The sequence below is a fragment of the Heterodontus francisci genome, chromosome 11 (assembly GCF_036365525.1).
Source record: "Heterodontus francisci isolate sHetFra1 chromosome 11, sHetFra1.hap1, whole genome shotgun sequence".
Lineage (NCBI taxonomy): Eukaryota > Metazoa > Chordata > Chondrichthyes > Heterodontiformes > Heterodontidae > Heterodontus > Heterodontus francisci.
Genome location: NC_090381.1, coordinates 19,716,123 through 20,004,480, shown reverse-complemented (window position 1 = coordinate 20,004,480; position 288,358 = coordinate 19,716,123). Strand labels below are relative to the sequence as shown.

Sequence of the window (288,358 nt, the reverse complement as noted above, 5' to 3'; positions counted from 1 at the left end):
GTGGGGATCTGTTAAAGACATATCATGTTTAACTAATTCCTTAAGCTTTTTGATTAGGTCACAGAGAAGGTTGATGAGGGTAATGTGGTTGATGTGATGTACATGGAATTCCAAAAGGTATTTGATAAAGTGCCACATAACAGGCTTGTCGGCAACGTTCGAGCCCATGGAATAAAAGAGACAGAACAGCATGGATATGAAATTGGCTGAATGACATGAAACAGAGAGTATTGATGAAGGGTTGTTTTTCAGACTGGAGGAAAATATATAGTGGAGGACTGTTTTTTTTTATCTATATTAATGACCTAGACATGGATGTGCAAGGGGTAATTTCAAAATTTGAAGATGATACAAAACTTAGAAGTATTGTGACCTATGTGGAAAATAGTGATAAACTTCGAAAGGACATAGGTTGGTGGAATGGGCTGACAAGTGTTAGATGGAATTTAATGCAGAGAAGTGATACATTTTGATAGGAACAATGAGGAAAGGCAATGTAAAATAAAGGATACAATTATAAAGGGGTTCCAGGAGCAGAGGGACCAGGGGGTATATGTGCACAAATTATTGAATGCGGCAGGGCAGGTTGAGAAAGTGGTTAATAAGGCATATGTGATGCTGAGTTTTATAAATAGAGGCATAGGACTGAATCTTCTGTGCCCGCCGAAAGAAACGATGCCTGCGCATGTCACGGAGCCACCGTGCGGCGGCTCATTTAAACAGCTGGGGTGGGCCGCCCACCCCCCCGATCACGTGGTGAGGGCGGGCCGTCCGTCCCCAACAATAGTGTCAGCTGCCTGTGCGCACGTGCTGATGCCATTTTTAAAGGGCATTGAGCACTACTGGTAAATTTAAATATTTAAAGAAAAAGTGCATAAAAACAATTAAAGACATTTCTTCTGCCCCTCTCCCCCACCCCCAATAACAATTAAATTAATTATTTTACCTCTCTTCCCCCCTCCCCAACACTTACCTTGACCATCTGACGTTCTCCCCCCCTCAAATTGCATAAACTTTAACCTCAGACCCTTCCCACCATTCCCTACACCAATGATGTTACTTTGATCCCGTTCCCCCTCCCCCACCTGCATGGAGATACTTACCTCTTCCCCCTTTCCCACCAGTGTGGCACCTCATTTCCCCAGACGGGGATCCGAAGGCGCGGGAGTGCCGGCCACTGGGCCGAAGATCGCAGCGGGAACTCAGGCTATAAGTAGGATTAATTCATTCATTTTAATTTATTTAATATGCAAATGGGGGTCCTGTTGCTGAGTGACGGGGTGCCACCACGAGGCCTTGCTGCCGCCAGTAATATCGGGGTGGGCCCTCCTGGCATCGGGGTGCTTGGTGGCCTTCTCCCAGAGGCATCTTCTGGCCCCCGCCCGCCACAGACTTTGACACCTGGGGGAGAACTAAATCCAGCCCATAGAGTCCAAAAGCAAGGAGGTTATTGTGACCTTTAAAAAACACTGGTTCAGCCTTAACTGGTGTATTGTGTCCAATTCTGGGCACCATGCCTTTGGAAGGATGTGAAGGCATTCGAGAGGGTGCAGAAAAGATTTACAAGAATGGTTCCAGGGATGAGGGACTTCCATTATGAGGATAGATTGGAGAAGCTGGGGCTATACTCCTTAGAGAAGGTTGAGCAGAGATTTGATAGAGATGTTCAAAATCATGAGGGGTCTGAACAAAGTAGATTGAGGAGAAACTGCTCCCTTTGGTGAAAGGGTTGAGAACCAGAGGACACAGATTTAAAGGTGATTGACAAAAGAACCAAAGGCGACATGAGGAAAAACCTCTTTACGCAGCGAGTGGTTAGGATCTGGAATGCCTTGCCTGAGAGTGTGTTGGAGGCAGATTCATCATGGTTTTCAAAAAAGAATTGGATAATTATCGCAATGGAAAAATTGCAGAGCTAAGGAGAAAGGGTAGGGGAATGGAACTAGCTGAGGTGCTCTTTCACAGAGTCAATATTGACACAATGGGCAGAATGGCCTCCTTCTGTGCTGTAGACATTCTATGATTCTCTAAGAACATAAATAGGAACAGGAGTAGACCACAAGGCCCCTTGAGCCTGCACCGACATTCAATATGATCATGGCAAATTTTGTGCCTCAACTCCACTTCCCACCTGCTCCCCATATCACCGAATTCCCTGAGAAACCAAAAATCTATGGACCTCAGTCTTGAATATAGTCAATGATGGACCATTTACAATCCTCCAGGATTGAAAGTTCCAAAGATTCACAACACAAGAAGAAATTTCTCCTCATCTTGGTCCTAAATGATCAACTCTTATCCTGATGCACTGGAGATTTACTAGAATGATACCAGAACTGAAAGGTGGGCCAGGGTTTTGAGAGGCCCCCTGAGGCGGGATTGGAGACGGGGTGATGGGGGTGGGGGGGGGGGGGTGCCACAGAGTATCGTGGGTGGGGCAGCAAGGCAGAAGGCCTGTTGCCTCCCCGTCATCCAGTGATTTTCCCGGGGGCGGGGTGGGTCTACGATGGCCTTCCCGCCCAGAGGCCAATTGAGGCCCTTAAGTGACCTATTAATGGCCAATTAAGGGCCTCTTCCCGCCACCGCTGGAATCTTACCAGTGATGAGGGGTGCGGGGTGGGGGGTCCTCCACCGTGTAGGGAGGATGCCTTGTAAAATGAGGCACCCTCCCTGCGAGCTTGGGGTAGGGGCGGTGGGTCCTTCCTTCATTGGTAATTTGTGGCCCACAGAGGACCCCCACCAGGAACAACTTTACCCTCCCTCCCACAGGACTGCACAACCACTGCACCCCGCACCCCCCACTCGCCAGGGCCTTCCAAACTGGCCCCGGTGACCCCGCCTCACCTACTTCTGTTCTGGGGTCCCAGCACTGGGCCTGGGTCCGAGGCCTCTGCAGTACCAGCAGTGGCTAGTGTTCCTGATGACACCGCTTATACTGCTGAGCTGTGGGCCCTGTGATTAGCCGGCAGCTCTTGGAGGCAAGATCCCCGTCTTTAGAGACTTAAAAGGGACGGGGATCCTGCCTCCTGAAACTTTGATTTACAAAGACCGAGGGATCGCTCCGGGGGGGGGTGGGGGCGGCACAAAAAGGCAGATGTGGGGTTCCCTCTGCCTCTTCAGCCTGGCACCCACTGCCCAAAATCCAGCCTGGTTGTGACAACAGGAAAGATTGAAGAGGCTGGGGCTCTTTTCTCCAGAAAAGAGAAGGCTGAAGGGTGACCTGATGGAGGTTTTTAAGATGATGAAAAGGTTTGGTAGGGTATATGTAGAGAAGATATTTCCACTTGCAGGCAAGACCTGAACTAGGAGCTATAAATATAAGATAGACACTAATAAATCCAATAAATAGTTCAGGAGAAACGAGAGTGGAATCCCAGATAGTGGTTAGTATAGGTGCATTTAGGGAGAAGCACATGAGGGAGAAAGGAATAAAAGAATATGTTGAAGAGGGCTGGGAGCAGGCTCGTGTGGAGAATAAACACTGGCATAGACCACACACCACAAACACACACAGTCCCACAGCACAAACACAAACACACATCCCACAAACACACACAGTCCCACAGCACAAGCACAAACACACATCCCACAAACACACACAGGCCCACAGCACAAACACAAACACACATCCCACAAACACACACAGTCCCACAGCACAAACACAAACACACATCCCACAAACACACACAGTCCCACAGCACAAGCACAAACACACATCCCACAAACACACACAGGCCCACAGCACAAACACAAACACACATCCCACAAACACACCACAAACACATACAGTCCCACAGCACAAGCACAAACACACATCCCACAAACACACCACAAACACACACAGGCCCACAGCACAAACACAAACACACATCCCACAAACACACACAGTCCCACAGCACAAACACAAACACACATCCCACAAACACACACAGTCCCACAGCACAAGCACAAACACACATCCCACAAACACACACAGGCCCACAGCACAAACACAAACACACATCCCGCAAACACACCACAAACACACACAGTCCCACAGCACAAGCACAAACACACATCCCACAAACACACCACAAACACACACAGGCCCACAGCACAAACACAAACACACATCCCACAAACACACACGCTAATACACATCCCACAAACACAAACCCCAAACACACACACACCAACATACATCTCACACACGCATACCACAAACACACACAAACACACACCCACAGCACAAATACAAATACACACATGCCAAACGTACATCCTATTTACTCACACTACAAACAAACACACATCCCACAAAGGCACACCAAAAGCACAAACGCACACCAACACACATCCTCCAAATACACACCACAAACACACACCTACAGCACAAACACACACACCAACACATCCCACAAACACATACAACAAATACCAACACACATACCCACACACCGAAAACACAATCACACACCCACACCGCAAACACACACATGCCACAAATATACAAATAAACACACACACCCACATAGACACACCTCATATACACTACAAATACATACACAAACCTCAAACAAATGCGCACACACACCATAAACACACTCATCAAACACCACACACTCATCAGACAACACAAACACACCACACGCATGCCAGAGACATTCATGCACAGATCCACATTTACATGTGTAAAAACAAGACATGCTCTGTTAATCTCCCTGCATAATAGTAAAAGTACACAGACTTGGTGAGGTTCAAGTCCAGTCCCAGTGCCCCAGATGTTTGTATCATTGTGGGCACAGCACAGAGTGAAAGAAACAGGTTTCTTAAATTGGCACAGTGTTTTGCAAAACGTTTTTGCACATCTGCGACTCGAAAGAAGAAATGAATCAACATCTCCAACTTATTAGACGGAACTCTCAGCTTCCTCATACAGTTCTACTTTTAAATTTGTGCTAAATTTATGGGAGAGAAGGGGGAAGGGACTCACACGTTGACATGTGAGTTTGAGTAACTGCCAGCTGCTCTTGTTCACAACCTGGGGCCTGAAGAGCTAGGGATTGGGGCAGATGGGCCGTCCTACAAATTTTTTCTGTTGTTAACGTTAACTACTGAAACAGGAAATCTTAAATAAAGCTCTGCCTTGTATAAATAGAAATTAATATTTTAATATTTGTGAGGTGTTCGATAGATCTGCAAGGAAACATCGGACAGATGTGAGAGGTAGTTTCTTTACTCAGAGAGTAGTAAGGGCGTGGAACGCCCTGCCTGCAGCGGTAGTAGATTCGCCAACTTTAAGGGCATTTAAGTGGACATTGGATAGACACATGGATGAAAATGGAATAGTGTAGGTCAGATGGTTTCACAGGTCGGCGCAACATCGAGGGCCGAAGGGCCTGTACTGCGCTGTAATGTTCTAATTCTAAATCTAAATCTAGACCACCACTGTTAACAGCCCTACAGTACAAAGAAAACACCACTCACTGCTTTCTGAAAGAAAAACAGAAAATGCTGGAAACACTCAGCAGGTCTGGCAGCATCAATGGTTAATGTTTCAGGTCAATGACCTTTCATCTGAACAGTGTGGATCTTCAGGAAATAAGGAAACTAGCATAAAGTGCAGGCATGTGTAGATGGGGAGAACAGATTGCTTGCTTCCTTTTGGTGAATGCAGTCTTGTACAGTAAATGTAAAGATCAGAGTTTATTTCTGTGCATACTCGCAACTGGTGAGTGATATAACATATTCGTGAAGGAACTGAGACAGCAGGCAAACAAGGAACTGCTCTACTCATGGGGTTCAGCAATTGGATAGACAGCACACAGCTTTTGATCTCTGCCTGACAGTAAGACTCAGGCTGACAGTTCACAACGTTCAGGCTGAAAATTATAAATCAAGCTTATTCACAGGACGTTTAAACAGAAGAACAAAACCAGCTGATTTACAATACTTCTGACTTTCTACAATCACTGAGAACAGCTAGCTGAAAAACACTAACAAGATCCAGCCGGCAGCTTGATTAGAGTCTTCTCTTTCCTTCAGTCAAACTGCTCCAAAAGGAAAGATAAAAAGATATCTTCACAGTTAATCAAAACTGTCAATGAAAAGTACATTTTAAAGGTTCCTATGACCTAAATGTCAGTCACGATCAAAGTCCCATGTTTCCAATTAATCCTTTTATGAGGCGCAAATAGAATGGCTTACGGGATAGGTGACAGAGACCACACCCAGCACCCACCCCGCACCCCCAGCACCCACCCCGCAACCCCAGCACCCACCCCGCACACCCAGCACCCACCCCACACACCCAGCACCCACCCCGCACCCATCCCGCACACCCAGCACCCACCCCGCACCCCCAGCACCCACCCCGCACACCCAGCACCCACCCCGCACCCCAGCACCCACCCCGCACCCCCAGCACCCACCCCGCACACCCAGCACCCACCCCGCACCCCCAGCACCCACCCTGCACACCCAGCACCCACCCCGCACCCCCAGCACCCACCCCGCACACCCAGCACCCACCCCGCACCCCCAGCACCCACCCCGCACACCCAGCACCCACCCCACACACCCAGCACCCACCCCGCACCCATCCCGCACACCCAGCACCCACCCCGCACCCCCAGCACCCACCCCGCACACCCAGCACCCACCCCGCACCCATCCCGCACACCCAGCACCCATCCCGCACACCCAGCACCCACCCCGCACCCCCAGCACCCACCCCGCACACCCAGCACCCACCCCGCACCCCCAGCACCCACCCCGCACCCCCAGCACCCACCCCGCACACCCAGCACACACCCCGCACCCCCAGCACCCACCCTGCACACCCAGCACCCACCCTGCATGCATCCTGCACACATCCAGCACCCACCGAGCACACCCTGCACACCCTGCACATCCTGCACCCACCAAGCACACCCTGCACACACCCTGCACCCCCAGCACCCACCCCGCACACCCAGCACCCACCCTGCACGCATCCTGCACCCACCGAGCACACCCTGCACACCCTGCACATCCAGCACCCACCGAGCACACCCTGCACACACCCTGCACACCCAGCATCCACAGAGCACACCCTGCACCCACCGAGCACACCCTGCACCCACCGAGCACACACCCTGCACACGCTGCACCAACCCCACACATCCAGCACCCAACCCGACCATCCAGCACCCACCCCGCACACCCAGCACCCACCCTGCACACCCAACACCCACCCCGCACACCCAGCACCCACCCCGCACCCACCCCGCAGACCCTGCACCCACCCTGCACACCCAACACCCACCCCGCACACCCAGCACTCACCCCGCACATCCCACACCCACCCCGCACACCCAGCACCAACCCTGCACATCCAGCACCCACCCAGCACATCCAGAACCCAGCCAGTACCCACCCCGCACACCCAGCACCCACCCCACACAGAGCACCCACCCTGCACATCCAGCACCCACCCATCACTACGCCCGCACCAACATGCACACCCTACACCCACCCCACACTTCCAGCACCCACCCCGCACATCCAGCACCCACCCCGCACACCCTGTACCCACCCAGCACACTCAGAACCCACCCCTCACACAGAGCACCCACCTCGCACACACCCCGCACACCCCACACCCACTGCGCCCCCAGCACCCACCCAGCATGCACCCCGCACACAGAGCACCCACCCTGTACATCCAGCACCCACCCCACACACCCAACACCCACCCCACACACCCAACATCCACGCCGCACCCCCAGCACCCATCCCGCACCCCCAGCACCCACCCCGCACACCCAGCACCCACCCTGCACCCCTAGCACCCACCCCGCACACCCAGCATCCACCCCGCACCCCCAACACCCATCCCGCACCCCCAGCACCCACCCCGCACACTCAGCACCCACCCCGCACCCCCAGCACCCATCCCGCACCCCCAGCAGCCACCCCGCACACCCAGCACTCACCCCGCACCCCCAGCACCCATCCCGCACCCCCAGCACCCACCCCGCACCCCCAGCACCCATTCCGCACCCCCAGCACCCATCCCGCACACCCAGCACCCACCCCGCACACCCAGCACCCATCCCGCACCCCCAGCACCCACCCCGCACACCCAGCACCCAACCCACACCCCCAGCACCCATCCCGCACCCCCAGCACCCACCCCGCACACCCAGCACCCACCCTGCACGCATCCTGCACACATCCAGCACCCACCGAGCACACCCTGCACACCCTGCACTTCCAGCACCCACCCCGCACCCCCAGCACCCATCCCGCACCCCCAGCACCCATCCCGCACACCCAGCACCCACCCTGCACCCCTAGCACCCACCCCGCACACCCAGCACCCACCCCGCACTCCCAGCACCCATCCCGCACACCCAGCACCCACCCCGCACACCCAGCACCCACCCCGCACCCCCAGCACCCATCCCGAACCCCCAGCACCCACCCCGCACACCCAGCACCACCCTGCTCGCATCCTGCACACATCCAGCACCCACCGAGCACACCCTGCACACACCCTGCACCCCCAGCACCCACCCCGCACACCCAGCACCCACCCTGCACGCATCCTGCACACATCCAGCACCCACTGAGCACACCCTGCACACCCTGCACATCCAGCACCCACCGAGCACACCCTGCACACACCCTGCACATCCAGCACCCACCCCGCACCCACCCTGCACACCCAACACCCACCCCGCACACCCAGCACCCACCCCGCACATCCCGCACCCACCCCGCAGACCCAGCACCCACCCTGCACACCCAACACCCACCCCGCACACCCAGCACCCACCCCGCACATCCCGCACCCACCCCGCACACCCAGCACCAACCCTGCACATCCAGCACCCATCCAGCACATCCAGAACCCAGCCAGTATCCACCCCGCACACCCAGCACCCACCCCACACAGAGCACCCACCCTGCTCATCCAGCACCCACCCATCACTACGCCCGCACCAACATGCACACCCTACACCCACCCCACACTTCCAGCACCCACCCCGCACATCCAGCACCCACCCCGCACACCCTGTACCCACCCAGCACACCCAGAACCCACCCCTCACACAGAGCACCCACCTCGCACACACCCTGCACACCCCACACCCACTGCGCCCCCAGCACCCACCCAGCATGCACCCCGCACACAGAGCACCCACCCTGTACATCCAGCACCCACCCCACACACCCAACACCCACCCCACACACCCAACACCCACCCAGCACCAACCCCGCACACAGAGCACCCACCCTGCACATCCAGCACCCACTAGTACCAACCCCGCACACAGAGTGCGCACCCCGCACACCCAACAATCACCCTACACCCACCCTGCACACTCTGCACCCACCCAGCACCAACCCCGCACCCACCCTGCACCCACCCCCCACACAGAGCACCCACCACACACCCCGCACACCCAGCACCCACTCGTCACACAACCCACACACCCAGCACTCATCCCGCATACCCAGCACCTACCCCGCATACACCCCGCACACCCAGCATCCACCCTGCACTCCCAGCACCCACCCCGCACAAAACCCATACACTCAGCGCCCACCCAGCATGCACCCCGCAGCACACACAGCACCCACCCGGCACCCACTGCACCAGCCCTCACACACAGCACCCATCCCACACACACATCACCCCCTCATACACAGCGCCTGACCTGCATCCTGCAGAAAGCAGAATTTTAGAAGAAGATAATCGTGTGAAGAAAGTTTGATCTAAAATAGTCAGTTCAAGGACATGAGGAATTAATTTTGCCTTTTGCCTCAGAGCACAGGTACTGTCCCCTCTTTCTGAACTGACCGCTTTCCCTGCCCTGTCTGGTCAATGCCTGAGGTGGGGGGATGGGATGGGGTGAGTTAGCATCATGACCAGTATGTCAGCAAATCAAAGGACATAGAAAGATACAAAAATCCAATGACCCTGAGTAGAGTTGCCAACTCTGGTTGGATGTGATCCTAGAGGTTTCATCACATGACCTCTTGCCTCCAACCACCCCGCCCCCACAGTCCTTCCATTGGTCATCTGACATGTCCATCCTCGCAGTGTCCCACCTTCTCACATCAATGTAGATTCTTCATTACCCAATTGCCTGATTCTTGACTCTTATGCAACAGCCATTTCTTCATCTTTAATATTTTTATAATTAATAAACAAAGTGTTCAAAGAAAATGGAAAAAGGCAAAGCTTTTTTTAATGCCCCTATGATTTCTTTCTTGGGTTTGGCTCACACCAATGTCTGGGAGATTAATCACCACTTCTTGGAGACTCTAGGACAGTCCTGGAGGTTTGGCAAGCCTAAACTGTGGAACCTTGAAGTCCCTGATAGTCCCTCATAGGCCCTGCCCTGTTTGGCTTCCCGGATTCCAGTTTTTCACACATGGTTGAATTGATCCTTTTGCCCTGTGCATAGGAACAGGAATTGGCAGAGACACACACGCCAACCATACAGCATCAGGCATGAACGAATTCCCACTTTGCACTCAATTTTTGGTATAATTCTCTGCAAAAGTGGCTGAACAACATCGTTATAAAGAGCCGAGTATCCAGCTGGTTAACAAGAGGATTGCCACTGGCAATGGATGGTGGAATACTTTGTTAATATGATAGTTCAGGAGCTGCTGAGCCTGACAGCATTCAATAATATCGGCTGTTGTCATTTGAGGAGATCCTAGAGTTTGATTTTGGGGGCAGGGGAATACATTTTCACTTTTAACGTCTGTCCTGCTTTTCCCGTGACTGCTCATCTTCTCAGATTGCCCATGGTCTCTGCAGAGAAGTGCTCTAGGTGAATCTTCCATACATTTTCGGTATTTATACGAGCTGATCTTGAAGTGGCTTTCTATTGATTTTCTACAGTATAGTGCCCTCTATTGTAAAACGTTATGGGTTCAAGACCCACTCCTGAAACTTGAGTACAAAATCCAGGCTGACACTCCACTCCAGTACTGAGGGAGTGCTGCACTGTCAGAGGTATTTCTTTTCAGATGAGACATTAAACGGAGGCCCCATCTGCCCTTCCAGGTGGACATAAAAGATCTCATGGCACTATTTCAAAGAAGAGCAGAGAAGTTATCCCCAGTGTCCTAGCCAATATTTATCGTGCACCTTTATTCTCCAATGTGTTTGGGTTAGCACAGTGTGTATTGAGCGACTAAGGCCAACACAATGAATAGTTCACCGGAAATTCTGACGGGTGCTCATTACATCTCTTATCAGCTCAGACAGTGAGAGATATCACACTGCTAAACCAATAATTACAGCATAACGCAGGCTCTGCATTTATTTATAAATTGAAGTTGGAGTGAGGGGATTTCAACAGATTGGAAACAGGCAAATGTGGGTCCATATTGAAAAAGGTGACCAAACACAGGCAGCTTCAGGTGCAATAGTCTTCCATGTAATGTAATAGAATTGATTACAAGGATTAAACGTGAGGCTTATCTGTAGAACAACTGCACAGTGAACAATATTCAACATGGCTTTAGACAGGGACGGCTCTGCCTGACCAATCTCCTAAATCTCTTTAAGGAGGTTTATCTGCTTATCCAACATCCAGTACTGGACGAGCAGAAATTTCCTCCAATTACACATTGGGGAGACAGAAGTGTTACAACCAGGTGAGAAGGGGTCTAGGGGTTCCCTCTCAGCCTTTGCCTGGTTTATACGTAACAGGATTTAATTTTTAACAAAACACCGTGTTTTTAGCTCCCCCTCAGTGAATCCTTGTTCACTGCTTTCCAGTTGTAAGGCAAAGAAATCAATCAGACAGGTTTTCTTAGATTTAAACAAGAAAGGTGGACGTTTATTAATCTTAAACTCTAAATTGGTTAACGACCACGAGTACGTGACACGACCACGCAAGCATGCATATGCAATAAACATACATGTAGATAGAGACAGAAAAGGTAGATAGAATAAAGGGGAAAGGTTTGAGGCAATGGCTGTGTTTCTATTTAGGGTCCTTAGAGTTTTATATAGAGTCTTTGGTTGGTGGTAAGTCTTGCCGTTTCATTGGGGCCCAGTGCACGCTTTAAAATCTGTTTTGATGTAGGACTCTTTTCTCTCTTGAGGTTTAAGTGATGTCAGTGGATCTGGAGATTAGTGAAAGAGAGAGAACCAGACAGGAGAGAAGCTCTTGTTCCAAGTCCAGTTTCAATTTGCAGTCTGACCAAAGCTGTCCTGTGAGCAGTTCAAAACCAGACCTGGGCCAGCAGGTTAGTCATGTGACTCGCTTTTTAACAAACTCCTGCATTTGTGGATTCCAAAGCTCTCAGTGGGGGGAGGTCTAGTGTTGCCTCTTACACCAACAAGATGTGGATCACCATTGCCCAGATCAATCTCTGTTAATTGAATCAGTGAGGAGTTCCCATTGTCTTTTCAAACACTGTCTGTTAGTATGCAAATACTTTCCAGCCACTGCTGATCTCTTTAAACAAGTCATCTCTTAACTCCAGCAACAGTTTAAAATTAATGTTCATGTGACGAAATTAATATTCCTCATTCTTGGTAGCTGGGGGTCTTCATGACACCTCCACACCCAACGGAATTAAAAGCGATTTTTTAAAAGAGCATTTCATTAAAAGATACTAGAGAGAAGAGTAGGTACAAGAAGATACACATACATCTCTCTCATTCATTCAGGAATCCTAAAAATTGTTACAGCCTGTCTTTTCTGGATAGCAGTGCTGCTTTAAACTGCCCTTTTTGGCATCCCAATAAAAATGTGGTTTTTGGGGAAGTTATTCAGTTTGCACATTTCCATGACTGTCTAGGGTGTCTTTGTTCCTCTTGAGGTCTGCAAGGGGAGGGCTAGATTTAATTAGCCCTAGGTTGGAGTTCTGCACATGGGCGGCGGCAGTGGGTGAAACCACTCTGAACTCTCTTTCAGTGCTTCGATGAGTCATGCAAGGGCTTTTCACCTTAGGGGTTGGTTGGTTCCCTTTTCTCCTGAGTGTGGGGGTGGATTCTTTGCTAATCTTCCCTTGTCCTCTGGGATACTCCTGCTTGCAAGTATTTCTCCAGATTATGCTGCACTCCCCGGCGACAGTTTTACTGGGTGAGGTAACACCCTCACAGTTTCTCTGCCCTTTTGAGGACTTTCTTTGTCTCTTCAGGTCCCTGTAAATGCTCTGAGCAACTGTGGTGAAGTGCTTCTGGTGTCTGCATTTACATAGGAGGATGTGGGGTCTAACTTTTCCAACATTTTGGGATTGGCTGACCGGACAGAAGGGGATTTCATTTGGGCTTCCTCCCGGACTTCCTCTAACCTGCCCTCTTTGTCCCATTCCCCCCGTTCCTTTCTAACCTTTTGCCAGCCTTGTGCCTGCCTGTTCCCTTTTGTTCTCAGCAGGGGTCCCTTACAGTTCACCAGCCCTCTGCTGGAGTATCCTCCAAAAACCGATACAGGACCTGGGGTGCAGATTTCACTGTCAGTTGAGGTTTCCCCTCAACCTGGCACGTGAGGCAAAACCTACAGTACTCCACCACATCTTTGTGGAGTTTTGGCCAGTCAAACTGCTGTTTTATGTGGGCTTTGGTTTCTCGTATACCGACATGTACAACCACTGTAATCTCATGGGCCATTCTTAATATTTCTCCCCAGTACCTCTGTGGCACCACTAACTGGTGAACTACTGTCCTGTCCTTGTTCTTAAGTCTGCGAGGAGAACTCCATTTCCTCATCAGTACCTCATTCTTTAAATAGTAGCAATCAGGAACTCCCTCTGCTTCACTTTCAGACCCGGCAGACTGTGCTAACTCTCTCAATACTGGGTCCACTTGTTGAGCCTCGGCCAGGGAAGATTCATTGAATTCATTCCCTGGGTCTTCTAACTTTCCAAAGAAAGTCTCAGACTTTCACGGTCATCTGCCTGCAGTGCCAATTCAGTCTCTTCTGGACGAGCTGGTTTGATCATGGCCTGATCCACTATACATTTAGGGAAACTGCAGGGGACCGTCTCCAGCCAGTGCCCTGTCTCTCTGACCTCCTGCGGCCTCTCTTTCACTAGGGGGAAGCTACCACCTTCGTCCCCGCCAGATCATTATCTAGCAGCAGGTCAACCCCGACCACAGGCACACTAGGGACAATCCCTACGGTCACCGGTCCCGAAACCACGTCGCACTCCAGGTGCACCTGATGTAAAGGTACAGGCATACACTGCCCTCCAATACCATTCACTACCATTCCAGTGTTTACTGCACTCTCTGGGGGAAAGGTCAGGCCTTTTCCCAGTAAAAGGGTTCTAGTGGCCCCTGTGTCTGTGAGGATTACTATGGGCTTGCTTGCCTCACTCGAGGGGTATGGGGTTACTCTCCCTTCAGACACAAAACCTTGATAACATTCAGGATTCCTATTGAATTTTCCTGCACTTGCATCAGTAAGCTTCCTGTGTCTCACTCTTACTGCAGTTAAAGCCACAGCTTGTTCTGTTGTGCTTTCCATCAGGGTCCCTTCTCCTTCACTGAGCAGGTGTGCCCTCATTAACACTGCAGGTTTTCCTTTTAGTTTCCAGCAGTCAGCTCTTAGATGCCCTGCTTTATTACAATAGAACCATATAGGTCTCTGGGTCTCACTTCTACTTACAGCACCTTCCTTTTTGGCTGGAGGAGGGCCCCCTATGGCTCCTGCTTTTCTTTCCCTCCCAGGGCTGCTTGGGCTTTGATCATTTTCCCACCCTTTGTCTTTTTTGGATTTGTGGGGGTGATTAGGAAAGGCTTTCCCCTGGGGAACTGACTTATAGGTGAGAACGAACTTATCAGTCAGAACTGCGGCTTGCCGGGCTCGATGAAACTTCTGTTCCTTTATAGGTCTTTATGGAGAGTGGGAGAGAGTTTTCAAATTCCTCTAGCAAAAGTACATCTCTGAGATTTTCATAGCTGAACTGTACTTTAAGAGCCCTCAGCCACTGGTCAAAAGCCAGCTGCTTATTTCTCCCCAGTTGAGACTGTTAACTTTAAAAACAAGGGATATGAACTCCCAGACCAATAAAAGCATTACACAAGTTTTTTAAAAAGACTTTTACTGTAACAACTAAACTAAAAATCAACATTAACTAAACAGTACTTTAAGGTAGCTAACACACCTTTGCCATTATTGAAGTACACTTCAAAATGTTGAAGAGCCAATATGAGACCGAAAGCCACCTTCTCAATTGTAGAGTATTTCTGCTGGTACTCATGAGGGGTCTAGACAGAGTAGATAGGGAGAAACTGTTCCCACTCGTGAAAGGATCGAGAACGAGAGGGTGCAGATTTAAAGTAATTGACCAGCGAACCAAAAGCGACATGGGGAAAAATGATTTCACACAGCGAGTAGTTAAGGTCTGGAATGCGCTGCCTGAGAATGTGGTGGAGGCAGGTTCAATTGAGGCATTCAAAAGGGAATTAGACTTATCTGAAAAGAAGAATGTACAGGGCTACGGGGAGAAGGTGGGGGAATGGAAACAGGTAAACTGCCCATTCGGAGAGCTGGTGCAGATGCCTCCTTCTGTGCTGTAATAATCTGTGATTCTGTGAGTAATGCCATTCCTAATCCTTCATCACTGGTATCAATAGCCACTTTAAAGGGATTGACAAAATCTGGTGCCGCTAGAATGGGTTCCTTTATGAAAATGGCCTTTAACTTTTCAAATGCCATTTGACAGGATTCTGTCCTCTGGATCTTTACACTTTTTTAATAAATGTGTCAGTGGAGTCACTACCATACTGAAGTTAGGAACAAACTTCTGGTAGAATCCACACATCCCCAGGAATCATAATACTTCCCTTTTTGTCTTAGGGATTGGAAAGTCTATTATTGCCTGAGTTTTAGCTTCCCTAGGCAACACTTGATCTTGACCCACTACATACCCTAAATAGGTGACCTTAGCCTCAGCAAACTCCTCATTGCTAAGCTTGCTACCAGATTGGCTCTCTCTAACCTGTGGAACAAAGTCTTTAAGTGTTTAACATAGGCTTCCCAGGTGTCACTGTATACCAACAGATCATCAAGGTACACAATGCAATTGCTCAATCCAGTAATCACCTGGTTGGTCAATTTTTAACATTTGGCCGGTGCATTTTGTATACCAACCAGCATGACCTTACACTGAAATAAGCCATCTGGGGTCATGAAGGCGGAAATTTCTTTAGCTTGGTTGGTCAAGGGGACTTGCCAATATCCTTTCAGCAAATCAATCTTGCTCATAAAGATTGAGTTCCCCACTCTGTCAATACAATCCTCAAGTCATGGGACTGGATAAGAGTCTGTTTTAGTTACTGCATTGACTTTCCGATAATCAATGCAGAATCTTTTGGAACCATCTGGCTTTGGCGCCAGCACAACCAGAGAACTCCAGCTAGTTTGACTGGGTTCAATTATATCATTCCTTGGAATATATTGAACCTCTTCTCTGACCTGAGCCAATTTATTAAGATTGAGTCGATAAGGGTTCTGTTTAATGGATGTAGTTGTCCTTACATCAACCCCATGAATAGCCAGAGGAGTTTGACCTGCCTTATCTGCACATACTACTTTAAATTCTTTTAACAGCTCAGCTATGTCCTTTTTATGTTGTTCAGAAAGATAGTGTAGAACTGTACCTAAACTTTCTAACATGTCTGTGTTTGCCAGTTTCACTGCAAGGGGTTCAATTTGAGAATTCTCAATCTCTGCCCCTTCATCTAGCTTGGAGTTGTTCAACCTTTTTACCTTGGGGGGGGGCACCTTACAATTTTTGTCTTACATGGGAGGCTGGTGAGACAATTTCGGAAAGATAAAGGCATTAAAAATTTATCTTACTATTAATCCAAACAACAACAAATGTGCATTTTTGTGAGGAAGCTTTAAATGAGAAGATTAATTTATTGACTTACTTACTCAATCACTATGTTGGACACTGATTTAGTGAGATACCTGGCCTTTTTTTGTTTGGACAAGTAGTCAATGTCTGCCCGTACCCTTGATGTAGCGATGTGGAGTATTCTGGATAGATAGCCATCTGTCAGTAGTGATCTTGATCTCTCTGTCTGTCTGTCTGTCTCTCCCTGTGTTGTTCCCCCCTTCTCTGTGTCGTCCTGGCTCTCTGTGTCCCCCCTCAGCCCCCCCTCGCCCCCATTTCTCTCTCTGTTCCCCTCTCTCTCTCTTTGTTTCCCCTCTCTTGCTCTTTGTTGCCCCCTCTCTCTTTTTCCCTCTCTCTCTTTGTTTCCCCCCCTCTCTCTCAGTTCCCCCTCTCTCTTTTCTTTGTTTCCCCCTCTCTCTCTCTCAGTTCCCCCTCTCTCTCTTTTCTTTGTTTCCCCCCCCCCCCTCTCTCTGTTCCCCCTCTCTCTCACTCTGTTCCGCCTCTCTCTCACTCTCTCTCTGTTCCCCCTCCCCCTCTCTCTCCCCCTCTCTCTGACAATTGCAAGGAGCAGGAGCACTCAGCACAGCAGCTTTGTGGTTGGTCAGTTTGCTTAAAAACATCTTGCTGAGTTTCATAGCTGACAGCTGCTGAAGCAGGAACGCGCTTCCCAACACCGGACAGGTTCGGGGTTTTCCAACGGGCTTTTAAACAAAGTTGGAAAATCCCGAATCTGTCAAAGGTGGGAAGCACCTTCCTGCTTCAGAACTGTCAGCTGTGAAACTGACAGCACAATGTTTTTAAAAAGGCCGGTCTGCAAGAAGACGACAAAGGGAAATTTCCCATCTCTAGTCATGGAATCCTGGTGAGGATGAGGAACGGTTCAGGTACAGTTTACATCCGCGGGCCGGATCCTGGCACATAGGTCAAATGTTGAACAACTCTGATCTAGCTCATTGAAAGTAACACTATCTTTATCCTCGTCTTCTATCATTTGGCATACATTTACTGGCTGACAATGTTCACAGTCATAGTTTCTTTCCAACATATTCATCTGACAAACCCTTTGACTTTTCTGTCTGTTTGGGGTACTAACCAAATAGTTTACCTCACTGAGTTTTCTCTTAATGAAGTAAGGTCCACTGAACCTAGCTTTTAATGGTTCTCCATGCAAAGGCAACAAAACTAGCACTTTGTCTCCATGTCGAAAATTGCGTGCCTTAGTTGTTTTATCTGCTTGGGTTTACATCACTTGCTGAGAAACCTTGAGATGTTGTCTGGCCATCTCATAAGCTTTTGTGAATCTCTCTTGAAACTCTGACACATAAGCTAAGAGGGTAGTTTCCTCTTCCTGTGCAAAAAATCTCTCCTTAATGAGGGGACCCAACCTCATGCCCATTGACCAATTCAAATGGACTGAAATGCATTGACTGATTTGGTGTGTCCCTAGTGGCAAATGATATCCCCTTATCCCAATCATGGGGATACTCAAAACAATAGGCCCTAATCATTATTGAGTTTGGTGATATCTTTCCAAAGCACCTTGTGACTGCAGGTGATAAGTGGACGATTTGAGCTGTTTCACTCCCAAATTACACATGCCCTCCTGAAATACTCCTAACATGAAATGTGACCCCTGGTCTGACTGAATTTCTTTTGATAATCCATATCGAGTAAGAAACTGAATTACCCTTCAATCACAACGTTCACTGTGATCTTTCTCAAAGGTATTGCCTCTGGAAACCAAGTGGACAAATCCATGATGGTTAGGAGAAACTTTTGACCTGACTTAATTATGGTTAAGTGTCTAACACAATCCACAAGAACCCTACTAAACCCTACCGGTTTGTTAAAAGCAGGTGTCAGTATTAATGGGGCGGGTTTCATTGAAGCCGGTGGCTTCCCAATCATTTGACATCTGCGACATGTCTTACAGAAGTCGACCACATCCCTACACAATGTCGGCCAGTAAAGATGCATCATTATCCTAGAGACTGTGTCTTCCTAATACCCAAATGACCTGCAACTGGAATCTCATGCGCAATTCTCAAAATTTCACTGCAGTAACAAGAATGCACAACAATTTGATGGACTACAGCCCAATCGTAATCAACAGGCCTTTGGGGAGCTCTTTACTTTCTCATTAGAATGTCATTCTTAACATAATAATACTCAGGGATTTTCTCAGCTTGCATCTCAGAACACACTGTCTGAGATATTTTCTTGAAATCGGGGTCTGCCTGTTGTGCCTCAATCAAGGTTGATCTGCTGAAGAATTCAGCGTTGCTACTCAAATTCCTGTAAAAGGTTTCAGCCAGCCAGACACCCGGCTTGTCCTTTATAACCACTGAGTCCTTCTCATTTTGTGCAATCCTATGAGCCTGGGATCTAGACAATCTGGGAATATTCTGGGATATTCCTCCTGCAGAACTTCAGTTTTAGGAACCTCAGCTAGCTCGTTTGAAACTACTGGAGACACCAATACCTTATCACTTGCTAAGTCATTTCCTAGCAATAAATCCACCCCTTCAATATGCAAATTAGAGACGATTCCCACTCTTACTAGACCGGTGACTAAATCACATTGTAACTTAACCTTATAAAATGGAACGGACAAATAACCTCAATGCCCCGCACTAGGACTTCCGTAACCATTAAACTACTTGGAGGAAAATTCATATCCCTTGCTACCATTAATGGCTGGGTTTCCCCTTCATCTCTAGGCAGCACACTCAGCCACCAGAGAGATATAGGGACACTTTACCCTTGAACAGAAAACTCCTAAAACCTTCAGGGACCTGATTTAATTCATTAGCACACAGAGGAGAACACCTCTGCTTCTTATTCAAAATTGCCAAAGCCACCGGCTTGTCAGCAGTACCTCCTATTGGGGCATTTTTTCAGGACAGACTTTCGGTAAACCTACCACAGCTACCTGTTTGCCTTTTAACTTCCAGCATTCTGATTTTATACGCCTCTTTTATTATGAAAATAACACATTGATCCTTTTGACTCAACCCTAGTCTCCTGATTATCTTTCCTACTACTTTGAGGATTGCCTGTATCCTCTCCTTTACCCTTTCTCTCACTAAAACCAAATCTCTTTTCATTATCAACCTTCCTATCTCTCCAATTTCTCTGGAAGCTTCCTAACCGAGGCCTGTAACTACTGCATTTGTGGGTTAATTCATAATCATCTACTATTGCTGCAGCATCCCTTATTTTACCACCTTCATGTTCTTCCAGGTGGAACCTTATTCCTGAAGGGACACTATTTTTAAATCCTTCCATTAGGAATACTTCCCTAAGGCTCTCAAACTCTTGCTCAATCTTCATTGACCTATAATACTAATCAAATTTGATTTTCTCCTCTCGAGCAAATTCCATAAATGTTTGGCCCGGTTGCTCTGTTCGATTCATGATTTTGTTGTCTGTAAGCCTCTGGTACCAGCTCACAGGCATTGAGAACTGCAGTTTTAACCATTGTATACCCTCCCCCTAGTTAATTCAAGCCACCTTCACTCTCTTTCCTCCTTCTCCTTCTGGAAAGCTCTCTCTTTTTCCCTTTCTTCCCTTTCTTTTTCCCTTTCTTGACACTCTTTCTGCGCGTTCTCTCTCTGGAATTCTAATTCTAGTCTCCTCTGCACTAATTGTATTTTGGCTAACATTACTCTGTCTGTTTCTGATTCTAACCCTCTTTCTGAATCCTCAGGTTCAAGTAAAAATGGTTGGCCACAAGTCTTAGGATTTCGGATTTCTTAGCTTTTGAATGGAAAGTAATCCCTAACTGTCCAGCTACTTTCCTCAACTCTTTAATAGATAGGGCCTTCAAGCTGTCCCAAGCTACTTCACCCTGGCTTAGGAAGGTAGTGGCCTCAAATGTGGACATATTATTATTCTAGCAGTGAAAACAACAGGAAAACCTATATTGAAGTTTTAAAATTTTTTTGACCATTGATCAATTTGATTTCTCACTTCCAATTTCTTGTTTGTCATTGGGTTACGATCACAGACTACAGCCCCCAAATTTCTGTTACAGCCAGGTGAGGAGGGGGGTCACAGTTGCCCCTCTTGGCCTTCCTCTTATTTGACCACAACAGGATTTATTCCTTTTTAAACAGCAGTTGTGCTTGCCACCTCAGTGAGTGTTTTACTTTTTATCTTTGATATGATCATGAAAGAACCAATTGGACAGGTTTTCTTGAGTTTAAACAAGAAAGAGCTAAGTTTATTATACTCAATAATCTAAACCCAATCAAAATAATAAAAAAAATATGCTACACATTCACGTACACATTCACACGAGGATCACACAAACACAAATAGATTACAGAGTGGAAAGTAAGGTTTTGGCTGGATTAAAGTCCAGAATAAATAAAAGTTAAATACACAGTCTGAAGTTGGATGATTTGACGGTCTTCTGCTGGAGTTGTACTTTTGATGTCTTTGGCTGGTCAAAGTGCACTTTGTGGCTGGCCCACTTGACTCAGGGTTTTCTTAGAGGCAGTCTTGTAGGTGACTCTCTTCCCATGGTCTCTGTCGCAAACTGTTGGCTTGGAGGGTCCGCAGTCAGATAGTTTTCAAACTTGATGCTTTGTGGAGAGAGAGAGAGAGAGAGAAACGGAGGCATACAGTCTTTTTTGCTGCTGCACACTCAGTTACTTTTTGTCTCTTTGTGTGTAACAAAACTGCCAGTTTTTTCGGAGATGGACAGACGGTCACATGACTGTCTCAGTGTATTCTCTGGAACCTTCTCATGAGATACGAGGTTGAGAATTGGCTCCACGGGCTCCAGGATACTAATATTTACACCCGGAGGGGTTTGCTCTCTCAAAGTCAATGTGTCAGGATTGCCTTGACTACCATATTAATGAAGCAATCCTAGGTAATTCAATTACTTAGAGCAAGCCATTGTTCTGGGTCCAAGGCTTCTCAGACTTCTGTGTCCGATTGGGCCTTGGAATGTGCAATGGTGTTTCAGATGCAAATTATGGTGGCCACCTTCGCTGCCAGTTTTTTGAAAGTTAACTATAGGATTTTCTCCATTAAAAGTCTAATGTAAGTTTCCAACCGATTAATTAATATTTCTCATTAAGCATATTGTGTTTTCTTGGCAATATCTCTAATGCTTTTCCCACTAACACACTTTGCATCAACATTGTCCAACTCTTTTTGAGCCATTGCAACTTCATAGCAATTTTTCAAAGGACACAAAGTACATTTCAACCCTTTTCTCACCGAACTTAGGTATTAAGCAAATATTCCTCGCAAATCAAAACTAGGAGTTAAATAAGATTCATCCTCAGTGTAATCTGAGCCTTTCTTTGTCCACAGCAAATTTACTTGTTTCTCTTCTCTCTGTAAGTCTCTTTTTCTTTCTTCCCTTTCATGTTCAAGTTTTCTCATTTCAAGTTGTAATTGTTTTTCCCTTTTTATTTTTTTAAATACTGGCCATTTGTCACTGAATTCCAGCTAACTCAATCTGAGAGTTACCAAGATCATTCTTTTCTTCCTCAAGGTTAAAATGCTGAGCCAGCACTTCAACAATTTCTGCCTTTTTGGCTTTTGATTTTAAACTAACCCCCACTTGCTTTGCTATAATCATTAACGCATCCACTGTTAACTGTGTTAAATCATTAAGAGTTGAATTTTCTCTCCCTGCAAAGGCTTGAGCACTAGAAGTAGACATGCTGACTTTTCTTTGAGTGCAGCAAAAGTAATTAAGAAGTTTTATTTGTTTAAATTCTAGCAAATTCCACTGTCCCCGTTTTACAGCCTCGGAATTCTTATCCTGGACCCAATACAGCAATTTGTTAGGACCTCAGTAGAGACTGTTAACTTTAAAAACAAGCGGTATGAACTTTACAGACCGATTAAAGAATTACACAAGATTTCCCATTTTAAGATTTTTACTATACCAACGAAACTAAAAATCAACATTAACTAAACAATACTCAGTAGGTAGCTAATACACAAAATTACAAAGAAAGGTGTTCTCCATGAACTTATTAACACACTTGAAGACCCCACACCTCATTTATACATTACACAGTGTTCTCAGTGAAAAAAGTATCCTTGCAATTAAAAGTCCCAAACTCCTCCCTGCTGCAATAGGTTGGGTCTCCCAGTCCTTAACAACACCAATGTCCTCTTTGCTCACTTCTGAGCACACTCGACTGTTAACAAGGCAATCACTAGTGAACATGTTGCTCTTTTTTATCCCCCACAAAGCTCTAGCCTTCAAATCAGGTTCAAATCCTAGCAAAATTTTGCTGTATCAGTTTTCAGTGAACAGTTGTTTTCTCTCTCTCTCTTCTGTGCAGTGCCTGCTGGTTTCTTCATGTATTTCTTTCTTCCTTCAGCTTGTAGCTCTTTGGAAAGCTAGTTGAACATATCCAGAATCAAAAGTCAATCGTCATTTGCCTTTTTCAATAGTCATAGTCCATAAGTCTAGCCATATCAAAATCACCTGGGCCTTCTTTTGTTTTCAGGTGTTAGTAATTGCAACTCGAATTTGAATTTGAGAGTCCCTGGCTCCCTGTTTACAATCTGAGAGTCTGGGAGTGTGAAACGCATTGCCTGTCAGGTGTTACAACCTTGTACTCTGCTTTCAGAAGGGTCTTTAGTTTAGTTTAGTTTAGTTTAGAGATACAGCACTGAAACAGGTCCTTCGGCCCACCGAGTCTGTGCCGACCATCAACCACCCATTTATACTAATCCTGTATTCCTACCACATCCCCACCTGTCCCTATATTTCCCTACCACCTACCTATACTAGGGGCAATTTATAATGGCCAATTAACCTATCACCCTGCAAGTCTTTGGCATGTGGGAGGAAACCGGAGCACCCGGAGGAAACCCACGCAGACACAGGGAGAACTTGCAAACTCCACACAGGCAGTACCCAGAATTGAACCCGGGTCGCTGGAGCTGTGAGGCTGCGGTGCTAACCACTGCGCCACTGTGCTGCCCCTGGGTTCCTAGTTTGCATGGTAATCAAGACCCCTGGCTTGTTTCTAGGCAGACTTGGTGTGAGGTCACATGTCTCCTCCAACTCCATTAAACACTGCATTAAAAATCACAGGTTTTTTTCAAAAAACATAACCATACTACAAAGTTTGACTGAGTATGGCATCAAGGAGCCCTAGTAAAACTGGAGTCAATGGGAATCAGGGAGAAAACTCTCGCTGGTTGGAGTCCTACATAGCACAGGAAGATGGTTGTTGGAGGTCAATCATCTGAGCTCCAGGACATCACTGCAGGAGTTCCTCGGGGTAGTGTCCTAGGCCCAACCATCTTCAGCTGCTTCATCAATGACCTTTCTTCAATCATTCGTTCAGAAGTGGGGATGTTCGCTGATGATTGCACAATGTTCAGCACCATTCGTGACTCCTCAGATACTGAAGCAGCCCGTGTAGAAATGCAGCAAGACCTGGACAATATCCAGGCTTGGGCTGATAAGTGGCAAGTAACATTTGCACCACACAAGTGCCAGGCAATGACCATCTCCAACAAGAGAGAATCTAACCATCTCCCCTTGACACTCAACGGCATTACCATCGCTGAATCCCCCACTATCAACATCCTAGGGGTTACCATTGACCAGAAACTGAACTGGAGTAGCCATATAAATACCATGACTACAAGTGCAAGTCAGAGGCTAGGAATCCTGCGGCGAGTAACTCACCTCCTGACTCCCCAAAGCCTGTCCACTATCTACAAGGCACAAGTCAGGAGTGTGATGGAATATGGTCCATTTGTCTGGATAATTGCAGCTCCAACAACACTCCAGAAGCTCGACACCATCCAGGACAAAGCAGCCTGCTTGATTGGCACCCCATCCACAAACATTCACGCCCTCCACCACTGACGCACAGTGGCAGCAGTGTGTACCATCTACAAGATGCACTGCAGCAATGCACCAAGGCTCCTTAGACAGCATCTTCCAAACCCACGACCTCTACCAACTAGAAGGACAAGGGCAGCAAATGCATGGGAACACCACCACCTGCAAGTTTCCCTCCAAGTCACACACCATCCTGACTTGGAACTATATCGCCGTTCCTTCACTGTCACGAGTCAAAATCCTGGAACTCTCTTCCTAACAGCACTGTGGGTGCTTCAATGACTTGGATTCCGAAACTCAATGCAAGTTGGTCAAATTTGTAGATGATGGCAAGCTCAGAGGGGCAGTGAGATTGAAACAGCCAACCCAGAAGCTACAGAATAAGCTGATCTGCAAGTGGGCTGAATGATGACATTTAACACAGACAGGTGTATAGCACTGCACATGGGAAGTGAGACTGGGTGACTTACACTTCATGCATGGTGCTGAAATCCCCAACAAAGAGGCTGAAAGAGATCCAGGAGTCCCAGCTGACTCAATGCTCAACAAAGCCAACAAACATAGAGCAGCCCAACCTGATCCGAGCCCGAAATCCAGACCCAGAAGAGGGGCCTGACCCAACCCGAACCTAACATGTGTTGTCAGGTCCTGTCGGGTTCAGGTCGGATAGCAGGCCTTTAGGGATGGGCAATAAATGCTGACCTAGCCAGCGACGCCCACATCCCATGACTGAATAAAAAAAAGTAATAAACAAATCCAATGGACTGTCGAGCCGCACAGGGTAAAAATCGTCGAGTAGGTCAGAGGAAGTTACGTGCAGGGCTCTGCAACCAACCAGGGAAAACCATGATGGGGAAAATGGTAGAGGTGGAGCAATAGCCTTAATGATTAAGGATGAAGTCACTTCACTTCAATGGTAAGAGAGGATATACCAAGAAGTAAGTAGGCAGTGGCGACTTTATGAGTAGGATTAAGAAAAAGAAAAGGATTTAAGACTGTAGGGGCAGTTGGTGTATAGGCTGTGAAGAGAATGCTGAGATTAGACAAGCATGTAGCAAACGCAGAGTGGTTTTATTTGGGGTTAGCACATGTCAGAAAGGTCACAAATTTCTGAATGTGTCCAGAATAGTTTTCTGCAACAATACATCCTAAACACGGCAAGGGGACAGGTTATATTAGATTTACTAATGAGTAACAATCCAGATTTGGTTAACAGCCTAATGGTGCAACAACATTTATCGAATAATGATCTTAATATGATCAAGTTCAACGTAGTGTTTGAAAGGGAGAAACGTGAAACAGCTATTAAGATTCTAGATTTAGGTAAGGTTAACCTCTCAACGTGATGAGATAGAGACTATCCACAGTAAACTGGGCAAAACTGCAAATGGGGAAAATGACAGTGGGAGGTGTTCAAAAAAGAATTGAATGTGATACAGACCAGTTTATACCCCTAAAGGGCTCGAATTCTACTCGCCAAAAATGACAGCTATGGACAACTAAAGTGGTAAGAGACAACATAAAACTAAGAAAGGAAAGACTTACATTTATATGGTGCCTTTCATGATCACCAGATGTCTCAAAGTGCTTTACAGCCAATGAAATACTTTTGAAGTGTAATCACTGTTGTAACATAGGAAATGCAGCAGCCATGATGCACACAGAAAAGCCTCACAAACAACAATGTGATAATGACGAGATAATTTGTTCTTGTGATGTTGAATGAAGGATAAATATTGGTCAGGGCACTGCTCTTCTTCAAAATATTTCCATGGGATCTTTTATATCCACCCAAGCAAGCAGGTGGGGCCTTTGTTTAACATCTCATCCAAAAGACCCCACCACCAAAAGTGCAGCACTCCCTCAATACTGCACTGGAGCATCAGCCTTGATTTTTGTGCTCAAGCCCTAGAGTAGGACTTGAACCTACAACTTTGTGAGTCAGTAGTGAGAGTGCTACCAACTAAGCCACAGATAACAAAAGGAAAAAGCATAAAAAATGCACACAATAGCATAGATCTAGGGAAATTGCAAAGGTACAAAGAGCAGCAATGGGTGACAAAGCAGATAGTAAGAACTACAACAAGGAAATATGAAAAGAAACTTGCAAGGGATATCAAAATCAACACATAACACTTTTACAATTACATGAGGAGAAAGAGGGTGATCAGAAAAAAAGAAAGTCTTGCATTTATATAGGATCGTTCACAACTGCCAGATGTCCCAAAGTACTTTACAGATACTTGTGAAATGCAGTCACTGTTGCAATGTAGGAAATGCAGCAGGCAATATGGCACAAGCTACTACAAACAGCGATGTGATAATGACATATATATATGAAGCAATGTAGGCCGCTTGAAAACTGATAACGGTGATGTTGCCAATGAAAAAAAGGAAATGGTGAACATGCTGCATGATTACTTGACATCATTATTTACAATAGAGGAAGCGATCAGTATGCCAGACATCCCAAGGAAACTAATATTGAATCAGGAAGAGGAACTCAACAAAACTCATGTATGTATGATAACAATAATGTAGAAATTAATGACACTAAAGAGTATCAAATCTGTAGGACCAGAGGTTTCCATCCCAGTGTTTTAAAAGAAGTAGGTGAGAACATTGTAGATGCCCTAACTATAATCTTCCCAAAGTTCTCTTGATCTGGGCACCATTCCTTTAGATTGGAAAATTCCTCATATCATCCCACTATTTAAGAAAGGTGACAGAGGGATACCAGAAAATTACAGACTGCAGTATAACGTGATGTAGGTTGTTGCTAAATAGACTGTAAGCATCATTACAGGATGTGATGTCATGGATTGCACAGAGCCTCATGTAAGAAGTATTGTAGTGGCAACCATAGATGATAGACGTTTGTAAATAAACTCCAGTTACCTTAACCCACAGACTAATATCTTTATTTGGTACAAAGAGTATAGTAACCTAGATATCACATGGTGACAGCAGAAAAGTGATCGTAGAAAAGAAGAAAAGATAACATCAAAGAAACATGGAAAAAATAGAAAAAGATAGAAAATTCAACGCCCTTGCCAGAGGCCTCCGAGCAGGTGGCAGGTCCAAACCAAGTCGAGGCATGGCTGAAATGGGTCTGGAGGTTCGAGAAGTAGCATCTGTGTCAGATTTAGCACAGAGACCAGACAAGGAGCAGGGCAGTACATTGTTATACGCCATGGGGGAATGTGCTGACGACATTCTCATAACCCAAAGAATTGATGAGAAGCAAACTACTTTTGCCAAAGTCATGAAAGCTATGGAAGGATATTTCAAGATCAGGAAAAATGTTATAATTGAATGGGCAAAATTTAATAAGCGTACTCAGAGAAAAAGGGAAAGCGTTGAATCATCTATTAATAACCTATACAAGATTGCTGAATATTGCAAGTATGGAAGCTTGCGTGAGGAATTAATTCGAGATAGAATCATAGTCAGAGTTATTGACGATGCACTGCAGATTAACCACAGTCAAGGGAAGGCTTGAGTTTACAAAAAGCTATTCAGCTAAGCAGACTGTGGGAGGTTAGAGAATACAACTGACCCATAGTTCGAGGGGATGGAGAGAGTCTGACCTCGAAGACATTGACTCAGTGGAGTTTGTGAAAAAAACAGAACAGAATAGCACCAAAAAACCCGAAAGGCAGGAAAGACATCTGGAGGCGGTGTGCCGAGAGAGACATTGGTGGGAAAATTGGTGGGAAATTGCAGAATGTTTCCTATGTAAAAAAAGGGACATTTCCAAATTGGTGGGAAAATTGGTGGGAAAATTGCGGAATGTTTCCTATGTAAAAAAAGGGACATTTCTAGTCGATGTGTTGCAGCAAGAAACAAATGCTGCAGACCAGAAGAGACAAATGATTTAAACAGGAGAATAAATGAGGTAGAAAATGAGCAAATGATTGAAACTCCTTTCTTAGGAGAAACACAAGGAGCAAATGAACATTGCTGGACAGCAGATATCATGGTGGGAGAAAATAAAACTAGCTTTAAGTTAAACACAGGTGCAGCGGTTTCTGTTCTGTCAGATAAGGAACTATGGCTAAAGAAGGGAAGCTTTAGAACAACAAACAAGAAGCTATATGGGCCTGGAGGCATAGAGCTGAAAGTTATAGGGGAACTGAGAATGACTTTAAGATACAAGAATAAAGAGATTCCCGAAATGCAATATTATTAGGAATTAGAGTTGTTCATTACTCAGCAGGAAGGCATGTGTCGAGCTACAACTGATATGTAGAGTTGAAGAGTTAAGGGGCAAGAGAATCAGCCAAGAGATTTTAAGGCTGAATTCCCAAAACTATTTAGAGGATTGGGAAAATTGAAGACAGAATATTACATTAATCTGAGAAAAGAGGCAGAGCCTGTGTGTTTATTCACACAGAGAAAGGACCCACACCCAGTCCTGGAAAAGGTTAAAAACAAAATAGAAGCAATGGAGAACCAAGGAGTGATATCAGCAGTAATTAAACCAACTAGATGGTGTTCTGCTATGGTTCCATAGAATCTTTCAAAGAACGATGTCAAGAATCCTGGAAGGCTTAGAGGGAATAATCTGCCACAAGGACAACATCCTAATTCATGGAACAAACCAGTAAGAACGCAACACAAGGGTAACAGCTGTTTTACAAAGGCTAGAAGAAACAGGTCTCATGTTAAATGAGAAGTGTGTATTTTCACAGACAACAGTGAGGTTCCTTGGTCACATAATTGAGGGTCAGACTTCAAGGCAAATCTACAGAAGACGAAGGTAATAAAAGATTTCACAGAACCAAAGAACATAACAGAACTACAAAGATGCATGGGAATGATGAATCAGGCAGGGAAATTCTTACCAAATTTAGCTACTATAAACGAGCCCTTGCAACAACTGCTAAAGAGCAGTAATATGTGATACTGGGGAGAAAGATAGAAAAAATCCTTTGAGAAAATCAAAGGGATGTTAACTTCATCAGAGGTGTTAGCGCACTATGATCCAGAGCTAATGACCATAACTGCAGTGGATGAATCAGCACAGGATTAGGTGCAGTCTTGTTTCAAATCCAGAAGGATGGAAGACGCAGGCTGCCTCTCGTTTGTTAACTGAAACCAAACAGAGATATGCAGTTATTGAGAAGGAAGCGTCAGCAGCAACATGGGCATGCAAAAAAATTTTAGACGCCATATTGGGCCTTAAATTCACGATTGAAACCAACCACAAACAACTCGTGACATCATTGAATTCAAAAGAGCAAAGCTACCTCTAAGAGTACAAAGATTCTGACTAAGACTATTGAGGTTTAATTCGACAACTGAGTGTGTTCCAGGTAAACAACAAATAACATCAGATGCGTTATCAAGAGCAACAATTGGAAGACCTGAAGAAAGAGATGTCTTACTTCTGGAAGAAGTAGAAGTCTTTGCTTTAATAATAACCGAGAATTTACTGGCAACTGCTAAAAGATTGAGTGAAATCAGAAACTTGCAGAAAGAAGACAAGGTACGAGATGGAATAAGTGAATATTGTCAAAATGGTTGGCCAGCATATATGCCACATAATCTGGTTTTAAGGAAATATCATGAGCAAAGAGGTCATCTGAGTATTGTGGATGATTTGCTGGTCTATGATGAAAGATTAGTCATCCGAAGAGCTTTAAGATTGGAGAAATTGCACCAAGGTCATTTAGGGATCACTAAATGTTGAGCAAGAGCCAGAAACTCAGTATGGTGGCCTGAGATATCAAAAGGTATTGAAGAAATGGTATCCAGATGCATGACATGTGCTACTACAAGACAGGAGGTGAGAGAAGCACTTATGTCATCTTTATTTCCATTCAGACCATAGGAGTGTCTAGAAATGGGTCACTTTCAGCATAAAAGGAAGACGTTCCTTGTTGTTGTTGACTATTACTAGAGATTGGTTGAAGTTAAGCTACCACATAACCAGAGTTCAGAGGTTGTGATCAAATAATTAAGAAAAATTTTTGCTACTCATGGCATTCCAGATATTGTGATATCTGACAATGGGCCGCAATTTGCAAATGAAAATTTCAAAGAGTTTACTGAAACATACGGATCTGTTCATGTCACCAGTTCACCGAGATACCCTCCGGCCAATGGAGAAGCAGAGAGCGGTGCATGAACTGTGAAGATGTTATGGAAGAAAAATGAAGATTTTCAACTGCCACTGTTAAGCTATCGATTGACATCAATTCAGAATGGGTTAGCCCCATGTGAATAGTTGATGGGAAGAAGGTTGAAGACACAACTTCCTATTCTCTCAAGTACACGAAAGTCACTAATAAGTTCAGAAGACTTAGAAAAAGTGAAAGAGAGAGAGAGAGAGAGAGAGAGAGAGAGAGGAGAGAGAGCTGTCAATTCAAGCTGAGAATTATGATAAACGCTGCAAAGTGAAATCTGTCAGACCATCCTGGAGAATCGGTTTGGGTTAAAGACCAGAATAGATACAGAGAAGTGATAGGGAAATCACCATATCCAAGATCATACATTGTCCAGAACAACCAGAGGATGATAAGAAGGAACAGAGTATCATTGGTCCCAGTTCCACAGAAGAAACAAATGGAAGAAATGTAAGAGAATCACTTGAACAACAAGGGAGTCTCTATGTCTGAACATGTGACCTGTTCAGGAAGGTTTTTGCTTGATTTTGGACCTTTTAAAAAGCCAGTGAGTTGGACAAAGAGCAGGCATTTGAAATGTGGTTTTGACCTGCCTGGAGATCAGAGAGGAAGACCCAGAGAAAGTGTTACCGCTCTCTGTAAAGGAATCCTGCATCTCTTGAGAAGAAACCCTGTATTTCAAAGGTGGCAGATTCCTATTGCCTCACTGTCTCTGAAGAATCCCTGCATCAAGTGTGGTTCCTGTTGCCTCCTGTGTTTTAAGAAATCCTGAAATCTGAAGAAATCTTCTACTGCTATCCTGCTGCTGTAAAACTTAAGAAGACCTGTTGCTGCACCCCTGATGAAAGATCTATGTGAAGCCTGCTGCAGTGGATTTGCATTGAATGCCTACCCATCACAGACTATTCATCAAACTCGCCTAGAAAGACTTCGAGCGGCATCTGACTATTCAACTCTGGGACACCTCACCAAACCAAAGCACTTCCAACCAGAATGTGACAACCTAAGTTATTTTATTATTCCTTTCATTCCAATGAAACAGCTGTAAACCAAAAATCCTTTTCCCCCAGTTAACCTGTTTTTTTGAATGTATGTGTGTGTGCATGAGGGGTAGGGAAATAAAGAGCTTTTCATATATCGAGTTATCTCATTATTGATTAAGACTTGTTTTTGTAATAAATAGTTAATGTTGTTGTCGGTTGATGTGCTTTATTCTGGGGGACAAATAGAGTATGTAATTGGCTATTTTTTGATAGGTGAGAAAACTTATTGATAGGCTGTGACTCGTGGAGAAGTGGGACTGAATTAACAGTGCACTCCTCCCACCTCGGTCGTAACACCTGATGAATTACATCAGAGACTTGGTGGGGGGGGGGGGGGGGAGAAGTAGTATATTGTGATGTAGGTTGTTGCTAGGTAGATTATGATTATGTAAATAGACTGTAAGCATCATTACAGGATGTGATGTCACAGATTGTAGAGCCTCGTGTGAGGAGTATCGTAGTGGGAACCATTTATTTATTTTTATTTATTTAGAGATACAGCACTGAAACAGGCCCTTCGGCCCACCGAGTCTGTGCCGACCAACAACCACCCATTTATACTAACCCTACAGTAATCCCATATTCCCTACCACCTACCCACACCAGGGGCAATTTATAATGGCCAATTTACCTTTCAACCTGCAAGTCTTTGGCTGTGGGAGGAAACCGGAGCACCCAGAGGAAACCCACGCGGTCACAGGGAGAACTTGCAAACTTCCGCACAGGCTGTACCCAGAATAGAACCCGGGTCCCTGGAGCTGTGAGGCTGCGGTGCTAACCATAGATGATAGATGTTTGTAAATAAACTCCAGTTACTTTAACCAACAATCTTAATTTGGTACAAAGAGAATAGTAACCTGGGTATTGCATAGACCAGTTAGCCTAACATTTGTTTTTGGAAAAGTAGTAGTGTATAATTAAGGACAGGGTGACTGAACATTTTGAAAGCTTTCAGATGATGAGAGAGAGCCAGTATGGATTGGAAAGAGTAGGTCATGCCTGATGAATCTGATTGAGGTGACTAAAGTAGTGGACAGAGGAATGTCTATAGATGTTATAAGATCGTTACCAGGGTTAACTCACTCTGCGGACCCAGAATCGTGACTGCTCACAACTCAATACAGGTACGAGTGCTTGTCCTTAATGATTGAGTAAATTTATTAAATAATAATCATACACACACTTAAAATGATAATACTTAACATAGGCAATAGGATACAGTTGGTTCAGTCGAGCCCCGGACCCTAGAAATCCGGTTGCTGTGGCGCTGGTTCTTGAGATCTTCCATTGATCAAAGTCATTCTTGTTCGTCTTTCTGTTCTTCGGGTTGTGTGCCGAGAGTCTCAAGAGTCTACATTTTATACCCTTTTCTGGGCCTAGCCTTTCCCATGATTGAATAGCTTACCTTTCAGTAAGGACGCACAATATTTCCATATTTATGTTCTTTCAGTACCGTAATAACACAATATTCCCCCTCTTCCCTGGTAAGCGGAGCGTACTGGGAATGTGCATCCTCTAGCAACCGCCATGGTGCAATTCGGGCTCTCTAATTCCCACTTAAATCCACAAGGGGATCAAGTTCGCTCAGTGATATACGGACAGATGAATACCTCTTTTTGTTGCAGGCATCCTCTTAAATCTGGAGCTATCCATGTACTCCAGTCCATTCATACCAGGTGATGTGGATGATCCTGATATTCTACTATGTGTCCTGCCTTAACTACACCTATACTTTCAGCTAGGAATACTGGGCTTCCATCTCCTCTCCTGCTACCGGGTAGTACAGCACTAATCCCAGCATCCTTACAATACTATTATACTCATGACACTCTTGTTGGATGGGGGGAGCTTGAGCTAGCCCTCTGATTTTACAAATGCTATTATTGATGGGATGAGTGGTCATGGCTCTCAGATGGTCATCCGTTACTCAAGAAGGTAATTTCACATCTAAAATCATTCTCAAGTTCCTTTTCGCTCTTTCCACTAACCATGACCCATATATGATACATCCATCATTTATCACAGCGTGTTCAGTTGCCTTCCGATCCTCTCTTAGTAACATGTTGATATGCTGAGCATGTTCCCGACTATGTCTTTCAAATGAATAGTCATAACCTGGTCTTCCCCCAATTCTTCTCCCTTTACCTCATTCATCCTAGTCAGTACGTACTGTAACTTATCCCTAACTCTTTTAACTGACTGGTCGAGTGCAGCTATATCCCAACTATTACCCACCGCTGTTCCTGCCCCAAAAGCTATTGCTACATCATTTATCACCCTTCTGTGTTCCGTCTGTTTCCTTTCAAACCACCTATCATTTGCTTTAATTCTATTTCCTCCTCTCCTTCTCTGAATCCTGCTTGTTCCCAAAGCTCTTCCAGCAGGAAACCTATCATGTGGTCCATTAGGGTCTTGGTTGACTCTAGTCATCAATCTGGCAGTCCTAAGGTGGCCAAATCTACAATGAGAGTAACTACTTCGTAATGGATGTCATTATATACCACCTGGTGGGTGGGGAGGATCACCAACCCATTCTGTGGCCCACTTCTATGGTCAGGGCAATGTACCCCATTTGCCTGCATCCCATTCTCCTTATCTTTTGGTGTCTCTTTTCTTTATACCTGTACGTTTACCATGTGAGTAACCCAATCTTTGAGGGCACAGGCTAGTAATGCCCAGTGAAAGACCCTTACTTCAAAATCTATGCCTGCTACTGACTGAGTAATGTCAGCCCCCCCCCCCCCCCACCACTGTCTCATTATTATGGAGCAATCCACTAACAATAATTGGGATTTTTTCACCACTCCACGTCTTTCTGTTATGAAAATTCTCACAAGTCAATTGTTTCCTTTCCTCTTCTTCCAGCCTATATGGCACCTTCAGGGAGCTGGGGAACACCAATCCATTGGGTCAAATTGTCACTGTGCAAACACATATACCTTCCCGCATGTATTCGCGCCCACCAGTGTGGCCAGCATAGTTGGTAGTGATTTGTGTTTGACATTTTAACTTGGATTCCCTACTGCTTCCCATGTCCTCCTTTTTCCTGCTGGAAAAACCAAGCCTCATTCTTCGACATCTTGGGGTATTCTCTATTCACCTGCCATTTATACTTGTATATAATACAAACCTGATGCCCTTCTTTAACTTTCCGACTCTGAACATGCCCTTTCAGTTCACAATTAATTATGCCTCCCAGTGTTCGAGGGTCCTTGTTGGAGTATATGCGTCCATCTGGCCCAATCATCTTACCCTTGAATTCCCAGGGTGCAACCAATCCTGCCTTAGCAGGGGCCACCTGGGGTCTGTTAGTGAAAAATACATCATCATCCTTGGTCCAGTCAAAGTGTCTGCCTAGTCTGACATCTATTTGGGTGATTTGGAGTCTCGAGGGATGAGCTTGGTGACAGGAGAGTCTTTACAGCACTCAAGTAGAGTATCCAAGATGACAGCATGTCCACCCCTGCAATATAAAGGATCATGGTTAACATCCCTACCAGTTTCAACTGATTTCTATGGAACCATTTTAATTGTGGCTCCCCTTTTGGCCCATAAGGAATTTTCAACAAATAGACTGGATTTTATCCAGAGCAGAGAATGGTCCCAACTACTTTGGCTCAAAGGAATGTTTCTTTGGAGAATAATTCCATAACATAACTTGGTCTCCAACACTGTATTTGAAAGGATTCACCTTTTTATTGAAATACTTTTTGATTTGATTCTTAGATTTTCCCAGATTAAGTGCGACCAGTTTATTAATTTCTGACACATGTATCAGCTCCTGGAGCCGTCTTTGGCTGCAGAGTTGCATTGTTAATGGGGTTCTGTCTGCCAGTGCTAAATGTCCTGGTATTCTCATGGACCTTCCAGTCATGGCTTCATTGGACTCACCCCTGTAGTATTATGAGGGGTGGATCTGATGGCCATCAAACATAAGGGTAACACAGCAGTCCATTGGGTGGGGTGTTCTGCACATACCTTAGTCAAAAGAGTTTTCAATGTTCTTTTGCTCCGTTCCACTATCCCAGATGCTTGTGGATGGTGGGATATGTGCAACTTGTGCTTGATCTGCAAAAGGTCCTGCAATGCTGAAAAAATTTCACCTGTAAAATGAGACCCCCGATCACTGTCTACATGGATGGGCAATCCCCACCTGCAGAACACCTCACTCAAAAGGATTTTTGCCGTTGTTTTGGCTGTATTATTTTTAGTGGGAAACACCTCAATCAACTTGGTGAACTGATCCATAAACACCAGAACATACTGAAAATTGTTTTGTGACCTAGTTAAGGGACCGATGAAATCAATCTGGAGGTGGGTCCACGGCCCTTCCGGGGGTGGTTGGGAGCGCAAGAATGCTCTATTAGACCTGGTGGTAGGATTCCTCTGCAGACAAGGGAGACACCGATTAACATATTGGTGTACAAATTCTACCATGCCTGGCCAGCAACAAACTTTTGCAGGGTTGTTGGGGCTGAATAATGTCCAGCAGTAGGATGGGCATGATAAAAGGCTAACATTTTGTCCTGTACTTGGGGTGGTAAAGATACAACCAACTATTGTTCAGCATTGTATTTCATCAGGAGCATGGGACTGTTCGCTTGGAATTGTAATACTGTCTCATGAGCTCAACGGGTTGGTTGGGGCAAGGGCTGGCCAGCCTGATGCCAGGCTATAACCTGCTGATACAAGAGGAAAGCGGTTTGGAGACTCAAAAGGTTCCACCCTAGTAACGGCCGCAGCTAGCTCCGTGGAGGAGCCGTTAGCCATAACCCAAGCTGGAGCCTGGGAGCCGATGTGCTGGGACCCTCCCAACATGGCATGGCGCCTTATGATTCTGGAGCACCTCCCATAGCTTATGTAATAAATGTCAGTGCACAAAGGTCTTCCCTTCAGCTGAACAGAATTCGTTTTCAACGTATAGAGGAAGAGCCATTATCGTATTGCATATGTACGCATTGTTCGAACACACATTCTCTTCTTCCTCCCGGGTCTGAGAGGCTTATAATAACGGTGATTAATTCACAGAATCACAGAATCGTTACAGTGCCCATCGTGTCCGCACTGGCTCTCTGAAAGAGCAATTCCCTCAGTTCCATTCCCCTGTCTTTTCCCCATAACCCTGCACATTATTTCTTTTCATAGAACTGTCTAGTTCCGTTTAAGAACCATAGAAAAATTATGGCATGGAAGGAGGCCATTCAGCGCATCGTATCAGCGCTGGCCAAAGAATTGAGCCGCCCAATCTAATCCCAGGTTCCAGCACCTGGTCCGTAGCCTTGCAGGTTACAGCACTTCTGGTGCATGTCCACGTGCCTTTTAAATGAGTTGAGGGTTTCTGCCTCCACCACCATTCCTGGCAGTGAATTCCAGACACCCACCACCCTCTGGGTGAAAATTTTTTTCCTCATTTCCCCTCTAATCCTTCTACCAATCACCTTAAATCTGTGTCCCCTGGTAATTGACCTCTCCACTCGGGGAAACAGGTCCTTCCTGTCTACTCTATCTCGGCCCCTCATAATTTTGTACACCTCAATTAAGTCACCCCTCAGCCTCCTCTGTTCCAAGGAAAACAACCATAGTTGCAACTTTCAAGCCCTGGCAACATTCTTGCAAATGTCCTCTGTACTCTCTCCAGAGCAATTATGTCCTTCCTGTAATGTGGTGACCAGAACTGTACACAATACTCCAGCTGTAGCCTAACCAGCGTTTTATACAGTTCCAGCATTACATCCCTGCTTTTGTATTCTATACCTCGGCCAATAAAAGAAAGCATTCCATATGCCTTCTTCACCACTCTATCTACCTGTCCTGCCACCTTCAGGGACCTGTGGACATGCACTCCAAGGTCTCTCACTTCTTCTACCCCTCTCAATATCCTCCCATTTATTGTGTATTCCCTTTCTTTGTTTGCCCTCCCCAAATGCATTACCTCACAGTTCTCCAGATTGAATTTCATTTGCCACTTATCCACCCACTCAACCAACCAAATATCTTTCTGTAGTCTGCAGCTATCCTCTTCACTATCAGCTACTCAGCCAATTTTTGTATCATCAGCAAATTTCCCAATCATGCCTCCCACGTTTAAGTCCAAGTCATTAATATATACCACAAACAGCAAGGGACCCAACACTAAGCCCTGTGCAACTGTGATGGAATATAGGTATAATAGGCTTAATTAGATATAGTTAATATAAATTACCTTTTAGAATTAGAGATTGAATAAATGGTCAATTTTCAAGACTCACTGAAATTTCCCTTTAAGAAGGTAGAGTTAGAAATTTCAAGGTCTTGCAAGGCCCCTGTTACAATAGAATGTGAACCAGAAACACCTTTTAAGTTGGGAAATCCATTTCAGTGTTTCTGTTGCCAGGGACTTGGAGGATAAACACACATTGAAACATCCAGTTTGACATCAGTAAGAGGTAGCAATAAACTTAATTGATAGTGTTGGTGATGTAGACAGAGCAACACAAAAGATTGTTCCAAGTTACCATAAAAACACAATTATAGATAATTAAACAATAAATGGAATAGTACTTACAGGAACAAGAAGTCAAGTAAACACAATTATCAACATTTTGACCAGATAAATTCTCACAACTTCAAGAGCAGGGGAATTCCAGCAAAACATTAAGTGGAGATGTTAGTTAATGATACTACCAAATATGGATCTTAAAAGCAGGAAAAACACACACAGAAAGGTAACACCTATATGCTAGAAGATCAGATGAAACCTTAGAGACAGTATAAACATGAGGAGTTCTGAAGCAAAAATTACAAGTGTTGAAACTTCATCAATACTTCTCACCCTATGGCTTACTGGGAGAATTTAAGGTAAAAGTTTACTTTAAATTTTGATGGATATTCTAAGATATTTTGCTGTAACATTAACTAGGTTAAACTTTTGGATTCTATTTTAGAAATAATATTATGTGTTACATCTCTTAGTAATATTTGATATTGTGATATATTGATCCACTTAAAAGTGTATTGCATGTTAAATTCTTTAATAAATTTTTTAAAGTTAATAAATCGTCTCATGTAGTATTCTGTATAAAACTACAAGAACTCTCTGTGTCTCTTTAAGTGGAGAGATACATATTGATGAGAGTTTCCCAGGCCTTTATAATATCTGGGATATTTATGATTTAACCATAATTATTTTTTTTAAAAAGACTATCCGAAAGATAGTAATATTCTCTGTTAGTTTTCTTTCTTTGAGGGAAAACTAGTTCAATTATTTGGACCCAAATAAGTGTCTATAAGAATTTGTCTGGTTTGAACTTAATTAAAGGAGAATCAAAGGGATGTTCTTCTGATTTGGTTTAGTCCCTATAAGGGGTTAAAGTCATAAATCACATTAGAATGCCCCTGGAAACCGCTTTCCATTTGCAAAAACATCTGTCGACTATTACCCTTTCTTTCCTGTCACTGAGCCAATTTTGGATCCAACCTGCCGCATTCCCCTGTATTCCATGGGCTTTCATTTTTCTGATCAGTCTGCCATGTGGGGCCTTGTCAAATGCCTTACTAAAATCCATGTAGACCACATCCACTGCACTGTCCTCATGAATCATCAATCTTTTGAATGCTTCAATGGAACCTGCCTCCAAAATGTTCTCAGGCAGCGCATTCCAGACCTTAACCACTCGCTGCGTTTTGGGGATGAGCGACCAGAAGAGAAAAAGATTGGTGAAGACAAATGTAGGTCCCTTACAGTCAGAAACAGGAGAATCTATTATGGGGAGGAAAGAAATGGCTGACCAACTAAAGGCATACTTTGGTTTTGTCTTCCCAAAGGAGGACACAAATATCATACCAGAAATGTTGGGGAACACCAGGGCTTAGTGAGAGAGAGGAACTGAAGGAAATCAGTATTAGTAGAGAAATGGTGTTGGGGAAATTGATGGGATTGAAGGCCGATAAATCCCCAGGGCCTAATAATCTACATCCCAGAGTACTTAAGGAAGTGGCCCTAGAAATAATGGATTGGTGGTCATCTTGCAAGATTGTATAGACTCTGGAACAGTTCCTACAGATTGGAGGGTAGCTAATGTCACCCCACTATTTAAAAAGGGAGGTAGAGAGAAAGCAGGGAATTATAGACCAGTCAGCCTGACGTCAGTCGTGGGGAAAATTCTAGTGTCCATTATCAAAGATTTTATAGCAGAGCTCTTAGAGAACAGTGGTAGAATCGGGCAGAGTCAGCATGGAGTTATGAAAGAGAAATCATGCTTGACAAATCTACTAGAATTCTTCGAGGATGTAACTAGTAGAGTTGATGAGGGGGAGCCAGTGGATGTGGTTTATTTGGACTTTCAGAAGGCTTTCGACAAAGTCCCAAATAAGAGATTAGTGTGTAAAATTAAAGCGCATGGGTTTGGGAGTAGTGTATTGTGATGGATATAAAATTGGTTGGCAGACATGAAACAAAGAGTAGGGATAAACGGGTCTTTTTCCGAATGGCAGGCAGTGACTAGTGGGGTACCACAGGGATCGGTGCTAGGACCCCAGCTATTCACAATATATATTAATGATTTAGATGAGGAAACTAACTGTAATATCTCCAAATTTGCAGATGACACAAAACTGGGTGGGAGGATAAGTTGTGAGGAGGATGCAGAGAGGCTTCAGGGTGATTTGGACAAGTTGAGTGAGTGGGCTAATGCATGGCAGATGCAGTGTAGCAGGAAGGCAGATTTTTATCTGAACGGCTATAAACTGAGAGAGTGAAATATGCAGCAAGACCTGGGTGTTCTCGTACCCCAGTCGCTGAAGGTAAGCATGCAGGTCCAACAGGTGGTAAAAAAGGCCAATGGTATGTTGGCCTTCATAGCGAGAGGATTCGTGTACAGGAGCAAGGATGTCTTGCTGCAATTATACAGGGCCTTGGTGAGGCCACACCTGGAATATTGTGTGTAGTTTTGGTCTACTTACCTGAGAAAGGATGTTCTTGCTATAGAGGAGCAAAGGTTTACCAGACTGATTCCTGGGATAGCGGAACTGACATATGAGGAGAGGTTGAGTCGGTTAGGATTATATTCGCTGGAGTTCAGAAGAGTGAGGGGGGAATCTCATAGAAACCTATAAAATTCTAACAGGACTTGACAGAGTAGATGCAGGAAGGATGTTCCCGATGATGGGAGAGTCCAGAATCAGGGGTGATAGTCGAAGGATACGGGGTAAACCATTCAAGACTGAGATGAGGAGAAATTTCTTCACCCGAAGAGTGGTGAGCCTGTGGAATTCACTACCACAGAAAGCAGTTGAGGCCAAAACATTGTATGTTTTCAAGAAGGAGTTAGATATAGCTCTTGGGTCCAGAGGGATCAAAGGGTATGGGGTGAAAGCGGGAACAGGTTACTGAGTTGGATGATCAGCCATGATCATAATGAATGGCGGAGCAGGCTCGAAGGGCCAAATGGCCTACTCGTGCTCCAATTTTCTATGTTTCTATGTTTTTCCTCATGCCACTTTTACTTCTCCTACTAAATACTTTAAATTATTGTCCTCTCATTCTTGATACTTTCATGAGTGGGAACAGTTTCTCTCTATCTACTCTGTCTAGACCGCTCATGATTTTGAACACCTCTATCAAATTACTGCCCAACCTTCTCTTGCCAAGGAAATCTGTCCTAACTTCTCCCATCTTTCTTCATAACTAAAATTCCTCATCCCTGGAACCATTCTCGTAAATCTTTTCTGTACTCTGTCCAATGCCTTGACGTCTTCCCTAAAGTGCAGCACCCAGAACTGAATGCGATACTCCAGCTGAGGCCGAACTAGTATCTTATACAAGTTCAACATAACTTCCTTGCTCTTGTACTCTATGCCGCTATTAATAAAGCCCAGGATACTGTATGCTTTATTAGCCGCTCTCTCAACCTGTCCTGCCACCTTCAATGACTTATGCATATATACACCCAGGTCCCTCTGCTCCTGCACCCCCTTTAGAATTGTACCCTTTATTCTACATTGTCTCTCCATCTTCTTCCTCCCAAAATGAATCACTTCACATTTCTCTGCATTGAACATCATCTGCCACCTGTCTGCCCATTCCACCAACTTGTCTGTGTCGTTTTGAAGTTCTACACTATCCTCCTCACTGTTCACAATGCTTCCAAGTTACATATCATCTGCAAACTTTGAAATTGTGCCCTGTACACCAAGGTCTAGGTCATTAATATATATCAGGAAAAGCAAGGGTCCCAACACTGTTCCCTGGGGAACTCCACTACAAACCTTCCTCTAGCCTGAAAAACATCCATTAACCACTACCCATCAGATCTCTGTGGGTCTGGGAGGCATGCTTCCCTCTGTGGCTCAAATGGGAAGTGGGGTCGTATTCTGTGGGAGGCTGACGTTGCCTGCACTGCAAGTCAGGGCCATTGTTGAACCACAGAGAAGAGTTTCTCCATATTTTGTATCATCAACTCCAGCTTCCTTTCCAGAGTCAGACTGGGCCAGAATGTATGGGGGGGAGGGGGTGCAGAGTGGGCTGACTGATTGTTACTGGTACATGAGTTAAAATTGTGCTGTACTCCCCGACTGCCTCCATTATTCCCTGTTCACTGTTCTGATTGCTTGAGGGCCCTACTTTCTCAGGCAATGTGCCCTGGCCTATTACAATTATAGCATCGTAAGGGGGGCACCAAAGGGGTGGTCTTAGGACCTTCTACGACATCAATGGGCCTTTTCAATTTTAGTTCCCCTTGCGGATGACCCATAGTATATTCAAAGGTCGCAGTGGCTGTTCAGATAATATCATCCCGGGCATCCTGTTAATCGGAGGAATATCCCAAAGCCTGTCTTATAGTCGGGAGTATTCCCTTCAAAAATATGTCTTTAAACGGAGTTTGTTGCAGAGGATCTTTCTTTGACTTGTGAACTCGCCCCTGTAAAAGGTGATATATCGTAAGCAACTGATCCGCAAAAACAGCCAGTACTTCCCCAATTTCCTGTTTGCGATTATGCAAGTTCTCAGAAAAATCTCAGCAAAGTTTAAAGATCTTACCCCCAGGGCACATTGAACGGCAAAGACTGTGTTGTCAAACGACCAATTCGGGTCTTTCCCTGCATTAATCTATCTAACAATTTCAGGTGAACATGCTGAAATAAGAATTATTTTCATGTCGTCATCCGAAAGCGAAGAATGGCAGCTACGGATATAATCTAACTGGCTCACTAAGTGTAGGGGACAATCCCTACCGTGGAATCTCCCTGCTCAGCATAGTGGGGAAAGTCTTTGCTCGAGTCGCTCTGAACAGGCTCCAGAAGCTGGCCGAGCGCGTCTACCCTGAGGCACAGTGTGGCTTTCGTGCAGAGAGATCGACTATTGACATGCTGTTCTCCCTTCGTCAGATACAGGAGAAATGCCGTGAACAACAGATGCCCCTCTACATTGCTTTCATTGATCTCACCAAAGCCTTTGACCTCGTCAGCAGACGTGGTCTCTTCAGACTACTAGAAAAGATCGGATGTCCACCAAAGCTACTAAGTATCATCACCTCATTCCATGACAATATGAAAGGCACAATTCAACATGGTGGCTCCTCATCAGAGCCCTTTCCTATCCTGAGTGGTGTGAAACAGGGCTGTGTTCTCGCACCCACACTTTTTGGGATTTTCTTCTCCCTGCTGCTTTCACATGCGTTCAAATCCTCTGAAGAAGGAATTTTCCTCCACACAAGATCAGGGGGCAGGTTGTTCAACCTTGCCCGTCTAAGAGCGAAGTCCAAAGTACGGAAAGTCCTCATCAGAGAACTCCTCTTTGCTGACGATGCTGCTTTAACATCTCACACTGAAGAATGCCTGCAGAGTCTCATCGACAGGTTTGCGTCTGCCTGCAATGAATTTGGCCTAACCATCAGCCTCAAGAAAACGAACATCATGGGGCAGGATGTCAGAAATGCTCCATCCATCAATATTGGCGACCACGCTCTGGAAGTGGTTCAAGAGTTCACCTACCTAGGCTCAACTATCACCAGTAACCTGTCTCTAGATGCAGAAATCAACAAGCGCATGGGTAAGGCTTCCACTGCTATGTCCAGACTGGCCAAGAGAGTGTGGGAAAATGGCGCACTGACACGGAACACAAAAGTCCGAGTGTATCAGGCCTGTGTCCTCAGTACCTTGCTCTACGGCAGCGAGGCCTGGACAACGTATGCCAGCCAAGAGCGACGTCTCAATTCATTCCATCTTCGCTGCCTTCGGAGAATACTTGGCATCAGGTGGCAGGACTATATCTCCAACACAGAAGTCCTTGAAGCGGCCAACACCCCCAGCTTATACACACTACTGAGTCAGCGGCGCTTGAGATGGCTTGGCCATGTGAGCCGCATGGAAGATGGCAGGATCCCCAAAGACACATTGTACAGCGAGCTCGCCACTGGTATCAGACCCACCGGCCGTCCATGTCTCCGTTATAAAGACGTCTGCAAACGCGACATGAAATCGTGTGACATTGATCACAAGTCGTGGGAGTCAGTTGCCAGCATTCGCCAGAGCTGGCGGGCAGCCATAAAGACAGGGCTAAATTGTGGCGAGTCGAAGAGACTTAGTAGTTGGCAGGAAAAAAGACAGAGGCGCAAGGGGAGAGCCAACTGTGCAACAGCCCCAACAAACAAATTTCTCTGCAGCACCTGTGGAAGAGCCTGTCACTCCAGAATTGGCCTTTATAGCCACTCCAGGCGCTGCTTCACAAACCACTGACCACCTCCAGGCGCGTATCCATTGTCTCTCGAGATAAGGAGGCCCAAAAGAAAGAAAGAAAGAAAGTGTAGGGGACAATCCCTCATCATTACCTAAGATTGTACTGAGGGCACTTAGGTCAGAGAGCAATAGGGATACAAAGGTAGATGAGGTAGAAAAACCCTTCTCTTGTCCAGCCAGGTTTGCCGAGTTACTGGACTTACCAGTGGACTATATTTACTAAGGTTAGGTGGCATATTACTATCGGATAGTTTTTTAAATTATTCCTTTGTGGAATGTGAGGGTCGTTGGCTAGGCCAACATTTATTGCCCATCCCTAATTGCTCTTGAACTGAGTGACTTGCTAGGCCATTTCAGAGGGTATTTAAGAGTCAACCACATTGCTGTGAGTCTGGAGTCACATGTAGGCCAGACCAGGTAAGGGTGGCAGATTTCCTTCCCTAAAGAACATTTGTGAACCAGATGGGTTTTTACAACAATCAACAATGGTCATCATTAGACTAGCTTTTAATCCCAGATTTTTTATTAATTAAATTCAAATTTCACCATCTGCCACGGTGAGATTCGAACCCATGTCCCCAGAGCATTAGCCAGGGCCTCTGGATTACTAATCCAGTGACACTACCACTACACCACTGCCTCCCCCATCATTGTTAGTCTCCAATTTACAAGGTTCCCTCAAAAACACATTTCTCATGGAACTCAACAACCTAACCTCCTAACCTCCTACCTGCTGGGTTCTATGAGAAATGTGTCTTCGAGGAAATGGGAATGACACCTAACCTCCTACCTCTTGCATATTTCTGATATGTAGATGATACATTTGCTATATTTGAATCCGCAGCTGCATGTAATAATTTCCTTACATGTCTTCGTGGGCTCCATCCTGAACTCAAATTCACCTTTGAAATGGAGCAGTCTAATTAGCTCCCTTTCCTTGACGTACTCGGTGAAAAATCTGCTAAGAGGTTCTCTACCATAGTCTACCGCAAATCTACCTTCACTGGTCAATGCACGTTTTGTGACATGATCCTTTTTGTCCCCCAGGAAATATGTGGTGTATCTTTAAGACAGCAAAGGATCAGTACTGCTTTAAGAACAAACAAGCCTCAGGAGTTGCCAAGAAGGTACATTCTGGTGCCATTGGATGCAATCATACAGAGAGGGAACCAACCAGCTTCAGAGGGTACATCCTGGTTGCCTTGGATACAGCCACTCAGAGACTGAGGATCGATATACAATGTTGCGATTAACTTTTAAACTGGCTTTTTATCTGAGACAGACTGTTCTAACAGAGAGACAGCTGGGCCAGCATGAACTGAACTGAGATCTCTGTTAATTTAATTGAAACTGTGACATTTTTTTATCATCCCTTAAATTTCTAAAGCCAGGTTGATTCTATTGAAAGTGGTTGTGAGTTGTTGATCTGCTATAGTCATCACTGGAAAAAAGAGAAGTTTGAAGCTTCCATTGTCGGACTGTTTTCCTTTCCTCATTGGAGCCTGGAAGATTGCAAATGGACTTTAATCAAAGTTTATCGGGAAGTGTAAATCTGCAAGGACACTCATTTTCTATTTTAAATGTTGTTTTTATCTTAGTAGTGTTTAAGAATTTAGTGTTTTCTAATAAACAGTTAATTTGTTGATCTAAAGATACCTGGTTTGGTTTGCCTCATTCAGGGGTTAACAGATTGTTCAACTCGGTTGTGACTTTCTTTAATTTGGAAAGTTTAAAGTGATATGTTATGCGATCTGTGGAGGGACTGGACTGAATTGACAGTGCATTGCTCCCACCGCAATCAGAATTATATATTTTGATTGGGGGCTTTGACTTGAGCGGTTGTGCCGTTCACAGTTGGAATTCTTACAGTTCCATGCGCTATAAGATTGGCCTCATTGTTAACCTCATAAATAGGGCCTGAGCCATTTTCTCACCATGCAAGCTTGATGCTGAAATAGGGCGAATTAAAGGCATTCTGTGTGACAATGACTACCCTGATCAGATCATTTCTCGCTGTATATCGCGCAAGCTTATGAATGGGCCTAAGGCCATCATTTTTGTCCCTGAAAAGTGCCCAGTCTACCTCAGATTACCCTAGAAGGGTACTTTATCCCAAAAATTTGAGCAACAGGTGAAGCTAACTGTTTCACGCTGCTACTATGCAGTAGCAACACGTGTGGTGCTCGCCACTAACCGGATGCTGCCATCAAGCCAAAAAGACATTCTGCCTATCACACAAATGAGTAATGTGATATATGAATTTCAATGCCAGTGTGATGCTAGATATACACGTCGTATGTCCCAAAGACTGGCGAATCATATCAAACAACATGTCCCTTCCGCTGTTCGCAACAGGCAAGGTACAGGCCGTACCCAACCAGCCCATGCTTGCAAAACTCAAAACACTGTGTCCAACATTAGATGTGATTCCGCGATTGGACAACATTTGCTAAATAATCCACAGTGAGCTAAGAATTACGCTGACAACCAATTTAAGATTGTCAGTCGGGCTCGCAGTGTTACGCATTTGCGCATACTGGAAGCTAAATATATTAATACACAAGGCCCTGTTCTTTGCAGAAAGAATATGTACAAACATTGCACCTGTTTCAGCTGAACAAAATAAGTGACAGCCATTCGCTGGTTCATTCCTCAGGGAAATGCCTTGACAAATCAGAGTCAAGCTGCCTGGTTTAAATTTCAAACCAAGCTTTGCAGTTAACTATCAGTCACCATAAACTGGTGCATTCTCCATGGTAACGCCTCTACCAATCAGAGTCCACTTGCCAACCAATCAGTACTGTCTTCTCATACAGTCTAAATTTGTTGCTTTCCCTTACATTGGTATTCTTGTGATTAGTTTACCTTTGCATAGGGTGAAAACCTCATCTTTATCCTGATTTGGTTACCATGAGCTCTTTTGTCCACTTGATCAGTTTGTTGTGGCCTTGATTAGTTTATCATTGTCATGATGTCAGGAGACGTAATCAGCATTTAACTGTTATTTACAAAAGTTATTACATTACAGAACTTCCACTCAGTCAGCAATTTGGACACAGTCTCGCTTCTCAACCTTTAGTAAAGCATGGCTTACACCTTAAAGGGTCAGTAAAAGAATTTGTGACAAGAAAGTAATTCACAAAATACTAATTCTTACAATATTATTTATTTGGGCTGTTCGCTAAAGTTGAAGCTCATGGTATTGAAGGTAAATTATTATTAACCTGGTTAGGAAATAGGCTGAGTGAATGGAGACAGAGAATAGGGATGATGGACAGGTACTCTAATTGACAGGATGTGACAAGTGTATCCTGCAAGGATCTCTGTTGATGTCTGAACTATTCACTGTATTCATTAATGACTTAGTCATAGAGCGATACAGCACTGAAGCCCTTCGGCCCATCAAGTCTGTGATGACCATCAACCACCTATTTATAATAATCCTGCATTAATCCCATATTCCCTACCACATCCCCACAATTCCCCTACCTACACTAGGGGCAATTTATAATGGCTAATTTACCTATCAACCTGCAAGTCTTTGGCTGTGGGAGGAAACCAGAGCACCCAATGAAAACCCACACCATCACAGAGTGAACTTGCAAACTCCGCACGGGCAGCACCCAGAATTGAACCCGGGTTGCTGGAGCTGTGAGGCTGCGGTGCTAATCACTGCGCCACTCATTTTTTTTAGACAATGGGATAGAAAACCACATTTCCAAATTTGCCAATGACACAAAGATAGAAGGTATTGTAGCAGAGTTGATGGAAGTGTAAAATTACAAAGATATTGATAGGTTCAGTGAATGGGCAAAACTGTAGCAAATGGATTTCAACCTAGGCAAGTGTGAGGTCATCCACTTTGGACCTAAAAAGGATAGAACAGGGTACATTCCAAATGGTGAAAAGCTAGAAACAGTGGAAATCTAAAGAGACTTGGGGTTCCAGGTACATAGATCATTAATATGCAATGAACAGGTACAGAAAATAATCAAAAGGGAATGGAATGCTGACCTTTATATCCAGAGGCCAAGAATACAAGGGGTAAAAGTAATGCTTCAGCTATACAAAACCCTGGTTAGACCACACCTGGAGTACTGTGAGCAGTTCTGGGCACCACACCTTAAGCAGACTATATTGACCTTGGAGGGAGTGGCACTAGGACTCCGAGGGTGAAATTACGAGGAGAGATTGCACAAACTGGGGTTGTATTCCCTGGAATATAGAAAGTTAAGGGGTGATTTGATCAAAGTTTTCAAGATATAAAGGGGAACATATAGGGTAGATAAAGAGAAACTATTTCCATTGTTTGGGGAGTGTCAGACTAAGGGGCATATTCAAAACATTAGAGCCAAACCTTCCAGGAGTGAAATTAGGAAACAATTCTACACACAAAAGTATAGTAGAAGTTTGGAATTCTCTTCCACAAATGGAAATTGATGCTCGGGCAATTTTTAATTTGAAAACTGAAATTGATAGATTTTAGTTAACCAAAGGCATTAAAGGAAATGGGGCAAAGGATATGGATGTAGGTCACAACTCAGGCATGATTTCAGTGGATGGTGGAAAGGACCCGAGGGGTTAAATGAGCTCCTCCTGTTCCTATAGTCCATTTACATTATCAATTTCAAAGTTGTCGGTTACAGTGTCTTAAGCACTCACTGGATTGCAAATTGTTTACTGCACTGAAAGCAACAACAATCATTAGTAGTTGTAAATTTCTTTTGGGCCTCCTTATCTCGAGAGACAATGGATACGCGCCTGGAGGTGGTCAGTGGTTTGTGAAGCAGCGCCTGGAGTGGCTATAAAGGCCAATTCTGGAGTGACAGGATCTTCCACAGGTGCTGCAGAGAAATTTGTTTGTTGGGGCTGTTGCACAGTTGGCTCTCCCCTTGCGCCTCTGTCTTTTTTCCTGCCAACTACTAAGTCTCTTCGACTCGCCACATTTTAGCCCCGTCTTTATGGCTGCCCGCCAGCTCTGGCGAATGCTGGCAACTGACTCCCACGATTTGTGATCAATGTCACACGATTTCATGTCACGTTTGCAGACGTCTTTATAACGGAGACATGGACGGCCGGTGGGTCTGATACCAGTGGCGAGCTCGCTGTACAATGTGTCTTTGGGGATCCTGCCATCTTCCATGCGGCTCACATGGCCAAGCCATCTCAAGCGCCGCTGACTCAGTAGTGTGTATAAGCTGGGGGTGTTGGCCGCTTCAAGGACTTCTGTGTTGGAGATATAGTCCTGCCACCTGATGCCAAGTATTCTCCGAAGGCAGCGAAGATGGAATGAATTGAGACGTCGCTCTTGGCTGGCATACGTTGTCCAGGCCTCGCTGCCGTAGAGCAAGGTACTGAGGACACAGGCCTGATACACTCGGACTTTTGTGTTCCGTGTCAGTGCGCCATTTTCCCACACTCTCTTGGCCAGTCTGGACATAGCAGTGGAAGCCTTACCCATGCGCTTGTTGATTTCTGCATCTAGAGACAGGTTACTGGTGATAGTTGAGCCTAGGTAGGTGAACTCTTGAACCACTTCCAGAGCGTGGTCGCCAATATTGATGGATGGAGCATTTCTGACATCCTGCCCCATGATGTTCGTTTTCTTGAGGCTGATGGTTAGGCCAAATTCATTGCAGGCAGACGCAAACCTGTCGATGAGACTCTGCAGGCATTCTTCAGTGTGAGATGTTAAAGCAGCATCGTCAGCAAAGAGGAGTTCTCTGATGAGGACTTTCCGTACTTTGGACTTCGCTCTTAGACGGGCAAGGTTGAACAACCTGCCCCCTGGTCTTGTGTGGAGGAAAATTCCTTCTTCAGAGGATTTGAACGCATGTGAAAGCAGCAGGGAGAAGAAAATCCCAAAAAGTGTGGGTGCGAGAACACAGCCCTGTTTCACACCACTCAGGATAGGAAAGGGCTCTGATGAGGAGCCACCATGTTGAATTGTGCCTTTCATATTGTCATGGAATGAGGTGATGATACTTAGTAGCTTTGGTGGACATCCGATCTTTTCTAGTAGTCTGAAGAGACCACGTCTGCTGACGAGGTCAAAGGCTTTGGTGAGATCAATGAAAGCAATGTAGAGGGGCATCTGTTGTTCACGGCATTTCTCCTGTATCTGACGAAGGGAGAACAGCATGTCAATAGTCGATCTCTCTGCACGAAAGCCACACTGTGCCTCAGGGTAGACGCGCTCGGCCAGCTTCTGGAGCCTGTTCAGAGCGACTCGAGCAAAGACTTTCCCCACTATGCTGAGCAGGGAGATTCCACGGTAGTTGTTGCAGTCACCGCGGTCACCTTTGTTTTTATAGAGGGTGATGATGTTGGCATCGCGCATGTCCTGGGGTACTGCTCCCTCGTCCCAGCACAGGCATAGCAGTTCATGTAGTGCTGAGAGTATAGCAGGCTTGGCACTCTTGATTATTTCAGGGGTAATGCTGTCCTTCCCAGGGGCTTTTCCGCTGGCTAGGGAATCAATGGCATCACTGAGTTCCGATTTGGTTGGCTGTATGTCCAGCTCATCCATGACTGGTAGAGGCTGGGCTGCATTGAGGGCAGTCTCAGTGACAGCATTCTCCCTGGAGTACAGTTCTAGGTAGTGCTCAACCCAGCGGTCCATCTGTTTGCATTGGTCAGTGATTATGTCCCCCGATTTAGATTTGAGGGGGGTGATCTTCTTGATGGTTGGCCCAAGAGCTCTCTTCATGCCATCATACATTCCTCTGATGTTTCCGGTGTCTGAGGCCAGCTGAATATGACTGCATAGGTGTTGCCAGTAGTCGTTTGCGCAACGCCTAGCTGTTCTTTGTGCAGTACTTCTGGCTGCTTTAAGTGCTGCGGATGTTAAATCGCTGGGGGCTTTCTTGTAGTTCAAAAGTGCAATGCGCTTAGCGGCTATGACAGGTTCCAGCTCTTCATTATGAGATTGAAACCAGTCTGCATTTCTCTTCGCACTTTTGCCGTAGGTGGTCAAAGCTGACTCATAGATGGCGTCTCTGATGTGGGCCCACTTGGTCTCAGCATCCCCTGTGGGAGTGTTTTGAAGGGCTGTTACAAGTGAATTTAGAAATTTTTGTAACAGCTGTGGGTGAGAAATTCTGCTCGTGTTGATGCGCGGGTGGTCCTTCTGCTTGTAAAGCAGTTGTAAATAGCATCTCTTTAAAGTGCCTCTTATATTGAAAGCTACACTAGACCCCTAGAAGAGTACTGTCAAAATGCTGACTGTGATACTGGCCATCATGTATAGCTGGCAAGTCACGTTTACACAAACACACCTCCGGTAAAAGGCAGGAGCAGTAAATGTTCTTTTCCCTGGATAGAAGTCCTGACTTTCAAACATGACCATCCTCTTGGTATCAGGGCTCAGTTGCTGCAAGTCCTCAGCCCAACAGTAGATGGCAACATACAACAACACCTGGTCACTGATGCAAAATATCAGACCATGTATTTCCTGTCCACGAGAAAAATCATTTACATCAACAACAGAAATTATGTATCCATTTCTTATTTATTGTTTTCCATTGTATTGTTTGATTGCAGTATAAAGCTTTCCACTGTATCTCACAGCTCTTCCACTGTGCAGCAAAAGAACACCTCTAAAATCGAGGCCGAGGCTTGTTTTCATACCCTGGTTGGGCCTGCAATCAGGTCAGTTGGGAATCAGCTCCCTCCCCTCCCACAGTATAAGGACCCCCTCCCTGATATTATGGAATTGGCATTATTTATGGAAGTGATTTCCTGGGCTCAGCTGGGCAGAAACGGGACAGTGGACATACATCGGGCTCTGAGGTTACCGTCAGGCTCCCCTGGCCAGCGATATATTTTAGGACACGACATATCAGTAATTTGAGACATGACGTGTGATAAGTGTAACATGCTTGGGAGGAACAGGTGACTTTGGGCCAATGGTTCCCACAATTTTTCATCACTGGGGTTTTCCTTCTGTCATGTCTGTTGTACACCAATTGATAGAGTTTAATTGCTATGATTAGTCAACAACTCCATTATTGTTGTATCATGTGGCTATGAACGGTAGAAAGCAAACTAGGTGGCCCTTGTCTAGCAATTCCTATGTTGCCGTCTCATGCCTGGAAAGAGAATTGTAGCCACTGTTGTAATGTAAGAAATGTGGCAGTTAATTTGTATTCAGCAATCTCCCACAAACAGCAATCTGATAATGGCCGAATAATCTGTTTTTTGCAATGTTGATTGAGGGATAAATATTGGATAATCCCCCTGCTCGTCTTTAAATAGCACCATGGGATCTTTTACATCCAACTGAGCAGGCAGACAGGACCTGGGTTTAATGTCTTACCCGAAAGAGAGCACCTCCAACAGTGCAGCAGTCCCTCGGTACTGCACTGGGGTGTCAGCCTTGATTTTAGCGCTCATTTCCTGGAGTGGGACCTAAACCCAGAACCTTCTGACTTAGAGGAAAGTGTGCTACCAACTAAGCCACAACTGACACATAACCCTGATTGTTAGTTGAAGAATGCTTCTCAACATCACCCTGAACAGCCTAACTCACTTTTTAGTGGGATATCTGTCCTCTGAGCCCCTAACTATTGGGCATGTGCACTCTGTACTTTTGAGGCAGTAACTAAAGTAGTCGACAGTCGACTGTCAATGGATGAATGTATATGGACTTCAATACGGTTCCATATAAAGACTGTTAGCTAGTTCTGATGAAAGGTCACAGACCTGAAACGTTAACTCTGTTTCCCTCTCCACAGATGCTGCCAGACCTGAAGAGCAGTTCCATCTTTCACAGTATTTTGCTTTTGTAGGCAATTGATTAACGTGGTTTGGAGATTGGTTAGGAGGTAGAAGACAGAGAGTAGGGATAATGGTGATGTCCTCGAATTGAAAGTAAGTGACTTGCGGTGTCCCACAAAGATCTGTGCTGGGGCCTCAATATTCACTATATTTATTAATGACTTAGATAACATAATAGAGAGCCATATGTTGAAGTTTGCTGATGACACAAAGATTAGTGGCATGGCAAGTAGTATAGACGGAAGATTAAAATTACAAAGAGATATTGGTAGATTAAGTGAGTGGGTGAAACTGTGGTAGATGGATTTCAGTGCGGGGAAGGGTGAGGTCATCCATTTTGGACCAGAAATCATAAAAGATAGATCTTGTCATTATTTAAATGGTGAAAAGCTAAGAACAGTGAAGGTCCAAAGAGACTTAGGCATCCCTGTACACAGATCTCTAAAATGTAGTGGTCAAATACAAATAAAAAATCAAAAAGGCTCATGGTGTTCTAGCCTTTATAACTAGAAGGCTAGTTATCACACCTTAGGAAGGATATATTGCCCTCGGAGTAGCGCAGAATCATCAGAATTGTAAATGAAAACAAAGGTTTTCGTGGTGTCAGTCTCAACGGGGTTTGCTGAAAGCAAACGGGGTTTTCATTTTGTGTTCATTGAAATGAAAATGGAAATAATCAGCAGGTCCGGCAGCATCTGCGGAGAGAGAAACAGAGTTAACAGTTCAGGTCATTGACCCTTCATCAGAAATGAAAAAAAGTCAGAGATATAACAGGTTTTAATCAAGTAAAGAGGCAAGAAAAGTGGGGGGGGGGGGGGAGGAAGAACAAAAGGCAAGATCTGTGATTGGGTGGAAGGCAAGAGAGATTAGATGACAAAAGGGATACTGGTGCAAGGCAAAAGGAGATGGTAATGGGACAAGTAAAGAAACAAAAGATGGGTCTAGAAGAGCTTCTCTATGATGGGATTCTCATTTGTCTCTGTTACCTTGTTCACCTTCATTGCTTTCTTGTGTTTGATTGGGTATCTACCAAAACTTGCTTTCACAGCCACATCTCTTTCCCCAGCAACTCTCTCCAGCTCTGACTTATTCCAACTGGAATTCCACCCTTCATGTTTAGGATGCACTTATTGGCAGGATATCCTTGCTCTGAGCCCCTATTGGTGGGGTGTCTGTACTCTCAGTCCCTATCGGTGGGCCAACTGTACTCTAAGCCACTATCAGTGGGCTATTACATGGAATTGCATTGAGTCTACAGCACAGAAACTGGCCTTTCAGCTGCTGGTTGTGCTGCACGAGTCCCCTCTTGATCTCACCAGATCACCATATCCTATCTATTTCTCCTTCATGTGTTTATCTAGCGTCCCCTTAAATGTATCTATGCAATTCACCTCAACCACTCCTTGTAGTAGCAAGTTCCACATGTTCACCATTCCCTGGATAAAGAAGCTTCTCCTGAATACCCAATTAGATTTATTAGTGACTATCTTATATTTATGGTCCCTAGATTTGCTTTCCCTATAAGTGAAACCATCTCTATGTTCACCGTAACAAATCCTTTCATAATGTTAAAGACCTCTATCATGCCTTCTCTTTTCTAGAGAAAGGAGCCCCAGTCTGTTCAATCTTTCCTAATCGCTATAACCTCTCATTTCTGGTACCATTCCAGTAAATCTTGTTTCACACCTTTGCCAGTGCCTTGATATCCTTTTTATAATATGGAGATCAGAACTGTGTGCAGTACTCCAAGTGTGGTCTAAGATCCTGTACAAGATTAATTTAACTTCCATGCTTTTCAATTCTAGCCCTTTAGAAATGAACCCCAGTGCTTGGTTTGCTTTTTTAATGACAACTACTTACATTTATATAGCGCTTTTAACATAATAGAACGCCCCAAGGCGCTTCACAGAGGCATTATAAAGCAAAAGATAACAGCGAGACACATGAGGAGATATTAGGTTAGATGACCAAAAGCTTGGTGAAAGAGGTAGGTTTTAAGGCGAGTCCTAAAGGAGGAAAGTAAGGTAGAGACCGGGAGCTGTAGGGAGGGAATTCTAGAGTTTAGGGCTGAGGCAACTGAAGGCACGGCCACCAATGGTGGATTGATTAAAATTGAGGATGCGCAAGAGGCCAGAATTAGAGGAGTGCAGAGATCTCGGAGGGTTGTGGGGATGGAGGAGATTACAGAGATGGGGAGGGGCGAGGCCATGGAGGCATTTGAAAACAAGGATGAGAATTTTAAAATCAAGATGTTGCTTGACTGGGAGCCAATGTATTTCAGTGAGCACAGGGGTGATAGGGAACGGGATTGGGTGCGAGTTAAAACATGGCCAGAATAGTTTTAGTTGGCCCCAAGTTTATGGAGGGTAGAATGTGGGAGACCAGCCAGGAGTGTGTTGGAATAGTCAAGTCTAGAGGTAACAAAGGCATCAATGAGGGTTTCAGCAGCAGATGAGCTGAGGCAGGTGCAAAGTCATGCAAGGTTACAGAGGTGGAAGTAGGTTGTCTTTGAGATTGCTCGAATGTGTTGTCGGAAGCTCATCTCAGGATCAAATATGACACTAGGGTTGCAAACAGACTGGTTTAGACTATTGCCTGGGAGAGGGGCGAAGTCGGTAGCTAGGGATCGGAGTTTGGAATGGGGACTGATGACAATGGCTTCAGTCTTCCCAGTTTAATTTCTGCTCATCTGGATGTCAGATGAGCAGTCTGATAATTTAGCAACAGTGGAGGAGTCGACAGAGGTGGTGGTGAGGTTAGAGCTGCATGTTGTCAGCGTACATATGAAAACGAATGCTGTACTTTCCAAGGGTATTGCCGTATTAACCAGCATCACTACTTTAGTGACCTGTGTATATGTATTCCCAGATCCCTCTGTTTTGTACCCCATTTAGATTCTTATTATCCAAGCAGTATGTGGACTCCTCATTATTCCTACCAAAATATCACACCTCACACTTATCTATATTGAAATTAGTTCGCCATTTACATGCACATTCTGCAATTTATTAATGGCTTCTTGTATTTTGTCACATTCTTCCTCACTATTAACTATAGCCACCAATTTGGTGTCATCCACAAATTTTGAAATTGTATTTCCGATTCGTGAGTCCAAATAGTTTATGTAAATGGAGCACATTGGTCCCAGCTTCAGTACCTGTGGAACACCACTTCCTAACTTTTGCCTGTCTGACTAGCTACCCTTAATCCCTACTCTGTTTTCTGTTAGATAGCCAGCTATCCATTCTGCTACTTTTCCCATGAATTTACATGCTCTGACCTTAGTCATGAGCCTGCTATGTGGCACCTTATCGAAGGCGTCTTGAAAATCCAAATATATTGCATCTACTACATTACCCTTGTTAACTCTTTCTGTTACTTCTTCAAAAGAAGCTGGGGTTGTTTTCCTTGGAGCGGAGAAGGCTGAGGGGGGACCTGATTTAGGTATACAAAATTATGAGGGGCATTGATAGGATAGATAGGAAGAAACTTTTTCCTTTAGTGGAGAGGCTTAGATTTAAGGTAATGGGCAGGAGGTTTAGAGGGGAGATGAGGAAGAATATTTCCACCCAGAGGGTGGTTGGAATCTGGAACACACTGCCTGAAGGGGTGGTAGAGGCAGGAACACTCACGACATTCAAGAAGTATTTAGATGAGCACTTGAAACGCCATAACATACAAGGCTACGGGCCAAGTGCGGGGAAATAGGATTAGTTCGGACGGGTGCTTGATGGTTGGCGCAGGCGCGCTGGGCCGAAGGGCCTGTTTCTGTGCTGTGAAACTCTATGACTCTATGACTCTAAGGTTGGTGAAGCATGATCTTCTCTTTTGAAATTCATGCTGACTACTCTATTATATTTTTGGATTCTAGATGTTTTTTCTAAAGATTCCATTATCTTTCCTACCACTGATGTTAAGCTGACTGGTCTATGGTTCTCTGGAATGTTCTGTCTCCCTTTTTAAATATAGGAATAATATTTGGGCGGCACAGTGGCGCAGTGGTTAGCACCGCAGCCTCACAGCTCCAGCGACCTGGGTTCAATTCTGGGTACTGCCTGTGCAGAGTTTGCAAGTTCTCCCTGTGACCGTGTGGGTTTCTGCCAGGTGCTCCGGTTTTCTCCCACAGCCAAAGACTTGCAGGTGATAGGTAAATTGGCTGTTGTAAATTGCCCCTAGTGTAGGTAGGTAGTAGTGAGTATGGGATTACTGTAGGGTTAGTATAAATGGATGGTTGTTGGTCGGCACAGACTTGGTGGGCCGAAGGGCCTGTTTCAGTGCTGTATCTCTAAATAAATTAGCTGTCCACCAATCCTCTGGCACAATAAAAACAAGAAACGCTGGAAATACTCAGCAGGCCTGGCAGCATCTGTGGAGAGAGAAGCAGAGTTAACATTTCGGGTCAGTGACCTTTCTTCAGAACTGGCAGATATAAGAAATATAAAAGATTTTAAGCAAGTAAAGTGGGGGTGGGGCAAGAGATAACAAAAGGGAAGGTGTTGATGGGACCAAGGTCACAGAATAGCTGACCAGAAGGTCATGGAGCAAAGGCAAACAATATGTTAATGGTGTGTTGAAAGACAAAGTGTTAATGGACTGAAAACTGAACAGCCACAAGCACTAACATGAAAAAAACACAGTGGGCAGGCACAGTTGAAACAAACTAAAATAAAATAAAAAGAAAAAAATAACTAAAAATAAAAGTAAAATGGGGGGCCCGTCATGCTTTGAAATTATTGAACTCAAATGTTCAGTCCGGCAGGCTGTAGTGTGCCTAATCGGTAAATGAGATGCTGTTCCTCGAGCTTGCTTTGATGTTCATTGGAACTCTGCAGCAATCCCAGGACAGAGATGAGAGCAGGGGGGAGTGTTGAAATGGCAAGCAACTGGAAGCTTGGGGTCATGCTTTCGGACTGAGCGGAGGTATTCCGCGAAGCGGTCACCCAGTCTGCGCTTGGTCTTCCCAATGTAGAGGAGACCACATTGTGAGCAGCAAATACTACATTGAGAGAAGTACAAGTAAATTGCTGCTTCACCTGAAATGCATGTTTGGGGCCTGGGATAGTGAGGAGAGAGGGACAATTAACTTTAAAAAAGAGAAAGTCGAATTCCCAGTTATTACTGAAAGAATTACGCCACAAAATTTCACGTTTTAAACAAAACTTTACTGTACAAGAGTTAAACAAAACAAATTAACTACCAAATTAACACTACAATTTGGAAACAATTATATTTTAAACTTAAAATCTCAACAGAACATGAAGACGAATACTTTAAACTCTAAATCTCAACAGAACACCCTCGTTTGACTGTTACTCCACCCCAAGAATTTCCCTATACGGTATAGGATCTTGGCGGTTTGTTCACTTCTCCAGAGACCAATCCAAAGTGTACCACGGCTCTTAGGAATTCACTTCGATTTCCTTAACTTCTTAGCTGTCTTCCAAGGTATGAGATCACCTCCCAAATCAGGACTTCCCAGCTTGAGCACAGGGGTTATGTCTAGTGAAAAAGGGGTCTGGGGTTCCCTTTCAGCGTTCACCTGGTCTTACCATAACAGGATTTACATTATCCCACAATGAACAATAATCTACATACCATTCAATGGGTATACTATCTTCAGTATGCCCCTTGTACAGAATTTCACTTAAAATATTTGACAAATAGAATCTAATATCTACTTCCTCCACAAGAGCCAATGTTTTGGCAGCCAGGGTACTTTTTACAACCCTTTTTATTTTCTTAGCTTCCCAAGTTAAAGAACAACATTTCCTATTCCCACCCATAAGAAATATTATGAAATAAAAGGAAAAAGCGGATGCTGGAAATCTGAAATAAAAAGAAAACTTACTCAGCAGGTCTGGCAGCATCTGTGGAGAGAGAAGCAGAGTTAAACGTGGTTGTGGGGGCGGGGGGGGGGGGGACGGTGGCGGGAAGAGAATAAAAGGGAAGGTGTGTGATAGGCAAAGGGCCAGAGAGATTAACTGACAAGGAGGTCATGGGGCGAAGGCAAAGAGAGTGTACTAATGGTGTGGTGAAAGACAAAGCATTAGAGCAGAAAGAGTGTTAATGAAGAATAATGAACAGTTCTCTTTCCCCGCCCACCCCCGCTTTACTTGCTTAAAACCTATTACATTTCATGCCAAGTTCATGGCACCACGGAGGCCCCTGCTGTACAGCGGGGGGGGGGGGGAAAGGGGTGGAAGAGCTATAGTGATAGGGGATTCTATTGCAACGGGTGCATATAGGTGTTTCTGTGGCCACAAACAAGACTCCAGGATGGTATGTTGCCTCCCTGGTGCTAGGGTCAAGGATGTCTCGGAGCGGCTGCAGGATATTCTGAAAGGAGAGGGTGAGCAGCCAGAGGTCGTGGTCCATATTGGTACTAACGACAGAGGCAGGAAGAGAGATGAGGTCCTGCAAACTGAATATAGGGAGTCAGGTAGAAGGTTAAAAAGCAGGACCTCTAGGGTTGTAATCTCAGGATTACTCCCTGTGCCACGTGCTAGTGAGGGTAGGAATAGGAGGATAAGGCAAATAAATGCGTGGCTGAAGAGCTGGTGTAGGCGGGAGGGCTTCAGCTACTTGGATCATGGGATCTCTTCTGGTGCAGAGGTGACCTGTACAAGAAGGATGGGTTGCATCTGAGCTGGAAGGGGACCAATATCCTTGCGGGGAGGTTTGCTAGTACTACTCGGGAGGGTTTAAACTAGTCTGGCAGGGGGGTGGGACCCAAAGTTGTAGTCTCTCAGATGAGATTGTTGAGGCAAATGTAGAGGTTAAAGCAAGCAAGTCCAGTAGGCAGGCCGGGCAGGGGCAGGACAGGGAGCGTGGAAGGTCTGGTAGGCTAAACTGCATTTACTTTAATGCAAGAAGCCTTACAGGTAAGGCAGATGAACTCAGAGCATGGATCGGTACATGGGATTGTGATATTATAGCTATTACGGAAACGTGGTTGAGGGATGGGCAGGACTGGCAGCTCAATGTTCCGGCGTACCGATGCTTCCGGCGTGACAGAGGTAAGAGAGGAGGGGGAATTTCACTATTGATTAGGGAGGACATCACGGCAGTACTTAGAGAGAGTTTCCCGGGGGGAAAGTCTAGAGAGGCCATATGGGTAGAACTTAGAAATAAGAAAGGGGTGATCACTTTGATGGGATTATACTATAGGCCCCCCAATAGTCAGAGGGAATTGGAGGAGCATATATGTAGGGAAATCACAGATAGGTGTAGGAATTATAGGGTTGTAATAGTAGGTGATTTTAACTTCCCTAATATCGACTGGGACTGCCTTAATGCTAACGGATCAGATGGGGAAGAATTTGTTAAGTGTGTCCAGGATAGTTTTCTGAAGCAGTATGTGGATGGCCCTATTAGAGACAGAGCTACACTCAACCTCCTCTTAGGAAATGAGGATGGGCAGGTGGTTGATGTGTCAGTGGGGGAGCACTGTGGGACCAGTGACCATAACTCTATTAGCTTCAAGATAGTTATGGAAAAGGATAGGACTGGTCCTCAGGTTGAAGACCTAAATTGGGGGAAGGCTAATTTCGATGACATCAGACAGGAACTCTCAAACGTAGAATGGGAGAGGCTGTTTACAGGTAAAGGGACATCTGGCAAGTGGGAGGCTTTTAAAAGTGCAATAGGAAGAGTTCAGGGCTGGCGTGTTCCTGTTAGATTGAAGGGCAAGGCTGGCAAGTTTAGGGAACCTTGGTTGATGAGGGATATTGAGGGTCTGGTCAGGACAAAGAAGGAGGCATATGTCAGGTATAGGCAGCTGGGATCAAGCGAGTCCCTCGAGGAGTATAGGGGATGTAGGAGTACACTTAAGAAGGAAATTAGGAGGGCGAAAAGGGGCCATGAGATTTCCCTGGCAGATAAGATAAAGGAGAATCCTAAAAGATTCTATAAGTATATTAAGAGTAAAAGGGTAGCTAGGGAGAGTGTAGGTTCTCTTAAGGATCAGTGTGGTAAACTATGTGTGGAGCCACGGGAAATGAGCGAGGTCTTAAAAAAATACTTCTCGTCTGTATTTACCATGGAAAAGGTCATGGAAGCTAGTGAGTTCAAGGGAGGGAACACCGATATCCTGGAGCATATCAACATCACAAAGGAGGAGGTGTTGGAGGCTTTGAAGCACATTAAGGTGGATAAATCCCCAGGGCCTGACCAGGTGTATCCTAGGATGCTATGGGAAGCAAGGGAGGAGATTGCTGGGGCTCTGGCAGAGATTTTTGTATCATCGTTAGCCACGGGTGAGGTACCGGAAGACTGGAGGGTAGCTAATATTGTGCTTTTATTTAAGAAGGGCAGCAGGGATAAGCCAGGGAACTGCAGGCCGGCGAGCCTTACATCAGTGGTGGGAAAGTTATTGGAGGGGATTCTGAGAGACAGGATTTATATGCATTTGGAAAGGCAAGGTCTGATTAGGGATAGTCAGAATGGCTTTGTGCATGGGAAATCATGTCTCACGAATTTGATTGAGTTTTTCGAGGAGGTGACCAAGAGGATTGACGAGGGCAGGGCGATGGACGTTGTCTACATGGACTTTAGCAAGGCCTTTGACAAGGTCCCGCATGTTAGGCTGGTCCAGAAGGTTCGAACACATGGGATCCAGGGTGAGGTAGCCAATTGGATACAAAATTGTCTTGGTGATAGGAGGCAGAGGGTGGTCGTGGAGAGTTGTTTTTCAGATTGGAGGCCGGTGACCAGTGGTGTGCCGCAGGGATTGGTGCTGGGCCCTCTGTTGTTTGTCATATATATTAATGACTTGGATGTGAATGTAAGGGGCATTAGTAAGTTTGCAGATGACACCAAAATTGGTGGTATAGTGGACAGTGAAGAAGGTTGTCTAAGGTTACAACAGGATATAGATAAACTGGGAAAGTGGGCAAGGGATTGGCAAATGGAATTTAACGCAGACAAGTGCAAAGTGACGCATTTTGGGAAGTTAAACCAGGGCAGGACATATACAGTGAATGGCAGGGCCCTGGGGAGTGTTGTTGAGCAGAGAGACCTTGGGGTGCAAGTACACATTTCCCTGAAAGTGGCAACACAGGTAGACAGGGTGGTGAAGAAGGCAGATGGCATGCTTGCCTTCATCGTCCGAGGCATTGAGTACAAGAGTTGGGACGTCATGTTACAGTTGTACATAATGTTGGTTAGGCCGCATTTGGAGTACTGTGTGCAGTTCTGGTCGCTGCACTACAGGAAAGATGTGATTAAGCTAGAGACGGTGTAGAAAAGATTCACAAGGATGTTGCCTGGTTTGGAGGGCTTGAGTTATAAAGAGAGATTGGATAGGCTGGGTCTGTTTTCCCTGGAGTGAAGGAGGCTGAGAGGGGACTTGATAGTGGTATATAAAATTATGAGAGGCATAGATAGGGTAGATAGCCAGAGTCTGTTTCCCATGGTAGGGGTGACTAAAACTAGAGGGCATAGATTTAAGGTGCGAGGGAGGAGGTTTAAAGGGGATCAAAGGGTAAATTTTTCACACAAAGAATAGTGGGTATCTGGAATGAGCTGCCTGAGGAGGTGGTGGAGGCAGGAACAGTAGCAACATTTAAGAGGCATCTGGACAGGTACTTGAATGAGCAAGGCATAGAGGGATATGGAATTAATGCCGGCAGTTGGGATTAGGCATTATGGTCGGCATGGACGTGGTGGGCCAAAGGGCCTGTTTCTATGCTGTACGACTCTACAACTCTATGAATCTAGGACCGTATCACACTATTAAAGGAGGTCAAGGAAGTCTGCAGGGACAAACCGGGTTGTACACCTTTAACAGTGCACCATGTGGAGGTAGGAGAGACCCCATCAATGAAACAGAACCCCTATAGATTGAACCCCAATAAGCTAGCTCAGATCGGCCAGGAAATCCAGTATCTGCTGGGAAATGATTTAATCGAACCCAGTCAGAGTAACTAACTATGACTCTCTTAAAGTGATCTTTCGTGTCTGGTCAGGCTCCCTGAAGGCTGATTTGGTGGTGGTCCTGAGCTGATTAGTGTTGATGCGAGCTGGTTCCACCTTTTGTTAGCAATACCATTCCCACAGTCGAGAGTTTTCTAGTTATTGTAGCTGCGATGATCTTACCTGTTCTAAATCGCAGTGAGTCGTGCCGGGGCAACAACATTTCATTTTGGCTAAAGCGACTGGCCAGAAAACAGGGTGGCTTGAATACTATTGGCCGTAATGATCTAACTGTTGAATGTTTGATTGATACACATTCTTGCCCAGAGTAGCATACTCTAGATCATTAGAGTAATTTGGGTTTCTAAAGGGGCTGCCTGTCTAGATTTGATCAAAATCAGTGGCTGGTAGCCTGTTCTGTGCCTCTATAGACTGTCAGTTCAGATCCAGTGATAACTGCTGTAAAACCCCAGGAGCTGGCACTGGGGTCCAGTTATCGTAGCTGTGGCCATTTTGCATCTTCTTCGTCACAGTGAGTCGCACCCCAGATGGTTTCTTTCGCCGGGTATAAGCATCTCCCATCACATTAAGATGCTGAAGGGTGACTGTGCAAAGAAGATGCAGACGAGTGATCTGTGGCAATCAACAAGCCCCCATGGCTCTTGTTAATACAAAAACTGTTGAACATATGAACATAAGAAATAAGAGCAGGAGTAGGCCATTCAGCCCCTCAAGCCTGCCCTGCCATTCAATAAGATCATGGCTGATCTTTCCCAGGCCTCAACTCCTCTTTCGGGCCTGCTCCACATAACCCTCAAGTCCCCGAGATTTCAAAATTCTATCTACCTCCTCCTTAAATACATTTAGTGACCTAGCCTCCACGACTCTCTGAGGTAGAGAATTCCAGAGATTCACCACCCTCTGAGAGAAGAAATTCCTTTGCATCTCAGTTTTAAATGTGTGACCCCTTATTCTGTAACTATGTCCCCCAGTTCGAGATTCCCTCACCAGTGGAAACATATTCTCAACATCTACCCTGTCAAACCCCCTTAGAATCTTATATATTTCAATAAGATCACCCCTCATTCTTCTAAACTACAATGAGTAAAGGCTTAATCTGTTTAACCGTTCTTGAGAAGACAACCCCTTCATTGAAGAGGGCTTTGGCCTTATTTTACCGAAAGGGACATGCGACCTTGGCCTACAACGTTGGTTGCAAGGTGTTAATGAATTAACATCTATCAAGAGTCCGGCATTCGACTGCAGTAAGCAATCTGGACACGGAAGACGGCATCACGAAAACGGATCTTTTAGACTTACTAAATTTGTTTGTTCGGTGGCGACTTATGGACTTGGAAGTAATCGGTACATGGTGTGGGACCATCTGGATTATCCTTCCGTTTTTCGGAGCCCCAGTGGGTGGGTATAGACTAATTTGATAAACCAGAGCCCCAGTTTCTGGGTATGGTTCCAGGCATTAACATTGAGAATTCAATTGTTTGTTCTTGTTTGTTGTTCGTCTTTGTACTGTTGTTTGTTTTGTTTTAAAGCCGTGAATCAGATGATGTATATAAGGGTAGGTGTCCGGACCACTAATCAATGAACCTGACCTCAGTTGCGGCTCTGTTAGTGCGGTGTTCCATACTTGGTAGACATTGAAGACACAGTGTATCACAAAACCAGATCACACTTGTCTTGGCCCTCCTCCTGTATAGGGTTGAGTTCCCTCAGTTGTGGTCACTCCTGGACATAGACATTGAACATAGACAAACCATGTGAAAATTCGGATTGGGCACTCCGGGCAGTGTAAGTAAAACAGTATTAGTTCCCAAGCCTGATGGTTCAACCAGGCTCTGTATTGATTACCGCAAGGTCAATGCAGTTACAAAAACAGATTCATATCCAATCCACTGTATCGAGGACTGCATAGGACAGGTAGGAAATTCCACCTACATCAGAAAAATAGACTTATTAAAAAGGATACTGGCAAGTACCAAATGACCCAGCAGGCAAAGGAAATCTCCATCTTTGTTACCCCTGATGGCTTATTTCAGTGCAAAGTAATGCCCTTCGGTCTGAAAAATGCCCCAGCCACATTCCAAAGATTAATGAATTAGGTGGTAGCTGGTCTAAGTAACTAAGTAACACTGAAGAGTGCCTGCAGAGTCTCATCGACAGGTTTGCGGCTGCCTGCAATGAATTTGGCCTAACCATCAGCCTCAAGAAAACGAACATCATGGGGCAGGACGTCAGAAATGCTCCAACCATCAATATTGGTGACCACGCTCTGGAAGTGGTTCAAGAGTTCACCTACCTAGGCTCAACTATCACCAGTAACCTGTCTCTAGATACAGAAATCAACAAGCGCATGGGAAAGGCTTCCACTGCTATGTCCAGACTGGCCAAGAGAGTGTGGGAAAATGGCGCACTGACACGGAACACAAAAGTCCGAGTGTATCAAGCCTGTGTCCTCAGTACCTTGCTCTACGGCAGCGAGGCCTGGACAACGTATGTCAGCCAAGAGCGACGTCTCTATTCATTCCATCTTCGCTGCCTCCGGAGAATACTTGGCATCAGGTGGCAGGACCGTATCTCCAACACAGAAGTCCTCGAGTCGGCCATCATCCCCAGCTTATACATACTACTGAGTCAGCGGCGCTTGAGATGGCTTGGCCATGTGAGCCGCATGGAAGATGGCAGGATCCCCAAAGATATATTGTACAGCGAGCTCGCCACTGGTATCAAACCCACCAGCCGTCCATGTCTCCGCTTCAAAGACGTCTGCAAACGCGACATGAAATCCTGTGACATTGATCACAAGTCGTGGGAGTCAGTTGCCAGCGTTCGCCAGAGCTGGCGGACAGCCGTGAAGGTGGGGCTAAAGTGTGGCGAGTCGAAGAGACTTAGCAGTTGGCAGGAAAAAAGACAGAAGCGCGAGGGGAAAGCCAACTGTGTAACAGCCCCGACAATCAAATTTTTCTGCAGCACCTGTGGAAGAGCCTGTTACTCTAGAATTGGCCTTTATAGCCACTCCAGGCGCTGCTCCAAACACCACTGACCACCTCCAGGCACTTACCCATTGTCTCCCGAGACAAGGAGGCCAAAGAAAGGTCTAAATAACTGTGTTGTTTATCTCAACAACCTGCTAGTTTTCAGCAACATCTGGGAAGACTATTTAATTCATTTACAGGCCCTCTTCAAAAGCCTCCAGAATGCTCACCTAGTGGCCAACTTGGCAAAAAGCAAATTTGACAAAGCCATCTATTTAGGCCACATCGTGGGCCAAGGTTGAGTGTTGCCTAGGACAGAAAAAGTGCAGGCCCTAGTAGGATTTCCCCATTCCAAAAACCAAGGAAGAAATCATGCGCTTCCCAGGAATGTCAGGTTCTACCGCAAATTTGTTCCCAATTTCAGCACTCAGCTGCTCACCTGACAGACCTGCTAAAGAAAAGTGCAAAAGTGGTGCGAACAGAGCCATGCCAACTAGCATTCGAAAGGTTGAAGGCAATTCTAACAAACAACCCGGTATTGGCAGCCCCAAATTTCAACAAACCTTTTAAAATGGTCATTGATGCCAGTGATGTTGGAGTAGGCACCGTTCTACTCCAGGATGATGATTCAGGTTTGGAAGGACCAATTGGCTATTTCTCAAAAAAACTGGACACCAAAAGAAATACTCCACTATAGAAAAGGAAGCATTAGGGCTCCTCTTAGCTCTACATTTCGAAGTCTATGCCAATAACAGGCACATAGAGATTCAACGTCACACGGACCACAATCCACTCACCTTCCTGGAAAAATTCAAAGGAAAAAATGCCAGGCTTTATTGATGGATTTTACTCCTCCAACCATTCAACCAAAAAGTTTCACACATAGCAGGAAAAGACAATGTCCTAGCCAGCGCACTGTCCAGAATGTAAAGAACACTGTGCAAATCAATCTGGTATCAGACTTGGGGCTGGAAGCCTGAGGAGTGAATGAAATGAATGTGTACAATGGTATGACCCTAAACCTTCTTACTTTTTTCCTATCTTTCTTTCTAAACCTAAAAACCATACAACATAAAAAATTTAAATCTGAGGAATTTCTCTTTTCTTCCCTTTTGTGGGAGTTGTCATGTGTACAAGAAGTGCAATAATGAAAAAATACAGACTAAAACTGAAGAGTTATAGAAAATGACTTTACCTTTTGAAAAAATGGACAATGCTGCTAAAAATGGCCACCGAAGGTAAATGACCTGGCCTTTGCATATTCAAACTGTCTGACAGGGACAAAAGAATACCTTTTCAGCTGGGAGTGGGGGGGGGGGGGGGGTGGAGTTGGTCAATTACATCTCTCTTGAAACATTCCTGAATTGAATGGATTCTTCTGAAACAAAGAGGGAAAAAGTGGAAACTTCATAACTGGATTATTATCATCCTGAACCCAACAAGAAACACTTTTGAATTGAATGGGTTCTTCTGAAACAAAGAAGGTATGAGGTAGCCACATCCTAGGCCATTGTTGGTTACCACAGTGGGGGAGGTCCACATCTCCCAACAGAGACAAAGGTGTAAAACCACTTTTGACCTTAAAGGTAGTTCCCTGAAGAGAGAGAGAGAGAGACCCAGAATAAAGCATCACCGAGAATCTTGTTTCCCGCTAAGTGACTGGGAGAAATTCAGCAAGCCAGAAGGGAAGTGCCCTGTTATAGAATTCTACATCTTTATTTATGCAGCAGTGAATTAGAAGTGAACCATTGTCTTCAAATAAACTTTCAACCAAGAGAGAAACCTACAAACACCTCAGGTCTGCAATCAACGAGAACTTGACTTCCGAGAGAATTCAACAGGTTTCCTGTGACCCCCGAAACCTACCCCACTAAAAACCACTTAGTCCTTTTCCTCTCTATCTGTCTCTTGTGCATGTGTGTGAGTGAATGCGTGAGTGGATGCTGTTGTGACAATGTCAGGATAAGGCATTTTTCTCAATAAATAACTAAATCACCTGTCGCTGTCTATTTATTTGACGAATAAAACACAAAGGATTTAAACCCTAAACACAAAAAACACTTGCTGCGGTCAGTTTGGAGTTGAACAGTGGAAATCACCTACACCCCTCACCATGGAGCTGTAACAATAGGAACACCACCACTGCAAGTTTCCCTCCAGGTCACACACCATCCTGACTTGGAACTATATCGCCCTCTTTCATTGTCGCTGGATTAAAATTCTGGAACTCCCTACCTAACAGCACTGTGGTTGTACCTACATCACATGGACTGCAGCGGTTCAAGAAGACGGCTCAACATGAACAAGTAAAACAATCTTGGACAGCAACCACTGACCCTGACTTTCTAAGCTCCTCTCCAGTTGTTCTGAAATATCCTTGAACTTTGTACTAGGTTGGCAACACACCCTTCTGGACTCTCGGTCATGACTGCAGAGGACACTATCTATCCCCCTAATTATCAAATCTCCTACGACTACAACCTGCAGGGGAGGTGGGGGGAGGTGGGGGGGGAGGTGTTGGTGGGGAGGCAGAATACAGGTAACTATAGGCCAGTTAGCTAGACATCTGGGGAAGGTGTTCGAATCAATCATTAAGGAGGTGATAGCTGGACACTTAGAAAAACGCAAGTTAATTGGGAATAGTCAGCATGGTTTTGTGAAAGGGAAATTGTGTTTAACCAATTTATTGGATTTCTTTGAAGGAGTAACGTACACTGTGGATAAAGGGGAGCCCATGGACTTCCAGAAGGCATTTGACAAGGTGCCACATAAAAGGTTATTGTGCAAAGTAGGAGCTCATGGTGTAGGGGGTAACATATTAGCATGGATTGAAGATTGGCTGGCTGACAGAAAACAGAGAGTATGCATAAATGGATCCTTTTCTGATTGGATTGATGTGACGAGTGGAGTCCCACAGGGGTCTGTGCTGGGGCCTCAACCTTTTATAATTTATGTCAATGACTTAGATGAGGGGAGCAATGGCAGGGTAGCTAAATTTGCAGATGACACAAAAATAGTATGGAAAATATATTGTGAAGAGGATATAAGGAGGTTGCAGGCTGATATAGATAGGTTGAGTGAGTGGACAAATTCTGGCAGATGGAGTATAATGTGGGAAAATGTGAAGTTGTTCACTTTGGCAGGAAGAATAAAAAAGCAGAGTATTACTTAAATGGAGAATGACTGCAGAGCTCCGAGGTGTTCTAGTGCATGAGTCACAAAAAGTTAGTAAGCAGGTACAGCAAGTCATAAAGAACAATTTCTGAGGAGTCTCATTATTTTTATATGTATTGTCATGCAGGCACCCAGCTGCCAAGAATGAGGCATATTAATTTTGCCACATGGACATTAAATTTCAAATTGTTGCTGGGAAAAAGAGACGGTCTATTACAAGGGCTGTAAGACTAGCCGGAAAGACATTTTTGCATATTGACAGACGATACTTGAAAGGACAAAGGAGCTATTCCCTGCTCCAATTTAACCCACAATGAACCTTTGATCACCAGGTATTGTGTGTAGGGGAGATATTCCAAAGTCTGCTAGGACAAGGCAATCCACAAGGGCCAGGATTGGTTAGGTGAGCTGGTCACATGACTAACTGGTTGTTGCAGTTTTTTTTAACTCGCCACAGAAAATTTGAACTCAGAAAGCTGTTTGCTGCTGGACTGAGAAGACCTCTCTTCTGCCTGCTCCCATCTCTTTCTCATGGAACTGAAACCCATTGAAGACTCATGAATCCCAAGAGAGAAAAGTCTCCTACAGTGAACAAGGTTTAAGAAGAAATAAAAACAAGAAATGCTGGAGATACTCAGCAGGTCTGGCAGCATCTGTGGAAAGAGAAGCAGCGTTAACGTTTCGGGTCAGTGACCCTTCTTCGGAACTGACAAATATTAGAAATGGCAAAGGTTATAAGCAAGTGAGGTGGGGGTGGGGCAAGAGATAACACAGGAGAAGGTGTAGATTCGACAAGGCCACATAGCTGACCAATATACCTTTCGGTATATTGCCAGACCCGCTGAGTATCTCCAGCATTTCTTGTTTTTATTTCAGATTTCCAGCATCTGCAGTATTTTGCTTTTATTTAAGGTTTAAGAAGAATACTGGGTCCCAACGAAAAGCAAGATCAACCTACAATCAAGGACTACAGCGAGCTCGAAGAACTGTAACAAACTCTTCCGCTATTGCCTCAAATCTTTCCACTTTATCTTTTCTTCTGCTCTCTTCTGTCGCTATCTGCATGTGTGTATCACGTCTGCATACTAGCGTGGGCGCGTCGTGTATCTGTAGGCATCAACCGAATTAGAGTTTAAGTTTAATAAAATTTCACTTTTCTTCTTTAAACCTAAGAAAGTCTGTTTGTGCTCATTCCTTTGCCTTATAATTGGAAAGCGGTGAACAAGGATTCACCAAGGGGGAGCTCAAAACACGGTGTGTTTAAAATTAAACCCTGTTGCACTAAGACCAGGTGAAGGCTAAGAGGGACCCCTAGACACCTTTCTCTGGTTGTAACAGAAATTTGGGGCTCGTCCGGGATTGACCCACCGCCAAATGAGAGAAATTGGAAGTGGGAAGCCAAATTGTTCCCAGTCAAAAAAGAGCAAGATCAATACAGGTTTTCTTGTGGTTGTCTGCGACTGAAGCTGGTAGCTCTCCAAGCCAGGGTGAAGTAACTTGGGATCAGTTAAAAGCACTGTCTATGGAGGAGTTGAGAAAAATGGCTGAGCAGTGTGGGATCACTGTACATGGCAAGGCTAGGAAGTCTGAACTCCCTTGAATCTGAAGAAGCAAAAGCAGTGTTAGAAGTAGACCCAGACAGGGTATTGTTAGCAAAGATACAATTGGAACAGAAGAAACTTGAATTTGAGGAAAGAGAGAGGGAGAAAGAGAGAGCCTTCCAGAAGGAATGTGAAGAAAAAGAGAGAGAGGAGAGAGAGAAAGAAAGACAGGAGAAGGAACAAGAGAGAGAAAGAATATTCCAGAAAGAATGCGAAGAAAGAGAGCTGAAGTGGCTTGAGTTAACTAGGGGGTGACAGAGTAACCCCAGTGAAAGCATGGCCAATATGGAGGAGCATAATTCAGGGCTGGGTACAAAATTGCTAAAACTCGCTCAACTAATTCTAAAATTCAATGTGGAAGATGCAAAGGAATTTTTTGTGTCTTTTGAGAAACTGGCAAGGCAGCTAAAATGGCCAGCTGAGATCTGGTCTCTTTTACTACAAAGCAAGCTAATTGGAAAAGCCCATGAGGTCTATTCGCTATTGCCAGATGAGAGTTCAAGATATGAACTGACCAAAAATACTATCCTCGGGGCATATGAATTAGTACCCGAAGCCTATCACCAAGAGTTTAGAACCCTCAAAAAGAAAGCTAATTAAACTTCTCAGGAGTTTGAAAGAAGTAAACAGCTGGCTTTTGACCAGCGGCTGAGGGCTCTTAAATTACAGCTCAGCTATGAGAATCTCAGGGAAGTAGTTCTGTTGGAGGAATTTAAAAACTCTCTCGCACTCACCATACAGACCCAAGTAGAGGAGCAGCGGGTTCAGAGAGCCCGGCAAGCAGCCATTCTGGCTGATGAGTTTGCTTTTTAAGTCGGTTTCCCGGGGACAACCTTTCCTAATCACGCCCACAAATCCGAAAAGGACAAAGGGTGGGAAGGTGATCTCCGCCCAGGCAGTCCTGGGAGAGAAAGGAAAGCAGGAGACACAAGGGGCCCTCCTCCAGCCAAAAAGGAAGATGCTGTGAGCAAGAGTGAGACCCAGAGACCTGTGTGCTTCCATTGTAATAAAGTAGGGCATTTAAAAGCTGACTGCTGGAAACTAAAGAGAAATCCAGTAGGGTTAATCAGGGCACACCCATTCATTGAAGAAGTGAACCTGATGAAAAGCACAGCAGAACAAGCTGTGGCTTTAACTGCAGCAAGAGTGAGACTAGGAATATTACGGCTGCAAGTGCAGGAAAATTTAATCGGATTCCTGAAAGTTATCAGGGTTTAGTGTCTGAAGGGAAAGTAACCCATACCCCTCAAGTGGGGCAAATAATTTTCAGGGACACAGGGGCCACTAGATCCCTTTTACTGGAAAAAGGCCGGACCTTTTCCCCAGAGAGTGAGTGCAGTGAACACCAAAATGATGGTTAATGGTATTGGAGGGCAGTGTATGCATGTACCTGTACACTGGGTGCACCTCGAGTGCGACCTAGTTTTGGGACTGGTGATCATAGGGATTGTCCCTAGTTTGCCTGTGGATGGGGTTGACCTGCTCCTAGGTAATGATCTGGCGGGGGTGAAGGTAGTAGCCCCCCCCCCCTCAGTTGTGAAAGAAAGACCGCAGGAGGTCAAAGAGACAGGGCAGTGGCAGGAGACTGACCCCTGCAGTTTCCCTGAATGTGTCGTGGATCAGGCCATGATCAAACCAGTTCCCCCAGAGGAGACTGCATTGGCACTGCAGGCAGATGACCATGAGGTCTGTCTGTCCAAGACTTTCTTCGGAAACTTAGGAGACCCAGGGAATCAATTAAATGAATTTTCCCCAGGTGAGGCTCAGTAAGGCGACCCAGTATTGTGAGAGTTAGCACAGTCTGCCCAGTCTGAAAGTGAAGCAGAGGGAGTCCCTGATTGCTACTATTTCAAGAATGAGGTACTGATGAGGAAATGGAGTTCTCCTCACAGACCAGAGAGCAAGGAGTGGACAATAGTTCACTAGTTAGTGGTGCCACAGAGGTACTGGGGAGAAGTCATAAGAAGGGTCCATGAGACTATCATGGCTGTACATGCCGGTCTATGAAAGACCAAAGCCCGCATAAGACAGCAGTTTGACTGACCAAAACTCCACAAAGATGTGGTAGAGTACTGCAGGACTTGCCACATGTGCCAGGTTGAGGGGAAACCCCAACCTACAGTGAAATCTGCACCCCTGAGTCCTGTACCAGTGTTAGGTGGATCCTCCAGCAGAGGGCTGGTGAACTGTAAGGGACTCCCGCCGAGAACAAAAGGGAACAGGCAGGCACAAGGTTGTCAAAAGATTAGACAGGGAAGGGAAAAAAGTGACCAAGAGGGCAGGTTAAAGGAAGTCTGGGAAGAACCCCGTATGAAAACCCCTACTATCTGGTCAGCCAACCCCGAACAATTTGAAAAGTTAGATCCCACATCCTCCTACATAAATACAGAATCTAGAAGCACCCCACCAGAGTTGCTAACAGCATTTACAGGAATGCAGAGACAAAGAAAGACCTCTAGGGGGCAGAGAAACTGTGAGGGTGATGCCCCACATAGTCGAAGTGCCACAGGAGTGTGCAGTAGGGTCTGCACACATTCCTGCAGGCAGGAATGCCCCAGAGAACTAAGGGGAAATTAACAAAGAATCCTCCCCCACAGTCAAGGAAAAGGGATCCACCCATCCTGTGAAGTCAAAAGCCTTTGCATGACTCAGCAAAGCACTGAGAGTTTAGGATAGAACTGCCCACTACTAACTCTCCTGAAAAAAAAAATGACCTCAACAGGAAAAAAGACCCTAGGCAGTCATGGCAATGGATAAACTGGAGAAAAACTTCCCCAAAGCACCACATTGTTACTGGGATGCCAAAAAGGGGAAATTAAAGCAGCACTGGCACCCAGAAAAGACAATTTTAATAAGCTTTAAGATTTATGAATGAATGGAAATGAATGAGAGAAATGTATGATTTTTCTTTCTGTATCTTATAATTTTCTCTCGACCTTTTAATGAAATGCGCTTCTCAAATCACATTTCATTCCCCTGGGTGTGGAGGTGTCATGCAGACCCCCACCTGCCAAGAATGAGGCATACTAATTTTTCCACATGGACATTAAATTTCAACTTGTTGCTGGGAAAAAGAGGTCTATTACAAGGGCTACCAGACTGGCTGGAAAGATATTTTTGCTTACCTACAGACGGTACCTGAAAGGACAAAAGGGGCTATTGCCTGCTTCAATTCAACCCACAATGGGCCTTTGATCACCAGGTATTGTGTGTAGAGGAGACATCAAAGGTCTTCTCGGACAAGACAATCCACAAGGGCCAGGATTGATTAATTGGCTGTTGCTGGATTTTTTGAACTCGCCACTGAGAATTTGAACTCATAGTGTCATAGAGTTATAGAGCACAGAAACAGGCCATTCAGCCCATCGTGTCCATGCCAGCCATCAATCACCTATCTATTCTAATCCCATTTTGCAGCACTTGGTGCATAGCCTTGCATGCTATGGCATTTCAAGTGCTCATCTAAATACTTCTTAAATGTTGTGAGGGTTCCTGCCTCTACCACCCCTTCAGGCACTGCGTTCCAGATTCCAACCACCCACTGGGTGAAAAGTTTTTCCTCAAATCCCCTATAAACCTCCTGTCCCTTACCTTAAATCTATGCCCCCTGGTTATTGACACCTCCGCTAAGGGAAAAAGTTTCTTCCTATCTACCCTATCAATGCCCCTCATAATTTTGTATACCTCAATCAGGTCCCCCCTTGGCCTTCTCTGTTCGAAGGAAAACAACCTTATCCAGTCTCTCTTCATAGCTGAAATGCTCCAGCCCAGGCAACATCCTGGTGAATTTCCTCTGCACCCTCTCCAGTCTAATCACATCCCTCCTATAATGTGGTGACCAGAACTGGACACAGTACTGTAGCTGTGGCCTAACTAGCGTTTTATACAGCTCCATTATAACCTCCCTGCTCTTATATTCTATGCCTCGGCTAATAAAGACAAGTATCCCATATGCCTTCCTAACCACCTTATATACCTGTGCTGCTGCCTTCAGTGATCTATGGACAAGTACACCAAGGTCCCTCCATTCCTCTGTACTTTCTAGGGACCTACCATCCATTGTATATTCCCTTGCCTTGTTAGTCCTCCTAAAATGCATCACCTCACACTTCTCAGAATTAAATTCCATTTGCCACTGCTCTGCCCATCTTACCAGCCCATCTACATCGTCCTGTTATCTAAGGTTTTCCTCTTCACTATTTACAACACCACCAATTTTTGTGCCATCTGCGAACTTACTGACCATACCACCTATATTCACGTCTAAATCATTAATCTACACTACAAACAGCAAAGGTTCCAGCACCGATCCCTGCGGTACACCACTGGTCACAGGCTTCCAAATGCAAAAACAACCCTCGATCATCACCCTCTGCCTCCAGCCACTAAGCCAATTTTGGATCCACTTTGCCAAATTGCCCTGGAACCCATGGGCACTTACCTTCTTAACTAATCTCCTCTGCGGGACTTTATCAAAAGCATTACTGAAGCCCACATAGAGTACATCAACTGCTTTACCCTCATCTACACATCTAGTCACCTCCTCGAAAAATTCAATCAAGTTTGTTAGACATGATCTCCCCCTGACAAAGCTATGCTGACTATCCTTGATTCATCCCTGCCTCTCCAAGTGGAGATTAATCCTGTCCCTCAGAATGTTTTCCAATAGTTTTCCAACCACTGATTTTAGACGCAGCGGCCTGTAATTAACTGGTTTATACTCCTCAGAAAGCTGTTTGCTCCTGGGCTGAGAAGACCTCTCTTCTGTCTGCTCCTATCTCTTTCTCACAGAACTGAAACCCATTGAAGACACATGAACCCCAAGAGAGAAAGGTCTCCTACAGCGAACAAGGTTTAAGAAGAATACTGGGCCCCAACCAAAAGCAAGATCAACCTACAATCAAGGACTACAGCGAGCTCGAAGAACCGTAACAAACTCTTCAGATATTGCCTCAATCCTTTCCACTTTATCTTTTCTTCTGCTCTCTTCTGTCGCTATCTGCATGTGTGTGTCGCGCATGCATACTAGCGTGGGCGGGTCGTGTATCTGTAGGCATCAATCGAATTAAAGTTTATGTTTAATAAAATTTCACTTTTCTTCTTTAAACCTAAGAAAGCCCTTTTGTGCTCATTTCTTTGCCTTATAATTGGAAAGAGACGAACAGGGACTCATCAAGGGGAGCTCAAAACACGGTGTGTTTAAAATTAACAGAAACAAGAAATGCTGGAAATACTCAGCAGGTCTGGCAGCATCTATGGAGAGAGAAGCAGAGTTAATGTTTCAGGTCAGTGACCCTTCATGAGAACTGGCCTGAAACGTTAACTCTGCTTCTCTCTCCCCAGATGCTGCCAGACCTGCTGAGTATTTCCAGCATTTCTTGTTTGTATTTCAGATTTCCAGCATCTGTGGTATTTTGCTTTTATTTTAGTGTTTAAAATTAACCCTGTTACAGTAAGACCAGGTGAAAGCTGAGAGGGAACCCTAGGCACCTTTCTTACCTGGTCATAACAGTATTCTCAGCCTCTATCGGTGGGGCACCTGGTCTCTTGAGTTGAGCCAGTGGGCTTCTTGCACCCAGACCGTCTATGCCCGGTTCTCGAGCCCCTCTCCAACCGTCCCTGCACCATGAACTCAGTCCCTGTACCCAGAGCCCCTCAGTCTCCATCCCTCCACCCTGAGCCCCTCTCTTTCAGTCCCTCCACCCTGAGCCCCTCTCTTTGGCTCTTTTAACCCTGACTTGTTCTTCTCTCGGGTTCTGGCTCAGCCTCAAATACCCGCAACCAGTGTCTCGCTTTCAACCAATAAGGAGCAGCGATCTGCCAGAGAGACCAATCATCCGCTTCCCTGTATCTACAACCAATAAACCATAAGAACGGCGTTCACGTCCGCCAATGGGACGCGGGTATGCTGTTGTGGGATTCCCATTGGGCGCTGTGGCGGTCGGCTTCAGCCAATGAACGAGTGGTGTGGTTGCTGAGGAAGATGGCGGTGTTGGAGAGCGGGCGTTCGGACCGGCGCTGAGGTCTGAGGTGAGTGAGAGGCAGCGGCAGCGCGGAGTGGGCAAGGGAGGGGATTGGGGAAGGTCCTTGATTTGATTGCACTGTTGCCTCCCGGTTACTGGGCTCTCTCTGCCCCCCCCCTCCCCGGTTACTGGGGTCTCTCTGCCCCCCCCCCCCCCGTTACTGGGGTCCCTCTGCCCCCCCCCTCTCTCTCTTCCCCCCACCCCCCTCCCTGTTACTGGGGTCCCTCTGCCCCCTCCCTCTCTCTCTCTCCCCCCCCCCCCCCCCTCTCCCTGTTACTGGGGTCCCTCTGCCCCCTCCCTCTCTCTCTCTTCCCCCCCCCCCCCCCCTCTCCCTGTTACTGGGGTCCCTCTGCCCCCTCCTCTCTCTCTCTCTCCCCCCCTCCCTGTTACTGTGGTCCCTCTGGCCCTAGGACTTTCCCTACCTCTGAACCGTTGAGCTGATACACTTTGGGCTGGAGATGGTCTTGGGCTTTCCACTGAAGGTGGGTTCTTAGGATAGTGTTACTGGAAAGGCAAATAGCTTCAGCACTGGATTGCTTGTGTTCTTGCGACATGGAACTTTGTGTGTGAAACAGGAAGAAGGTACTGGATGAATGAGTTTTTTGTTCCTGCCTGAATTAGATTGTCTCTCTTTCTCCCCCCCCCCCCCCCCCTCCCCCTCCCCATGCCCATGTTATTTTAGGTGGGTTAGGTTTACCTCTCTCCTGTCCCGCCACTCCAAATCTTACAAGTGTCCCTACCCCAACTCTTCACAAAGATTGTATCCCATATTGTAACCTTGTTTAAGGATTGTGGCCAAACTATGAGAGTGATACTTCAGACTTTTGAGCGACTGTGCATGGAGTATAAACTCCGCAACATCAAATGGTTGCATGTAGCACAAAGCAAACATGCACATGTTCTGCTGGAAATTGGTTCTTTTCCACTGGAAATGAATTAAAACAGATGTAAATGACCCAGTGCTATCTGTTATCAAAACTGCATTGTCATGTTATTTCATGATGTGCCAGTTGGGGCTGGATGGATGATGCACAATATGTTAAAGTGTGCAAGTACACAATTTGGAAATTTTTGTGTGTCAGACCCTACAGAAACCTTTTGCAGCTTGAAGAGAGGTGTTTTCACCTACATGCTGCCCTTTGGCAATGCCATCTGATGACATTGGGCCAGGTCCTCTTGCATATTGATGCCACCAAGCTCTACCTCAACAACGCCATCTCTACATCCCTCCACTGCCTCTCTGTTGTCAGACTGCTTGTTAAACAATGGGAAAACTGAAGCCATGGTCTTCTGCTCCTGCCTCAGTCCATCTCCTGTTGAAATTATCCATGTATTTGTTGGTTCCAAACTTGACTGTTCCAATAGTCTCCTGACTGGCATCCCATTCTCCACCTTGCATAAACCTCTGCTGTTCAGCATCAAGTCCTGCATACCCGACACTGCTGTTATTGCTGACCTACATTGACTCCTGGTCCCCCCAAAGTATCCAACTTAAAAAAGTTCTCATCCCTGTGTTTAAATCCCTTCATGGCATCAGCTCTCCATAACCCCAAGCCTCCAGCCCTACAACCCTCCCAGCACTTTGTGTTTCTCTAACTATGGCCTCTTGAGCATCTCCCACTCTTTCCCACCATTGATGGCTGTGCCTTCAGCTATCTAGGCACCACACTCTGGAATCCCTTTTGTGAACCTCTCCATCTCTCTCTCCTTTAAGACCTTCCTTAAGTATTCCAATTAAATACTGGTAATTCTAAACTACCTACTTCCATCTTTTGTATTACAGCCTGTCTCCACCCCTTCTTCAGCCCATCTGCTGCTGAAACCCTCATCCATAATTTTGTTACCTCGAGACCTACTTGTTCCAGTGCTGTCTTGGCTGGCCTCCCACCTTCCACCCTCCCAAATAAGTTTCATCTCATCCAAAACTCTGCTGCCTGTATCCTAACTTGCACCAACATCTGTTGAACCATCATCCCTGTGCTCGCAGGCCTGTACGAGCTCCTGGTCTGGTAGCACTTCAAATTTAAAATTCTTATCCTTGTGTTCAGATCTCTGTATGGCCTCACCCTATCTCTGTCGCCATCTCCAGCCCTACAACCCACTGAGATCTCTGCACTCCTCCAATTTTGCCCTGTTTTGCACCCCTGATTTTAATCGTCCTGCCATTTGGTGGCCTTGTCTTCAGCTGTCTAGGCCTTAAGGTCTGGAATTTCAACCCTAAAGGTCTGTGCCTTAAAACCTACTTCATGACAAAGCTTTCGGTCACTTGATGTCACTTTGTGGCTTGGTTTCAAATGTTGTTTGGTGATGCTCCTGAGAAGCGCCTTGTGATATTTTACAATATTAAAAGTGCCTTATAAATGCAAGTTGTTAAAACTCACTGCTTTGGCCATCCTTTTGGCCACCTATATATAACCACCTTTGCCTTGGAGTCCATTATTTTCTCTTAATATGCACTGTTTTTATAAGTTACATGTGCTATATAAATGGAAGATCTATTTGTGCACTCGTCTATAGGTTAGGATTGCCAAGCTGCAAATTAGACTTTGGATCCCTGGCTGCAGTCTCCCTTTTTTAGTGGCATCTCTAATGTTTGACTTAATTGTGTTGTTCCATGTTCCCTACCCAATATGATAGTGACGCTGAGAGAAATGCTCACTGTATATTTATCTTTGTATAGTTGGCATTTTTGAAGTTGGATGGTTTAATAACCCATCTGGGTCAGCAACCTGTTTTGTTGGTTGCAAGGGTGTGTGCAACTAGTGGCTTAATTGTGCTGTGATGAGTTTTAGAATTGTACAACTGGGTGAACATAACTAAAATCAGAGGGGAAAAAAGTGATGTTAAGTGTTGCTTGTCTTCCCTCGAGTGCTCACAGCCCTACAGCTTGCTGCAAAGACATGCTGCTGGATCCAGGCTGGAGGGTGGGTGTGCCCAAGGCTTGGGTGCTAAACATGATTTAAAGGATTAGGTAGGGTAAACAGAGAGAAATTGTATGGAAAGGATCAGTACTGGCTTAGTGGGCTGCACCCTCTCCCTCTGAGTCCCACTACAGAATTTGAGCACAAAAATCAAGGCCAGCACTCCAGTCCAGCATTGAGGAAGAGCTGCTCTGTTGGAGGTGTCGTTTTTTTGGATGAGATGTTGAACCGAGGCTGTACTGAAATGAGAGACTTGTGTGCCTTTGCTGTCATGACAGTCTACCTCTGTTTAAGCCTCAAATCTTCAATGTAACCTCAGTATGAAGCAGAGGCACAGTGGCAAGCATTTTCAAAAGGTCTGAAGTTCTTTACAAATTAATACCATGAAAAATCAAATTGAAAAATTAAAGTTTCAGTGAATTTACCAGTGAAGGTGAGACCTTAACCCTTGTTTTATATTAAGATACATGAACATTGCCCATGTTCATACAAATAAGAGATAATGTTTTGTTGGCAGATGCTCTCTGAAGCAGATTTAGTGCTTAAAAAACTAATTTAAGGCTAAGAAAGTTTAGGGATGTATGGGGTCGTTTCAGAGGTGGGATTGTGGATTAGAAGTGAGCCCCACTTAGCAGGAACATTTTGAGGGTTGAGCCTTTTGATGTGAGCCAGGTGTAGAAGGGCTTGGCGGCTGCACGCAGCCGCCAAGCAGGTGAGTCCAGGCTTGCTTTTAAAATAATGGGCAACTGATGGTGTTGCTTGGCCATAAGGTCGTTACAACAGCAGCACTGACATTGAAGCAAAATTTGAGCCTCATGATCCCAGAGTGAAATTAGGCCTCATGGCAAAACAGTACACGAGATAGGTGATAACGTTGTAATAATTTTTATGTTTTAATTTACTCAGTGACCTGTTATAATGCAAATATTTTTGTACTGTCGCTGCTGTGCTCAGTCTGTTCTGTACATGAGTTTGTGCATTGTTATCACCGTGTAATGTTATATAATTCATCTAACATTATGCAAAATTGCCATCCCAGTTAACAAAACAGTGAAATATGTTTTTTTTTTAGAGATACAGCACTGAAACAGGCCCTTCGGCCCACCGATTCTGTGCCGACCGTCATCCACCCATTTATACTAATCCTACACTAATCCCATATTTCTACCACATCCCCACCTGTCCCTATATTTCCCTACCACCTACCTATACTAGGGGCAATTTATAATGGCCAATTTACCTACCAACCTGCAAGTCTTTTGGCTTGTAATTTAACACTCCTTATGCAAATTCTAGCAACCATAGATTGACCTGACTGGCTTTTCACTCAGTGGCTCCATGGTCTTACATGGGGAGGGTTTCCTACACGGGTGGTTATTTAGGACAGAGTATTACAGTATTTAATGCCAATGGTGACTGCTATTTTTGTGAAAATCAAATAAAAAGAGTTCACACATCTGAATTTGAACCACAAGTATGTAATTCTCACCGCTCTGGACAAAGGCAGTCACAAACTGAATTAGCAAATGAATATGGAGTCACTTGGGCGGTAATACAAAAGGAAAATAGTGCTGATGCTGGAAATCTGAAATAAAAACAGATAATGCTGGAAATACTCAGTCGGTCAGGCAGCATCTGGTTCTGATAAAAGGTCATAGACCTGAAATGTTAACTCTCTCTCTCTCTCTCTTTTCCCCCCCCACACACACATGCTGCCAGGCCTGCTGATTAATACCAGTATTTTCTGTTTTATGTAACTTGAGCAGTAATCAGCAAAGTCTGCAAATGGGTCAGCAGTCCCATGCAATGTTTGCACATTTCCAAACTGAATGATGTTGGGAGCTTCTTGACTTGTTCAAGCTAGAGCACGATTAAAAATCTCTCTGGAACTTTCGAATCGCTTTTATTAGAAAAAACTGGAAAAATCATAGAAGCAGTTGGGTTTGTGATTTTTGTCTTAAGTCAATGAGGGATGGATCAAGAAGATCTGGATAAATTTTGATGCTGTTATTCCTAAGAGAATGGTTGGAAAGGCAGTGCAGTGACTCCTGAAATCATGCGATTGTTTTTCACCAACTCCGCCTGCATTACTGGCCTCATTGTGAAGTAGGCGTTTTGTGGAAACCTCTACTGGGGGCCTCGTACTTTTGAACAGCAAGCGTGTTGGTAGGAAACGAAGTAAAGAGTGTGCAACCCTTCTGGGCACCAATGTGGACAGATCTGACAAGCTTCCTCTTCTGTTATCGATAAAAGTGAACGGCCAAGATGTTTCAAAAAATGTTCACTTCCTGGGTCAGTCGTTTACCATTTCAGTCAATGATCTTGAAGATTTCTACCATTTCTGAGCAGTACATTGGATCTCTGGACAAAAACTTTTCAGCTGAGGGTAGTAGCATGTTAATCATTATGGATAAATACCCTGTGTTTTCTGAAATTTCCTGAATGTCCAAAGAATATCACATCTCGCCTTCAGCTGATGGATGCTGGCATAATCAAGGGTCGGAAGATTCTGGCGGTTAGTTAGGACAGTGTATTACAGTATTTAATGCCTATGAAAAAGACTTGGAAAGACAAGACTGTTCTCACTCAGTTTTGTGGATGCTGTCAGTTTTATTGTTGGATATTGGAATTTTGTGATTTAGGACCACATTGTGAACTGCTTTCACTAGTTTTAAAATGAAACTCAATTTCTGCAAAAACTATATCAGTGGCCTGTTCCTTTATGTAACTGGTCAATTTTATCTCGCCTTTTTAAAAACAAAACAAGATACATAGACAGTAGACAAAGTGGTAGGTTAGGCACAGATAACTGGTTAATGGTAGTTGGGAAGAAGAGGGTCATTTGATTTAGGAGCACTAGTATTCTGGGATTCGATAAACATGGGATTGAGTCCTTTGGTTGAACAGCACTGTGGGTGAGGGTGAATGAAGGGAGGAAATGTGGGTTTTGGTAGAGGTGGTGAGTGGACTGTGGGATTTGGCTAACCAGAGGATTCCTTGGGCCTAGCAGCCAGACTTGCATTTATAGCTACACTGGGGCAGGAGAAAGGAATGGAGTCTGACAGCAATGGAGGTTGGGGAGCTGGGAGTAGTTTCTGTGAAGGAGATAAAATGAGGCATTCTCTTAAAGTAGTTGCCTTTTCTCTCACTTGACCTTTGGTTGCAGCACCTCCACTGCTATTCTAGCTGTGATTAGGTAACCTTGCACAGATCCTGGAACCTTAGACTGTACAGCTACTGCTACTATCCCTGCTCCAGAGCCCATCAGGAGAGCTTTTCACCAGAAGGCGCTCTTGCATTCCATTGCACCTTCAGAAGAAGAGCAGGTAATTTCCAATATTGTTTAGGGGCATCTGGAGGTGAATGTTGCTACGTAATTGCAAGCTTCTTTATTTTCTTTCTATCTTTCTATCTCTAACTGTCTCTTTCTACCCTTCTATCTACTGCAAGATCCCATTGTACCATTCACTGATGCCTACTCCAATATTGTTAAGGTGGCTTCCCCCACCTCCAAACAAAGGAGTGCAATCTGTGTGCCTGGATAGATAGAGATAGTAGTAAACAGACTGATGTGAGCAGACTTTACAAACCGATCCTTCAGCTTAATAAACAGTTCCTTTGTCAAAGTGTAAACAGAGAAAAGAATTTATTAGAACAGTTTTTATTGCTAGTTCAGTCATGAATGTACTGATGCTTTGCCTAAATAGTTTACACAGAGATATTTTAGTGCATCTCCCTGACATCGGCTACAGTGTGATATTAGCAAAGATCAAGAAAAACCAAGAATATTTTGCACTTTTGTGCCTACGTAACAAACTACTACATGATTTAAAATGAAATCATAATCTGACGACAAATGTTAAGCTTGGTGGTTTCTCTTTCCTAGACAACATCCGTTGCCCGCTGGCGAGCAATGGAGGAGATGGAAGGAACGTATCGTGTGTTGCAGACTCCTGGAGCTAGACTTGGAACACAGACAAATGCAGCGATTAGTACATTGGAGGCAGGGCAAGGCCTCTCCATGGCAACCTCTACCAAAGCCCGGGGCAGAGGGATCCAGCTTGTGGTCCGGTTGCTGGATGACATAGAAGAGCACGTTGAAGTAGAGGTGAGAAATTTTTGTTTCCAAAAGGGAAGTTGAGTGGTTTTGCTTATTTTTCTAGAAAATACTGCTTTTTAAAAAAAAAATTGTTCGACTTGTAGGGTATCCTATGAATTCCAAACACAGATGCTTGTTGCTCTTTTTCCATCATTTCAACAGTAGCTCCCCACTTTCATCATGTCTGACATGATGAGGTTCAGATTGACTCTTGCCAGTGCATGTCCCCTCTTTTCACGTTGAAAGCACGTTATAGCTTTCAGCAGCTGCCTTTTTTCCCAGTCACTCCTTGTGGCCTCGAGGAAAACTGAGGTGCACCTTCATCATCCTGAAATCTGCACATGACTATCCCTCTCAGTTGTCTGCAACATTCTTGCATTTGAAATGATGAGAGGCTAAGATATATTGCCATTAGAGACTTTCCGATCACTTGTTGGGTTGGATACACTGCTCAATACGGTGCTTAGCCATCAGACCAGGAAGATCTCAAGTTTGACCCCGATTAGTGCTCTCAGGACATCTAGCTGGTGCAGTGACCGATCTGATAGTGAATAGGTTGTGGATTGACCAGGAATAATCAATAATAGGTGGTCCTTCCATCAGAAACCATGAGGGTGGGAAATGGGAATGGTAGTTGGATGCAACTGGCTGTATTCTTCTATGGTTGGGTTGAAAAAATATTGAGAAGAATGTTTTGATGAAGTAACAGAAGGTTGATGAAGGGAATGCAGCGGATGTTGTCTATTTGGATTTTAAGAAAGGGTTTGACAAAGTACCGCATAAAAGGCTAGTTAACAAAATTGAGGCTCGTGGAATAGGAGGGTCAGTTGGATAAAAAAATTGGTTCAAGGAAAGGAAACAGTGAGTTGTGCTAAGTGGTTGATTTTCAGACTGGAGAATGGTAGACAGTCGTGTTCCCCCAAGGGTCGGTGCTAGGACCGCTGCTTTTTTGGCTATATATAAATGACTTGGAGATTGGAATACAGAGTAGAATTTCAAAATTTTCCAATGATACCAAATTAGGAGGAGTTACAAACAGTGACGATGATCTAAATCGCCTGCAACAGGACATTGATGGGCTAGTAGAATGGGTGGACAAGTGGCAGATGGAATGTAATACAGACACGTGGCAGAAGGCAATATAGACTTAGCGCAGTTCGAAAGTGTGTACAGGAACAGAGGGACCTGGGGATGCGTGTGAATCTATTTTTGAAGGATGCAGGGCATATTGAGAGAGTGATTAGCAAAGCGTATGGGATCTTGGGCTTCATAAATAGAGGCATAGAGTACAAAAATAGACAAGTTATGCTGAAGCTTTGTGAAGCTCTGGTTAGACTCCTACTAGAGTATTGCATCCAGTTCTGGTCACCACACTTTAGGAAAGATATGAGGGTCCTTGAGAGGGTGCAGAGGAGATTTACCAGAATGGTTCCAGGGATGGGGGATTTTAGTTACAAGGTCAGGTTGGAAAAACTGAAGTAGTTCTCCTTGGGGCAAAGGAGATTGAGGGGAGATTTGACAGAGGTATACAAGATTATGATGGGTTTAGATAAGTTAGACAAGGAAAAACTGTTCCCATTAACTGATGATACAATGACTAAGGAACACAGATTGAAGGTTTTGGGCAAGAGATGTAGGGGGAATAAGAATTACACAGTGAGTGGTAATGACCTGGAACTCGCTGTCCACAATGGTGGTGGAAACGGAGACAGTGAATGATTTTGAAAGGAAATTGGATGGGCACTTGAAGGAAATAAACTTGCAGAGCTACGGGGATCGAGTGTGGGAGTGGGACTGACTTGTTCTGCGGAGAGCTGGCATGGACTCTGGACTGAATGGCCTCCTTTGATGCCATAAATACTGTATGACTCAAGTGTGGGAGGAGCTTCACTTTGTACTGTGCATCTGCTGACACTCGGTCTAAATGTTTTATTGTCCAAGATGAGCACAAAAAACCCTGCTGTGTTTAAATTTAGAGCTTCAATTTGCAAAACTCGCTGTGTTGTATGATTCAGGTGCAGGTAACACAAAAACTAAGCAGTAAGTGGCCCAAAGCTAACAGTTTGTACAATGATAGAGATGTGTACCGTTTAGCGCCCAACCTTAATATTTTTATACCAGGGACCATAGCGCAGTGTTACTCTCTGATAGCACTGCAAGCAGAGCATTCTTTGCTTCGAGTGTAGTATTGTTAGATTTGTAGCTGCAATCTCCCACAAACAGTGAGACGAAGAATCAGTTGATTTGCTTTTTGATGGTGCTCTGCGTAATTAGGTTTTTGATATGCCTCGGCATTGTTCAATGTGATGGTGACATGCTGCATTCTGCATAGTATTGTTTTGGGTAGAGGATTTACAATAGACTGTTGACCTTGCTGGGCAGCTCCAAGCTGCAGAACACAGGATGATACTGTTTAAGCTCTGCAAGATGCTTGATGCTGGTTTAGAGAGGAGACTTGGAGGATGCTTCCTCCATTTGATGTGGGATCTTTTAACATACACGTAAATCAAGGGTCCACCACGCTAGTTAACATTTCCAAAAAGTAGCAACCTCTGGCAATATCAGTGTTGCACGGTAGTGCAAAACTATCTTTAGATAATGGGTTAAATTCCTGATTATGGACCTTGAGCCACAATTATTTATAAACAATACTGATACCAACTGTGTCATCTGGTGCAAAGGATATTGGACAAACAGTTTGTGTGCATGCGCTTTTGCAAATTGGCTTCCACATTTCTGACACTATTTTGATTTGCTCCCCAGAGCATTTCTTAGGGATACTGCTATAACCAGAACAGCTATCTTCACTTCACCGAATTTGAATTGAGGGATGCCTGTGAACTCAGAATTGCTGCTGAAAAAAGTTTGCTTAATGATTGTTCTCGCAGTCTCGCTGTATGGGGCTGGAAAGTATGAACAAAGGAGCAAGAAGGCTATTTAGTTCCTTGATCCTGACTCAATGACCTGCCTTTGCCCCATATTCCTTATACCTTTGGTTAATAAAAATCTCCTGTCAATCTCAGATTTAGAATTAACAATTGATCTAGCATCAACTGCCATTTGTGTAAGAGTGTTCCAAACTTGTACCCTTTTGCCTGTGGAAGTGCTTCCTAATTTCACTCCTGAGAGGTCTGGCTCTAATTTTCAGACTATTCCCCCACCGACTTTATAGCAGGGCATTTAGAAAAATTCAAGATAATCAGGCAGAGCCAACATGGTTTTGTGAAAGGGAAACCATGTTTAATCAATTTATTGGAGTTCTTTGGGGATTTACTTGTGTTGTGGATAAAGGGGAACCAGTGGAGGACTTAGATTTCCAGAAGGCATTTGATAAGGTGCTACATCAAAGGTTATTGCAGTAAATAAAAGCTCGTGGTGTAGGGGGTAACATATTGGCATGGATAGAAGATTGGTTAGCTGACAGGAAACAGAGTAGGCATAAATGGGTCATTTTCTGGTTGGCAAGATGTAACGAGTGGTGTGCCACAGGGATCTGTGCTGGGGCCTCAACTTTTTACAATCTATATAAATGACTTGGATGGCAGAACCGAAGGTATGGTTGCTAAATTTGCTTATGAGACAAAGATAGGTAGCAAAGTAACTTGCAAAGAGGACATAAGGAGGCTACAAAGGTTAAGTGATAGGTTAATAGGTTAAGATGGGTTAAGTGAGTGGGCAAAGACCTGGCAAATGGAGTATAATGTGAAGTGTGAAATTGTCCACTTTGGCAGGAAGAATAAAAAAGAAGCATATTATCTAAATGGTGAGAGATTGCAGAGCTCTGAGATACAGAGGGATTTGCGTGTCCTAGAGCATGAATCACAAACGGTTATTATGCAGTTACAGCACATAATTAGGAAAGCTAATAGAATGTTATTATCGCGAGTGGAATTGAATACAAAAGTAGGGAGGTTATGCTGCAGCTATACAGGGCATTGGTGCGACCGCCTCTGGAGTACTGTGTACAGTACTGGTCTCCTTTTTTAAGGAAGGATGTAAATGTGTTGGAGGCAGTACAGAGAAAGTTTACCAAAATAATACCTGGAATGGGTGGGCTGTCTTGTGAGGAAAGATTGGACAGGCTGGAATTTAGAAGAGTAAGAGGTGACTTGATTGAAACATATAAGATCCTGATGGGTCTTGATAGGGTGGATGTGGAAAGGATGTTTCCCCTTGTGGGAGAATCTAGAACTAAGGGCTGCTGTTTAAAAATAAGGGGTTGCTCATCTGAGACAGAGATGAGGAGAAATTTTCTCTCTCAGGGTCGTGAGTCTTTGGAATTCCCTTCCTCAAAAGGCGGTGGAAGCAGAGTCTTTGAATATTTTTAAGGCAGAGGTCGATAGATTCTTGATAAGAAAGGGAGTGAAAGGTTATCGGGGGTTGGTGGAAATGTGGAGTAATCAGTTCAGCCATGAACTTAGTGAATGGCAGAGCGGGCTCGAAAGGCCGAGCAGCCTACTCCTGCTCCTAATTCATATGTTCCTATGTCCTAGACTTCCCAACTAACGGAAGAAGGGTGGGTAGAGAGAAACTATCTGTTGACCTCTTAATATCTTGAAAACTTAAATCAAATCACCCCTTAACATTCTAAATTCTAGGGAATAGAACCCTAGTTAGTGTTATCTATCCTTGTAATTTAACTGTTGGGCAGCAGTTATCATTCTGGTAAATCTACACTGCACCCCCTCCAAGGTCAGTATATCCTTCTGAAAGTGTGGTGCCCAGAACTGCTCACATTACTCCAAGTGTAGTCTCACCAGGGTTTTGTATAGCTGAAGCATTACTTCTGCCCCCTTGTATTCTAGCTCTCTATAAAGGCCAACATTCCATTGGCCTTTTTGATTATTTTCTGTACCTGTTAGTAGCATTTTAATGATCTGTGTACCTGGATCCCAAGTTTCTTTGGACGTTCACTGTTGCTCGCTTTTCACCATTTAGAATGTACCCTGTTCTCTAACCTTCGGTTCACCTACACTGCTTACAATGCTGCCTATCTTTGTGTTGTCAGGCAAACTTAGATATGTGCCTTTCTATCTCATTTAAGTTTATAAATATGAACAGTTGAGGGTCTTGACAGGGTGGATGTGGAAAGGATTTTTCCCCTTGTGGGAGAATCCGATCCTTGTGGGACACCACTAGTCACATTCTGCCATTTAGAATACCTGCCCATTATCCCTACTCTCTGTCTCTGCCACTGAGCCAGTTTCCAAACCAGGTCAGTAATTTGCCATCAGTTCTATGATCTTCAACTTCAGTTAACAGTTTCTTATGAGGGACTTTATCAAATCCCTCTGGAGTCCATAGGCACGTGTCAGCTCTTTAGAAAGAAAATAATCAGGTTTGTCAGGCGTGACCTACCCTTTACCAACCTATGCTGATTCTCCCTGATCAGCTGAAAATTTAAGATGTTCTGTCACCCTACCCTTAATTATAGAGTTTAATCATTTCCTGTCAACAGATGTAAAGCTAATTGGTCTATAATTCCCTGGTTTCCTCCTCTCACCTTTCTTAAATAGCGGAGTGACATGTACAGTTTTCCAATCTAAAGTAATAGTTCCCAAATCAAGAGAACTTTGGAGGATAAAGCTGAGGAAGAAGAAAAGAGCCAGTAAAAAGTCTGTCTCATCCCAGCTTTAAAGGCTTTCAGGGGAAGGGTGGGAAAATGTGGGAAAGATTATTTGCAGTCTACCCAGCACCTCCTAACTGCTTCATATTTAATTATCTGAATCGTAGTTCTGTTTGCACTGTTGTGAAACATGATCTTTGTATAAGGGAATGTGATAATAGAAATCTCTGTGGTTTTGTAGTGCAATTTGATTTGCTGTGGCACTGTATAGAGTTCAGCAGGAAGTAATCTAAGAAAGACCTTATTCAGTGGGCTAATGATTTTTTAAGTGATTAGAGTTTTACACTGCAACGTGGGTAGATTTTGCTTGCAGTTCTTGCAGGGATACCACGAAAAACATGCTGGAGGACACTTTGCTTATTGGGACACTTAGCTCGCGTGATGTTGATTGCCTGTTGTGATTTGGGATTAGGCTCCAGTGGTGCTTTATTCCTCCTCGTCTCTGTAGGAGAGGTAAAGGATTGTGTTTGGCATCAGAATAAGTGTACCAGCACGAAATGAGAACAGAATTCCTCGTGCGGTTCCAACGCTAACTGTAAATTACTGTTTACATTGGTGAAGGTCCCATATGTGTTTTAGCCACTTACTTGACTGTGGGAGGGGCAGTGGTTATCTTGTGTGTGCTTACACAACATTGGCTGGTAGACCATCATAGTCTCCATGACACTTGTGTCTGTGCTCAAGGTTAGGTGGAGCTGCCTATCATTGCAGTCTAGTCAGCATTTTATCTGGCACAGAGGAATGGAACTTGTGTGGGTGTAATTATTTTTTGGACTGGTTGAACCTGTCTTCAGTTCCCTGGTGTGCAATGTATCAGCAGTAGTATGTTTGTAATTAAATCCTGCTTTCTTTTCAACAGTCTGAAGGTGGTAATCAGCATTTTCAGAGGGAATGCAATTCTTTCTACTTCATCCTGGCCTTTTGGGAAGAAAGCTGGCATTATTAGGTTTGCAATTCGAGTTAATGTTGTGCTTCCCATATTCAGAAGTCTTTAGGATAATCACCACACATGCCCTGTGATTCTGTTACTTCTCATGAAGTTATTGTACATCTGGCTGAGGTCCTGAGCTTCAATATGTGGCATCCTCTAGCCATTTGCTGGTTCTTGCATGACTGCCCCTTGTCTTCTCTTTCTCCTGGACGGCTGGGATCACGAATCTGCCATGTGGGGTGAAAGGGGTGGGGGGAGGGGATGTGGTTGGTGGATGTGTATCTGACTCATGCGATATCCACTTTGCACCGAAGGAAGTTAGATCAGAGTATTTTCTAAATGGTGAAAAGCTAGGAACTGTGGAGGAGCAGAGATATTTCAAGGCCTATATACAGAAATAATTAAAAACTAGTGCACAGGTGTTAAATAATGAAAAGGTCTGATGGAATACTGGCCTTGTTGAATATAAAGGGTGGATGTTACATTGTGGTTGTATGAAGCTCTGGTTAGACCCCATTTAGAGTGTTGTGTTTAGTACTGAGTGCTGTACCTCAGGAAGGATTTTGACCTTGGAGGAAGTTAAGCTCAGATTTACCAGAATGCCGCTGAGCTTAAAGGGTTAAATTATAAGGCTAGGTTACATAGACTAGGCTTGTATTCCCTCAAGAATGGAAGATTAAGTGTATAGGATGATTAAGGGAGTAGGGTAAATTGAGAGAAACTATTTCTTCTGATGGGCTGGTGCAGAACAAGGGGGCGGGGGTGCAATAACTTTAAAATTAGAGCAAGGCCGTTAAGGAGCGATATCAGGAAGCACTTCTTCATGCAAAGGGTAGTGAAAATCTGGGACATTCTCCCCCAAAAACTCTTTGATTTTTATTGGCTAAGAGTATTAAGGGTCACAGAACCAAGATGGGTAAGTGGAGTTAAGATACTGATCAGCCTTGATATAATTGAATGGGAGAAAAGGCTCGAGGCAGATTGGCCTATTCCTGTTATGTATTTTTGTCTCCTTCAGTGTAATTTTGATTTACTGGCCTGTAGGGAGAAGGTTTATAGCCAAAATGGGAAATCGTAAATCCATAGCAAATGCTGATGTGCGAATCTGAGCAGCTGTAGTGGTTGCTGTGTTGTCAAATCCACTCTGCAGTATAAATGGGCTTGATTTGGCGTAATGGGAACTGGGTAATGTTGCTTCCATGAGGGGTGCATTCTGCAACATAAACAGAATATTGTAACCAATGTTTCCTCCAACTTCTGTTTGCTGTGCACGGCCGACTAGCACACATCTTAATGGGAATGTTGCTCGTGTGCGACCTGTTTGTTCCCTGCATGGCACAGTCCTGATTGCTGCATGGCCACACACCCAAGCAGCTTAGAGGGAACATTGGTTGTAGCCTCTCTCCAAATATTCTGTTATTTAGCTTTGATTTTCAGCGCTGTCTCACTGTAATTTGAAAAACACTTTTGCTATATCCTTGGCTGTTTACCATTTTGTTTTCAGGATTTAAAAGGAATTAAAAAGAGATTAATGAGACAAATCCCTTCCAGCTGACTTCAATCCCATCCAAAACACACAAAGCTACTTTGGATCAAAGTGTACCAATTATATAGTGGTGTGTCTGTGATGTTAGCACCATATTGCTCATTTTTCTCAAACTTTTTGTGGCCCTAAGTGTGGCTGACCACCCCATCATCCACTGCGCCTCTTCTGTGATTCACCTCCATAGCATTACCCTTCTGTGATTCCACTCCTACGTTTGCCTGTGTAGCACCCCCCCCCCCCCCCCCCCCCCCCGTAATGCTTTCCTTGTCCCTGTGCAGTTATGTCTATCCTTGGCCTGCTCTATTTCTTCATTTCCATGTTGCCTTTCAGCCATGTTATCTATAAGCGTGAGTTCAGTCCCCACACGCATGCTGATGACCACTCAATTTTAAGCTGTCCACAACCACCCTTGACTCCCTGACTGTTAATGTACTGTCCTTGCTACATCTCTCTCCACCTTAAAACCTCCCTCTTGGTTCATGCTGTTGCGGTACACCTTTAGGTAGATGTAGCTATGATCTATATACATCACCAGGTAGGAACTGGTATAAGTTACCACATGATAGGTAGTCTGCAGTGTATAGTCATCCAAGTAAGATGTGCTGTCAAGAGCTCTCCCAGATTGTGCATGTGCTACTTAATCTCCATGAATAAAGAACCCACATTTGAGTTTATCAATCCTACTTCAGTGGTTGGGGATAAGCTGGGACTTTAGCCAAATGTTGGTAAGATCAAAGTCATTCTGCTTGATTACCTACTGAAATGCCCCACCCCAGCCACCAGTTCCATCTAGAGCTGGGTTTCAGAGTTCACTTCCATTCTGTTACCACCCGCGTCCATTTCCTGGTCCTTCATAACACTGTGCCTACTTTTACACAGCAGCTGCTGAAGCCCTCAATTCTGTGCTCAGCTTCTCCAATGATCTCCTGAATCCACCAGCTCACTCAAAACTTTATTGCCTGCATCCTATTCCATACTAAGTGATACTGATCTGTCACTCCTGACACCTCGTCTTGTTATTAAATCTCTCAATAGCTTTACTGCATACTTCTCAGCCCTGTTTGCCACTGTTGAAATACTTTGGAGCTTTGTGCTCCATCATAGATGGTCCCATCGCTACACTTTGGAAGTTTCTTCCCAAACCCTTTTCCTTGCTACATCTCTCTCCACCTTAAAACCTCCCTCTTGGTTCATGCTGTTGCGGTACACCTTTAGGTAGGTGTAGCTATGATCTATATACATCACCAGGTAGGAAAAGGTGTAAGGTACCACATGACAGGTAGTCTGCAGTGTATAGTCATCCAAGTAAGATCTGCTGTCAAGAGTTCTCCCAGATTGTGCATGTGCTACTTAATCTTCATGAATAAAGAACCCACATTTGAGTTTATCAATCCTACTTCAGTAGTAAGAAAAGGAAACACAACACATGTCTTCACTCACTAAATGTCAGCCACGGCTCAGTTGGTAGCACTCTCAGAAAGTTGCACTCCAATCTCGGCTGACAATGCAGTGCAGTACTGTCAGAGGTGCCATCTTTCGGATGAGATGTCAAACCAAGGCTCCTTCTTCCCTCTCGGGTAGATCTAAAAGATTCCATTGCACTATATTGAAGAGCAAAGGAGTTATTCCTGGTGTCCTAGCCATTATTTATCCTTCAAGCAACATCACAAAATGTATTATCTGGTCGTTATCATATTGCTGATTATGGGAGCTTTCTGTGTGCAAATTTGGCTGCTGCATTTCACATGTCGTAACAGTGACTACACTTCAAAAGCACTTTGGTTATAAAGGGTTTTGGGGTGTTCGGTGGTCATGAAAGGTGCTATATAAATGCAGATCTTTTCTTAAAACTTGCCTCAGTTCCTGCTCGATTTCCTTTCTTTGTTCCTTGGATATTGTGTTATGTTAAAGGTATTAAGTGTGCAAGTTGTTGCTGGGAAATTTGTTGTGGAGTTACTGTCTGATATCACATGTCTAGCCATTTGCTTATGCTGCAAATATACTGCTGAAAATTTGTGTTCTTTTGTATCCGGTGTGCCTGGTGGTTGCCCTGTTTGCATTGGTGTGTCAAATGCCCCCCTCACCTTCACCTGTTGGTACGCCAGAAGCACCTTCCCCACCTTCACCCATTAGTATTGTTCTAGACCCTGTGCTGTATCAAAGTTTTAGCTTGAGCAGGCTTTGAGTTTTGAGAGGAGACCAAGAAAATGAGCTGTATAGCTTTGAGAGGCTCTGTTTGAGCCGCCTGAACAACTGGAAACTCGATCTACTGACAATTGTTTCTTGATTGCTTCCTGGCGCACTCTACAATCAAAGTGTACTTCCTGCACTCTGTTTTACTGCAATCTTGATACTGTCATAACGGCTCGCTACATGTGCAGAGGCTAGAGGGGGAGGAGGGCAGTGGGAATGGTCCTCTTTCCAGTATAACTCAGACAAGAGTAGTAATGGGACAGATCTTGCTGGAATTGCAAGCCAATAAAGCAAGGTGAAGGTAACAGAGCATCTGAGAGCTCAGTGAACAGTGGGACCACAGTCTACTCCTCTATCAGTGAGATTTAAGACACAAACAAGAAATGCTGGTAATACCCAGCAGGTCTGGCAGCATCTGTGGAGAGAGAAGCAGAGTTAACGTTTCAGGTCAGTGACGCTTCATCAGAAGTGAGATTTAAGGATTGAGACAGAACTAGAGTAACAACTGAAGAAGGAATTGGATTTGGAGAATTCAATATCAAATCAGGTACAGAAAGAGAAATAAAAAAGATTGGATTGAGAGAGAAAAGTGGGACAAAGGAAAAGAAAGAAATGTAAAAATGGTGAAGTGGTCTTTGAAAATGTCCTGCGAGGGCAAATTGTGAGTATTCAAGGAGTCGAACAAATTAGAATATTCATTCCTCTCTGACGTGCATTATACGTGAATTGGCCAATTTTAAAATGGATCAACCTGCACTGGATGAGCAGATATTTCCTCCAGTTAAATATTGGGAAGACTGAAGTCACTGTTTTTGGTGCCTGCTCCAAGCTCCATTCCCTAACTACTGACTCCATTCCCTCTCCCTGGCAGCCTTGGTGTCATATTTGACCCCGAGATGAGCTTTTGACCATAGAACTAGGAATCATTAAGACCGCCTATTTGCACCACCCCATCACGTTGCCTTACTTAGCCCCTGCTTTAGGTCATCTGCTGAAACCCTCATTCATGCCTTTGTTGCGTCTAGACTTGACTATTCCAATGCACACCTAGCTGGTCTCCCACACTCTACCCATGGTGAACTTGAAGTCATCCAAAACTCTGCTGCCTGTGTCCAGACTCGCACAAAGTCCTGTTCACTATCACCTCTGTTCTCACTGAACTACATTGGCTTCTGGTCAAGCCTCAGTCTTGATTTTAAAATTCTCATCCTCATTTTCAAATCCCTCCATGGCCTTTTGTAATCTCTTCCAGAACCATAACCCTCTGAGATATCTGCGCTCATCTAATTCTGCTTTCTTGATCATCCTTGATTTTAATTACTCCATCACTGGTGGCCATGCCTTTAGCTGCATCGGCCCGAAGCCCTGGAATTCCTTCCCTAAACCTCTCCGACTCTCAACCTCTCTTGCTTCGTTTATGGCACTCCTTAAAACTTATCTCTGACTGTGCTCTTGGCCATTTGCCGTAATATCATTTTATGTGGCTTGGTGTTTAATCTTGTTTTATAACATTCCTGTGAAATACCTTGGGATGTTTTATGATATTAAAGGCACTGTATAAATAATAAGACATTGCTTGGTTTGTTCCATTCCCAATGTCTCCCATTGTTGAAGTAACTTGGACAGGCATGGATTCTTCTCGTGTCGAATACTCTTTTTTTTTTTTTTCTCCCCCTCTTTCTTAATGTTGTGTAAAGTTCAACTCAATCCTATGCTTGAATAGTGCTTCCATTCCTAGGAAGGGTCTTGTACCTATCTGCTATTTGATAACACCACCTAAAACAGATTACCTGGTCATTTATTCTCATTGCTGTTTGTGGGAGCTTGCTATGTGCAAATTGGCTGCTGTGTTTCTCTACAACAGTGATTATACTCCAAAAGGGTAGTTTATCTTTTTACAATTCCTTCATTTTGGAATATCATGTACTGAATCTTGGTGCAATGTACATTTGTAGTGAAATAGGTTTGTCGTCATGAAGTGCTGCTGTGGGTTGCTTTCAGTTTAACAGTGCCTTGTCTTTTTAATTCTTTTGCTTGTTTGCTTGAATCTTGTTAATCCAAATAAAAACTAGCTTTTACTGCGTTTTCTTTTTTATTCCCTGAATTTACCCTGCTTTTTTGGACCCAATTCCTGGTTTTTGATGTTGAAAACAGAACCAGTAGAAAATGACTGCAATGTTCCTTAAACCGCAGGCTGTGATTTGGGTGTTCATGGTCATTTGAGGCCATTATTGATAGTAACCCAAAGATTTTGGATTAATGTTTCCATTGTATGTTCTTTAACAGCTAAACTGCTGGAGTGTGTGAGAAAGCAGTGGGAGGCTGGCTTTTGCAATTGTTCATTCAAGCATCTGGTTCAGAACTAAAAATGCGCTTAGAATTGAATAATTCGCTTGAAATTTTCTGAATTTTTCACATAGTTGAAATTAACTCTTGCTAACATTTGTGTCTGTTTGCACTGATTCCAATAAATAAACTTATATTTATAAGGAGATATTAGGACAGTTAACCAAAAGCTTGGTCAAAGAGCTTTTGAGGAGCGTCTTAAAGAAGGAGGGAGGTTTATGGAGGTTATTCCAGGACTTGGGGTGTAGGCAGCTGAAGGCATGGCCGCCAGTGGTGGAGCGAAAGGATTCGGGGATACATGTTGTCCTTTAGGGAAGGAAATCTGCTGTCCTTACCTGGTCTGGACTCCATGTGACTCCAGACCCACAGTAATGTGGTTGATAAATGCCCTCTGAAATGGCTTATCAAACAGCTACAAAGTTAATAAGGAATGAAATCGGAAGGACCACCCGCCATTGACCTAGGCACTGGAAACGACAATGGCAAACCCAGCCATGTTGACACCAGAAGCAGTATGGGATGGACAGAGCTAAGCGATCCCACAACCAACGGATCAGATCTAAGCTCTGCAATCCTGCCACATCCAGTCGTGAATGGTGGTGGACAATTAAATAACTAACAGGAGGTGGCTCCACAAATATCCCCATCCTCAACGATGGAGGAGCCCAGCACATCAGTGCAAAAGATAAGCCTGAAGCATTTGTTGCAATCTTCAGCCAGAAGTGCCTGCATCACAGATGTCAGACTTCAGCCAATTGGATTCACTCTGCGTGATACCAAGAAACGACTGAAGGCACTGGATACTGCAAAGCCTATGAACCCTGACACCATTCCAGCAATAGTACTGAAGACATGTGTTCCAGAACTAGTCACATCCCTAGCCAAGCTGTTCCAGTACAGCTACAACACTGGCATCTACCCAGCAATGTGGAAAATTGCCCAGGTATGTCCTGTACACAAAAAGCAGGGCAAATCCAATTTGGCCAATTACCGCCCCATCAGTCTACACTCAATCATCAGTAAAGTGATGGAAGGTGTCGTCGACAGTGCTATCAAGCGGCACTTGCTTAGCAATAACCTTCTCAGTGATGCTCAGTTTGGGTTCCGCCAGGGCCACTGAGCTCCTGACCTCATTACAGCTTTAGAGTCCCTTCGGCCCACCGTGTCCGTGCCAACCATCAGCCACCCATTTATACTAATCCTATGTTAATCCCATTTTTCCCTCTCACATCCCCACCTTCCCTCAATTCTCCTACCACCTACCTACCCTAGGGGCAATGTTTTTTTACAATGGCCAATTTACCTATCAACCCGCAAGTCTTTGGCATGTGGGAGGAAACCCACGCGGTCACAGGGAGAACTTGCAAACTCAGCAGAGGCAGTACCTAGAACCGAACGCGGGTCGCTGGAGCTGTGAGGCAGCGGTGCTCGCCACTGTGCCACCCATTCACTCAGATACATTTCCCCGCCTTCTCCTTGTAACCCTGCACCTTCTTCCTTTTCATATAAGGGTCCAATTTCCTTTTGAATGCTTCAATTGAACCTGTTCAGAGCAAGTTCACCATAACTTCCTTGCTCTTGTACTCTATGTCCCTATTAATAAAGCCCAGGGTACTGTATGCTTTATTAACCGCTCTCTCAAACTGTCCTGTCACCTTCAATGACTTATGCACATATACACCCAGGTCCCTCTGCTCCTGCACCCCCTTTAGAATTGTACCCTTTATTCTACATTGTCTCTCCATGTTCTTCTCACCAAAATGAATCATTTCACATTTCTCTGCATTGAACTTCTGCCACCTGTCCGTCCATTCCACCAACTTGTCTTTGTCCTTTTGTAGTTCTACACTATCCTCCTCACAGTTCAAAATGCTTCCAAGTGTTGTACTGTCTGCAAACTTTGAAATTGTGCCCTGTACACCAAGGTCTAGGTCATTATATATCAGGAAAACCAAGGGTCCCAACACTGACCCCTGGGGAACTCCACTATAAACCTTCCTCCAGCCCGAAAAAGATCCATTAACCACTACTGTGTTTTCTGTCACTCAACCAATTCTGTATCCATGTTGCTACTGTCCCTTTTATTCCATGAGCTACAAGTTTGCTCACAAGTCTGTTGTGTGGCATTGTATCAAACGCCTTTTAAAGTCCATGTACACCACATCAACAGCATTGCCCTCATCAACCCTCTTTGTTCCCTCCTCAAAAAACTCCAGAAATTTAGTTAAACATGATTTTCTCTTGAGAAATCCATGCTGGCTTTCCTTAATTAACCCACATTTCTCCAGGTGGCTATTAATTTTGTCCCGAATTATTTTTTCTAGAGGTTTCCCCACCACCGGATTTAAACTGTCTGGCCTGGAGTTGCTGGGCTTATCTTTACACCCTTTTTTGAACAAGGGTTTAATGTTTGCAATTCTCCAGTCCTCTGGCACCACACCCAAGTCTAAGGGTGACTGAAGAATTATGGCCAGTGCCTCCGAGATTTCAACCCTCACTTCCCTCAGTATCCTTGACATCAAGGCAGCATTTGACCGAGTATGGCATCAAGGAGCCCGAGCAAAACTGAAGCCATGGGAATCGGGGGGGGAAAACTCACCGCTGGTTGGAGTCATACCTAGCGCAAAGGAAGATGGTTGTGGTTGTTGGAGGTGAGGTCAATCATCTCAGTTCCAGGCCATCACTGCAGGAGATCCTCAGGGTAGTGTCCTAGGCCCAACCATCTTCAGCTGCTTCACCAATGACTTTCCTTCAATCATAAGGTCAGAAGTGGGGATGTTCTCTGATGATTGCACAATGTTCAGCACTATTCGTGACTCCTCAGATACTTAAGTAGTCCATGTAGAAATGCAGCAAGACCTGGACAATATCCAGGCTTGTGCTGATAAGTGGCAAGTAAAATTTGCGCCACACAAGTGCCAGGCAATGACCATCTCCAGCAAGAGAGAATCTAACCATCTCCCTTGACATTCAATGGCATTACGATCACTGAATCCCCCACTATCAACATCCAGGGGGTTACCATTGACCAGAAACTGGAATAGCTATATAAATACCGTGACTGCAAGAGCAGGTCAGAGGCTAGGAATCCGGTGGCGAGTAACTCACCTGCTGATTCCCCAAAGCCTGTCCACCATCTGCAAGGCACACATCGGGAGTGATGGAATGCTGTCCACTTGCCTGGATGGGTGCAGCTCCAAGAACACTCAAAAAGCTCGACACCATCCAGGACAAAGCAGCCCACTTGATTGGCACCCCATCCACAAACCTTCACTCCCTTCCCCACCGACACACAGTGGCAGCCGTGTGTACCATCTACAAGATGCACCACAGCAACGCTCCAAGGCTCCTTCGACAGCATCTTCCAAACCTGTGACCTCTACCACCTAGAAAGGCAAGGGCAGCAATTGCATTGGAACACCACCACCTGCAAGTTCCCCCCCCCCAAGCCATACACCATCCTGACTTGGAACTATATCGCCGTTCCTTCACTGTCATGGGGTCAAAATCCTGGAACTCCCTTCTTAACAGCACTGTGGGTGTACCTACCCCACATAGACTGCAGCGGTTCAAGAAGGCAAGTCACCACCAGCTTCTCAAGGGCAATTAGGGGTGGGCAATAAATGCTTGCCATGTCAGTGACGCCCATATCCCACGAACAAATATAAAAAAAAAATGATGCCAGAATTGGAGGAGCACAATGATATGAGGGTTGCAGGTCACAGATAGGGAGGGACTAGCCATGAAGAGATTTGTAAACTGTGGCTATTAAAATTGAGGCATTGCTGGACCAGGAACCAATACAGATCAGTGAGCACAGGGATAATAGGTGAACAGAGCTTGGTGCGAGATCGGATATGTCCAGCGGAGTTTTGGATGAGCTCAAGTTCCTGGACGGTGGAAGATGGGGGGGCTGGCTAGGAGAGTATTGGAATAGTCAAGTCTCGAGGTTTCAAAGATATGGGTGAGGGTTTCAGCAGCAGATGAGCTGAGGTAACAACTACTTATATAATACATTTAACATAATAAAACTTTCCAGTGCGTTTTGCAAGCGTTCGAAAACAAAATACGGCAGGGTGATGTCACAGATGTGGAAGTAGCGGTCTTGATTGTTACAACCAGGTGAGAAAGAGGTCTAGGGGTTTCTGTCAGCCTTCACCCGGTCTTATTCTAGGAGGGTTTAATTTTAAACACACCATGTTTTTCGCTCCTCCTTGGTGAATCCTTGTTCACTGCTTTCCAATTATAAGGCAAAGAAACCAGCGCAAACAGGCTTTCTTAGGTTTAAAGAAGAAAAGATGAAATTTATTAAACTTAAATTCTGATTCGGTTAACGCCTACGGATACACGACACGTCCACACTAGCATGCATACGCGATACATGCAAATAGAGACAGAAAAGAGCAGAAGAAAAATAAAGTAGAAAGGTTTGAGGCAATATCTGTAGAATTTTTGTTACAGTTCTTCGAGCTAATTGTAGACTCCTTGATTGTAGGTAGATCTTGCTTTTCGTTTGGGCCCAGTATTCTTCTTAAACCTTGTTTGCTGTAGGAGATTTTTCTCTCTTGGGGTTTATGTGTCTTCAGTGGATTCAGAGGCTTATGAGAAAGAGGTGGGAGCAGACAGCAGAGGTCTTCTCAGTCCAGGAGCAAACAGACACACTCTGCCCAAACTGTTTGTACAAATTCAAAAAACTCAGGTTGCCCGGCAGGTTAGTTATGTGACTAGCTGGTTTGACTATGTCTGTTTGTGTATTCAACCATCTTAGCAGTCAGCCTGTAATTCGACCTCCCCCATCTTCAACGTCTGGTGATCAAAAGTCCATTGTGGGTTGAATGTGTCAGGGAATGGCTGCTTTGTCCTTCCAAACACTGTCTGTTAATATGCAAATGCCTTTCCAGCCAAGATCTGGCAATTTTTTAAAGCAGGTGCTTTCTTCAACAGTTTGAAATTTAATGTCCATGTGGCAAAATTAATATGCCTCATGCTTGGCAGGTGGGGCCTGCATGACCTGGTGATGAAGCGGATATGTGATTGGGGACTCATCTTTGGGTCAAATAGAATGCCAAGTTTGCGAACTATTTAGTTCAGCCTCAGACAGTTGCCAGGGAGAAGGATGGAGTTGGTTGCCAGAGACCAGAAGTTGTGGCAGGGATCGAAGACAGTGGCTTTGGTATTCCTAATATTCAGTTGGAGGAAATTGCTGCTCATCCAGTACTGGATGTTGGACAAGTAGTGTGACAAATCAGATTCACTGAAAGGGTTCAGAGAGGTGGTATTGTGATAGAGCCGCCATTCACCTGTATATTGCATTTTTATTAAAATGAATATTTTTTGAGTCGTATTGGCTTGGCTTCTTTAGACTTCACCCAACCTGAAAATCTGGCAACCCAGAATTCAACAGAAATGTGGCCAGGGAATGGGAAAGCAGAAAGATGCTCTCGGAGCATGGGGGAAGGCGTTATACTCTTGGAGGATAGGGGAATGGTTCAGAGATGCTTGGAGGTTTGAGAAAATAGACAACACAAACATACACAATGGAGAACACAAAGTGATTAAATGGTAGGTGCCGTTAATATTGGACAAAGGCTTACTGAGAGAAATCCAAGAATGTATGAGGCAGCATATGAATGTTTTATGTGTGGGATAGGCAGATAGAGAAGGAAGCATGAAAAACTGGTAAAACAGACTAGGTTCCATTGGTTTGGGAGTCTGGTAGAAGAAGAAAATGCAGGAAGGCAGCAAGGTTCAAACCTTGCCAACAGTGTCCCCACCCAGGCATTTGACACTTAGTAACACACAAAAGCTTGCACTTGACCACTTTTTTAGTCATTTGGCAGTCACCTTTCCCAAATTTGTTTCCACTTTCAGAGCATGTTGCGTTCAGAGACATATACAAAATAGTACAGAAGTTTTTCCAAATTTATTTAAGAAAAATATAATATGCAATGCATGGAAGCTGTAAAAAAAAAAATCAAGGGTCAATAAAACAATCTTTAGTTTTGGAAGAGCAAAATGCTACCTTTGCATTTCAATTAAGTAGGTTTTCTATTATAATAGGTTTTGATTCAGTGATGGTATAAAAAATTGGAAGCTTGATATTTCTGAGCAATTGACAGCGATGATGGTATCTTCCATATGGATCGTATGGATTATTTCCAGGAGTTGTAAAATCGGAAGGAAACACACTGATCTTTGCCACTGCAACACTTCTGAACAGTCGATCCATCTAGTCTTCCTGAGCTTACGACAGTGCAAAGTGTTGTGTAAATTTGCCCTTGCTGTGGAATTCTCTCCTATTTTTACTCCTTTTCCTTACCAGTTTCCCCCATCGTGTTGGAACAAATAGCTGGTGTGCTTGTACAAATAGCAAACCTTCTGAATGCAAATTGAAGTTAACTGATACCAGTTTTCAAGTGGCTACTGCCGTTCGCCCTGTCAGATTTGCAACTTGTTGATCCTTGTTTATAAATGGGGATTATATGACTCTCATGGATCTAGGCTGCTTCGTCAGTTGGCTTTGCAGAATCCCAAGTCTAGTTTAAATGATCAAATATACAAGGTGTAGAAATGCATGGGGATTAATGAACTACACATTAAGGGGTTCTGTGGATTGACACCATTTAGACTCCAGAAGCGAGGTTTGAGTACAATGGATTGTTACTGCCACGTGGTGTGACATGGGTGGTTCCCACACTGTTCAACTTCCCACCTGACTGCAGCAAGTGTATTTGTATTAAGAGTTTAACCCCATGCTGTTTTCTTCAAATAACCAGATAGTGACAGGTTTTCTTGTAGGTTTTAAAAACACAAAGTCAATTGTTTATTGATCAAGGGGCGGCGCAGTGGTTAGCACCGCAGCCTCACAGCTCCAGCGAACCCGGGTTCAATTCTGGGTACTGCCTGTGTGGAGTTTGCAAGTTCTCCCTGTGTCTGCGTGGGTTTTCTCCGGGTGCTCCGGTTTCCTCCCACAAGCCAAAAGACTTGCAGGTTGGTAGGTAAATTGGCCATTATAAATTGCCCCTAGTATAGGTAGGTGGTAGGGAAATATAGGGACAGGAGGGGATGTGGTAGGAATATGGGATTAGTGTAGGATTAGTATAAATGGGTGGTTGATGGTCGGCACAGACTTGGTGGGCCGAAGGGCCTGTTTCAGTGCTGTATCTCTTTAAAAAAAAAAAAGATGCCTTATCCCGAAATTATCGCAACCTTATTCACTCATTTGTTTGCTCGCGCACACGCATTCACACGAAGAAACAGATAGCGAAGGGAAAGAGGTAGGTTGGTTTCAGTGGGGGAGAAGGGTTACAATAAACTTGTTGAATTCTTTATTTACAGATACAGCACTGAAACAGGCCCTTCGGCCCGCCGAGTTTGTGCCAACCAACAGCCATCCATTTATACTAATGTTACATTAACCCCATATTCTTTACCACATCCCCACCATTCTCCTATCACCTACCTACACTAGGGGAAATTTACAACGGCCAATTTACCTATCAACCAGCAAGTCTTTGGCTGTGGGAGGAAACCGGTGTGCCCGGCGGAAACACACGCAGACGCAGGGAGAACTTGCAAACTCCGCACAGGCAGTACCCAGAACTGAACCCGGGTCGCTGGAGCTGTGAGGCTGCGGTGCTAGATAATTGCACGCCTGCAATGATTGTAGATTTCTCTCCTGAAGATGGTGGGTCACTTCCAGCTCTGCTGTATAATGTAGATGTTGGATTTTTTCAGCAAGGCATATGCTTTCCGGCTTGCTGGAATGCCAGCTGTTGCAAGTAGCTTCACCTTCTGGGTCAGTGTGTGTCTCTCTCTGTGTCACCTCTCACCTCTTGCTAAAGGCCTGCTCAGGTCAGGAAAAAAAAACCCGACCCAAACCCGACTGAACCACATTGGACCTGAGCCTGACCCGACCACCGGAATGTTCACTTTACCTATCTTCCAATTCCGAATATGTTTCTTTTTAAACAACCTTTCAAGTCTAATTAATACTGCATGTCCGACCCGGGCCCGACCGCCGAACCTGGAAGAGCGACCCGACCCAACACGAACCCGACACGTCATTTGGTCCTGTTGGGTTCAGGTCAGGAGCAGGCCTTCTCCTCCTGTTAGGAGACACTCTGTTTTATCTACCCATAGTGATCACACAGTGGCCCAGGACGTGGTAACTTCGCACCTCCTTTGTTTTAGAAGAAGATATTCAATTCTAGAATGCTTTTAGGATAGATGTACGATGGGTTTCATTGGGCTTTGAAGATTTGTCCTTCGTCTTTGTCAGACTGTTTGGATACACAAAAAGCTAATCCCCTTTTTCTTGGATCGCCATTTTGTTCACTTTTTAAAATGAACATTCATTTTTTTAAAGACAAAGTTAGTTTTTTTTATAACTCTTCAAAGAGTTAGTGTATGAATGTTGTATCATTGCAGTCCTGATGTGCGTGACAGGATGCACAGGTGGAACAGCAGGTGTAGCAGCTAGGTGTTAAGTGGCAGCTATTAATGCAAACAACTAAGCCTTGCATGGGGGCTCAAATGGAAAACAAGGTTAATTAACTGCTTTGAACTATCTTGTGTTACAACCAAGACGGGAATAATGCACTGTTGATTCAGTCCCACTACTCCACAGGTCATAGCATATTAGTGAAGTTTCCCACCTACCAGAAAAATAGCCAAATTAAACACTTTGTCTCCCAGAATAAAGCACACCAAACCAGGTTTCTTTAAACAACAACAAAATTAACTATTAATAACCTAAGTCTTAAACAATAATGAGATAACTCTTATACGTTAAAAGATTCTTTTCAAACTTCTTATTCTTCCTCACCCTCATGTACGCGCACATACATTCAAAAGAAAACTGTTATCCGGTTTTAAAAACAATGTTTTGGATTACAGCTGTTTCTTAGGAATAATAAAATAACTGGGTTGTAAAGTTCTGATAGGATATTTCCGGGTCAGTAAGGTGTCCCAGAGTTGAATAGTCAGATGCCACTTGAAGTCCCTCCTTGCTGTGAATTCCACATTTTCAACTTGCGTGGCAGTGAATTGGAAGTGATCCTCTGTCTTCAAACTGAACTTTCAACCAACAGAGAAATCTACAAACACCTCAGGCCTGCAACCAAAGACAACTTGGTGAGAATTCAACAGGTTTACCAGGAACCCTGAAACCCTACCTCACTTACCACTTTTCCCCTGTGTGTGTGTGTGTGTGTGTGTGTGTGTGTGTGTGAGAGAGACGTGGTGCACTGCAGCGCAAGAGGCACGTATTTTATTAATTTGAGGGTCACAGCGTGCAGCTAAATTCGGACATTGTGAAATAGCCCCGTTATATTATTTGTTTCAAATTTTATTTATCTCTCTTTCTGGCTGGCTGAACATTCCGCAGCTGACAGGCTGGGCAGGCCTCAAACCTGGCTCCTTTTCACCACCAAATCTGATTGGCCCCTCTCCCTCCCACCGCAGATAGGAGACATTTCAACTTCTGCTGATGAATGTAGGCCAAGAGATCAGAAAGTGAGGAGCAGGGCTCGAAGCTGTGTCTGCCCACGTGCTCTTTGACAACTGCCCCCTTCGAATACAGAGCCTGACTTTTCTGTGAGCTTTAGCCAGTGGTTGCTGCTTTGAGTTGCAGCTGCTCCAATGATGTCAGTTTTTTTTATTTGTTCCTGGGATGTGGACGTCTCTGGCTAGGCCAGCATTTATTGCCCATCCCTAATTGCCCCTGAAAAGGTGATGGTGATCTGCCACCTTGAACTGCTGTAGTCCATGTGAGGTAGGTGCACCCACAGTGATTTTAGGATGGGAGGAGCTGGAGCGCGTGAGGCACGTATCACTGCCAGTGGTTGCAGGTGGGGGGGGGGGGGTGTGGGGCGGCATGTAGCGAGTGGCCCACATTCAGTGGCTGGGGTTGGGGGGGGGGGGGGATGAAGTGGGCGTTTTCCTGCACATGCGCCAATTACTCGTGCCACAGAAAGACGTACGCATTACGTGATGTCATCAGCGCATGTGCCAACCCAGTCCTGGCAAGGTGGAACGCCGCGTAGAGAGCAGGAGCCCGTTTGCACATGTATGCAGCGTGGTGCAGTCTGATGACATCAGCGGCCAGCTGCATTGTCAGGAATCACTTTGTTCTCAATAGGCACAGCAATGTCCCACAATCAGCAAATTGGGGGAGATGGTGGTAATGTCACTGAAATAGTAACCCAGATGCCCTGGCTAATGCCCTGGGGATACAGGTTTAAATTCCAGCACGGCAGCTGGTGGAATTTAAATTCAATGAATTAATAAAAATCTGGAATTGAAAGCTAGTCTTGGTTTCATGGCACCATTGCTATAATCGATTGTTGTAAAAACCCATCTGGTTCACTAATGTCCTTTAGGGAAGGAAATCTGTCATTTTTACCTGGTCTGGCCTACATGTGACTCCAGACCCACAGCAATGTGGTTGACTCTTCACTGCCCTCTGAAATGGCCTAGCAAGTCACTCAGTTGTAAAGGGTAGTTAGGGATGAGCAACAACTGCTGGCCTTGTCCACATCCCATGAAAGAATACAAAGGTTTTCCTACATGGCAATAGTGACTGCAACCCATAGAATCATTTTGAAGTGTAAAATGCTTTGGAACTTCCTGAGGTTGTGAAAGGAGCTATATAAGTGCGAGCTGTTTTCTTTCTAATAACCTGTATTCCCATGCTATGAATTATGGGATTGACCTTGGGCTTCGAAGTAATTGAGGCCCTGCCTAATATTTTTATTCCTGTATACAACATGTGCAGATTTCTGTTCATTGTGTAAAAAAACAAACCTGCACAATGCTCTCATACTGTTATGTTATGTTGAACTAGCTGGGGTTGGAGGGGGGGGGGGGGAGATGAAGTGGGCGTTTTCCTGCACGTGCGCCAATTATTCGTGCCACAGAAAGACGTACGCATTACGTGATGTCATCAGCGCATGTGCCAACCCAGTCCTGGCAAGGTCGGCTGCCTTTTTTGGAGGAGAGGGAATAAGAGGCTTTGGGATTTCCTGGGCTGGTGGAGCCTTGATATTTAGGGCTGGGCCAGCTCCGCTGCAGAAACACTTGACTGAAGAGCAGTTTGTTGTGCCCCACCTGTGCCGTAATTGTGATCAACTGATTCAGCACACATAGATGGGATGACGAATGCTTACATGGCTCAGTGTCATACCGTGCTTTTACCAACATTGGTGAGGCACGCTGTATGGAAAACGACATTTAAAATAAAAACAAATACAGAAAGTGCTGGAAATACTCAGCAGGTCAGGCAGCATCTGTGGAGAACTCTGATGAAAGGTCACAGACCTGAAACATTAACTCTGCTTCTCTCTGCCTGACCTCCTGAGTATTTCCAGCACTTTGTTTTTGTTTCGGATTTCCAGCATCTGCAGTATTTTGCTTTTATTTTGGCATTTAAAACAAATAGGTTTGCCAAAGCCTGCTGTCACTGTGTTTCATTAAAGGGTAACTGACCAGTGATTACATGTTCACATTTCCAAAGCTGATGTATTAGTGGTATGAGGTTTGCGCCAACACTGAGATCTAGCAGACTGTGGTTCATACACACCCAGTGCAGTGCACTCCTTTTGGGAAGAGTCCATTTGTGCTGTGCATAATGATACACGTCTAAAGGGCCATGTGTTTTCAGACTGTATTCTGTGTCTGTTACATTAGGCAGTTGAGACATGCTGGGTTGGATTTGGTGTGAAGTTCCCTATGAGGTCTAGACTGATGATCAGATATGAAGAAAGCGCCATTTTCTTTATATTAACAAGGGCTGCGTGTTCCTGTGTGTGAACATGCATTGTTTAAGTAGTCTGTTTAGGTTCTGCACATGATAGTGTGTAGTTGCACTGTAATTCTGTGATGTTGCAGGAAGAGCAGGGCTATCCTGCTTTAAAGCTCTTTTATGTCTTTACAATGGTTTTATATTGCAGTGTTACATGAGGTCAATTCCAAAAGTTATGCAGATTTAATATATCAACTCTAATCTTCTTTGGCCTCCTTGTCTCGGGGGACAATGGGTAAGCGCCTGGAGGTGGTCAGTGGTTTGTGGAGCAACGCCTGGAGTGGCTATAAAGGCCAATACTAGAGTGACAGACTCTTCCACAGGTGCTGCAGAAAAAATTGGTTGTCGGGGCTGTTACACAGTTGGCTGTCCCCTGTCGCTTCTGTCTTTTTTTCCTGCCAACTGCTAAGTCTCTTTGACTCGCCACACTTTAGCCTCGCCTTTATGGCTGCCCGCTGGCAACTGACTCCCACGACTTGTGATCAATGTCACAGGACTTCACGTCGCATTTGCAGACATCTTTAAAGCGGAGACATGGACGGCTGGTGGGTCTGATACCAGTGGCGAGCTCGCTGTACAATGTGTCTTTGGGGATCCTTCCATCTTCCATGCGGCTCATTTGGCCAAGCCATCTCGAGCACTGCTGACTCAGTAGTGTGTGTATAAGCTGGGGATGTTGGCCGCCTCGAGGACTTCTGTGTTGGAGATGCGGTCCTGCCACCTGATGCCAAGTCTTCTCTGGAGACAGCGAAGATGGAATGAATTGAGACATCGCTCTTGGCTGACATACGTTGTCCAGGCCTCGCTGCTGTAGAGCAAGGTACTGAGGACACAGGCTTGATACACTCAGACTTTTGTGTTCCGTGTCAGTGCGCCATTTTCCCACACTCTCTTGGCCAGTCTGGACATAGCAGTGGAAGCCTTTCCCATGTGCTTGTTGATTTCTGCATCTAGAGACAGGTTACTAGTGATAGTTGAGCCTAGGTAAGTGAACTCTTGAACCACTTCCAGAGCGTGGTCGCCGATATTGATGAATGAAGCATTTCTGACGTCCTGTCCCATGATGTTTGTTTTCTTGAGGCTGATGGTTTGGCCAAATTCGTTGCAGGCAGCCGCAAACCTGTCGATGAGACTCTGTAGACGCTCCTCAGTGTGAGATGTTAATGCAGCATGTCAGCAAAGAGAAGTTCCCTGATGAGGACTTTCCGTACTTTGGTCTTTGCTCTTAGGCGGGCAAGGTTGAACAACCTGCCAAATGATCTTGTGTGGAGGAAAATTCCTTCTTCTGAAGGCATGACCGCGTGTGAGAGCAGCAGGGAGAAGAAAATCCCAAACAGTGTAGGTGCGAGAACACAGCCCTGTTTCACGCCACTCAGGATAGGATCAACTCTAATCAAGTGCTTTATAACAGTAAAAGGGTGCTTTGCAGGAGTGTATGGAAAATAAAGATGAAAGCAATTTAAATATACCCCTCAAGAAATAATTTGAAACAGCTGACTGACTGGCATTGGCATTATATACCAATCTGCTTGGTGCACTTTCAGAACAAGATCTCCATTTTGGGCCTCAAGGTGATAATGTGGCTGCACTGTGAAGCTGGATGGACCACTTCCTAAGCTGCATTTTCCTTCCTCGTTATTAGTGGTTCAAAACCATTAGCTGCGAAAACTGATCTTAAAGTAATATTCCTTCCATCCTCTAAAATGGAATTATTTTGATGTCTTCAACAGACTTTTCTTGGTTCTTTTTCCTATAAGAGGACAACTAGAAAAAGGCTTATTTGGAGCATAGCACTGCAGCGCAGATGTGCTTTAAAAACTCTGTGCTTGATTAAAAACATCTGGAGTTTGTGACTTCCACCCTCCTAAAGTTGTGTTTTCCAGTCCCAGTCCCCTTCCTCCTGGGAGCTAGTGCTGCAACTGCCCGGAGCACAATTTAGAGCAACGCTGAATGGCACACATGCTCAGAATTATAGAATGTCATGAGTGTAGGTGGAGGGATCAGTGTGACTTTGATGAGCTTTGTTTAAAGATTGAGCTTGTGGCCTGAATTCATATATGAGGCCATCCTGAGATTTGCCATTCAGTAGGTGTTTTTGTATGTCACTTGTATGAGTTCAACCTACTGTACATTCTTAAAATAGTTGTTTTACCAGAAAGCAGGACTCAGTGACTTTGCACGGAACTATTCCTGGATGTATAATTGATGAACACTATGGGAAAACTTTAGGCTTATTTTGATGTGTAAAGAAAGTTAAATTCTGGGTATTGAGTAGAGGGGGTTGGGAAGTCCTTTCTGATGTATCAATGATGTACCTGCCTAGTGTCTTGGACTTCATCCATGCAACTTTGCCTGACAGCTGGGGAAAATTGATTTTAGATTTGTGAAATGTAGGTAGTTCTGTTTTTTCCAAATCTCTAATTTTACTCAGCTCTGCACCCCACCCCCTTAAGTCTGCTGTCCTACACATCCAACCTCCTTGTGGATCCCTCCCTCCATTAGCTACTGTGCCTTCAGCTGCCTAGGCCACAAGTTCCTCCCTAAACCCCTCTGTCTCTATATCTTGCTCCTTAAAACCTACGTCTTTCCTGACTTAATGTCTCCTTCTTTGTCTCTTTGTTAATTTATGCCTGATAATGTTCCTGTGAAGCACCTCGAGATGTTTTATTACATTAAAGGTGCTATATAAATGCAAGCTGTTGTAATTGATGGCTATATTATCGTCATTGGTAGGAAGATTGCAAACACTCTTGTGGATTTGTTTGTCTGAAACCTAATGCCAATTTATCAGTGCAGGAGGCTCACATGTTGTGAGATTGGTGTTGCTAAGAGCTAGTGCAAGCTTTTTCATTGTAGTTATTTAGTAAATAGAAGATTATGTTCCATCACTAGATTAGAATTAAACATGGGGATCAGTCTTGGGTTCACATCACATGACATTATTGCAATGTCTGATGGAACAGATTGACTGAACCTAGAAACAACTCCTGTTACAGTCCTGAATATAATCACAAAAAAATAAACCAGTCTATTTTCAGAACAGATGTCAATATGGCCACTTCCAGGTTTGAATTGAACAGTGTCAGACTAGCAACAGATGTCAGCAGTCCATTAATTCAGCCTTAATGATTTGGATTTGAAGCTTGTGAAGTTGGATATTGGCCAGTAAAGTGGGGCGGTGGGGGGGGGGGGGGGGTGGTGGTGGTGGGAATGTCTGTTCATTTTGACTTGGGAACTACTGGGCAGATTAGGGGAAGGTGAGGGGATATCTACATGTTTCAGCTTGCTTCAGGAGAAATTCCACAGTTAATCGCTGACTTCAATGTTATCAAAGAAAATGTTCACATTAGATTTTCACTGTTCTGTTGGAACAATGTTCTACTGCTAATTAAAAGTCAGTGCCCGAATGGCAAGTTGTGGTTGAATTGTGGCTATACTATTGTTCAGCACAGTGCTTCATTGTTAAGTATGTTTGAAGCATGTAGCTTCAGGCTAGACAATTCGAATCTAACCTTTTCTGCTTGTCTACTTGCTCATTTCCTGTAATGCTTTAATAGTTGCTGAGACATGGTATTCACTGTTTCAGGTGGCCTTTTTGCTGACTATATAAAAACATACCTTTCTACCCTAATATTTGAACCCATCACCCTCTAGTTAGACAGTGAATTCATGCTTATGATGCTCGGATGCACTTGCTGCCTGGTACCCTTTGTATAAAGTGTGTAGCATACATCTGTACCAGGTACCTTTGATGTCTTATAGTTGTAATATAAAGTACTCTTTTTTTTTAGGATTTCACCCACTTTCTTATTGCATTTTATTTCCACTACAGCTTTCACACAAGGCCCTTCAGCCGGATTGCATGGCTTCTTATGTTCCCCCATTCTTTTGAGGAGCAATGAGCATCTTGTTGATATTGCTGAATATATGTGATTGCCTATTTACTGTACATGAATGCTGGGCTTCCCAGATTTCATGCAACGTCCCTGCCCAGGCTAGATAATGCAGAGGTGGGAACATGTAGAAAGAAGCAGGAGGAGGCCAGGTATAAAATCCTTGGGGGGAGTCTCTGGAGGTAATGGTCCAAGAGTAGGAAGAGAAGCCATTGCAGGAGATCTGACTATGACTGGATAGATAAGAGTACAACTGGGTATGGGTAGCGTCACTCAGCTGGACACTGGAGGGGGATGGTGTGGTCAGTTGTCAAATGTTGCAGATGGGTCAGGAGGATAATGAGCGATAGTTTACCACAGCCACGAAGTCATTTGTGACTTTGATAGTTGTTTCAGTACTATGGCAGAGACAGAAACCTGATTGGAGAGGTTCATACATGGATTTGCAGGAACGATGGCCACAGATTTGGGAAGCAACAATATGTTTGAGGAGAGGGAGGTTGGAGATGAGGTGGTAGTTTGTAAGGTCAGCGTGGTCAAGGGGATGAACTGCTACTTGAGCAAGCAACTGTTTTCTCTGGTTATAAAATGTGTAGTTGCTATTTGGATATGAGCTGCAGTGCCTCTGAAATCAGTAACGATGCATTGACAAATTGGGGCGGCTTTGTATTGTTGTGAAGATGCTGTTTGTATTACTAAGTGAACAGTAATTGTAGCAGTGAGCTTTGCTTTGGGTTCATGCTGTGTGTACAAGGCCAGCTGTTGTGGAAGTATGTGCCAGATTATAGGAGTTGTGCTAGCTGACAGGAAGATCAAACCCCAGGATTACAGTCACTCCTCCTGTGTGTGATAAGAGAATACTTGTGATGTGGAGAAATGCTATTTTGGCAGGTGGATTACTTCAGGACTTAGATCAGTTCATAAGTTACCCTGACATCTTTAGTCAGAATGGTTCTGTCAGTAATGCTGCTTGGCTGAGAGGAGGGAAATGTAACAGCTGGTCAAGCAGACTGGACTTTCTTTAGCTGTCGAGATCTAGGTCAATATCTTCTCCTTAACAGACGTATTTTGCAGCATTATTCAAATTCCTGGGTGGCTACAATCTGGTAATATGTTTGTGTTCTGCCCTGGAAGTCAAGGTGACCATGGGCAGATAAAGAAGGTGGATTCTGAGCTTTATTTTTCACCTTGTAATCTCGGTTGGACTTGAACATATAATCAAGGGTGATACTTAAATTGCTTTGCTGAGGGAGCGCAGCACTGTCGGTAGTGTCGTCATTGAGTTATTTATGGCATAGAAGGAGGCCATTCGGCCCATCAAGAACATGCCGGCTGAACGCGAAGGAATTGAGTCAGTCCTGCTCCCCCACTCGATCCACGTAGCCCTGCAGATTAATTGTAGATGGACTGCCAGACTCCATGGTGAGCATAGATTGTAGATGGACTGTACTAGAGGACATGGTGAGAGTAGATTGTACGGCCCTCAGAAAAAATTTTTCCTCATCTCTGTCTCAAATGGGCGACCCCTTATTTTTCAAAAGTGACCCCTAGTTCCAGATTCTTATACAGGGGGAAGCATCCTTTCCACATCCACCCTGTCAAGGCCCCTGAGGATCTTATATTTTTCAATCAAGTCGCCTCTTACTCTTCTAAATTCCAGTGGATACAAGCCTAGCCTGTCTAATCTTACCTCGTAAAACAGCCCGCCCATTCCAGGTATTAGTCTAGTAAACCTTCTCTGAACTGCTTTCAATGCATTTACATTCTTCCTTAAATAAGGAAACCAGTACTGTACTCAGTACTCCAAATGTGGTCTCACCAATGCCCTGTTTAACCGAAGCATAACCTCCCTACTTTTGGATTCAATTCCCCTCATGTTAAACAATAACATTCTATTAGCTTTCCTAATTATGTGCTGTACCTGCAATTTGTAACCTTTTGCGATTCATGCCCTGGGACACCGAGATCCCTCTGCATCTCCGAGCTCTGCAATCTCTCACCATTTAAATAATATGCTTTTTTATTCTTCCTGCCAAAGTGGACAGTTTCACACTTTCCCACATAATACTCCATTTGCCCGGTCTTTGCTCACTTATGTTACCTATCTATATTCCTTTGTAGCCCCCTTATGTCCTCTTCACAAGTTACTTTCCTACCTATCTTTGTGTCATCAACAAGTTTAGGAACCATACCTTCAGTCCCTTCATCTAAGTCATTTATATAAATTTATATAAAAAGTTGAGGCCCCAGCACAGATCCCTGTGGCACACCACTCTTTACATCTTGCCAAACAGAAAATGACCCATTTATGCTTACTCTCTGTTTCCTGTTAACTAACCAATGTTCTATCCATGCTAATATGTTATCCCCTACACCATGAGCTTTTATTTTCTGCAGTCACCTTTAATGTGACACCTTATCAAATGTCTTCTGGAAATCTAAGTGCAATACATCCACTGGTTTCCCTTTATCCACAGCACATGTAACTCCCTCAAAGAACTCCAATACAATGGCTAAAGATGATTTTCCTTTCACAAAACCATGTTGACTCTGCCTGATTACCTTGCATTTTTCTAAATGCCCTGCTATAACATCTTTAACAATAACTTCGAACATTTTCCCTTAGACAGAGGTTAAGCTAACTTGTTTGTAGTTTCCTGCTTTTTGTCTCCCCTTTTTGAATAAAGGAGTTACATTTGCTATTTTCCAATCTAACGGAACCTTCCCCAAATCTAGGGAATTTTGTAAAATTAAAACTAACGCATCAACTATCTCACTAGCCACTTCTTTTAAGACCCGAGGATGAAGTTCAGTACCACTTCCCTGGTTTTCTTGAGTGCCTCCCTCCCTTCCATTTCCTGACTTACAGCTAATACTGGGACGTTACTTGTATCCTCAATAGTGAAGACCATTGCAAAATATCAGTTCAATTCATCTGCCTTATCCATTATTAATTCCCCAGCCTCAAATTCTGTAGGACCAACGCTCAATGTGTTAACTCTTTTCTTTTTTAAAATCTATAGAAACTCTTACTGTCTGACTTTATATTTCTGGCCAGCTTTTTCTCAAACTCTAATTTTACCTTCCATGTCAATCTTTTGTCAATTCTTTGCTGTTTTTTATATTCTGTCCAATCTTTTAAACGTCATGATGAGAGTAAATTGTAGATGGATTATGCTAGAGGACACGGTGAGGGTAGATTGTAGATGGATTGTACTAGAGGCCATGTGAGAGAAGATTGTAGATGGACTGTACTAGAGGCCATGTGAAAGTAGATTGTAGTTGGACTCTATTAGAGGCCATGTGAGAGTAGATTGTAGATGGATTGTACTAGAGGCCATGTGAGAGTAGATTTTCGATGGACTACTATTTCACCAGCCCATATCTACTTTACTTTTTTTATTTTTTCTATTTGCTCCTCACCTTTACGCACATTTTACCCCACACTTCACTCTTTCCCATTCTTACTTCCTTGGCTTTTTTTTTGTTGCATTCTGTAATCTTGCCAGTGCTCATCCCTCTTTTTCTACCCATACACAGGCCTCTCCCATCTGTCACTGTACCCTGACTGTCGTCTTTGGGTTTGTCATTTAGATGCATGGAGCTGGTCCTACTCCTTTGCTATATAAATAAAATTGCAGCCCAAAGTTTATATCAAGTCTGGCTTGTGATCTGGTAAAGTGGGGACTCTTGTGTATTTAGTAGATGGTGCTGTGTGGTTGCAGAATCAGGTTGCCTATTGTCATGCAGGCCCCCACCTGCCCAAGAATGAGGCACATTGATTTTGTTATATGAATTATTGATTTTTAGTTGCTGCTGGAGCGAGGAAATGACTTGTTAAACAGATCAGCCGTGGCTGGAAAAAAACATTTACATACTAACAGACATCGAAGGTGAAGAAGCGCATTCCAGGGCCTGCTAAGGAGGATACAATCCACAAGGGCCAGGACTGGTTAGACCAGCTGGTCACATGACTATCTGGCTGTTCCTGCGTTTTCTTTTGAACTGGCCGCAGAGAGTTTGAACTCAAAGACTGTTTGCTCCTGGACTGCGAATATCTCTCCTGTCTGCTCCCATCTCTTTCTCACAATCCTCTGAATCTACTGAAGACACATGAACCCCAAGAGAAAAGTCTCCTACAGTGAAAAAGGTTTAGTAAGAATACCGGGCGCCAACGAAAGGCCAGATCTACCTACGATCAAGGACTCTACAGTGAGCTTGAAGAAACGTAACAAAGACTCTTCAGAAAGTGCCTCAAATTTTTCCACTTTATTTTTCTCTTTTCTGACTCTATTTGCATGTATCAATTGCGTACGCATGCTAGCGTGGGCGCGTCCTGTATCCATAGGCATCAACCGAATTAGAATTTAAATTCAAGTTTAATAAATTTCAACTTTTCCTCTTCAAAGCTAAGAAAACCTGTTTGTGCTGATTTCTTTGCCTTATAATTGGAAAGCGGTGAACAAGGATTCACCAAGTGAGAGCTAAAAACATGGTGTGTTTAAAATTAAACCCTGTTACGGTAAGACCAGGTGAAGGCTGAGGGGGACCCCTGGACACATTTCTCACCTGGTCGTATCACTATTTATAGTCCCTCTTTTCTACTATAGTACGTCGAGCTCAGAATCTAAACCCAATTCTCGTTGGTGAATTCACAATGCTGTTGGTTTCTTGACCTTTTGCTTGTGCACCCCATGGAGAGAACTGGATATTTTCCCCTGGCTGCACTCCTCTAGTATAAAAGATCCTCAATGTACATGCTACTGAACAGAATCTTTAATCTGTGCATGCAGGAAACAATTCTCAGTATAAATGGGCCATTAAAGTCATCTGGAGAATGTAATTGTGCGTCTAGCTGGGGGCGAGGTCATTTCAACCTATCAAAAACATGAACCTATTTGGTTATTTCTTGAAAAAATGTCCCATATAGTCCAAACAAATGAACATAACTCTCTTACCAAATAAACATTTATTAAAGGGTAGTAACGGCCTTCTGAGTTTTAAGTCGGTATGCCCTTTAACTAAAAATCTCATATTTAAAAGCATCAAAGTTGAATGCTGTGGGGTTCCTGTGCTTTGGTGCTGATGGTCAATTTTCACTTTGATGTGGAAACTGATCAAAGCCTGTCCTGTGAGTTGCTCTTGGCAAGGGTGGGGGTTATCAATCCCAGTAACCAGTGGTTGAAATAGGCCACTGTGGGTAACTTGTGAGGTTCTGCTTTCAGTGAGGATTTAAGTAAATGTGAACACCCTAGCGTTCTAGAGTATGTTACATTTTTATATTTAGAAATCTGTTCTGAAGGCTTTTATCGAATTGGTATAAGTGGTATAACTTAAGTTTTGAGTAGGTATAACTTACAAGATCTAATCTTGTGTGTCAGGCGAAGTTCTGTGAGCTGCAAACTTTTGTCTCCATTTTGTAGGGAATAGCATCTGTGTAGTAGTACAATAATTAATTAGAGCTGAAATTCAGGGTGTATTTGCAAACGCCACACAGAGATTGTTCGTAAAATCCTGTTTACTGGCAGCTTCCCATCTGGTTAAACCCTAATCTTTCTACAAACAATCAAACCCCAATTATTATCCTGTGTATTGACCCTGACGAATACAGGCCTCCTACATTCTGTTTTTAGCTAGTTTGTTTTATACAGTTGCTGTTTGCTCACTGTACGGTAAAGTCCGGACTGACTATGCCTTTTGTAACCAGCCTGTTGCTGGAGTGCTGTTAGATGAAATTCACAAACTAAATCTGTTGAGACTCCTGCCTATACTCCATTTTTGGTAGTGTCGACATTCAAAAAATGTGTACTGTTTGAAGGTGCAGCCCACATGTTGGTGTGAAAGAATGATGGGCAAAACTCCTGGTTTACTGTTACAGTTTCAAGTTTTGTAGAATCAGCTTCTCACAAAACAGTCTGACAACAGTTTCCTAAAGCAGAACTTGTCTGCAGTCCAGAAGCTGCACCATGTCCATCATCTGTCTTTGGCAGCATTATATGCTGAGGATTGGTCTTCATCATGCTTGCTCAAATCTGTTTTTAACACAGTCTTATGCTGTCTTTGAAATGTTATCACTTAGTACAAGCCATTTACAGACTAAAGCAGCCAATATGTTGTGTTTGAGTAGTGATTTTTGTACATTTGGGTTAAACTGAAAATTTATGTAAGAATGTTTCAAATACTTGCACGTATGATGACTCGCCCTATATTTTAAGTCTAAACTGTAACATCAGTAGGGGAGAACCGTGCAGAGGGGTTCTGGGCCTCCGTTTAAGAGTCCCACCCCAGAACATTGAATTAAATATATAAGTACCTATAGAGGGGAGAGATTCCACAAAGTTCCTTTGTGTCTCCCCATCTAATTGTTGCTGCAAAATTCAGGAGTCTTGAACTGCCTGGCTGTCCACAATAGGCTGTCTGCAGTATTACCATGTCCCATGGGGTGAGTTCAACAGCACCAAAAGAAGAACTGCACAAATAAACAACTGAAATTAGACCAACATCAGAATGAGGAAAAATGAATTCTGTGTGGACATCAGGTCAGGAGAAGCTAGGATTCAGTTTTGATTCCCTTGGGTTGTTGAATACCCCACTGATGCCTAGATCTAGACTTCTGTGCAGTACAGCTGATGGCTTGTGAGAGGTTCTGGAAGGCTCAATGCCTGTGGGACTATTCCCCAGACATCAAAGAAAGGGAGAGGGACATGTGCTATAAGATTGGTCTTCTGTTGACCCCAACATACAAAGCATTCTGGTGAATTATTTAGAATTTAGGAGAATGGAGGCTACTGTATCTGGTGAAGGCTACAGTTTGTGTACTTTTAACCAAAATATTTCCCTCTTGAAAAACTAATCCCTTCTTGTTGTATCTGTACTCGCTCTTAAGTGCTTTATAAATGGTATTAAGTAGTTGAAGAGAAATGGCCTTGATCTCACTAAGTGGTTTTGTAAAAGTTGCAATTTCAAAGGACAGCATTCCTGTTGGGTGGTGGGGGGTGGAGGTTCAGAGGAAGTGGTAATCTAGAGAGAATTGTGTAGGGATGGCGAGTGTTTGTATTTCTCCTGCTGGACATGACCGTGTAATAGTCCAGATATGTGGACTAAGAAATGAGCAGAAGTGCGTGCGTTCTGGATACTGGGTACAGGACCTGTCTCCTTCCAGAAGCACCAAGGCAGTCTTGTGTATTGGAGTTTGCAAATGGCAATGATAATGGGGCAGGGAATTAGAAACAGGCAGTAAGCTCCTCCGGTGTAGAGAGTAGGCCCTGTTGTGTGTATCACCAGTATGTGCTGAATACCAAACTGTCTTGGCACTGGATGATCTGGCGTAGACCTGGCCGCAGCTTGCTTCCCTGCTGTTCCCCTCACACAAGATGTTGAAATACTTAACTCCTTAAGTAGCATGTATTCTTTGAAAAAAAAAATTAAGTAATCTCTTGCCATGTTTCCACTGCATTTTCAAAGCAGCACACATCTGGCCTCCTTCAGTGCTGCACTGTAGCTACCCAGGGATGTACAAGGGTTAGTGGTGTGAAAATCATAGAATGATACATCACAGAAGGTGGTCATTCAGTCCATGTCTGTGCCAGTTCTTTGAAAGAATTATCCAATTAATCCCTCCCTCTCCACCCCCCCCCCCCACCCCCCATAGCTGTACAATTTTTTTTCCTTTTCACATATTTATCAAATTCCTATTTAAAGGTTTACTATTGAATCTACTTTCACCACAGTGCATTCCAAATTGCATAATTTTTTTTCTCATGTCACCTTTAGTTCTTTTACCAATTACCTTAAACCTGTATCTTCTGGTTACTAACTTCTACAACTGGAAGATTTCTCCTTATTTACACTATAAAACGCTTCATGATTTTGAACTCCTCTATCAAATCTGCCCTTAAACTTAGAAGGAGCTCATTCGATCCATTGAGTCCATGCCAGCTCACTAGAGCAATCTAGTCAGTCCTATTCCCCCTGCTCCATCACTGCAGCCCTGCAAATTTATTTCTCTCAAATGGCTATCCAATTTCCTTTTGAAGTTATTGATTGTCTCTCCTTCCACCACCCTTGTAAGCAGTGAGTTCCAAATCATTACCACTGGCTGTGGGAAAAAAAGTTCTTCCTCACATTCTCTCTCTCTTTCCACCCCCCCTCCCCCGTATCTCTTGCACAAAATGTTAAATCTGTGTCCACTGGTCCTTGTACTATCAGTTAACAGGAACAGCTTTTCTTTGTCTACCTTATCTAAATCTGACATAATCTTGCAAGCCTCTATCAAATCTCCCCTCAATCTCCTTTGCTACAAGGAGAACAACCTCAGCTTCTCCAACCTAAACTTGTAGCTAAAATCCCTCATCCGCGGAACCATTCTGGTAAATCTCCTCTGCACCCTCTCAAGGACCTTCACTTCCTTCCTAAAGTGTGGTGACCAGAAATCGATGCAATACTCTAGTTGTAGCCTAACTAGAGCTTTATAAAGATTCAGCATCACTTCTTTGCTTTTGTACTCAATACCTCCATTTATGAAACCCAAGATCCTTTATGCTTTGCTAACTACTCTCTCAATATGTCTTGCCACCTTCAAAGCCCTCTGTCCCTGCACACACTTTGGAACTGTGCCATTATGTATTTATTGCCTCTCCTTACTCCTTTTGCCAAAATGCATCACCTCACACTTCTATGTATTAAATTTCATCTGCCATTTGGTGGATAGGGCTTGAGAAACAATCAAGGAAAAAAAATCAACAGGCACTTGGAAAGGTTTGAGTCAATTGCGGAGAGCAAGAACAGATTTGTAAAAGACAGATCATGCTTGACTAATCCAGTTAATTTTTTATGAAGTAACAGCAAAGGTTGATGAAGGGAATGCAGTGGATGTTGTCAATATGGATTTTAAGAAAGCATTTGACAAATTACCACATAAAGGATTGGTTAACAAAATGAGGCTGTTACTTTCCTCCTCACCGTTAACTACATTTGAGTTTCATGTCAACTAAAACTTTGAAATTATGCCCTGTATGCCCAAGTCCAGGTTATTAATGTATATCAAAAAGAGTAGTGTTCCGAATACCAACAACTACCCTCCCATCCCCCCAGAGAACACCACTATATACGTCCCTCTAGCCTGAAAAGCAACTGTGCACCAACCATCACTCTCTGCTTTCTGTTATTTGCCCAATTTTGTATCCATGCAGTCAGTGTCTCTTTAATCCCGTGGGCTTCAATTTTGCTAATGTCTGTTGTTTGGTACTTTATCAAATGGCTTTTGAAAGGCATATGCACATCAACCACACTATCCGCATCTACCTTCATCAAAGTACTAAATTGTTAGTCAAACACAATTTGTCTTTAATAAATCCATGCTGGCTTTCATTTATTAACCCATATTTTTCCCAAGTGTCAATATTTTCCACATTCATTTTATCTTGGATGAATATCTGTAAAACGTTTCCCCACTACTGACTTTGGGTTGATTGGCCTATAATTAATGGGTTCCCCACTACTGACGGGTTGATTGGCCTATAATTAATGGGTTTATCCCTCTCCCCTTTTTTGAACAGTGTGTAACATTTGCAATCCTCCTGTCCTTTGGCACTATTTTCATATCTAAGGGAAATTGGAAGGTTGTGGCCAGAGCTTCTGCAATTTCCACCTTTGCTTTCCTCAGCAACTTGGGATGCATCAGACCTGTCTTGAGGGCTATCAATCTGTTAAGTATCTTTTTATCTACTTTTATCCTATCCAATTTCTCTGCTATCACAACCTATGGAAGTGGCTTAGTCTCCATATTCTACCCTCCACAGTGGCCTTGAGGTTTTGAACTTTGCAGGAGGGAATTGCAGGTGAAGATTTACATACTACTATCCCCTGGGCTCCAAACCACTATCTTCAGAATACATTTTAAATTTTAATCAAACTGTTTCTAAGTTATCTCCTCTCTATTCCCGGTTTATAACCAGGACATATCTATCCGAATCTTGCTGTGTAACAGACCTATGTAACTTGAATTCCTGAGTTCACGTTTTGGCTGCCACTCTGGATCCAAGCTGTCATTTTTATTTCCAGTTTTTCCACCTCCCTATTTTTTTCTCCTTTTTCTCTTTCCTTCTCCTAGCCCCTTTTCTCCTGTTGTCTTGCCTCCTTTCATTTCTCTCCTCTCGGGTACTCTTGCCACTGTTTCAGTCTAGACTCCCTCTTAGATACGCCTACAGCTTTCCTGTGTGCCTCTTTTAGCATCCTCTGATGGGCCGTTGAGACATGTGTCACTGCCTACTTATGAGCAACAACCACAACTACCCCATCCTCCTCTCAGCAACCTTCCTGCCCAGCGCACTCGCTGGGGACTAATATTTCTAGAGGCTTTCTTGTCCTATTTACCCCTCCCTGTGCTGACCCTGTGTTTTCTGCCAGTGGATCAATATTCACCTCCCCTCTCCTGGACTGCCCGTTTTCTTGTGAACAAGGACTTTGCCATTGATGAGCTTATTTGTGGATGATTGCATTGACATTCTGACCTTGATGGAAACCTAGCTGATGGGTGCACACTTAGTGAAACCTGCCCACCTGGCGATACCTCCCATCACTTGCCCTGCCCAAACCGTGGTGATATTGATCTTATCATGAAATCACACCATGGCCTGTCTCCATACTCCTCTGCCACCTTCTCCTTGGAGCATCCCACTTTGTTCTACTCCCTCACCTTTCATTTAAAATCCTTGTTCTCTACCACCCACTCAAGTACCACACCAAATTTCTTAACCAGATATCTTCACAGCTTTCCTCCCTCAGCCTCCTCACAGAATGACAATCTATCCTCGGTGATTTCAACCTCTCCTCTGCCATCCTATCCTCCATTAATCTCTCCCTCCATATAAACTCCCCTACTCATATTCCTGGCCACTCCCACCACCTTACCATCTCGTGTGGCTTCTCTATTTCTGTTGTGTCAATCACAGATAAGGCCATCTCTGATCACTTCCCTGTATTGCTCTCCAACCACATCCCCCGTCCTTTTGCCGACCCCATTCTGCGCCTGCCCCTGGAAAAACCCCTCTCTCCCTCTTCCCTACCCCTGCCCACCCAAGTCACTTACAACTACTCTTTGAAATTTCTGACTTCTAGCCTTTGGTCCTCCAGTCACTGCAACTACCGATCTGTGTAACCACACCCTCACCTCCACCTTTGATGCCCTAGTCCCCATGAAAAGATTTACACACACTAAGTCTGAAATAAAAACAGAAAATGCTGGAAGGGTCACAAACCTGAAATGTTAACTCTGTTTCTCTCTCCACGGATGCTGCCAGATGTGCTGAGTGTTTTCAGCATTTTAAATTTCAGATTTCCAGCATCCCACAGTATTTCGTACTCTCTCAACCTGGTTATTCTCTCAGCATGGCTCTCATCTCAGCTCCCTTATGTCACAGGCTTAAATGTTTATAGTGGTCAACCTGTTTAGTCTTTAGATCTGGCTGCCTTCCATCCCTTCACCAGAGCACACTGGGCCTCTAGTTTCCCCTAGCCCTGAACACTCATCTTTCTTTATTTCTCTCCTGCCCACTTCAAACTCATATCCCCCTTGATAACTGATACTATTGATGCTTCCCTTTTCTCGGGTACTGTCCAGCTTCCATTCAAATCTGCCTTTGTTATCACTCTCCAAAAAAAAAAACACTCTTGCCCCCTTTGTCTGAGCAAACAACCACCCATCTCCAAGCTCTTTCTCTTATCCAAAGACTTTGATGGTGTTGTTGTCTCACAAATCCATGACTATCTTTCCCTGAACTCCATGTTTGAATTCTTGCAATCCGGTTTCCACCCCTGCTACAGTACTACAACGGCCTTTATTAGATTTTCAAATGACATCGTGTGTGACTGTGACTCTGGTAACTACCCCTTCTCAGCATTCTCAACCCGTTTGTCCCCTTTGAATTGGTTGATCACAGCATCCTCTTCCAATGCTTTGCCTCAGTCTTCCAGCTGGGTGGAACTGTCCTTGTCTGGTTCTTATCTACTCAGTCATAGACAAAGAATAAGCTGCAGTGGCTTCTCTTCCCACTCCTTCACCATTACCTTTGTAGATCTTTTAAAGAACTTTCCTTGGTTCCTCCTATTTTACATTTGCATGTTGCCTCTTGGTGACACCATCTGAAAACATAACTTCGAGTTCCATGTATGCTCACGGCACCCAGCACTACCTCACCACCACCTCACTCGACTGCTCCACTGTCTCTTATTTGTCAGATTGCTTGTCTGATATCTTGATCTGGATGAGCAGAGATTTCATCCAGTGAATTACTGGGAAGACTGAAGCCATTTTGATCCCTATCACAAACTCCACTCCCTTGCCACCAACTCCATCCCCTTCCCTGGCAACTGTGTGAGGCTGAATCAGACCATTCGCCACCTTTGTGTCGTATTTGATCCTGAGCTGAGTTTTGGACCCTATATCCCCTCCACCAAGGTGATCTACTTCTAGCTCTGCAATGTTGCCTGTCTCTACCCCTGCCTCAGCTTATTTGCTGCTGAAACCCTCATCCGCGCCTTTATTACCTCTAGACCTGTCTATTTCAATATTCACCTGGCCGGCCTCCCCATCTTCCACACTGCAAAAACGCAAGCCCATCCAGAACTCTGCTGCCCATATCCTTTCTTGCACCAAGTCCTGTTTACCCATTACCCCGTGCTTGCTGACCTACCTTGACCTCTGGTCCGGCGACACTTTCGATTTTTGAAATTCTCATCCATGCTTTCACATCCCTCCATGGCCTCACCACTCTCTATCTCTGTAACCTTCTCCAGCCCTACTGTGGGTCAGTGCCAAATTTTGTTCAAAACCTCTCCTCTGAAATGCCTGGAAACGTTTTATAGCGTTAAAGGTAATATATAAGTACAAGCTGATGTTGTGATGGGATTTCACTTTTGCTGATGACTGTGATTCTCCTTCCACAGCAAAAAGCATATGGTCAGGCTCTGATGGATGAAATCTGCCACCGTCTCAACCTCGTCGAGAGCGATTACTTTGGGCTGGAGTTCTGCAACAGCCGGGGGAATGAGGTACGTAGTCTAAACAGTTATGTGCTCTGAGTACAGTTAAAATCTCAAGTCATGCACTGTTAATTCAGTCCCACTACCACAGGTCACAGCATATTAGTAAAGTTTCCCACCTACTGGAAGTTAGCCAAATGAAACACTTTATCCCCCAGAATAAATCACACCAAACCAGGTTTCTTTAAACAACAAAAGTAACTACTAATAAATGAAATCTTAAACAATAATGGGATAAATCTATATGTATGAAAAGATTTATAACTCATTATTCCTAACCCTCATGCGCATACACATACATTCAAAACTGGGGAAAAAGGCTTATTGGTATTCAACTGTTTCTTAGGAATAATAAAATAGTTGGTGGTCACGGCCTGGTGGGAGATTTCCGGATCGGTGAGGTGTCCCAGAGTCGAGAAGTTGGATGCCACTCGAAGTCTCTCCAGGCGAGTTTGCTGAACAGTCTGTGATGGGTAGGCGTTCAAGGCAATTTGTCTGCACCACGGATCACACAGATCTTTCAGCAAAAGGTGTAGCAACAGGTCTACTTAAATTTTAAAGTAGCAGTCTAGCGATAGAAGCTTTCTTGAGATTTCAGGATCTGCCAAAAACTCAAATAACAGGAATCACTCTTGAGGCAGAGATTTTCCAGAGATTGGAGGCAACAGGGTTTTGCTACCTTTAAGAGCGTAGGACTTCCTCTCAGCAAAAGAGCCTTTCTCAACAGAGAGCAGCAACTCCTCTTTCCCTGGGTCTTTTTCTCTTTCCAGGGGTCTTTTTCTCTCTCCAGGCTGAACACAGCCAACACTCAAATGTAGGATTCCTTTTTTTTTACAAGAGAGACAAGCCTTCCTTTCAGGGAGAGGTCTTTTTTCTGGTCTGCAAAGTACAGGTCCCAGCCAGTTTGTTCTGCCTCCTGCCTGCCCAGCGCTGGTCTTTCACAAAGCCAAAATGAAACTGAAACTCTCCAACAATCAGTCATGTGACCTTTCATTTCCTTTGATGTTGTTTGGAAACAGGTTGCCTTGCAGTCTGTGCCCCACCCAGTTCAGCATTCAAAGTTCTCAGACAAAAATCCCTCAGTCTTTCAAAACACAGAACTCTGTTTTCTTTTTAAAAACAAAACACTTGTAGCACTTGTCATTGCCATTGTGCATAGTGGGAAGATCATTTGACCAACTAAGAGCATAGACTGTGCACAGGACTCCTTTCCTCAAGTACATAAGACTGCGTGCAGGGCGCCATCCCCCCGGTGCGCAGACCGGTGTGCGGGGCGCCATCCCCCAAGTGTGCGGACCAGCGTGCGGGGCGCCATCCCCGAGTGCGAAGACCTGTGTGTTGGACACTTTTGCCTGCCTGTTGGCCTTGAGATTTTTGTAGGGGTAGATGCAGAACAATGCTGTCATGTGTGTGCTAAATATTTCTCTCCTCATTCTCTGTTTTGTCTCTTCCCATATTGTGCTTGCCTCTCCCTTCTGATGACATTGAGAAAATCATAGGGAAAAATCGGTGATAGATTGGGAAAGGGGGAGGTGCAGCGAGACCTGGGTGTCCTTGTGCACCAGTCGCTGAAAGTAAGCATGCAAATGCAGCAGGCAGTTAAGGCAAATGGAATGTTGGCTTTCACAGCGAGAGGATTAGAGTACAGGAGCAAGGATGTCTTGCTGCAATTATACAAGGCCTTGGTGAGACCACACCTGGAATATTGTGTGTGGTTTTGGTCTCCTTATCTGAGGAAGGATGTTCTTGTTATGGAGGGAGTGCAGCGAAGGTTCATCAGACTGATTCCTGGGATGGCAGGACTGGCGTATGAAGAGAGATTGGGTCGATTAGGCTTGTATTCGCTAGAGTTTAGAAGAATGAGAGGGGATCTCATAGTAACCTACAAAATTCTAACAGGACTGGACAGACTAGATGCAGGAAGGATGTTCCCGATGGCGGGGGAGTCCAGGACCAGGGGTCACAGTCTAAGGATAAGGGGTAAGCCATTTAGGACTGAGCTGAGGAGGGATTTCTTCACCCAGAGAGTGGTGAACCTGTGGAATTCTCCACCACGGAAAGCAGTTGAGGCCAAATCATTAAATATATTCAAGAAAGAGTTAGATAGGGCTAATGGGATCAAGGGATACGAGGAGAAAGCGGGAACAGGTTACTGAGTTTTGATGACCGGCCATGATCGTGTTGAATGGCGGAGCAGGCTCTAAGGGCCGACTGGCCTGCTCCTCCTATTTTTCTATGTTTCTACATTTCTATATAATTCTTTCATTGAGAGGAGCTGGAGGTGGAAAAAGGAGTGGGAATTTAACCAGTAGGTCTTTAAATATATTTGATTATTTAAATGTTCCCAATTATTCTGGATTGAAAATAATTTCTGATCAGATTTACTGGTTGTCACCCCAACTCTTAAAGCAATGCTTAATCTAGCTTTAGGAAATGTGCAAGTAGAGGTAGTCACATTTAAAATGAGACCTACAATAACAACTGCTTGCATTTATATAGCATCTTTAACATAGTAAATGTCCTAAGGTGCTTCACAGGAACATTATCAAACAAAATTTGACACCAAGTCCCATAAGGAGATATTGGGACAGATGATCAAAAGCTTTGTCAAAGAAGTAAGTTGTAAGGAGGATCTTAATGGAGGAGAGAGGCTGAGAGGTTTAGGGAGGGAATTCTTGTTTATGGAGCCTAGGTGGTTGTATATTACTGTATGTAGAAGGTATGCGGGTCGTTAGGGGCTGCGTCACCCAGTCACTCTTCATTTCCTGGAAGCTGTTTTCATGACTTCAGAGATGGGGAGTAATCTCTCCGAGTTGCCTTCTAAATTCGCCAGAAGTTCCCTTTTGCATTTTCCAGAAGATTGCATAGCTGCGTGTGGAATGGAGTTGATGGTGTGTAGAAGTTACATCATGCCAGTAGACCAGCTGGTCTTAGCGGTTCTTTTCATAAGTCAAAGCAACACCGTGACCCATCCATCAGCTTAGCATGAATGATGAGAGAAACAGTTAACATTTCAAGTCAATGACCCTTCATCAGAACTTCTGATGAAAGGTCATTCACCTGAAACGTTAACTCTGTTTCTGTCTCCACAGATGCTGCCAGACCTGCTGAGTGTTTCCAGCATATTCTATTTTTATTACAGCATGGAGGGAATTGGTAAAAGACAGAAGAGTTGTGGCTCTTGGATGTTTTTTTGAACTGCAGGGATGTAATTAGTGTTGTCCCCCAGGCATCAGTGTTGTTAACATATGTAAATCGTCTAGACTTCTGAATAGGAGGCACAGTGTCAAAATTTGCATACTGTACAGAAATGGGGTGAGTGGAAGGGGATGGAATTGATGAACATAAGTAGGTTAGGCAGAGAAATGTTTGTTGAAATCTGAGGTGATAAGATTTGGGAGGAAGAAAAGGAAATATACACTAAACGATAAAACTTTAAAACAATTAGAGAAGCAGAGAAGCTTGGGGGGTTCAGATCTTTAATCTGAAAGCAGCAAACCAAGTTAATGAAACTAAAACAAAAAAACATATTTATCCTAGAAATAAAAAAGCAAAGAAGTAATGCTCAACTTGAACAAATCATTGGTTTGGGCAAAGGTTGAACTATTCCATCCAGTTTTGTTGTTGGGGGAGTGGTCGGGGGTGGTGGTGTGGGTGACCTTACTTTAAGAAAGATGTCAAGGCCTTGGAGTGAATGCAGAATTCACAATAATGCTAGGGATGAGAGGCTTTAATTATGAGAATGGGCTCTTTTCAGCGAAACAAAGAAGGGTTTTGATAACTTAAGTCCGTTGCCACTGGTTGATGTGTCAGTAACTCGAGGGTTTTGAATTTAAGGTCATAAGAACAGAGGAAGAGGTTAGGATTTTTTTCTATAGGACATGGACTGTCCTACCAGAAATGGTAAGAGTTCAATGCATGTTAACTTTTAAAAGGGAAGAGGATATTTCTATTTTGAAAAGAGAAAAAGTTAAAAGGGTACAGAGGAAGAGCAGGGCATTGGGACTAAATCAGTAGCTTTTCTAGGGAGCTGGCATATATTTGATGGGCTGACTGGCCTTTTCAGTGCTGTAAAAATCTAAGATTTTAACTTGTGCCACTTCTCATAGAGTCATAGTTATACAGCACAGAAACAGGCCCTTTGGCCCATCATGTCCGTGCCGGCCATCAAGCATCTATCTATTCTAATCCCATTTTCAAGCATTTGGCCCGTAGCCTTGTATGCTATGACGTTTCAAGTGCTCATCTGAATACTTCTTAAATGTTGTGAGGGTTCCTGCCTCTACCACCCCTTCAGGCAGTGTGCTCCAGATTCCAACCACCCTCTGGGTGAAAAGATTTTTCCCCAAATCCCCTCTAAACCTCCTGTCCCTTACCTTAAATCTATGTCCCCTGGTTTTTGACATCTCCGCTAAGGGAGAAAGTTTCTTCCCATCTACCCTATCAATGTCAGTCATAATTTTGTATACCTCAATCAGGTCCCCCCTCAGCCTTCTCTGTTTTAAGAAAAACAACCCTAGCCTATCCAGACACAAACAAGAAATACTGGAAACACTCAGCAGGTCTGGCAGCATCTGTGGAGAGAGAAGTGGAGTTAACGTTTCAGGTCAGTTTGTGTTTCAGATTTCCAACATCTGCAGTATTTTGCTTTTATCCTAGCCTATCCAGTCTCTCTTCATAGCTGAAATCCTCCAGCCCAGGCAACATCCTGGTGAATATCCTCTGCACCCTCTCCAGTGCAATCTCATCCTTCCTATAGTGTGGCGACCAGAACTGTGCACAGTACTCCAGCTGTGGCCTAACTAGCATTTTATACAGCTCCATCATAACCTCTCTACTCTTATATTCTATGCCTTGGCTAATAAAAGCAAGTGTCCCATATGCCTTCCTAACCACCTTATCTACCTGTGATCTATGGACAAGTACACCAAGGCCCCTCTGACCCTCTGTACTTCCTAGGGTCCTACCATCCATTGTATATGCCCTTGCCTTGTTAGTCCTCTCAAAATGCATCACCTCATACTTCTCAGGATTAAATTCCATTTGCCACTTTTTTGCCCATCTGACCAGACCATCAATATCTTCCTACAGCTATCCTCCAGGCTATCCAACACACGGCCAATCTTTGTGTAGTCTGCAAACTTCTTGATCATACCCCGTTACATTTGCATCCAAATTGTTAATATTTGGGGCGGCACAGTGGCGCAGTGGTTAGCACCGCAGCCTCACAGCTCCAGGGACCCGGGTTCGATTCTGGGTACTGCCTGTGTGGAGTTTGCAAGTTCTCCCTGTGTCTGCGTGGGTTTTCTCCGGGTGCTCCGGTTTCCTCCCACAAGCCAAAAGACTTGCAGGTTGATAGGTAAATTGGCCATTATAAATTGTCACTAGTATAGGTAAGTGGTAGGGAAATATAGGGACAGGTGGGGATGTTTGGTAGGAATATGGGATTAGTATAAATGGGTGGTTGATGTTCGGCACAGACTCGGAGGGCCGAAGGGCCTGTTTCAGTGCTGTATCTCTAATCTAATATACCACAAAAAGCAGACATTGCTTCTGCATGTGATCTGCAGGGTTTCCTCTCATCTACTCTCTAATGCATTCTCATTAGATAGATTAGAGAAGACACCAACTTCAACAAATGATAGTAGACCAAAAAAAACATACTGCCAATTCTGGAAAATTTAAAATGCTGGAAGGTACCATAGGCCAGTCAGTATCTGAAAGACAAGGAACCTAACTTTTCCAATATTAAGTTTAATGCTTTTTAAAATTCTTTCTTGGGATGTAGGTGTCGCTGGTAAGGCCAGCATTTGTTGCCCATCCCTAATTGCATTTGACAACTGAGTGGCTTGCTAGGCCATTTCAGAGGGCTTTTTAGAGTCAGAAGCATTGCTGTGGGTCTGGAGTCACATGTAGGCCAGACCAGGTAAGGACGGCAGATTTCCTTCCCTAAAGAACATTAGTGAACCAGATGGGCTTTTACGACAATAGATAGTTTCATGGCACCATTACTGAGACTAGCTTTCAATTCCAAATTTATAAAACAATTAATTATTGGAATTTAAATTCCACAAGCTGTCATGGTGAGATTTGAACCCCTGTCCCCGAGGCATTGGCCTGAGCTTCTGGATTACTAGTTCAGTGATATTACCACTACGCCAGCATCTCCCTGTTCCAATTTGTTCTATTTGGTATAATTTGTAAATGTATAAATCGGTAGAAGGGATAGAAGTGAATAACTGACAATTTTTTCACTGTCATTTTCAACCAATTTCCACCTTTAAGACCACAAATAAAGGCCATGAGGCTCATCTGTGCTCACCTATCCATGAAATGGTGCAACCTTTGGCATTTCCCATCCCAGTGACAAGTGTTAAGGTGAGGGAGATAAGAAAGGGAAAGGGGATAAAAGCAAGCCAAAGATGGAGGAACTCTCAGGATATCTCTAGCAGTAAGATTAGAAAGTAATCAGAGCAGCCTTTGCTCTGCATCGGAACTTAATCGGAGCTCGTTTCAGTTAATTCGCTGGTGAATGTTTAAATTACTAGTCCATTGTTTCTTGTTTTTTATTACTGTTGCTGCAACCAATGGTGGAAATTTCCTTGTCTGGGATTGCTCTGTTCTGCGGCCCTGCCAACATGATGTTACGACCGAGGTGGAAAGCATGCACTGTCTTTTCTGGTCCCACTTCTCCACGGGTCACAACATATATTTTAAAAATGTTTACCCAGTTACTGATTTGGTCAATCATATACCGTACTCTTTATCCCAGAATAAAATACACCAACCAGATTTCTTTTACAAACAACAAAATTATAAGTTTAATATAAAAACAAGACTTATCCAGTAATGAAGCAAAGCATTAATACACAGATTGAAATATGAAAGTTCCTTTTTTGAATCCCCCACAAACTCTCGCACACACTGAAAAAAGTAAAGAAATTCTCTCTGCAGGGCTCTGTTACAAAAAAAAATACTTAGGCCAAATACTTGCTCATTCTTGAAGAGAAAAAAAGATATGTAAATATGTCTGTTGTCCCTTTTGGTCTGGTGTTGAAGTACACGTGGACGGGTCACTGGGATCTTTTCTGGAGTAGTTCTTTTCAGGCGGCGTCAAGAATTAATCTGGCAGGTTTTTCCAGCTTCTCAGGAGAAATGTGGAATCAAGGTTTTTGGTTATCACACTGAATACACAGGGTTTTTCAAAGACAGGAGGAAAGAGGAGCTGACACACTGTACCTCTCATAGAGAGGTGCAGGAAAGAAGAGCTGGGTGTTTTTTCCTTAGTAGGCTGATCTTCAACTGCTTTTCAAACTCTGTCCATCCACCACTCCCCCATTAACTGAGCCAAAACAATATCTCAGAAGCGAAACCCCAAACAGCAGGTCAGAACCTCCTGACCGCTCTAAATCTTAACATGTCACTTTTCTGGAAACATCTTCCCAGGTCGCCAAGGTTTTGGTTATTTACTTATCGTAAGGCGTGTGACATCCAGTAAAGGTTGTTTTCTAACATAACATCCCAGTGCCCTTTCAGTGACTGTCAACAACAAAACAAAGTCTAGCATCTATGAAATCTTCAGCCTTTCAAAATCGAATCCATTTCTACCATTTAAATGAGTCCTCAAAAAATTTTAAGAAAAAAGGAAGCACTTTCTTCACACCTTTGGAGGAATGAAACGCCATTTTCAAATGTTTCACTACAAAGTATGGAAAAAAACAGATGAAAAAATAATTAAAACATATTTACACACACATTCTCATTCACTCTTAACCTGTAGCTAATACAGTTCTGCTTTGTACCATCTTGGCACTTAGATAACTCGAAGCAGCTTTAAATCCTAGACAAAGCGTCTGTAATTACATTATGTTGCCCTGCAATGTGGATAATCTTTAAATGATAAGGTTGCAGTAGTAAACTCCATCGAAATAGTCTGGCATGGCATTTTGGTTTTAAAATTTTTCCACAAAGGGTGGGGGGGGGGGGGGGGGTTGGTGGGGGGTGTATTATGATCAGTATATACCAGCGTCTCGCTGTAGTCATGGCAGACATGGACACCAAAATGCTTACGAGCTAATAATAAGCCCAGAGTTTCTTTTTCCACTTGGTGTCAACTTAGCTTTTTGGAAAAGTATCCCACTGGCCTTTCTATGCCTGATTCATCGTCTTGTAACAGGACTTCACCAACCCCCGGGTCACTAGCATCAATTGCTACTTTGGGGGCTTAGTGAAATTTGAAGTAGCCAACACTGGTTCTTTAATCAAAATGGCTTTCAGCCTCTCAAAAGATGCTTGACACTCCCCTGACCACACTACCTTGGTCTTTGTTTTGAAGCAAATCTGTCAGATGGAGCAGCTAAAGTACTAAAATTTAGTACCAACTTCTGGTAGAAACCACACGTCCCCAAAAACCTCATGATTTCTCGTTTAGTCTTGGGGTAGGGAGCTCCATCAATGCTTGTACTTTCGCAGTTCTTGGCAACACTTGACCTTGCCCTACAATATGCCCGAGGTAGGTGACTCTGGGTTTTACAAATTCACGTTTTGTCAAGGTTTATTACTAAATCAGCCAACTGTAATTTTCTAAACAGAGCTTCTAGTTGTTCCAAGTGGTCCTTCCAAGTGTCACTGTATACCAGCACATCAAGAAAAGCCACACAGTTAGGAACACTGGCTACCACTTGATTCATTAGTCTCTCAAAAGTGGCTAGGGCTTTTTATTTTTAGCCCAAATGGCATCACTCAGCATTGGAAAAGATCGTCTGGTGTGACAAAGACCGATATTTCTTTAGCTTGGGATGTTAAAGGAACCTGCCAATGTCACTTTAACAAATCTAATTTTGTAAGAAATGTGGCACTGCCCACTCTGTCAATATGGTCTTCCAAGTGAGGTATTGGGTAGGAGACTGCATTAATCTTTCTGTAGTTTATGCAGAATCTAGTTGAACCATCAGGTTTAGGCAATAACACCACTGGGGAACTCCAACTGCTTTGACTGGGTTCAGTTAGGTGGTTTTCTAGCTTTTGGATTTCTGCTTTTACCTGGGCCTGTTTCTCTGGACTTAAGCAATAAAGATGCTGTTTTATAGGAAAGTATTTTCCTACATCCACATCATGTGTGGCTAAAGTTGTACATCTTGGCTTGTCCCTACAGACTCTCTCAAATTCTGTGAGAAGCTTTGTTAGGTGTTCTTGTTGTTCTGCATCTAAATATGAAAACATAGTTTCTAACCTCCCTAACAATTCAGTATTAGCTAACCTGACGGGAGGTTCAATTTGAGAATTGTCTAGGCCTCCTTCTGCCTTGTTATCCTTCACTGTCCTTGCTACCTGACATACCTGTGCTTGCTTATCCACCTCCCGGCCGTGATATTGTTTCAAGGTATTGATATGATACAGCTGATTCTTTTTCCGGCGATCTGGGGTGTCGATCAAATAATTTACTTTACCAATTCTTCTGACCACTCCGCCTGTGCGGAGTTTGCAAGTTCTCCCTGTGTCTGCGTGGGTTTTCGCCGGGTGCTCCGGTTTCCTCCCACATCCTAAGACTTGCAGGTGATAGGTAAATTGGCCGTTGTAAATTGCCCCTAGTGTAGGGAGGTGATCGGGAATACGGGATGACTGTAGGGTTAGTATAAATGGGTGGTTGTTGGTCGGCACAGACTCGGTGGGCTGAAGGGCCTGTTTCAGTGCTGTATCTCTTTAAAAAAAAAAAAAAAAAAATTTTTTTAAATATGGACCACTGAACCGTGCTTACAACTGTTCACCCTGTAAACACCTCATCCCCTGGTTAAAATGTTCGGGCTCTCGTGAGCCGCTCCCGGAACATGGATGCATAATCTAACATGGAAGATTCGTCCCTCTGTTCTAAAAACTTTAATTTGTTTTAGAGGACCTCTTATCTCATGTCCATAAACTAATTCAAAAGGGCTAAAACCAGTAGACTCATGAGGTAAATCCCTAGTGGCAAACAAAAAAAAATTCTCACCCTGTATCCTAATCTTGGGGATATTCATGATTGTATGCCCTGATCATTGTTTTGAGGGTCTAATGATACGTTTCTAAAGCCCCTTGTGTCTGTGGGTTGTATGCCGAAGACTTTAACCGTGTTGCACTCAAATTACCCATAACTTCCTGGAAGATGTTGGACATAAAATTCAAACCTTGATCCGACTGAATCTCAATTGGTAATCTATATCTAGTGAAGAACTGGGTTAACTTCTCTCCCACTACCTTCGCAGAAATTGTTCTCAAGGGAATGGCCTCTGGGAACCGAGTAGCCATATCCGTGATAGTGAGAATAGGTGTTCTGCTTTTGTTTTTGGTAATGGTCCTACACAGTCTACCAACACCCTACTAAGTGGTTTCCCAAAAACTGGAGTGGGAATTAGACTTGCCAGTTTCATGGCAGGTTGCAGTTTTCCCATAATCTGGCACGTATAAGCACGTTTTACAGAACTGCATCATGTCCTTAGAAAGTCTTGGCCAGTAAAAATATCGACTTATTCGTGATTGGGTCTTCTGGATCCCCACATGTCCCATTATTGGAATTTCATGGGCTATCCTTAATATTTCCCAGCTGTACTTGGGCAGTACCACTATCTGATGAACTACCATCCATTCTTCGTCCACAGGTCTGTGAGGAGGTCGCCACTTCCTCATCAAAATTCCATTTTTAATATAGTAGCCTTCTGGAACTCCCTTTGCCTCAGCTTCAGTTAGAGCCAATTGTGTCACTTTATTTAACTCTGATTGGCATGCTGAGCCTTGATCACAGAAGATTTATTGAACATTTCCTTCCGATCATCCAAATCCCCAAAGAAAGTTTCAGATATTTGGCTATTTGGTGCCAGTCTGACATCTGACAGTGGAACTTGTTTAGCCATTGCTCGGGTCACTATACATGAAGGAAATATCCTGAAACCTTTTCCTGCAACTGCTCTGTCTCTTAGACTTCACTTGGTCATCTTTGACTACTGTAGAAGCTACTACCTTCGCTCTGGCCAAATCATTCCCCAGGAGTAGTTCAACTCCGTCTGCAAGAAAACTATGGGCAACTCCTACAGTTACTGTTCCAGACATTGGGTCACACTCTAGGTGCACTCGGAACAGAGGTGCGGGTATATACTCCTTTTGATGCCAGTCACTAAAACCTTGGCATTCAGTGCACTTTCTGGTGGGAAAGTTACGCCTTTCGACAGCAATAGTTTGGGTGGCTCCTGTATCCTCAAGTATAACTATTGGTTTACCTTCCTCACTTGAGGGATAAGGAGTTACTTTTCCTTTTGACAAGAATTCCCTATAACTCTTGGGTATCTTGTTCACGTGCCCTGCCCTCACAGCAGTGTTTGTACATGGCCTTACAGCTGCAGTCAGAGCTACAGCCTGATCTGTTATACTCTTGGTCAGGGCCCCTTTCTGTACATTGGCTTTGTGCACCCCAATAAGTCCCATGGGTTTACCCCACAAATTCCAGCATTCTGCACGAAGGTGTCCCACCTCACTTCCATCCTCAGCATCTTCTTTTCTGGCCTGAGGAGGAGATCCCTGGGCATTCCCAGATGTCCCTTCTTGTCCCCGGCTACTTGCCTTCCTTTCACCCTCCCACCTTCTATCCTTCTCAGGTTTGTGGGGGTGATGGACAAAGGGTTTGGGCTTGTAAACAAACTCATAATCATCAGTGATTTCTGCTGCCTGTCTGGCTGTTAAAACCTTCTGCTTCTCTACATGGGTTCTGTAAGCGGTTCTGTTGCCGTACCCCCTTACTACAGTTCTTGGACTTTGGGAATTACAAGAACAAAATTGCATACGACACAGGGTTAGGCTGAACCACAAATTTGTTCACTTAAAAAAACACAAAAACCTTCCTAACCCCCTGTTACAAAGGTCTCAACTAATTTAAAGGACACCACACGACACTTGATTGGTTAGTCCGATTTAAATCCCTCCGCGATTTAACCTCGGTGCTCACCGAAACACACAGGTCCTCATGACTTATAAAATAAACCTTTTTGAAAAAAACCACAGGCAAAACCCACGTTTCTGCCCCAAATTTACTCGATTCAAAACCCAGACCCTCCCAGGATTTGGTTGCTGTACTTAAAATTCTTTTATAACTCTCGGCCCCAAATACCCCTTGGATTTGGCTGATAATTTGCAATCCTCCATGCAATTGGTCCTTCCGGTGGGAATTGTAGTTCACGAGCCAGGTTGACCGTTCCTGACCCTCCTTTTCGACTGCAGCCCGCACAGTACAAACCCCTTCAAGATTTGATTGAAAAGCTTACAATCAGTCACACGGCTGGTCATTACCAATGTTGATTGTAGGCCTGGACCTGAGATGACCAGTCCCCTTCCTTCTTCACATAATGCAGTGCCGAACCCTTCGATCTTGTCCTTTTTAGTTTAGTTTAGTTTAGAGATACAGCACTGAAACAGGCCCTTCGGCCCACCGAGTCTGTGCCGACCATCAACCACCCATTTATACTCATCCTACACTAATCCCATATTCCTACCACATCCCACCTGTCCCTATATTTCCCTACCACCTACCTATACTAGGGGCAATTTATAATGGTCAATTTACCTACCAACCTGCAAGTCTTTTGGCTTGTGGGAGGAAACCGGAGCAACCGGAGAAAACCCACGCAGACACAGGGAGAACTTGCAAACTCCACACAGGCAGTACCCAGATTTGAACCCGGGTCGCTGGAGCTGTGAGGCTGCGGTGCTAACCACTGCGCCACTGTGCCGCCCCAATGATGATCCTTATCGAAATATCATGAACACGTCTCCTGAAGCGATCCTGCTGGGTGGTCAGCACTTAGCACCTTTTAATCTCTTTCCTCTGTTACCTGCTTGGTCCAGACAGATCCATTTAGTGCTGATGTGATTTCCCTGACCGAGAACAATTAACTCCTCCAAGGTGAGGTAATCCAGGCTCCAAAGCTAATATCCATGAAAGAGGTTTCTATCCTGTCTTGACAGGAGTGAATGCTGTGCTCTGGGGCTAGTTAGTTGGACCAATGGCCTCCCCAGTCACTTAACATGATGGCAGTAATGCTGTGTCACTGTTATGATAATGTCCCAAATTCCAGTCCTTTAACAATATCACTCAGCAGGTCTGGCAGCATCTGTGGAAAGAGAAGCAGAGTTAACGTTTCAGGTCAGTGACCCTTCATCGGGTCACTGACCCGAAACGTTAACTCTGCTTCTCTTTCCACAGATGCTGCCAGACCTGCTGAGTGATTCCAGCATTTCTTGTTTTTATTTCAGATTTCCAGCATCCGCAGTATTTTGCTTTTACTTTAACAATATCAGTTCTGTTGGTGATGTTGGGATGTTTGAGAATTGACTCATTGGAATGCAGCCTGCCTCTGTGTGCTTTGTGTTGAGGTTTGGCTCTTATTCACAGTACTAGTGTCTGTGGGGGTTGGGGTTCCTTCCCCATACTCCACAAAGTCCAGTTGGGGGGGGTGGGGGAGGAATTCCAATCCCACAGTTCTTACTAATGGTGGGAGTGAATTTTTTAATTCTTCCAGGAGAATTAATTCCTTAAGGCCCCACACTTGGCCTCTACCTTTAGTGCCGCATCCAACTATCAAAGTTAATTTGCTTTACCCTCTCAAATTCTATACAAGTCTTCCTAGGTTGTTGCCAGAGGTTCTGGAATTTCTTCCTACACGCTTCAGGGACCAACTCATAAGCAGCGAGAATAGCTTTTTCTGCCATCTCAAACTGCAGAAGCATCCTTGGAAAGCTTGGCATGAACTTCATGAGCTCTGCCCATCAACCTGCTTTGCATAAGTAGTGTCCAGCTTTCCTTCGGCCACTTCATCTGTCTGGCTATCTTTTCAAAAGAAATGAAAAATGCCTCTACGTCCTTTTCCTCAAGCTGTGGGAGAGCTTGAACAAATTTAAATAACTCTCCACTGGGTCCTGGGCTGGATTAAGATCTTTCCTCACCAGAATTTTCCTTGGAGCCAAGGCCACTCTTTTGACTTAGTTCCAGCTTTTTAACTTTGAATTCCCATTTTTCTCTTTCTCTTTGAAATGCTCTCTCTTTTCCCTTTCCTCTCTGTCAAGTTCATGTTTTTCCGTTGTCAATTCTTTTTCCTGCTCAAGTTCAAGTTTTTTTCATTTTTTTTCCTTTGTCAAGTTCAAGCTGCCTCATCAGCAACTGAATTTTAGCTAATCCAACTGCACTATCATCAGGTTCACCTTTTCCTCTTCCAACTTCAAATGCTGTACTGTTACTTCAAATTATGCCTGCTTTCTTGGTTCCTGGTTTTAACTCTAACTCTAATTTTTCTGCCAATGCTATTAGCTTAACCTTGGTTAAGTTTCTCGAATCACTCGGGGATAAGTCCTCCTCCAGAAATGTCGTAGCAACTGACCAAAATATTCCAGTAGCGTAAACTTTTCGCTAATGCTTTTTTTTCACTAATGCCTTGTTTTTCCTTTTCCTCTTTTCATTTATTATTGCCCCACTTACAATTGCACATCATCGGCTTTTGGGTTATCCTGCACAGAGCCCCCAATTATATGCTGCAGCCAAGGTGGGAGGAGTGCACTGTCTTTTCTAGTTCCACTCCTTCACAGGTCGCAACATATATTTTAAAAATGTTTACCTAATTACCGATTTGGTCAATCATATATCATACTCTTTATCCCAGAATAAAATACACCAATCCGGTTTCTTTTACAAACAAAAAAAATTATAAGTTTAATAAAAAAACAAGATTTATCCAGTAACGAAGCAAAGCATTAACACACAGATTGAAATATGAAAATTCCTTTTTTAAATCTCCCACACACAAACTGACGCACACATTGAAAAAGTAAAGAAATTCTCTGTTACAAAAAAATAGACAGAAAAAAAGTATTTTGCCAAATACTTGCTAATTCTTGAAGAGAAAAAAAGAAGATATGTAAAGATGTCAGTTGTTCCTTTCGGACTGGCATAGGAATACACAGAGACAGGTCACTGGGATCTTTTCTGGAGCAGTTCTTTTCAGGTGGCGTTGAGAATTAATCTGACAGGTTTTTCCAGCTTCTCAGGAGAAATGTGGCATCAAGGGTTGAGCTTATCACACTGAATACACAGGGTTTTTCAAAGACAGGAGGAAAGAGGAGCTGACACACTGTACCTCTCAGGGTATCTTAGAGAGGTGCAGGAAAGATGAGCTGGGTGTTTTTTTCCTTAGCAGGCTGATCTTCAACTGCTTTTCAAACGCCCCCCAACTGAACCAAAACAGTATCTCAGAAGTGAAACCCCAAACAGCAGGTCAGAACCTCCTGGCCACTATAAATTTTAACATGTCACTTCTCTGCAAACATCTTCCCAGGTCACCAAGGTTTTGGTTATTTATTTGTCATAAGGCATGTGATATCCAGTAAAGAATTTTTTCAAACACAACATCTCAGTGTCCTTTCAGTGAACTGTCAACAACAAAACAAAGTGTAGCATCTATGAAATCTTCAGCCATCCAAAATCGAATCCATTTCTACCATTTAAATTTGAGTCCTCAAAATAAATTTTACCAAAAATTGAAGCATTTTCGTAACAATAGTAATGATGCAGCCTCCTCCTTTGAGTATTTGATGCTCTTTAGCTGTCCAAGATCCCTGAAGAAATGTAAATAGCTGATGAAGTGTTCGAGTCTTAGATTTTGTTCTCAGGGAGCTGCTGCTCGACACATCTTTACAAAATGTAAAACTGCATCCAAGGTAACTGACTTTAGTAATTGGCTGCAGTCTTGCATTAACTAGAAGCTTGTGTGAGCAACCCCAGGAGATCGTGACTCTGGGCAGTTGGTCATTCCAGTGGGGACAGTGGGTGCCATCTGAGGAGAACAGACCTTACAGCGATTGCTGCAAGTTTCATGTGGCCTTCTAATTGCCTGCTTTTGTTTGATTGGGGTGATGCTAAAATAGCTTTCAATGTTGATTGGGATGGCCCTTCCACTGGACAGCTTATTCACAATTTGTTCATGTTAAAAGCCAGTAAATGTTGCCTTAGATTTATCTGTCTTGTCCCTTTGACTTGCGTTCTACCAACAGTACAGTTATTTCACCCCTCTCTGACTTTACAGGCAAAATACCTGTTAATGCTGAAGGTTGCCTATAAAGGTCCTTAAGTTCTGTCGAGTAACAATACTCTTTGCTTGCCTCTGTTTATTTTCCCGAAGCACTGAGACACTAGTCTTGAATGCATAGGAACAGGAGGAAGCCATTCAGCCTCTTGTTCTGCTACTCAGTTAGGCCATGGCTGATCTGGACCTCAGCTTCATTTGCTCAACTTTATTCCATATCCCTTGATACCCTTACTTACAAAAACCTATTGATTTCAGTCTTGGAAATTTCAAATGACTGAGCATCTGCAGCTTTTTGGGGAGAGTTCCAGATTTACATGACCCTTTGTGTGAAAGCACATTTGCTGATTTCACTATTAAATGGCCTGTTTCCAATTTTAAGATTATGCCCCCTTGTTCTGTATTTCTCTCAGACGGAATAATTCCTCTGTATCTATGGTAGGGAATCATTTTAAAAATTGCGATTAGCACAATGAATCGGAGAAGTCCCACTTCAGCAAATACAGTTCAAGCAGCTTAAATTTTCTTCAGACAACCCAAGTTTGAAAGAGCAAAGTTTAAAATGGACGGCTGGGGGTTTTATGTCCACAGGATGTAGTATAAGATTTCACTCCAAGCAACACACTTCAGAGAAATGCTCATGATATGACAGCTAAACTATAAAAAGTGTGTGTTTCTGTGGGTGTATGTGTGTGTCTTGTAAGCACTGCTGACAAATACTTTGGCTTTGCAAGCAGGCACATTTCCTCTTCTAAGCTGTTTGTTTACAGTGAGCAGAATAGTTTGTTTACAGAAGTTACAAATATTGAGATATTAGCTATGCTATTTTTAAATGAGATTTTTGGGTACAAAATATATAAACAGAGCAAATATGGTCAGGAGAAGAAGGACTTCAAATTATAGCTTGTTTCTCATCTTTAATGTTACTGTGTGATCAAAACCTAGACGGGGATAGTTCTAGGTGTGCCTGAGTGAGTGGTAACTGGTGCCAGTACATCCTTAACGAGAAATGATTTTAAATGTTGACACTGGAGACCCCGCCTTTTAATGTTCTGTATCAGGGATACTCCCCAACCGGACAGACGGACACTCGTCTCACATCGCTAGCGCTGCTCCAAGTTTTGATTGACCCCCAGACTGTCAGTTAACGAGGCACCTTTTCTGCTCAAGTTATTGACTTCAAGGAGGTCATTCAAATTAAATGGTTTAGCTTTCTAAAGGAATGTATGATGGATATCTAGGTTATAGCAATCTGTATGTAGAGTCCAAAGTGACAGTTTAAAAAAAAAGACATTCTCCTTCTGTGAATACTAGCGGATTTCTCTTGGTGCTGCTGATGTTAACTCAGATAGCACTCTCCTTGTGGGGTAATACTTTGGCCCCTGTGTGGGGCAGTGCTTTGTAACCATATGTTACGCTAAGGTAGCTTTAGGATCATAAAGTCCAATAAATAAACGTGGCATATGCCAATAAAGGTTTAATTATTTCTTAGTCAGGAATGATTGGAATGCTTTACTCACTTCAGGCTGTAGATCAAAAGCTACCTACATTTGTAATAAATTGTCCCAAACTAGATGTGGAATGACTTAGTTCAATGGCCAATGCTGTTTGCAGTTTAAATAATACAGGCTTTTGCAAACGAGTCACTTGTTTTTTTTAAAACTCTCTGGGGAGGGAGGGGAAGGACTCTCCTTCATATTCCACTCCTCACCTTCATCTCACCCTGGTTCGTACTATTTCTGTTCTGAGTGCCCATTCTCTCACCCACTCCCTCCGCAAGATTGTCACTCCTCTTCTCCAACTGACTCCCACCCCAGGTCGCATCTCACGGCCTTTGCTATTCCAGTGCTAAGTATCCCTGCCTTTTCCTAGATCAGCACTGCTGGACATCCCCTGTTGCCACCTACCCACTGTTCATGAACCTTATCTATATGTATTGATGTGTATAAAATTACTATGACTGGTTATATAGGACCAGCATAGGCAACATCAAGGAGACTGTGTCTCACTGTCAGGATAGTGCCCTCCTCAGTTCAGTTGAAGTAAATGTTTGTCCACAGTGTAGAACAGTTTCTAGTTAAACACAAAGAGAAAGCAAGCTACAGTGATTACAATGCTTGTTTAAAAACCCAGGCTACATGGAAGAAGTGACTGCTGAAAGCAATGGAGAGGGGGAGGAGAAGGGGGTTTCTTGGGATTGCTTGCTTGTTTTTTCAGTTTTATTCTGAGAAGGGATTGAGATGACCAAGAAGAGATCTTAACGTCTTCAACTAATTATAGAGGAATGTGCTGAATAAATCCTGAGGTTTGTTTCCAATGGCACTCTCTTGCAGTGCAGTAACTTTGCCTGGAATGTGAATATAAAGCAAAATAAAATGCTGAATACAGCTCTGCCAATTCTTGTATTCACAACTGATCCTATCCACAAATCCTGAAATGGTGAATGCAGTGCAAATTTTTTGGTTATCACACGCCAGTGTTGCATTGAACCTTCTATGTCATGTTCCAAAGCAACACAGGGATTGAAGGAACACACAACACTATTTCTGCAATGTCTTCATTGAGGGTGTATGAACTCAGCTCCTGTTTTCTTACCAGCAGCAGCTTTTGTAAATTCATCATTTACTTAATTGAGCTTGAAGGTTTCAATGAAGTTCCTAGAACAAGTCAGTAAAAGATGTTCCCCTTGGGCAACCTGCTGAGTGATTGAATACTGATTCTGAGCATTCCAGCTCCATTCTGTAATAGTCTAAATGTCAGTGGTGATCACAGTGGTGTTAATTCAGCAACCTCATCTCGTCATTGAAATTATTTGTGTGTGGTGGGGGGAGTCAGGAACTATGACATTTAGTGTTTTCGATGAGGGTTTTTTCCATTTGTGCATGGGCTGTGGGCGTTGCTGGCAAGGCCAGCATTTATTACTCATCTTGAACTGCCCTTGTCCTTCTAGTAGTAGAGGTCGCATGTTTGGGAGTTGTTGTCAAAGAAGCCTTGGTGAGTTGCAGCAGTGCATCTTGTGGGTACACACCTTAGGCACTGTGCTGGTGCTGGGTGGGATGCCAATCAAGCAGGCTGCTTTGTCCTGGATGGTGTCAAGGTTCATGAGTGTTAGAGCTCATCCAGGCAAATGGAGAGTATTCCATCACACTCTTGACTTATGTCTTGTAGATGGTGGACAGGCTTTGGAGATTCAGAATGAGAATCTGTTGCCACAAAATCTCCAGCCTCTGACCTGCTCTTATAGCCACAATATTTGTGTGCCTGGTCCAGTTAAGCCCCTCTGGTCAATGGTGACAACCAAATGTTGATAGGGGATTAGAAGATTTTTAATGCCAGTGAATAGCAAGAGAAGGTGGTTAGACTTTCTTGTTGAAGATAGTCATCACCTGGCACTTGTGTGGCATGACTGTTACTTGCCACTTAGCGCAAGGCTAGATGTTGTCCAGGTCTTGCTACATATGGACATGGACTGCTTCTTTGTCTGAAGTTATAAATGGAGCTGAATTCCCTGCAATCATCGGTGAACAAGCCCACTTCTGACCTTCTGGTGGAAGGAAAGTCATTGAAGAAGCAACTGAAAATGGTTGCGCCTAGGACGCTTCCCTGAGGGTATACTGCTGCAGTGTCCTTGGGATGGGCTGATTGGCCTCCAGCACTACAGCCATCTTCCTCTGTGCTAGGTACAACTTCAATCAGTGGAGAGTTTTCCCGCCCGATTCCATTGACTCAATTTTACTAGGGCTCCTTGATGTCACACTTGGTCAAATGCTTTCTTGATATTCCATGTGTCTGCTGCCCCTGACTTTCTAGGTGGTAAAAGTCGCGGGTTTGGAAGGTGCTGGCGAAGGAGGCGTGGTAAGTTTCTGCGGTGCATCTTGTAGTTGGTACACACAGCTGCCACTGCACCAGTGGTGAAGGGAGTGAATGTTTAAGGTGGTGGATGGGGTGCTGATCAAGCGGGCTGCTTTATCCTGGATGTAGTTGAGCTTCTTGAGGGTTGTTGGAGCCACACTCATTCAGGTAAGTGGAGAGTATTCCATCAAACTGACTTGTGACTTGCAGATGGTGGACAGCCTTTGGGGAGTCAGGAGGTGAGTTACTAGGTGCAGAGTTCCCAGCCTCTGACCTGCTCTTGTAGCTGCAGCATTTGTATGGTTGGTCCAGTTAAGTTTTGGTCACTGGTAACCCCTAGGATATTGATGGGGAATTCAATGATGGTAATGCCGTTGAAAGTCAAGGGAAGATGAAAGCAAAATACTGTGGATGCTGGAAATCTGAAACCAAAACAAAATGCTAGAAATACTTAACAGGTTAGGCTGCATCTATGGTGAGAAAAACAGAGGTGAGCGAGTACTTGTGTGGTGTGAATGTTACTTGCCACTTTTCAGTCCAAGCCTGAATGCTGTGTAGGTCTTGCTGCACGCGGGCATGGACTGTTTCAATGTCTGAGGAGTCGTGAATAGTAATGAACACTGCAATCATCAGTGAACATTCCCAATTCTGACCTTATGATGGAGGGAAGGTCTGAAGATGGTTGGGCCCAGGACACTACTCTGAGGAACTCCTGCAGCGATGTCCTGGGGCTTAGATGTTTGGCCTCCAACAACCACAAGAATATTCCTTTGACTCTAACCAGTGGGGAGTTTTCCCCCTGGTTCCCGTTGAGTTCAATTTTGCTAGGGCCTTTTGATCCCACGCTCAGTCAAATGCTGCCTTGAGGTCAAGTGCAGTCACTGTCACCTCGCCTCTGGATTTCAGCTCTTCTGTTCATGTTTGGACCAAGCTGTTATGGGGTCAGGAGCTGAGTGTTCTTGGCAGAACCGGAACTGAGCATCAGTGAGCAGGTTATTGCTGAGTAAGTGTTTCTTGATAGCGCTATTAATGACACCTTTCATCTCTTTGATGACTGAAAGTGGACAGATGGGGCTGGAATTGTCTGGATTGGATTTGTCCTGCTTTTTGTGGACAGGACATGCCTGGGCATTTTTCCACATTGTCGGGCAGATGGTAGTGTTGCAGCCATACTGGTACAGCTTGGCTAGGAGCGCTGCTAGTTCCAGAGCAAAATCGTTGGTGCCCATAGCCTTTGCTGTATCCAGTGCCTTCCCTTGTTCCTTGATATCATGTGGAGTGGCTCGAATTGGCTGAAGACTGGCATCTGTGATGGTGGAGACCTCTGGAGGAGGTTGAGATGAATCATCCACTCGGCACTTCAGGCCGAAGATGGCTTCAAACGCTTCAGCCTTGTCTTCTGCACTTGTTTGCTGGGGTCTGCCATTATTGAGAGCGAGGAGGTTGATGGAGCCACCTCCTGCTGTTCGTTATTTAAATGCCCGCGATGGCTCATGACTACATGAGGCAGGACTGCAGAGCTTTGATCTGATCCATTGGTTGTGGGATGCTTAGCTCTAACTATGGCTTGCTGCTTCCACTGTTTAGCATGCATCTAGCCTTGTGTTGTAGCATCACCACGTTGATGCCTCATTTTTAGGTACACCTGGTGCTGCTTCTGACATGCTGTCCTACAATCCTCATTGATCTAGAGTTGGTCCCCTGGCTTGATGATAACTGGTAGAGTGAGAAATATGCAGGGTCATGAGGGTGCAGATTGTAGTGGAATTCTGCTCCTGCTGGCTCATTGAACCTCATGAATGCAAAATTTTGAGCTGCTGGATCTGAAATTAACAGTTCTATTTCGCATGATGGTTGTGCCTCACAACCCGATGGATGGCATCCTCGGTGTGAAGATGGGGCGTTGTTTCCACAAGGACTGCGGTGGTCGTTCCTACCAATACTGTCATGGAAAGATGCATCTGCCCCAGGTAGATTGGTGACGGTGAGGTCAAGTAGGCTCTTACCCTCATGTTGGTTCTCTCACCACCTGCCGCAGGTCTAGTCTGGCAAATATCTCCTTCAGGACTTGACCAGCTTGGTCAGTAGTGGTGCTGTCAAGCCACTCTTGGTGATGGATGTTCAAGTCCCCCACCCAGATTACATTCTGTGTCCTTGCTACCCTCAGTGCTTCTTACAAGTGGTGTTCAGCATGGAGGAGAAAAGATTCATCAGGTGAAGGAGGGCAGTAGGAGGTAATCAGAATGTTTCCTTTCCAATGTTTGACCCGATGCCATGAGACTTCATGGGGTTCGGAATCGATGTTGAGAACTCCCAGGGCCGCTCCCTCCCAACTGTTTATCACTGTACACTATCTCAGGTAGGTAGGTCTGTCCTGCCTGTGGGGCAGGACGTACCTAGGGATGGTGATGGAGGAGTATGGGATGCAGGCTGAAAGGTATGATTCTGAGAGTAAGACTCTTTCAGGCATTTGCTTGACTAGTTTGTAGGGCAGCTCTCTCAATTTTGGCACAAGTCCCCCAGATGTTAATGAGGAGAACTTTGCAGGGCCGACTGAACTGGGTGTGCCTTTGTTGTGCCTGAATCTGATGCCAAGGTTGATGCCAGGTGGTCCATCTGATTTTATTCTTTGACTTCTTTGTAGAAGTTTTGATACAACTGGATGGCTTGGTAGGCCACTTCAGCGGGTAGCTGAAGGTCAACCACATCACTGGGTCTGGAGTCACATGTAGGCCAGACCGGGTAAGTGTGGCAGATATGTTTCCCTAAAGGATATTAGTGAACCAGATGTATTTTTAAGGTAAGGTGCTCTCTGGAGCAGGCCAACAGTCCAGGAGATAATGGCAAGCAGTATGTCATGCTGTAAGTCACTTGTACCATAATTTCCTGCAATGTCATCTTAATAATATATACTGTAGGTGTACTGTCACAATGGTGCAAGTTTTCATCAAATTCAGGCCCACTAATTCAGTAAGTACTACATACATATCAGGAAATCACAGATGGGTGCCTGGTCCATAATTCCTGAATATCACAAACATTTACTCATCTTTTTCCTGTAAGTCATTGGCTCCTGATAATGCATCAGTGACTTTATTGCATGTTTTAAAGTGTGGACGTGTGTATGTTGCTATTTTCAGACACAGCTGCTAGCTCGGAGATGATTAAGATTATATTGAGTGTCATTACAATGATGATAGTGCTGCACATTATTAACATTTCACAGCGCAGCACAAATCAGTCAGAATTCTGTGGGATCACTTCGGCCTCCAAACCTGTGCATGAATAAAGTTTGAGTACAGCTAACTGTCATTTCATTTTCATCTTTTCATTTTTAATTCACTTTTCTGTTTATTCCATGTTTTCTTTTCATTTAGATTTGGCTTGAACCTGCAAAACTTATTGTGAAACAAGTGCGAAGTAAGTGCTTTTGTGTTTTGTTTTTTTTTCCATTTCCTCCATCCCAGCTCCCCAAAGCTATTGCCCTGTGCATTTTGTACTTGATTAGCTCATTCTGAGTTCCAGCTAGGATGGCAGCGTTGGTCAGGAAAATATCTTGCAGTTCAAGTTGAAATCACCCTGGTTTGAACCTTATGCTCAATAGATGTCCAGTGTGTGATCACACATGTCCCTGCCTCAATGATGTTTGCTGACATCACTGGCAATCAATCCAGCTTAGATTTTGTGTAGGTTTTGATGGTCACCAGTCCAGACTCTTCCAGCATTGAGCTGTGTTTGGTCTGCCTTCCCAGAAAAGGGAGAAACAATGGGACAAATCTCGGTGATGTGTGACAGTGCATCTGTGCAAGGGCTCTTGGGGCAAGAGTGAGATTCATGTCGGTGTATTCCAGTTGCTTTTCCTGGGTTGTAGATGTTGTGTTTTGGGTCTACTTTATGCTTTGCAGTGGGACTGGAGCAATCTGTTAGAACCTCAGTTCACATTTGGTCAAGGAGGAAGCTAGAAAAAGTCCTGTAGCGGTTACAAAGATATAACATGATCAAGGAGCTTGATGTCATATGCCGAACAGTGGATAATGTGGAGAAGGGATGCTGGTAACATGTTTCCTCACTCATCTGCAGCTCCGTGACATGAGGAAAATGCAAAAATCTCTTTTTTTTAAAAAAAAAAATGAGGAAGCATATAGAATTTCCTTTATAGGTAAGTTTGTGAGTTGTGCTTGAGTAAATTGCTCAGAATTGCAACTCATGGCAAATGTTACTAATGACTCCTGGAATGAATAATTAGATTCTAGCCTGCTGAACTGAAAAGGTTGTCATGGGTATATTTGGTGTGTATTGCTGTGCCAAATATAATTTTTGTGATTGCTCTAATTCATCATCTTAATTTGCTCTCCTCATTACCAGCATTAGCAGGGGGCCTGTAATCACCATTGACTTGCCTTTGTGTTCTGCCATTTATAATGGTACTACTGAATTTGTCAAGTTCCCTTGGATAGGATGTGGACTTTCTCATGTCCCATATTAGTAATGCTTTACTGAAGTGATCAACTTTTGCAACCTGTGCACCAGGTTGAAAACTGTTGCTCTCTTGTAGCCTAATCCTGCTGACTGTAGCTCAGTGGTGCTCATAATTTGGCTGAGGTCATTTGTGGTCCATGTTCTCTTCACTTGTAGCCCATGTTCTCTTCACTTGTAGCCTTGTGTATACTTGTGATTTTTCTGGCTGTGGGATTCAGATGAAATTCACTGATTTATTTTTTTGGCTGACTAACTTTCACACAGCAAGTGAAAAGGCCTGATTTTTAAAATAAAATAGGGCAAACTATGGCACAAATGGGCTGAATTAAGGCTGCAGTCTACCCCATATTATGCAGTGAAAGTTTGTTCAATCAGGTCCTATGGAAAATGAGTTTAAGTTGTTCCTCATGGCTCCAACTAGAGTACAAAATTGTTCCTAATCCGGCACTAATTGGTAATGTTATTCAGATTACGGGCTGGCTGATGTGGGAAATAGAGAAAATCACTCACTTGAGCAGTCAAAGTGCTGTTCTGATATTGGGGCTGAGGCATGTTGAAGAATAGATGGAGCTGTGGTCTGCATCCTGCATTTGATCTGGTTGTGCTTGATGCTGACCCATTGGATGCCCAAAATGGATAGAGTTTTATTCTCACTGTGAGCAGAAATATATAAATATACACACACAAACCATATCTGCAGACAGAAAGAACATGTACACACATTGCCCCTGTTTCAGCTAAACAAAACAAGTGACAGCCATTTGCTGGTTCATTCCTCAGGGCAATGCCTTGACCAATCACAGTCAAGCTGCCTGGATTAAATTTCAAACAAAGCTTGGCAGTTGACTGTCAGTCACCATAAACTGGTGCATTCTCCATGGCAACGTCTCTACCAATCAGAGTTCACTTGCCAACCAATCAGCACTGTCTTCTCATACAGTATAAATTTGTTGCTTTCCTTTACATTGGTATTCTTGCAGATTGTCCTGATTGCAAGACGAGAAGCTTCGACAACATGTCTCCATTTTCAGCAATACAAACTATATAATTGAACCATTGGTCTTAGTATGCAAAGGAGCCTGGACTGCACTCCCTAACTGTCCCTAATAGTAAATCGCGCCTTGCAGTGTGGGCGATGGCATGTCCCATCACTCCATTGTGAAGTGTGTTATAGCATTTCTAAGAGTGAACCTGAAGTAAAATATTGGTTGGGGTTGCAGGCATTGCCCCTGCTGCAGCTCCAGAACAATCTGTGATCTGTTTCTCCAAATTCAAGGTGTGTTTTGCCAGGAATAATTAACTGCTCTGTTTTGGAAATTCTTGATTAATGCTGCCCCATGTTGGATCAAGAAACTGAGAGTGTATCACAATTTTCTCCATTTATTTCTCAAGCTGATTATTTTCAGGTGTGAAATTAAATAGTAATTATGGTTTTTTAAAAAATCATCTTTCTCTGGATTATTTTGGCTTTCAAATATGGATCATTTGCATGGGTGAATTCCAGCTCCCTGTACATTTGAGAGCGTCTGTCTGTGTACTGAGGTCTAGGCAAGCAAACAGCAGAGCCTGAATGTTAACGAATTGCCTAACACATGCATAAAATTCCATTTCCAATCTTTGAAAGCGACGAGGCCCCAGAGTAGACCTGGTCATTCAGATTTATTAATTAATTTCCTAAACCGTGAACAAGCAAATCATTTTGTGATATGCAAGTTATAACAGTAAATCTTTTACTTAAATCCTTGAGCTGATATTTTTATGAACTGCTTTTCGGTCACGCAGATGTCTTTATCCTTCAAGAATATGAACCTTTTCTCTGATTTTGAAATTCTTTGTTAAGATTCTCCCAATTAGTTTTGCACAGGATGGAAATTGCTTTCTTTTTCAGGCAGGTAATTAATGGACCTGGATTTTGAATACTGAGTAACTCAAATCATAAGGGAGCTACCAGCTAAATACAGACTGAACCAATCATTGTGTGTGTGTGTAAATTTTTATTTCCCTTGCAAGCCTGTTACCAGGAAGACTAACAAACTTTGCAACATTTATGTTGGGATAAACTGCTAAATCCTGTTTACACAGTGACTGAGTTTTAAAGCGATAAGGTACCAACACTTCAGTAGACAAAAATGGAATCATGCATCTTTAAGGCAGTCACCTTGAATTGAGTGTTGGTTGTGTTAGTGGCCAGTTTATGTAGGCCCTGCCTGTATTAAAATCGTGCCTCTGGTGTTGAGGCACACCGTGGTGTGCACTTGACGACCAATTTAAACCTCCGTTTTTGTGTGTCTCTAATTCTTTACAGGACCAAAGGACACAGTGTTCAGGCTTTCTGTTAAGTTTTTCCCCCCTGATCCTGGCCAGCTGCAGGAGAACACAAGGTAATGAACAACACTGGGGTGTAATCGAACTGGTGATCCCCGCAGCACTCCGAGATGGACACTGCAATTATCCTGCTAGTCTTATTCTCAGGGTGAAATCACAAGATGATGGTTACAAACTTTAACCCTTTTGCATCGCCTGGTGGTCATTGATACAGATGACCTTCATAGAGCAGTGTGTTCTGATTATAAATTTCACTTCTGTCTATGTGTTCCTCCCTCCATAATATTACTCTTCTGGTTGCATTGAGTATTTGAATCATACTGTTTCGCCCATTTTTCTCTTTGTTTTTGGAACCTGAGTTATAAACAAGAATTGTGCAAACTCTCATGTTGGAGCTGTGTTCAACTCACTTAACACAGGCTGGTGAGAAGATCAGAATACACAAATCCTGCTTAAGATTAATGTTGCTTAGCACATTGCCATTTATGGATGTTTTTATTGAGCCCAAAGTTGCCTCGTGATACAGAGGCAGCTGATCTTGTTCGATTCATGGATACACACTACCAATTTACTGCCCCTCGAGGGACTCTTCCCTACTCCAGGGAAGCCCATGGAATTAATGGGAAAGTGGTGGTATGTATATGGAATTGTTTCAGTGACAGTAAGCAAAGGGTGTTGGTGGACGGATGTTTTTCAGACTGGGATGTTGTTTCCAGTGGTGTTCCCCAAGGGTCAGTTTTGGGTCCATTACTCTTTCTAATTTTTATGAACGAGCTAGACTCAGGACTAGGGATAAGCATTATAAAGTTTGTAGATGATACACAACTTGGCACAATAGTAGCTAGTAATGAGGATAGTTGTAGACTTCAGGATGACTTTAATAGGATGGTGAAGAATGCAGAAGCAAGCCAAATGGAGTTTTAATGCAGAGAAGTGTGAAGTGATACACTTGGGAGGACTAAAATGGGAAGACAGTGTACTCTAAATGGCACAATTTTAAAAAGTATAGATGAGCAGAAAAAACTTGATGTCCATATACACAAATTCTTAAAGGTGTCAGGGCAAGTTGATGCACTGGTTAAAGAAGCAGATGAGTTACTTGGGTTTATAAATAAAGGCATAAAATATAGCAACAGAGATCATGCTAGAACTTTATAAATCACTGAGTATTTAGTGTACTTAGCTGGAGTATTATGGACAATTCTGGACACTGTACTACAGGGAAATCTGTAAAGGAGGTTTACTAGGATGTTACCAGAGATGAGAAACTTGAGTTATGAGGAGAGGTTGGAAAAGTTAGGACTATTCTCCTTCGAACAGAGAACTTCTATAGGTGACCTAATAGAAGTTTCTGAGATGATGAATAGATAGAGAAAAAACTATTTCCTCTGGTGAGTGGTCAATAACCAGAGGTTATAGATTCAAAATCATTAGCAAAAGATCGAGAGGGGAGATGAGAAATTCTTTGCACTGAATTGTTGGAATCTGGAAAGGTAATTGAAGCTGATTCCATAAATAATTACAAAATGGAATTGAACGGATACTTGAGAATCAGGAACTTGCAGGGCTATGGGCAATAAAAAGAGGGCATGTGGGACAAAGCATGACTCTTCTTTCAAAGAGGCAGCCCAGGTACGTGAGCCAAATGGTGGCCTCCTGTGCCCTGAGTTTCTATAATTCTGGGCTTCCAATCATTGATCCTCAGGTGCAGTTGTGTTATCTGAGGGGGGGTGGGGGCCTGGTTGAATGCTGCCTCATCCTGTGTACTGTGTTGGACCTGCTCTTTCTGGCAGCTGGTTCAGTTAGTTTCTGCCGTCCTGTAAAGTGTGATGGCCTGTTTATCTAAAAGGACCATGATCAGTGTTACAGATCACAGTGCCTGATGCAGGATCATGGAGTTCTGGGACACCAGACATTTGAAAAAGACCCTGGTTTAATAAGTAGGTGGGCAGTCATTATAAAAGACTTGGATACCTGTTTGTTGTGCTGGGTGTGTTGTGGTGAATTCCAACTTGTATGAGAGGGCATCGATATAATGTGTTCATTTTCTTTTTCTAGATACTTGTTTGCATTGCAGATTAAGCGGGACCTGATGGAAAACAAAATCATGTGCAATGAGAACACATCCGCACTCATTGTCTCTCATCTCTTGCAGTGTGAGTGTTGAAACTAAACAGGACACTGCCACCTAGAGCTTATCAATGTTATGTAAATGCAAGAGAAGCACAACTATGCAAAGATGTGGTCGTGGCTGACAGTACCAGCCCCTTTGGCACAGATTGAAGTCAATTAGCTACTAAAGCCCCAAATTGATTGTGGCTGTCCAACCTTTTTAACCTCATATTCTGAAGCATCAGTTTGTCGTGGCACACCACAGCAAACTTGTTGATTACTGGTTGTTAATTATCAGTGCTTTCAGTAACCACATTTTTAATGCTGCACTTGCAAAATTAGACAAAGCAAAGGAGCAGCAAGGGAGGGTGTTGAATGTTATCTGTAGCTTTGAGATGCTGGGAAAACTAGCAGTCAATCCTGTTGAGTTTTGACAGAAGGGAGGAGGAAAGATTTGTTAGAATGGCATGTTTGGGGTTTCAAAGGACTGAAAGATACAGAACATAATTGCATCAACATAGAGACATGGGCTGGAATTTACCTACCCTCCACAGGAGCGGGCTGGAGGTGTAAAATTGAGTGGGGGTTGGGGGGTTGCCGTTCCCATCGCCTTCCAGTCCCTGCTGCAATTTTACGAGCGGCAACTGTGGTGAGAGATGGCCTGCCAGCCTCAGGCCAGTTAAGACCTTTAAGTGGCCAATTAATTGCCAGTTAAGGGCCTCCTCCTGCCGCCGCTGGTATCGTACCCCATGAAGCCATCTGGTAAAACCGCCGGGGGTGGTGGGGTGCGTCCTCCTGATCATGCACCCTGTTCCCCACAGAGGGCTCCCCCATAGCATAAGCCATCCACACTGCAGCACATCCCCCCCCCCCCCCCCCCCCGGTTCCCTCAAATGCCTCCCCCCTTGCCTCGCTGGGGCCCAGCCGATTGTCCCCAATAAGGCCCCACATGCCTAACTTGATTCCACGGCCGGCTCCATTGCTGCTTCTCTCCCTGGTACGGTCCCAGCAATGACCACCGCTCCTGGTGGCGCTGCTGGCCCGCTGATTGGCCAGCAGCTCTTGGAGGCGGGACTTCCTGCCTTGGTGGCAGAAATCCCACCCGGGGCCAATTAAGAGCCTGGGCCACGTAAAATTACTGCGTGGCTCCCAGGCTCGGCAGAGGCAGGCTTGACCCCTACTTTTTGCACATTGAACGGGGCCTCCAGCCCAACGTAAAATTCTGGCCATAGAAAAAGTTGTGATGAAGTGTTCAAAGCTTTTGGGAACTTTTTAAAAATTATGCTTTGTCCAGGAGTACGAGAGGGGATACAGACAGCATCACCCCAGGTATGAGAAGAGTATTGACATTTTGACTTGGGATGTGTTGTTGAGGGGAGCAAAAAGTGCTTGACATAAAAAAGTAAGCAGCACAACTTGCAATTATGCAGCAAGTTTAACATAGAGAAATTTGCCATGGTACTACTTAGAGCAGATTTATGGGAGCGAATGGAGGAGGTATAAGGAACTAGGGTTGAAGGGTTTGGTTTGAGACTCTGGGAGGTTGGGACATGGCCGTGGAGGTATTTATGGATGAGGTTGCAGATTTTCAAATTGCGTTGGGGGAATAGCCAAGGTGGTTAGGCAATGGTTGAAGTGATGGGCAAAAAGAAAACACAGTCTTCTGAAGGCTGCATTAGTTGCATAAGAAATGTGGCATGCCATTTGAGCCCAGAGGAAATAATGGGCCCAAGATGAAGTTTTTCGATGAAGAAGGGCTAAAGGTAAAACCATTAAAGGTATGAGACAGCACTGACTAGGCAAAACAGCTACTTACATTTATATAGTGCCTTTAATGTCATAAGTGACCTAAGGCGCTCTAAGAGTGTAATTACACAAAAACTGACACTGAATCAAAGAAGGAAGTATTTAGATGGATGACTGAACATTTGACCAAAGTTGCAGATTTTGAAGAGTATCTTAAAGGAGGAGAGAAAGATGGAGGTATTAGGGAGGGAATTTCAGAGCTTGGGCTTAGACACCTGCAGGACTATCTGCCAATAGTGGGATGAAGGGAGAGCCGGATGAACGAGAAGCCAGAATTGGAAAAAACATGGAGTTCTTGCCAGGTTGTGGCACTGGAGAAGATTACTGAGATGGGTGTGAGGTTTGAGGCCATTTAGGGATATAAACAAGATAATTTTACAATAGGTCTTGGTGGGCTGGGAGCCAATGTAGGTCAGTGAACACGGGTGGTGGGGGGGGTGGTGTTATGAGTGAATGGAAATTGATGTGAATTTGGATACCAGTAGCAGGGTTTTGGATGAGCTCAGGTTTACGGACGGTGCAAGGTGGGAGGCCGGCCTGATGAACTTTGGGATATTTGAGTCTGCTGGTAATGAAAGCACGGCTGGGGGCTTCAGCAGCAGATTAGCTGAATTAGACAGACGAGTAATGTTAGAGGTGGAAGTAAGCAGTTTTTGTAATGGGGAGGATGCAGGTTTGGAAGCTGAACTTGATCAAATAGGACAGCAAGGTTTTGAGTAGACTGAAATAAAAGCAAAATACTGTGGATGCTGGAAATCTGAAATAAAAACAACGTGCTGGAAATACTCCGGTCAGGCAGCATCTGTAGAGAGAGAAGCAGCGTTAACATTTCAAGTCAGTTCTGATGCAAGGTCATTGAGGCATAGTACCTCTAGAAGGCTAATTAACGAAAGCACGATGGTCAGTTGAAGAGTAGGAGAATGTTTCAGTCACATCAATTACTCCTGTGCTCACTGATCGACATTTGCACTTGGTCTGGCGATGCCTGTTTTAGAATTCTCATTCTTGTACTCAGATCTCTCCATGGGCTCACCACTTTCTATCTATGTTACTTCCTCCAGTCCTCTAACCCTGCGAGATCTCTGTGCTAATCATATTCTGCCCAGTTTCCAGAGGTGCTGCTACGCTTGTATTATGAATTCTATACTGAGCACTTGTAGGCATGAATTGCCTATAATGGGACCTTCAACACATTGGATCAAAAACAGTCTTGGTGCCATGTTAATTTTATTACCTCGTTTCCATTTAGTAAATTACAATGTATTTGAAATTGCACATTAGAGTCATAGAGAGATACAGCACTGAAACAGGCCCTTCGACCCACCGAGTCTGTGCCGACCAACAACCACCCATTTATACTAATCCTGCATTAATCCCATATTTCCTACCACGTCCCCACCATTCTCCTACCACCTACCTACACTAGGGGCAATTTACAACGGCCAATTTACCTATTAACCTGCAAGTCTTTGGCTGTGGGAGGAAACTGGAGCACCCGGCGAAAACCCACGCGGTCACAGGGAGAAATTGCAAACGCCGCACAGGCAGTACCCAGAATCGAACCGGGGTCGCTAGAGCTGTGAGGTTGCGGTGCTAACCACTGCACCACTGTGCCGCCCAAAATAATAATGTTCTGCAGATATATCCTTCTCTCATATCTTCTCTTTATCCAGCCCTGCTTTAGTGTAATGAATGTGTAGATTATTTAATTATTGTGTAACACTCCTTCTCTTTCCAGGCCTGCACATCTATTTCTGGCCTGATGGGTTCTGGAGATTTTATTCCCACAGTTTGGACTGGGCTCACCCCATTCCTGGGTTATTGATAGTGACCCCTAATATCTCAATTTTTCCGTGCAAAATCAGGAACGGTTCATTATAACATACTTGCCCTTCTGTAATTCTGATTGATTGTTGCACCATTAAAATACATCTTCCTCCTTTTCTTTTTAGCTGAACTTGGAGATTGCGATGAAGCTGTGGATCTGGAGTACTTTATGAATAAAACACTCTTGCCAAACCAGAAAAGGTTGCAGGAAAAGATTATAGAATTTCACTGGCAAAACATGTGAGTATTGTTTATCTGAAACAGCTGTCAGACCTTGTGTTTAGTTTGCAAACAAAATAAAATCCCAATCCTCTGTTCCTTGTCAGTCTAGCACCCTTTCATGTGTCATTTTATGCAGCATTTTTGCTCCTCTTAACCTCTACCATAGTGAGGAGGATTTTCCTTCAATAATGAGCTGTTGTTTTTCCATTCATCCTGTCAAGTGTGCTGTTTATCTATCACCACTTCATTTTCAAAGCTTTTGCCTTTGCAGTGGGCAGGAGCAGCGAAACGTGCACCTTTGAGACAAAGACCCATCGCTTTTCTCAAGGCATGAGGTTTGCTTACATGGCTTAGAACATCTATTTCTGATATATGTGGCAGTGAAAGGTTGGTGCTCTTCAACGCTGCTTGTCTGGCACAGTGAACTGTTGTTCAGAGCTGGATGCTTCAGAATGGCACAGCTGAAGTTTTTAGATGGGTGTGGGGGGTGTGGTTAGGTGGGTTTTGAACAAAAAGAATTTGTTTTCTCAACCACACTGATTCCTTTTTTTAGGAAAATAAAATGCTGGAACTGTATAGTGTGTAAGATGTTTATAAATTCAGATAAATAAAACTGGTATTTTCCTCCTGATATAGATCATCTGTCTCTTCCCCAACCCCATCCCCACCAGAAGACAGTGACTGATGTTGGGGTACATTTTCCCCCCCACACTCCCATTACTTTCCTGAAGCTGATTACTGCTGGAGTGCAGATGCCTGCAACTCATTGATGCCTCTGCTGAATGGGCCATTTTTTATGCATGTCAGTTGGTGTTTGAATTATTTGACCGTAGGGGTGGGGGCGTGGGTAGTGGTGACAGGGAGGAGGGAGTCAAAACATGGCAAAACGTCTAACTAGACCTGACACTCTGCTTGCTTGACATCTAAGCTTGTGCTTTCCAATAAAAGTACCAGAATAGTGATCAGGAATAGGGAATCTGGTAGTTGAAGCATTCCCTCCGCTGTCCTTTTGAGTTTGGCTAATTCAGCAATGATCGGGTTGTGGTCCTTGGAACTTAATGTGGCTCAGAGCCACATTACCTCCACACTATCTGGAAACCCCATTATTTAGTGACATGGTGCTTGGGAACATCAGTGTGTTGCACCATGGCAGCAGACCTTGACAGTTGGAATCCAGCTGTTGTACTCTGGGAAATTACATACGAACATATGAATTAGGAGCAGGAGTAGGCCACTCGGCCCTTCGAGCCTGCTCCACTACTCAATACGTTCATGGCTGAACTCATTACTCCATGCTTCCACCAACCCCCGATAACCTTCCATCCCATTACTTATCAAGAATCTATCTACCTCTGCCTTAAAAATATTCAAAGACTCTGCTTCCACCGCCTTTGGAGGAAGAGAATTCCAAAGACTCACGACCCTCTGAGAGAAAAGATTTCTCCTCGTGTCTGTCTTAAATGGGCGACCCCTTATTTTTAAACAGTGACCTCCTAGTTCGAGATTCTCCCACAAGGGGAAACATCCTTTCCACATCCACCCTGTCGAGACCCCTCAGGATCTTATATGTTTCAATCAAGTTGCCTCTTGCTCTTCTAAATTCCAGCAGATACAAGCCTAGCCTGTCCAGTCTTTCCTCGTAAGACAGCCCACCCATTCCAGGTATTAGTCTAGTAAACCTTCTCTGTACTGCCTCCAACGCATTTACATCCTTCCTTAAATAAGGAGACCAGTACTGTACACAGTACTCCAGATGTGGTCTCACCAATGGCCTGTATAGGTGAAACATAACCTCCCTACTTTTCTTTTAAATTCCCCTCGTAATAAACGATAACATTCTATTAGCTTTCCTAATTACGTGCTGTATCTGCATACTAACATTTTGCGATTCATGCACTAGGGCACCCACATGCCTCTGCATCTAGTTTTGCTATGCAAAACTAGCTTCCTCGCCACAGAATATCAGAATGTCATACAGCTTAGAACTGTAAAACTACTACAAAGTGGGACATTTTCCCAAGGTACATTTTACAGATCATAGCCAGAGCATATCCAGCAGTGGCTGCCCTTCCAACCCAGCACTGTCATTTTGGAGATTCCGCAAAGATCTATCTTTGGCCTCTCCTGTTCCTCATCTGCATGCTTGGCAGCATCATCCACAGTCAGGTTCCATATTTATGATCGCAAGGGGAAGCGGTGGCATAATGGTATTGTCACTGGACTAACCCAGAGACCCAGGGTATTGCACTGGGGGCATGAGTTCGAATCCCACCACAGCAGAAGGTGGAATTTGAATTCAGTTAATAAATCTGGAATTAAAAGTGAGTCTAATGATGGAGATTAAACCATTGTCGATTGTTGTACAAACCTATCTGGTTCACTAATGTCCTTTAGGGAAGGAAATCTGGTCTGGCCTACATGTGACTCCAGACCCACAATAATGTGGTTGACTCTTGCATGCCTTCGGAAATGGCCTAGCAAACCACTCAGTTGTATCTAACTACTCAGAGGTCAATAACAAAGGAATGAAACCGGATGAACCACCTGGCATTGACCTAGGCACCGGAAACGACAAAGGCAAACCCAGCCCTGTCGACCCTGCAAAGTTCTCATTAATAACATCTGGGGGCTTGTGCCAAAGTTAGGAGAGCTGTCCCACAGACTAGTCAAGCAACATCTGACATGGTCATAGTCACGGAATCATACCTGAGAGATAATGTCCCAGACACTGCCATCACCATCCCTGGGTATATCCTGTCCCATCAGCAGGTGGTATACAGTCAGGAGGGAGTTGCCCTGGGAGTCCTCAACGTCTACTCCAGAGCCCATGAAGTCTCATGTCATCAGGTCAAACATGGGCAAGGAAACCTCCTGCTCATTACTACCTACCAGCCTCCCTCAGCTGATGAGTCAGTACTCCTCCATGTTGAACACCACTTGGAGGAAGCACTGAGGTTGACAAGGGCACAGAATGTATTCTGGGTGGGGGACTTGATTGTCCATCACCAAGAGTGGCTCAGTAGCACCACTATTGACCGAGCTGGCTGAGTCCTAAAGGACATAGCTGCTAGACTGGGTATACGGCAGGTGGTGAGGGAACCAACAACAGGGACAAACATACTTGACCTCGTCCTCACCAATCTGCCTGCCACAGATGCATCTGTCCATGATAGCATTGGTAGGACTGACCAATACACAGTCCTTGTGGAGACGAAGTCCTGCCTTCACATTGAGGATACCCTTCATCGTGTTGTGTGGCACTACCATCGCGCTAAATGGGATAGATTTCAAACAGGTCTAGCAATGCAAAACTGGGCATCCATGAGGTGCTGTGGGCCATCATCAGCAGCAGAATTATACTCAACCACAATCTGTAACCTCATGGCCCAGCATATCCCCCACTCTACCATTACCATCCATCCAGGAGACCAAGCCTGGTTCAATGAAGAGTGCAGGAGGGAATGCCAGGAGCAACACTAGACATACCTCAAAATGAGGTGTCAGCCTGGTGAACCTACAGCACAGGACAACTTGCATGCCAAACAGCTTAAGCAGCATGCGATAGACAGAGCTAAGCGATCCCATAACCAACGGATCAGATCTAAGCTCTGCAGTCCTGCCACATCCAGCCGTGAATAGTGGCGATTAAACAACTAACTGGAGGAGGTGGCTCCACAAATATCCCCATCCTCAATGATGGGGGAGCCCAGCACATCAGTGCGAAAGATAAGGCTGAAGCATTTGCAACAATCGTCAGCCAGAAGTGCTGAGTGGATGATCCATCTCGGCCTCCTCCTGAATTCCCCAGCATCACAGATGCCAGACTTCAGCCAATTCGATTCACTCCACGTGATATCAAGAAATGACTGAAGGCACTGGATACTGCAAAGGCTATGGGCCCTGACAATATTCCAGCAATAGTACTGAAGACCTGTGCTCCAGAACTTTCCGCACCCAAAGCCAAGCTGTTCCAGTACAGCTACAACACTGGCATCTACCCTGCAATGTGGAAAATTGCCCAGGTATGTCTTGTATGCAAAATGCAGGACAAGTCCAACCGGGACAACTACTGCCCCATCAGTCTACTCTCAATCATCAGTAAAGTGATGGAAGATGTCAACAACAGTACCATCAAGCGGTACTTACTGAGCAATAACCTGCTCAGTGACGCTCAGTTTGGGTTCTGCCAGGGCAACTCAGCTCCTGACCTCATTACAGCCTTGGTTCAAACGTGGGCAAAAGAGCTGAACTCAAGAGGTGAGGTGACAGTCACTGCCCTTGACATCAAGGCAGCATTTTACTGAGTATGGCCTCAAGGAGCCCTAGCAAAACTGAAGTCAATAGGAATCGGGGAAAACTCTCTGCTGGTTGGAGTCATACCTAACGCAAAGGAAGATGGTTGTGGTTGTTCGAGGTCAATCATCTGAGCTGCAGGGCATCACTGCAGGAGTTCTTCGGGATAGTGTCCTAGGCCCAACCATCTTCAGTTGCTTCATGAATGACCTTCATTCAGTCATAAGGTTAGAAGTGGGAATGTTCACTGATGATTGCTCAGTGTTCAGCGCCATTTGCGACTCCTCAGATACTGAAGCAGTCCATGTAGAAATGCAGCAAGACCTGGGCAATATTTGGGCTTGGGCTGATGTGTGACACGAATGTTACTTGCCACTTAAGTGCCAGGCAAAGACCATCTCCAACAAGAGAGAATCTAACCATCTCCCCTTGACATTCAATGGCATTACCATTGCTGAATGCCCCCTGTCAACATCCTAGGGGCTATCATTAACCAGAAACTGAACTGGAGTAGCCATATAAATACCGTGGCTGCAACAGCAGGTCAGAGGCTAGGAATCCTGCGGCTAGTAACTCACCACCTGACTCCCCAAAGTCTGTCCACCATCTACAAGGCACAAGTCAGGAGTGTGATGGAATACTCTCCACTTGCCTGGATGGGTGCAGCTCCAACAACACTCAAGAAGTTCGACACCATCCAGGACAAAGCAGCCCGCTTGATTGTTTGTGGATGGGGTGACATTCATTCCCTCCACCACCGACGCACAGTGGCAGCAGTGTGTACCATCCACAAGATCTACTGCAGCAATGCACCAAGGCTCCTTAGACAACACCTTCCAAACCCGCGACCTCTACCAACTGGAAGGACAAGGGCAGCAAATGCATGGGAACACCTGCAAGTTCCCCTCCAAGTCACACATCATCCTGACTTGGAACTATATCGGCGTTCCTTCACTGTCACTGGGTCAAAATCCTGGAACTCCCTTCCTAACAGCACTGTGGGTGTACCTACCTCGCAAGGACTGCAGTGGTTCAAGAAGGCAGCTCACGACCACCTTCTCGAGGGCAATTAGGGATGGGCAATAAATGCTGGCCTAGCCAGCGACGCCAACATCCCATGAATGAATAAAAAAAAAACCTCCCAGCTCTACGTCCACCTCCCTTGACCTCTCTATTGTCTGTGTTCTCAGACTGCTGTTTGATACTAGTTTTCGGCCCTCACCACAAGCTCCATTTTCATCATCTTCCCTGGTCAATGTCTCTGGTTGGACCAGACTGTTTGCAGTCTTGGGACCTATTTGACCCTGAGCTAAGCTTCAAACATCGTCATCTCAATCACAAAGGCTGTCTAATTCCACCTCCATAATGTTGCCTATCTCTGTCCCAGCTGCAGACCTTCTGCTGAAATCCCCAACTCTACTAGTCCAATTCTCTCCCGTTGAGCTCATCTGTAACTCTGCTGTCAACATCCTGTCCCGCATCAATTCTCACTTGCTCAGAACTCCTGTTCTCTGACTTGCATTAGCTCCCGGTCTCCCAATGCCTCAGTTTTTAAATTTTTATCCTTGTGTGTAAATCTTTTTATGGCCTCACTGCTCCCTACCTCTAATGTCCTCCAACCCTGCAATCCCTGTTGCAAAAAATGTTTGAATCAGCCAATACCCTCACTGCACCTTATTGCAAAGAAAAACATTCCTTTGAGGAAGAAAGTTGATGGGTCGTTCCCTGAGCTCTGCGATAGCAGGAGTGCAAGCACATAAAAGACTTTTACTTGTTAACGTATTGGAATTTGACAAACAAGTGAATCTTGATCCTGCTCCTAATTACATGGATTGAGCTGTAACGTACGCTCACATTGAGTGTGACTCCACAGTAACATCTGATCTTTGCATAATCCCTGCATGGGATTATCTCTTTGGAAGCAGATCTTTAAAGATCCCATTGCACTAATTGAAGTTCTTTCTATTAGCTCTGAACTGTTGAGTGATATCTATCAATGATGTTTGTATGTATAGCTTGGTATTTACTAGGTATTTCCTAGTACTCAATTATTCCACAAAAATATTATTGTATTTGGTAATCCTTCCTTAGAGTGTTGATTGTTCTGCGCCTTAATATCTGCACAATGTCAGGGAAAGAGACATTAAATAAGCTTATAGGACGCAAGAAGAGAAAAATAGAGCTCTTAGAATGAATTGTTAACTGCATGCTAACCTCAGGGCCGAAATGGCAGTTATAAACCACTCTCATGGTTATATTCTCTCTGTTGACTGGATTACTGCTCTCTGACTATTGCCTGGAAATAAACCAACCACGATTAAACTTTTGGAAAGCTTAGTAGGGGTTAACGGTAGTTCCTCAGATTGGCAAATGGTGGGAAGTGGTATTCCGCAAGGATTGGTGTTGGGATCAATGTTCACCATTTACATAAACGATCTGGACTTGGAAACCAGAAGTACAATTTCAAAATTTGCAGATGACGTCAAATTGGGAGATGTAGTTAATATGGAGGAACACTGCACAAAATACAGGAAGACATTAATAAAAATATCTGGCAGCTCAACACTGAGCATCCATGAGGCGCTGTGCCCCATCAGCAGCAGCATTGTATTCAGTCACAATCTGTAAACTCATGACCCGGCATATTCATCATAACCATTACCATCAAGCCAGGGATTAACCCTGGTTCAATGAGGAGTGCAGGAAAGCATTTCAGCAGCAGCAGCAGCAGGCATACCTAAAAATGAGGTGTTAACCTGGTGAAGCTGCAGCACAGGACTACTTGCATGCAAACCAGCAGAAGCAGCATGCAATGGACAGCGCTAAGTGATCTCAAAACCAACAGATCAGATCAAAGCTCTGCAATCTTGCCACATCCAGTCCTGAATAGTGGTGGACAATTAAACAACTAACAGGAGGAGGAGACTCCACAAATATCCCCATCCTCAATGATGGGGGAGCCCAGCACATCAGTGCAAAAGAAAAGGCAGATGAATTTGCGACTATCTTCAACCAGAAGTGCAGAGTGGATGATCCATCTCGGCCTCCTCCTGAGGTCCTCCGCATCACGGATGCCAGTCTTCATCCAATTCAATTCACTCCACATGATGTCAAGAAACATCCGAAGGCACTGGACACTGCAAAGGCTATGGGTCCTCATAACATCCTGGCTGTAGTATTGAAGACTTGTGCTGCAGAATTAGCTGTGCCCCTAGCCAAGCTGTTCCAGTACAACTATAACACACATTTCACCAACAATGTGGAAAATTGCCCAGGTATGTCCTGTGCACAAAAAGCAGGACAATTCAATCCGACCAATTAACGCCCCTCAGCCTACTCTCAATCATCAACAAAGTGACAATGCTATCAAGCGCCACTTAAAACAGCAATAACCTGCTCACCGATGCTTGGTTTGGGTTCTGCCAGGGCCACTCGGCTCCTGACCTCATTACAGCCTTGGTCCAAACATGGACAGAAGAGCTGAACTTGAGATGAAAGTGATTGCCCTTAATATCAAGGCAGCATTTCACTGAGTGTGGCATCAAGGAAGCCTAGCCAAACTGAAGTCAAAGGGAATCGGGGGGGGGCGGGGGGAAAACTCTGCACTAGTTGGAGTCATACCTAATACAAAGGAAAAAGGTTGTGGTTGTTGGAGGTCAATCATCTAAGCTCCAGGAAATCACTGCAGGAGTTCCTCAGGGTAGTGTCCTAGGCCCAACCATCTTCAGTTGCTTCATCAATGACCTTCCCTCCATCATAAGATCAGAAGTGGGGATGTTCACTGACGATTGTACAGTGTTCAGTATCATTCGCAACTCCTCAGATACTGAAGCAGTCCCTGTCCAAATGCATATCCATATTCAGACTTGGGCTGATAAGTGGTAAGTAACATTTGTGCCATGCAAGTGCCAGGCAATGACTATCTCCAACAAGAGAAAATCTGACTATCTCCCCATGACATTCAATGGCATTACCATCGCTAAATCCCCCACCACCAACACTCGGGGGGTTACCATTGAACAGAAACTGAACTGGAGCAGCCCCATAAATGCTGTGACTAGAAGAACAGGTCGGAGGCTGGGAATTCTGCAGTGCGTAACCCACCTTCTGACTCCCCAAAGCCTTTCTACCATCTACAAGGCACAAGTCAGGAATGTGATGGAATACTCTTCACTTACCTGGATGGGTATGGCTCCAACTGTACTCAGAAAGCTCGACACCATCCAGGACAAAGCAGCCTGCTTGATCGGCACCCCATACACCATCTTAAACGTTCACTCCCTCTGGCACCGACGCACAATGGCAGCAGTGTGTACCATCTATAAGATGCACTGCAACAACTCACTTCTTAGACAGCATCTTCCAAACCCATGACCTTTTCCATCTAGAAGGACAAGGGCAGCAGACGCATACAAACACCACCACCTTTAAGTTCCCCTGCAAGTCTCTCACTATCCTGACTTGGAAATACATGGCATTGCTTCACTTGCGGGATTAAAATCCTGATATTTCCCCCCTAACAGTACTGTGGGTGTAACCACACCAGATGAACTGCATTGGTTCAAGAGGGCAGCTCGCCCCCATCTTCTCGAGGGCAACAAATGCTAGCCTCGCCAGCGAGACCCACATCCCATGAAACACATTTTAAAACAAAAACAAATTAAAAGTGCAGAATGGGTGAATAAGTGGCAGATAAATTTCAATATTCGTAATTGTGAGGTGGTGCATTTTGGTAGAGTAAGGAGGCCATGTACTCCTTGGAAAGTAAGTGTCTATAAATGGGGTACAGGAACAAAGGGACCTGGGGTTAAGATACACAGATCACGAAGTAGTGAAACAAAAGCAAAATACTGTGGATGCTGGAAATCTGAAACGAAAACAGAAAATGCTGGAAATGCTCAGCAGGTTAGGGCGCATCTGTGGAGAGAAAGGCTGCGTTTGCTGACAACGCAGCCACTAGGTGGTGCAATACTGCAACGTTTTAGGCAGCTGCCAGGATTGAAGATGGCGCTGCTCAATTTATCACAAAAAAACAAAGTTAATTCAATCGCTACGATCCCACCCCAAGCAATATTCTGCTTTTCCCCGGCATTGCCTCCTGCGTGCCTGCTCGCCACTTGTTCCCCGCCTGACCGCTGCCTTCCCTTAGCCACTCGCTCTCCGCATCAAACCCCCCCCGCTTCACCCCCATCAGCCGCTCGTTTCGCTCACCACTTCAACCCTCCCCCCGTCGTTGGTCACTCACTCCTGGCCTCGCCACTTTATCCCCATCAGCTACTCACTCCCTACTTTCCCTCCCCCAACCCCCCGCTTGCTTCTGATTCTCCCCCCACTTCCCACTTCTCCTCCCCACCCCCACCCCCAACCTCTTCTGCTTCTGCTGCCCATGGGGGAAGCAGCGGAGAGAGAGAGAGGCCCAGGCAGGTGAGGAGAGGGAGACAGCAAGCGAGAGACTGGGGGAGGGGGGTAAGTTGGGTTCCTGCCGGGTGGTGGGACTGGATGACGTTTTCATGCGCATGCGCGAATTAGTACTGGCAAGAACGTAGACTGCGCATGCGCAGCACCTTACTGACAGCAAGAGACGTTCTGCACATATGTGCAGCTGGGAGCACTCTGATGACGTCAGCACGCCGGATGCGTTGTCAGGAGTCATTTTGGGAGAGAAAAGCAGTTAACGTGTCAAGTCGATGACCTTTCATCAGAATGCAAAGTAGTGATGCAGCTTCATAAGGCCATTTAAAAAAAAATACTCTGGTTCATTTCTAGAGTGATAGAATTGAAAAACAGAGTGGTTATGTTAAACATATGGAGAACTTTGGTTAGATCGCACCTGAGGTATTGTGAATAATTCTTGTCTCCATATTATAAAAATGATATAGAGGCACTGGAGAAGGTGCAAAAGAGATTTACTAGAATTATATTGGAACTAAGAGGTTATACCTGTAAGGAAAGATTGAACAAGTTGAGGGCTTTAAGATTCATAGAGTTGACATACTGAAGATGATCCAACTTCTGGGCGAGACCAGAACGAGGGGCAAAAATATATTATAGACACTAAAAAAATCTAATGCGGAATTCAGGAGAAAGTTCTTTACTCAGAGTGGTTAGAATGCGGAACTTGCTATCACAAAGAATAGTTGAGGTGAATAGCTTAGATGTAGCATTTAAAGGGAAGCTAGATAAGCACAAGAAGGAGAAAGGAATAGAAGGATATTTTGATGGGGTAAGATGAAGAGGATGGGTGGAGGCTCATGTGGAGCATATACACTTAATTGGGCAAAATGGCTCATTTCTGTGCTGGTAATTTGTTCCGTCAGCTGTATCATTGCGTCTAAATGATGCATATACACAAGTAACTGTACAGACAGCAGTTTCTAAGCCAAGGCTTACACTATTTGATTTTATGAAAACCTCTGTGCCTGTTGGAGAATTTGGAGTTGGGCAAGATTCTTCTTAAATCCAGTGTCTAACATTGCCTTGTGATTAAATGTCCATGAAGTGTTGGAAAAATGCAATTGTGCTTCATAACAAGAAAAACATGGGTCATTCAACATGTACATTTTTGGAATGGGTATTAATTTCAATATGGTGTGGCATGTGCACTTGCTATGTGTTCTTGCCAATTGGAACTGGACTTTGAAATAATGGTTGCATCTTGGTACTGTAACTGTAGAACATTTAGGACTTGAATTCCCCTTTGCTGCAAAAACTTCAAAGGATGGGTTTCTGTTGAGATGGAAATTCAGAAGATGCAATATATCTGTGTGGCTGGGTGCAAAGCTGCATTGCTGGAGCCCTGTGCCCTCCTGGCTAGCAATTGGCGATATGCCATTGGGAAATTGAGAGGAAGGTGCAGGGAAAAGGAAATGTTTTTGAAAAACGAAAGAAATCTTTGTCTCATATTGACAGGTAATGTGAAGGATGAAAACCAGTGACTTGCCTTGATATTGACGTCCTCCTAGATGCAAGTTCCAGAACCCTGCTGCTGAGGAGCATCTCACTGGAAGTGGGAGGAGGGATTTGTCACTGTGATGTTTTCTGTAGATAGTATGGATATGATTGATAACAGAGTGATGTTGGTGTGTTAGCTTCTACCTAAATTGCTAACTAGGATCTTGTTACTTGTAACCGCGTCCTGGAATGATTTTGGAACCTGTATACTCTTGATACCACAAACTTGGAACTGGGCAATATTATGGACATTATTCATCAGAGGCAGAACTTCTAAAAGGGATGGAGTCTGCTGTGGGGACAGCTCGCCTCCACTCAACACCTTGCTACAAACATGATGGCTGAGGTAGGTAGAGTTGTATGGGTGGTGTTGAACCTATATCCACTACCATATGCAGCCCTGATGTGCCATTGTGACAGAAAAATCTCAAGTCTTTTTTGAACGCCTCAATTGCAAAGCTTATCAAACAGATGAGCTACTTATTACTGAATCTCTGGGCCTATCGTGTTCTGGCCATGTTCTGATGGCCCTGAGGTCTACATAATTCATATTTACAAGGGGGAACTGTGGAAGTTCACAAAGGACAGTTGCTGAAAGGCTAATGTACATACAACTGTAGCACATTACTCTGAGCTGTATTCTTAGTAACAGTGTTTTGTATGTGTTCCAGAGGCCAGACTCCAGCTGAGTCAGATTTCCAGGTACTTGAGATAGCACGGAAGCTTGAGATGTATGGAATTCGGTTTCACCCGGCCTCTGACAGGGAAGGGGCAAAAATCAATTTGGCTGTCGCCCACATGGGAGTGCTGGTGTTTCAGGTAGAGCTTTAAATTAAATATAAACCCAACATACTGGTTCTCGGCTCAAACAGCGAGACAGTGTGAGCTGAGAGGAGACTGCACTTACTGCTATTATGTTGTGAACAAAACAAAGTACTAGTCTATTCATAATCCATTTTTGCCTTCTTCAAATCATCCTTTTAGTCTCCTTTCATTAGTTTCTCTATTCTTCCGTGTGACTTTTCTAAACTGTTTTGTTTAATGGTGGCTCGAAGTAGTCTTGTACCATGGATGCATCACTCCAGAAATACTACTTTGCTGTCCAAGAGTATATGCTTGTTCACAATCTCTTGAATAGATTCTTCTATTGGTAGGTAGATATACCAGTTAGCAATTTTCCCTGGTTAATTCCTTTCTCAGTCGGAGCAGGGGAGTCGTCTGGAGTGCTGTGAACAGCCTTAATGAGCAGCATTGGCAGGTAATCATTGCTAGGTAATCAATATATGCCATTGGGACTGTTTGTTTAAGGAGAGTAGTTTAATTCTTGAACACCTGTGTCTGGAAGCGGGACAGCTAAATCCAGCCGCAGGCTTATAGATTTAAATTCATAACATTTTTATTCTTTCTCCCTCCTTAGGGCAACACAAAAATTAACACCTTCAACTGGGCGAAGATTCGGAAACTTAGCTTCAAGAGGAAAAGATTCCTCATCAAGCTCCACCCAGAAGTCCATGTACGGTTTGAGGCTTTGGGAAGGGTTCATTGTTTGCTGCTTGCTGTTTTTCTATCTCTAAGATTAAAAATTCCCCTTAGATCTGTTAAAGCATTCAGTATAGTGTGCATTGTAGAAAGTGATAGGGGAATTGAGAGAAGCGAACAAAAGCTTAATCAGAAAGATGGGTTTTAAGGTTTTGTTTTTAAAGCTGGAGACAGCAGTGAAGAGGAATGAGAGAGGCAGTTTGAGAATTGAGATTGCTGCAGGCCATGAACATTGTGAACTGTCTCGTGGATGCCAGCCCCCTGGAATTCAACCAAAATATGCGCCACGACAAACATGAGTGGAAGTTAGATAATTGCACTGAGTATTGGTTCATTCACACTTTACAGTTCAAAGTCAGATATCTGCAATCATTCACCTTTAAGTTATTGCACCTTAGAGTATCTAAATGCAATCCAGCAGCAACTGCCAACATCCTTTCTTTACAATCCATGTTTATTCAGAACATCAAAGCCTTTCTCCACACCTCTACATTCCTGTAATCTTGCTCCATCTCCTGTTCTCAGACTCTTGGCATTTGTGTATTCTCACCCCTCAGATGTTAGCCATGGCTCAGTGGCTACAACCTTTGAGTTTGAAGGTCATGGGTTCAAGTCCTATTCCAGCGACTTGAGCACAAAGTCAAGGCTGACTGTACTAAGGAGTGCCCCACTGTTAGAGGTGCTATCTTTTGGATGACACGTTAAACCGTGGCCGCATCTGCCCTTTCGGGTGGTCATAAACGATCTCACGGCATGATTTGAAGAGCAGGGAGTTTTTTCTGCTGTCCTGGCCAATATTTATCCTTCAACCCTCAACCAACGTCACTAAGACAGATTATCTGGTCATTATCTCATTGATGTTTGTGGGACCTTGCTGTGCATAAATTTGCTGCCCCGGTTTCTGCACTGCAATAGTACTTAATTGGCTGTAAAAGCGCTTTGAGATATCCTGAGGTTGTGAAAGGCGCTATAAGAATGCAAATTCATTCATTCTTGTCTATGCAGTCATAGGTAGAACATATCCAGCATTGACTTTTCTTCTGTTCTTGCACTGTTGACTCTCCGGAGTCCCCAAGGCTCTATCCTTGGTCTCCCTCCTCTTCCTCATTCTTGTGGTGTCCTTTGGCAACATCCTCCAGAGATGGTGTCAGTTTGCACATGTATGGTGATGACATCCTTCACCACTCTCTCAACCCTTCACTGTGTTTATGTTTTCAGACTGCTATCTGGTCTTGGATGAGCTGCAATTTCCTAAACACAGCTAAGCACTGAGAAGAACAAACCCATTGTCTTTGGCCCCATCTCAAACATCTTAGCCTTGCTATCAGTTCGATCCACTCCCTCGCCACCACCTCAGGTTGAACCAGACTGTTCACAACCTTGATGCCCTAATTCACCCAGACTTGAGTGTCCTCTCCATCACGAAGGCCACGCCTACTTGCATATCTGTAACATCACCCCTGCCTCAGCTCATCTGCTGAAACCATCATTCATGCCTTTGTCACCTCCAGACTTAAATTCTTCCAATGCTCTCCTGGACTGGCCTCCCATCCTATACCCTCCATAAGCCTGCTTATCCAAAATTCTGCTCCCCATATCCTATCCTGTACCAAGTCTCGCTCACCAATCACTGCTGTGCTCACTGGCTTATATTCGTTCCTGGTTTCCTAACACCTTGCATTTAAAATTCTCATATCCTTGTATTTATCTCTTCATGGCTTTGCCCCTCTCTGTATCTGTGACTTTCTCCAGCTGTTCAACGTCCCTTGTACTTGAACTCTCCATCCCTCTCATCTCTTGTGTTTCTTCTTTCCCTTTGCTGCACCATTGGCGGCAATGCTTTCAGCCCTACACTCTAGACTTTGCTCTCTCAACCTCCACCTTTCTCTCCTCCTTTAGGATCCTCGTTTAAAAACGCAACTTCTGGACCAAGCTTGTGTTCAGCATTCCTTGATGTCCCCTCCTTTGACTAGGTGTCCATTTTCTTTTCTGTTGCATGCTATATTGGATGCAAGTTGTAGTTGCTTTTAATTATAATACTGATGACTGTTTTAATTACAGGATTCATACCAGGATACGTTAGAGTTTCTGCTGGCTGATCGTGATCTGTGTAAGATCTTCTGGAAGAACTGTGTCGAATACCACACCTTTTTCAGACTCATGGACCAGCCTAAACCAAAGGCCAAGCCAGTTTTATTCAGCAGGGGCTCCTCCTTCAGATACAGGTAGATGTTAACCACATATTAATTGTCTAACATTGAGTAATTGTTAATTAGCTGGTTTGCAGAAATTACTGAGCCTGGTGGGATGTAGCTGAATTATCTGCATAAGTTGTTGATGAGCTTGCTACTGATGTATAATATTCCAAGGATTTGTTTCTGCCATACCTAAGAATAATGCACGTTTCTGTCGCGTTTAATTTTAAAATGTATAAAGAAAAGGCAATCATTTGCTACATGTCCTCTGTGAATGGTAAGTACTAGAGCCGCAGTGTCTGCAACCTCTTACTTTCCTACAGACAGAATCACCATTCTGATCTCCAGTCTGAATACCTTTTAACTTTTGAATATCAGTTAGACTTTGTCTGATAACACCTCTGACAAGGCACACACCTTCATTTTAAGCGCAGAATGATATTGTTTTATATGGTAAAATGTTCCTTTCCTTCTAATGCACTGCATTCTCTGACTTACTATGAGAAAGATTTACAAATAAATATTTTATATTAAAATTGCATGCTAGTATCTTGGGTCTTGTGCATTTCAGTTTTTTTTTAGGTTACTGGCGGTTATGCAAACTGGAGTACATACGAACATACGAATTAGGAGCGGGAGTAGGCCACTTGGCCGCTCGAACCTGCTCTGCGATTCAACAAGATCATTGCTGATCTGGTTGTAACATCGACTCCACGTTCCCGCCTACCCTCAATAATCTTTTAACCCCTTGCTTATCAAGAATCTATCTACCTCTGCCTTAAAAATGTTCAAAGACTCTGCTTCCAGCGCCTTTTGAGGAAGAGAGTTTCAAAGACTCACGACCCTCAGAGAAAAAATTCTCCTCATCTCTGTCTGAAATGGGCAACCCCTTATTTTTAAACAGTGACCCCTAGTTCTAGATTCTCCCATAAGAGGAAACATTCTTTCCAAATCCACCCTGTCAAGACCCCTCAGAATCTTGTATGTTTCAACCAAGACGCCTTTTACTCTTTGAAACTCCAGCGGATACAAGCCTAGCCTTTCCTCGTAAGACAACCCACCCATTCCAGGTATTAGTCTAGTAAATCTTCTCTGAACTGCTTCCAATGCATTTACATCCTTCCTTAAATAAGGAGACCAGTACTGTACTCAGTACTCCAAATGTGGTCTCACCAATGCCCTGTTTAACCGAAGCATAACCTCCCTACTTTTGTATTCAATTTCCCTTGCGATAAACAATAACATTCTATTAGCTTTCCTAATTATGTGCTATACCTGCATGCTATCCTTTTGCGATTCATGTACTAGTACACCCAGATCCCTCTGCATCTCAGAGCTCTGCAGTCTCTCACCATTTAGATAATATGCTTCTTTTTCATTCTTCCTGCCAAAATGGACAATTTCACACTTTCCCACATTATACTCCATTTGGCAGATCTTTGCCCACTCACTTAACCTATCTATATCCCTTTGTAGCCTCCTTATGTCCTCTTCACAACTTATTTTCCTACCTGTCTTTGTGTCATCAGCAAATTTAGCAACATACCTTCGGTCGCTTCATCCAAATCATTTATATAAACTGTAAAAAGATGAGGCCCCACTGATCCCTGTGGCACACCACTCGTTACATCTTGCCAACCAGAAAATGACCCACTTATGCTTATTCTCTTTTTGTTAGCTAGCCAATATTCTATCCATATCAAAATGTCACCCCCTGCACCATGAGCTTTTATTTTCCACAATAACCTTTGATGTGGCACCTTATCAAATGCCTTCTAAAAATCTAAGTACATTACATCCACCGGTTTCCCTTTATTCACAGCACATGTTACTTCTTCAAAGAACTCCAATAAATTGGTTAAACATGATTTCCCTTTCACAAAACCATGTTGACTCTGCCTGGTCACCTTGAAATTTTCAAAGTGCCCTGCTGTATCGTTTTTAATAACTTCCAACATTTTCCCTGTGACAGATGTTAAGCTAACTGACCTGTAGTTTCCTGCTTTCTGTCTCCCCTTTTTGAATAAAGGAGTTACATTGGCTATTTTCCAATCTAATGGAACCTTTCCCAAATCTAGGGCATTTTGGAAAATTAAAACCAACATATCAATTATCTCACAAGCCACTTTTTTTAAGACCCAAAGATAAAGTCCATTGGGACCCAGGGACTTGTTATCCCACAGCTCTAACAATTTGCTCAGTACTACTTCCTTGGTGCTTGTAATTTTCTTGAGTTCCTCCCTCCTTCCATTTCCTAACTTACAGCTATTTCTGGGATGTTACTTGTATCCTCTATGGTGTAGACCGATGCAAAATACCTGTTCAATTCATCTGCCATCTCCTTATTTTCCTAATGAATTCTCTAGGCTCACTTTCTATAGGACCAACGCTCACTTTGTTGACTCTTTTTAAAAATATCTATAGAAACTCTTACTATCTAACTGTTTTTATATTTCTAGCCAGCTTTCTGACATACTTTAATTTTTCCTCATTAATCTTTTAGTCGTTCTTTGCTTTTTATATTCTGTCCAATCTTCTGACCTGCCACCCATCTTTGTGCAATAATGGGCTTTTTCTTTAAGTTTGATACTGTCTTTAACATTTTTAGTTAACCACAACAAGTTTCTTTAAATAATTAAATACTGCTCGCAAGCAGCAATGAGGTTAACTACCAGATAATCTATTTTAGTTGGTTACAGAATAAATATCCTTTTGTCTGATGTTTCACATGAAAGCTAACCTTTCTTTACTTCAGAAATCACACCCAGCTAAGTTAGAGGGAGAATTGTAGATGCTGATACACTTGTATGCTTTTTAAAAAATATATATCCAGAACTCCAATACAATCATTGATTACTTAAGATTGCTGTATATGGCTGCAGTATTTAATTATTTTATAGGAACTTGTTCTGGTTCCTTTTGGCAGGGAAATCTTTCAAAATTCATTCAACGGACATGTGCAGCCTTCTCCAGCCATTTTATTTTATGCAATCACTGTTATCTGTACCTTTGACGATCATAATCCAACCTCTAGCCAGATTTTGATCCAGAACATTCATAATGATATTGCATCGACACTGTCAAAGTCACTGGTTCCATTACTGAGTTCAGGAATCGCTGGTGAATGGGAATTATTGGTTAGACTTTTCAAAGAGCTAGCACAGCACAGTGGGCTAAGGGGCCACCTTCTCTATGATTCGGTGATTCTATGACTGGAAAAAATTATTGATCTCGTTTGACTGCAAGAATCATTGGATTGCTGACTGCATGAACTTTATTTCCGGCTCTATTGAGAGTTTGATAGCTGGATGACTGGAGAACAGCCAATATAGGATTTATTTTGGAAAAGGAACACCGCTAATCTGCGTAATTATGGAATAGCTAGGTTAACACCAATAATAGAAAGTGGTGGACAGTTAAGCACCTAATGGGAGTAGGAGACTCCATAAACATCCCCGTCCTCAATGATAAAGCAGCCCAGCACGTGAGTGCAAAATACAAGCCTGAAACAATTGCAGCCATCTTCAGCCAGAAGTGCCAAGTGGATGTACCTTTTTGGCCTTCTCCTGAGGTCCCGACTATCATTGATATCAGTGTCCTGGACACAGCAAAGGCTATTGGGTTCCATACAGCCGCAACACAGGAATCCACCCGACAATGTGGAAAATTGCCCAGATATGTCCTGTCCACAACAAGCAGGACAAATCCAATTTGGCCAATTACCACACATTATGCTGCTCCCGATCATCAGCAAGCTAATGGAAGGGAAGGGATTATTATTAAGCAGCACTTACTCAACAATCATGTGCTCACTGATGCTCAGTTTAGCTTCTGTCAGGCCCCCGTGGTTCTAGACCTCATTAAAGCCTTGGTCTAAACATAGATAAAACAGCTGGACTGAGGTGAACGTCACTGCCCTTGACATCACAGCAGCACTTGACCAAGTGTGGCACCAATGAGCCCTTGCAAAATTAAGTCCACGGGAATCGTGGGGGTGGGGGGGGCAGGCAGGGAAACTCTCCACTGGTTAGAGTCATACCTAGCACAACAAAAGATTGTTGTAGTTGTTGGAGGCCAGTCATCTCAGTTCGAAGATATTGCTGCAGGAGTTCCTTAGGACAGTGTCCTAGGCCTAACTACCTTCATCAATGATCTTCCCTCCATTATAAGGTCAGAATTTGGGAATATTTGCTAATTCCAGTATTTAGTTCCATTTGTAATTCCTCAGATAATGAAGCAGGCCATGCCCACATGAAGCTAGACCTGGACAAAATTCAGGGCTGGGCTGATGAGTGGCAAGTAGCATTTTGTCACACAAGTGCCCGGTAATGACAATCTTCCCTTGACTTTCAATGGGATTACCATAACGGAGTCCTGCACCATCACTTAAGTGGACCAGCCACATAAATACCATGGCTACTAGAGCAGGTCAGAGGCTGGGAATTCTGTGGCAAGTTGCTCATCTCCCAACTCTCCAAAGCTCTGCACCACCTACAGTGCACAAGTTCGGAGTATGATGGAATATTCCACTTAACCTGGATGGGTGCAGCTGCAGCAATACTGAAGAGCTCAACATATTTCAGAATAAAATGGTATGCTTGATCGATGTCCCATCCACCACTTTAAACATTCACTCCCTGTAACACTGAGCTCCATGGCTGCAGTGTGGACTATTTTACAGGATACACTTGCAACAATTTCCTGAGGCTGCTTCGATACTTCCCAAAACTGCGATCTCCACTGTTCAAACATAAAAAATAGGAGCAGGAGTAGGCCATTTGGCCCTTCGAGCCTGCTCCGCCATTCATTATGATCATGGCTGATCATCCAACTCAGCAACCTGTTCCCGCTTTCACCCCATACCCTTTGATCCCTCTGGACCCAAGAGCTATATCTAACTCCTTCTTGAAAACATACAATGTTTTGGCCTCAACTGCTTTCTGTGGTAGTGAATTCCACAGGCTCGCCACTCTCTGGGTGAAGAAATTTCTCCTCATCTCAGTCCTGAAAGGCTTACCCCGTATCCTTAGACTATGCCCCCTAGTTCTGGACTCCCCCGCCATCGGGAACATCCTTCCTCCATCTACCCTGTCAGGTCCTGTTAGAATTTTATAGGTTTCTATGAGATTCTCCCCCCCCCCAACTCTTCTGAACTCCAGCGAATATAATCCTAACCGACTCAATCTTTCCTCATACGTTAGTCCCGCCATCCCAGGAATTAGTCTGGTAAACTTTCGCTGCACTCCCTCTATAGCAAGAACATCCTTCCTCAGACAAGGTGACCAAAACTGCACACAATATTCCAGGTGTGGCCTCACCAAGGCCCTGTATAATTACAGCAAGACATCCCTGCTTCTGTTCTCCAATCCTCTCCCTAAGAAGGCCAACATCCATTTGCCTTTTTTTACCTCCTGTTGCACCTGTATGCTTACCTTCAGCGACTGGTGTACGAGAACACCCAGGTCTCGCTGCGTATTCCCCTCTCTCAGTTTATAGCCGTTCAGATAATCTGCCTTCCTGTTTTTGTTACCAAAGTGGATAACCTCACATTTATCCACAGTATACTGCACCTGCCATGCATTAGCCCACTCACTCAACTTGTCCAAATCACCCTGAAGCCTCTCTGCATCCACCTCACAACTCACCCTCCCACCCAATTTTGTGTCATATGCAAATTCAGGAGAAGGGCAGCTGGTACATGGAAATACTATCAATTTCAAGTTTCCCTCCAAGTCTCACGGCATCCTGACTTAGATGTATATCACCTTTCCTTCACGGTCGCTGGGTCAAAGTCCTGGAACTCCTGACCCATTATCAATACATGGCAGATGCAGTATAATGTGGATAAATGTGAGGTTATCCACTTTGGTGGCAAAAACAGAAAGGCAGATTATTATCTGAACGATGATAAATTGGGAAAGGGGGAGGTGCAGCGAGACCTAGGTGTCCTTGTGCACCAGTCGCTAAAAGTAAGCATGCAGGTGCAGCAGGCAGTTAAGAAGGCAAATGGTATGTTGGCCTTCATAGCGAGAGGATTTGAGTACAGGTGTAAGGATGTCTTGCTGCAATTATACAAGGCCTTGGTGAGACCACACCTGGAATATTGTGTGCAGTTTTGGTCTCCTTATCTGAGGAAGGATGTTCTTGTTATGGAGGGAGTGCAGCGAAGGTTCATCAGACTGATTCCTGGGATGGCAGGACTGACATATGAGGAGAGATTGGGTCCATTAGACTTGTATTCGCTAGAGTTTAGAAGAATGAGAGGGGATCTCATAGTAACCTACAAAATTCTAACAGGACTGGACAGACTAGATGCAGGAAGGATGTTCCCGATGGCGGGGGAGTCCAGGACCAGGGGTCACAGTCTAAGGATAAGGGGTAAGCCATTTAGGACTGAGCTGAGGAGGGATTTCTTCACCCAGAGAGTGGTGAACCTGTGGAATTCTCTACCACGGAAAGCAGTTGAGGCCAAATCATTAAATATATTCAAGAAAGAGTTAGTTCTTAGGGCTAATGGGATCAAGGGATACGAGGAGAAAGCAGGAACAGGTTACTGAGTTTTGATGACCAGCCATGATCGTGTTGAATGGCAGAGCAGGCTCGAAGGGCCGACTGGCCTGCTCCTCCTATTTTTCTATGTTTCTACATTTCTATATAATTCTTTCATAGAGAGGAGCTGGAGGTGGAAATAAGAGTGGGAATTTAACCAGTAGGTCTTTAAATATATTTGATTATTTAAATGTTCCCAATTATTCTGGATTGAAAATAATTTCTGATCAGATTTACTGGTTTTCACCCCAACTCTTAAAGCAATGCTTAATCTAGCTTTAGGAAATGTGCAAGTAGAGGTAGTCACATTTAAAATGAGACCTAATGGGATCAAGGAATACAGGGAGAAAGCGGGAACGGGGTACTGAGTTTGGATGATCAACCATGATCGTATTGAATGGCCTACTCCTCCTATTTTTCTATGTACCTTCACTACACAGAGTGTAGTAGTTCACGAAGAAAGCTCACTACCACATTCTCACTGGTCTGTTCGCCTTGCTAGCAATGCTCACATCTCAAGAATGCATTAAAACGATTGTTTACAGCTGAAGCTATTCTACTCAGAAAAATACTTTGTGACCCTTTAATCCAGTAGGGGATGAACAGAATCAGAAAGAAACAGACATTTGGACTGAGTTTCAGATAGGATCAAGGTAGCTAGTGCCTCTCATCATAATAATGAACTTGTGTTGAGCAGACCCTGAACAATTTCTGGGTCAAATAGCAGTTTTACTGTTGGGCGCTTTGTATTAAACCAGAGGTTCCCAAATTGGAGAGGGGTGGTGTTGGGGCGAGGGGTGCCTATTGGTATGATGGGGTCTGGCTGAGATTAAAATACACTTGCATTTCCTCCAGCAACATGTCCCTGGTCCAGGTTGATTCCCACACCTTTGTCCCTTCTGCATCTTTGGGCCGGGTTGAATTCAGAGCTGCAATTTTCTGCTCTAATTTTGCAGTGTCTTATTTTTTCAGGACATTCTGCCACCATTTTTTGTGTTGAAAGGAAGGTTTGTTAAAGTGTTTAGGTATGATTAAGGACGGTTCCAAGTGCAGTTTCCTACAGTGTGCATCTCTCCGCAAGGGCACATGGCTGTTTAATTTTTCCCATGTAATGCCATATGGTTAAGTAGCTGTTCAGTAAATGAACTCAATGACATTGCATTGACACCTTGGGGCTTTAGCTTTAAAAACGAGCATATAAGAAGTATGTACTGAACACACGTCAGTATGGACAGGCATGACCAGTGTCGCACGAGTATTTGTTTTTGTGCCTCGCTATTCTATACATATATGTTGTGATTATAAAGTAAGTGTTTCTAGTGGTTTAAATTCTTTCTTTATGATAACCTAATCACTGCAATTGCTGCAAATGTAAAAATTGTTTTTGAACATTTTTATCTTGCTATTTTATGCATCATCCGGATAGTAATTTGATTGAAAGGGAGGGGCAAACAATTAAAAATTGCTTGCCCATTCATTAGAGTAGAGCTGTGACCACCAATTATTTTGACCAGATTACAGTATTTACTGAATGTTCACAATGTTAAATCACCCCTGGCCTGTGCAATTTCTTTGTTAAATGAGGATTGAGTTCATTTATTCGTAACATGCTCAAACTGTCCTGTACTAGTGCCAGTTCATTCTCATTAACATTACTTTTCAACTAATAAAATGCTCTTCCTTAGAACAGTGTCTGCCTATAATTAACAAGTTGTGTACCCTGTACGTAAGGACTACAGCATCAAATTCATTAATGAAAACGGGACGGGGAACAGTGGATGGTGCAGTGGGTTACACACTGTCCTCTCGCCTCTGGTACCTGCCAGACTGATGGCTGGGTGTAAGGCTATAAATGAAAAATAAATGTAGCTAGACTCGGTTCAGTTCCTAGTTGACATTGGCCTAACATAAAACAACTGGCGCTCAAATGGCAATTTCCTTTGGACAGACTACAGAAAGATACTGTTCTGCAGTTTGAATTATAGAGTGGCTTTGCTATACTTCACCTGGGACAGTGTTATCCTGACACTGAAGCAGAAAGTGCTACCAAATCACATCGGCAAAAACTTTAAAAATTGAATTTATTAATCAAAACACAAAGTGCTGAAAATACTCCACAAGTCAGTGGAGAGAGAAACAGAATTAATGTTTCAGTTCAATGACCTTCTGTCTGAATAGCCCTACAATTTTTTTCTGTTTGGGTATTTATCCAATTCCCTTTTGGAAGTTAGTATTGAATCTGTTGCCAACACCCTTTCAGGGTGTGCATACCAAATGATTATAACTAATTGTGTAAAAATAAATTCTCCTTTCCACCCAGTTTCCCCCCCCCCCCCCCCACCTCACTTTATTGCCAATTATCTTAAATCTGTGCTCTCTGGTTCCTGACACTCCTGATTTCTCCATATCTACTCCAGCAAAAACTCATAATTTTGAACACCTCTATTAAATAATGTTTTTTTTTAAAGGATGGGGCAGGGTAGATGGAAACAGAATATTTCCACTTGTTGAAGGTCTGGAATGAGGGACCTTGAATCCAAAAGATTTGGAACAGAGAAGGAGGAACCTCTTCAGAGTTGTGAAGCTGTGGAATTCACTTCTGGGTTGGTCTTTAAGGCAGAAACTGTCAGCATTCAAGATTAGATTGAAGAGATGGATGATGGAAAAGGGATGAAAGGATATGGGAATGGGGCGGTAATTAGATCTGCTTGCTTGCATGGAAGGTAAAAGCTGACATAGACTGATTAGCCCTTTTCTGTGTTGTACTTCTACTATTGTCATGATCATTGTTCCTACTGTAATGATCATTGCTATTACTGAACACACATAGTCATTGATCCAATTGAATCAAAAAATGGGAAAGCTAAACACTGAATAATGAATGCAATGTCTAAACATGAGAAGGAAGTTTCACAAGAAATTTTATTTTCTTAATGCACAATTAATATTTTATATGTGGAAATAAACAGTGCAGAACGTGGCCTCCTATGCTTTCAGCAGTGCCGCTGAGATCAGGGATTTGTCATACACGGATTCTGCAGTCACACCCTAGTTATTCATGGCAAAGTGTTTTAGACCATCTGTGTCCTGACCCATGGTAGCATATGAAGCTGAATTCTAGTGGTAAAGTGAATCGAGTTGAAAGTGTCGTGGTTAATCTCCTACATTTTCTTCTATAGTGGGAGGACACAGAAACAGCTTGTCGACTACATGCGAGAGAGTGTGCTTAAGACAACTCCTTATCAGAGGTATTTTGTGTTTATGTTTGGAAGGTTGCATCAATTTGTTGCTAGTCTGTCTCCCTTTTAGTCTCAAAGACTATGATTCTGTTGAAGCTGAGTTCTGCTGTATGTAAAAAAAATTGGTTAATGTTTTTCAGCAATGTCTACATTTTGCCTAGATGGTTGTATTTGGATTGATACTGGGGCTGATATTAGAACAGAGCCTTTTACAGATCATACAACAGAAGCTGTCCCAGTTCCTACTTGCTAAAACGAATGCCCCTCCCTGCATCACACTCTCACCTCATTACCTCTAAACCAGTAATTCTGTGTTGAAGTAGGGATCACACCACTTGTAGATGCCTACCGTTTTCCTGGTATTCCCACTGCTTAGTTCATCTCCAATCTCATTACACTGAACCTTTTCACTTAACATTTGTTGCTTCTCAGCCCAGTTTTCTAATCTTTCTCAAACAAAAGCATAACACTGCAGATGCTGGAAATTCGAAATAAAAACAGAAAATGCTGGAAATACTCAGCAGGTCTGACAGCATCTGTCGAGAGAGAAACAGAGTTAATGTTTCAGGTCAATGACCCTTGATCAGAACATCGATCTGAATTGTTAACTTTTTTTTTCTCCACAGATCAGTCAGACCTGCTATTTCCAGCATTTTCTGTTTTTATTTCCAATTTTTGATTGCCTTTTTATTTTGGTCATGTGTTCCCTGATGGTGATCCTCCTGATCCAGATTGCTGTTGTCATTGAATTTAGAGAACTTTGTTTCTCCTCCACTTGCAAGTAATTTATGTTCATTATAAACAGAACTAGTCCAATCACTTGCATCTCCTTTACAACAGTAACATTCGCGCCACACAAATGCCACGCAATGACCATCTCAATAAGAGAGAATCTAACCATCTCCCCTCGATGTTCAATGGCATTACCATTACTGAATCCCCCACTATCAACATCCTGGGGGTTACCATTGACCAGAAACTGAACTGGGCCGGCCACATAAATGCCGTGACTACAAGAACAGGTCAGAGGCTAGGAATTTTGTGGCGCGCAACTCACCACCTGTCTCCCCAATGCTTGTCTACCATCCACAAGGCACAAGTCAGGAGTGTGATGGAATGCTCTCCACTTGCCTGGTTGGGTGCAGCTCCAACAACACTCAAGAAGCTCAACACCATCCAGGACAAAGCAGCCCGCTTGATTGGCACCCCATCCACCACCTTCAATATTCATTCCCTTCACCACTGACTCACAGTGGCTGCAGTGTGTACCGTCTAAAAGATGCACTGCAGCAACTCACCAAGCCTCCTTGGATAGCACCTTCCAAACTCGTGATCCCGCCACCCGGAACTCCCTCCCTAACAGCACTGTTGGTGTACCTACATCCCAAGGACTGCAGCAGTTCAAGAAGGCAGCTCACCACCGCCACCTCAAGGGCAATATGGGATGACAATAAATGCTGGCCTTACCAGTGATGCCCACATACCATGAAAGAATTTAAAAAACACATTTAATCCATTTTCAGAAACTCTGTTGCTCCATTTCCTTTCCTCACCACCACTCCATTCCATGCCATCCACCCTGGTGGGCCAATTTTTAAACGTGGACACTGTTAGAGGCTTTGCTCAAATCCAAATGTATAACCTTCGCTGAGCTGTGTTTTCACCAGGTCCATTTTTTTTTCCAAGGATCATAAGAACATGGAGTCTGGAATGAAGAAAGACCATTCCATCCAGATTCCATGTCTGGTTATTGTATCCACCACTGTCTCTCTCTCTCCCTCTATTTTTGCCAGCAATCCGTAGCTCCTGTTCTGGAAACTAAGCATCTCTGAGTCAACTCCCATCTCAACCATCTATGTAGCTCCTTTGTAAAGGTGTCAGTTGATGCTAAATCAACAACCTTCTCTGGGAGTTGGTCCCTGTTCACTGTCTGGTGAGTGGGGGATTTTTATTCTAGTCGCTAGACTATGCTGTAGACTTCTGAATTTTGTACTTTCAGCTCCTCGTTCAATGCTCACTTTAAGGTTAAGAAGCTTTCTTCCTTCAACATTATCTGTAACTTTCATTATTTTAAAAACTTCCATCTTTTTTCTCAAGAGTTCCAGTGAATTTGTCCAGTATGTTCTTTGTTCCTTGAAGCTATGCTGACTCTTCCACGTTTCTCCAAATATTCCATGATTGCCTCTATTATACCTGTTACGTTTCTTCCTATTGCCTCAGTATTATGGTAGTAGGGCACCTGTGCACATGTTCTTGGGTCTTTAAATATGAACTTGTACCTTCCAGTGTACCTTAATTAAATTTGAGTCTTTATTCAAGTTTGGTGAAAGGTTTAAATGACTTCCTTTCCAAAAGTACTGGAATTCCTGAAGAAGGAGTGATGGAAAATTTCCAGTTTTGAGCACACAATTACAGACATTCTTTACAACTAGTTGCACAACTGGTAATGCTAATAAAGGAGTACAGTATGCTTAAAAACTGGCAAATGGTATTTGCATTAAATAGCATGCGTCTTTTGCAGCAACAAATGTACCACAGTGAGCTCACATTTACTTTCCCATATTCCCTACCACATCCCCACAATTCTCCTACCATCTACCTACACTAGGGGCAATTTACAATGGCCAGTTTACTTATCAACCTGCAAGTCTTTGGCTTTGGGAGAAAACCGGAGCACCCGGCGGAAACCCACGCGGTCACAGGGAGAACTTGCAAACTCCGCACAGGCAGTACCCAGAACTGAACCCAGATCGCTGGAGCTGTGAGGCTGCGGTGCTAATCACTGCGGCACTGTGTTTCCCTAAATAATAGATGGGCTATCAAAGTCAGAAAATCTGAACAAGTAATCTAGGCATGAGAAACATTCAACACACGCAGTACCTCCTGCCTCTGCTAGTTCAAAAATTGGCTCTGCATGTTTCTGATAAATGTTGGTTTTAGAATTACCTGCAGTCAACCCTGAAAGGTTGCAGGGAAAGCTCTATTACAGTAACTGGTAGTCTCTGATTCCAACCCAAGCCTGTTTTACGCTGCCTTTTTTGACTATGCTGATTCTATGCAAGGATTGGGGCATTAACAGTAGAGGGCAGGTGAGGAATTTTATTTAAAATAACATAAAGTGATGGAAATACTCAACAGGTCTGGCATCATCAGTGGAGAGAGGAAGAGATGATGTTTCTGGTCGATGACCTTTCATCAGAATAGATGCAAATGTCAAGATTTCTACTATCTGTAGTATTTTGCTTTTGTATGAGGGATTTTATTTTTATTTTTTGAGACGTGGGTGACATTGGCAAGGTCACATTTATTGCCGATCCCTCGTTGCCCTGATAAGATGGTTGGCGGCCGCCTTCTTGAACTGCTATAGACCTGTGGGCGGCACAGTGGCGCAGTGGTTAGCACCGCAGCCTCACAGCTCCAGCAACCTGGGTTCAATTCTGGGTACTGCCTGTGTGGAGTTTGCAAGTTCTCCCTGTGGTCTGCGTGGGTTTTCTCCGGGTGCTCCAGTTTCCTCCCACAAGCCAAAAGACTTGCAGGTTGGTAGGTAAATTGGCCATTATAAATTGCCCCTAGTATAGGTAGGTAGTAGGGAAATATAGGGACAGGTGGGGATGTTTGGTAGGAATGTGGGATTAGTGTAGGATTAGTATAAATGGGTGGTTGATGGTCGGCATAGACTCGGTGGGCCGAAGGGCCTGTTTCAGTGCTGTATCTCTAAACTAAACTAAACTAAACCTTGTGATATTGTTTCCATGATGGTACTCGGTAGGGAATTCCGGAGCATTGATCCAGTGATAAATTCAGCACGGTGGGTGACTTAGAGGTGAGGTTGAAGGATGATCTTTTCCGTAATGAGACCAGCAAGGCACCAATTTATATTTTTTTATTTAGAAGAATAAAATTGACATTTCTTGCATTTTATGACAGGTGCTGTACAATATTCTAGCATGTGCAGGTTAAAAATCTTGGGGCTGCGGATTGTGAGGTTTGACAAACTTGTACCTCTTTTGCTGCTGCCCGAGACTGGAACTTGGAGGCGGGCGAAAACAGTGGGCTGTATTTTATGCTGTCCCCTGTGGCGAGTTTGAAAGCAGGGAGAGTATTTAATCGGGCGGGTTGGTGATGGGTGGGGACCCTGCCACCTTCCTGTCTCCACCCCAGTTAAGTTCGTGGCAGGAAAACCCATTGATAGCTTTCCGACCCCGCTGCTAGTTGAGACCCCTTAAGTGGGCAATTACTGCATAATTAAGGGCCTCATCCTGTCTCCGCCAGTATTAGCCCAGTAGTGGGCTGGACTATCGCTGTATGGGGAGCACGACAAGTAAACTTGTTTACAGGCACACCCCTACCCTTGCTGCTGCACCCCCCTCCCCTGTAATACCCACCCTGTGAAACCCCTCCCGCCATGATTCACGTTTGGCCTGGGTTCCTTGGCGATCCTAGGCATCGGGTGGGTGCCGTGCCAGCAGTAGCCACCACCTGCACAGTGGCACTGCTCAGTGAAAGAGCTGTTGGCCTCTGGTTAACAGCTCTCAGTGGGCAGAATTTCCTTAAACCTGGGAAAGGCCCGCTGCTGCCCAGTTAAGTGCCTGATTGGCATGTGATGTGGCAGGCCTTCCCGCAAAGAGGCGATTCAGGCTCTTTCTGGCTCTTCAGCTGGTGTCCGAGACCTCCGCCGCCTAAATAATGTACTGCCCAGTGTGTTCCCATGTCAGTATGAAGCAGTCCGCTCCCGTGCACCGCTAGCCCGAGCCTGCTCCCACACCCTAGAACATAAGAATAGGTGTAAGTCGTTAAGCCCCCCAGACCTTTTCCACCATTCAGTGAGATCATGGCAGATCTGTGACTTAACACTATGTACCCACCTTTACTTCAAATCCCTTGGTTTGGTTATCCTTAGTTAACAAAAATCTACAATCTCAGTTTTACAATTAACAATTGATCTAGCATCAACTGTCATGTCCGAAATAGAGTTCCAAGCGTCTACCATCTTTTGTGTGAAGAAGTTTTTCCTAATTTTACTCCTTAAAAGTCTGCTCTAATTTGTAGGCTATTTCCCCTAGTTCTGGACTCCCAACCAATGGAAATAGTTTCTATCCACCCAATTATCTTGAAAACTTTGATCAAATCAGCCCATAACATTCTAATTCTAGTGAATACAATCCTAGTTTGTGTAATCTCGCATAATTTAACCCTTGGAGTCCAGGCATCATTCTGTTAAACCTATGCTGCTGTCCCTTCAAACCCAATATATCCTTCCTAAGATATGGTGTCTAGAACTGTACATTACTCCATGTCTGGTCCAACTAGGGCTTTGTATTGCTATAGCATAACTTCTGTTCCTTTATATTCTAGTATTCTGGATATAAAGGCCAGCATTCCTTTAGCTATTTTGATTATTTTCTGTATCTGTCCATGACATTTTAATGATCTAAGTCTCTTTGGGCCTCTGCTGTTTCTAGCTTTTCACCATGTAGAAAGTGCCCTGTTCTGTCCCTTTTAGGTCCAAAGTGGATAACCTCACATCTACATAAATTTAAATCCATTTGCTGCAATTTTGCCAATTCTATTTCTTTGCAATTTTATACTTTTAGCGGTACTGCTTACAAAGCTGCCTATCTTTGTGTCATCGGCAAAGTTGGATATGTGGCTCTCTTTTCCATCATCTAAGTAGTTAATAAATATGGTGAATAGCCAAGGCTCCAAGCAGATCCTTATGGGATACCACTCGTAACATCCTACCAGCTAAAATACCTGCCCATTATCTCAACTGTCTGTCTCCCACTACTCAGCCAGTTTCCTAATCAGGTTAATAATTCGCCTTCAATTCTATGAGCTTCAATTTTGGGTAACCGTCTATTATGAGGGACTTTACCAAATGCCTTCTGGAAGTCAATATAAATAACATCCATAGACATTACCCTGTCCACTACTTCAGTTATCTCTTCAAAAAATTCATTCAGATTCATCAAGCATGACCTACCCTTTACAAATCCATGCTGACTCCCTCTGATCAGCTGAAAATGTTCAAGGTGTTCAGTCACTCTATCCTTAATTATAGACTCTAGTAATTTCCTGATATCTATGGTCTATAATTTTCTGGTTTCTTTCTCTCTCCTTTTTTAAATAGGGGAGTGATGTTCCTTTAGATTGGAAAATTGCACAGTTCCTGAATTGAGAGCACTTGGAAGATTATACTTGGGGAATCTGCACTGTTCTCACATACTTCATTTAAAATCCTGGGATAGAAACCATCTGATTCAGGAGATTTGTCACTATTTAGTGCCATTGTTTTCCTTGCGTTAATTTTGAGCCCCGTCTCTGATTCAATATTGGTTTCTTTGGAATGTCTGGTGTACCATCCTCTTCCTCTACTGTAAATACTGATGCAAAATATTTCATCAACATGCCCGCCATTTCTTTATTTTCATCTACAATACCAGTTTTCAGGGGGCCTGCATTGCTTCTGAATACCCTCTTTTCCCTAATATAATTGAAAGATCAAAATCAACACCACTTTTTTTAAACAAGGTTATTTTCATATCCCTTTCTTGTAGCTCTTACTATCTGTTTTATCAACATGTGTTCTTTGAATTTCTCCCAGTTGCCAGGATCTGACATGCCAAGTGGGGCATAAAAATCTTTCCATAGATGGCAGAACTGATAGTTGAGCAAGTGATCGTGTAAAGTTTGGTTGTGTTAATTTTTTCCTGTGTTCCAAGTATCATTTTGTCTGCAGTCGAGCAAGGGGAGCCTGCAGGAGAGCGCCAACACATTCAGGGTGTTTACCATTTACTACTTTAAGGGAGCTGCATGTCACCAGTGCAGCTGAAGGGGGATGGTGGAATACTCGTCAGTTGTATTTTCTAGCTGCTTTACAGATAATGCATTTTAAAAGATCATTAACTACTGCAGTGGGATGATACCACTGTTTGGAGTCTTCATCCTTGACTTGCAATTCTGCACATCAAAGCAATTGAGGTTATGCTCTTTTGTTTTGCTTTATGGTTTGCAGCTCCTTCTTTGTATATTATCAAACTTTATAAAATGTTTAACTTAAGATCTGTTTTCTTAAATCTGTTCTGCTTCAATTCATCTCTGTTTCTGCTTCACTGCTCACTGGAAGGTATGAAAATATTTTGACTCCCTTTGCTTTACAAATCTGGCATTCTGATTGGTGTGGTGTAGTTGGGTATGTTTCCAACTTTTTGAGATGTTACCTCGTAAATGAATGGAATGATGCTTCATTTTGAGCTTGGACGATGGGTTAATGCCCCCTCCCCCGCTAAGGCCAACACCATCACTTGAGAGAGATCCATAGTACTTTCTTCTGAGCCAGATGTCAATTGTTCTTGCCATCTTTTGCCCCTCTACCAGCCCAGAGGTAAATGGTGCCATCAACTAACTGTGACTTTAGTTGCAAATTTCCCTGAGATTGCCACTATCTGTAGGATGGCTGCCACCCATTGAAATATAGGTGTCTCCCTTCTGCCTTTGCTGTTTTCAACTTCAGTAACTGTAGCTTGGATGACAAAATATTCGGGTAGGACCAATATTGATTACTGTCTTACCTCTATAACTTTGAATTTTTCAGACTTAGTGAGCTGACACAGGGGAGATTTATATTTTGAGCGATCCAGATAGATTTGACTTTTGCTTGATCTTTCTAGTTCCTTTCTGTTAATTTGTCACCCACAGTGGTAGTGAGTAGCAGGGTCCTCTTGACACACTCTATTTTGTATCATTTTACAGTTAGAGGTTATAATTGGCTCTTCATAACAGAACATTGAGAAGCTCTCGGATAGTGTTATTCTTTCTTTTGGGCCTCCTTTAATGTGGCATTGTCTTTGAGGCGAATAAATGACCATTAATCCAAGGATTATAGGTGATGTAGGCATATGTCGAGTGCAGGTTTCATTTTTTTCTCTCTCAGATGTTGTCGGCCCTGCAGTAGTACTCGTGTTTATCTATGCAAGTAACTCCTAATCTACTTAAAGTAAGCTAGAAGCACTCTCTGTAATGTGATGGTTCGGCATAATGTCAGCTTAGAGATACCATTCTTGTTTGTTGATCCCAGAGTTGCCATTTGAAGCTGATGAAAAAAATGTTGGCCTGTGGTCGAAGATTAAATATTCAAAAATGAATGAAAACTGTGTCTGATATCCTTATTGGAAAAAGAAAACCCTCAAATGTGATTTGACTATAACCTTTAGGCAGCCATTTAGAAACAAGCTCTTAACTTTTAGTTGTTTCAGTTGAACACCTCAGTTTGAAGTTGCAACCTTTAATGAGCAATGTTGGATGCGAGTGAGTGTGAACACACTTTTCTGTGTTTGTGCTGCAGTATGTCTTTCTACCTTGACTGCGTTTTCTCCTCACATTGCACACTCAGCTCTCGCACTGTATTTGAGTGTTCAAAGACTCCAACTGTCTGGTGCAGGGTTTTCCTCCTCACGTCCTTACTGAATACTCTCTGTTCTTCAGGCGGCACAGCAGAGCACGAGTCTCAGCTCGGACTTTGAGCGCAGACGTGCCAAAACAGGTTAGTCCTGCGGCACTTTAACGTTGGGGTGTGGATGTCAGTGTTTCGTTGATGGAGTGCTTACCAAATCTGTTTCTTATTTAGTATCTGATAATCTGTATTCTATTTACCCCTTCACCCTTCTCATGGAGCTTGCCACTCAGAAGGCAGGCACTGTTGGCAGTAGACTGATATGTAACTGCTGTCCATGCTGTTCTGCATCAGCAAAGCAAGAGAATGTCCTAAATGACACACTGTATCTGGTATTTCCTCCCTATCCCTTTTAATGCATCCTTTCCATGTGACGATCCATCTGGCCTCCTGACTTGAAAACTATCAGGCAAGTTGAGGCAATGGGGTGGAGTGGAATTAATCCTGGGATTGAACCCTCAGACCTTCCAGTTTGGGAATTGTATTGTATTTGGATAACACAATGCTAACCTCATGTAGCTTTGTTACAATACATCAGCAATAATATTCTACATATCTACTGCCTAGCCATGGACGTCATTAGGTTTTCACTAATTTTGTAAAATTTTCCCTTGCCATTTATCATAACTAGGCAATATAAGGAAACCCAGTATGTGTTGGGCTGGTTAGCATAGTAAGCAAAGCGCTGAAATGAGAAGCCGAAAGAGTGTTTTCTAGTATAAATGGATGGATTTGTTAATTTGAGACCTCTTTGAAAGTGACAAAATGCTAATGCCTTGTCCATAAACTGATTGCAGTATTCAAATGTGGCTGTTGGTTTTATTTTGTTTTCTTCTCTGCACTAGAGTTTATCATTCACTGAAGGTCTAGAGGTCCCAGGCTCTCCTTCTTCAGCAGCTGTCTCCTTTCAATCCATCCAATCTGCACACAAGATTGTTGCTGACAGTCAGTCCATCCACCCTGATAGCAGCAGCATCCTCCTCGTCAGCAAGCACTCTACTCAGAGAACCCCATCAGAAGTGAAGATGAGTCCGACGTTGGAAAAGGCGTGGAAGATTTCCGATCAGCCTTCAACGATCTCCTTGCAAGGTTCTATTGCTGAAGCTGCAGGCAGCTGCAGCCGCTCCTCCTCGGGTTGTGATGAACGTAGTGGTTTAACTAGAGAAGATAGTGTTAGTGATGGGAGGCTCCCTCAGAGAAATGACAATGATGAGGATGACTATACCACAGGTATATTTATTACTGAGAATGAGTACAATGTTAGCCAGCTTCGGGGAAGGGCAATGCCAATTTTCACATTGACAAACGCTCAGTTGCAGTTCACGGAAGAATTCATTGATGATGACCCTGCTGAGATTTCCTTTTTTGCTGGTGGGTCGGAGGCATTTTCACCATGTTACCAAGGGCTAGGGAATGGTACAAAGGGCTCTACTGTTTATAGTCAACCAGAGAGTTCACCAGTAATAAGTTCCAGTTTGGGGAACCTAAGCTGTGGACACCGCCCTATTAAGTATGTCGATGATGATATGGAGCTGGGTTCAGAGGATGACCTTGAATTTGAGGGGGGGAGTGATCTCAATGGCAACGACCGACCAGTCGTCACAGCTGACTTCTTTGAGGTGAAGGCGCAAGCCAGTCGGCTGCACGGCCACTATAGCAAATCAGAGACGAGTTCTCTACTGAACAACCAGTCAGAGAGCAGCTCGTTGACCAACCTCGGGTTAAATGGCCTGTCTGAAACAGCATTGTTCAAGATGGCCAACTCAGGCAATCAATCTGGAGCCAGTTCCATGGTGAATTTCCCCACGTATTCCGTGCGCTCTGAGTCCAGCTCTGCATTTCAGTTTGGTGATATGATTGACCAGCTCGAGCAGCTGAGTTACCCTCCTACCACTACAGAAGATTCAACCAGTAGTGGGTCTGGGTCATGGGATTCAGATAGTGGTGTCCCCCTTGATGGCAATTTCTTTTACAGTAATCCATTTGCACAAGTCACAGCCAATAATTTCACATTCAGTTTCAAGGGTGAGGTAAATGGCTGTGTACATGGAGAGGGAGAGGAAAGGGGCAGTCTAAATTAAACTTTGTCTTTACCCTGGTGTACGTTGGTGATTTGCAGGGCAATAATTTTTGTGCATTAGTGTTTCAGAACCAAACACTAATTACACTTTAGTGACCACTTTACTGTTGATTTGATTCCTTGGTTTGATGACCATGTAAAATCAAGAAAATATCATGCATTACATATACTGACAGGCTCTGTCAAAAAGGCAGTGTTTAAATATAAGCATTCTCAGTGTACTTTATAGTTCTTACCTCATTTTGATTGTGGTAAGTTTTGGGCTGTTGGCCTAACCTTTGACCAAAATCTATCTAGAAATGTTTTGTAAGGTTTTAGCAACCAGCCCAGTGGTTTGTCCAATGCTGTTGTAAAGTTGAGACCTAACACTATGAACTGATGCATTTAAAAAAAATCTAGTCCTGTATATATAAATATATTTTTTTAAAGTTGCCAACCAACATGGGTGCTAGCTGCACAGCTTTCTTTGTTAAAGCACAAGACACTCGTAGCCATAAAACTTTTATAGTGAAATTGTCTCCGTCTGGATGTATTGTGATGGTGAAACTCATGAGACACAAAGAACTTTACAGACAGCATTGATGGACTGTTGGATAGAGTTCTTTGAAATCAAAGTACCAAACTAAAATCAGAATCTAAAAAACACTGTCTTAATTGTGGAATAGCACAACTGACACGGACTTATGGTCACGATGATATACTTTGGTCCAATCTATGTCCGTCTGTGGGGCATTCATACAAGTCTAGAACCATTTATGGGTTGTCTTAAGTATCGGGCACAAGTAAGGTGGGAACACTAATATTTAGAAAACCTCCGATTGTGGAAAGAAAGTAAATTTAAGCATTTTACAATATGTGGAGGGACACTATGTGCTGTTAGCTCTTTCCCATCTCTTCTGTCACGACTGCCTGTATAACATCAGGTTGGAGATGAGCTAAAACTTCTTTCAGTTAACCATTGGGTTGAGGGAAGCAATTTTTTTGCACCCCCCCATTCATCCATCTCAAAATAAATTCTGTTTTGCTGCTAACTTAGTTCCCATTCCTGGCCACTTGCCATTGTGAAACACACCAATCTGAGCTGGAAGCCCAACATTCTATCCATCACTAAGACTGTTTACTTACACCTCCGCAGTTCGGCTCCACCTCATCTCTGATGCCAGAAGCCTTATCTTTGCTTTTTTTCACCTCTAGACTCTTTATCCAATGTCCCTCCTGTCTACCTCCCATCATCTACACTCTATAAACAACTTGTTCAAAATTCATCTACCCATATATGACCTGCCGTGTTGGTCCTGCCAGCCATTCACCTTTGCTCCCTAACAAATGTAGTTAAAAATACTCGTCCACAGCCTCTCTCCATCTTAACTCTGAACTCTCTCCGACATACATGTCCCTAAATCTTCTGATCCTCTTGATTCTGGTCTTTTGGACATCCATTCCTCTTCCTTCATCCCACCATTGGTGGTAGGTCTTTCAGCTTCTCTGCCCTACTCTCTGCATTTCTGTCCCTAAATCCCTCTGCCTCTCCCTCTCTCTGCTTTTAAAACCTACTCAAAACTTATCTCTTTGATTAAGCTTTTGGCCACCTCTTTAAGTCTCCCTACATGGCCCAGTGTGGATTCCTTTCTTTCTTTTATTCATATTTGCCCCATCTCCTGTGAAGCACCTTGGGATGTTTTCTACATTAAGAGTACTTGTATAAATGCAAGTCTTATTTTTTCTACTGTTGTCATAATATATACCAAAATAATATTCCTAAGAAGTGTGATCTCCAGCTGAAAGCTGCTGCACTAGACTCTGCAATCGAGTACTAAAGCTTGAGATACTTGCATCTGTAGGCAACTCCATAAATAATTCTAACCACCAAATCATTTTGATTTTAACCATAATTATTTTGAAGAAAATTGACAGGGAGACAGTGGTGAAAGAAGATTAGGAAGTGTAGGGGTTGTTTACCAGTGAAGACAATTATGCTATGTGAAGAGTTGGCAATTAGGACCAATACTTGAACCTCTTTCTCATTAAATTTTTGTCAAGGGTTGCAATCCCAACCAATATGTGTTTTGAGGATCTTCCTCAGGAATACTACAATGGGAAGTGATGGGATAGAACTCGTAGAATGATGGAAGCTTGCAGCACAGAAGGAAGCCGTTCGGCCCATTGTGGTTGTGCACCTGAGATTTCCCCCGCACAATGGACTCCTGATTTCAATCGCAGTACCTATGGTAGTTGCTAAGTGGAAAGCTGTAGAGATGATAGGTTTTTAAGAAGTAAGCTTCAGTTGATTTGTGAAACCTATCACTACCTTGCCACCATTTTCTGTGGAGGAAGAAAAAGAGAAGGAATGCTGCTGAAATCCAGCTCTATTCACATCATATAGCTATGCAGGCCCCAAAGGAACATGGTGTAGGCAAGATTGGCTACGAAAGATCACTGGCCCATATTGAGTTCCATAGACTTGAGCCAAATGTTTCCTGATCACAATTGTTCTGGTACCATAACAACAGTCAAAGATGAGGAAAGGCTGTTCAGCCCATTGAACTTGGACTCTCTAGTGATGTAACTCTTGTTCTGATATCTAATGGTATTGAAAGGTCAGAATGTCTTTTGTCTCTGCTACCTTACCTGCTGAATTATTCCAAACAGTTGTCATTCTTTGGATAACGTAGTTCTGCCCATAGCTTTAAAATTTACTTCTTGCTCATTTAAATTGGTTTCCTGACATTCCTACTTCTGATTTTCTTTCAAATTATTTTTGGAATTTATCATTTAATATCACGTACACTTCTATGAGATCTGTTGTCAGCTACATCTCTAAACTGTAAAGTTTAGGCTTCTGCCATCAGTTTGCTTAGCTCATCCTGCTACACTTGGGATTAATCCTGTTGTTTTTCTCCATACCCTGTACACTTTTTGCATGTACTTTTAATAGCTTAGTGGCTTAAATAGTACTGCAGATGCTTCCTTGTTAGGTTTTATTCCTTGGGAAAAGCTCAATTGTGAAGCACTTTAATCATAAACTGACAAGAATGCTGTGATTCTGCAGTATGCTATGCAACTTTAAGGAATATATTAATTACCTTTAAATCGTAGTCAACCATTTATCAATCACCAAAGCCATAAAATCAATAATGCTAAATTGGGGCAAAGTACTTGTTGGGTGATCTTACTAATGATCACTGCCAGTACCAGTGAAACACCAACTAATAGTCCTCACTGGGAACCCATGCCAATGTACAGAGTACTGATGGGCAGGAGGAGACGAACCACTGGCAGTTTGCTCAGTAGCTAAGTACCAAAATTAGGCTGTGGCATAGACTTAGAATTGGTGTGCAAAACACTGGTAAATGTATTTAATGCGTGGATGTGATGTGTTGGTTGGGTCTGTTGATATATGGAGGGAAGGGGGTTAAGCAGTTTGATAGAATAGTGAAGGCTGTGCTTCAATCTGCAGGAATACATCAGTTAGAGTGAAGGATTTTGGTGAACTTGGGATAAGGTGTCTTTACAAACAATTCTGTTCATTTGGAAATGTACCTATCAGCCCAAAATATTCCTGCAAAGATATATTCTAGAAATGTACCTTAAACTAATATCTAGTCGAGATTGAGAATAAGGGAGAGTGTTTCTCTTTTATGGACCGGAAGTACCTGTCAGCCATGATCTAGTTCAATGGCAGAAGAGGCTCGAGGGACTGAGTGGCCTGCTCCTGTTGTTATGTTTTCCATTTGTCCTTTTCTTTTGTCTTCCAGCTTAGTGTGTTTGTTTTAATTTTTTTTGGGTGTGAGGAGAGATTCGGTTTACTCATTCTAGTCAAACAAGTTGATGAATGATGGGGATAAGTTGGAAGAGTCTGCTGAAAATTGACACCCAGCTTTTTAGTACTGCTGTGCTCCTGTTGTGCTTGTGTCATAGGAGTTCTTTTAATGGGTGGATCTTCTGTAAAGGAGGGTACTGAGGGTTATTGCAATGGCCACTGACTGGAATACTGCCTGGTGACAGCCAGCGTGTGATTGTAGAACCGCCCCTTTTCCCCCCCTTCTCTCCTCCTGCTCCCCATCTCTGCTGACCAAGCCCCTCCCCTCCCAAAATGCCAAATCCTGTGCCTTCACTTCCCAAATTCAAGACTCTGAAAGCTCCTCAGGGACATGTTTCTTGGCTGTGGTTTGCAGTGTAGCTGTGTTTGATTTTTAATCGATAAACCAACCTGCCTCTTGCTGTGTGGGTATTCCTCAAAGTGCCTTGTAACTAATAGATAGTAGGACCCGCACAGTGCATGTGCAAGGTGTGGTGGCGAGTTATGTATTAAATGCTCCTTATTTGTTTTTGTATTTGTGATTTTAACTAAATTTCCTTACACAATTGCTAACCCAAGGCCCAAAATGCCAAATACTGAATAGATATATTGAAATAATGTATGTAATATTTTCATGTTTTATTTTTTAAGTCGTGCCCTAAATCAAGATGGTATCTCATTCTCATTATTGTCATTGGGGTGGGTAAATGGAAAAAGTAATTCTATTATTGAGCTTGTTTTTACCTTATCACTTTAATTATGGCTAATGCTTGATATTTGATGCAGGGCTTGCATTCAACTTTACTCCCCCACCTTACAGGTGCCAGTATTTTGCTAATACCTGTCATTCACCAGCTTGAACTCCAGTGATTAATGCTGCTTTGGATATCATTCCATTGACTAAAACAGTGACAAATGTCTTAACTGAAAGATATAAATTGTAAAGAGCTTTGGGAATGGATATTGCAGCATCTGAAGATCGGTATACAGAAAGAATGGCTAAATGGTACTGTCCAGCGTGGCATTCAGGAGGTTGACTTTGTAGTGGTGGCTGGTAGAATTGAAAGCTGCTTGTGCTCAGCTGGTGTAGTAATGTTAATTCAAGCCCTGTGTTCAGTGGCTGGCCATGTTCACGCCACATTTGGTGCCTGATCTGTATAAAAGCCACTGACTGATGAAGTTACTGTATGAATTGTTGCTAATTGGGCGCTGTGGGCTGGAGATACTAAGGAAATTTGATCTTAAATAAAAAAAATTACTGACATTTGCATTTTTTTATAAAAATAGGCCTGTTCATTTAATTTGTTTATAACGAACTAAAAATTGTACACCGTGTTGAAGTTCTGTATAGTGGAGAAAGAGCAGGATAGCTGATATTGCCTCGCCAGTTGAGGTGGTGGGGAGGATAGATCAAAGAGAATGGGGTTAACTCAGTGCCTTGTGCAAGGACAAGGCTGACTGAAACTTGTCTGGAGAGAGGGAGGAATCAAAGAGAGGGAAGAGTAGAAGAGTTTTGCCTGAGGGGGGGGGTGGGGGGGTGGGAAACGGTATGAGGAATGATGGGATTGACTCCAGGGTGTTTTGTAAAAGGAAGAAGGTGCTAACCGGCACAATTCTTGGTCTCCTGAAATGTTCCCTGTTTAATAACGGACACAACTGAAAAGGATTATCCCCTTGAGCTCCTGATTGGTAACCCTTGCCTTTCGCCATGTTGCAGTGTGATATTTTCATCAATGTGGTCACCCAGTGTCTAGCTTTGGAGTCTTTAACAAACACTTTGAGTGTTGCTCTGTTTGTGTTCTGTACCATCGCTAGTATTGGACATGGGACTCATGTCACTGGTACTTTTGGTGATATTGTGTTTGGGACCTGGTATTGGAGGCAATGTGGTTGGGGTCTTTAGCAAATGATTAAATGCTTTCAGTCAAGAAGTTGATCTAAGGAAGTGCCGTAAGTGCAAGAGTATTTGGAGCTGAGGAGAGCAGATGGAGAGGGATTTGATCAGTAATTGTAACTCTGGTTAATCAATTATATCATTAATAGAAAGTAGAGCACCTTCTTCAACTGAGTAAAATGGCTGCCAGCTGTCGATGACTTTTCTTATGCTGCACCAAAAAATGGCTCCATTGGCCATAAAGAACATTGCTTCAGGATGACTTAGACCTGATCTTGTGTTGCTGTGGATCCGACACCGAGTGCTCTCAATTTATGATTTTCTTGCCTTACTGGTGAGAATATTGGTCACTGGTGTCGAAAGAATTGCAGCAGGTTTGCAAAATAATATTTGTGAAAGTGCTCAGAATCTATTGAACAATAACTGGTTGTGTGTGGGCGCATCACAGATTGATGCAATGAGGGGTGTTGGTAATTTGTGTAATTTTATATGAAAACAATAAACAAGACATAAATAACAGTTTGCGGCTTTACTGATTTTTTTTTTAATACATATAATCTACTTTGCCATTTGTCTTTCCCCTTTCTGAGCTTAGGTTTGTATTCTTCGTTCCTACTGTATTTAGATGGGAATGAGAATTCTAATCCACAATTAAAAGGGCTAGTGGCCGGAGGAATTTTTTTAAAGTTTCTGTAGGAATGTTGCAGTTTCCCACATATCTGTCATTGCAGCAAGGTTTATGTCATAAATCCTTCTTAATGTGTGCCTGAACTATCATTTTTAGAAGCTCCCATGCCACATGTTTTGGAGTAACTTTCAGTGGGTCCCTGAAGCCACTGTCCTGATTTGTAAAATGGTTCCACAAGTACAGTTTTAAAACCTGATTCCTTCCACATCTCAGCTATGGAGTCTCTTGTCTTGTTACCGTTCTCTGTTCTTGTACAGCAGTTACTAGTTTTTAATGTTTAAAGTGATTGATATGAACGAATTGGGTGTTGGCACAGGATGACGGGTTATTTATGCAAAACTTCACCTGGTATTGAGGTGGGGGATACTCATTAAATGCAGCTTAGAGGCAATGCCCTTCTGTTCTCTGTTTGACATGTTTGCAGCAAACTGAGAACGGTGATATTTTAGGATTGAACAATAGCACAAATCCAAGTTTGCAATAACAGAGAATCTCAGTTGCGCTTCCAAATTTAACTACTTGAATTGGCATTTTTTTTTTAGCTGGATGATGTTACACTTGAGACACTATTTGCTTTTCTTTTAAAGCTAAATGCGTAGATGAAGTTTAAAGAACAGCCTGGATATAACGTGTTGGAAAACTGCTAGACCAGTACTGAGGTTATTGGAGGTGACGCCCTTCTGATCACTTGTTAAATCAAGACCATGTATGCCTATTTCAGTGATTCAGGTGGATGCTAAAGATTCATGGCACCATTTGAAGAAGGGAGTTTCTGGCTCACTAGCTAACATTTGTCCCTCAACAGAAGGCGCCAAAAAGCACTAACTGCTCATTCACCCTTGTGCTGTTTGTGGGGTCTTGCTGTATGCAAAATGACTGCGATGTTTGCCTATGTAACAGCCACTGCACTTCAGAATAACTTAAGCATATTGAGATGTTTATGGGGCATATAATGAACTATATAAGTGCAAGTCTTTCTGCAATATTGTATAATAAGGCTTGAGCAGAATCAGTGTGATTAGTAATGAACAGTACTTAAATTGTAAACACTAGACAGTCACCTGATCGAGGATCTCTGAATAGTCTAACGTTATTGGAGACATGAACAACTTTTTAATTAATACCTTACAATCTTGCTGCTCTTCCAAGCAGGTCGATGAAAGGAAAGCATAACATATACATCACAAACTCGGAGGGTTCTATCACTGCTGATTCAGGGGCTTCATGATTCTCTTCTAGTGGCTGGTTTTATTGTGGACTTTATGCAGAATCTTCAATTTGCCATGACTGAGGAGGATGGTAATGTTTGGGAGTTCTTTTGGTGTTATTCCCCGACCAACCTCAGATTTTGTTGTAGTGTTAGGGAGGTAATTGCTGGTCAGGGAGTTTCTTGGTAAGTATGTGTGATAGTGACTGGCTGGAAAGGAGTATCAGAGCTCTCCATCCCAAAGTAGGAGTGGGATGGGGTGCAGAGAGTGAAGGGGACTATGCATAATGACCAAGTCTGTTGCAAAGATTGTGTTGCAAGAATATTTATGCCTCTTTATACATACTTCACTATATTATGTGCCTTGAATAGTCAGTTCTCTTGTGTTTCCTCCCTGCCCCCACCCAAAATGTTCTGTTGTGACAAATTGTATAAAGATGAAACTAGTTCAAGACCATATGTTCGGAAGGCAGGTAATGAGTTGATCTCTGCAACCAGCTCCCTGTGACAGCTCTAAGCTCCAGATGGGATGTGGTAGGGGATAGAGAGGAATATGAGAACTAAGAGCAGGAATAGGCTATACTAACACTCAAGTCAGCTCCACAATTCAATAAAATTGTGACTGACCTTTGATTTCAACTCCACTTGCCTATCTGATCCCTATATCCCTTGATTCTCTTTGGAAAGGAGGGCTGAAGCTGCTGTGTGATGGTTCAGAGTTAGTTTTTGTTTGCTGTGTTACCTGGCTGAAATGCCTTCCAGTGGCGATTGAACTTGCAATGTCATCTTTGATTGTCATGTGGACGCACGTTCACTGTTCTTTTAGCAACATTGACCTATGTATGTGGACAAAGAGGAAATCTGTGATTCATAAAGCTTCCGTCTCTATACACATCTCAGCCTTTCAAACTCAGATTCTTGAAACAAAGCATCAGATAAGATTTTCTTTGATAGTCTTGGTTGAGCATTTCTAGCTGGTGAATACCGGATGCTTGAATCATGAAGTGAAGCTTTATGCTGCAGTGACCTGACACTGTGCTACAGAATGTACAATGTAGATTTTCTACTGTGATTCCACATACAGTTTCAACAGGACCATCCTGGGAATGACAGTGAGGGACTATCTCAGCTAAAAGAAGCACTGAAAGGGAGGCAGCTGTTGGATCTCCTCCCAGCTAACTTAAAGCTGCCTGGCAGAGATTTGGGATTGGGCCTTCCTCCCACAGAGAAAATATAGGATTTTTTTTAGGGTAGGAGCAAGCGGGGAAGTTTTCTTTCGAATCCTCAATTGATATTGTTGACACAGTTTTTGCAGCTTCTGCACTGATGCACACTCATTTTCTGGTTATTGGTCAATCTTTGTACAGGAACTTGTATTGCCCCTTCATCCTTTGGCCATTCCACTCCAAGGATAGTTGTTCAGTGTCTTCAGTACCAGCATTGTGTTTAGCTGTTCATGCTGTAACCTTTGGCTGCAGGTTTGAGTCCCAGGGTTTCCTATCACTGAGATCTGCAGACACCTGGATGAAGATGCTAACTTCAGTTTAGGATAAAGTGGATTTGGCATCCTGACCACGTGGTGAGGGAATGATAACTCATTTGTATAAATTAGACACACACTCACATGTATTTGTAACCCAGCTGACATTCTTGATGTCAAAAGATCTCAGAGGCATAACATACCTGTTTTTTTCTCCCCTTCATTTTGGAATATGGGGAGGATGCCAAGTGAAGAACATTCTGAGCCAGCATTTCAGTTTTTCTTCCACCATAACAATCTCCTATTTGTCCTTATTTAGCATTTAGTGTTAAACTGTCCAGTTTTAAATGTAAGGATTCTACAAGAGCAAGGCAGATTTTTTTTTTAATTCGAAACTTTTTCTAGTAACTTACTGTTCCAGGCACTTGTAAATTTAACCATGGCTCAGAGGTTGCTCAGTGGATTCAAGGTCCACTTCAGAGATTTGAGCACATAAACTAGGCTGACAGTGCAGAACTGAGAGAGTGCTGCATTGTCAGAGTTGCTGTTTTATGAATGAGATGTTAAACTGAGACCTGCTCTGCCATCTCAAATGGATGTGAAAGATCCTACGGCACTATTTGAAGATGAAGCAAGGGAATTTTCCTGATGTCCTGGCCAAGATTTATCCTTAAAACAAAAGCAGATGATCATGCCATTTATTTAATTACTGTTTGTGGGAGCTTGCTGAGCATAAATTACCTGCCACATTTCCCTACCTTACAACAGAGATTACACTTCAAAAGTACTTCATTGGCTGTGAAGCGATTTGGGATGTGAAAAGCACTGCATAAGTGCAAGCTATTTCTTTCACAAAAAATCTGCTGTTCAAAACAAATTGGCAGCTGTTCACTGCTTCCTTTGCTGTGGGCAATCTTCAGCTTTTAAGCTTTGTAGTAATCTTTAATTTCCTTCTGTCAAGTGCTAGGGAATGGCAGAAGGTCCTGGTTATTGGTCTTATATTAGCAGTCTTACAGTACTGTACAGTATCACAGTGTATAGTTTGAGGATGAGGGTGTGTGACTGTTGCACGATCTTTTCAATAAAGAATATTTTGGATGTTTTTTATGCGGGTTTGTTCTTGATCTTTTCTTGACAGTAGATCAAAAGATTCCACTGGGGCAGGAGTCAAATATACATTAGAGCAAAACTAGTAAAGTACTTCCGCTTTTGCTGTGGCTTTTTGCTTTCATCTTTGTCAATGTGAAAATGGCAATATCTTGAGGGAGAAAGGCGCAAGTGTGCAGAGTTTGAAAAGTGCTCATTAGCAGAGATTTGGTTTCTCTGTGGGCCAGGATGGGGGACGATTATGATTAGAAACTGTTGCTCCTTGTTTTTTTGTTTTTGTGAAGGGTTGGAGGGGAAGAGGTGTTGCAGTGGAGTAGAATGTTTTAAATGATTTAGATATTTAGTCCGTGTCTCAATCACTTACGACTCCTATCCTTTCCCCAGAGTGTGAGTGCACCCCCGGCCGATATAGAGAAACTTCCTAATTTGGCATTTTGCTATGATACAAGCTTGCATTTTCTGTTATTAACCTATGATAAATTTGTGTACAAGTAGTTTCACAATGAATTGGCCCCAATGTTCAATTTAAATATAGTTCCACATCTTTATCTGAATATAATGGAACTCTAAACAGCAGTGAAAAAAGTTCAATTAAAGGATCAGAAAGTACTGTTAAAGAATATCTCTTTAATCTTGTATATGTTACGACCGAGGTGGGAGGAGTGCCACTGTTTATTCTAGTTCCACTTCTCCATGGGTCACAACTTTATTTTTATCCCAGCATAAAAGACACCAGCCAGGTTTCTTTAATAAACAAAATTATCAATTTATTATAAAACAACCCTTAACCAGTAATGAAGTAAAGCATAAACACAGATTGAAATATTAAAGATCCCTTTTTACCTAAGCCCCTCACACACTCACGTGCATATATACACTGGTTAACCGGAAAAATAAAAGGGTTTGTCGTTTAGAGCTCTGTGGCAAAAAAAACACTTGGGCTGAATACTTTCTCATTCCTGAAGAAAAAACAGATGATAGCCTCCAAGTACACGTAGACGGGTCACTGGGATCTTTTAGAACAGTTCTTTTCAGGCAGCATTGAGAATTAATTTAGCAGGTTTTTCTTCAAAGACAGGAGACGAGATGAGTTGACACAGTGGACCACTCAGGATCTTTTAGAGAGGTGCTGGAAAGCTGAGCTGGGTTGTGGTGGTCTTATTCCTTGGGAATTCTCTCCTTCTGCAGGCTTTTTAGAGAGATGGAACCGGCTGGGCCAAGCTGGGGGTTCTGTCCTTCAGTTTTTTTCTAAACTCCAACCCCTTTTAAACAGTTCATTCCCAACTCCAAACAACCCAAAAGTGAATCTGGAAACAGAAAGTCCACCTTCTGACCTGTCACTTCTCTGCACACATTTAGTTTAGAGATACAGCACTGAAACAGGCCCTTCGGCCCACCGAGTCTGTGCCGACCATCAACCACCCATTTATACTAATCCTACACTAATCCCATATTCCTACCACATCCCCACCTGTCCCTATATTTCCCTACCAGCTACCTATACTAGGGGCAATTTATAATGGCCAATTTACCTACCAACCTGCAAGTCTTTTGGCTGCGGCAGGAAACCGGAGCACCCGGAGAAAACCCACGCAGACACAGGGAGAACTTGCAAACTCCACACAGGCAGTACCCAGAATTGAACCCAGGTTGCTGGAGCTGTGAGGCTGCGGTGCTAACCACTGCACCACTGTGCAGCCCCATCTTCTGCAGTTAGCAGGGTTTCTGTTCTATTTTTCACGAGTCATGTGACAACCAGTAAAAGTTGTTGTCAAACAAGTCCTTTCAGTGTCTTCTTGATGACCCTCTTGAAAAAAACATTTCTTCAGTTTGACTATGAATTCCTCAAAAAATATACTTAACAAAAACAGTCACTTTCATAATAATACCCCATTCTTGACTTACACTGATCTGTATATAGCCCATTCTGGAGTTAACACGCAGGTACTCCCAGAAATAGCCTCTTGCTTCATCTTTCCAATTTTCTTCCTGTCATAAGCACTTATTTCATGGTTCTGTAAGAGTGAACAGCTCTCTGGGATCTCACTTGAGTGATCATTCTTTGTGTGAACTTGGACAGTGAGTGTCTACAGGTTCTTTGACTGTAGAGGTGTCTAGCCGAGGTTGATCTTCAAGTGCCCTTTTCCCAACAGGATCCCCAACTTTTCCCCCAGCTTGCCTTTAAACATGCACCACTAATGTGTACAGAACCTCAACTAATAACACAGACTGGAGAGAGCCTAGAATGACACTGCAGTTATCTTTACCAAGAACCAGTAATTCATTGCCCCGTACAATCAACACATATTGTCCTTACCACTGAGTTTTGTCTTAAACGGGAATGCTTCTCAATGGTAGTATATTACATTAAGAAGCATAGTGAACTACATTATTAATTTCTGGGTTACTGAAACATGGTTCATTCAGTTTTCTAGGGTGTATTTACAACTGTCCACTCTGTGTACCAGTGGTAAACCTATGTTCAGTAAATCTGCAGTTAAGCAGACTCCCTCCTCGAGTGTTGTCTCCAGCTTTGCTCTACTGTCAGGCTGGACCCTGACACAGATTTAGGTTATATTTACACTGTAACTATAGCATAGCATGGCATGAAATCACTGGGGCAAACATTAAAGGCACAGCCTAGAATTTATGGCTTCTGAAACAATCTTTACAGATGGCTTGGATTTTTAAGAACAGAAACAGACCTGTGTCTGAAGAGTTTCAAAACTCTTGACTAACAAAATTTTGTTGAAAGGACACTTTTCTGAACCATAAAACCTAACCAAAATAACGGGTGTTCTTCCAAGTAGTTCCTGCGGTAGTGTCTTAAGTGATTCAAGGTAAAAGATGATTCGTGTCCACATATCCTTCCAAGCTCTCTTACATTTGATTGTCAGCTGATTGCATGTAACTAAAGCTGCGAACACACAGTGGGAGAATTCACCAATTCATGAAAAACTTGAATAATTTAGAAATGTTTTGTGCTTGTTGGATAATAGTTTTGGATTGGGAATTATGCAGTAACTGCTGGAAATGAGTAGAAAGTGGAAGTTACATTATTGGAGGTATAGAAACATAGAAAAATAGGAGCAGGAGTAGGCCATTTGGCACTTTGAGCCTGCACCGCCATTCAATACGATCATGGCTAATCATCCAAACTCAGTACCCTGTTCCCGCTTTCTCCCTGTATCCCTTTAGCCCTAAGAACTATATCTAACTCTTCCTTGAATATTTTAATGATTTGGCCTCAACTGCTTTCTGTGGTACAGAATTCCACAGGTTCACCATTCACTGGGTGAAGAAGTCCCTCCCCATCGCAGTCCTAAATGGCTTGCCCCTTATCCTTAGACTGTAACCCCTGGTCCTGGATTCCCCTGCCATCGAGTGGGATTTGAAATGACTGCCTGTCGGGCTTGAAGTTACCTGATGTTGAGGGTGCTAATCTTACTTTATGAAAATTGCACAAGAAGTTGGAAGAAAACTAGGTTTTAAAAAAAATCATTAACAGGAACCTGGAGAAGGGAGAACAGGATGAGCAAAATGTACCATGACCAATCTTTCCCATTAAGCAAACTCTCAAATCCTCAGTTTAAAAATAAGGAATATGTTCTGAGGTATTTGTTTAAAACCAATACACCCATTAGCAGTAATACTGCAGAGGCTGGAAGTCTGAAACAAAAGCCAGAAAATGTTGGAAGCACGTGGCAGGCCAGTCAGCACCTACGGTGAGCACAAATAAGTTTCCGTGTTGGGTGCGCACTCTTCAGGACGTCTGTTCGCAAGTTTCATTGCAGCTGCCTTTGCTTTTCACACTCATGCAAAACATAGCAGCTGAGTGCTGGAGTGCAAGATAATGGACTCAACCTGCAGAGGAACTACATGCATTTTGTGCTTCATGCTGATTCAGCCTGTTGTGTGCGGAATTGATTTATTCCCCATGTTATTAATACCTTCAGTGCTCCATCAGCCAGTTGTGATGGGGAAGTCTGTTGAATGACCACAAACAACAATCTTAACTCACTCAGTACAGTAGAACTGGAGATCCTTCAGACAGTATCTAAGTGTAGTTCTCCTCTGGGGAAACTGATTCTGTTCGCTCCATAGCATCGAGGCAGGCCATAGAGTGGATGACAAAAGTGGCCATTGACATTTAATATTTTTCAAGCGGCCATACAAAAGATAGTCTGTGCAATTCCTGATTATCTCAGTTTTCCCAAACACACACAAGTTAGCTATAGTCTCTTGGCCTCCCTCCAAACAGTAGAACATTTCTGATATTTAAGTAGCACTGGATCTCATTGATTATGTAACCCTGGTGACTTCCCATTTTATTCACCTTGCACAAAAACTTGGATGCCAGTACCATGTCAAATTTCCTATGTCACAAGCTGGTGTTATACTTGATATTAATAATCAGTGCATTTCTCGCAGCTGATTGATAAATGTGAAACTTAACCCATCAGACAAATCAAAACTTAGTAACTGAGAGGAGTCTCAAACACTGATATTTCATTCTGTTCTACTGACCTTGAACGTACCCACTGCCTACACTGGTTTCTAACATCCCCACTATCTACATCCAACTTCGGCCATTTTTCCCATGGGAATACATACTACAACCTGTGCAGTGGTGTCCAGTCATGGCAGGACAATGCATGGAACACAACACTACACCCCTGCAGATGAGGACTTCATGCCCGGACATAACAGACACTTCTTGCAATCTATGTACTTTCTACCAGCCCAAGTGCTTCCAGGTCCAGCTGCTTGCTCATCCTAGGTACATACAGGCCTGCACACTCTCACTCGTGACTGCCATAAGCTGCAATCTCTATAATCACAGAGCTTTGATTCCCATACTCTATTCCCCATGATTGCTCCCAAATCCAGCCTTTTCCAACTGCTGCTTCTCCACTCCCTCTTGGCCTTGCATTCAGTCCCACTTTCTCAGCTGCTCTTTAGCAGTATACCTCTCAGCAAATTCCTCCTCCCCCATACCTCCAACCTATTGTACATTGCCTTTCTCCATACTCTATCAGTTATTGAGTGCATCAGAAAGGACAACATGTGTGAGCCACACAGAGAGCACTGGAGATACATAAGGGAGAAAGTACACAGGTGGAGAGAGTTCCAGAAAGTCTGATATGGAACCCATTGTTACGACCGAGATGGGAGGAGTGCACTGTTCCTTTTAGTCTAACTTCTCCACAGGTCACAACATATATTTAAATTTTCCCCACTTGCCGATGCTGTCAATTATAGACTCACTTTTTTAATCTGAGATAAAAAATATAATCAACCAGGTTTCTTTAACAACAAAATTATCAGCTTATTTTAAAACAAGTGTTAACCAATAATGAAGTAAAGTACAGTTACACAGATTGAAATAAAGTTCCCTGGCCTGGCATGGGTATAGAATTAAAACCCGACCCAGGCCCAACCTGACCACAGCCGGTCCGAGCCCTTTAATTTTATTACACGCCCGACGCAATCTAACCCAACACGAATCTCCTTCATCTGTTCCAGCAGCAGGCTATTCCTGCAGCTGGAGTTGTGGGGAATCATGGGTAAGCCTGATCCCGTGACTTCCCGGAAGTAGTGTCCAGCCCAGCCCAGCCCGACCCGAACCCAAATGCTGGACCTGGAATTTCAACCCGACCCGAATCTGACATATGTAGTCGGGTAGCCAGGCTTTAAGATGAGAAATAAAAACAAGAAATGCTGGAAATACTCAGCAGGTCTGGCAGCATCTGTGGAGAGAGAAGCAGAGTTAACGTTTCAAGTCAGTGACCCTTCTTCAGAGCTTCCAGTATCCGCAGTATTTTGTTTTTATTTTAAGATGAGATATGTTTTGTTCCCAAAACTGGTATTCAGTCTAGCCTCTGAGTACACGTAGACGGGTCACTGGGATCTTTTAGAGCAGTTCTTTTCAGGCGGCGTTGAGAATTAAATTAGCAGGCTTTTCTTCAAAGACAAGAGACGAGGTGAGTTGACACAGTGGACCTCTCAGGGTCTTTTAGAGAGGTGCTGGAAAGCTGAGCTGGGTTGTGATCTTCTCTTATTCCTTGGAAGTTCTCTCCCTTTTTATACAGTTCAGTGCCAACTCAAAACAATTCAAAAGCAAAACTGACAACAGGAGGTCAACCTTTTGACCTCTATCAATCTTGACCTTTGTAAACAACTTCTCCAGGTGTTCAACGTTCTCTGTTGTTTATTGAGATGGAAGTCAGATGGTTTTCTGGAAAGGCTTGTTTTCCTCACAAGACCTCTCAATGCCTCTTTTAAAAACATTTCCAGGGACTGTTTTTCAAAGTCAAGTGGCCTTTACATGACCCCCTATGAAAACCCCAAAGTTTAATATTTCTTTAATCTTTCAAAAATGAATCCTCAAAAAATGTATTTAAAAAAAAAACATGAGACACTTTCATAACACCATATATATGAAATATCACAATCAGAAGAAGAGCAAGATTATGGATAAAGAACACATATTGAGACAAAAGAGGAAATAGTTACATGGAGAGGAGTATAATTGTCTTTGTCTGTGAGCATTGACATAGGTTGTCATCATGCAATATATGGTATAACACTTGTCCTGCCAAAAATGTATGCTGTAGCTCACTGAGCAATGCCATGGGAGAGCTGTTCGTAATATAAAAATATTACCTCCACCGTTCTGGGTTTGTACATGTGTATTTACAAGTTTCTGTTACTCTGCATCAGAATTAACTCCAATTTCATTCAGAAAACAAATCACTGTTTACCAATATACAAATCACCAGGTGTCAAAAAGGAATGAAGCTATTATTCACAAAGTTATAAAAAAGCAAAAGGGTAGTCACCACCACTTGCCAGTTAAAGAATCTGAAGCAATCAAACCTCTCAATGCCGAGGTGAAAGTAACGTATCATCAAAACTCAAAAATGTCCCACTTTTGCCAAAAAAAAATCGATACTTGATAGAAGCGCTTGCGAGTCTTGAAGTAGCCTACTCCTTTATTGTGAGCCTGAGGCTTAATTTGGAGTACTTGGCCATAGCTTGGATTAATTGGTTGGGTTTTTCTGACTGTTTTCACTCAATGCTATGGTTCCTGCTGCTTGGCTGCTCCCTACATCAATTATGGCCGGCACTTCACCTCTTTTTAAATCTAAATGCAGTTACGAATCCTTTGAGCTAAACTGGCATTTACAAAGCATACCAGAACATACTGTTTATACATTACCCCCTTGCAGACTAGTATGCAAATGTCCAGAAGCCTGTGAGGTATCAGAGTTAATTAAAAACTGCCTATGCCATGGTCTTTGACACTACATCTGGGGTCAGTTTGGGATTTTCTTTTAATAATTAACCTCAAGGCTGACCATTGGCAAAGGATGCCAGAGCTTGCTTTTTTTAAAGCCCTTTTCCAAATAACGAAAAGTTGTTGACAGAAATAAGAAAACGTCACTTCAAGTCTTGCTCATCAATCACCCCGTCTTTGTTGCGGCCTTGACGGTAATATTTCGTTTTAAAAAACAAAGCATAAAGCAAAAACTTCAAGATTTTTTGTGAAGTAATATTTTTTAGGAAAACAATGTATATGCGGGGGGCTATTAATGTAATGTATATTTATTAAAGCTGTTATGTGCTTATTCTAGAGATAGTTCATCTCTCCGTCTACCCCTCACCCCCAGTCACTTTCATCCCCTTTTCCCAATACTATTCAATTTTTACTGTTAATGTACAGTTTTGTGTTTGGATGTCAGTGGCTCTTATCTTACAAGAATCAAATAAGCGCATTAACACAAAAGAGAAAATGTGCAGGGCTAGGTGGGAAGAGCAGGGGATAGTACTAATTTGATAGCTCTTTCAAAGAACCAGGGCCGAATGGCCTCCTGTGTTGTATGATTCTATGATTGACTGTTTCTCCCAAGCCCATAACCATACAAACGCTGATGCAGTTGAGATTTAATAGGCAAATGGGGAGGGTTTGAGACCCCGAGAGTCAGTGTGGGGCCATCGGCTCTTGCCTGCCCTGAATGCTGGTTTGTCTGAGTGCATGTCCATCCAGCTCAAGTGCTTTCAGGCCCTATCCTCTCTCCTAAATGCGTTCCAGGTCAACCCCACTGCCTGCTGGGCCTCCCCGAGTAGTTGGTGGGGTACATGTTTCCTCACCCTGCTCAAGTATTCTAGTTGCAACTAGTTTTTATGCATCCACCTTTAATGTAGAAATACGACCCAAGTCACCTCGGAGATAAAGAGAAACAATGGATGATGGGCCAGAGAAGAGGAGGGATTGAGGGAAGTAATTCCAGAGAGTTGGGCCACCAGTGTTGGGCTGATGGATGTGCAGTGTACACAAAGGCTGGAGTTTGGTGTGTTGAGGGTGGAGAAGGTTACAGAGATGGGGAGGGGCTGAGCCATGGATGAGAATTTTAAATTTGAGGCAGAGAGGAAATTGAGAGCCAGTTAATTCAACAAGGACGGGAATGATTGAGTGAGACATGAAGTGATGATTTCAGAGTGGATAATGGGAGGCAGGACAGGAAAGCATTGGAATAGCCTAATCTGGAGGGTGTGGATGAGTTTCAGCAACAGATGGACTGAGATAGGGGTTGATGTACAGTTGAGGTGCAATGGAGATGGAAGAAGCCAGTCTTTGCAATGGGAAATATACATCGTTGAGAAGGACACTGAGGTTGTAAACAGATTGGATCAGCATGAGACAGTGACCAAGAAGAGGGAATGAAGTTTGTGATGGGGGTGAAGCAACAGCTTTGGTCTTTGCATTATTTAGCAGGAGGATATTACAACTCACCCAAGACTGGATGTTGGACAAGCAGTCTTGACAGCGGCGGGGGTTAACAGAGGAGGCGACGGAACAGTATAATTGGGTGTTATCAGTATGCATGTGGAAGCAGCCCATGGCTGCAGGTAATAGCAATAGGTAGCCAAGGATAGATCCTCTGGAAATTCTGGAGGTGATGGAATGGGAAGAAAAGCCATTGCTAACAATGCACCAGACTGAGATTCCCCTGTGATTAAGCCCAAGTCCAGCCCTTTGCCCATGTTCAGTTTGCCGCCTTCCTTCCACATTCCAGCTCCAATCTCTTGCTTCTTTAATCCCTCTCTGCCTGATTCTCAACTCTACCTTCTGTCTGAACTGCCCATGTTGCAGCACCTCACTAACACCCTCCATTCCCATATCCTTCTGCAATCTCATATGTTTTCTTCCATCTTCTTGCATACCCTAGGCATCAAAAGAGTAAGATTTGAAAGCATACAGAAGAAAGGCAAGTCACTTGGAGGAGTCCCGTACTAATACAAACACCAATTAGTGTAGCAGCAATGTAGGGAGAGGGAGGGAAAGGGTAAAAGACACCAAAAAGGTATAGAAAGATTTAATGGATACGAAGCAGAGAGTTACAGGAAGAGGACGGATTTGTTGTCTTCCCATGAACAGAGCTGTGGGAGACCAATGATATTTAGATTTAGTTAAATAGGGTCTGTCCCTGTGGGACTATGCACTCCATATTCAGTAAACAGGAATTCTATGAGTTCGAATTGCCACTAGAGTTTTCTTGGCCGCCTGTAACTGAAAATGGGGATTACGCCATTTCTCCAAGTTTTCTGCTGAAGTTACGATAGCAGATTCAACCCCTCACTGTATGTTTCTCAGCATATTTGGAGGTTCTTAAACCTCCTTTGACAGCACCTTCCAAACCAGCGATCTCTACCACCTAGAAGGACAAGGGCAGCAGACACATGGGATCAGCACCATCTGCGAGTTACCCTCCCAGTCACGCATCATGCTGACTTGGACCTATATCGTCGTTGGGTCAAAAACTCTCTTCCTATCAGCACTGTGGGTGTACCTACGCCAGATGGACTACAGCAATTCAAGAGGTGGCCACCACCACCACCTCCAGGGCAATTAAGGATGGGCAACAAATGCTGGCCTTGCCAGCGATGCTCACGTCCCATGAAAGAATAAAAAAAATGGCGATGTGTTTCATTGTGCGCTGGTCAGGCACCTGATGGTGATTGTATATTTAAACTGCCTGAATTCAGGACACAACCATAGCTGCCTCTGCAAATATGCATGCTGATGGACATTTGGTCAGAGTATTTTTGTTTTCCAGGAGTGTGAACAGCTTGAGTGTTTCCAGCCAGTACTGAGATAAAGGGCATTGTAACACAACTTGAAAGCATAGAGGAGGCAATCACTGCAGATAATAAGCTGCAGCGCCTTAACAAGGGCAGCTCCCTTGTTCTCAAGGCCTCACTAAACATTTCTAGAAACTTGCAAATTTATTACATTGTTATGTTGGATGTTAAGTTGGAGCAAACTGTCTTGCAGAGCAGTTTGTGGCATTTGGGAGCAAATTGGTTGTCAACTGTTGAGTTGATCCAATCTGTGCCTTCCTGTATCCCTCTAACAGGAAAATTCTGACCCATGGACCAAACTTGGCCATCACTCTGGACTGTTGCTGATGGGCCTCGGCCTTTTCGCTTTTACCTGTTTCTTCCAGGGACATTCACCCTGATTAGATACATAACACAAGTAGGTCAACATTTTCTCCCACCACAGTATTTTGTGACTCATGATCTCCCACGCCTTGCCAGCCTCACTCCCCTTCGGGAGGGCTGCACCTTGATGATTGATGAAAGGTTTTTTCAAGAAAGAACAGTCTGTTTTGCTGGCAGTTAGAGCTGGTCCATTAGAGTCTCCCTTATACCTACAGGCTTCAAATGGCGTTGCTGCAATGGATAAAAGAAGCACTTTTCTGCTTCACGTGAAACACGTTTTGCATGGCTAATTGAGTTTCAAAGAGACTGTTCCATTCCGACTCAGCTGTTTAGCTGCAGGTTTGGTTAAGGTGTGTTTGTTTAGGAGCTCAGTGCTCTTGCTTGTTTTGATATGAATTTTTAGATTATAAGCTAGTATTGTGCAGACGTCGTCAGCTTTCCAATGCTGAGAGATTAGAGGACCGATGCTGCCCATTGAAGGAGAGTAGAAGGAAGGATCTGAAGAAAGGGATTAGGAGAGCTAAGAGAGGGCATGAAAAATGCTTGGCGGGTAGGATAAAAGAAAACCCCAAGGCCTTTTACGCGTATGTCAGAAATATGAGGATGACTAGGGGGACCATAGGTCCGGTCAAGGACAATAGCGGGAGACTGTGTGTTGAGCCGGAAGAGATAAGTGAGGTTTTGAATGAGTACTTCTCTTCGGTATTTACGAATGAGAAGGGGTGTATTACTGAAGAGGACGGTGTGAAACAGACTGGTAAGCTCGAGGAAGTGCTCGTTAGGAGGGAAGATGTGTTGGGGTTTTTGAATAACTTGAAGATAGACAAGTCTCCCGGGCCTGACGGGGTATATCCAAGGATGTTATGGGAAGCAAGGGATGAAATTGCAGAGCCGCTGGCAATGATCTTTTCATCTTCTCTGCTGACGGGGGTGGTACCAGGTGATTGGAGGGTGGCAAATGTTGTGCCCCTGTTCAAGAAAGGGAATAGGAACAACCCTGGGAATTACAGGCCAGTTAGTCTTACTTCGGTGGTAGGCAAGTTGATGGAAAAGGTGCTGAGGGATAGGATTTCTGAGCATCTGGAAAGACACTGCTTGATTCGGGACAGTCAGCACGGTTTTGTGAGGGGTAGGTCTTGCCTCACAAGCCTGATTGAATTCTTTGAGCAGGTGACCAAGCAAGTGGATGAGGGTAAACCAGTGGATGTGGTGTACATGGATTTTAGTAAGGCATTTGATAAGGTCCCCCATGGTAGACTTATGGAGAAAGTCAGGAGGCATGGGATAGTGGGGAATGTGGCCAGTTGGATTAAGAATTGGCTAACTGATAGAAGGCAGAGAGTGGTCTTAGATGGTAAATACTCAGCCTGGAGCCCAGTTACCAGTGGCGTGCCGCAGGGATCAGTTCTGGGTCCTCTCCTGTTTGTGATTTTTATTAACGACTTGGATGAGGAAGTCGAAGGGTGGGTCAGTAAATTTGCAGATGATACAAAGGTTGGTGGAGTTGTGGATACCGAGGAGGGCTATTGTCGTCTGCAAAGGGACTTGGATAGGTTGCAGTGCTGGGCTGAAAAGTGGCAGATGGAGTTTAACCCTGAAAAGTGTGAGGTCGTCCATTTTGGAAGGACAAACATGAATGCAAAATACTGGGTTAACGGTAGGGTTCTTGGGCATGTGGAGGAGCAGAGAGACCTTGGGGTCTATGTGCATAGATCATTGAAAGTTGCAACTCAAGTGGATAGGGCTGTGAAGAAGGCATATGGGGTGTTAGCGTTCATTAGCAGAGGGATTGAATTTAAGAGCCGTGAGGTGATGATGCAGCTGTACAGGACCTTGGTAAGGCCTCATTTGGAGTACTGTGTGCAGTTCTGGTCGCCTCATTTTAGGAAGGATGTGGAAGCCTTGGAGAGGGTGCAGAGGAGATTTACCAGGATGTTGCCTGAAATGGAGAATAAGTCTTACGAGGAAAGGCTGAACATTCTAGGCCTCTTCTCATTAGAAAGGAGAAGGATGAGGGGTGACATGATAGAGGTTTATAAGATGATCAGGGGAATAGATAGGGTAGACAGTCAGAAACTCTTTCCCCGGGTGGAGCAAAGCGTTACAAGGGGTCATAAATTTAAGGTGAAGGGTGGGAGATATAAGGGGGATGTCAGGGGAAGGTTCTTTACCCAGAGAGTGGTCGAGGCATGGAATGCCTTGCCCGGGGAAGTTGTTGAGTCAGAAACTTTAGGGACTTTCAAAAGGCTTTTGGATAGGTATATGGATAAAGGAGAATGATGGGGTATAGATTAAATTGTCCTTGACAGAGGACAAAGGATCGGCACAACATTGTGGGCCGAAGGGCCTGTTCTGTGCTGTATGTTCTATGTTCTATGTTCTATGTAGTACAACCTTGTTCTTATGGTTGAACCTGTTGGGGATGGTTCCAATTTGTTAGAAGTCATTGCTTAGGTTTTCCTTTCCTCCTTGGTTGTTCCATTTGCCTACAACGATTAGATCTTCCAGTAAGTTCTTTCTCCCACCTGCTTTGATTGTCTCAAGCCCCTGATTTGATTTCCAAGGGACCAAGAAGATGGGGATGGATGGTGGATTTTTCTTGGTTTGTCACATGAACATGAGCAAACACATGCATATGCATGCACGTATACATATTTGCAACCTGCTTGTAATTGACATTAGTGCTGCACACCTAATTCAAGGGATGTTACTTTATCATTGTGAAGCTTTAAAAAAAAAAACCTTCCAGGCACGTGGCATAAATTACTAATGACGTGGGGATTCTGAAATGAAAATGTCTGTGACCACCTGCGGGAAGCTGTCTTTCAGAATCTTCCAGAGTCTTGGGCAAGAAATTGCACTTGTTAGCGCCCGTTTTTCGGGTGCTGCAAGTGCCCCGAGAGCTCCAAAATGAGGTCTGTGGCATGCATGTGCGCTTTTGGGGTGAATCACGCCAGACCTGAGTGTGGTGGAGGCAGGTTCAGTGGAACCATTTAAAAGGGAATTAGGCTGTTATATGAAAAGGAAGAATGTGCAGGGCTATGGGAAGAAGGCAGGGTGTGGCACTAGATGAATTGCTCATTTGAAGAGTTGGTGCAGGTATGATGGGCCGAATGGCCGCCTTCTGTACTGTAACAATTCTGAGATTCTGTCACCCCATATTGGTACAGGCATTGGCATCCATGCACGTGCAGTGAACGGCTGCCGGAAGTATACAAAGCAGGCAGACCATGACGTCAACCAGTGTGCAATGCTGATGTGATGCCAGTGACACCATTTTGAATGATCCAGTCAAAGCCCTCTTTTAAACATGCACAGCTGAACACATGTTCGGCAGCAGGAAGGATTCCCCACCAGCACTATTTAAAAGGATCATTAACTTACAGATTAGTTGCTGGTTGATTTCTTCTGGCTGTTGCTATGATTCTACAAGAGTTTGTTGCTTTCTGTAGTTGTTTCAAGTTGCAAAAGTCTATAGGGAGTGGTGCAAGTTCTGAAGGACATTTTGCTAACTTCAAGGCTTCTGCACAAGCCTGTTGCTCATGGACATGGGTGCACTATAGACATTCCCCTTAGAATGCAGCTTGACTGGAAGAATGAACAGAGGTAATATGGAGCAGGACAAGCTGCTGGAAGAGGGAGGAGGAGGGAAGGGAGAAGGGCATGCAGCAGGAGGCCATTCTCACTCGGTGATCAGAGAGCAATTCAACAAGAAAGAATGTGCGAGATGTCTGTACTTCAGTAAGAGCGTCCTTTCGGAAATCTGCCACCCGCTGCAGCTACATCTTCAACCTCAGATTAGGACAAGGACTGCATTGCCAGCGGCTGTGAAGGTGACCGTGACAAACTTTCATGCGTCTGGCTCCTTCTAGGCTGGAGTTGGAGATACTTGTAACATCTCAATTTGCCATCCACTGTTACATAAGGAAGGTCACTGAGGCTCTGTATTCAAAAAGAGCTAACTATATTTCATTCTCACTTGCCAGAGAGCTGCAGGTGGAGTGAGCATCTTGCTTCGCTAGGATTCTGGCTTCCCCACAATGCAGGGCACCATTGATTTCATGCACATTGCTTTGCGGATGTTGCATGTCAACTCTGCCCTATGTGGAACCAAAAGGGACTCGATGTCCAGCTGGTGTGTGGCCATAAGCAGTACATGATGTAGGTTAATGCCAGGAATCGAGAAGCAGTCATGATGCCTTCATTCTGTGGCAATCCACTGTGCCAGCTGCATTTGAGCCACCACAGCAAACCAAAGGGTGGTTATTGGGCAACAAGGGCTATCCACTGATGACATGACTGACTCCGGTGCATAAACCAAGAACACTTGCACAGTATACATGCAATGGAAGCCATTCATCCACACAAGATCTGATAGAGCAGAATGCTGAATTAACGCTTTCGCAGCCTGGACCCCTCTGGAGGAGTTCTGCTGTATTTGGCAGAGCATCTGTCAAGATTCCTGGTGGTCTGCTGCATACTACATCTTGAGGGAGCAGCGTTTGCCACCAGCTTTACAGTGAGTAGCTGAGGAACAGGAGCGTGAGGAGGAAGGGAAGAGGCAACCTGGACAACCCCTTTCATCCTGGGCTGTCTGTGAGGATCTCATAGTGCAATATCTGTAACCGCAACCCCGATTTCCCCATTCCCCAATAGTCTCGCACCTTACCTTCTCTCTGTTACTGACCACAATGCAAAATCAAAAAAAAAACATTGTAAGCCAAGTTTATAAATGAAATCATGCCGTATTGTATACCAAAGTCAACTAAGCACCCTTGTGCATTTCCTCAGTGCCTGGCTTCTATGTGCCTTTGCCTGTCCTAGTGCTTCTATGCGGTGCTACCCCATTAGCTGCAGCATGGCTGGTGAAAAGCTGACATTCAGTGGGGGAAAACTGCAGATGGCTTTGGAGGGCGACCTTGTGCCACTCTGGCTCTAGAAGGCTTGGGTGTGGACTGCACCCTCTCGGTATAGGTGACAGCAACAAGGACACTGGTGGAGTGACATGGATGAGAGGGTGACTGCTGTCTTCCTGAGAGAGGACAGCACATTCATACTCCATGAAGCTACTGGCACTCCCCAGGATAGCACTTTAGCAATTCTAGTAATGTGTTGGGAGGACAGATGGCGGGACTGCTGTGATACCCTGCAAACCCCTTTGCTCACTGTAATCCATAGCCATGATGGCAGCAGTCTGAGCCGTGATGGCAAGAAGTTGTCCTTGCATGACAGCACTTTGAGCTTCCACTGCAGCATTCATGGTGCTTGTGCTGCAATTGAAGCTGTGACGTGGTTGAGTCCGCAAGTGTGCAAATGGCATTAGCTACCACTTCCACATTGGAAAGGATGGATTCCAAGCTCTGCACAATGCCCTGTGCCAAGTTGGTGTTGCAGTCCTGCATGTTACTTGATGCTGACTGCAGGTTTTCTAGCAGGCTTCCCTTTGCACCACCCATTTCATTATGTATAGCCATCAGCATTCTCCTACAGGCTGCACCATTGAAATCCTCATCTGAGTCCTCTGCAGGAGAACCTGTGTGCAACCTCGCCCTATGGTGAGCTGGCACCTATGCTATCCTTGCCCTTTGCCCTGGCTGAAGCCCACTCATGCCTGGTATCTCAACATGTGCAGACCCTGCTTATAATCTAGCCTCTAAAATATGTGCAGTGTCAGTATCTGAGCTGGTGGCTGGGTGTGTGAAATCAAGTGATGGTGTTGTGTCTTCATCACTCTCTTGTTAGTGTTCCTCCACTGCCTGGCCAGGTTGGATCTCTTGGGAGTCTGAAAGAAAAAAGGCACAAGGGTAAGGTTGCGATGTGGGAGCAATGGATGACGGTAGGGAAGTAAGAATTGCGTATGCTTACACCAGCTGCAGCTTGTAAATCAGCTGAGGGGGAAGTGAGATGTGCGAAGTATGATTAGTTATGAAGATACTGTCAATTTCTATCATTCAGCCCCACCGCTGGACACAGGCTCAGCACTGGCCATCACTATAATGATCGGCACTGTCTCTTCTATGGGAATTTGGAAATGCAGCCGCGCCTGTCCCCCACCGCTTAGCTGCCGCTGATTCCGGTTATGCACCACCTGGCGGTAACAAAGGCATGGATGAGGGTTTCAGCTGCAGAAAAGCTGAGACAGGCGAAGGCAGGCAATGTTATGGAAATGTAAATAGGTGGTCTTATTGGTGGTGCAGTTATGGGGTTGAAAGCTCATTTTGGGGTCAGATATGACACCAAGGTTGCAAACAGTCTGGTTGAATCTCTCTCCCCTGTCTCCTCCGTGTTCACCTCTAACAATAAGGAACAACAGCAAGGGGCTCATGGACTTCTTTGTCACTAAGATCGAGACCATCGATCAGCTGCATCTGCCACGTCCCTTCCTTCCACTAGTCCACCTGGTTAAACTTGCTATAAAGCTTCCCCCCCCCCCCCCCCACCTCCCCCCACCCTAGCTCTCGCCCTGAACTCACATCTTTCTCTAGTTTCTTTCCTATCTCCCCTCATGCCCTTGTCGAGCTCGTTATGTCCATGAGACCCACTTCCTGCTCCCTCAGTCCTATTCTCACTAAACTGCTGAGCACCCAACTTCCTCTCCTGCTCCCCTTGTTAACTGATATTGCTAATGGCTCTCTTCAGGTATTGTCCCTCTCTCCTTTAAATCTGCCATCATTGCCCCTCTCCTCAAAAAAGCAACCCTTGACCCCACTGTTGTTACAAATTACCGCCCATCTCCAACCTGCCTTTCCCCTCCAAAGTCCTTGAATGTGTTGGCGCCACCCAAATCTGTTCCCATCTTTCCCAAAACTCCATGTTTGAATGTCTCCAATCAGGTTTCCGTCCTTCCCACTATACTGAAATGGCTCTTGTAAAAATCTCAAATGACATCCTGTGTGACTGTGACAAAGATAAACTATCCCTCCTTGTTATTCTCAACCTATCTGCAGCGTTTGTTGCAGTTGACAACATCATCTTCCTCCAATGCCTCTCTACTGTCATCCAACTGGGTAGGACTGCTCCCACCTGATTTCCATTCTTATCTATCCAATCATATCCAGAGTAACACTTGCAACAGGTTCCCTTCCTGCTTCTGCAGCATTACTTTTGGTAACCCCCTTCCCCCAAGGATCTATCCTTGACCCTCTCTTGTTTCTCATCTGCATACTGTCTCTCGGTGACATCATTCAAAAGCACAGTGTTCGTTTTCACATGGATGCTGATGACACTCAGCTCTATCTCACTATCACCTCTCTTGATTCCTTCATTGTTGCTAAATTATCAGACTGCTTGTCCAACATCCAATACTGAATGAGCAGTACTTGCCTCCAGTTAAACATTGGGAAGACTGAAGCCATTGTTTTCTGTCCGTGCTTCAAACTCTATTCCCTAGCTCTAGATTCCATCCCTGGCCCTGGCAATTGTCTGAGAATAAACCTTGGTGTCATTTTGACCTGAGATAAGCTTCCAAATACATATTCATGCCCTCACTAAGACTATTTCCACCTCCTTATCATCGTCCAACTTCACCATGTCTCAGTTCATCTGCTGCTGAAACACTCATTCATGTCTTTCTTACCTCTAGACTTGACAACACACTCCTGACCAGCCTCCACAAATATGAGATCATCCAAAATTCTGCTGCCCATTTCCTAACTCGCACCAAAAGCTATTCGCCTATCACCGCTGTGCTTGCTGACCTACATGAACTCCAGGTTAAACAACACTTGTATTTTAAAATTCTCATCCTTGTTTTCAAAACCCTCCATGGCCTGGCCCCTCCCTATCTCTGTAACCTCCTTCAGCCCCACAACTCTCTGAGATATCTGCACTCATCTCATTCTGACCTTTTGACCATTCCCGATTTTAATCGCTGCATCATTCGTGGCTGTGCCTTCAGCTGCCTAGGCCCCAAGCTCTGGATTTCCCTCCCTTCATCTCTCAACCTCACTTTCTTTCTTTAAGACATTCCTTAAAACCTACCTCTTTGACCAAGCTTTGGCTATCTGCCTTAATAACTCCTTATGTTGCTTGGTGTCATATTTTGTTCTATAATGCCTCTGTGAAGTGCATTGGGACATTTTATTACCTTAAAGGTGCTGTATAACTACAAGTTATTGTTCTTGCTAGCAGCTCACGATATTGGCCCCTTGTTGAAGCGTCCAGCCAACGAACAGTGTGGTTAGCACTGGCTGCACGCAGAAATCATTCAAATGAGCAGGCAACACAAAGTTGGTCCGCTGCCTGCATTGCAGGGCGGGGGTTAATCTTGTATTGTGATCCCTTCCTAACAGCACTGTTGGTGTACCTACCCCCTTAAGGACTGCAGCGGTTCAAGAAGGCAGCTCACCACCATCTTCTCAAGGGCAATTAGGGATGGGCAATAAATGCTGGCCGAGCCAGCGATGCCCACATTCCCTGAATGAATTTTTTAAAAAACGCTTTCAGGGCTATCCAATATAACCCCCTCTGTTCTGTAGATTGAGACTAACTAAAGATTATCAAAAAAAGGGGTTTGCAACAAGCCAGTAACACGCTAAGGGATTCAAATGATGTCCTGTAGCTCTAATAGTTTCTGAATGTTTTAGTCAGAATTATATCTGCTGTGGTATTGCTCAGAGACAAAAATACATCTATATATGGCTTTCCGTAACTGTCTCTAATTCTTTCTGTGTCACATTCTGGCTTTTTCATCTGCCTTTTTTCTCTCACTCATTCTCTGAGACTTTCTGCAGTCCCACAACGCTCCGAGATATCAGTGCTCCTCCAATTCTGGCCTCCTGTGCATCCCCAATTTTCATCGCTCTGCCACTGGCAGCCATGCCTTCAGCTGCTGAGGCCCTAAGCTCTGCAATTCCCTCACTAAACCTCTCCACTCTTCTGCGACTCTCTCCTCCTTGAAGATGTTTTTAAAAACCCACCTCTTTGATCAAGCTTTGCATAACCTATCCTAATATCTCCTTTGTAGCTCGGTTTCAATTTTTTGTTGATAACGCTCTTCTGAAGTGCCTTGGAACATTTTATGATAACGGTGCTATATAAATACAAGTTGTTGTATGCCACTACATGCTTTTTCTCTTTTTTGTCAGTATATTTCTCCAACTGTCTTTCTCATTGCTTCTCTTTCCCTGTTTCTGTGAATTTCTGCTTTATTCTGTCTCCTTTCTTCTGTATGTTTCCAATGTCACTTAGTGTCTCACACATGTCCCCCTTTATTTGTGTACTTAGTATTTATTTCTAATCTTAAAGTCTCAGTTACACTGAAAGATAGGAGCAGTGTCTTGAGGTGGAGGTGGGAGAAACAACATTAGAGAGGCTCCAGCATTGGGCGAGAATATGGGGAGAGCTGTGCCGAAGAGGCAACAAGATCAGAATGTGGGGAGGATGGCTGGCAGGGTGAGAGGTCGGAAGGGAGGGCGTAGGAATATCTGGGCCTGGCAACATTTGGGCATTCTACTCCAGGAAGACTTTTGGGGTGGTTGGGTTTTGGGTCTCATTGGGCGGGGTGGGGGGAGAGGGGCAGTGAGTGGTGGTGACCTGGGCATTGTACTTGTGTGTTGGGGTTTGAGGGCTTGAGAATGCCGTGGCAGAAGGTAACAGGTACCTTGGAGTACTCACAGGGAGGGATTTTGAGTGTTGGGACTGCTTTCTTGTCCTAATGTGTGTTGTTACTTTAAACACCAGAGTACATGGACATTAGTTATAACAAATGCAGAATCAGGTCTTTAACGAGCTCATGTTAAATGATCCAACATGAGTACCTAGGTACATCACAATTCCTATATGTACATGAGTCTTTACTGTGCTCACAATTCACGATGAGAACTCAGGTACACCACACTTCACAATGGTTTATTCGAAACTCTTATACCATTTCTGCCTTTAATCTCTACATTTCATGCATACTACCACTAAATCACAATACATCAAAAGACACACAAAGGTGACACCAAGAATGACAACATGGAGCCAGGAAAATGCACTAAACCCATTTTGACCTTTCCTAATTATCCTGTTACTGTGGTTATATGATCCATTTAAGCTCTTCCAAGCACTTTATTAATATACATCTGGTGACCAGACCCAACATCTCCCAGACCATCATGACATGGATGAATGATCTTCACACATTCTGTCAATTCCTCATTCTTGCCTTCGGCCTGCTTGACAATGTATCCAAGTTCAGCTGAAAGTTGTTTTAACTCATTGTGTGCTGATCCCACAAACAGCCCAAGACATTGAAGTACACAGGTAGTGAAAACCCACATTCCCACAGCTTGGTTGGAGATGTGTGTATAGTCGTTGGTACCCTACACCATGGGAAAGCCTGTAATCGACATAAAGCCATGTGCTCACTCCTCCAGCTGCTCTCTGACAGGAATGAATGAAACGTAGTTAGTTCTCTTTGAACAGAGAGCCTCAGTGACCTCCCTTATGCAACATTGGATGGCAAACTGAGATGCTGCCAATATCTCCTGCTCCAACTTGGAAGGAGCCAGACACCCAAAAGTTCATTGCCAAGGTCACCTTCATAGCCTCTGACAATGAAGTCTTTGGCTTACTCTGAGTTTGCAGTTGTGGGTGCATCAGTTGGCAGATTTCAGTGAGGATGTCCTTGCTGAATCATAGGCATCTCACACGCTGTTTGTCACTGAGGTTCAGGTAGGACAATTGCTCCTGGGCAGAAATGGCCTCCTGCTGAGATCCTTTCCTCCCCAACCCCCCCCACCTCTTCTCGCAGCTTGTCCTGTTCTGTGTCACCTCTGCTCTTTCTTCAATTATGCTGTATTCCAAGGGGAGGACCTACTTGTGCACCCATGTCTGGGAGTAGCTGGTTTGTACAGCCATCTTAATGTCAGGAGCAAGTCCTTCAGCACCTGCCACACCACTCCCGAGCAACTTTAAAGAACTCTAGAAAGCACCGAATACTGGTACATTCGCAGCCACAGCCAGTAGAAATCAATCAGCAACAAATCTGAAAGTAGTTGGTAATCTCTTTAAATAGTGCTGGTGGGGGATTCTTCCTGCTGCCAAACACATGTTCAGCTGTGTGAGCTGAAGAGAGGGCGATAGCTGACGCTTTGAGCCACCAAGTGGCAATGTTGGCGTCAAATTCGTGTTTTATGCTGATTGGCATCATGATCTGCATACCCTGCAAAATTCCAGCAGGCGCTCACTGCGCGTGCTAACGCACTCACCAGTGTGTTAATAGTTGTAAATCAGGAGGTGGAAGGAAGAGAAGAACTTGGTGAAATTGCAATCACCAGGGAAGCGGTACTGACCAAACAGATGGAGCTGCGACTGATGAGTCCCTGGGTCCTGATCGGTTTCATTCTAGGGTCTTAAAAGAGGTGGCTAATGTGGCAGTAGATGTGTTGGTGTTAATTTTTCAAAATTCACTACATTCTGGAAAGGTTCCATCAGACTTCTCTATTCAAGAAGTGGGGGAGGCAGAAAACAGGTAACTATAGGCCAATTAGCTTGACATCTATTGTCAGGAAGGTGTTAGAATCGATCATTATGGAGGCTATAGCTGGGCACTTAGAAAAACTCAAGGTTACTGGGAATAGTCAGCATGGTTTTGTAAAAAGGAGATCATGTTTAAACAATTTATTGGAGTTCTTTGAAGGAGTAACATGCGCCGTGGATAAAGGGGAGCCCGTTTACGTACTGTACTTGGATTTCCAGAAGGCATTTGACAAGGTGCCACATAAAAGGTTATTGTGCAAAGTAGGAGCTCATGATGTAGTGGATAACATATTAGCATGGATTGAGGATGGGTTGGCTGATAGAAAACAGAGAATATGCATAAATGATTTCTGATTGGCAGGATATGACAAGTGGAGTCCCACAGGGGTCTGTGCTGGGGCCTCAACCTTTTACAATTTATATCAATGATTTAGATGAGGGGAGTGATGGCATGGTAGCTAAATTTGCAGATGACACAAAGATAGGTCGGAAAGTCTATTGTGAAGAGGACATAAGGAGGTTGCAGACCGATATAGATAGGTTGAGTGAGTGGGTAAAAATCTGGCAGATGGAGTATAATGTGGGAAAATGTGAAGTTCACTTTGGCAGGAAGAATAAAAAAGCAGAGTATTACTTAAACAGGGAACGACTGCAGAATTCCGGGATGCAGAGGGATCTTGGTGTTCCAGTGCATAAGTCACAAAAAGTTAGTATACAGGTACAGCAAGTAATAAAGAAGGTTAATGGAATGCTATCCTTTATTACGAGAGGAATTGAAATTAAAAATAAGGATGTTATGCTTCAGTTATACAGGACATACATCTCGAAACTGTGAGCAGTTTTGGTCTCCTTATTTAAGGAAGGATGTAAATGCGTTGAAGGTGGTTCAGAGGAGGTTTACTAGATTGATACCTGGAATGAGCGGGTTGTCTCATGAGGAAACATTGGACAGACTGGGCTTGTTTTCACCGGAGTTTAGAAGAGTAAGGGGAGACTTGATTGAAGTATATAAGATCCTGAAAGGTCTTGACCGGGTGGATGTGGAAAGGATGTTTTCTCTTGTGGGTGAGTCCAGAACTAGGGGATACTGTTTTAAAATTAGGGATCGCCCTTTAAGGACAGAGATGAGAAATTTTTTCTCTGAGGGTTGTGTGACTTTGGAACTCTCTGCCTCAGAAGGTGGTGGAGGCGGGGTCATTGAATAATTTTAAGGTGGGGGCAGATAGATTCTTGTTAGGCAAGGGAATCAAAGGTTATCGGGGTAGATGGGAGTGTGGAATTCAAGACACAAACAGATCAGCCATGATCTTATTGAATGGCGGAGCAGGCTGGAGGGGCTGAATGGCCTACTGGCCTATTTCTCCTAATTCATATGTTCGTATGGCGTATGACCTGATTTGCACCAGAATTGCACATGTATGCTGCGGAAGGCATTTTCTGGATCCCCCTAAGGCCACTTGTAGGGCCCAAAAAACAGGCTCTCCGCACCCGAATTTTGCATCATTAATGTTAATGTCATGATTTGCCCTTCACGCTCTGTCACATTGCCATGTGGTGCTATATTATCTTTTCCCTACAAATTACTCAATATGGAATATTGAAAATATTTTGTCTGCTTGTTTTTGGTAACTGAAACTTCTACTGTTTGTTTTAAAGAGGGTCAAAATTATAATCTCAATAACATGATTAAATTTATCAATTCAATTATATTTGTATTTTTTGGAGCCTTCATTGTAGTTTATACTTGAAAGTTACAGATTCTCCCACAAATTTGAGTTTGGACTTGATACTCTTGTACTCTTTTAGCTGAAGTGATGCCTTGCAGTCAGAGCATGCGTAATGTCCACAGTGTCTCAGGAAGCATCAGTAGCCGAGAGATAGAATGCCTCTATCTGGCAGTTTTAAAAAATACTTTAAAGAAAAGTTAGAGGGCAAATTTCAAAAAGCTTTATTCAGGTAAAGTTTATATTCAGCTTTTTTTAAAATAGAGGGGCTGTGCATGTGAAAGAAAAGAATATATGGAATTTATTGTAGCATTTATTTTGTGTTCTATAAACTTAAAGCATATTAAGCTGAGAGGGATTTTGTATCTATCAACATATTCATTTTTATCAATTTTCCAATTCCAAGTTAAATTTTGAAGCAAACAAAACGCCTCTAATTATCTCCCCTATGTTAACTGAGACTAAACACATCTAATAACTGGCACCTTTGTGAGAGAGGGAGACAATAACTGATATGCACAAAACATGAAGACAACAGAGACTGGTAAGAGAGAGATCTGTCTGTCGCATCGTGAAACTCTGCATGCTCGGTATGTAGTTTCTCTGTGATCTAACGAATTCAGAAGTGTGTGTGGACGTCATTCGAAGAATGAAGACTGTTGGATAGGTGACGTATCTTCCTCCCTGTCTGGAACTGTCACAAGAGAAACTAAAGTAAAAGAGGATCGCAGATATCCATGCACTGGACAGGGTACAGAAAGAGCAATGCGTACAACCCCAAGTGTCCAGGGAAGGAGCGGTGGCCTCAGCTTCAGAGCCCCGTAAGGAGGCAGCTACTGCAGCTATGGTTAGTTGGGACTAGCCCAGATTATCACATCAGAATACATCATTAAAGTAGGAGAAGGGGGCATTCATGGAAATTAGTGACAGATGAACTTAAAACAAATTAAATGTTTGTAACAATCTGCCAGGCAGGTAGTAGAAGCAAAAGATTGGAACTGTTCATAAACAGTTAGGTCTGAATTAGAGACTGGATACCAGAGTGAGGTGAGCATTAATGGGGCAAACAGCCTTTCAAAGCAATTACTTGAGGTGCCTGGGAATGCCCTCCTTGGTAGAAATGGCAACCATGAGCCTTCCTAAAATCCAGAGATGGCTGCTGCAAATCCCTTCATTGTCTCCTATGTGATCCTGAAGTTAAATCTTAATATAAGTGGTACTTTAGTGACCCAGGAAAAATCCTCACTCTCCAAAGTTGGAGCACTTTTTATTTTGCAAACTGATTCTTTTCGCACCTCACCCAGCCCATCCTTCCCATTCAGATTTGTTTGTGTTGCGGAGATGGTCTCTTGGATTTTATTTTTTGTATTTGTGTTTTGGATTTGTTTCAGGTAGTTTAGTCGACAGCCTGCAGTTGTCTCCTCTTTCTACGAGAATTCCTTTGAACGTGTTGCTTCCTGGATCTCAGAGGTCTAATCTGAATTTGCCCTCTCAGTCTCTATCACCACTGCAGAGCCCGATTCTCAGCGACGCAGGAAGCACGAGGGTGGATGATGATGAAGAAGACCGACGCAAGGTGGGGAAGGGAATGCTTTGTGTGATATTGTTTGGAGGATGTTAATGATCCATGACTTTGTTATTTATTATTGCTTTTCCCAGCAAGAACTTTGCTCCGGACAGAATTCCAAACTGCTTAAGCAAAGACTTGCAACTAACAGCTAGGTGGTGCAACATAAAATTTTTGAAAATACCTTGTGTAAAGTATAGCAAGGCATTGTATGGAAATGAAAAATAAAAACCCGCAGGCTGCAGCCATGCGACTTGGGTGCCTGGTTGGATGCTGTCACAGTTACTGTTTCTCCCTTTGATGCCACTACTTATACAGGGTGTTAATTGGCAAAGCTCTTGCCTTTGAGTCAGAATGTTGTGGGTTCAAATCTCACTGCAGGATATCAGCACAAAACTCAGGCTGAAATTTCTGTGCATCTTTCATTGAGGCATTAAACCGAGACCCCATCTGCCCCCTCAGGTGGATGCAAAAGATCCTATGGCACTATTTTGAAGAAGAGCAGGGGAGTTATCACCACTATCTTGGCCACCATTTATCCCTTAACCAACATCACTAAAACAGATTATCTGGCCATTCTCTCATGGCTGTTTGTGGGATCTTGCTGTGCACAAATTGGCTGTCATGCTTCCTACATTACAACAGTCACTACACTTCAAAATATGTATATTTGGCTCTAAAGCACTTTTGGCGTGCCCTGAAATCATGGACGGTGCCATAGAAATGCAAGTCTTTTTCTTTCCTGCCTTCTTTGTATTGAATAAAACCGTTTTTTCTCTTTCGGTCTTTTCCTGACTCTTGCTTGGGTATTTGTCCATGACGTTCAGCTGCTATCTGATCCATTCTCCTTGTGTGAATGCTGGTAGCTCAGTCTGAAGCAGGCATCATCTGATATCCATCTGCACGCTGTCCACCAGCAAGTGGCTGCTGAATTGTTTTCTCCTCCCAACCCCAAGAAGATGGATGCCACCTGTAATGCACTGAGCACTGACTATTATAAGTCAACTAACTCAGCACATACCAGGGATCAAGTCAGAAACCACACTCTTTATAGCTCAGCATTATACCAGGGAACAATGTCTTTGTAAGAACATGCGAAAAAGGATTTTTTAGGATTTGTTGAAAATATAAATATTATTTATTTCTAAAGGGACCCCAGAGCTCTTTGGAGCCCTGGTTGATTCTGGAGTCCTGCCCCCATTTCTTGTTGGTTCCTATGGCCCTGCCCCTACCATTTCTCGGCCATTCCCAGGCCTCCCATTGTCAAGGTCCACACAGTCAGACAATCTGGTGTTTTGCTGTGACGAGGTGCTTTTGGAAGAAATGGATAAGCAAAATTGTACTCCCTGCTCTTATAAGCAGAATGTAGAAGGAGTTAAGATAAGGATCAACCAAGATCTAATTGAATGGTGGAACAGTTTTGAGGGGCTCAGTCCTGTTCCCATAACAAATATGGATGCCTCCTTTAGAAATGATGGCGGGCAGAGAGGATAAACCCTGGTGCTGAATTTTTCATAGCCCCTTTGTGCTGGCAAAACAACAATGGGGCAGGACTTCCACTCGTTTTTTTTACCCCTGCCATAAGCTGTCAGCTCCCCCCAGGTTAAACAGATTTAAATGGCTGATCCCCTCTTCCTCTCCTTTCCTCAACTGCTCATCTTTTAAAATAGCAACACTGGACACCAGGGCTGCACAGGCACTCGTTAGATCCAACATCCCCAGGACCAAAACAGCCGGATTTCAGATCTACTTCACCCTGTCACTTCCCTTCTACTGCACGGAAGGGAGGGGACAATTCCTGCACCCACTCCTGCTTCCAGTGGCGATTTTGAATGTGGAAAAGTTGTGCTCTGCCCACAGCCCCATGTTAGGTGTTTCTGCGATGATTTGAGGACTGGCCATGTTTATGTGGGATTGTCCAATTGGTTTGAATTTATTTCCTGAGATGATGGTCTAATGTTTGCTGGTAATTTTTTTACAGCGTTACCCAGCTGACAAGGCCTACTTCATTGCAAAGGAAATCCTGACCACAGAAAGGACCTACCTGAAGGATTTGGAAGTCATCACTGTGGTAAGGGGATTCTGTACACTCTACCCTGTCTTCTTCAGTTTGGAAATTGTTTTGAGTCCTTTTCTACTTGCTCCTTGGTGTTTTGTTAGTGTAGTGTTTGCCATGGCTCAGTGGGTAGCATTTTCAACTCTGAGTCAGAAGGTTGTGTATTCAAGTCCCACTTCAGATACTTGAGCACGTAATCCAGGATGACACTCTAATGCAGTACTGACGGAGTGCTTCACTGTTGGAGCTGCTGTTTTTTGGATGAGGCGTTAAACCAAGGTGCATTCTGCCTTCTCAGATGGATGGAAAAGATCTCGTGTCACTATTAGGGGAGTCTGTCAGTACATTCCTGGCTATTATTTTTTCCTGAACCAATAGAAAGCAGATTATCTGGTCATTATCTCATTAAGGGCGGCACAGTGGCGCAGTGGTTAGCACTGCAGCCTCACAGCTGCAGGGACCCGGGTTCGATTCTGGGTACTGCCTGTGTGGAGTTTGCAAGTTCTCCCTGTGTCTGCGTGGGTTTTCTCCGGGTGCTCCGGTTTCCTCCCACAAGCCAAAAGACTTGCAGGTTGGTAGGTAAATTGGCCATTATAAATTGTCACTAGTATAGGTAGGTGGTAGGGAAATATAGGGACAGGTGGGGATGTTTGGTAGGAATATGGGATTAGTGTAGGATTAGTATAAATGGGTGGTTGACGGTCGGCACAGACTCGGTGGGCCGAAGGGCCTGTTTCAGTGCTGTATCTCTAATCTAATCTAATCTAATGTTTGTTTGCTTTGGGATGTTCAGAGACTGTGAATGGCAGTATATTAATACTGGTCTTTCTTTCTCTCCTAGTGGTTCCGCAGTGCTGTTATCAAAGAGAACGCAATGCCAGAGGGACTAATGACTCTACTGTTTTCCAATGTTGACCCTATTTATGAGTTTCATCGTGGATTTCTGAAAGAGATTGAACAGAGGCTAGCTCTTTGGTGAGTTCCAATAACTTTGTTACTTTTGTTAGGACCAGGTGAGAAAGAGGTCTAGGGATTCCCTTTCAGCCTTCACCTGGTCTTACTGTAACAGGGTTTAATTTTAAACACACTGTGTTTTTAGCTCCCCCTTGGTGAATCCTTGTTCCCCTTCCCAATTATAAGGCAAAGAAACCAGCACAAACAGGCTTTCTCAGGTTTAAAGAAGAAAAGTTGAAATTTATTAAACCTAAATTCGGTTAATGCCTATGGATACACAACACACCCACGCTAGCATGCGTATGCGATACACCCATGCAGATAGGAACAGAAAGAAAATGAGTTTTATCGTGGATTTCTGAAGAAAAATAAAATGGAAAGGTTTGAGGCAATTTCTGAAGAGGGTTTTTTTGTTACTGTGCTTCGAACTCACTGTAGCATCCTTGATTGTAGGTAGATCTTGCTTTATGTTGGGGCCGAGTATTCTTCTTAAGCCTTGTTCAGTGTAGGAGACTTTTCTCTCTTGGGATTCATGTGTCTTCAGTGGGCTTCGGAGTTCTGTGAGAGCTGGAGAGGCTGTGGTGAGCCAGCCAGGAGCAGATAGGAGGTTCTGTGGGAACGAGAGAGACTCACGGTTGGTGTGTTGCCTCCCAGGTGCCAGGGTACGTGATGTCTCGGATCGTGTTTTTGGGATCCTTAAGGGGGAGGGGGAGCAGCCCCAAGTCGTGGTCCACGTAGGCACCAACGACATAGGTAGGAAGAGAGATGGGGATTTAAGGCAGAAATTCAGGGAGCTAGGGTGGAAGCTTAGAGCGAGAACAACCAGAGTTGTTATCTCTGGGTTCTTGCCCGTGCCACGTGCTAGCGAAGAGAGGAATAGGGAGAGAGAGGAGTTGAACACGTGGCTGCAGGGATGGTGTAGGAGGGAGGGTTTTGGTTTCCTGGATAATTGGGGCTCTTTCTGGGGTAGGTGGGACCTCTACAAACAGGATGGTCTTCACCTGAACCAGAGGGGTACCAATATCCTGGGGGGGAGATTTGTTAGTGCTCTTCGGGGGGGCTTAAACTAAATCAGCAGGGGAATGGGAACCTAAATTGCAGTGCCAGTGTACAGGCTGTTGAGAGTAGTGAGGTAGGGGATAAGGTTACAGGGACGCAAGAGGGCACTGGCAAGCAAGAACCTGGTTTAAAGTGTGTCTACTTCTACGCCAGGAGCATCCGGAATAAGGTGGGTGAGCTTGCAGCATGGGTTGGTACCTGGGATCCTGATGTTGTGGCCATTTCGGAGACATGGGTAGAGCAGGCGCAGGAATGGATGTTGAAGGTTCCGGGATTTAGATGTTTCAGTAAGAACAGAGAAGAGGGTAAAAGAGGGGGGGGTGTGGCATTGTTAATCAAGGAAAGTATTACAGCGGCAGAAAGGACGTTTGAGGACTCGTCTACTGAGGTAGTATGGGCCGAGGTTAGAAACAGGAGAGGAGAGGTCACCCTGTTGGGAGTTTTCTATAGACCTCCGAATAGTTCCAGAGATGTAGAGGAAAGGATAGCGAAGATGATTCTCGACAGGAGCGAGAGTAACAGGGTAGTGGTTATGGGGGACTTTAACTTTCCAAATATTGACTGGAAATACTATAGTGCGAGTACTTTAGATGGGTCTGTTTTTGTCCAGTGTGTGCAGGAGGGTTTTCTGACACAGTATGTTGACAGGCCAACCAGGGGCGATGCCACATTGGATTTGGTACTGGGTAATGAACCCGGCCAGGTGTTAGATTTAGATGTAGGTGAGCACTTTGGCGATAGTGATCACAATTCGGTTAGGTTTACCTTAGCGATGGGCAGGGACAGGTATATACCGCAGGGCAAGAATTATAGCTGGGGGAAAGGAAATTATGACGCGATTAGGCAAGATTTAGGATGTGTAGGATGGGGAAGGAAACTGCAGGGGATGGGCACAAACGAAATGTGGAGCTTATTCAAGGAGCAGCTAATGCGTGTCCTTGATAAGTATGTACCTGTCAGGCAGGGAGGAAGTTGTCGAGCGAGGGAGCCGTGGTTTACTAAAGAAGTTGAAGCGCTTGTCAAGAGGAAGAAGGCGGCTTATGTTAGGATGAGACGTGAAGGCTCAGTTAGGGTGCTTGAGAGTTACAAGCTAGCCAGGAAGGATCTAAAGGGAGGGCTAAGAAGAGCAAGGAGAGGACACGAGAAGTCATTGGCGGATAGGATCAGGGAAAACCCTAAGGCTTTCTATAGGTATATCAGGAATAAAAGAATGACTAGAGTTAGATTAGGGCCAATCAAGGATAGTAGTGGGAAGTTGTGTGTGGAATCAGAGGAGATAGGGGAAGCGTTAAATGAATATTTTTCGTCAGTATTTACAGTAGAGAAAGAAAATGTTGTCGAGGAGATTACTGAGATACAGCCTACCAGGCTAGATGGGATTGAGATTCACAAGGAGGAGGTGTTAGCAATTTTGGAAAGTGTGAAAATAGATAAGTCCCCTGGGCCAGATGGGATTTATCCTAGGATTCTCTGGGAAGCCAGGGAGGAGATTGCAGAGCCGTTGTCGTTGATCTTTATGTCGTCATTGTCGACAGGAGTAGTGCCGGAAGACTGGAGGATAGCAAATGTTGTCCCCTTGTTCAAGAAGGGGAGTAGAGACAGCCCTGGTAATTATAGACCTGTGAGCCTTACTTCGGTTGTGGGTAAAATGTTGGAAAAGGTTATAAGAGATAGGATTTATAATCATCTTGAAAAGAATAAGTTCATTTGCGATAGTCAGCACGGTTTTGTGAAAGGTAGGTCGTGCCTCACAAACCTTATTGAGTTTTTCGAGAAGGTGACCAAACAGGTGGATGGGGGTAAAGCCGTGGATGTGGTCTATATGGATTTCAGTAAGGCGTTTGATAAGGTTCCCCACGGTAGGCTATTGCAGAAAATACGGAAGTATGGGGTTGAAGGTGATTTAGAGCTTTGAATCAGAAATTGGCTAGCTGAAAGAAGACAGAGGGTGGTGGTTGATGGCAAATGTTCATCCTGGAGTTTAGTTACTAGTGGTGTACCGCAAGGTTCTGTTTTGGGGCCACTGCTGTTTGTCATTTTTATAAATGACCTGGATGAGGGTGTAGAAGGGTGGGTTAGTAAATTTGCGGATGACACGAAGGTCGGTGGAGTTGTGGATAGTGCCGAAGGGTGTTGTAGGTTACAGAGGGACATAGATAGGCTGCAGAGCTGGGCTGAGAGATGGCAAATGGAGTTTAATGCGGAGAAGTGTGAGGTGATTCACTTTGGAAGGAGTAACAGCAATGCAGAGTACTGGGCTAATGGGAAGATTCTTGGTAGTGTAGATGAGCAGAGAGATCTTGGTGTCCAGGTACATAAATCCCTGAAAGTTGCTACCCAGGTTAATAGGGCTGTTAAGAAGGCATATGGTGTGTTAGCTTTTATTAGTAGGGGGATCGAGTTTCGGAGCGACGAGGTCATGATGCAGCTGTACAAAACTCTGGTGAGGCCGCACCTTGAGTATTGCGTGCAGTTCTGGTCACCGCTTTATAGGAAGGATGTGGAAGCTTTGGAAAGGGTGCAGAGAAGATTTACTAGGATGTTGCCTGGTATGGAGGGAAGGTCTTACGAGGAAAGGCTGAGGGACTTGGGGTTGTTTTCGTTAGAGAGAAGGAGGAGGAGAGGTGACTTAATAGAGACATACAAGATAATCAGAGGGTTAGATAGGGTGGATAGTGAGAGTCTTTTTCCTCGGATGATGATGGCAAACACGAGGGGACATAGCTTTAAGTTGAGGGGTGATAGATATAGGACAGATGTGAGAGGTAGTTTCTTTACTCAGAGAGTAGTAGGGGCGTGGAACGCCCTACCTGCAACAGTAGTAGACTCGCCAACTTTAAGGGCATTTAAGTGGGCATTGGATAGACATATGGATGAAAATGGAATAGTGTAGGTCAGATGGTTTCACAGGTCGGCGCAACATCGAGGGCCGAAGGGCCTGTACTGCGCTGTAATGTTCTAATTCTAAAAAGGTCTTCTCAATCCAGGAGCAAACAGCTTTCTGCCGGCTCTCAGTTCAAAACTGTACAATTCAGAAAAAAACCCAGACTGCCAAGCAGGTTAGTCATATGATTAACTGGTTTGACCAGGTCTGTTTGTGGATTGTATTGGAGCAGGAAATAGCTCCTTTGCTCCAACGCGATTAATATGCAAAAATGTCTTTCCAGCCAGGGGCCTGGCAATCCCTTGTAACAGGCCTTCTCCTCTTCCCAGCAACAATTTGAAATTTAATGTTCATGTGGCGAAATTAATGTGCCTCATTCTTGGCAGGTGGACACACGCATCACACCTCCACACCCAGGGGAATGAAATGTGATTTAAGAAAAGGTGCATTTCATTTAAAGGGTTGAGAGAAAATGTATAAGATACAGGAAAATACCATGCGTTTCTCTGATTCATTTCCATTTATTCACAAATCCTAAAGCTTATCAAAATTGCCTGTCTTCTCTTGGTGCCAGTGCTGCTAAAATTGCCCCCTTTTTGGCATCCCAGTAAACATGTGGTTTTTTGGGGAAGTTTTTTTTCCGTTTGCCCATTGCCATGACTGCACTGGGTCTTTGGTCCTGTTGAGGTCTGCCAAAGTGGGTTGGGGGGTGGAGGGGAGTGTCAGATTTAATTAGCCCTAAATTGGAGTTTTTTCCAAGAGAGTCAGTCATGGGCGGGTCTATCCTGAACTCACTTTCAATGCTTTGCTGAGTCATGCAAAGACTTGACTTCAGGGGATGGGTGGTTCCCTTTCTCTTTGACTATGGGGGAGGATTCTTTGTTAATCTCCCCTTTGTTCTCTGGGACACGCCTGCCTGCAGGTATTTATGCAGACTCTACTGCACTCCCCTGTGGCACTTCGACTAGGTGAGACATCACCCTCACAGTTTCTCTGCCCCCTAGAGGTCGGTCTTTGTCTCTGCAGGTTCCTGTAAATGCTGTTATCAACTCTGGTGGGGTGCTTCTAGAGTCTGCTTTTACATAGGAGGATGTGGGGTTTAACTATTCGCATTTTACGGGGTTGGCTGAATGGACAGTAGGGGTTTTCATCAGGGCTTCCTCCCAGATTTCCTTTAACCTGCCCTCTTGGTCACTTTTTCACCTTCCCTCTCTAAACTTGGACAGAAAGAGCAGAAGAAAAATTAAGTGGAAAAGTTTGAGGCACTATCTGAAGTGTTGTTTTTATGGTTCTTTGAGCTCACGATAGAGTCCTTGATTGTAGATGGATCTTGCTTTTCATTGGGGCCCAGTATTCTTCTTAAACCTTGTTCGCTGAAGGAGTCTTTTCTCTCTTGGGGTTCATGTGTCTTCAGTGGGTTTTTGCAATTCTGTGAGAAAGAGATGGGAGCAGACAGGAGAGGCTGTGGCGAGCCAGCCAGGAGAGGGCTTTTCAATCCAGGAGCAAAGAACTTTCTGCCGGCTCTCAGTTCAAAACTGCACAATTCAGAAAAAAAACCCAGACTGCCAAGCTGGTTAGTCATGTGGCTAACTGGTTTGACCAGGTCTGTTTGTGGATTTTATTGGAGCAGGAGAATAGCTCCTTTGTTCCAAAACAGTCTGTTCGTATGCAAAAATGTGTTTCCAGCCAGGGGCCTGGCAACCCCTTGTAACAGGCCTTCTCTTCTTCCCAGCAACAATTTGAAATTTACTTTAATGTGCCTTGTTCTTGGCAGATGGGGGCCTGCATGACACTTTGTTGGCATGCTTCTCCCAACAGGCGACATGTCCCTAAGTATTTGTGGGTCATTATCAGTGCTGCTCAATAACCACACCACAGAACAGTCAGGATTGTACCATCAATAACAACTTCAGCACTTGTCTGCTGAGAAATGTCCTGGAGTACTTCAATTTCAAAGAACGCACATTGACTCATGTTGTGCCTTTGTGCACAACACTTATTTGGAAAAACATATATCTTCAATGGGTCTATTTATCAATATTGATTTAGAACATTTCTTCAGGGAGCCTGCTTAAGCTTAACCGTTGCTATGTTGCAGCAGTAGCAAAACGGCAAATTACTGGCATGTTAGAAAGGTCAACATTGTAGGCTGCAGGAAGGCACTGGTTCATTGCAGCAGAGATAAGCAGTGCTATAATGTCACTAGTACCCCAATCATCTTAAAGGGACTGTGTCTTTTTGATTCTCTCCCTTGTCTCTACTTTTCGGATACCCTTTTGAAGAATGAAGAGCACCCTACAGGGTGGATTGTCTTTCTCCTAGGATAGAGTTTTTCTGTACTTGACAGGGAGAATTAATCAAAGAATTGAAGTGTCCTCCAGGAGAAGATTTAACAAAGGTCTTGCTCTAGTTCCTAGGGGAAGGTTACATCCAGAAGTTACTGTACTCTTTCTTAAAAAGAGAGCTGAATCCAGGAAGTGCTGCACCCTTTTCTAGGGAGAATTATTAGAGGTTTTGTATTCTATAGGAGTGTGTTCAGTACAGGAAATGCTGCAGTGTATCCAAGAGTTAATCCAGGATTTGTGGCAGTCTGTCTTGGAGGATCTAATTCAGGAGTTGCTATAAGGTCTAACTAGAGAATGTTTGATGACAAATCAAACCTGGGAGACGAGAGTCCCATTAGTTTTATTTCAGTTAACAAGTGAAATAACAACCAATTATCAGCAGTAATCTCTGTACAAAAATAACCTAGTCAATAGCTTCAGAAGGGGTAGATCATACTTGACAATGTAGACGTCAAATGGATTGTGATAAAAAGGAAACTCGCAATTGATGGAAATCTGAAACAAGAACCACAAATGAAATACTGGAAATATACAGTGGGATAACCAACACGTTTCGAAAGAAAGGCAGGTTAATGATTTGGGTAGAATCATTGTTCAAGTTTGCTGTATAAGTTCAAAGCAACAGGACTTCCAGGTAAATCTGGAAATGGATAAGCATCTGGCTGGAAGGTAACAATGGCTATCTGTTAGGGAGTGATGAAAGCAAAATACTGCAGATGCTGGAAATCTGAAAAAAAAAACAAAAGTGCTGGAAATACTCTGCAGGTCTGGCAGCATCTGTAGAGAGAGGAGCAGAGTTAACATTTCTGGTCTGTGACCTTTCACAGATGCTGCCAGACCAGCTGAGTATTTCCAACACTTTTTGTTTTTATGCTAGGGAGTGACGCCTGAGTCAGGAAAGGAAGGTATCTCGGTATTCGATATTAGAACCTAATTTTCATCAATGACCTGTACCCTGGAAAGTGGTCATGCTCATAGGTACTGAACTTGGGGAGAGGGAGGGGAGGTGAGTTAAGGAAGCAGCAATAGAATTACAGATGGGAGTTAAATAAAATTTGTAAATTAAATGAGTGACAGATGGAATTGAATTCAGATATATAATGCATGTGTGTGTAAAGCACCAAATATCTGAAAAAGAATGGGCACCATACATGTTTTATGAATAATGCAGAAATAGATAAAGTTGGGGTTGGGGAGTAGGGGGTGGTGTTTGGGATTTAGACTGCCAAGGTAATCGCTCATTTCTTCACAAAGAGTAATTAACACTTGAAATAATCTGCCAGAAAGAGCCTATGGGATGGGGCTGTCATGCGGTCACTGTAGTGTTTTCTTATTTGGCTGGGTAGCCTTAGTTGGGCCGAATGGTTTTTCTCACGTTTATTCATGTTGTAATCTCGGGGTGCATTTACACTACAAGCGAAATGCACCAATTGTAAATCCAGAGTCTGGGCCTGATTCATCCAAGGAATCTAACTCTGCTTCTCCCTGATGTCAAGCTAGGCCAGGCATCACTCCATACTTAGATCACATTTGCATTATAATTGGTGCAAAGAGAAACCACTTCAGTTGTGGTAAATGCGCCCTTGCAATCATCTGGCTCTTGCTTAAGGAAGATATTTAATCCAGGAGTTGCTGTATTCTGTACAGGAAGGTTTAATCCAAAATTCATTGTACTCCCCAAAGAACGAAGATTGAATCCATTGTTAGTCATTGAACTTTCTTTTCAGGAGATGGTTTAATCCAGGAATCACTGGACACAATGCAGGAGGGGGTTCATTGCGGAGGGGCTGCTCAATGACCTCATCCTCTGCATGTGCCATTCATTATGTATGTTTGCTTTTTAGGGAGGGACGATCCAATGCACACGTGAAAGGAGATTATCAGAGAATCGGTGATGTCATGCTTCGGAATATGTGTGTTCTCAAGGTGCGTTACATCATGATTTACTGTTTCCACAATGTTAGCTGTGCTGTGGTGGGAGACTAACAGCAGCAGATGGTCCTTCCTACCAACCTTAGCGAAGCTTTGCTCGCTTTCTCTCTCCCTTTCATGAAGGTACTGACTTGTCCTGGAATATAGTCTCAAGACGACAGGCTGCCCTTATCCAGTGACCATGTCTGTGTGTGAGCTGCTGTTCAATCATAGGGGTGTCCCTGACCCCATCCTTAGCAGCCATCCATGCAGGCCTTGTCCCACAGTGATCACTGAACACTAGCAAGGAGCAGGAACACTGGCTAATTTCCTGCACCATCCACCCTGCAGAAGGTACTGAGGCCAATTATAGAACTCAGCGCAAACTGGGCGTTGGATCTTCCTGGTTTATGTGCTTCAGTACCAGAATGGGCAGTGGACTTACTCCCTGAGCTGTCAGAAGAGCTCTGGTAGTCAAGCTCCTTACTCTACTCAATTAGGGTCACGCATGGCAAAAGCCCACCATCACCAGGAGCTTCTGCAAAATTAACCACACTAATAACTTACAATGTTTTTAACTTCAGGAGTTTGCCAGCTACCTACAGAAGCATGATGAGGTTCTAACAGAACTGGAGAAAGCCACCAAGCGCTCAAAGAAACTGGAAGGTGTTTACAAAGAGTTTGAGCTGCAGAAGGTTTGTTACCTCCCCCTGAACACATTCCTGCTGAAGCCCATCCAGAGGCTGATGCACTACAAACTCATCTTGGAAAGACTCTGCAAGCATTATCGTCCTGACCATCGAGATTACAGAGACTGCAGAGGTCAGTATCAGTGTGTTAGATAATACCATACATGCCCTCGTGCCATGTCTTGGGGCTGGACTGGTGTTAAAAGAGGGAATGAAGGAGCCACGGGGTCTTTCAAGGACTCAACTTGGGCTGCAGCGTGCTCCAAGACTGAGGCTTCATGGTGCCACAGAAGTCGTATTTGCAGTGTGGGCTAAAGTGTGGTGAGCCCAGTGCTTTTGGGACACAGTACCAGCCATATCTCAGTAACTGAATAGCCTTGAATCATTCTACCCAGAGCATGTGAGGGTTTGGGAGATGTAGGTGTAATTCTGCTACTGGGAGGTGACAAAGCCAGTCCTGGCAGCTGTGTGTAGTACGTAACCGTGTATTGAATCCCCTTGATGAGGTCCCCTATGAGTCACAGGCTGCTGTAGTCAGTCAAGGAGTATTGATTGCTATGGTATATATCAGACATGGGTTTCGTGGCTGTTTCACAGATTTTGCTGCTGGTTTCTATGTGCAGATGCCCTGAAGGAGGTCAGAGAGATGAGCACTCAGCTACACAATAGTTTAATCAGGCTGGAGAATTTTCAGAAGCTCACGGAGCTGCAACGGGACCTTATTGGCGTTGACAATTTGATTCTACCAGGAAGGGTAAGTCCAGGAAATGTGGAGTGCTTGCCTTTTATTTTTCTGGATTTTAGGCATAAATCAAACAGGTTTGCTCCTTGCCTGGCTGGTGTTTGACCTGTTGCACTATCACATGTTGCTCCTTACTTTGGAGGGTAGAGGAGTGCAGCAGAATATTCTCTTGTCACTGGTGGTGACGCATGCCATTGCTGTTGACTTGCCTGTGGCCCAAGTGATTTGGCTTCTCTCTCATCTTATACTGCAGAGTCAAATAAAAGAAAGAAACACTTGCATTTATATAGCGCCTTTCACAACCTCAGGATGTCCCAAAGCGCTTCTAAGCCAATTGCATACTTTTTGAAGTGTACTGTTGCAATGCAGGAAGTGTGGAAGCCAATTTGCACATAACTGGCTATCACAAACAGCAGTGTGATAATGATCAGATAATATGTTTTTAGTGATGTCAATTGAGGGATAAATATTGGTTCGGACACTGGAGAGAACTTCTCTGCTCTTCATCATAGTCCCATGGGATCTTTTATGTCCACTTGATAGAGCAGGCGGTTCCTCAGTTTAACGTCTCATTCAAAAGACTGCACATCCAACAGTGCAGCACTCCCTCAGTACTGCACTGGAGTGTCTGCCTGGAGTTTTGTGCTCAAGTCTCTGGAGTGGGACTTGAACCCACGGCCGTCTGAATCAGAGGCAAGTGAGCTATGGCTGACACCAAGGAGTGAAATAGTAAGGGTTCCCACCCCTTCTGGATGGTCACATATCTGTATGATGTGGGAGGAAACAATCGGATTCAGCTGAGATGTCTTTCACAGTCATCACTCAAGTGGAGAATGCACATTGGGTGATTTAATTATAAATTCCTCTACTTCCTATTTCATTAGGACTTCATTCGGGAAGGCTGTCTCTATAAACTTACCAAAAAAGGGCTGCAGCAGAGGATGTTTTTCCTGGTAAGTGCTGCAACTATCTAATAACTCATATGTAAGGAGCCACCCCTGTCTCTCACCACTGATTCTCCTGTTTGAAAGGGAACAGGCCCTCTGAGAGGCCTTGATTCTCACTGTGATTCCCCTGTATTTAAAGGTGCCTGTTTCTCTCTTCTCTTACATCTTTTTATTTCCACATGTGCTACATTCTCTTGCACTATATCTATCATTGTCAGTTCATCTGTATGTGTTCACCTCTTAAACACCTGAGTACCCTGCAAAGTTGGTAATTAATTCCACCGTATATAATGGTGGCTATTTTTTCATGGACCTGATCTCTTACTGTCTGTATAACACTTACATTAAAACACACTCAAACCCTCACCACTGGTTCTGCTCTTTGTAAAGGTAACTGTATTTTACTTTGAATTGGGTATTTTAGTTTAATGGGATATTTTGGTTTGATATGGTGGCTCGGTTTGATGGGATATTTTAGTTTGAAGGGATATTTTGGTTTGTGATATGGTGGTTCAGTTTGATGGAATATTTTGGTTTCATGGGGTGGTTCAGTTTGATGGGATATTTCATTTTGAATGGGAGATTTCCGTTTGAATGGGGTATTTTGGTTTGATATGGTAGTTCGGTTTGAGTGTGTTTTGATTGGATGGAGTATTTTGATTACATGGGAGTGTAAAATACTCCCCTGCTCTTTCCATAATGCTGTGATTTTCTTCCCTTCAAGTATTTATCCAATTTGCTTTTGAATGTTACTGTTGAATTTGCTTCCACCACCATTTCTGACAGTACATTCCAAATCACAACAACCCTCTGCATAAAAAAGTTTCCTCATACTGCCTGTGGTTCTTTTGCTAATCAGCTTAAATCTGCATCCTCCAGCTACCGGCCCTTCTGCCACTGGAAACAGTTGCTCCTTATTTACTCTCTCAAAGCCGTTCATGGTCTTGAACACCTCCATCAAACCTCCTATGCTGTAAGGAGAACAACCCTAGCTTCTCCAGTCTGTCCACATAACTGAAGTCCCTCATCCCTGATCCCATTCCAGTAAATCTCTTCTGCATCCTTTCTAAGGCCTTGACATCCTTCCTAAAGGGCAGTGCCCAGAAATGAACAAAATTCTCCAGCTGAGGCCTAACCCATGTTTTATAAAGGTTTAGCCTAACTTCTTTGTCCTTGTTCCCTATTTCTCCATTCAGAAAGCCAATGATCCCATATGCTTTTTAACAGCCTTCTCAACTTGTCCTGCCACCTCCAAAGATTTTATGTATACACTCGAAGGTCTCTCTATTCCTGCACCCCCTTGAAAGTTGTACCATTTAGTTTGTATTGCTTCTCCTCATACTGCCTACCAAAATGCATCATTTTATTTTCTCTCTGTTAAATTTTATCTGTCATGTGTCTGCGCATTTCACCAGTCTGTCCATGTCCTCTGGAAGTCTATTGTTTTCTACATTTCTTGAGTTTTGTGTCATCTTGCAAACTTTTAAATTATGCCTGTGTACCCAAGTCCAGGTCATTAATATGCATCAAAAAGAGCAGTGATCCTAATACTGACTCCTGGTGAACACAAGTATATACTTCCCTTCTGTCTGAAAAGCAACCATGCACCACTACTCTCTGCTTTCTCTTTTTATGATATATTCTGGTTTGATTGTGTTTTAAAGCTATTTGAAATTTCAGTTGATTGCGTTATAAAGTTTGGCATTTTTCAGTTTGGTGGAATCGCTAAATTTGATAACTTGATCTGGTAATTTTTTTCTAAATGATGATCACATTGTATGACTCACTGAGTTTGTTATCTATCCTAGTTTTCTGACATGCTGTTGTACACAAGCAAAGGAGTGACAGCTAGCAACCAATTTAAAGTACATGGCCAGCTGCCGCTATACGGAATGATAGTAAGTATACAGAGAGAAAGCTTTGCAGAGGTTTCATTAGACCTAGCTTTGATTAATCTCTGTTGATCAATTTCTTCAGCAGTTTTGTTACAAGGATAAAATAAATGTTAAGAAAATAGTGTGATGTTCAGAATATAAAAAGCTCTTTGTAAATGAAGCTGCTGGGAATTGTGTACAGGAACCAACAATCTGTGTTGCCTGTTGTTTGTGTCTGTGGAGATTTTGATTGTCCTGTACTATCTATCCGTGTCTGACCCTGTCTGTCTGTCTTTCATTGAGAAGTCTAGGTTGATGACAAAGTCCTACTGTGCAAGGCACCAACATTGGGTAGCGTAGGACAGAAGATGAACTAAATTAGGAAGTAAGGACTAGGTTACACTGAGTGTGTCTTTCAAAAACCTGTGCTTTCAGGTAGGGCGATAGAGTAGGATGGCAGAGTTCCACAATTCTGACATTTTTGAAAAGAATCTCAGGGGATGAGTGAAGGAAAAAAGCTGTAGAACAACATGTTAGTTAGGAGGAAGCAAAGAGAAAACATTCAACATCATATTGCTAAAATAGAAAAAGATAAGTAAGGTTATAACAGAGGGTGAGAGCTTGGAGCCTGCAGGGGCAGAGAGTATGGCGACTAGCTTTTTCTTGTGCTCTGTCCTGGAGAGTGAGGGTGTTCAGTTAGGGAGCAGGATTCAGGTCTTAGTTGGACTTGAATTCCTTGTCGCTGTTAGAGCACCTGCAACAAAAAAGGGTGAAATGCATACCCAGCACCTTTTAACACCTGGCTTAACTTAAAGACCAAAAGAAACCAAGTAGGTTGTGCTGCTAGTAATTCTTGGTATGTTAAGCTGTTCTCTTGTATAAACAAAGACACATGTACCTAACATTAGTGTACAAGTTCTATGAAACCCTGGTGTATGTCATAAACTGTAAGAGAAAATACAGTTGCTGATACCCCGGCTTTCTTTACAGGACCGTAAAAATCAGAATGCTGGATAATGGAGTAATGGGAGGCCTATAAAGAAGAGATGATTTGAGTACAGACTAAGTACTTTCCCACAAGGGGGAAAGGGAGGGTAACCAAAGTCAGAGCTCCCTGCATCACAAAGGAGTTAAAGAGTAGAATGAAACAGAAAAAGGGGCATCTGACAGCTGTTAGCTTGATAATACATGGAAGAATCAGGCTAAATATAAAAAGTACAGCAGAGAAATGAGAAAGGAAATAAGAGTGGCAAAGAGACAGTACTAGAATATGTTGGCTGCTAACATAAAAAGGAAGGCTAAGGTCTTCTATAGCATATTCCCAGTAAAAGGATTGCCAGAGGAGTGGTGGGGCTGATTAGGGACCAAAATGGAGTTTTATTGATGGCGACAGAAGGTATGGTTGAGTTAGTAAATGAGTACTTTGCATCAGTGTTTAACAGGGAAGAGAACTTTGCCAAAATTATAGTAAACGAGATAGTTGCAACACTGGATGAGATTAAAAAATAAAGAGGAGGTACTAGAAAGCCTGACTATACTTAAAGTGGTTAAGTCACCAGGCCCAGATGGGATACATCTGAGGATGCTGAGGGAAATAAGGGTGGAAATTATAGAGGTACTGGCCATAATCTTCCAATTCTCCTGAGATACAGGATTGATGCCAGAGGACAGGAGGATTGCCAATGTTACATCTTTGTTCAAAAAAGTGGAGAAGGATAAACCTGATAATTACAGTCCAGTAGGTTTTACGTCGGTGGCGGGGAACCTTTCAGAAACAATAATCCCGGAGAAAATTAACAGCCACTTGGACAAGCATGGATTTGTTAAGGGCAAATTGTGTTTGACTAACTTGAGTTATTTGATAAGCTAACAGAGAGGATGGTGAGGGCAGTACAGTTGATGTTGTGTACGTGGACTTTTGTTACAACCGAGGTGGGAGCAACACACTGTCAATTCAGTCCCACCACTCCACAGGTCACAGCATAATATTAAAGTTTTCCCACCCAACCGGAAAACAGCCAAATTAAATACTCTAGTAACCCCAGAATAAAACAGACCGAACCAGGTATCTTTAGACAACAACAAATTAACTATTTATTAAAACTAAATCTTAAACACTATTACGATAAACCTATGTCTAAAGACCTTATAACTTCTTATTTTAATCTAACTCCCCCATTCACACGCATACATTCAAAAAACTGACAGTTAACCAGTTTTAAAAGTGGTATTTTAAAAAATTAGCTATTTCTTAAGAATAAATAAATAAATAAGTCTTTGTGTATTACATTCCTGATGGATGAGGTATTCTAATGCGGAAATAATCAAATGTTACTCGAAGTATCCACGCAGATTTGATGAAATAGTCTGTTCTTGATAGGCATTCAAAACACTTCGGCTGCAGTCGGCATCAAACAGTCCTTTCAATGATGAGCACAGAAATAGGTCAACTTGAATTTTAAATCCAACGGTCTGTCGGTTGAAACTTTACTGCAAATTCCAGAAAATACAATCAGTCAAAAGAGAGTCAATCTTGAAGCAAAGGCTTCTTGGCTTGGAAGTAAAGAAAATGAGTTTTGCTACCTTCAGCAATACAAATGGTCTCTACAAAAACAAAAGGCTTTTTTTTCTCCTTTAGGCAATTAACTTGACCTGTAGCTCCTTGTAGAATTTCTGCTGAGAGAGTGGACAGCTCTTTTCTTCAGTAGCACGCCTTGCTGGAGAATCTGGTTCATACTAGTTTTTGCCAATTTTTACACACAGTCAAATTGAAACATTATACCATGTGACCTCGGGCCAGGTGCAGCTGGCACACTGCTCAGTCTTAAAAGCACACTGTTTTCAAACAGAGTCTTAAAGGCACTCACTGTTTTTAATTGGAGGAGAACATAATTACAGTTCTGTGACACTTTCAAAAGGTGTTTGATAAAGTAACACATATTAAGCTTGTTAGCAAAATTGAAGCCCAAAGGGTAAAAGGGGCAGTAGCAACATGGATACAATATTGGCTAAGAGATAGAAGATAAAGAGTTATGGTGAATGGCTGTTATTGAACTGGAGGGTGATATACAGTGATGGCCCCAGGATTCAGTATTAGAACCACTACAGTTTTTGATATACATTAATGACTTGGACTTGGGGATACAGAGCAGAATGTCAAAATTTGTAAGTGACATGAAACTTGGAAGTGTAATAAATAGTGAGGAAGATAGTATAGACTTAAAGAGGATGAAGACAGACTGGTGAAATAGGCAGAAACATGGCAGATGAAATTCTTGCATTAAATCTTTGTCTATTTTTCTTTTATTGAGAAATCTAGTTTGATGGCAAAGTCCCAGAGTGCAAGTAGTGACAGGAATTGTAACAGAGCACTGACGGGCAGTTGGCTAGAGCAGCGAGCAACACTCTCCCTCACCTTGTTCTCCCTGAGGAGCTTCGCTAAGAAAATGCTTCAAAATGTAGCTGTGCTAGTGCGTATCAGGGTGTTGTGATAGACAGGCTTCCCTGGGAGCAATGGTTGAAGTTTGACTCTTTTACCACAAATTACGACACCATTCTGGTTTACCTACAAACCTTCTTGTGTGAAGCCCTTAATGGTTTGTTGCTGCCTGCACAGGTTGGCGCAGGTATTTGCTTGCTGTTTCCTTCCCACATAAAATATCTCCATTCATAGCCAAAGTTCTCTCATGTCAGTACTGCAGTGATTAACCATAGAGAGCTTGATGAGGTAGATGTTTCCTCTGGCTGGAGAGTCCAGATGTAGGGGTCATAGTCTCTAGATAAGGGAATGGTTATTTAGGAATGAGATTAGGAGAAATTTCTTCACTCAGAGGGTTGTGAATTGTTGAGATTCTCTACCCCAAAGGGGTGTGGGCGGTCACTTATTGAGTATATTTAAGACTGAGATCAATAGCTTTTTGGACTCTGGGAATTGCGGGATATGGGGATAGAGCGGGAAAGTGGAGTTGATATAGAGGTTCAGCCATGATTTTACTGAATGGTGGAGCAGGCTTAAGGAGCTGTATGGTCCGCTCCTGCTCCTATTTCTTATGTAATGTTTACTGAAGCAGATTCGAGGTGTTCATCACTCATGACACGATGCTACGAATCTGCCAGTAAGCTGCAAAAAATGGACTTAACATAGAAACAGCAAGCTCATTTCCAGAATTCAATTTGAAAATCAATATAACGCATCCATAATAAGACTGAACTGCAGTTAACACCCTATGGGTTCTTTCCACTGTCTGCTTTAAAACTATTGTTTACAAATTTATTTGCTCCTTCTTTCCCTCCCTTTCCCTCTTCTCCTTCTCCTCCTTCTCACTCCCTTTCTCTCCTATTCTCACTCCCTTTTACCTTCCTTCATCTTACACTCTTTTTCACTCTCTTCCTTTCATCTTTTATCTCTTGCTCATTCACCTTTCTCCTCTCACTCCCCATCACTGTGCTTCTTTGCATCCTTCACCATACACACCTTTTCACACTCCTCCTTAATATGCTATGCCCATTTCTCATAACAGTTGTCATTTTCAGTTGCTTTTCTTGTTCAAATCTTGGCGAATCAGGAGCACTTGAGCTCAAGTGGGTCACAAACTGGAGGGGCGGGAAACATTTGGTGAGGGAGGAGAGCAGGTTCACAAAAGCCTTAGGATGGACAGAGGCGCGAGCTATCAAAAACATGGGGTGTGGGAGTGGCTGAGAAGGGAAGCTGGTTATCACTGAGGTCAGACCTGCTGCGAAGCACTTAGCAGCTAGAAAGGGAACAACCTGGGCAGGTGAGTGGTTCAGACGAGAAGCCTTTGACAGGTGGGCAGAGATGATTGGGAATCGCATTAGTGGCTGAGCAGGCAGAATAGGATGCACTCAAGGCAGGATGTGGGTGTGGAGTCAGCGCTGGTCAGGAGTGAGTTCAAATGGGTGAGATTGTGAAGGACCCGACTGTACCTCTGAAAGAAGCATAAGGTCAATGGATAGTTAGTAGTGGCAGTGAGTGGAGTCAAAATCATGGGGTTCTGGTCAGGTTGCTGCAGTGATGGACATCATTTAACAATTACAGACGAGCAAAGAGGATCAGTTGTACAAGAGAACACTGGAATCTCCTGTGTTGATGTTGCATTGGCCAGGAGTGCACGCCACAGTGACAGGTTAAACAGGGCCGGAATTGTTAAATCTGGAACCAGTGACTGTGAAGAGGGATCCGCGCCCGAGGAGAGGGATCCGCGCTCGTGCATGGACAACAATGACAATAGACACATAGCAACTAATGACCTTTTTGAGAAAGTCACACCACAGATGTTAAGTGCTGAATCATCATAGAAATATTCCACTGGTATGTCTTCACGAAGCCACCAAGTGCGGGTCTGTCTGCAAATGAATGAAATCCAATGTAATGCTAACCTGCTAAATTCATTTCCACCGACAGGGAATTCCTGTGCTCTGTGTCGGGGCCGGTGTTCTACCTTAAATCCCCGAGTAGAAGACTGCAGAATTAGCGAAATACCGCTGTTCCCATTAAGAGGAGAACGATCATCGCCTCATTCCAATCGCAGTACCTTTACCATGAAAGATGTCCAGAAATCTCAAAATCCAATGTGTGCTTCCAATATTTGTTTCAAGTTGTATAACTAATTTCTTAAGTATGGGGTATAATCTCAACTGTAATTAAGTTTGTCCCCTTTTATTTCCCAAATAAGGATGTATAACTATTAATTTTTACATAAGGTCTAAGCCTCTTCAATTTCCAAGAAAGCCAAGCTGTGAGCCTTGTGGTGGTCAATCTTTCATTAGTTACTTAACTGCTTTTCAAGATTATAGTTCAGTTTGAGGGTTTGGTTAGCTTTTCAAAAATTCAGTTGACTGTGTTTATGGCTTTCAGCATCGAACTATCTTATTAACTATTACACTGTGGGAGCTTTTGTGATAGTTTTGAAAACTATATTATCAATGTTTTACCGTATGTGAGGTTTGTGGCATTAGGGAACGAATCCTCTTTATCAGAAGCTGCCTTTATGGTTGTACGATGAGGCAAGCTTTTTCACTGAGAGGTTCATATCCTTTTTTAACCTTTCAGGAAGATGATCCTTTTTAAAAAATTTTTAATCCCTCATACGTAGGAAAATAACACTTTTAACTTTATATGGCCAATTCCTTCACGCAATAAGGTAAGTGAGGTCGGGCCTCGCTGGGGACAATCAGCTAGGCGCCGGCCAGTGGGATGTTGTCAGTGTAGGGCAGGGGTGTTGTTTTAGCGGGAGTGGTGCTAGGGGGGCCCTCTGTGGGGCACAGCATGCCCGATCAGGATGGGCCCCCAGCTAACAAGGAGGCTGCCAGGTTATACTAGGTGGCCTTCTTAGATGCCGAAGTGCCCATCCGCTGCTGATAAAATACCAATAGCAGTGGGAAGAGGCCCTTAAGTGGCAATTAATTGGCCACTTAAGGGCATCAATTGGCCTAAGGGCAGCGTACTGCCTGCTATCTCTCCTGCCGCTGGTAAAATAGCTAGAGGGCAGGTAGGCGATGGGGACGACTCCCCTCCTGCCTACCACATAATTTGACACAAGCCCCTGCCTCCTAGCCCACTCCCAGGGTGGGGGAGGAGGTGGCATTAAATACTAGCCCTGGAGTTTGGTGGGGGTGGGGGGTGGAGGGGGATGGTGGTGGCGTGTCAGTCATAAACATCCAGTCAAAATGGGTGCAAAGTTAGGAATGCATCTGCTTCAGCCTCCCAAAACCTTGGCCTAAAATATTTTCAGGTTAGTATACAATCAACAAGTTGCCCTCTGGTTATTGGCTTGTTGAGAGTAAGCGGGAAAACTCGTTGAACAAGGGGCTGAAACTCCAGGAGTGAGCCAAACCGGAAGTCAGCAGTGAAAGCAGGAGCTGGGATATCAGTGAGGGCTGACAACCAACTTAAGATCTGGTTTGCATTTCATGGTAACCTCCCATCTGCTTCGGTGCACAGTTACAGGCCCACCTGAAAACCACATGCTGTGGGCCTTGAGCATCTGAGCGACAGCCACTGTTTCTCTGATGCCTCATAAACAGGGCAGCTGGCAGTTGAAAATGAAAATGGTCCTTCGCAGAGCAGTCACCAGTACCTTCAGGTAAATATATGAAAAACTAGTTTGGCCCCCGCTGGAGTATTGTGTCCAAATCCAGGCACCTTGCTTCAGGAAGGGCGTAAACGCTTTGGAGAGGGTGCGGAGGAGATTTGATAGAGGCTTTTAAAATCATGAATTTAAATAGAATAAATGAACAAAAACTGTTTCCAATGGCTGAAGTGTCAATAACCAGAGGGCACAGATTTAAGGTGACTGGTAAAAGAAACAGAGGCGACATGAGGAAAAACGTCTTTACGCAATGTGTGGTTAGGATTTGGAATGCACTGCCTGATAGGCCGGTGGATACAGATTCAGTAGTAGCCTTCAAAAAAATTATATCAATATATGTAGGAGAAATAATTGTAAGGATATATAGAAAGAGTGGGGGCATGGGACTAACTGGATTACTCTTTGAAAGAGCTGCACAGACTCGATGGACCGAATGGCCGCCTTCTGTAGTAGTTTATGATTCAGGAAACCAAAGTCTGTGAAAATCACTGAAATCAGCAGCAAAATGTGAATATTTAGCTCATCCTCAATGCAAGCCTTTATTAGCAGAGATTAATTGTGCAACAACCTCCTCATGCTAGTGTACATTATGTTTTCTTTCTTTGTATTTGCACTTTTGCCAGCTGATAGTGCTGGAGCCTCCGGTGAGTACTGACTTATGAGGATCTTCTGTGAGAATGGGATTCCCTTGCTTCTCACAGCAGCTGTTGAATTAGGCAACAACTGCTCAATGTAAATCCTGCTTGTACTTAGCGCCTTTGTGCACAATGAATGCAAAATTAGAAACTCTTTGGATATGTTGTTAATTCAAAACATAAATATACTTTTGAACCTCTCATTGCCTCTTCCTTTGCCCTCGTTCTTAGTTTTGACAGATTGCTCTGTGCCTTTGTTGTATTGCTCCAAACCTTTTCCAATTGGTCTTCCTCTTATCCTTCTTTCTTTATCTTTTGACCCTTAACTCTGCTGAACTGGAGGCTTGCATTATGTTGCTCTTAATCCTCCCAATTGGTCTCCCTCTTCCCCCTTCTCTTACTCCTGTTGATTTGGTTTCTTCCCGAGCCATCTTCCTTTTAACCAGCTGAATCAATACCAGCCTTTATCTTCTTGCCCTTAGTGCTGCTGAATTGGTCTTCGACCTACCCCTAAGCTTGCTGAATGACTCATCAATGGCCAGAGCATCCTGACTAAACACTTCCAAACTTCCTCTTGAAGGCAATGCAGAGTCAGCGCCCACCTCAGCAGTCAGTAATATATTCCAGAGGCTTGCTACTCCTGGGAGAAGAACCACCACCCAACATCCAGTCTATTCCTATTCTTGCACAGTTTAAACTAGTTTACCCTGGTCCTCTCCTATATGTTAAGATAGAATAATCTATCAATAGGGATGCTATCCAATCTTTTAATTATTTTATAGCCCTCCATCAGGTCGCATCTAGAGTCAGAGTCATAAAGTATAGAAACAGGCCCTTCGGCCCACCGCGTCCATGCCGACCATAATGCCTATCTGTACTAATCCCACCGGCCTACATTAATTCCATATCTCTCTATGCCTTGCTCATTCAAGTACCTGTCCAGATGCCTCTTAAATGTTACTACTGTTCCTGCCTCCACCACCTCCTCAGGCAGCTCATTCCAGATACCCACTATTCTTTGTGTGAAAAATTTACCCCTTTGATCTCCTTTACACCTCCTCCCTCTCACCTTAAATCTATGCCCTCTAGTTTTAGTCACCCCTACCATGGGAAACAGACTCTGGCTATCTACCCTATCTATGCCTCTCATAATTTTATACATCTGTATCATGTCCCCTCTCAGCCTCCTTGGCTCCAGGGAAAACAGACCCAGCCTATCCAGTCTCTCTTGAAAACTCAAGCCCTCCAAACCAGGCAACATCCTTGTGAATCTTTTCTGCACCATCTCTAGCTTAATCACATCTTTCCTGTAGTGCGCCGACCAGAACTGCACACAGTACTCCAAATGCGGCCTAACCAACGTTATGTACAAGTCTATGTATCTAAATCTATGCTTCTGTAAAATAAATAGACCAAGGTCCTTGAGCCTATCTGAGTAGCTGAGGTTTTTAAGCTAGGTATCATTCTCATACCTCTCCTCTGGACATTTTCCAAGGTCACCATGTCAGGGGACCAAACTGAGCCCACTACTCTAGATGCGGTCTGTCCAGTGACCTGTACAGTGTCAGAATGGTATTCTTTGATTTATACTGAATGATTCTATTAATACAACCTAATGCCATGTTAGCTTTAGCTACAGTTTCTCTATATTGGTCATTTTTCGTCATTTGTGTGCATTAACACCAAGATCTGTGCTCACTCAACCTCTTTCTGTATTGTTCCCTGAAAATGATATCTGTGTTGACCCTACCAACATGGTATCATTCTGTTCAATCTGCAGTGCATCTCCTTCAAGGCCAATATATCCTTGGAGATGTGATGTCCAGAACAAAATGCTGTACTCCAGATGGGTCTAACCATACAACTGTAGCATAGCTTCCATCCCTTTATACACCAGCTCCCCTTGAGATAAAGGCCAACATTCCATTAGCCTTTTTGATTTTTTTTGTACATGTCCACTAGTTTTTAGTGATTTTTGTACATGAACCCCTAAATCTCTCTGCTTCGCCACAGTTCCTAGCTTCACACCATTTAGAAAATACTCTGATTTATCTCTCTTAGGTCCAAAGTGGATGACCTCACACTTCCCCTCACTGAACTCCATCTACCAGTTTTGCCCACTCACTTAATCCATCAATGGCCCTTTGCATGTTCTGCGCCCATCTGCACTACTTATTGTACCACCTAACTTGGTATTGTCAGCAAACTTGGGTATACACCTCTCTATTTTTTCTTCTAAGTCATTGACAAATATAGTGAAAAGCCGAGGCCCCAGTACAGATCTTTGGGGAACCTCACTAGTCACATCCTGGCAATAGGGGCAAATACATATAATCCTTAATTTCTTTTTCTTACCTGCTAACCAGCTGCAGTGGTTAGCACCGCAGCTTCACAGCTCCAGGGACCCGGGTTCAAATCTGGGTACTGCCTGTGCGGAGTTTGCAAGTTCTCCCTGTGTCTGCGTGGGTTTTCGCCGGGTGCTCCGGTTTCCTCCCACATCCAAAAGACTTGCAGGTGATAGGTAAATTGGCCATTGTAAATTGCCCCTAGGTGATCGGGAATATGGGATTACTGTAGGGTTAGTATAAATGGGTGGTTGGTCAGCACAGACTCAGTGGGCCGAAGGGCCTGTGTCAGTGCTGTATCTCTAAATTTAAAAAAAATAACCAATTCTAGTAGCTTCCCCATAAACAGATGTCAGACTAATGAGTCTATAATTTCCTGATTTATCTCTCCCACCTCTATTAAATAATGGAGTGACATTGCTAATTTTCCAATCCAATGGACAATCCCTGAGTGAAAATTTTTTTGGAGGACAATGACGAGAACACCTGCAATTTCTTCATCTACTTCTTTTAATACCTTAGGGTGGACTTGTCTATCTTCAGTCTCATTATTTTCTCCATTACCATTTTTTAATTTACAATAAATCTAGGTAAGTTCCTCCCCTTGATTTACTTTTTCTTCATATCTCTGGTACTTTATCCTCATCCTCTATTCTACAGAGTAATTATTTAGCAAGTTTGCCATTTCCTTATTTTCAGTTACAATATCACCTACATTTGCCTTCATGGGGCCCACATTACTCTGAGCCACCCTCTTTCTCTTAACATACTTGTAAAAACCTTGAGTGATATGCTTGATATCCCCTGCACGTTTTTTGTAATTTTCCTTTTTTTGCAGCTCTTAATATTTTCTTTGTATTCCTTTGCTGTCCTTCATACCTCTCCCAATCTGTGGGATCTTTGCATTTGTTTAAGCCCTATCTTTCAGTTTTATACTATCTCTCACCTCTTTTGTTGACTAAATGTCTTGAGAACTTTTACCTTGGTTTAAATTCAATTTAGGCATTTAGATTGCCTGAATGTGGTTATTGTAGACTCATTATGTGGCTGTAGTGTTTATAGCTGCTTTTTTGTTTGTAGATTGAGGAAAGCGAGAACGAATGGTCCGTTCCACACTGTTTCACCATATTCTCTGCTCAGAAGACTATTGTTGTAGCAGCAAGGTAGGTGTCTCAATTATTATGCTTCGAAGAATTTGGAATACTGTTAAATTGTTCTATTTTCGATATTGTTCGACTGTTACCTTCCTCAGCTCCTTCTCACAGTAGCTTGAAGGATGGACCAGTGTTGGATGATGGAGAATGGTGGTGAATCCACGGCATCACTCCACAGATGAACAGAAGAGATTGTGCCAGGGCACAGCTCAAAAGATGGACAAGGACTGATTGCAAGATATTGATTAAGGGATTGACAGGCAGTGGTGAGCTCTTTTTATTCTTTCATGGGATGTGGACATCGCTGGCAAGGCCATCATTTGTTGCTCATCCCTAATTGCCCTTGACAACTGAGTGGCTTGCTCGACATTTCAGAGGGCAGTTAAGAGTCAACCACATTGTTGTAGGTCTGGAGTTACATGTAGGCCAGACCAGGTAAGGATGGCAGATTTCCTTCCCTAAAGGACATTAGTGAACCAGATGGGTTTTTTTTTTTACAAAAATTATCATCGTTTCATGGCACCATTTCTGAAACTATCTTTCAATTCCAGATTTTTATTAATTCATTGAATTTATTAATTAATTGAATTTAAAGAGTGACCTCAGTGTCCCCCTGTGATTGCGGATGGGTTGAAGTTACCGAGGAGTTCCCTACCTCGAGGAATAAACTAAGTGGTGGAATGACCCTGGTATTTATTTTGTTGCTGGCATTCAAGGGCCAAGTGATGATCTGACAATCCCAACTCAGGGATTGTCCACAAGCATAGATCTGTGCCACATGTGTGAGTATATATATATATATGATAACATGGATATGGATGTACCTGTGTATGTGGTTAGTGTACGTGTGTGTGTGTAAATGTTTTAGTAAGTGTTTGCGATTCTGTGCTTCTTTGCCTATTTTATGATGATTATGATGTGTACAGATAACTATTTGAGTGTCTTTGTGGGTGTGAACGTAAAATTGTGAATGAGTGCATGTGTTTCTAAGCAGATATCTGAAATTGTGATCACACATGCCTTTATTTAATAATGTATGTGTGTGTTCACTATTTATTCAGCTCTTGCAGCCACCAGACATTTTATAACTAGAACCACTAGACCAAAAGCGACCAATTCAGTTGTGAACTGTTCGAGTATCTAAAAGGCATTGTCGTTTACAGAATGCATTATGCAGAGCTGAGAGTTCACCACTGTTATGCTTGAGGAGTAATATTATGAAAGTACACTCCTAGCACAGAGCTCCACCCAGTACAGTTGATCTAGCCACGATATTTCTGTCCATTAAAATTAATAGATGGAAAATTGTGGGAAGCACAAACCCGTACTCTCAATGTGTGCTCCTGGTGGGTAAAGCTGAGTGCCGGGAGTGCCAATTTGTAACATTGCTCCTTTAATCTCCACATGACAAAGGAGAAAAAGGTGGGTCAGCAAAGTCAGAACTCCAGGGCGGTATGATGTGAGATTGAGCGCGGGATTCTCCACATGGCAACTTGTGATGTAGGCCGTGTTTTCATGGGGAGGTAATGAACAGATGCTAGGAGGTGCTCAGTGGGCAGGGGAGGGAAGTCTTTCATACAGACACTGCCTCCCACTGCCAATTCCGAACAACTACTTACAGAGTACTATTGGCAGAGGTATGGCACCTTCTCAGCCCTGGATGATTTAGGAAGATCAGAGATGGAAGAGGAATAAACAATAAATGGGACTTGGTAACTGGAGTTCCCTTATTTATAATTATCAGGCTTGCCAATATAATGGTAGCCGTGGCTTGTTGGCTGCCCAAGGTTTGAACTCACTGCAGGGGCTTGTGCTTATACTTCACCCTTTTCTCTTGTTCCCTTTCTTAGCTCTAGAGTAGAGATGGGAAAATGGATAGAGGACTTGAACATGGCCATTGAGGTGGTGAAGAAGTCAAATGAGAAGAGAGACACAACTCTGGAGAGCAATGTCTGTGATCGATCAAATAGTAAGTCACTTGGTAAAAATGACTAAGGCTGGTGTGTATTCTCAATATACCATCAATGGAGGGTGAGGGAAGAGAGGAACTTGTATTTTATTCTATTTACAAACCAACCCTACCAGGTGTATTTCACTAGGAAGTGAATCACATCTGCTAGAAGACGCATCCTGAGGTCGTTTACTCCCCAGTTCTTTATTGTCCCTGTTATAGGTTTTTGGGGCTTCTCCTCAGCTACTGGAAAGGGACATTGAGGCACAATATTTTGACTTGTTTGTGTTTAGTTGAAAGGTAGAAAAATTTCAGTAGCTCCATCTTCAAGCATGTAATTGCAGTGTCTATCTGAATGGTACAACTCCTGCTTATCATAGAGTCATGGAGTTATACAGCAGAGAAACAGGCCCTTCGGCCCATCGTGTCTGTGATGGCCATCATGCCTATCTATTCTAATCCCATTTTCCAGCACTTGGCCCGTAGCCTTGTATATTATGGCGTTTCAAGTGCTCATCTAAATACTTCTTAAGTGTTGTGAGTTTTCCTGCCTCTACCACCCCTCCAGGCAGTGTGTTCCAGATTCCAACCACCCTCTGGATGAAAAAATTCCCCCCTAAACCTCCTGCCCTTTACTATGCCCCCTGGTTATTGACACCTCCACTAAAGGAAAAAGTTTCTTCCTATCTACCCTATCAATTCCCCTCATAATTTTGTATACCTCAATCAGGGTCCCCCCTCAGCCTTTTCCACTCCAAGGAAAACATCCCTAGCTTATCCAGTCACTCTCCATAGCTGAAATGCTCCAGCCCAGGTAACATCCTGGTGAATCTCCTCTGCACCCTCTCCAGTGCAATCACATCCTTCCTATAGTGTGGCGACCAGATCTGTACACAGTTTTCCAGCTGTGGCCTAACTAGCGTTTTATACAGCTCCATCATAACCTCCCTGCTCTTATATTCTATGCCTCGGCTAATAAAGGCAAGTATCCCATAGCCTTCCTAACCACCTTATCTGTGCTGCTGCCTTCAGTGACCTGTGGACAAGTACACCAAGATCCCTCTGTACTTCCTCGGGTCCTATCATCCATTGTATATTCCCTTGCCTTGTTAGTCCTCCTAAAATGCATCACCTCACACTTCTCAAGATTAAATTCCATTTGCCACTGCTCTGCCCATCTTACCAGCCCATCTATGTCGTCCTGTAATCTAAGGCTTTCCTCCTCACTATTTACGACACCAACAATTTTCGTGTCATCTGCGAACGTACTGATCATACCTCCTATATTCACGTCTAAATCATTAATGTACACGACAAACAGCAAGGGTCCCAGCACCGGTCCCTGCGGTACACCACTGGTCATAGGCTTCCAATCGCAAAAACAACCCTCGACCATCATCCTCTGCCTCCTGCCACTAAGCCAATTTTGGATCCAATTTGCCAAATTTCCCTGGATCCCATGGGCTCTTACTTTCTCAACCAATCTCCCATGCAGGACCCTATCAGAAGCCTTACTGAAGTCCATGTAGACTACATCAACTGCTTTACCCTCATCTACACATCTAGTCACCTCCTCGAAAAATTCAATCAAATTTGTTAGACATAATCTCCCCCTGACAAAGCCATGCTGACTATCTTTGATTAATCCCTGCCTCTCCAAGTGGAGAGTAATCCTGTCCCTCAGAATTTTTTCCAATAGTTTCCCTACTACTGATGTTAGATTCACTGGCCTGTAATTACCTGCTTTATCCCTTCTTGAATAATGGTACCACATTCGCTGTCCTCCAGTGCTCTGGTACTTCTGATGTGTCCAGAGAGGATTTGAAAATTTGTGTCAGAGCCCCTGCTATCTCCTCCCTTGCCTCACATAGCAGCCTGGAATACATCTCAACTGGGCCTGCAGATTTATCCACTTTAAGTCCGCTAAAACCTCTGATATTTCCTCCCTTTCAATGCTAATTTGTTCAAGTTTATCACAATCCCCCTCCCTGATCTCTACACCTATATCGTCCTTCTAAATAATGAACACCGATGAAAAGTAATCATTTAAAACGCCTAGGGATTTTCCTTTATCTTGCCTGCCAGTGTTTATTCATGCCCCCTCTTCGCTCTTCTAATGACCTTTTTAAGTACCCTCCGACACTGTAGCATCAAAATCCCAATGTATTTTCAATGACGGTAAAGGAATCTAATTTCCCAGTGGGCTGTGTAATAAAAGTCATGGTCCCAACAGATTATCCAGTGGGAGTTAAAGATCCAAACTTCCAGTTCTGAGTTATGTTGTAAAAGTGAAGTACTTAACACTCCCCAATTGGCTCCCCAATAGGAATCAAGAACCCAGTTCTAATAGACTATCCAATGGACCTTTTTTTTGATTCATTCATGGGATGTGGGTGTCGCTGGTGAGGCCAGCATCTATTGCCTATCCCTACTTGTCCTTGAGATGGTGATGGTGAGCTGCCTTCTTGAACTGCTGCAGTCTATGTGGGGTAGGGACACCCACTGTGCTGTTAGGAAGGGAGTTCCAGGATTTTGACCCAGCGACAGTGAAGGAACAGTGATATAGTTCCGAGTCAGGATGGTGTGTGACTTGGAGGGGAACTTGCAGGTGGTGGTGTTCCCATGTATTTCCTGCCCTTGTCTTTCTAGTTGGTAGAGGTCGTGGGTTTGGAAGGTGCTGTCTACGAAGTCGTGGTGCGTTGCTGCAGTGCATCTTGTAGATGGTACACACTGCTCCCACTGTGCATCGGTGGTGGAGGGAGTGAATGTTTGTGGATGGGATGCCAATCAAGCAGGCTGCTTTGTCCTGATCCTGCCAATAGATTCCCATAGGCGTGTATCATTGAACTCCAATTTGGTTGATTTTAACTAATATTTGATATACCCTATATGTCTTTTTTTTTGGGTTTCGTTACAATTTCTGACTTGTCAGTGGCCACTGTTTTATTCTCTGTTATCATAATTAAGATCACTTAACAGTATTCTCCCTTATTTTAAAAAAACCTGACAGTACTACAGATATTCTTCTTTATGCATTTATCCTGATGTTCCCAGGATCTTCAGACGAAGTGTCACTGGAGCAGGAATCTGAAGACGACACTCACTCCTCCCACAGCTCGTTGGACAAGCAGACCCATCACCGTGCCAATACCACAATGCACGTGTGCTGGCATCGCAACACGAGTGTCTCCATGTTGGACCACAGTGTTGCAGTGGAGGTACCCAGCAGGGCACTCTCACCACCCTACACCTCAGGATAACCCAGTGCAGTGCACAGCAAGTACAGGCTACATGTACCCATCCTACCAGCTAAAATTATTACATCAATATTTAATTATCTTTGCCAGCTGGACTTCGTAAACTAAATTGACAAATCAAAATGAAACATTTTTATTGAAAACTGTAATTCCATTGTGCAGCCTCTGAGTGGGAAGTACAGGAGAAGCTCTCCTTCATATTGGTTGACAGGGCTTCAATTCTATGGCTTGTTGATTGCTTTCAGTTTTGTGAATTTGAATACATTCCGCATCTCCAGAGGTAGCAGATGTTCCCTGGCGCTGTGGGCCACAGACATGGAGCACCCACTTGAGCGTTGTGGTCTGGTCCAGAATTGGCAAGGCAGTTGGTACAGGGCACTAGAGATGGAAGGTTCGATGAGGTTGCAGTCCATACTTGTGACTGGGGCTTGGGAACTTAATGCTGTGCCACTAAAAAAACAGAAAGACTTGCATTTATATAGTGCTTTTCACAACCACCGATGTCTCAAAACGCTTTACAGTCAATGAAGTACTTTTGAAGTGTAGCCAGTGTTGTAACATAGAAAATGTGGCAGCCAATTTGCGCATAGCAAGTTCCCACAAACAGCAATGTGATAATGGCCAGATAACCTGTTTTTGAGGGATAAATATTTGCCATTACACTGGGGAAAATTCCCCTGCTATTCTTCAAAATAGTGCACTTTTACATCTACCTGAAAGGAGCCTCCGTTTAGCGTCTCATCGGAAAGACAGCACCTCCGGCAGTGTTGCGCACTCTGTGTCAGCCTTAATTTTTGTGCTGAAGTGGGACTTGAACCCAGAACCTTGTAACTCAGAGGCAAGAGTGCTACCAACTGAGCCACAGCTGACAAGCCACTGGGATTGAAGAACTAGCTAATGTGAATAATGTGCAAAACTACTGCATTCCAGAAAATTGCCTATTTGGCGCCAATTTGTTCTGAACAGGGAGAGAAGTTGGGGTTGCACAATCCTTAGCCTGTTTTTTGGCCAGATAGTAGTACAGTTTGTTCTGTTTTGGGTTAGTGTCAGCCCATTAGTTAATGTGTGGGGCAGGACAGGTCTGCAAGAGGTTTAAATGTTGCGATTTACTCTCCCCAACTTTTTATTTCAGACCACACTTGTGGTCCTGACCAACCAGATTGAGAAACAAAATTTAAGTTCTTAAACCAGCGAGGCTTCCTACAGACGTTTTCCTACATCATGCGTCCTTTTGGGGACGCTTTTAATTTCCATGTTTGATCCTGGCATTCAGACCCAGCCCATAGCAAAAATCAAAGGACTTGATCTATTTTGCAATATTCCCAGACTGTCCTCTACTTCCCCAATTCAGTTCAGGTTGTTGGAATTTGTACCCATTATGGATCCTTACTTATATTTTAAAACTGATTTGCTGATATATGAAGCCTGGGTTATCCATTGTCTGGAAGCACACTACATTTGCTCTATTACTCATTTCTCATTCCTCTTCCATTCGAACAGGCCCCTGCAGCATATTCTTTACACTGCTTCATTTTCTTTCAGCTCACCCACGTTCTGTGTTCTTTTGACAATGGAAATCATTTTTTGTTTCTCTGATGCAGCAAGTTCCTGCCTCCTCATCTCTGTGTTGCAACTGGATGTCCTCACCTGTGTTTTCTTTAAGGCAGCCTGTTAATATCCATGTGCCAGGGATGTCACAATATGAGTCAGTAGATAGCCTGATGATTAAGGGTTTTAGTAAACTGTTGATCTTAGTGTCATGGAGTCTCATTAACCATTCAAAGATTTCTGCTGTGGCTCCCTTCACACAATCACTGCACCCTGCCAATGCAAAGTTACTTGTTAATGACTAGAACACACGCTCTGCAACTCATCTTGGATCTCCCTGCAGCCAGTGAAAAATGTGACAACCCAGGGCCAAATGGCCATTCCTAGTACCTTGATGAGGACTTCACAACGCAACCTCGCTGTCCCAATTGCAGGCTTACAGTGAAGCAGTCACTGTCTAAAGACTCAGACCCTTTAGCAGCTTTATTAAGAACATACAAGACTCATCTGTGCAGCATATGTAAAGATGTTCTAAACCTTCCCCCACTGCATAAACCTTGTGAGGAGCTAATGATCATTTTCTTAAAGTGGCAGCTAATGCTACATATTATGGGTGCCAGAGTTATAGTCTGTTGGACAATCTGGTAGCCAGGAGGTCAGGTGAGGAGAAAATGTAAGTGTTGGGAAATGGGGATGAGCCCAGTAAGAAGTGGGTTGAGTGTATGCAGGCCTGAAGGCTGTCTCTTGTCCTAATATAACATAGCATAGCATACACAACCTAGCCAAACAACTTATAGTTATTATGGAAAAGAGAGAATTAGCTAGCTTGATTATCATGACTGGGGCATGATTGGCAATTTCATTATGAGTAGAGCCTGATCCACCATATTTGGCAGCTGTTCACTCTCGAGAATCTGTCGCGGTCCCTTTAAAAATATTTGTAAATATTGCTCCATTTTTTCTTTGAATATTTCTGATATTGGAACCAATATCAAAATACGACTAGCGTGCCAGTAGAAGGCCCCAGGTGCTATCCCCACTTTGCACTGCACTAGCTGTTCTCAGGCAGATGTCGCCAGTACTGGCCTTAATGCCCCTGAGTGAGGGAGGGATGAAACCAATCTGGGTTCCTCCTTCTGGTTGTTATCTTGTGACTCCTGATGGAAAGTTTATCTATGTGAAACAGGATCAGGCTTAACTGAGGTGGTCCCACAGTCAAGCAGCTTGCTGATGCTCAGAGAAGAGTTGACACTTGGGCCAAAGAATTGCCTCTGCCTGTGGAGCTATGACCCAGAAGATCTGCCACTTTCAGGAAAGGAAGGGAAAATGTTAGAGTGGGGAAAATAATTAACCACATTGGATAGAAGAAAAGGAAAGGGTGGTGACACTAATCATCATTCTGTGTGGCTGATGCTTGAATGGGGTCTCAGTGATGAACAGGTGACTCTTCATGACCATAAGCTGAGAGTCACTGATGCAGTTTGTCCATAGAACTGGCCATTTTGTGACATCTCAGTTACTAACAGGTGTATAAGGTACTTGCAAACTGCTGCTCTCTAACTGACCTTATTTTATTCACTGCTGTCCTGTTTCTATCTTTCTTTCTTGTTATTCCCATCTCCCTGCCTGCTTACTCATGGACCTGCTTAGTTTTCTGTTCCCTTACTGCCTCACCGGAGCTTCCTCTGCACTACCTTCTGGGCCAGGGCCAGCGGCCTAACACCATCACCCATGTGTGCTGGTACCGGAACCAGAGCCTTTCGCTGACTGATTATCTTCGCATGTTTGAGGTAAACCTGTTAATCAGTTGCCATTGTAAATCTGTGCTTGTAAGTGAATCAGAGGAGACTGAAACTGGCCAGGTAGTACGAACATAGGTCTGCTTTTTAATTACTGAAGCCACACATACCAGAGAAATGTCAGCTTTAGTCCATGTTGGGATACCTGACCACAACCAGAGTAGCAGTTGCTATACTAAAATTAGTCTCAGTCCTCTGTACACAGGGAGAAGACGACTCCGGCTAGTTTCCATTCCCTGATTTCTATCTAGTAGCTGCTATTGGAAAGGACATTGGCCATGGATGAGATTGGTTTTGGATATGATTTCCTCCAGCATCGAACAGTCCATTGATACTGCCTGTGCTCAATAGTGGGGTTTGCTCGCAGATGTTCAACTCTAACCATAATCAGATAGCGCTGTTAGGAAAGCAGAAAAATAAGGGGAAAAAGGACGTACTGAAAATGTCTCTCAATGTGAAGCTGTAATTTGAGGTTGGGCATCTCGCTGCAGTTTTTTGACATAGAATGTACATCCCAACTGGTCCATGCTGGTGTTTATGCTCCACGTGAGCCTCCTTCCACCTTACTTCATCTAACACTGTCAACATGTCCTTCTGTTCCTGCCTCCCTCCCCTTATCTAGCTTCCCCTTAAATGCATCTATGCTAATTGCCTCAACCACTCAATCTGATAGTGAGTTCCACCCTCATCATTGAGTTTTCTGTTTCTGGGTTTTCAATGGGATGATTTCTGGTAGATTCTGTAAACTGAGAGCAATGTGAAATGATACAGTTTACAGTCATAATCTCAGAGGGTTTCAACTCAACAATGATAGAATTTTTAATAATGAACATTCATCCAACAGTTGTCCAGTAGTTGGTTGAGTTGAATTTTTCCCTCTTTCTAACCTGTTGACAAATTATCTGTTGTTAATTTGAGTGAACTTATCTTTAACTTGCTTTACTCTGCAGCACAGAGCTTGTCATTTTCAGCTCCTAACTGTCCTGTAAAACATTAGTTATTGTGTCTTCCATCCTCTTTCACTGTGAGTGAGCAGAGCAGTTGTGCTCCGTAACACAAATTCTTCTCAATTTCAATAACCTGCACCAGACACTGGCTGAATCATGGCACTGTGCCAAGAGGTGGGAACAGATCTAGGAAGCATATTGGTGAGGAAATGGTCAGTGGAAATGGGATAGTTGTTTGAATGGGCAGAGGCTTTTTTTTTAAGGAAGATGGAATAATGAAGGTGGTTTTGAAGTGGGAGGGAGCTGTGTGCCAAGGAATGAGAACCATTTACAATGCCATTTAGCTTGAGGCCAGAAAGGAAAGTTGTGTGTTCAGCAGTTTAGGGTGAATGAGCTTGAGGAAGCAAACATTAGTCCATGGATAAGCTGAACTCAGAAGGGAAATGGGAAACAAATAGAAGATGATTGAGGGAAGCATGAGGAATGGAGAAACTTTGGCTCTGTGGAGAAGATGAAGGGTGGAAAGCAGCAGCAGAGGCAGTGAACTGATGGTGTGGTAACAAAGTCCATTAACTCCTTATGCTTGTTAGATGTGAGAATGGAGGGGGCAGAGAAGAGGTCGTAAGGAAACAGTTCGTAGCTGGGGTATATCTTTGCTCTCCAAGTTGTGGCAGTATTAGCTGGTCTTTGCAGAGGAGGCTGAGGCCTATTAGATACTTAATATGGTCCAGTCAGATTTGGTGATGGCTACGGAACCAGTTGTGTTCCAGTTATGATGAAGTATTTATTTCTTGAACTTGAGGGAGTGAAGATAGGAACTCTCATCCAGTGGGGATTACTGGGATGAGAGATAGTGAAGTCTTGGTCAAGTGCATCAAAGATGGATACGAGGGAGCAAATTGACAGTTGTGGATATAGTGTGGCAAATGGAGGGCCAAAGACTAAGCAGTTCGGTGTTTCAAAGTGCAATTGTAAGTGAGTTGGGGGAGTTTGTTTTCTCCAGAGTGAACAAAGAAAGGACTGGAGTGGGAGGTTGATAGGGAGGTATGCATGGTGAGGGATACAAGGAAATAGTTGGAGATAGCTTTGTCACTGGTTGAAATCACAGGAGTAGAGGGGCTAAAGAGTTTCCATGGATATGGTTAGCTAAGTTTATATGGAGGATGGGGAGGTTTACAGAGGACAGGCAAGCACTGGATTAAGAGGAGAGAGGGCAAAGGGAGCTATGATAAAGATTAAAATTAATGAGAATGAGGAGTTGCTCAGTGCAGAGGCTGAGGGATGATATCTCTGGGCGAAGCTTGAGGTTGATATTCAATGAGAATTTTAAAGGAGAGGACAAAAGGGGTGGAACAATGTGAAGAGCTCAAAGGAGGAGAAGGAACCTGAGGACTAGGAGGAGAGACCAAGCTTTGATTCTGTTATCAGGGCCACACCACCAGTATGGCGGTTTGGGCAGGGCAGGTGGTGGACAATATAACCAGGTCTTCATTAAGAGGCAAGGTGTCACCACTGATGGGTCAAGTTTCAATCAAACCAGGACGTCAACACAATAATCCACTTTTTTTTAAATTCCGTCACTGTAAGCCTTGCTGTCAAGGCCAGATTTATTTCTCATCCCTAATTGCCTAGGAGAAGGTGATGCTGAGCCACCTTCATGAACCACTGAATTCACCGTGTGGTGTAGGAACACCCACAGTGCTGTTAGGGAGGGAGTTCCAGGATTTTGACCCAGCGACAGTGAAGGAACAGCGATATAGTTCCAAGTCAGAATGATGTGTGGCTTGGAGGGGAACTTGCAGGTGGTGGTGTTCCAATCCATCTGCTGCCCTTGTCCTTCTAGGCAGTAGAGGTTGCGGGTTTGGAAGGAGGCTTCTTTGCAAGTTGCTGCAGTGCATCTTGTAAATGGTACTCACTGCAGCCATTGTGCACCAGTGGCAGAGTGAATTAATGTTTAAGGCAGTGGATGGGGTGCTGATCAAGTGGGCTACTTCTTCCTGGATGGTGTCGAGCTTCTTGAGTGTTGTTGGAGCTGCACCCATCCAGGCAAGCGGAGAGCATTCCATCACACTCCTGATTTGTGTATTGTAGATGGTGAAAAGGCTTTGGGGAGTCGGGAGGTGAGTTACTTGCCACAGAAAATCCAGCCTTTAACCTGCTGTTGTAGTCATAGTATGGATATGGCTGGTCCGGTTAAGTTCCTGACCCCCAGGATATTGATGGTGCAGGATTCCACGATGGTTCTGTACTTGTGACACACACGTGCTACTTGCTACTTATCAGCCCAAGCCCGAATATTCTCCAGGTCCTGCTGCATGTGGGCACGGTCTGCTTTTGCTTCATCTTGCGGCGATGTTCTGGAGCTGAGATGATTTGCCTCCAACAACCACAACCATCTTCCTTTGTGCTAGTTATGACTCCAACCAGTGGAGAGGTTTCCCCTCGATTCCCACTGACTTCGATTTTACTAGGGCTGCTGAATGCCACACTCGATCAAATGCTGCCTTGATGTCAAGGATAGTCACTCTCACCTCAGCTCTTTTATCCGTGTTTGGGCCAAGGCTGTAATGAGGTTGGAGTCCAAACTGAGCCTTAGTGAGCAGGTTATTGGAGAGTAAGTGCTGCTTGATAGCACTGTCGACAACACCAGTAATTTCAGTATGTAAAGATTTTCTGCTAGTGTGCCTTTGAGGGAAGCAGGAATACACAGGCTCAGAGGAGACCGAAGGATCTGGCTGGGGCCAAAAGTGAATTAATATCATAAGCTCCATCTCTTAGCTATCTGCTCCTGCATTGAATTTTCTGAGCCTATCTGATCCCACTGCCATTCTGTGTGGTTTGTTCCATTTATTGACCACTTTCTGTGTTAAGCATCGTTCACTTTTTGAATTTTAAGTTGATGCCTCTTTTATAGAGTTTAGATGATTGTAGCCATAGAACCTAGATAACCAAGAGAAGAGAGAGGGGGAGGACTGTGGGGTGGACCGATTTCTGTAGTTCAGCATTTTAGCAATACATTGGCTTTAAGAATATATACACAAAATATGATGCTGACCCTTGGTGGTGTTTGTTGCAGAACCAGCTCTCCGGTTACCTGCTGAGGAAGTTCAAGAACAGCAATGGGTGGCAAAAACTTTGGGTTGTCTTTACCAATTTCTGCCTCTTCTTTTACAAGACCCACCAGGTACTGTTCCTGACTGGTAGCATCTGGGTGTTTCCGTGGCGATGGTGTACTTCAACCTGGATAATCTTGTAGCTTTATGTCATTACTGTAATCAGGATAATAATGTATCATTGAATCCGAAATTGTAATCTTGATTGTTACACAACTTGAGGACACTATCAGAATAACCTGAATACATGTAAGACACATGGGGGATGAAGACAATGCTGAGATATTTCTGAGGAACTTCCTTACACTTGGGTTTCTGAGCATTCGTCTGAGACACTGGATGGAAGTACATGTGGAGTGCAGACAGAAACAGTCTCAACAGTGATGGTAGCCATGATTAAATAGCCTGCCAACACTCACTGTTCACACTTGATTGAGAGTAGTGACTTAGAGAAGCATTACTGTCGCACTCTTGGGAAACAAACTAATGTTACTCATCATTCACCTTTGTGACAAGATGGGCAGAAGGAGAACACTGGAGGAGAATGAGGTTATGGCTGAATTATACTGTTTGTTAATATGTAAATAAAATGAACAGATGGATGATATGTAGTCAAAATAGTAGAGTACCAGACTGAGGGAATTGGGAGAGAAAGGAAAAACTTGGTCTTTTCAGCCTTGTCGAGTGGGGGGAGAGTGATTGAAATGTGACCTTCGAGAGATATATGAATAAACTGTATAGAAAAATGGATCCCATACAGTACTACAGTACAATAGGCGCAGGTTTAATTTGTGAAAGGTAAGCTCAGGACTGATGTCAGGAAGTTCTTTACAAAGAGTATTGAAGAATTGGAATGGATTTCTGACTAGAGTAGTTAAGGCAGAAACTCATTTAAGCAACAGCTGGATGTTGTGTTGTAGGTTCTTTCTTGATGGATAAACAAAGATCAACTGAATGGCCACCATCCTGATGTCTAATTGATCTGGGACTGAAGCGTGCAGATGAAAATGCATCTTTGCTCCTGTAGGTCATGGAGTTTAATGGAATACTGTTGGACACTGGATTTTCAATTGTATTCATGTTATGCTATGTAAAAAATATCGAAAACAGTATTTGTGGTTAATCAGGCAGCATGTTTAGAAACCGTAACATCAAAATAAATAGGTTAAGAGCTCGGAGGTTTTCCAGTTTACTTCTGTGACCATCATTGGATGTACAACTTTATAATGTGTGATTTATGTTCCAAAGATCACCAATCAGCCACCAGCCCAAATAAGATAGAAGTTTGTGTTGCAGTTTTTGCTTTTCTCTCTACTTTTTCTCATACCTTAACTCAAAAGCTAACTCCTATAGGCAAAGCTCGAGCCACCGTGAACTGAACCAGTACTTGGTGTGAGAAGTGTGGGATAGTTTGCCTGGGGCAAATATTGTTCTGTTTGTGGAACAGGCTCAACGGGATTGAATTACCTTTTCCTGTTCCTGTTGGTGTTTGGATTACTGGGATTTCCATCAGGCTGTCCTGTAACTTCAGGAGGTGGTTAGTATCAGACATGAAGAAATGTAGGAGAAATACATAAGGAAATTATAGAGCGATTTAGTATCACATCTGCTGTGGGAAAGTTACTAGAATCTGGTATTAAGGATACAATGACTGAGCTTTTGGATAAATATGAACTGATCAGACAGAGCCAGCATGGATTTGTAAAGGGTAAATTATGTCTGATGAACAGAGTTGAATTTTTTGAGAATGTAACTAACATGGTAGATAAGAATCATAGAATGGTGACAGTACAGAAGGAGGCCATTTGGCCCGTCAAGTTTGTGTCAGCTTTCTGAAAGAGCAACACAGCGAGTCCCACTCCCCCGCCTTTTCCTCATAGCCCTGCAATCTTTTTCTCTTCAGATAAATATCCAATTCCCTTTTGAAAGCCATGATTGAATCTGCCTCCACCACACTGTCAGGCAGTGTAGAGTCATAGAGTTATACAGCACAGAAACAGGCCCTTCAGCCCATCGTGTCCATGCCGGCCATCAAGCATCGATCTATTCTAATCCCATTTTCCAGCACTTGGCCCGTAGCCTTGTATGCGAAGGCATTTCAAGTGCTCATCAAAATACTTCTTAAATGTTGTGAGGGTTCCTGCGTCTACCACCTCTTCAGGCAGTGTGTTCCAGATTCCAACCACCCTCTGGGTGAAAATTTTTTTCCTGAACTCTCCTCTAAACCTCCTGCCCCTTATCTTAAATCTATGCCCCATGGTTATTGATCCCTCTGCTAAGGGAAAAAGTTTCTTTCTATCTACCCCATCAATGCCCCTCATAATTTTGTATACCTCCATCAGGTCCCCCCCTCAGCCTTCTCTGCTCTAAGGAAAACAACCCTAGCCTATCTAGTCTCTCTTCATAGCTGAAATGCTCCAGACCAGGCAACATCCTGGTGAATCTCCTCTGCACCCTCTCCAGTGCAATCACATCCTTCCTATAGTGTGGTGACCAGAAATGTACACGGTACTCCCGCTGTGGCCGAACTAGCGTTTTATAAAGCTCCATCATAACCTCCCTGCTGTTATATTCTGTGCCTCGGCTAATAAAGGCAAGTATCCCATATGCCTTCCTAACCACCTTATCTACCTGTGCTGCTGCCTTCAGTGATCTATGGACAAGTACACCAAGGTCCCTCTGACCCTCTGTACTTCCTAGGGTCCTACCATCCATTGTATATTCCCTTGCCTTGTTAGTCCTCCTAAAATGCATCACCTCACACTTCTCAGGATTAAATTCCATTTGCCATTGCTCCACCCATCTTACCAGCCCATCTATATCGTCCTGTAATCTAAGGTTTTCCTCCTCACTATTCACAACACCACCAATTTCTGTGTCAACTGTGAACTTACTGATCATACCTCCTATATTCACGTCTAAATCATGAATGTACACTACAAACAGTAAGGGTCCCAGCACCGATCCCGGCGGTACACCACTGGTCACAGGCTTCCAATTGCAAAAACAACCCCCGACCATCACCCTCTGCCTCCTGCCACTAAGCCAATTTTGGATCCAATTTGCCAAATTGCCCTGGATCCCATGGGCTCTTAACTTCTTAACCAATCTCCCCTGCAGAACCTTATCAAAAGCCTTACTGAAGTCCATGTAGACTACATCAACTGCTTTACCCTCATCTACACATCTAGTCACCACCTCAAAAAATTCAATCAAGTTTGTTAGACATGATTTCCCCCTGACAAAGCCATGCTGACTATCCCTGACTAATCCCTGCCTCTCTAAGTGGAGATTAATCCTGTCCCTCAGAATTTGTTCCCATAGTTTCCCTACCACTGATGTTAGACTCACTGGTCTGTAATTACCTGGTTTGTTGCTGCTACCCTTCTTGAATAATGGTACCACATTTGCTGTCCTCCAGTCCTCTAGCACCTCTCCTGTGGCCAGAGAGGATTTAAAAATTTGTGTCAGAGCCCCTGCTATCTCCTCCCTTGCCTCACATAACAGCCTGGGATACATCTCATCTGGGCCTTGGGATTTATCCACTTTTAAGCCCACTAAAACCTCTAATACTTCCTCCCTTTCAATGCTAATTTGTTCAAGTTTATCGCAATCCCCCTCCCTGATCTCTACACTTAGATTGTCCTTCTCCATAGTGAACACAGATGAAAAGTAATCATTTAAAATCTCACCTATGTCCTCCAGCTCCACACACAGATTGCCATTTTGGTCCTTAATGGGCCCTACTCTTTCCCTGTTTATCCTCTTGCCCTTAATATACTTATAAAACGCCTTGAGATTTTCCTTTATCTTGCCCGCCAGTGTTTTTTCATGTCCCCTCTTTGCTCTCCTAATTACTTTTTTAAGTACCCTCCTACACTTTCTATACTCCTCTAGGGCGTCTGCTGTTTTCAGCGCTTTGTATCTGCCCTAAGCCTCCTTTTCTTTCCTTATCCGATCCTCTATATCCCTTGACATCCAGGGTTCCCTGGACTTGTTGGTCCTACCCTTCACCTTAACGGGTACATGTTGGCTCTGAACTCTCACTATTTCCTCTTTGAATGACTCTCACTGGTCTGATGTAAACTTTCTTACAAGTAGCTGCTCCCAGTCCACTTTGGCCAGATCCTGTTTTATCATGTTGAAATCAGCCTTCCCCCTATTCAGTACTTTTATTTCCGGTCCCTCTTTGTCCTTTTCCATAACTACCTTAAATCTTACAGAGTTATGGTCATTATCCCCGAAATGCTCCCCCATTGACACTTCTACCACTTGTCCGGCCTCATTTCCTAGGATTAGGTCCAGTAATGCTCCTGCTCATGTAGGACTTTCTCTGTGCTGGCTCAAAAAGCTCTCCTGTATGCACTTTAAGAATTCAGCCCCCTTTAAGTCTTTTGCAGTAAGACTATCCCAGTTGATATTGGGGAAGTTGAAATCCCCTACTATTATTACTCTGTTATTTTTGCACCTCTGAGATTTGCCTACATATCTGCTGCTCTATTTCTCCCTGACTGTTTGGAGGCCTGTAGTACATGCCCAGCCAAGTGATTGCCCCCTTTTTGTTTTTAAGTTCTACCCATTTGGCCTCATTTGAGGAACCTTCTAAGATATCATCCCTCAAAGAACAAAGAACAGTACAGCACAGGAACAGGCCATTCGGCCCTCCGGCCCTCCAAGCCTGCGCCGATCTTGATGCCTGCCTAAACTAAAACCTTCTGCACTTCCGGGGTCCGTATCCCTCTATTCCCATCCTATTCATGTATTTGTCAAGATGCCTCTTAAACGTCTCTATGGTACCTGCTTCCACCACCTCCCCCGGCAACAAGTTCCAGGCACTCACCACCCTCTGTGTAAAGAACTTACCTTGCACATCCCCTCTAAACGTTGCCCCTCTCACCTTAAACCTATGTCTCCTAGTAACTGACTCTTCCACCCTGGGAAAAAGCTTCTGACTATCCACTCTGTCCATGCCGCTTATAACTTTGTAAACCTCCATCATGTCGCCCCTCCACCTCCGTCGTTCCAGTGAAAACAATCCGAGTTTATCCAATCTCTCCTCATAGCTAATGCCCTCCAGACCAGGCAACATCCTGGTAAACCTCTTCTGTACCCTCTCCAAAGCCTCCACATCCTTCTGGTAGTGTGGCGACCAGAATTGCACGCAATATTCTAAGTGTGGCCTAACTAAAGTTCTGTACAGCTGCAGCATGACTTGCCTATTTTTATACTCTATGCCCCGACCGATGAAGGCAAGCATACCGTATGCCTTCTTGACTACCTTATCCACCTGCATTGCCACTTTCAGTGACCTGTGGACCTGTACGCCCAGATCTCTCTGCCTGTCAATACTCCTAAGGGTTCTGCCATTTACTGTATACTTCCCACCTGCATTAGACCTTCCAAAATGCATTACCTCACATTTGTCCGGATTAAACTCCATCTGCCATTTCTCCGCCCAAGTCTCCAACCGATCTATATCCTGTTGTATCCTCTGACAATCCTCATCGCTGTCCGCAACTCCACCAACCTTTGTGTCGTCCGCAAACTTACTAATCAGACCAGCTACATTTTCCTCCAAATCATTTATATATACTACAAACAGCAAAGGTCCCAGCACTGATCCCTGCGGAACACCACTAGTCACATCCCTCCATTCAGAAAAGCACCCTTCCACTGCTACCCTCTGTCTTCTATGACCGAGCCAGTTCTGTATCCATCTTGCCAGCTCCCCTCTGATCCCATGTGACTTCACCTTTTGTATCAGTCTGCCATGAGGGACCTTGTCAAAGGCCTTACTGAAGTCCATATAGATAACATCCACTGCCCTTCCTTCATCAATCATCTTTGTCACTTCCTCAAAAAACTCAATCAAATTAGTGAGACATGACCTCCCCTTCACAAAACCATGCTGCCTCTCGCTAATAAGTTCGTTTGTTTCCAAATGGGAGTAAATCCTGTCCCGAAGAATCCTCTCCAATAATTTCCCTACCACTGATATAAGGCTCACCGGCCTATAATTTCCTGGATTATCCTTGCTACCCTTCTTAAACAAAGGATCAACATTGGCTATTCTCCAGTCCTCTGGGACCTCACCTGTAGCCAATGAGGATGCAAAGATTTCTGTCAAGGCCCCAGCAATTTCTTCCCTTGCCTCCCTCAGTATTCTGGGGTAGATCCCATCAGGCCCTGGGGACTTATCTACCTTAATGCTTTGCAAGACACCCAACACCTCCTCCTTTTAGATAATAAGATGACTGAGACTATCTACACTCCCTTCCCTAGGCTCATCATCCACCAAGTCCTTCTCTTGGGTGAATACTGATGCAAAGTACTCATTTAGTACCTCGCCCAGTTCCTCTGGCTCCACACATAGATTCCCTTCTCTGTCCTTGAGTGGGCCAACCCTTTCCCTAGTTACCCTCTTGCTCTTTATGTACGTATAAAAAGCCTTGGGATTTTCCTTAATCCTGTTTGCCAATGACTTCTCATAACCCCTTTTAGCCCTCCTGACTCCTTGCTTAAGTTCTTTCCTACTGTCTTTATATTCCTCAAGGGATTCGTCTGTTCCTAGCCTTCCAGCCCTTACGAATGCTTCCTTTTTCTTTTTGATGAGGCTCACAATATCCCGCGTTATCCAAGGTTCCCTTACTGTAGTAATTGACTCCTTGATCAACAGTGCAATGCCACCATCTCTTTTACTCTCTCCCCTGTCATGCTTAAAGATTCTATACCCTGTAATATTGAGCTGCCGGTCCTGCCCTTCCCTCAACCATTTCTCTGTGATAGCAATAATGTCATATTCCCATGTGATAATCAATTCATCTGCCTTACTAGTAAGACTGCTTGCGTTAAATTAGATGCACTCCAGCCTTGCATTGTTCGCTTGAGCCTTAACAGGTCTATATTGGCTCTGCCTTCCAGACTGACTCAGTTTCTCTTCTATATTTGTGTATCATTCCCTACTGTACCTCCACTCTGTATCCCATCCCCTGCCAAATTAGTCTAAACCCCACCCAACCAACAGCTCTAGAATACCTCCCAGCAAGGATGTTGGTCTTGTTCCGGTTTGGGGGCAACCCGTCCAACTTGTACAGATCCCACCTTTGCCAGAAACAGACCCAGTGATCCAGGAAACTAAACCCCTCCCTCCTGCAACATCTCTTCAGCCACGCATTTATCTGCTCTATCCTCCTATTCCTATACTCACTAGCACTTGGCACCAGGAGTAATCCAGAGATTACAACCTTTGAAGTCCTGCTTTTTAATATACCTAGCTCCCTAAATTCTTGTTGTGGGACCTCATCCCTCTTTCTACTATTTCGTTGTTACCAACGTGTACCATGACCTCTGACTGTTCACCCTCCCCCTTCAGAATGTCCTGCAGCCACTCCGTGACATCCTTGACCCGAGCACCAGCGAGGCAACATACCATCCTGGAGTCACATTTGCAGCCACAGAAATGCCTGTCTGTATCCCTTATGATAGAATCCCCTATCACTATAGCCCTGCCACTCCTCTTCCTCCCCTCCTGTGCAGCTGAGCCACCCATGGTGCCATGAACTTGGCTCTTGCTGCTTTCCCCTGAGCCATCTCCCCCAACAATATCCACAGTGGTATATCAGTTAGAAGGATGGCCACAGGGGACTCCTGCACTACCTGCCTTCTTCTACTCTGCCTGGTAGTCACCCATTCCCTTCCTGCCTTTGCAGCATTTGCCTGCAGTGTGACCACCTCGCTAAACGTGCTATCCACGACGATCTCAGCGGTATTCCTTTTTCTAACCAGTTGTTATGTAAAAAAGCTTTTCCTCGTGTCGCCTTACCTTTTTTTGCCATTCACCTTAAATCGGTATCCTCTGGCTCTCTGCCTTCTGTAAATGGGAACAGTTTCTCCCTATCTGCTCTGTTCAGACCCCTCGTGATTTTGAACATCTCTATCAAATCTGCTGTCAGTCTTCTCTAAAGAGAACAGCCCCAGCTTTGCCAGTCAATCCACATAACTGAAGTCCTTTGTCCCTGGAATCATTCTCGTAAATCTTTATTTTCACCCTCTCCTTTACATCCTTCCTAAAGTGTTGTGCCCAGAAAGATCAGGCTGAAACATTTGCAACAGTCTTCAGCCAGAAGTGCCGAGTTGATGATCCATCTCTGCCTCCTCTTGAAGTCCCCAGCATCTAATTCTAATTCTAATTCTAAAAATCACAGATGCCAGACTTCAGACAATTCGATTTACTCCGCGTGATATCAAGTAACGACTGAAGGCACTGGATACTGCAAAGACTATGGGCCTTGGCAATATTCCGGCAATAATACTGAAGACCTGTGCTCCAGAACTTGCCGCGCCCCTAGTCAAGCTGTTCCAGTACAGCTACAACACTGGCATCTATCTGGCAATGTGGAAAATTGTCCAGGTGTGTCCTGTACACAAAAAGCAGGACAAATCCAATCCAGCCAATTACCGCCCCATCAGGTTATTCTCAATCATCAGTAAAGTGGTGGAAGGTGTCATCGACAGTGCCATCAAGCGGCATTTGCTTAGCAATAACCTGCTCAGTGACGCTCAGTTTGGGTTCCGCCAGGATCACTCAGCTCCTGACCTCATTACAGCCTTGGTTCAAACATGGACAAAAGAGGTGAGGTGAGAGTGACTGCCCTTGACATCAAGGCAGCATTTGAATGAGGATGGCATCAAGAGGCCTAGCAAAACTGGAGTCAATGGGAATCAGAGGGTGAACTCTCTGCTGGTTGGAGTCATACCTAGCACAAAGGAAGATCATCTCAACTCCAGGATATCACTGCAGGGGTATCCTAGGCCCAACCATCTTTAGCTGATTCATTCATTACCTTCCTTTAATCATAAGGTCAGAAGTGGGGATGTTAACTGATAATTGCACAATATTCACCATTTGCGACTCCTCAGATACTGAAGCAGTCCATGTAGAAATGCAGAAAGACCTGGGCTGATAAGTGGCAAGTACCTTTTGCATCACACAAGTGGCAGGCAATGACCATCTCCAACAAGAGAGAATTTAACCATCTCCCCTTGACATTCAATGGTATTACCATCGTTGAATCCCCCACTATCAACATCTTAGGTTTTACCATTGACCAGAAACTGAACTGGAGTCGCCACAGGGCGGCACAGTGGCGCAGTGGTTAGCACCGCAGCCTCACAGCTCCAGGGACCCGGGTTCGATTCTGGGTACTGCCTGTGCGGAGTTTGCAAGTTCTCCCTGTGACCGCGTGGGTTTTCGCCGGGTGCTCCGGTTTCCTCCCACAGCCAAAGACTTGCAGGTGATAGGTAAATTGGCCGTTGTAAATTGTCCCTAGTGTAGGTAGGTGGTAGGGAATATGGGATTACTGTAGGGTTAGTATAAATGGGTGGTTGTTGGTCGGCACAGACTCGGTGGGCCGAAGGGCCTGTTTCAGTATCTCTAAATAAAAAATTAAAAAATATCTATAAATACCATGGCTACAAGAGCAGGTCAGAGGCTAGGAATCCTGCGGTGAGTAACTCACCTCCTGACTCCCCAAAGCCTGTCCACCATCTACAAGGCACAAGTCAGGGGTGTGATGGAATACGCTCCATTTGCCTGGATGGGTGCAGCTCCAACAACACTCAAGAAGCTCGACACCATCCAGGACAAAGCAGCCTGCTTGATTGGCACCCCATCTACAAGCATTCACTCCCTTCACCACCTCATCCATGCCCACTGCCTCCACGCATAAATCCCCTTTTTGGTCCCTAATTGGCTCCATTCCTTCTTTTACCAACCCTTTACTTTTTATATGTCTATAGAAGACTTTTGGATTCCCTTTTATGTTAGCTGCTAATCTCTTCTCATACTCTTTCTATGTTTCTCATTTCTATTTTCACTGCCCCTTTGTACTTTCTATATGCAGCCTGGTTCTCACTTGTGTTACCAACCTGACATCTGTCATACACAGCCTTTTTCTGCTTCATCTTACTCTATCTATTTTGTCATTCAGGGAGTTCTGGCTTTGTTTGTCTTACCTTGTCCCCTTGTGGGAACATGTCTCGACTGCACCCAAACCATCTCCTCTTTAAGGGCAGCCCATTGTTCATTCACAGTTTTGCCTGTTTGATTCCACTCTTTGATTCCAATTTACCTGGGCCAGATCTTTACTCACCCCATTGAAATTGGCCCTCTCTCAATTAATTATCTTTACTTTCGATTGCTTTTTGTCCTTTCCATAGCTAACCTAAACTTTATGATGTATTATGATCCTGTTAGGCATTAACTTTTAAAAAGAGAATGTCGAATTCCCAGTTATTACTGAAATAGCAAAGATAAGAAGTCACTTGTGGGAGTAGTTTATAGGCCCCCTATCAGTAGCTGCACTGTTGAACAGAGTATACAGGAAGAAATAATGGGAGCTTGTAAGAAAGAAACTGCAGTAATCATGGGTGATTTTAATCTCCCTATAGATTGGACAAATCAGTTTGACAAAGGCAGCCAGGAAGATGAGATCATAGATTGTATTCAGGGCAATTTCTTAGAGCTGTACATTCTAGTGCCAACCAGGGAGCAGGCCATTTTAGATCTGGGTAATGTGCAATGAGACACAATTAATTAATGACCTCATAGCAAAGGAGCCTCTAGGTGACAGTGATCATAACATGATAGAATTTCACATTCAGTTTGAGGGTGAGAAATGTGGGTCTAAGACTAGGTCTTAAACTCAAATAAAGTCACTTACAAGGAGATGAAGACAATGTTGGCCAAAGTGAACTGGGAAATTAGGTTAAAAGATAGGGAAGCAGTAGCAGACATTTAAGGCGATATTTCAGAACTCTCATCAAAGATATATTCCCTTGAGAAAAAAAGACTCTATGAGAAGGATGCACTATCCATTGCTAACTAAGGAAGTTAGGGTTAGTATCAAATTGAAAGAAAAAGTGTACATTTCTGCGAAAATTAATGGTAGGTCAGAAGATTGGACAGATTTTAGAAACCAGCAAAAAATGACGAAAAAAAATTAAGGAGAAATTATAGTATGAGAGAAAGCGTGTTAGAAATATAAAAACTGATAAGAATTTCTACAAGTATTTAAAAAGGAAAAGAGTAACTAAAGTGAGTGTTGGTTCCTTAGACGGTGAGACTGGGGAATTAATAATGGGAAACAAAGAAATGGCAGAGTGTTGAATAGGTTTTTTGTGTCTGTCTTCACTGTAGAAGACAGAAAAAACATCCCAAGAATACTGGAAAATCAAGAGGTCGAAGGGAGGGAGGAAATTAAAATGATCATGAGGGAAAAGGTACTGGGAAAACTATTAGAACTAAAGGCTGACAAATCCCCAGGACCTGATAGCTTGCATCATAAAGAAGTGGCTGCAGAGATAGTAGATGCACTGGTTGTGATCTTCCAAAATTCCCTAGATTCTGGAAAGGTCCCAGCGGATTGGAAAATAGCAAATGTAACACCTCTATTCAAGGAAGGGGGGAGACAGAAAGCAAGAAACTATAAGCCAGTTAGCCTAATGCCTGTGATAGGGAAAATGCTGGAATCCATTTTTAAGGAGGTAACAGCAGGACATTTAGAAAATCATCATACAACCGGGCAGAGTCAGCATGGTTTTGTGAAAGGGAAATCATGTTTGACTAATTTATTCAAGTTCTTTGAGGAACTAACAAGCAAGATGGATAAAGAGGAATCTGTAGATGTGGTGGTCTTGGATTTCCAAAAGGCATTTGATAAGGTGCCACATAAAAGGTTATTACACAAAATAAGATCTCATGGCGTAGGGGGTAACATATTAGCATGGATAGAGGATTGATTCACTAACTGGAAGCAGAGAGTAGGGATAATTGGGTCATTTTCGGGTTGGCAAACTGTAGCTAGTGGTGTGGCACAGGGAATCTGTGCTGGGACCTCAACTATTTACAATCTATATCTGTAACTTGGATGAAAGGACTGAATGTATAGTAACTAAATTTGCTGATGACACTAAGATAGGTAGGAAAGTAAGTTGCCAAGAGGAGATAAGGAGTCTACAAAGGGATTTGGATAGGTCAGGTGATGAGCAAAAATTTGGCAGATGGAGTATAATGTGGGAAAATGTGGACCTTTGACAGGAAGACTAAAAAAGCAGTATATTATTTAAATAGAGAGAGATTGTAGAACTCTACATTACAGAGGGTCCTGGTACATGAATCACAAAAAGTTAGTATGTAGGTACAGCAAGTGATTAGAAAGGCAAATGGAATGCTATTGTTTATTGCAAGGGGAATCAAATATAAAAGTGGGGAAATGTTGCTACAGCTGTACAGGGCCTTAGTGAGACCACATCTGGAGTACTTTGTACAGTTTTGGTCTCCTTACTTATTCAGGATAAAATTGCATTTGAAGCAGTTCAGAGAAAGTTCACTCGACTGGTTCCTGGGATGAAAGGGTTATCTTATGAGGAAAGGTTGGTCCTATACCCTTTGGAATTTAGAAAAATGAGAGGTGATCTTATTGAAACATGTAAGATCCTGAGGGGACTTGACAGGGTGGATGCTGAGAGGATGTTTCCCCATTTGGAGAGTCTAGAACTAGGAGACCTACTTTAAAAATTAGGCGCGTCTCATTTAACACTATGATGAGGAGAAATTGTTTCTCAGGGTTGTTATTCTGTGGAATTCTCTTCCTTAGAGAGCAGTGGAGGCTGGGTCATTGAATATATTCAAGGCTGAGTTAAGATAGACTTTTGATCGACAAGAGAGTCCAGGTTTATGGAGGGCAGACAGGAAAGTGGAGTTGAGGCCACCATCTAATCAGCTGTGTTCTTATTGAATCGCGGAGCAGGCTTGAGGGGCCGAATGGCCTACTCCTGCTCCTAGTTCTTGTGTTCAATTTTTTTATCTTCCTTGGATATGGGAGTGGTGCCAGAGGACTGGAGGATTGCAAATGTTACACCCGCCTCTGTTCAAAAAAAGGTAGTGCAAATGTTGAATATACTGACTTTCAAAAGGCATTTGCTAAATGTATCATATAACAGACTTATTTGGAAAGCAATAGTGGTAACTTGGGCACATAATTGGCTAAGAGATAGGAGGCAGATAGTACTGGTAAAAAGATGTTTTTCTGACTGGATAGAAATGTGTCAGTATTAGGACGATTTTTTTTCATGTTATATATACGTGACCTAGACTTGGACTTTATAGCACTCTAGAATTGGCCTTTATAGCCACTCCAGGCGCTGCTCCACAAACCACTGACCACCTCTTGGTGCTTACCCATTGTCTCTCGAGACAAGGAGGCCAAAGAAAGACTTGGGTATAGGAAGTACAATTTTGACATTTGCAAATGATACAAAACTTGGTAACATAATAAATAGTGAGCAGGATAGTAGTGAACTTCAGGAGGACAGACTGGTGGAACAGGCGCACGTGACGGAGGCAATATAATGTGGATAAATGTGAAGTGATACCCTTTAGGAGAAACAATATGGAGGCAGTATAATCCAGATGGTAGTATTTTGGGGGTGGGGGTGGGGAGGTGGTTGTGCGAACAGTGGAATCTGGGGGTGTATGTTCACAAATCATTGAATGTAAATTGATAAAGCTCTTATGAAAGGGTATGGGATACTTGGCTTTGTAAACAGGGTATTGAACACAGAAACAAGAAGTCATGCTAAACCTTTAAAATCTCTGGTTAGGCCTCTGCTGGAGTACTGTGTACAATTTTAGGTGCCACACTTTAGGAAGGATGTCAAGTCTTTGGAGAGGGAACCAAAGATGACAGACATCAGAAATGTGGGGAGATTGAAGAAGCTGGGATTGTTCTCCTTGGTTAAGAGGAGATCTATTAGAGGTATGCAAAATATGAGCAGTTTTGATAGAGCAAGTAGGGAGAAACAGTTTTTCTCAGTAATTGGCAAAAAAATTAGAGAGGAAATGAGGATAAATTATGTCACAAGGGTTTTTTTATGATCTGGAACACGCGATCTGAATGGGTGGTGAAATCCGATTCCATAGGGACTTTCATCCGGCAGTTGGATGTGTATTTGTAGAGCAATCATTTACAGGGTTATGGGGAGAAAACTAGAGTATGGGATCAAATTGGGCAGTGCTTTCAAACAGGCGTGACGGGCCGAACAGCTCCCTTCCGTGTTGTAAGATTCTCTGGTCCTGGTGATGGAAGTAGATTCCATAGGAACTTTAAGACGACAATTAGCCATGTCCTTGAAGCGGAATAATTTGCAGGGTTATTGGAAGAAACACTGGGATAAAGGACTAAATTTGACAGCTCTTTCAAAGAGCACACTGAGCTGAATGGCCTCAGTCTCTGCTATATGATTCTCTGATGGGCGAGTGCCAAACAAGGGGGAATAATCTTAAAATTATAGCAAGGCCAGACAGGGATGTCAGAAACCACTTTTTCGCACAAAGGGTAGTGGAAATCTTGAACTCTTCCCCACAAAAGTTGTTGAAGCTGGGGTCAATTGAAAATGTCAAAACTGGGATTGATAGATTTTTGTTAGATAAGGGTATTAGGGTATTAAGGGAAATGGAACCAAGGAGGGTAGTTGAAGATACAGATCAGCCATAATCTAACTGAGTGGCGGAACAGGCTCGAAGGACTGAATGGCCTACTCCTGTTCTATGTTCTATTAGATACTGTCATAATTGAATAAAGTAGGTTGATTCACAGATAATCATTTAAAGAGGAACGTAATAATGGCAAGTTGTAGGTCCACATAACATAATGGCTTTGAACTACTATAGTTGATAAAAGGATTAACAACATAAATTGTCAATTGAGTTGCTTTTGAAAGGCTTAAAGCAGACCATGTGCCTTACAACCTTGGTTATTGCTTATCGATGATCTTATAAAATGATGTGTAAAGACGTTATTTGTTGATGTTTACAGGATGACTATCCCCTGGCCAGTCTCCCATTGTTGGGCTACATTGTGAGCATGCCCACAGACGGTGACCACATTCATAAAGATTATGTCTTCAAACTGCAGTTCAAATCTCACGTCTACTTCTTCAGAGCAGAGAGCGAGTACACGTTTGAAAGGTGAGATTCAGATTTCAAGTCTTTGTCAGGGCAGAGGGCAAGTCTTGAGGAGTAAGACTGCCATCCAACACTCAGTATTGCAGTGATTGGTAGAGATTATAATCAGCCTGTCATATTCTGACTAAACTCAGGGCTTTGTACCAGATGCCAGTCCATTCTACCCAAATCTAGACTTGCTGCATCAGGTGTCACTATTCCAGGATAACCTTGAACCAGATGCCAAACTACTCTATCTGAATCAGTGCGTTCATTTTATGTTGGTGACTTATCGCAGGTAAATTCACGTTCGCTTCTCTTGATGACATCTTGTTGCACCTGTATCTATTTTCATTCATAGTTTGATGCATTCAAATTACTCTATTAATTGCGTTCCTATTCCACTGGTTTGTACCTGTCTTAAATAGACATTCCTCACATTACATTTTTGACTTGGAGCTTCAAGTTAAGAATGCTGTGTCCCTTGGCATTATCTCACAGTCTAATTCAATCTTGTACTATCAGAAAGAACCTTCGCATGGCTGTTAATGCTGGGGCAATGGAATTCAGGGGCCATAAGAGGCCAGAATTGGAGGAACGCAGAGATCTTAGAGGATTGTGTGGCTGGAGGAGGTTGGAGATAGGGAGGGGGCGAGGCCATTGATGTATTTAAACATGAGAATAACTAATTTAAATCGGAGAATTAGAGGTATTGACAGACCGAGAGCTACTGTATAGTTCAGCGAGCACAGGGGTTATGGGTGAACGAGACTTGATACGAGTTAGGATACAGGCAGCCTGTTGCTGCTCATCCCTGCCCAAGAAAACAAACTATTAAATGGACAACGGCAAGTTTCTGCATTGGATGCAAATCAACATGCTCTGGGAGTCTTCTCAGAAAGTAACTCTTCAAGGGGTGGAGATGACTTTAGAATTGAGGAAGAATGATGGGCAAGCTCTCTACCTATGTAGATGTACACCATGGAGCCTCAGGGGTCACAGACAGATGACACTCCCTCTAAATTGCAAACTGACATTGCTGAGGTGATTTCGGAGTTATCCACCGACAAGGCAACAGCACTAAGAACAGGCCTTTCCAAACCTTCAGGCCCAGAAAATTCAAGTATCAAATCAGCAAATATGAAATGTGAGCATAAACCGGACTGAGTTTCCTGGGTTTTGAGGGCTGGATTGCCGGGGGTTGGGGCTTCACGTGGTCCACCTGTAGAGTTCTTCAGCTGCTTTCACGGTTCGCACATCGCCTCAAAACTTGCATGTGTTACTGTGCTGCCTCTGTGCCAGCCTCTAATTACTGAACTCTTCATTTACTCTTTCACCAGGTGGATGGAAGTTATCAAGAGTGCAACCAGTTCACCAGGACGGATGATCCACCTCAGCCAGAAGGACACTTGGTTGGGCTGAAATGTTTGGAGTTCTGCCATCTAGAATCTGCAAATTCTTGCAGGATACAGAAGTACCAGGAAAACCTTTGATTGGAGGACAGTAGGGAAAATGGGAACTGAATTAAAGTTCTACAGAAAAACTGCCAATCTACTCGGATTAGAATGCAACACCAACTGGGATTAAAGTGAACTGACATGTCTGAGACACTTAGCTGTCAGGAACAAACCTTGTTACCTTTCAAAGGACAACTCCATGTGTGTGCTAGTGTATCAGTGGAACAATCGCTTTCCGGTATAGTGTCGGGTTGGGTTGGGTTGGGTCCGGTCCAGATTGATAGTTTAATGTCTGCTTTTCAATTGAAACCGTTTCCATTCCTGCTCTTTAACGGTTTAATGTTGTTCTGTGTAGGGAGTTCTGATACAGCATTTACCATCTACCAAAGGAATTGCTTCCTATGCAATAAATAAATTTAGAACATGACTACTCTGTATACAATGACTTGAGAACCAAACTAGTCTGGTACACCATGACTTTAGAACCTGACTACTGTGGTACATCTTGACTTTGGAACCTGACTACTCTGGTACATGATGACTTTAGGAATTAAGTAGTTTGGTTTATGGTAACTTGAGAACAACAACAAATGTTTATATAGCGCCGTACAGGAGCATTATCGGACAAAAACTAAAACCAAACCACATAAGGAGGTACTGGGAAGATGACCAACAGCTTGGACAAAGAGTGTATTAAAGTAGGAGAGAGACACATTGAGGTGGGGAGGTAATGGGAGGGAATTCCAGAGCTTAGGGCCTAGGTGGCTGAAGGTACAGCTGGTGGGCCGATTAAAATTGGGGATGCGCCGGAGGCCAGAATTGGATGAGAACCCGGAGGGATGTAGGGCTGGAGAAGTTTACAAAGATAGAGAGGGGTGAGACCATGGAGGGATTTGAAATCAAGGATGAGAGTTTTAAAATTGCAATATTGCCAGACTGGGAACGAAAGTAGGTCAGTGAGCACAAGGTGATGGGTGAGGGGGACTTGATGCGAGTTATGATACAGGCAACAGAGTTTTGAATGAGCTTAAGTTTACATCAGGTGGAAGATAGGAGGCCAGCCAGCAGTGTGTTGGTGTAGTCAATTCTAGAGGTAACTAAGACATGAATGAGGGTTTCAGCAGCAGATGAGCTGAGGCAGGGGTGGGGCCAGGCGATGGTACAGAGGAGGAAGTAGGTGGTCTGGTTAATGGAGCTCTTCTCATGGTCAAATACGGCACAAAGGCTGTGAACTCTTAAGTTGCCAAGGAGAGGGATGGAGTTGGTGTCCAGGGAATGGAGTCTGTGGTGATGATCAAAGACAACGGCTTCTATCTTCCCAATATTTATTTAGAGGATATTTCTGCTCATCCAGTATTGGATGTCGTCAGTATGTGTGACATAGTAGAGACTGTGGAGGGGTTGAGAGAGGTGGTGAGGTAGTGATGACTGTCGTCCGTGTACAAGTGAGAACTAATGCTGTGTTTTTAAATGATGTCGCCGAGGGGCAGCATGTGATTGAGAAATAGGAAGGGGCCAAGGATAGATCCAGAGGTAACGGGACAAGAGTGGGAAGAAAAGCCACTGCAGGATAGATAAGAATGGAACGAGGTGAATGCAGTCCCATCTAGCTGGGCAACCGTGGAGAGGCATTGGAGAAGGATGGTGTGATCAACCATGTCAAAGGCTGCAGACAAGTCGAGAAGGAATAATTTATCATGGGCACAGTCACATTGAATGTCATTTGTGATTTTGATAGCCATTTCAGTACTGTGGCAGAAATTAAAATCTGATTGGAGAGGTTCAAACATGGAGTTATGGGAAAGATGGACATGGATTTGGGAGGTGACAGCACATTCAAGGACTTTGAAGAGTAAAGGGAGTTTGGAAATGAGACAGTAGTTTGCAGGATAGAGGAGTCGAGGAGTTTTTTTTTGAGAAGAGGGGTGGTGTTGGCAGATTTGAAAGGGAGTGAGAAAATACCTGAGGAGAGGGAACTGTTAACAACATCACCTAACATGGGGGCCAGGAAGGGAAGTTGGGTGGTCAGTAGTTTAGTGCGAATAGAATTGAGGGATCAGGAGGTGGGTTTCATGGACAAGATGAACTTGGAGGCGACATGAACGAATATGAGGGAAACTGGAAAAGGATGTTGCCGAAACTGGAAAAATGCAGCTATGAGGAAATGTTGGATAGGCTGGGGTTGCTCTCCTTGGAACAGAGAAGGCTGAGGGGAGATCTGACTGAAATGTACAAAATTTTGAGGGGCCTGGATAGAGTGGAGGTAAAGGGTCTATTTACCTTAGCAGAGAGGTCAGTGACTAGGAGGAATAGATTTAAAGTGATTGGTAGAAAGATTAGAGGGGCGATGAGGAAAAGTTTTTCTCACCCAGAGGGTGGTGGGGGTCTCCAACTCTCTGCCTGAAAGGGTAGTTGAGGCCAAAACCCTCAACTCATTCCAAAGACGTCTGGATATGCACCTCAAGTACCGTAATCTGCAAGTCTATGGTCCAAATGCCGGAAGAACAAAGAACAGTACAACACAGGAACAGGCCATTCGGCCCTCCAAGCCTGCACCGATCTTGATGCCTGTCTAAACTAAAACCTTCTGCACTTCCGGGGACCGTATCCCTCTATTCCCATCCTATTCATGTATTTGTCAAGATGCCTCTTAAGCGTCGCTATCGTACCTGCTTCCACCACCTCCCTCAGCAGCAAGTTCCAGGCACTCACCACCCTCTGTGTAAAAAACTTGCCTCGCACATCCCCTCTAAACTTTGCCCCTCTCACTTTAAACCTCTGTCCCCTAGTAACTGACTCTTCAAAGGTGGGATGAGAATGGGTGGAACGTTTTTCGGCTGGCACAGACACGATGGGCCAAGTGGCTTCTTTCCGTGCTATAAAATGTCTATGATTTTCTATGACTCTATGATGTGAGTTCAGGGCTAGGACAGATGGGAACCTTAGAGAAAATTTGGCCTGGTGGGCTAGTGGAAGGGAGGGAAGCAGCAAGGGCAGCTAATCAGATGGTCTCGATCTTAGTTGCAAAGAAATCCTCATACTTACTGTTAGAGGTGAGAGTGGAGGAGTGGTTTAAGAAGACAGGTTGTAGTGGCGAAGAGAAACTTGACCTTAGGAGCTGACTAGTTTGGTACATGGTGACTTTAACAGTGTTGTACTGTAGGACTTGCTGTATTTCAGATGAAGCGTTAAACTGAGGCCCTTTCTGCCCTCTCAGGTAGACATTAAAGATCCCATGACACTAGTTTGATGAAAAGCATGGGGAGTTCTCCCAGCGTCCCGGTCAATATTTATCCATCAGCCAGCATCACTAAAACAGATTATCTGGTCATTATCACATTGTTTTTCGTGGGAGCTTGTGTGCAAACTGCCTGCTGCATTTTCTATATTACCACAGTGAGTACACTTCAAAAGGACTTCATTGACTGTAAAACGCTTTAGAATGACTGAGGTCATGAAAAGCGCTAAAGAAATGCAAGGTTGTTCTTTCTTTAAAAGGGATAATTGGTACCAACTCTATCTGAGAGGACCACTCTTCAGCACACAGTGTATCAGCACCAAACATACACAATTATAAAACAAAGCAAAATGCTAATTCTGGTTAACGTTGATGTGTATTAAATCCAACGTTCTAACTGACACCTTCTAACAATGCTAGTAGGCTTG

General features: G+C 43.8%; 1 protein-coding gene across 3 annotated transcripts; it reads left to right on the top strand.

Annotated features, from left to right (window-relative positions):
* The first annotated feature begins 77,005 nt into the window (after positions 1-77,005).
* On the top strand, positions 77,006-285,113 carry farp2 (FERM, RhoGEF and pleckstrin domain protein 2). 3 transcript variants are annotated; one of them, XM_068041746.1, is made up of 27 exons: positions 77,006-77,064; positions 83,865-84,086; positions 125,361-125,465; positions 148,780-148,822; positions 152,187-152,262; positions 154,265-154,362; positions 158,077-158,191; positions 170,089-170,236; positions 170,835-170,930; positions 173,018-173,181; positions 182,880-182,948; positions 191,424-191,481; positions 192,237-192,480; positions 228,737-228,921; positions 230,894-230,983; positions 231,810-231,943; positions 240,055-240,136; positions 240,706-240,943; positions 241,434-241,564; positions 242,437-242,505; positions 244,308-244,397; positions 255,543-255,625; positions 257,467-257,585; positions 260,622-260,785; positions 268,195-268,302; positions 283,108-283,259; positions 284,576-285,113. In XM_068041746.1, exons 2-27 carry the CDS (start codon positions 83,892-83,894, stop codon positions 284,655-284,657), a joined length of 3,138 nt encoding a protein of 1,045 aa, XP_067897847.1. In that variant the 5' UTR covers positions 77,006-77,064; positions 83,865-83,891; the 3' UTR covers positions 284,658-285,113. The 3 variants fall into 3 exon arrangements, with proteins under 3 accessions (XP_067897847.1, XP_067897849.1, XP_067897848.1); XM_068041748.1 differs by having other exon boundaries at positions 192,237-192,621; XM_068041747.1 differs by lacking the exon at positions 268,195-268,302.
* The last annotated feature ends 3,245 nt before the right edge of the window (positions 285,114-288,358 follow it).

Excerpts from the sequence above, each read along its gene's own strand:
- farp2 (XM_068041748.1), top strand. The coding sequence starts at position 83,892 with ATGGAGGAGATGGAAGGAACGTATCGTGTGTTGCAGACTCCTGGAGCT. Across the intron at positions 154,363-158,076 it reads TGTCTCTCATCTCTTGCAGT|CTGAACTTGGAGATTGCGAT; the intron begins GTGAGTGTTGAA and ends TTTTCTTTTTAG. Across the intron at positions 173,182-182,879 it reads GGCTCCTCCTTCAGATACAG|TGGGAGGACACAGAAACAGC; the intron begins GTAGATGTTAAC and ends TTTCTTCTATAG.